The sequence below is a fragment of the Cyanistes caeruleus genome, chromosome 1, assembly GCF_971803275.1.
Source record: "Cyanistes caeruleus chromosome 1, bCyaCae1.hap1.1, whole genome shotgun sequence".
NCBI lineage: Eukaryota > Metazoa > Chordata > Aves > Passeriformes > Paridae > Cyanistes > Cyanistes caeruleus.
The window spans coordinates 93,798,773-94,086,117 of NC_141701.1; the positions used below are offsets into that span (position 1 = coordinate 93,798,773).

At 38.9% G+C, this 287,345-nt stretch overlaps 6 protein-coding genes and 1 long non-coding RNA gene across 17 annotated transcripts; 4 read left to right on the plus strand and 3 right to left on the minus strand.

Moving 5' to 3' along the window:
- The first annotated feature begins 22,826 nt into the window (after nucleotides 1–22,826).
- Nucleotides 22,827–31,139, plus strand: NRSN1 (neurensin 1). Of its 6 annotated transcripts, none has more exons than XM_086842732.1 (4): nucleotides 22,827–23,034; nucleotides 25,547–25,636; nucleotides 28,319–28,516; nucleotides 29,537–31,139. In XM_086842732.1, the coding sequence occupies exons 2-4, from the start codon at nucleotides 25,628–25,630 to the stop codon at nucleotides 29,933–29,935; spliced, it is 606 nt and encodes a 201-aa protein (XP_086698858.1). In that variant the 5' UTR covers nucleotides 22,827–23,034; nucleotides 25,547–25,627; the 3' UTR covers nucleotides 29,936–31,139. The 6 variants fall into 6 exon arrangements, with proteins under 6 accessions (XP_086698858.1, XP_086698866.1, XP_086698873.1 ...); XM_086842747.1 differs by having other exon boundaries at nucleotides 22,863–23,034; nucleotides 25,547–25,671; XM_086842753.1 differs by lacking the exon at nucleotides 22,827–23,034 and adding an exon at nucleotides 23,532–23,689 and having other exon boundaries at nucleotides 25,547–25,671.
- Nucleotides 31,140–38,248: 7,109 nt separating this feature from the next.
- On the minus strand, nucleotides 38,249–92,992 carry DCDC2 (doublecortin domain containing 2). Of its 2 annotated transcripts, none has more exons than XM_023919633.2 (10): nucleotides 92,018–92,992; nucleotides 87,738–87,789; nucleotides 75,378–75,454; nucleotides 75,127–75,258; nucleotides 70,404–70,547; nucleotides 69,499–69,553; nucleotides 67,770–67,965; nucleotides 53,776–53,876; nucleotides 41,785–42,129; nucleotides 38,249–40,862 (listed from the first exon to the last, which is right to left on the minus strand). In XM_023919633.2, the coding sequence occupies exons 1-10, from the start codon at nucleotides 92,308–92,310 to the stop codon at nucleotides 40,755–40,757; spliced, it is 1,503 nt and encodes a 500-aa protein (XP_023775401.2). In that variant the 5' UTR covers nucleotides 92,311–92,992; the 3' UTR covers nucleotides 38,249–40,754. The 2 variants fall into 2 exon arrangements, with proteins under 2 accessions (XP_023775401.2, XP_023775402.2); XM_023919634.2 differs by having other exon boundaries at nucleotides 38,249–41,167; nucleotides 92,018–92,961.
- Nucleotides 92,993–98,368: 5,376 nt separating this feature from the next.
- On the plus strand, nucleotides 98,369–110,991 carry MRS2 (magnesium transporter MRS2). 2 transcript variants are annotated; one of them, XM_086842854.1, is made up of 11 exons: nucleotides 98,369–98,585; nucleotides 98,814–98,887; nucleotides 100,472–100,508; nucleotides 101,108–101,220; nucleotides 101,654–101,827; nucleotides 102,471–102,601; nucleotides 103,271–103,387; nucleotides 106,006–106,158; nucleotides 107,251–107,368; nucleotides 108,112–108,225; nucleotides 109,208–110,991. In XM_086842854.1, the coding sequence occupies exons 1-11, from the start codon at nucleotides 98,384–98,386 to the stop codon at nucleotides 109,316–109,318; spliced, it is 1,344 nt and encodes a 447-aa protein (XP_086698980.1). In that variant the 5' UTR covers nucleotides 98,369–98,383; the 3' UTR covers nucleotides 109,319–110,991. The 2 variants fall into 2 exon arrangements, with proteins under 2 accessions (XP_086698980.1, XP_086698986.1); XM_086842860.1 differs by lacking the exons at nucleotides 98,369–98,585; nucleotides 98,814–98,887 and adding an exon at nucleotides 99,058–99,151.
- On the minus strand, nucleotides 104,829–135,606 carry GPLD1 (glycosylphosphatidylinositol specific phospholipase D1). Of its 2 annotated transcripts, XR_015274121.1 has the most exons (27): nucleotides 134,590–135,606; nucleotides 131,611–131,666; nucleotides 131,046–131,124; nucleotides 127,406–127,503; nucleotides 126,473–126,583; nucleotides 126,167–126,215; nucleotides 125,627–125,681; nucleotides 124,819–124,926; nucleotides 124,101–124,128; nucleotides 123,874–124,013; nucleotides 122,864–122,929; nucleotides 122,498–122,621; nucleotides 121,844–121,983; nucleotides 120,646–120,832; nucleotides 119,558–119,668; nucleotides 118,480–118,554; nucleotides 117,869–118,025; nucleotides 116,076–116,217; nucleotides 115,438–115,537; nucleotides 115,250–115,343; nucleotides 114,493–114,669; nucleotides 114,026–114,186; nucleotides 113,732–113,758; nucleotides 113,566–113,616; nucleotides 108,182–108,279; nucleotides 105,124–105,209; nucleotides 104,829–105,040 (listed from the first exon to the last, which is right to left on the minus strand). XR_015274121.1 is itself a non-coding variant. In XM_086842826.1 (25 exons), exons 1-25 carry the CDS (start codon nucleotides 134,684–134,686, stop codon nucleotides 112,346–112,348), a joined length of 2,511 nt encoding a protein of 836 aa, XP_086698952.1. In that variant the 5' UTR covers nucleotides 134,687–135,606; the 3' UTR covers nucleotides 111,622–112,345. The 2 variants fall into 2 exon arrangements, 1 of the variants encoding a protein (XP_086698952.1); XM_086842826.1 differs by lacking the exons at nucleotides 104,829–105,040; nucleotides 105,124–105,209; nucleotides 108,182–108,279 and adding an exon at nucleotides 111,622–112,423.
- Nucleotides 135,607–136,101: 495 nt separating this feature from the next.
- On the plus strand, nucleotides 136,102–146,253 carry ALDH5A1 (aldehyde dehydrogenase 5 family member A1). The gene is made up of 10 exons (XM_086842869.1): nucleotides 136,102–136,399; nucleotides 136,534–136,617; nucleotides 137,530–137,700; nucleotides 137,830–137,946; nucleotides 138,379–138,522; nucleotides 139,391–139,534; nucleotides 140,843–141,001; nucleotides 142,329–142,498; nucleotides 143,247–143,305; nucleotides 143,459–146,253. The coding sequence occupies exons 1-10, from the start codon at nucleotides 136,103–136,105 to the stop codon at nucleotides 143,662–143,664; spliced, it is 1,551 nt and encodes a 516-aa protein (XP_086698995.1). The 5' UTR covers nucleotide 136,102; the 3' UTR covers nucleotides 143,665–146,253.
- A 2,146-nt stretch (nucleotides 146,254–148,399) lies between these two features.
- Nucleotides 148,400–204,596, minus strand: KIAA0319 (KIAA0319 ortholog). 3 transcript variants are annotated; one of them, XM_023919628.2, is made up of 21 exons: nucleotides 204,408–204,596; nucleotides 192,531–192,693; nucleotides 183,181–183,950; nucleotides 175,861–176,044; nucleotides 173,587–173,685; nucleotides 172,819–172,916; nucleotides 172,348–172,435; nucleotides 171,718–171,810; nucleotides 170,972–171,104; nucleotides 168,980–169,208; nucleotides 166,487–166,610; nucleotides 165,001–165,133; nucleotides 163,948–164,096; nucleotides 161,916–162,067; nucleotides 160,720–160,858; nucleotides 159,391–159,550; nucleotides 158,004–158,146; nucleotides 156,924–157,046; nucleotides 155,902–155,992; nucleotides 154,307–154,398; nucleotides 148,400–153,454 (listed from the first exon to the last, which is right to left on the minus strand). In XM_023919628.2, exons 2-21 carry the CDS (start codon nucleotides 192,607–192,609, stop codon nucleotides 153,276–153,278), a joined length of 3,258 nt encoding a protein of 1,085 aa, XP_023775396.2. In that variant the 5' UTR covers nucleotides 192,610–192,693; nucleotides 204,408–204,596; the 3' UTR covers nucleotides 148,400–153,275. The 3 variants fall into 3 exon arrangements, with proteins under 3 accessions (XP_023775396.2, XP_023775397.2, XP_086699008.1); XM_023919629.2 differs by having other exon boundaries at nucleotides 154,307–154,395; nucleotides 204,408–204,481; XM_086842882.1 differs by lacking the exon at nucleotides 204,408–204,596 and adding an exon at nucleotides 204,129–204,328.
- A 214-nt stretch (nucleotides 204,597–204,810) lies between these two features.
- Nucleotides 204,811–208,674, plus strand: LOC111923722 (uncharacterized). Its single transcript, XR_002861231.2, has 2 exons — nucleotides 204,811–205,181; nucleotides 206,899–208,674. It is a non-coding gene; the product is annotated as an uncharacterized LOC111923722 (long non-coding RNA).
- The last annotated feature ends 78,671 nt before the right edge of the window (nucleotides 208,675–287,345 follow it).

The following is a 287,345-nucleotide window of genomic DNA, read 5'->3' on the forward strand; positions in this document are numbered from 1 at the left end:
GCTATTGCTTCCCACTCTAAGTTGCAAATCCTCATGACTAATCTCCAACCTTAGGAGAGGGGATGAAGTGCTAAAAGTGATGGGGCAGAAGAGAAGCATCACAGAGGGTTCCCAATATTCCATGGCCTAGAACCCAAGAGGTTGGAATTGCTCCCAACATTAGAGATCAACCAATAACTGGTGTATTTCCCTACACAAAGCACTGGGCATTCATCTACTGCTTTTCCCACACAGAGTGAAATATTTAGTGCCCCAGCTCTTACTGAACTGCAGATATAAGTATCTTGATCTGAAAATAAATCATAAGAATGTCACTTTCTCACTTCTTGCACATGTACTCAGACACACATCTGGGCTCTTTTCTCCTGCCACATATTTTTGTGACTTGAGAACCGCAGCTTGATCTCAAGACTCATCTTTTTAGAGGGGACAATGAGCATATATGACAGGAAAAACAAGAGGCAATAAAGCAAGAAAAAGTGAAGTAAAAACAGCAAACCAAAGAAAAACACTTCAGATGAGAAGTCTATCTCTTCTGAAAACAACCTTGAGAATAACCACCCCATCTCACAGCTCTGAGACTTGCTACGGAGGCACTTCATGCCTCTCAAGGCAAAATTGTTCACTTTCCCCAATTTCCCTTAGACTGAAATGTAGCAGAAAATGTACTCATTGCCCCAATGTGCAGACAGAATGATACTTGTTGAACAGAAAAGAGCCCTAAATCATATTACTTCTTGAAAAAACTCAGACAAGATAAGTAAACACAAATGTTATTTTGATTTCCTTTCGCCTATTAGGATGCTACTATAAAGTTTCCAACTAGAAGAACAATCTTTTCTCCCCTTTCTTATTCTCCAAATAAATTAGAGGAAAAGCCATGACTTGATTTCATCAGAAAAACATTGCACTTGTACATACTGACTAGCTCCTACTATTGGAAACTTGAATAAGAGGGGAAGCATGTCAAAAAATTTTTAGCAAGAAAGAAAATAAATAAACAAAAAGTTGCTATACTGAAGGGTGCAAAAGCTGTTGAGATTTCATATTAAAACCTTAATCTTTCAAATTAAAACAATATTTATTATAGCAGACATGATTTCTTTTGTAGGGAAGGTGCGCTGAAAAACTGGGGAAATAATTTTGTCGTATACAGAAAGACCTTGGAAAACTGCAACTTTGAGTCCCACAATATTACTTTTCAGACTATTGCGAATCATTTAATTGATATTTCCCCCCCAGACTTTCATCAGGCAGTAGGTCAACTGCTGCTCATGAAAAGGACAGGAGACAGAGTCAAGTGCCCAAGTCCTCACAACAAACAAGGCCCACTTGGTTCACACAATGAGGTTTATAAGGTGCTCAGAAGGAAAACAGGAGTCAGAAGAACACTCAGGTTTCTTCATTGTGAACAAAGGGAAGGTGATTGAAGAGTGAAATTGCATGAGGGTGAATGATGGCCATCTGCCACCTTCTCCCCCACAGAACATAATTTTCAAACTCCTCCCAACATATAGTCTCTGGATCTCATCCCAGCTTTTCCCTATGTACACCACGCATGCTGGCAGGTGCTTCCAGCATTCTTCACTGGATAGTTCATGTTCTTCACAGTAACTCAACTCACAGGTACACAAGAAGGAAGAATTAACAGTAGTTCTCATTCCTGACACCTCAAAAAAGAGCAAACTGATTTTGAGTCAGGAAACAAGGATGAGAGCAGTGGAAAAGGTGAAGGCACAAGAGATGCTGGCTATGAAAGACAAGGGAAGTTTGGAACTAAAACTTGCTGATGTGAATTTTTATCCTTGAAAATGAGCACATCAGAAATCCTACTCAGTGGCCTTAATCCTCTCAATAACACCCAGTCCCAGGAGGATCGCTGGTGCCCAAGGGAATTGCCAAAGTCAAATGCCATAAGGATTCAACACCTTATATCCCAAATACTAGCAGAACTCTGTGTGATTTAAATTATACTGGGAAATCAAAAATGCACAGCAGCATCAGGATCAAAGGAATGTGCAAGGATATGGATTTTGTGTGCTTTGTGTGTGTGTGGTTGGGTTTTGTTGGGTTTTTGTTTGGTTGGTTTGGTTTGGGAGGGCTGCAGGCAGAGGGAGTGCTTGCTTTTATAAAAAATCTTATTTCTCAAATGTGCTGTCCATATCTCAAGACATACCAAGACATACCAAGACAGCTGCTGACATCAATGAAGCTGCCTGGGTGTTGTAATGCTTCCAAGATGACATGCTCCATGCTTCACTTAAATATGATTATATATATGGGCAGCATATTCCTAAAGGAGAGAATTAGGGACACACACTCACTCTGTATTGCCTACAGAGAATAAAATGGGTTTTGTTTTTATTCTTGCATTGTGAGCTTAAGAGTCAGAGCTCCTAGGTGATTAGAACGACAGCCCCAGTCTTGCTCTTGGGCTGGAAGCATTATTTCCTCACACTTTCCATAGCCACAGCATACATACATTGAATATTTCTGTACTATATGATGCCAATACAGCTTCACAGCTCTTCCACAGTTATAAGACCTTCCTGACTCCTAACACAATTATAACTGTCACTCCTTTTCTGCCTCCTGCCTTTTTTCCATGATTCTCTTTCATTCAATATGAATTTTCTTCCATCGGTGCCCATGGTAACATCCATAGAATTAGCTCCAGGCTAGACAGTGGCCATGAACAGCTCCCTAACCATGGAAACCTGCCAACTTTTATCATAAATACAAGGTGTTCCACAGAAGTAAAAAGCACAACAGCGTTTCTTTAACTCTTTTGCAGATCCTTGGCACACTGTGGTAGCCAGAGCAATTTCTAGACACAGCAAACTGCCTGTCTTGCCTTTTTACATTTATAAGCACATTGATGCACCTTAATGACATGCTCAAAGATTCTAGGACTATAAATTAAACAAAACAGTTACCTTTACATTAAATTAAACAAAATAGTTACCTTTACATTAGCTGTAAAATAATATGTGGGTCAAATTGCTGTCAAAGATGCTATTGTGATAAATATGTAAAACAGTCTGCCTTCTGATGAAGAATACAGACAAACTGTTTTACACTGGAAAATTTTGAAAATGCATGCTGGATAGTTAAAACTTGCAGCACTTACAGATATGAATTTTGGGTATAGGGGGATTAACTGTATTTTTAAAAATAACTTTAAGTATGAAATTGGGATGAATGATGACATAATTGTATTCCATAGAAATAATGTTGATAGCTTGAAATCCTGCAGTGATTTCTTTTAAAACAATCACCAGTTGTCTCCTGGAGTGTCTGTTTACTGAGAACATCAAATAATTAAGTTTACAGTGGTGAATCAGAATGAGTAGCAGAGCCAGACTTATTTGGGAAGCAATGAAACTATAATTAGACTAGAAAACATTGAATGCAATAAAACACAGATATGCATGCTGTTAGGAGGTTCCATACAGAGACAGAGAAACAGACAGCATAGAAGAAGCAGAGAAGTAGCCTGCCTTGATCTGCATGGAAATCAAGTCCAGAGCTATATGCACTTTAGAAAAATGCTCAAGAAAGTCCATGCCTGGCTGCTACATGATGCTCAACTACACAGTTTCTTCTCTCCTTCAATCAGTTTAAGATAGCTTTTTCTCTAGAGCACATTGGTTCACATCCCTAACTTAACCTCAGCCACCATTGAATAGCCATTGCCTTTACGTTACTTATTTTCATCTGAATGCTTTCTACTATTACCTGGAATGCTTGGTCACCTGTAAAAATACTTTTCCTTTCTCAATCCCTGAAAATTTACAGGTTATAAGCCTGTGGATGCATCAACCATTGTAGAAAAGCTTTTATCACAGAGACTTGCTAATGGCTGTGTTTTAACATTACTGCATTCAAGATTGCTCACTAGAACAAGATGCTTACCCTAGCTGACAGTATCACTGATAATTAGGAGGCTTTATTTTCAGCTCCCCAAAATGTGCAACATAAAGATGTTTTGTATAATCCAAGGTATGAATTTAAACTGTTATACCACAGCAGTGTAAAACTTGCACACATGTCTACGACATTTTCCCATCAATCTTTCACAGAAGGTTGGGTGGAGATACCTAATCTACCTACATCTATGTAATTACTCGTATCATAGAATGGTTTTAGTTGGAAACAACCAAAGGACCTTCAACATTCATCTAGTTCCAACCTCCCTTTTCACTAGACCGTGTTGCTCAATGCCCCATCCAGCCTGGCTTTGAACAATTCTAGAGATGGGGCATCCATAACCTCTAAGGGCAATCTGGTCCACAGTGTTGCAATCCCTTTAATGGTTTATTCAGTTGTCCCCTATGCCAATGGTTCAGTCCAAGTTGTAGCCTCCTATCCCAGTTGTCAATCTACCCTAATACTTGCCTCTTGCTCCCAAATGTTCCCTGTTCCTCCTCCCCTCAGATGTCAATCCTCCCTTGTGCCAACCCCCTGCCTGGACCACCCCCTTTGGAATGCCCCTATTCCTGGAAGCCCCATTGAAACATGTGAGCCATTCTCCTCCCCTTGTCTTCCCCATGGGTTTATGTGCTATGTAACCCCGCCCTGTGCTCCTCCCCAGTCTTTCCCCTATTGGTTCATGATTTGTACCCACCCATTGATCCTCCCCCATATATAAGTGGCTGTACCCCTGTATCTTTCGTCTTAAAAAGTTACAGTTTATAAGCTTACTTAAATGCTGCTAAGTGTTGTTCTTTTGTGAAGTTGTTAGACATAAGTTATAAACTAAGCTAAGTGTCCTTCTGACAAGTTGCTAAGTATAACTTTGAAGTTATAAGTTAGGTTAAATACTGTTAAATGTTATTCCTCTCTCAGGTTGTTATGGTTAAGTTATAATTAAATTTTAAGTTAAGTTGGATATAAGTTAAGTGTTTTCCCTATGCTAAATTATTAAGCTTAAGGTATAATTTAGGTTAAAGTACTGTTAAGTTTGAGTGTTGTTAAATTTTTGGGCCATGTTCCTTTTTATCCTTGCCCTGACTGTCCTTTTATCATTGGTACCGGTCACACACACACACACACACTCTCCTAGGTAGTTTTCAGTTCATTTCTACTTTGATTGCCTGGATTTCGATCATTTTTTTTAATGTTGCTTCCTTTCCCTTGTTGTGCCTTAGCTGTCCTGCAGCAGTAGAGTGAATCTTGCCCACGAACTTGTTGAGACATGTCACTTATTATTAAATCTGACTTTTGCTCATATCCTTGCCAATGATTATTTAAGTGATCTCAAATACTCACTCGTGACACCAATCACCTCTTTGTTTTCCAGGTGTCTTAGCCGAGTTTCCAAGTAGCTATGATTCTTGGCCTTGCCAGGCAGCATAGTGAGACTGACTGGCCTGTAGTTCCCTGGGTCTTCCTTCTCTCCTTTTTTAAAAATTGAGGTTATGTTTCTCCTCTTCCAGTCAGTGAGATCTTGACCAGACTGCCATGACTTCTCATACACGACTGATGTATGCCTTAGTTGCTCCACCTGCCCCCGGAACCCACATCTCATCAGGTGCCATGGACTTACACACCTTCATGTTCCTTAGCTGTTCTCCAGCCTAATATTCTTCCAGTTCCTGCCTTTGCCTTTCGTGATTTGGATGGTATGGCTGAACTCTTGCTGGTGAAGATCCAGGCAAAAAAGTCACAGAGTGCTTCACCCTTCTCCATGTCCAGGGTAACCAGGTCTTCCCTTTCCTTCTGGAGAGGGCCCGCATTTTCCTTAGTCTTCTTTTTATCACTGACATGCCTGCAGAAGTTTTTCTTGTTGCCTTTGACGTCCCTGGCCAGACTCAATTCTCCTGGGGCTTTAGCTTTCTTAACCTGATCCATGACTGTTTGGACAATTTCTTTGGATTCCTCCCAGGCTATCAGTCTTTGCTTCCACTCTCTGTAGGCTGCCCTTATGTGTTTGCGTTTGTCCAGGAATTCCTTGATCACACCTGCAGGTCTCCTGGAAGTTTTGTCTGACTTTCTCTTCATTGGGATGCATCATTTCCGAACTTGGATGAAGTGATCCTTGAATGCTAACAAGCTTTCTTGGTCCTCTCTTCCCTCCAGGGCTTTATCCCATGGTACTCTACCAAACAGATCCTTCAGGACGTCAAAGTCTACTCTCCTGAATTCCAGGGCAGTGACCTTGCTGTGTGCCCTCTTTGCTGCCCTAAGGATCTCAAATTCCACTACTTCATGGTCACTACAGACAAGATTCCCCTTGAATTTCACATTCCTCACCAGCCCCTCCTTGTGAAAAGCATCAAGTTGTTGCTCAGTGGAAATTAGGAGATTTTCCATCACAAAACATGAGGTGATGCCATTTATCCAATCCACAGCATCTTGCCACACTTCAAAAAAGAAAAGCTTACTATCTCACTGCATGTTTTGCAGGACATGTAACTTTGAGCTAGGATGTAAAAAGTTCCGATACAGAAAAGGTGGTCTGTTCCCTTCCAAGCCAATATACAAGCAGAGTTTATCCTGAAAGTGAAATGACAGAGGACTTCAGCAGAAGAGCAGCAGTTTCACTTGTGTTATTGTTAGTTCTGTGACAGTCAGTCATTCTTTATAGTCCTATAAAGTCACAGGACTATTACTAGTTTGTGCTTGGTCAGCAATTCAATATTCTCAGCTATTTTCCTTCAAGTCATTCTTAACAGCCTCTGACTCACCAAGGAGAACTAAATATAACTTCTACTTCATTCACTGCTGCTACAGCTGTGAGAGGAAAGCAAGTAGAGGCAGAGCACAGGGGTCCTAACCACACCACTGCCTCAACTTACAAGTTTCACATAAACCACACTGGTTTCCTCCAAATGCTCAGTGAGATGGACAGCACCATCTTCGAAACAGTTGTAGAATCCTTGTAGTCAAAGGAACTGCAAAAGTGGCATGTCTGAAGTACCTAGCACTTCACTAATTGCTGTCTGGGTAATGAAGCTGAACCTTTTAACACAGCTTAATGTTACTGCAGCATTTTGCTTGAAGTGCATAAAGACTCAAAGAACATGAAATCTCTTTAGCAGTTTTTGGGGGGGTAATATTCAAGTACAATTTAAAAGATATAATTAAAATATTGATTTCATGCTTTTCCAAGAATCTTGCCTCTTATGATTTTACAGAAAAAAAACTAGCAGTCAGATGAGAGAAATTTTCACTAAGTAACAGAACCAGAATATCACGACAAAAACTATTTTGTACTCTACAAATTCCAAGAACAGAAAGCAGAATAAAGGGAAACAGAATGTCACTATAGGGCTTGCAGGAGAAGGCCTTACAACTGCATTTTTCAATGTAGCATTTAGCAATGAAACTGAAAACTATCTTACTGTATTAAACATCTCAAAAAGATACAGAAGCAACACTGTTCTCTCTGGTTTCTGTAAAACCAACATCCTTGGAATAAGATGCAGTACTTATGGAAAATTCCTCCTGGGTATTCTTTCTCAAAAGCAGTTGGGAATTTAGTATAACATCTAAAATAATTTCTATATAGTAATAAATAGTGTGTATATCTATATAAAAGCAAACACAAACTAAGTAGCACTTTTAACCATCTGGACTTGGATTTTAAGTGTTACTTTATGTAAACCAAGTAAGTTACAAGCTCTTGATATATTATGCAGCCTGCAACCAACCTTTTCATCAGGTTTAGGCTGCATGCATTTGTTTTAAATTTAGAAAGCGGTACACTTAACCTTGAACTTAAGGAGCAGCTATCATGTGGATAATTGATTTTGGTTACTTTCTTAATTGTTTTTCCTGCAAATACAGCAGGAGCATGTGTCCCTTTGACTTTCAAAACACAAAATTGCAAGTTAACACCTTTCCTGTTTCTGCCCTTTCCTGTTAACACCTTTTCCATTAAAAGCCTTCTTCGATAGAAAGTGTCGGGGACTGAGGCTGGCTCCGGTACACATAAGACTGATTAATCACCAAGAACAGAGAGGCTACCAGCCAAATGACTTTGATGGAGGATGTGCACACTCCTTACTGTGCAGCTGAGATGTGCTGCAAACTACTGCAAGGGAGACAGCACAGTTTATGCTACAAAAACTGTAGCAAAGTGGGAGTATTGCTAAATGAGAAATCTTAAACCCAGCCTCAAGCAGTTCAAGACTAACCTGTGGCTACCTTCACTGAAACATCCGTCACTTCATTTTTGGCATCTTTTATCCCAGAAGCATCCTAGCTGTAAACACCTGCTTGCCCCCAAAAGCCTTACATTTCCTTTGCCGAGGAAAACTGCATTCTCATTTCACTTTTAAAGTTTGTCTCAAAATTCTCTTCACAGTGATCAAGGTCATGCACTGCCAGATTCCAGTGCTTAAATTTTCAAAAGTCCATAGTTCTGTAACCACTTGCACTTACTGAAATTCACATTTTTCTTGTATAACCTGAAAAGTGGGAAGCCAGTTGCTTAAAGCATATAAAGCAGGGAAAGGAAGCATGGCTTTTGAGGGGACTGGTACCAGATACCCTCATATCCATATAGCCTTCTGTCAATAGATTATTCAAGGCATGCTTCCATATTTCACTTACATTGTTTCAAGTGTCTCACAGAAAAGGAACAGAGAGAGGAACAACTCCCTGTTCCACAGGGGCTCAGTGTGCAAGACATCACAGAGTGCTGGCAGAACATCATCCATCCTTCTCCAGGTTCAGTGAGCACTAAAAGCACCAAAGTAAAGCTGTGTGCAACTTAATTTCTTGCACTAGAGGTTTCTAAGCTCAAAACCAAAAGCCTACTGATTTGTAGGTCTCATTTCTGTATCACAAAGCCATTCACTCTGTGTTGGAAATAATTAATGTTCTGATTAATTCTGGTGCAGAGCAGCTGGGAGGGTTGGGAAGTTTTACATAGAAGAGCTGAGCAAGTTGTATGCAGGTACTGAAATGCAGTGGGTTTGGTATTAAGAGGGCATTGGTGGTATTCATAATAGCCCCTACTGAGAATAAGAAAAAAAAAAAAAAAAAGGAAGCAAAAGCCACAAGCTTTAAGTACTAACATGCTTAAATATCAATTCAAGAAAATCTTTGCCATGAGCAGAGAAACTCTCTTACTGCAGGATACATGTTTCTAAAAGCTGATTAACCAAAAGAGCAGGATAATAATCTTATAGCAAACTAGTATTTTCAAAACTATTCCAGTCTGAGCAGGAACTGGAGAGTCCTTGACCATTCTGCTAAAATCCACTATCAGAAGCAATAAGAAATATTTTCCGAAGGCACCTATAAGAGCTAACAAATCTTAACTTTCATACATTCCATTGTTCATACATCAATTTATTCTAGGATGAGGGACTGAGAACCTCGAATTAGACATTTAGGCACCTGTGCCACAGGAAGGATACTGTCTGAGGAGGCAGAGGTGGATCTCAAAGGGCTAGAATAGCTTGTTGAGATATTCAGCATTTTATGAATTCCATTTTCAGAAAACAAAGGAACAATTTATGCTCAAATTCAGGGCTCTTCAGTCATTGTTCTAAAGCCTTGGAAGGCCTCATATTCATATTTCTCAGGGGTATTTTAAGCATTTAAATCCCATTATCATGTATGAGCTTTCACAGCTCAGCAGCTCAGCATGTAATTCAGGGGATTTTCAGGCATGCTTTCCTCCCAATAGCTCCTGTGTGAGTTAGTCATGAAAAAAAAACCAACAAAGTAGGACAGAACTAATTATAGAATAAAACCTGACAGAGGTGGTCTATCTGAAAAATTTTCTTTGGAATAATAATTTTGAGAACAACTATATTTAACTGTATAGCTGAATTCCGTTAAAAAATAGCCCCTATTACTCAAGACAAACTCTTGCTGTGCAGTTATGTCCTGCTCTCTGCAGTCTTAGCAGGCAGCTGATTTTCACCATTCTTGTAGCAGTCTTGAAATCTTACGTCACAACTTCAGTTACTGCTTTAAACAGAGCACAATTCCTCCACACTTCCCTTGAAGGGCATATTTAGGGTTCAGTTTTACTACTTCTGAATTTCCAATACAGTCACTCTGGATATTTCCAGACCAATCATAAGAATTCAGCAGTGCCCCAACACTGCCAAGAGAAGTATTACCTTGGGTATGACTGTACCATGCAGATGCTTTGGAATGGCATCTTCCCTGTGAAAGAGCATCATACTGATCAGTTATGGCTTTGTCTGTGTTAGCTCTTTTCCAGGTCCTCTATCTCCATTTCCTCTTCAGTTTTATTCACCCATTTTAAAAATCAGGCCTCAAATGTACGCTTTACCTGCTCTCTGAGATGACATCCATCCTCTTACAATCTTTATGAGGTAGCTGCTAATGCTACCAGACCTGCTTTGACTCACTCTTTGCCCACTCCAGTATGAAAATATTCCTATTTGAAGGAACTTGATTTGGCCTTTTGAATAGTGCCCACCCTTGAAAAAACAGCGCTTAGAAAAGAGTTATTCCATGGTAGATGCCCTATTGTAGTCCCAAGGTGTGACTGCTGTCAAACGGGTGTACTCAAGCCAGAACCCTGGTTATCCATCTCAATTTCCCTGTTCTTGACTAGCCACCATGTTCTTCTCAAGGGTCACTGGCACCAGTTTTGTGGCTTAGAAACTAGGTCCTAAGTGACCATGGTTACACACTCTTCCTGATGTATAAACATCACAATACCAGATCTTCCCACAGATATCTCCTGAACCACTAGAAATGAGAACTTCCACATTAGCCCAGATGAGATCTGTAGTCATGACTGAACAACACAAAATGTAAGATGGGCACTAAGCCACAGGATGAATATTCTTCTTATATATTCTTCTCTCACATCTAGGGGAGAAAAAAGTTAACACAGAACAGGTATTTTCAAAATAAAACTACATTTCTTGCATATTATTTAAGATTGATATGGGCATGCCTGCAAATGTATCAGCCTGTGTCAAAAATTCAAGTGCATCTAAGAATCTAAGAACAGACAACGAAGACAGAGGAAAGCAATGAGAAATGCCCTGTTGTGACCTCACCACCTGAGGAAGGTGTCAATGACTAACAAAAGACATCTCTTTGGTAAACTCCTGAGCTCTTAAAATGCAATTACAACTTCACAGTGGTCTGGACCAGATAATTTACAACTTCAATACTTTCAGGACTCAGGCAGAATCTTAGTGCAATTAGGCAATTTATTTCTCAATTAGCAATTAATTTAACAAGCACAAGAGACAGAAGAAAATACAAAAGTGTGGATTTCTAAAAAGTGAGACAATTGAAGAATACACAACATAGCAAGTTGTGTTCAGTTCTACAAAGTCAGACTAGGATCCATTTGCAAGCATCTTAAGGAGGGAAAGATCACCCCCTCTGTATAACTTGTAAAGAAATCAAATATGCAAAGGCCTGAAGAGACAAACCATCCTCCTGCTTCATACAGCAAACACTTCATCAAACCAGTGTTGAAGCCCTTCAAGACTCCTTCCAATACGCTCTGACCACAAGGACTAACTTCTCTAGCCATAGCTGATAGAAAAGTTCCTCTAGGCTCAGGGCTCAGGGAGAGTAAAGTTCCCTCTGATTCAGACAGAAGATGTGGACATGAACATGGAAACAGCAGAAGGGGGATGTCACTGATTAAACAGCTCTGGAACACGAACCTGGAACTTCATTGCCATCCCCCCACAGCTATGTCTCTAATAGTGATCCAGCAAGGGCATTGATATGAACACCTTCTCATGACACTGCTTGTAGTCATGCTGATCCCATTTTGACTCATGTTACCCAGACAATGTAAGGACATAGCCACAGAGCATACTTCTCACATGCAGCATGAATTGTGGCAAAAAATGAGGATAGATGCATGTGGCTCTACAGACAAAAGCCAGGCCAGGCCAAGTTGCCCTCAAGACCACACAGTAAAGGACCTGGACCATTTTATTTACTGATAATCATGTACCTGAGAATGATCTGGGTTGGAAGGGACATTATACTGCCGTATAGAAGTACTAGGAACTGCACAGACAATTGCTTCTGTCACTAAGAGATGCCAAGTTCTATAAAAATTATAACAGTTGCCTTGGTCTAAAAAAAGCCTAACATCCTTTTATTTTTGACATGGATGAGTCAGCAGATAGGAAAGGCAATTCCCAAATATAGATCCTTGCACCAGAGGACACAGCAAGAAGAAAATTTGATCAAGGCTTCCTCCTTCACAGATATGACATTGCTTGTGATGAGGCACATTCGTCAAACAGCATTGCCCATCACCAGCCCTTCCTTATGGTCCCTGGAGTGTTCCAACAGAGAGAAAAACAGTATTTTGTTTGGTATGCGATGACTTCCACAAACTTTCTGATGTGGTTTGGACTACTTGGGGTACACAGCTGGAACAAGAACAAAGTGACCAAATAAGCAGCTGTCTGTATGGTCACACTTCACCTATCTTTAGGTAAGTCTCTTTTTATTAAAGGTATATTCCCTGAATCATTTGAAGCTTTCCCTAGCAAAGGCTTCCTGGGCAGGCATTCCAGATGAGACACTTAATGCTGCACACACCACTCAACACTGACACTATGTTCTGAAAATTTTATTTAACTACAGGTCTTTTCTAACTTTTTTTTATTTTATTTCTGTGGAATGTAACAATCCCATAGTAGTCCAAGACAATCCCTGGCTCACCATGTTTTTCTGAAACAATCCTCCAAGTCCAGTCACCTTGAACCATAAGCCTCTCTGCAAGATGAAGAGTATTGCTATGCAACTCGAATTTCAGAGAATTTCTGAATTCTGGCTTTATGACCACAGGTCCCAGAAGATGAGATTCATCACAGTTCTACTAACTTCAAGCAGAGCTATATCAATGTACTCCATAGAGGGATATGATACAAATGAGTACTTTCGGACTCCTCCCTGATGATACAGCCATGAAAAACATTATGCTTTTAAAAGTTAGCTACAAAGATTCTAGGATTAGGACATCATTGTATTGGTAACTTGTTGGGTATTCCTACATATTTCTTAAAAACACCAAGCTGAAAATACCTTCACTAACATTTGAGAGCAATTTTTGTGTAATGAGTTATAGAACGTAGGCAGTTTCCTTTTTTGCAAGGCGTCCACATACCCCGGAAAAGGAATGTTCTTATGAATATAAAAATGTGACCACCAGACCCTAAAACGTATCTCGCATAACTGTTTTCTGAACATAAATATCAGATAAATTGTGCAAGTCATACTGAACCAAGTACACTCCAAATACTTTGAAGACTGCTGTGCCTCACTAGAATGCAGCAACAGGTTTGAATGGTAGTGTACCAAAACTTACTGTAACATTAAGTGTCAGTATTGAGCAGACTAGAATCAGATTGTAGGAACAGAATTTATTAAGCCTGTATAATGCTGAACATAAATCATGCAATTTATAATAACTGTCATCTCAGATGACCTTGATAAACCTATCAGCCGTTTTCCACTCCTTAAGTCATTGCCTGGACTAAGAACATAAAAATCTTGAGTTATTTCCGTGGATTTCAAAACAATTTGAAACTTCAGCTTTGGACATTGTTTCTGCTATCTTCAGAATAACATTCATGCATTTCTATAAAGCTGTACAGTTACTAACATGTAATTATAAATCACTACACTATACAATCAGATAATTTAACAAATGATAGATCAATTCAGGCCTCCAAATCCATGGGTATCAAACCATGTAGTCCTATTTTTATCACTGTCTCTATCTCACTCAAAATATACCAGATACTAAGTATATTTGAATGCCATATTATTTTACTACAAATGGATGGAATGTATTTTTGGAGGACATGTGCTAAGCTACCCAAAATGTTAAAAAATAAGACTACATAGCTGTATCTTTTCCCAGTTTGTAATCCCAAGTCACTGAGTACACTATCTATGCTATTTGCTGAGTGAAATGCCTACTGTGATGTATGAACACATAGTTAGGAATACATCTTCCTTCTTGAAAAGTATATTAATTCCCTCAGTGCCACCCACAGTTTGGGATGTTCTCAGATGCAAGATCAGTGAGTATGAGAACCCCTTCACTCAAAGAGGTGCCCTTAATAAATGAAGCAATCAAAACAGTCAGGCATCAATGTCAAGCACCTCAGATTCTTTTTTCCCCTGCCACAGTTTTAGAGCACAGCACCTGGTATCTCTTCCAAAACACCTTTAAGGTTTGTTAAATAAACATTCAATCCAACAGGCAACAGGTTCTGGGGAGAGAAGATACCAGAAGTATATAAATATCTGGTCCAGTTAAACAAAAACTGATAGCAAACTCCAACTTAGCTTAGCATTAATGGAATTCATCTACCTTACCTCATAGTTACAAAGATCAGGAACACAGAGAAACATGCAAAAATTATAACAGAAGAATGCCCCCACCTTACTAAAGCAGATAAGAGTAAAAAAAGAGCAAGTTTTTTGCTAACCTTTCTATATCAACTTTTTCCTCATCAACAAGAGCACAGCATGAATGTAATTAACATACAAGGCAAATAAGAGTCAAAACAAACACAATCTCAAGAGAGGAAATCATAGCAGCAGCAGATGGAGGCAGCAGTAAACACTAAAGATGCTAGCAAGGCCCAGTTCTCTCCTCTGGCATTTTTAAAGAAATATTTATTTGGAGTTGAACACATGAACGTAATAGTCAAATTACAATGAAAGAAAATTCTCTCAAGGAGGACCACTATCAAGTGCACAAACTCAGTGCAGCATACTTTATAGCCAACTCACACAACCAGCACATGAGTTTCCTTCCTTCCAGCACCCTCAGGGACTAAACTTGGTCTTGTAAGTAACCTTACTTTTGTTTGGCAACATTCAATTTAAGCCAGGGCTTGAGAAGTTAATACACACCAAAGAATAAAAAGAGATGCCACCACCAATCTCATATTCACCAGTTTGCAACTCTACAGCCCTCCTGTTGACTTTATCACAAAAGTTGTGTTTCTCATCCCTGTATAGGCCAGGCAACACAGGTGAGAGATCATCATTATAGAGAACTCCTGAAGGTTTAAGTAAGGTAATAGATTAAATACCTATTAACTAGAAGTCAAAGGGCACAAGACCATTCATCATGTGTTCAGGAGTCCCTTGAGCCATGGCAGCAGTACGTTTTAATTGGGTTTTCTCTTGAGGCAATTCTTTTGTGATTTATGAAGAAACAAACTAATCTTATTTTGAAATGCTATTTCATTATGTAGCAAACAAAACAAGCAAACAAAAAACCCAACAAAAACCCACAAACAACAACAAAAAAACCCCACAAACCCCTAAAACTAATCAAAAAGATGTCCACAACCACCAAACCTTGGTTAAAGGAAGGATCTGAAAGAACTATCTGACATCTCTGCCATGGGAAGTCTGGAATGCCTCCTCACTCCACTTAATCTCTGTGCAGCAATTCTAAATGCATTATAATAAGCTCCCTCAGAACAGCAGGTACTAGAGGCATCTGAAAGTGTCCCTGACCTAAGGCTTGAAGGAGTCTGGGATTGAGGAGTGTTGCAATGCTATTCTTCCTCACAACTGAACTGGAATTGCATTTAGATGTCATTACAAGACTCAGAAAGTCAAATTTCTTGGCAAAGCACTTTTGTCATCCCCTCCTATACAATTAGGGTTCAAAGCAAGGTTTTATTCCACCTAAGCTACTAAGCCTTTTATTCCACCAAGGTTTTATTAGCCACCATAGCTAAGGAAGCACTTCAGATTGAGTCAGTGGTGAAATGTGAACTCTATTGACATTGTGGGGAATTCTGCCATTGACTCCAGTGGAACTACACCGTTGCCCAAGAGGTGCTAAGAGGTGTTATTGTCTCTTAAAGAAAACACTGAAAAGCATAAAAGCGTCTTCTTGTTTTCTGCGTAATTCAGAATATACAATAATAATACAATTTCAGACAGCTTCTGAATGAAGCTTGGTATTTCCTTTGGACTCAGGCATCTTCCAAAAAGACTGCCAATTTTGATTATGAATTTGGACAAAGAATCTAGCAAACTCCTAGGCAAATTGCTAAAACAATTAGTTAGCTTTACAGTTAGAACCATGTTCCTCATTTCTGTCCTGCATTAGCACTGCATTAATTTTGAACACCTTTATCACAATACATTATTTTCCCTAAAATTACAGTTATTAACTACCAGAAATTGCCTCTACTACAAGAGCCAGTGTTGATTACAGCAATGAAAATGCTATAAATCAGCTAAAAAGTCTCTCCTACAAAATCCATAGTCTATTCAATATAATTAAACAGGTTATGACCAAGATGCACCTTAACAACAGCAAAGCCATTTAATCACTGGAATAAGCAAACACAAAAGTCATTAACCCCATTATAGCTGGAGGAAAAAAGGGCTTTGGGGTTTCATTGCAAAACACAAATATTTATTTTGGACTGACACAAAATAAGAGGTTTTGTACCATTTGAAACTAAAAAATTTCTTTGTATTACCTTTTCTCTTTCTGTCCTTGTTCACTTATAAAAAAAAAAAAAACCAAACCAAACTATTTTTAATGGAAGAATGAAAGAATTAAGTTTTAAACTAGAAATATTTTGACATTTTGTTATTTGAAAGATTTGATTTTGAGAAGTGCTTTAATAAAATGTTTTTTTCAAAATCTTTCTGCTCTCCTTCCATGTTTTGTTTTTCTCCACTGAACCAAACAAAATGATATTTCCTTTCTCCAACCTTCCAGAAACATTCTTTTTCAGTTAATTTACAATCTGTCAAAATAAAATTACGTCCTTATTTATAGAATAGATAAAAAAAAGTTCCAAAAGCTGAAGTACAGAATTATTGCCCTTGGTTACGAGAGATGTTGAATATCCACATATAATGGTATCTTTCAGCCCTGGAGTTGCTAACCTATGCAGAATTACAGAACTTTCTTTGAATGCACTCAAAACCCCTGATAAAAAGGCATAGTTGGTGACCCAATGAAAGTTACAGCCTATGTCAGTACCCACCATACCATGTCAGTGACATCATGAGGATCTCTTCATCTTACTGGGACATAATTCACTGTAGAGTATGAACTGGTAAAAGAAAAAAAACCAAACTAAAATAAGCAAACAATCCCCCAAATAAACAAACAAACCCAATCAAAACCACATTAATTTCCTCAGAGTAAAAAAAAAAAAAAAAAAAGGCATTCAAATGTATTATTTAGATAACTTCTCATTGATTTAAAAAGGCTTAGGTCTCTTAAATGGGACACCACTGCCTGAATAATTAGATCCCAGTGCAGTTTTGAAGATTTGTCCCTTAATCTTCAATATTTTCAGCACAAAACACCCAGAACTATCAGCTGTCCTGAGCTATTAAACATGAGAATAGAATGAAAAAGTTACTTAATTCACAGTTAAAAATTTGTTTTTCAGAGTATCATAGTGTCAGAGAATATAGTAACATATAAAACCAAGCAAGCAAACAGAAGAAAAGAGAGAATGAAACGTATTTTGTTAGGGTGTTCTGTGCTGTTTTCTCAGGAAGTCTGCACACAACTCTTATGAAGTCAAAGATCCTGGAGAGAAATGGAGCTCTGCTGAATTAACTCTACCAACTGCAGAGCACCACACCCACAGTGAAACATTTCACCACAGTGAAATCAAAAGGGCTTTAAAACTCCGTAGGCACAAGCAGAAGATTTGTATCCACCAATCCATCCTTGAATTGCCAATATTCACAAATGCAGCAGTGTTTTAAATGTCTCACATAGAAGTCTAAGGATGATGTCAAAAGGATGATATTGTCACTGGAACCTTGCTGGCTTCTACATCAAAGAGATTACACTTCTCACTCTCGGGTGTGCATGAGTGGAACTTGTCTGCCTACAATTGTTGTCTGTTTACTTTTGAACATCATCAGTGAATTAAGATGGACAGTGTCACCACAGAACTTTGACTGGTTTGTAGTTCAGAAATAATAGTGTTCTCTTGAATGGTCTCTTGAGGGTACCTGCCTGCAATCCCACCAGTCCCATGCCCTCTAAAAGTGTGTTAGGATCAAAGGTGGAATGAAATTTTTGTTGGACTGGCTACAAAGAAGGTAACATTTTCCTTGTGTCTCTATTCAACATGTTGGATAGATTTGAGATCCTTGTTTTCTCATAACATCTGTAAATCATAGGAACAATCAGTGTATGCTCTCCTCCATAAATAAAGTTGGTTGCAAAAGCTGAGGTGGTACTTATAGTTTGTACTGCTCTCTGGGAAGCAATTGTAAAGTCTCTCTTTGGAGAGACTTTTATTGCTTAAATCTAGCAGTGTTTTCTGAAGAAGAAATATGGACTAAGAGAAAGTCAGTGACAGCCTGGCAATTGATGCTTGTTATAATGGCTAATTACATTACGAAAACACTGTGGCTGCACTGTTCCAGAGAACAAAAACAAAGAACTCCTTGAACCAGAAGATGCCTTTGCACAGATTTTCACAGCATCCTCCAGACAGCGTGGTTCCTGCCTGACTGCAGCCACTCCCAGATGCTTCCAGGATACACGGGTAACAGCACCAGCTCAGTGCTATTGTCCTCCCTATCTTTGATCTTATAATCGAAATATGTCTTTTAAAACTATGTTTATGTTGATTACATGGTATTTGTGTACTACCTTCACTCTGCCCTTTTGTTAGGATTTGTATTACACATAATGGCATAGAAGAGACCAACCACAGAGTAGTTGTATTATAAACTTAGAGTGATTTTTTTATAAAAGCCAACTAGTTTATCAAAAGATGATGGGAAGAAATAGAATGACTTCTGGAATAGAAATCAGATAAAATATTAAGACTCCAGGGGATTTTAAGAGTAGTTATAAAAGTCATCCTCATGACCATCAGCATTCACACCAGAGATCAAGTTTTCATTTACTCCCATTTCCATCTGGGCACCAAAACAGAGAACAACTTGTACATTGCATATGCAGCAACTTCAGCAACCTCACCTCTGGGACCAGAATGCACAGGCATGCAAGAGTTACCAAAAAAGACTCTTCGGTTCAAACATTTTACCTCACAGGCACACGGGAATACAGAAGAGAGAGAAACTCATCTGATGTGTCCTAACCCATTCAAACACAGTAACTCACATATGCAGCAGCCACAGCTCAGCCTGCCCAGAAACTCAGCCCCTAGCTGGCTGTCCCGCTGGGAGCAGACCACTCTGGAAAGCCCTCCTTTGGCACGGGTGCTCTGCACTTGAGCATTACACCACATCTCCTCACAAAGAAACTGAACTTCTTAGAATGACTCTGAACAGCTTCCCCTCACCAGCCCTTGGCTTTGAATTCCTCTTCCCTTAAGAACCCAAATTTGAAAAATTAACCCAAGCTCCCAGGTACCGATCTTCATAGGCAGAGTGTTTTAAAACAACACGGCCGTCTAGCGGTAGTAGTAGCTGCTGCTGCAAAGAAAATACTCTCTGCTGCACACATTTGCTGTCCAACACTTGAAAACTTGACACTTCCAGAAAATGGTGGGTTTGATATTTTGCTGTTTCATTTGGGTCTATATTAAGGCTTTTTTCCTCTAAACCATGTAGACACACTGCACTTGCAAAGCTTACTTGGAAACAACTAGGCCTAAGAGCAAGAAAGTTTCTTACTGAACGCTGGAAACACAAACATGATGAATGGAAGCAGTCTCTGAGTGAAGATGTGTCACTGAAATACTTCTGATTCCTACTGCCTATTCCTCTTTGCTCAGCATCCACTCACAGGCAAATGTTCACTGATTCATGTGAGGTCCCTGTCACATCTTAAATCACTTGTGTATGTGCATTTTGGACTACACAGCTCCTAAATATTTCTGGGGATTGTGATATTCAAATTCACCAATACCAACAGGAATGAAAAAGAGAACAAACAATTCCTAGCCCATATATTTTCAGCATAAGACACAAAAAACAAAACCCTAGATTTATGATTTTGATTGTCAAGAAAGCATCTTCTGTATCTTTGGCTCAGGGGACAAGAACAAATCTATATCCAAAGATGGCGATGGCAGAATATGACAAATTATGACAATTAATCATTTTTGCTAGCTGGAACATTTTGAACAAAGCACTGAGAAATACAGCAATGTCTGACAAACAAGTAGCCAAGCACTGGACATTTCTGGACAATAGCAACAGGCAAATAACCTCATATAAAACAGGAATGCAGCAGCTGGCAGCATGTCTTGAGTCTGAAAAAGACGCCTCTTTGATATATAAAACATGCTCTTCATCAGAAGCTTTGAAAAATTGAATACTCTTTATAAAACATCATCTCAGCTCAAGAAGAGCACCCACAGACCTGAACTGACCTCCACCTTTTTGCCCCATTCCTCCTCAGTATTTCTGGCCACTCAAGATCACCCCCTTAATGGCAGGACAGCTCCTTGAGGAGATTCCAAGCCAGAAGAAGGGCAGGCAGCTATTAGTCATTAGTCCTGCTCCTTGTGGACCTGTGTCAACTGCAGGTTTTCCAGAAGTGGAAGCTTTATGGGTCCTGCTCTCCAGATGAATGTGGGCCAGTCATTAGGAAGGTAAGGACAGGCAACTGTGTCAATAATGTCATTACAGCAGAGCTATTCAGGCACGTGAAGCAGAACAACAGCTTCTGGAATCTTGCCATCACCATTAAGCAAATAGGAACAGACACCTGCAACTCAGTGAACTTGAGTCTCATACCAATTGCTGCATTTTGCTACAGGAGAAAGTGTTTTACAGGAGCTGTAATTTCTCCAGTTCAGCACAGGCTCCCAGAAGCTACCTAGGCTGCATCCATCCAACCAGCTGATAAAATCACTTCGACTCTCAGTAAGAGAGATGCCTGTAAACTCTATGGCAACCAACACCACCACCTACAGAAATTCCTGACAGGATTTTTTCCTCGGCATGCTCACTACTGTCCATTATAAACCTTTAGAACAACAGATGGAAGATAAAGAAAGCACTAGACTTGGGTTTCCTCTCCACAAGGGAAAAAAAAACAAACCATATATACAGCTTGAGGTAGAATATTGCACTTCCTCTCCATGCCACTACCAGCTGAAGCCCTCAGGATAAACACATCTAAATGTTTTGAAAGCTGGTAACTAAGGAAAGACCTACGTTTGGAAATTCCTTCATAGACCAGCAGCTCAAACCCCTAGACCTAGAGGTCCTGCTATTTTATAACATCTTTGTATTGATGTTACCTATTTCTAGGCTGAACAGGGAATTTACACCCCTCTGTTCAATGTTTCTCATAACCAAATTCAGCTCCTGAAGCAGACACTTCAAGAACAGCTGTGATTTCAGATTGAGTTTGAAGTTCTCCAAATGTGCTAAAAGTGCACTGAAATCAACCTATGGTTAACCCTTGGTAATCCCTTCAGGGTTGTCAATTTGGAGTTTACAGATCAACATTACTGCAAATGTTCCCATTGCTAAAATATAAATTTGTCTCGGTTAGCTGAGAATGCAACTTCTGTGCCAGGAAACAAAACTGGGCCAACACTGGCATTTCCTGTTCTTTTTACTTATTGCTTTTGTCAATAGGTAAGTAAGCAAAAGAATCTTTGTAAACAGAGGGAGCACTGATCGTGTAGATTAATTGTTTTTTCTAAAGAAGACATCTTCCTGATCTGAGATAACGCAGCATTCAGTCATAACTGCGATACTACATGTAAATCTGGTGCTAATTTAACAGGACAATTAATCACAGAATCTCTTTTAAGACTGACAGCCCATCTGGCTTCTTATTTATCACCTCACTGTATTTTCCTAGCTTTTTTTCATAAATAGTTGTCAGTTTATTATGTGCTAGCTGCTGTGGGCTGAGGCATGCTGATTATAGTCACTGAACAGCACACTGCTGTGAAGTAGTTCTGCTCAGGTCAGGGGAACACTTTTGGCATTATTCATTGCCAGAAACAAGAGAGGCGTAACAGTTTTGGAAGGACAAGATGAAATGCACTGAAAACAGCACTTCTTCCTCCAAATCTCATCCCCTACTTGCTCTTTTTTTAATAGCTATTTTTATGATTCCTAGTTTGCAACTAACCAAACTCACTGTCATCATCAGCAGGGTTTTTACCAAAGAAGCTTGGGCTATTAATGAAACCATTACTCTCACTTTTTTCTTTATATACTGTAGTGATTAAGCCACCTTGGAAATACCTTGTTTTTCCTTTGGCTAATTCTACCCCATTTTGCTTTAATGCACTTCCACTTATGCATGCAGCAACACTCTATTTCTGTGCATATTTCAGTGCACCATACGGATACGAGTCTTTAGAACTCTTGCCCTGTGCATTCTCATTATTTTTTCAGAGAAATTACATGTCGCATCTTTGTGGGATACACTTCAGCTCTCCGGCTGTCGTGCTCTTTCCTCAGTAGCTTCCTTAGCCCCCAAACTTGCTTTTTTGCAGTGTTTTCCCATTGAACACTAACCTGTTGCTATCAGGGCAGCCCCCAGGCGCCAACGCTTGGCCTCAGCCTCACTCTTGTCTCCGAGGAGTCCCCCTCGGTCTCCCTCTGGGCGATCCATTTCCCCAACCCCCAGATCTCAGTGCCTCGTCCTTCGCAGGACGCTTTCAGCCACGATTATCCCCTGGCTGGACAGACAGCACAGCACCGGCTCCCTGCGGTTTTCGGTGCTGACTAAAGGGGAGGCGGTGTGGGGGAGGGGGGCGCGATCAGAGGCCTCTGCGCCGCCACCCCGGCAGGGCACGGCCGTGACCTTGGCGTGCACCTGCGGGCCCGTCCTGCGCGGCCCCGGGACCCGAGCGCCGGCAGCCGGGAGCGCCGGGCTCCCCCCGGGCGCGGGGGCGGCGTGGCGAGCGCGGGGGCGGCGTGGCGAGCTTGGCCCGGCGCCGCTCGGCGCCCGGCGGCGGCGGCTCAGTGCGCAGGCACGGCGCGGGAGCGAGCGGCGCTCCGGGCCGTACATAATACGTGGTGTCTGGGGCCGGCGCGGCGCAGAGCGGAGATGGGGCCGGGCCGGGACAGCCGCAGCTAGCGCCGCCAGCGCGGGGGCTCGCCGGCCGAGGGCAGCGCCGGGAGGGACAGGTAACCGCGGGGCCGCCGCTCCGGCCCTCGGCAAACTTGGGCTCGGCACTTCGGCGGGGGCAGGGCGCGGAGCATCCCGCGGAAGGCAGCGGCCGCCCCGGGCTTCGCCTCCCGGCTCGGGGGAAACGCGGCTCTCCCCGGGCAGGCTGGCGCCGCGCTGCCCCGCCGGGGGTCGGGGAGGGGAGGCCGGAGCGGGATTTCCGCTGCCCCCGGGGCACTGACGGGCCGGGAGGGTCGAGGGGGCCGAGATCTCGTCCGCGTCCGGGCGCTGCGGAGTTCTTCCGCCCCGGCCGGGAAACGGGAGATGGAGAGCATCCCGCTCCGGCCCCTGGCGGCGGCCAAGCGGGCGGAGCCGCCCCCCCAGGAGCAGAGGGGAAGGTGCTGCTCGCAGCCCCGTGCAGGGCAGGGGGGCAGAAGTGGCATCCCGGGCATCCCGGCCGGACTCGGGGGAGCGGCAGCAGGTGCCCCTGGCAGCGCCGCAGCCCCGGGCCAGGGCCAGGGCAGGGCGCCGGGAGCGCTGCTCGGCCCCGCCGCCGGCCCGGGAAGCGCCGGCAGCTCAGGAGCATCCGAAGGGCCACCTCGGAGACCGCTGTCAAAGGCAGGCTGTATGTGTGCCATGCCAGTGTTCCCCCTAAACAAGGAACGCTCTCTGTAGGTAAGGACGGGAAACATGGCTCTTTGAACAGAAGGGTCAAAGTATGTAAATCTGAGGAAGGGGGAGGGCGACCTCACCTCTGCCAACCATCAGCATTCGTGGCTTACATTCGGTGGCAGTGTGGTGTCACAGAGCAATGACACATCTTTATTTCCTTCTGTGCTGCTTTTTAAATGGCAGTTCCTTATATCTTATTTTCTTTAAATGCGTTCAACCCTGGCACAATAAAGCAAAGTGTTTGGAAAATTTTGGGGCAGTTTTTCATGGAGCTTACTCATCTTTTAATCCGTCTGTTCACCAATCCAACCACATCTCCCCAGATCAGCAGAGGATAGTAAAGCTCAAAGTAAACAGGACAGCTTTTGCCATGGAAACAAAAGTTGCTAGGGGATGAATTGCTACTACACAGTGGTGTTCTCTGAAGCTGTGATCCTACATCCCACATTTTCCCGAGCACCTCGGGTTTAGGCACTGAAAAACTTAATGGTTAAGCCTCTTCTTTCAGCCTGGATGTATGTTTTCAGATCGTGGATAACACAGATTTCGGTGACAGCGACTCTCTTTTTAGCAAAAGTTTCCCAACATTTCAGTGTTTAGTTTCTCAGCCCTGAAGGCAAGACATGCAAATACACATCAACACTCAAGAGATCATAGCTACTGCAGTATTTATTCATCCAATGTAAATTGATGCTGTGACACACGTTTCCTTCCTACTTGTGGAGAGCTGTTTTCTCTCTGACTGTTCAGTTCCTGTGCCGGATCTGAAAGTAGCAAGAACATTACATTTACATTGCAGCTGAGAAAAGAGACCATCTTAGCCCAGGCTGCTTCACATAGGGCTGGGGACCCACCTTCTCTCTTAAGGGGCAAGATATTTTTCAAAAAGATAGGAGATTATTTGTAAGTGAAAGAGTCTGACCATGAAAAAAATTCTCAGTAGAATTAAAATCATACAGTGCTTGAAAAGAATTAATTAATGATTCCAGCAGTCCTTTTTTTTTTTTTTCCCTTTCATTTTAAAAGGTCATACTGCTTGATAGTATCACAACTATTTTAAACATCATTCTTTTGTTTTCTGTTTCACCAGCTCTTATTTATCATTTTGCTTGTATACCTGACCAAAACCACCTATTAGCCTTTTAGATTGCCAAAGAAAAAGAATCTAAGTGTCGTGTAAGCTGTGTGGTCCTCACAGGCAGTTCTTCATAAAGCAGTCAGAAACACTGCATCCTACTTTTCCTCTCTGGACTAAACCTACAGGCAGTGCAATGAATTGCAAGGTCATGTTTATACAAGTCTCTGTCAGGTCACATTGGGTTTTCTTAAATTTATCACAATAACTAAATAGTAATAATAACTAAAGTTGCTGGTTCAGACTCAGGGAAGTGCTTCACCTCCTCTCTGAATGCTCCTGGTGGCAGCTGGAGTAATACAACTAAGCTTTGGCGGGCCACATTATCCCATCATGTTAATTCTGGTTCTTCCCTGGGTTGACCTTATGGAGCTGCTAACACCTGGGGAGAATACCTACCATTCTGCTCATTATATGATGCTAAATTTGCTTACCTGAATGATTTAAGTTAGCCAGAAGTTAAGCATAATTTATTAAGAAGGTAGAGTCAATGTGAGAATAAAGATCTAAGTAAGGACCCAAGAGAATAAGTCTCTGCAGTATTTAGTTGACCTCTTTATTTCTGGTGTGTGAGATGGAATCTTTGCTTAACCAAAAGATGGGTTGAGGGGTATGGATTTAAAGTGCTCTTATCATTGAGGTATAGGCAGTGTGACCCTGCATGAGAGAGCTGGGGCAGCAGTGGTAAACTACATAATTTTTCCCTCTTCTTCTTTCCCCCTAAGGTATGAGGTGGGCAGAACTCTGGTTTAATGAGAACTCCTCAGTGCTTGTGCTGTTAAAGATGGCAGCTAGCTGTTGAAGAAATGGTGGCAGTGAGTAAAGAGGACTTCTTGTCCTCTCTTTTTGGGTAAGGAATAAACAGTTTTTCTGAGGGAAACAAAAAGAGCCTCCAAAAGTAAAATAACTTTCAGCTTTTCCCCACAATACTCCAGATTATATACTTAGATACATAACACAATTTTATATTTTTTTTTGTCCCTCAGAAAATCATAGTGTTCAAAACTTCATAACATGATAAAAAATGCACAACAAACTGTCCTTGTTTTTGACTGGCATCTAATGAATCTTTTCTCAGTAGCCATTACAGTGCTGTGTTTGGGATTCAGTATCAGAACAGTGTTGATAACACACTATGCTTTGGTTGTTGCTTCATGCTTGCCCTAAACCAAAGACATTCTCAGTGTCTCATGCTGTGCCAATGAGGAGCTGCACAAAGAGATGGGAGGAAGAACAGCCAGGACAGCTGATGTGAGCTGACCAGAGGGGTGTTCCACACCACAGAACATCATGCCCAGTAGTGAAACTGTGGGAGTTACCAGGAAGGGGATGATGGCAATTTGGGGACAAGGTTTGGCATTGGTAGGGGTGGTGAGCAACTCTATTGTGCGTGACTCCTTTTTCTTGGGTATTATCACTCCTTTTTTTATTTAGTAGTATTATATTTTGCTTTGTTTCAATCATTAAACCATTCTTGTCTCAGCCTACAAGATTTACTTTTGTTTTTTCTTCCTATTCTACCATGGTGCAGGGATAGAGGGTAGATATGAGCTAGTGTCTGCAAGGTGCTTAGCTGCCAGCTGGGCTTAAACCATGACACAAACAAATGTTTTTCACCATATTTAACTGTAGTTGGAAATATCAGTGTTAGCTATGTGCAACTTGACACAGGGTGGCCACAGGGCCAGGCTCTCGCAGTTCACCTGGTGAGCAGCTGGTGCTGCCCAGGAGCTTCCTGCTGTCTCAAGGAAGTGCCTTGTTTTTCCACCATTTATTGGAAGGCCAGCACCATGAGCAAGCTCTGGTGGACACTGGTGCTGTACTATCAGCAGAGAGAAAGCCCACACACAGACTTGGACAGCACTTCTTTAATTTCCTAAAGCTTTGCAGTGGCTGAGGTGGAAAAGGGAAACTTGCAGGGAGTTGCTCTGCAAGGCTCAGTCACCAGCAGTGTTCCCTCTAGCCCTTGGCAAGTCTCCCAGCAACACCTGGGCTGCCTCCTCCACTGGGTCATGACTTCTGTGAGAGCCTTGAAACCTCGTCATTGTGTTGTATGAGAGATATTTGCAACAGTAAGAATGCTGAGATCATGAAATCCCAAACCAAATGCATATTAGCTATACAAAATAAATAAAATGTCAAGATAATGGGCTTTTGTAAAGAGGAAGAAGCAAATCCCCCTCTATTCCTGAGCCAAGAATATAACCAGATTTCCAGAGCATGGAAGTTCACTGTTTATGCCAGCACTGATTCTAGCAGAACCAGCCAAAAGATTCAGTCAGACTGTTGCTATTCCCCATCAATATTTTCTGGATTCTCCTTAATTTGTATGCTTCCATATTCAGGTTTTTCATACTCAGCAAGACCTCTTGTTCTCAAAGAGTAAAGGTCTGTAGGGCTGCAAAACTGGGAGGTCCCAGCTGCCATGAGCACATAAAACATCCCTCCAAGTGAAATTGCTGCGGAAATCTGACATACTTCTTGAAGCTGATATAAATTGAGCCGTGACTTTCAGGTACAAGTTCTGATTAGCAGTTCCCTTTGGACTAGGGCTTTTTGAACTTCTTTAAAGAGAAGCCAATCAGCCTAAGTGACTTTGAGCTATTGCTCAAGTTGTTTCTAGGGGCTAGTATTATTGCAGTGAATTCAGTAGCATCACACTTGCGCAAGCAAGTTCAGGCCTTGGACTTGCTTAGTTAAATATGGATTTTGTGCATTAGGAGAAATAAAATGGAAAGAGTAAGAAACTTGTTGGTAGTTCTCATAGCCAGCAAAATTCTGATTTTATTAAAGTCAGCAGGAGCCTGGGCATCAGCTTCTTCAAGAGAGCAGTACTTGGCTGTAAGCTTAGTATTTCCATTTTGGTCTTGCTGAGCAGATTGATGTGGTTATGGCATTCTTGTTATTTATTTTTTTTTTAACTATCCCTATTTAAATTCAAGTTATATACTCCTTTATCTGTCTAGGACTTATTTTGCCTCTGTTTCCCATTTCTGTGAGTGGTATGTCAGTGTTTAGTCCTGCACTTCAAAAGCTCAGAAAAAACCATTTTAAAAAACCCCTTTTGCACAGCAGTTTGGAAAGTTCATAAGGTGGCAAACTCCAGAAACTGACAAAGACAGTCTGGAAGAGAGGCAACATGAGCCCTTGAGGGATGCTGGATTTTGTTACCTGGCATATCCTGCTTTTTTCAGTCTCCATGGAAACACAGTAGCACATCAGTGTGAAAGATGGGGAGTGAGCACCCTGCGTACGGGAGTGAATGTTCCCTGCAGCACCTTTGGGCTGTGCTGTGCCAAGTCACTGAATTCCTTGGGTTCGCTTGAGCTGAGTCACTGCATGCAACTGTACCCGGCTCATTTCTCAGTTTGGAAAAAAAATGAAGGAAAGGTCTCTCCTGGGCCGTTTTTTTCATCACATCATAGAGAGTTTGCAAGCATCTTTGCTCTCCCACCACACTAATAATGATCTGCTTTGTGTGAAACCTCTCGTTGCAGGTAGGAAGGATGAGCTCCTATGCTGACATCTGCGGGTCCAAGCACGCGCAGGGCAGCACCGAGGGAGGGTACCAACGCTACGGAGTTCGGTCCTACCTGCATCAGTTTTATGAGGACTGCACAGCTTCAATTTGGGAGTATGAGGATGATTTTCAGATCCAGAGATCGCCGAGCAGGTGGAGCTCTGTGTTCTGGAAGGTACTGCCTGTTGCTTTTTACTGGAGAGCAAGACTCCCATTTCAAGACTTTCCCAGTGTAACTACTGGTATTAAGTACTCATCCAGAAAGGCCTTTTGTTGCTCAGTTCTGCCTGAGGTGGCCAAATAACTATGTCTGAAAGCAGGGCACTTCTACCAAAATATGTCAGCTCCCTGGGTTCTTTGGATCATCTAGTTTCTCTGTCCCAATGTCACTGAAACACCAGAGTCTTGTCTGGGAACCCCATGTACATCTTGAAAGCGTAGTTTACCTCCTCTCTGCATCAACAGAAATCCTGCCAAATTTTGGGAACAGGACTGGTAGGTTAAGAGTAGAATTTGATGTAGGGCTCAAGAAAACCAAAAGATCTCCATTAAGGTCAGGGAATTTGACAGAACTGGAGAAGAGCAGAGGTTGGGTGGGGCCTGTGAGGCCATCTAGTCCCTACTCCCTGATGATCCCTAGCCCCAGGAATGTTCTGGGTGAACCAAATTTTTTACTTACACTTGAAATGTGCTATAAACACTCTGTGATCTGTTCATATGTCAATAGAAACTTCCTTCTAATCCCTGCAAAGGAATGAGATCTCATAAGTAAAAGCAAGAGGTGGATATGACAGACTACCAGCAGGGCCTGAACTGTTGATGCTAACCACCAGCTAAAGCTAAAGAAATAATCAGTTACACAGCTCTGGGGTTAAACTCTGACCCTCTCTATGATAGGGCCTTTCAACATGAAATGCTGTTTAGAGATAGTAACATATTCCATTGTTTCCAGAAATGTCAGTACTCAATTATATAAATATGAGTTGTAAAAAGAACATTTTCCCTTATATTCTAGTTCTGCTAAGGGCTCATATGTCCTAAAAGAAAAATGCCCATCTTCTAGGAGAGAGAACTATATCTGCAAAACACAGTGAAAGATAAATGCCTCCTAGGAGTACTTCCCAAATGAAAACTGGAAAGGGAAATGGACAAACTAGAAATTAATTGATGGTTTGTTTCTTTCTTTGTTTTCCAGGTCGGACTCATCTCTGGGACGGCTTTTATGCTGATAGGTGTAGCTGTTCTTGTAGTGGGTTTTCTTGTGCCACCGAAAATCGAAGCCCTTGGGAAGGATGATTTTGTTGTTGTGGATACCCATGCTGTTCAGTTCAATGGGTCCCTTGATATATGCAAGCTGGCAGGAGCAATCTTGTTCTGTGTTGGAGGGTCCACTGTGGCAGCATGTCTGCTAATGTCTGCTTTTGCTAAAAGTTACTCCAAAGAAGAGAAGTACCTCCAGCAAAGATTTAAAGAGAGAATAGCTGATATCAAAGCCCATGCAAACCCAGTCACAAAAGCGCCAGCACCGGGAGAATCAAAGATACCTGTCACTTTGTCCAGAGTACAGAATGTCCAGCCTTTATCTGAAACCTGACCCTTCCCTTGGGTTTTGTTTCCCTTGTAGATCACTTTAACTGGAGAATATCAGCCCTTGTTGGCATCTGTGCTAGTCAAGTAAAACATTGAGTGCTCCGCTATATAAACATGCAGCTAATGGGGAAGCTGCTCTGGTAAAAATTTAGGATTGGGAAAAAGGAAATTATGTGATTAGACCTGTGACTAATATATTCAGTACATTTGAACCTTTTAATCTGTGTGGGTACAGTAAGTTCTTACAACAATTATTAGGTGTTTAGCTTATCAGATTGCATCCCTGGGAAACCTAAGGTGCACTTAACGACAGCTGTACCAGGAACACTCTACATCCCACTATTTAAAAATTAGATGAATTTGCTCTTTTTTCAGTTTCATTAATTTGTTTAATTTTTATGGTTTTTTCCTTTAAAATACTCTTTAGTCTTACATTTCCCACCTGGTTCTGCTGTCTGGGAATCCAAGATTCTGCCCTTGTAATTTGCACTTGTCCTCCTGTCACATGCTACAGTCTGTATCAAAGTAATACTGCACAGGTAAAACATATATGTCAGGGAGAGCCCTTAATTTGATCCTGGCACATGTCACTTCCCAGCAATGAAACTTCCTGGGAAAGGCAAGTTATACTTGATCCTGAGTTATAACTAACCTGTGCTAAACTGCCACTTTTGTCTTAGTCATTGCCATGTTAGCAAAAACTACAGAGAAAATAAAGATAAGGAATTCCTGTGGGAGGAGGAACATCATACTTGTGTGTCTTTGCTTTGATACTGTTTCTTTCATTAGACTGTATTATGTTGAGGATAATACAAAATGTTTTTGTTTTGTCTGGGTGAGAATGAATAAATGTGGTTTGACATACCCAGGCCCTGTATTCTGTCAGTACATCAATGCCATGTTAGATGATCTCAATGTACGTATCTGAACACATTTTGAAATGCTGTTTATATTTTTATAGAGAATAGAAGACATTATGCTTAACCAGATACATCTGTGTAAATGCTTACCTAAAGACTTGTCCTTTCATGGAAGACCCGTAACTATTTTCTCACCCAGGGCAATTATTTTACTGTCTTAATCTATGGATTTAAATTAAACTGTATAAAGATGTGACATTTGTACTCTCTGACAATATGTGCCACCTTATAGTTCTGTCTATTTTTTGAATGGATTGAATAAAATTCTAGGCGTGAGCCAGCCATGGATTTTGTGAAAAGTTTCTTTCTGAAAAAAATTTAAGAGCACTGCTTAAAGGAGAAATCAGCAGTTGAAACTCACTGGTCTCTTAATGCAGTAGCATCTGTTTTCATCTTACACCAGCAAGGAAGTCACTTTGGTGCTGAATCAAACAGATTCTGCCACAATAATGGCAGGTATGTGATAAGAGCTGTGCTCTTTCCCTTGCTCATAAAACATTTTGTGGTCTGTGACGTTCAGTTCAGACTTAAAACATCAATAAACCAGATCATATGTGTTTGGAAATTTCAGCTGAATCTGCAATAGTTATTTATGGCCAACAATACCATGGGAAGTAAAATTTTCTTCTGCAAAGAAAGTTCCCATCTTGGCAACACAATTGCAGAGTCCAAGCATTAGCACTGGAAAGATGGACAGTCGAGAGCTCATCACATGCACACAGTCAAAGAAAACAGAAGAAAGGAGGCATAAAGGCATCTGGCAATTCACTGGCACCCATATATTAGAAATGCAAAGGCACATTGCACCCAATACTTCAAAATAAGACTGCAGTCTCAGGGGAGAAATAGATGAAGCAGTGCTAAAGAGGAAAAGATCAGAAGACTGGCAAGGTGAGCTGTGTGTATTTATAAAGAAAGGCATCAAGAACAGGGGTGAGAGGTATTGATTACTCACAAGGCACATGGAGAGTCTGTCACTGCTGCTGTTTGTTATTCCAGGTAGAAAGGGTCCTCAGCATTTCCTGTCCAGGTTGCTAGGAGTGTTGTTTACTGCCATTGACTTTCACTGCTGTCAGGCTATCAGTGTGTGGGCAGCAGAGTCAAGCTGTTCTGGCCTTTTCAATTGAGACTTTTTAATTGTGCATGGAGGAAATGTGACATTTTAAGTTTTACAGTGAAGTTCACAGGAGATGAGAGCGAGGGCTTCTGTAACTGAGTCCCTTCTCTTCACTTGCATTTTGTTAATACTGTACTGGAAGCTTGACTGAAATTCCAGCCGGAAAAGAATGCAGAGGTTGGGGTAGTTCACCCAAACTAGTTATCTGGGTATATAATTCTCTTTAAAACACACTCCACCACACATGCAAGTGTCACTAAATTTTCATTCAGAGGACAACTGACCAATCAGGTAATTGACAGAGTGGATCCAAACATCAGGTGCTCAGTCACATTGCACAGAGCTGAACATGCTTTGACAGTACAAAAGGAGATGAGTCATGGCATGGCATTACCCAGGTGCTAGGGGGAAAGAAATGCCCTTGAGGATTTTACTGAAGCTTGCTGGGATAGGAAATGCACTTGGGATTTATCAACAGCAGCAAAGCTGATAATGCTGTCATGGCTAACGTTGCCACACACGTTTCATCTCCTTAAACCCTTGTTTCGGTTGCTTGGAGCTTTTCTGGAACTGAGACCTCCAGAGGCTGCAATCCTTCACAGCAGAAAATCAGTGCCACACACAGCTTTTGTAGAAATACTGAGCAGAAAATTGCTCTCTTAACAAGCCCCATACTGGAAAGATTTGGACACCTCAGGAACATTTTTAAGATCCATTTTCTTGTAATGTTTTAACACCTTCACCCTTTGGTGCAAGAACTGAAGCATTAGCAAAAGGCAGTGGAAATGTACTGTGTGCTGTTCTTATGGAAAATGTCTGTGACATGGCCTCCAGATGGGGACCAGCAAGAGGAAGTCACGCTCCCTGGGAAATTTCTATTGAGGTTGAGGGCAATCTGTACCTGCACATATCAATTTCCCTACCATGTAACTTTTTCACTTTTCCCATCCCCACTAAATTGTAGCGCACACTCGACTATGGGACTGCTTGGGACTTCCCCTCCAAGCACTGACTGCCATCAGCTTTCTAAAGGACACATAAATGGAGACCCCAGTGCAAATGAAATGGCTTAAGCAGCCAAGCTCTTCTTTTTTCAACCCTTTGACCTCCCTGCTCCAGAGGCTCCTTTCAGTTTCTTCCTGCTCACCTTATTTCTTGCCCCTCTTCTAGACTCATTTGGCTTAAAATTACAGTGCAATCCCTCCCAACCCAACACTATTTTCTCTGCAATTTTAGTGAAAGAAGGCACAATTTTCATCTGAGAGGTAATTACTGGCTTCGTTTTGGTTAATAGAAGCTAACCTGAAGGTTAGCTCTGCTTCCCCAGCACACTGTGATGGGAAGGCTTCTGTTAGTATCTGCTCTGTCCTCCACTCTAAAGGCTGTCTTGACCTCTTTATTTTCCAATTTTTCCTGGTGCATGGTGAATCACAGGCAAAAGGCAGAGATGGAAACATTCCTCCTCTTGAGCTGCCTGTAAGCAGATTTAATTCCCAGTTTCAGCTACAGCCTCAGCCTGCCATTTCCAAGAGACTTTTAATCATGCACAAGTACAAGCAAACAGCTCTTCATGAAAGCAGAAGCAGCAGAATAGGGAGGCTGCAGAGAGAGTTTGGCAGGGGGAGAGGATCAGCACAAGCTGCACACCAGGGAGGCCACTCAGAGGACATGAAATGCAAAGGAGTCAGCAAAAGACTGCAAGTACCTTAGCTGGATGCACTTTCCCAGCAGCTTTCTCAAAAGGGCTAAGAGTGGAACAATTTTGGTAAAATAAAGGAATTAGCACTTGGGATTATTCAGCAGTGCCCAGTCATCCTGCCATTACACAGCAGGCTGCCCTCTCAGCTCACTGCATGTCAGGGGTAGAGAGACAAAAAAAACACAAGCTGCATGAGCAGGCTGTAGAGGCACAGCCTCACCCCTTCCCTGTCCTACCCCTTACACAGCTGAAGGAAGCAACATCTCTACAGAGCATTACCCTGTACCAGTCATTTGGAGTTAATGCCCATGCACCTCTTAAGAGAAACAACACTTGAGTTTTGTCAGTTCATCCCCATGAGACAGTTTATCCCAGAGGAAAACCTTTATCAATGGGAAGACCCACCTAGTTTCCTCCTATTTCAAATATTTAGAGACCATGTGTGATTCTTTTGGAGCCTTCTGGTCTCTGGGCAAACAATCCATCCACCTCCTCATTTTTCTTCAGTTCTTATCTGGACATGTGGCAGACCACACAGTGTGCATTTCCTGCATCAGTTCACTTGATGCACATTAAGCAGGCCAAAGCTCAGTTTTACTGTCAGATAATTTACAGAGGTATTGGGATGAAAATAGTCTCTGCATATTGACAGTAGGTGAAGCAAATACTTCTAATAGCCCTTCAGAGAAAAGAGCCAGCATCAAATAACCTCTTTTATTGTTTTTTCCTAATTATTTGCAGCTGATTTTTGAAGGCACGCTTTTTTTCCATAATTTTCCATTCATGGACTTTTGCAAATACAGATGGGAGGTCAGTTTTAAACAGTGCTAATAAGCTAGACAATTTAACAATGTATGTTATGCTGCTTGAGCAATTTCAGCCTCAAAAATTATGGTACTCATCTCTTCAGGCCATTTCCCAGCAAAAGGCACCCTTCAGCCTGAGGCTAAAAGGATGTTGGTGTTGGTGGTGTTGTGGTCATCTGTCAATGAGTATCAGGAGACACAGTCAGTGAATATTGAAAGCACAGAAAAACTTGCTGCAGGTCTAAAACCTGTGACCAGAACAATGTACGTACAGCAGCTGAAATCTTCATGGAAACAGACATTTAAAAAAAAAAAACAAAAAAACAAAAAAACAAAACCTAACAAAAAACAAAAACACATCAACTTTTGACATCAATATTCTGGCCCCCATAGATAGCTGGACAAGCTTGAGGATCTTATTGTTGGACAAGTGCATTATCTCTAATGTGAGGACACATTTTTTCCCTTTGGATACTATGATTAAAGAAAAATTCTTCAGATAACTGTTGCCCAGAATAGGTCCAGCTCTCGAATAACCCCTTGTAAAGGCACTTCTGAAACTGGAGCAAGTTTGTACCCAGACAAAAATCCTCACTTCAAAGACTGCTAAACAGAGCCACTATCTCTGAGGAGCATGAATCAGAGGGTGCCCCAGTATCCCTCATGTACAGGCTGACTGGGTTTCTGGCTCCCTGCTTTGTAAGGTCAGAAATTAGTGGGTTCATCTGCCTCTTCTCCAGCATATCAGAGGTGACTGAGAAAGCCTTGAGTAAAGCACACATCGGTGCAAATCAGAGCAGAGGTATTCACTGAAACCCAGGACAAGCCACAGAAGCCAGTGACAGCTTTTAGCTCTGGCCTATAGCTGAGCTTTTGGGGCAGAGGCAGCTCCAGCACTCTTCCAAAATTCACCATAGCAGCCGTGTGAACTCTCTTGTGCCCTGAGAGCCAAGGTCCCAGATTTACTCAGAGAGAGACATCACCATTTTAGGCCACAGGAAGAATAGCAAGAGCTTGCTCCCTTGAAGTAAACACCAGATAAAGAGAGATGATTGCAGCACATGCAGCCAGCCTGTCTTTAGCTTAATATCACAACAGAATGAATGGCAAAGAGCTTGTTCTGATCTCCAGGTGGTCATGTAACTGGAAAGTGATAAATTGAGTTTGTTGGTTTAAACATGTCTTGTGTTTGACATAGGTCTATATAACATATAGACAAATCTTTGCCCTGACATGTCTGAGTCCTCTGCCCTTCCTCTGCCCCTCCAGCAGCACTGACTGCCCTCTGAGGAGTGCCTCAGCATTGCTCTCTGAACTAAACTGCTTGCTCTTGTGGCACCATGTGCTTAGCCAAAGGTATGACAGGAAAATATTCTCCAGGTCACCTGCCTGGATCACTGGCATAAACCTTGAAGGCCTCAGCTCAAAAGCAACTCCAGACCCTATAGCCAGATGGTTTTGTCTCTGCAGATGCACTCATGGCATCCGTGTTGAGGAGGCTCTGGCCTCTGGTTGTCTGGTGTGCTGCCAAGTCTCCTCACGCAGGCTCTGTGTGAGTAATCCAGCAACCAGGCGTACACAAGGCAGATCCCAAATCTCTCTCCAGCAGCGATGCAGACCAGCCCATCAAGTCCTTATCTTTAAAACACCCAGCTGTGAATCACACAGATGTTGGATTAGAAGAAACTAAAGTGTACACCAAAGTATCTCCAGATCTGATTTGTAAGGAGGCTGCTGGCCATGTTTCCTGTGCACGCCAGGTCTGTACTGAGGCACACTCACAGCAAAGCGCAGAGAACTGAGGTGCCCAAGGACTGCAGTCTGCAGTGTAAGGGAACTAATCTAGCACTGGCTCACTGCTTGTATGCAGGGCTGAGTAGTTAAAAAAGCAAAGCTGCTGGGAGCACCATGTGGAGCCAAATATCCACAGACACACACTGCTGACACGTGCATCACTTCTTTTGGTACAGGAGCCCTCACAAGGCAGTGTAGTAGTTTTTTCACCTACTGGAAGCTTCTGGAAGAGTAGGCATTTGTCTGGGAGCAGTGGCAAACACCACTGGGTCAGTCAGCACAGTGATCTGCTTCCCACATGCACCAGCCATGGCACTGCCCAGCATCTGCAGCAGCCATGCTCAGGGGCCCTTTGCAGCACCAGGGCTCTCCCTGCTGTGGAACAGCAGTGGAACATCCAAGTGTAGGGAGGTGCTAGTGAGTGGAAAAAGCCTTAACACCACTATTAAGGCCTTGGAGATGAACTACCCATCCCCACTCTTGCCAAAAACAAACAAACAAACAAACAAACAAATACACAAACAAGGTACACTTTTTATGCAAAAAAAACCCCTCTGCTTCAGTTTCCCCACAGAAAATCATGCTTGGGAAGGTTCTTCCAGGGAAAGGCTCTAATCCCAATGAGCAAGTACAATGCTGCTACAACAGTTGTCTGCCTGCCTTTGCACACACACAGGACCATGTGCAATCATCAGATGTGCCTGACGTGAGGCCCCCAGCCAGAGGCACCCAAGAGGTTTAGCCACCTTACCTTCCTTGTCCTGGGAGAAGCCACCTACAGTCATGGGGTCAGGGTACTTTGAACTATGAACCCTTTGCTCATTTTGAACTAGGCCTTGTGCTGAATGAAAAGGAGAAATAGTCTTTACCTCTTTCTCTGCAGAATCTTGTACAATTATAGAAAATTGCAGCTACAACCAATAATATTTTCCCATCACTAACATCATAAGAAGATTAAACTATTAATATACACATGATTTATGAGTGCAGTGTGTGTGAGCACACAGCAAATGCCTTCAGTTTCAGCACTCACACACATCTATAAGTTAATGGATACAAACATGCACACACAGAATAATCTACAAAGATCAGATGGCTCCACTGTCTATTGCCATGTCCACAGCACTTCTTTTGATTAAAATTTAGATTGAAAGCTGTCAGGCACCCAAAACAGAACCTCCTCTTGTGCATCCCATTCAATCATTCTGATTGCAACTACTTAATAAATACACCCTTCCTGGAGATACTTCATTTGGTATTTACATCTATTATCTAATGGTTATTTTAATGTACATTTGGGGTAATCGATCAAAATATCCCAGCAACAATCCTTTCCCTGTATTTTCAAATAATCAGAATACTCACATTGTTCTACTCTGCACACAGGTTTATTTCACTGTACTTTAGATGAAACTGAGTGGGGATTATATTCTCCTTATTTTCAAACATATTTTTCCCGCAAACTAACTTTATTTTGGCTCTGACATGTCAAGGCACCAAAGCATTAGTTAAAATTCAATGAAAACTGCAGTCCTATGGGATTTAAGCCTATGCTTTAATGCTTGGCTGAAATTAGGAGTCTCTGCAGGGAGACATGTAGAAGTTTGGTAATTTTCCCAGGAATTGCCAGTGAACAGATAAAACTCATGTCATTTGCTGAGTACTGCCTGGACAGTGCACACATACCAATAACCCAGGCTTAACCTGAATTTTGGCATTAAAAAACTCCCTGAGCAAGTTTAACTGCACCACTAGTCTTACATTTATAACTGTGTAACAGCTCAATTGTCAATGTATTTTCTTTCACAGTTGCAATACAAAAACTGCCAAATCCATTTTTTGTTGGTTTTTTGATTTTTTTTTTAAGTACTGGTTATGGGAGAATCCTGTCAGCTGCAAAATCACCAAATTTACAAAGTCAGTAACCCAAAGACAGATTTAACAACAAACAGGCCTTGATATGAGAGAAAACACACGAATATCTGAACTAGTTCTCTTTAATAGCAAATTATTTTTAAAAACAAAAGGAAAAAAGAAAACAATTATTAAAAAAACCCCTCAGAATTGTTGCACATAAGTGTAATAAAATCACATTATATAAACTTTACAAAATGATGTATTTCTCAGGTAAAACTGAGTTAAGCAATCACACACAGCAGACCAACACAGAAAAACTACTAGCAAAACCAAGACTGTATCAGTTTTGTTTAATTTCTACTAGAATTATTTGTTAGGTATAAACTAGTTTCCCTAAATAAAAGAACCTGATAAACATTCATTTTGTCAGTGTAGCAAGGTGAATGATAAAATGGTTATATTTCTAATTCCAAAGTCAGATTTGCTTTTCTGAAAAAAGATATCCTTTCTTACAAGAGAACAGAGGGGGAAACATTTTCAAAGTTGAGTAACACTCACAGGAATTTCATGCTCCTATGAAGGAAAATGGTAATATTACATTTCCCTAGAATTTAATTTAATCCTTTAAATTATTCTTATTGATACCTGTAAGTCTCTTTAGCATGGAAAATACCAAACTTTTGGGGAAAGGAAAGAAATGACAGAAGCTGGCACTCAGAAGCTATAAATAGAAACCAACAATAAAGGTACCTGTGTCATTTTACCTCACTGTCACTCACAGTTAATTTTATCCATTCTGGTTCAGGTTTGTTTTGTTGTTGTTGTTTTTTGTTGAGGAGAAGAGCTTGTTGGTTTTTACTTCTGCTTAACTATAAATGCCTTTTAAATCCCAGAGAAATCAAATATATTTGAATATAGGTTTAATTGCTATTACAAAAAAAAGGAAGTGTGCATACTTTGCTTAAGAGCTTGGCTAAATAAGGAGCTATTTTGAACTGATCACAAATGCAATATTCCCTTCGATCTTTGTCAGACAGCTCAATGGAAGCTACAGGTTTCATAGAAGGTTTCAAGGTTTCACAGACAATTCAAAGATTCCACAGGGCAAACTGTTCTAACCCTGTTCATATGTTTTTTAACATGTCTTTTATACTTAATATTGCCAAAGCAGCAGAAATATGCTGAAGGATCTCCACATTTTCTACTACATTGGAAAAATATACTTAATAATCAGTAGAAGAAGGGAAGATGTTTGAGTTTCAGTTATGGCAAGTGGTTCTTCACATTCCTTAAACAGTGCTTCAAGTTCAATTTGTTCATAAATGTAATTCTTGTCTTAATGGCATGAAATCAACAAAAATGACATTAAGTTTAGTGTAGTAATAATTTACTAGCATTAACGATAAGGAAACCCACTATTTCTTTTGTATAATTAATAAAATTATGCTCAGGGCTGTATTTCTATGAACAACAAATTATTCCCATTACTAACAGAGAAACGATAAGACCAATGGAATCACTGTCATTAAGTGAACTGATACTGTGGATCAATGCCTTATTTACTAATGCATATTAAGCCACAGCCTATTGGGAGATAGCTTGCTCAAAAGGATGATGACACACTTCCAACCATTAAGGCTATGCAAAGGGTTCATAAAGGCAATAATTGTTCCTGATTTTTACAGAAAGCTGGTGGGCTTATCCTGATGTCTCACATATTAAAATGGCTCCATCAACTGCAATGGTGTCATGGCAATTTCAGTCTGAATCCAGGCACAGTCATTTTTTTTAGTTCATTAATAAATTAAGTTTCTCTTGGACTGACTTACAAATCCATCCAAATTCAACTTTTTAAACTAATCTACTACATACTCTTCCTCTGTCTTTTGTTCATGATGCCAATAACTCACTATTGCAGGACAATCAACAAAATTTCTGTTTTAAATGGAAATAAGCTGCAATATTGTAGGCTGTCCACGTGTATTAATAGTGTTAAGTAAGTGCTATTTATGTATGCAAAACCTAATAATTCTAATTAATATACTGAAAATACACTATTTAGTCTATTTGAACTGGCCCCTCATTATAGTAAATCATTTTCTGTGGGCATAAATCCATTAGGTGAGGAACATATTCTAGTTATATCTTAACGTTATACCTCAAGATTATACCTTACACCTATGTGGAATTGTAGAGGAAAAACTACACATGTCCTATTTAAAAGGTAAAAAATAGTTTCTTTTCCTGAAAAAAAATCAACAAAGGAATTTTGACATTGAATGTGGGTGGGTCTCTTTTCCTTTCCCTGGAACAGTGTTGTTTTTCTGGTTATTCTATTGCTGCTAACTATCTCGTACCACAAAATAGTTAGTTTATTTCTAATACTACTATAAAGTACTCCTGCATTTTCCCCCTCAAATCCTATCATAAAATCTCACCTTCTAAAACTAATTCTATGTTCTTCTAGTAGATATAAATGCTTGTTTTTCATCAGTCCATAGAGCATCATCATCGCATTACGTGGGTACTCAACCTGCCTCCCTAATTTAAGTTGCCAACGACAAAAAATAACATGCTTTATTTTTAAAGTGTTATCCGTTCTCATTTTCTGCTCATTACATTTTTCCTGTTTATGCAACTGCTGCATAGTCATTGCTCTGGTCGTTCTTTTCACTTTCCTGTGGGCTGGTGATTGTCACCCTTGGATTTGTTGATGTTTTTTCAAGACCGGGATCAACCTCAAGAAAAAGGACAGGCACTGTTAACGTCATTGGGTATCAAAGATTCCACTTAATTTCAATACAGCATTAACCATCTCATATTAAAATTTCCACAAGGTATTCTAAATGTGAAAAAAATGTTTTCAAAGAGTGATTGTGTTAAAATTTTCATTTATTTTATACTTATATATCTTCCAAATGAGAAAGCACTCACATTAGAGGTCCCCCCTACAGTTCTTTCATCAACCATCCAGTTATCAACATATGCATTTAAAGTGAATGCTCATTCACTTTCTCCATTTCCATAAATAACTTCAGCTTTTCTAGAACAAAAAAAAATTCAAATATATGAAGCACAGAATAAATTCAGAGCCCAAGAAAATGTCATGTTACTCAGCTCTCTCAATTGAAAAATATACTTGTGTGTCATACAGGAACTATATTTTTCAATTTCTAAGAACAAGATGAAACTTCCACAACACAATAGCAAAATGCATTTATGAAATGCAACTTTTGTGAAAGTCAGTTCATCGAAATAATGAGGCACTGTGGGGTCATGAACACACCCATCTGCTCTGTCCTAAAAGAAAAAGTAATGTAGAAATATATAATGATTCTGCTTTTCTGGAAACTGCAAGAATTTTTTTCATTACATTACTTTTTTTTTCAAAATTTAGCACACTAAGGAAAGTAGAAGATGCAGATTCATCAAATAGTGAGAAACATCTGCTTTCTCAGTTGGAGGGTATATAATATAATTACTGATGAAACTGATCTATACAGACAGAAAACAACTTTTCCACAAACTGAAGTTCTCATAAATGGTCTCAGAAATTTTTTATCAGAAATTAACTACTTAGAGACCAGATGAGAAGCATAAGGCTGAGATGAATGAGGAACAAAAACATAAGAAAAAGAGTTTAAAAGAATTTACACTCACCTGGTTCTGACTGCCAGAATCCTCTTTTATTTCTTCTTCAGACTGAAGATCACCTTGGTAGTTCAAATGCTCCATTCCCTCACAATTTCCTTCATTGGTTTTGCCATTTGAATGGATAGGTTCCTTTCCCTCTGCTTGGTCAAAATTCTGTGTTTCTCCTGCTTCGTCTCCATAATTTTCATTTAATTTCTTTTTGTTTTCTTCCACTTCAATTCTTTCTTTAACAGTTTCCTCATTTTCCTCTCTATTCACTTCTGGATATTCTTCCTCTCCTTTATATGCCTCCTCTCCCTTGTCATTTTCCTCTTCTACATTTTCTTCTTCATCTACAGTTTCTGCTGGCCTCTGGTGAAAGGAAAAGCAGCAGCATTATGAGGCATTTTAAATCAGAATGCTCCATGCAATTCTGAAATGTGACAGACATCAAATTCACAATTACATCATTACTGAGGAATAAGTATGCTAATTTGAGGTTTGTCTACATGGACAGAAAATTATGCTCCTGTACTTACACCCCATAATGCCCTTTTATTCTTCATTTACAACAATTGTTGGTGAGATTTAAATTTATTACATGGGTTTTAATCCATTTGGCCACACTCAAAACAACTGGAATGAGCTAGATTTAATGGGCACAGTAACAGCTTATTCTGTTCCACCTACTCCAGGTTCCCTAACTTTGTAGCATTTAGTACATAGTTGTTTATAAATCCTGTCACAAGAAAATATCATGTATTACTAGCCCACAAACCGTTCCCCAAGAAGCATTTTACCTATGGACCAGGTCATGCCACGACCATTGGTATTGTCTTCTTTAAATACACAGAGAAGTAGCCAGAGAGATGAGGTAGACCTACCACTGGTCACTTCCAAGACATCATTCCCCTTCCCAAAGATCCCTGTATAGGGTGCCTTGGCTAGGTTTTGCTGGACATTTGGCAGCAATTTTTTCCTACACAGAATTGAACTAGCAGCCAGAAGGAACAAGATCTTGCCTCACCTTGTAGAAGAGTTATATGTATGGATAAAACTGCTGGCAGCATCATCTCACGACAGCCTGGGAGACAGTTGCACAAATTGTCTGGCCTTTGTCATTTGCCTTCCAGTTTCAGCTTTGAAGGCACACCTGACTATTCAGTCAACCAATGCTCCCACCTGCCAAGATTCCTTACATACTTCTGCTGAGGTATGGATCAAAATAAAGTGAAAAAAATCCCACAGGAGCGACAGGGATGACTCCCACCTAGCTTTATCAGACTCTAAATCTAAAGCAAACAAGCTGAGAGCAATAGATTATCTCTTAATCAAAACTGCTTGGAATTTTACTGTCCTCAGTAGCTCCTTTATGCAAGCTGCTATCTGCTGCTACAGAGAAGCAATTTGTCTTCTAAAAATTTATTTTCCTCACTAACCCTAACATTTCAAAAGAATTCTCTCATCACCTTCAACATATTAATAAGAGCCAGTTCAGTAAGATCAAGAATTTATTGAAGCCTCTTGATGAAACATCTTGATTTTCCTTTGATATCTAAGTTGCAACATAAGACAATTTTATTATGTCAGTACACAATGCCACATTGGCACGGCTGCAAAAAGGACAAGTCATTGTGTTGCAATAATCCACAGAATATGGAATTACTAGAAATACAACGTGGTTACATGACCAGGTAAATAATGGCTCCATAAGTGATTTTTGAAGTACAGTCATTTCTATGTGTTTTATTCAAGCCTTTCATCTAGTAACATCAAACTGGCCTTATTACCACTAAAATAAAACTTTAACAATCCAAGTCTTTACAGAAACCTTCAAAGAAGGCACCATCCAAAGCAAATTTGATCCAACCTTTGTAACCTGCAGCACATAAAGACAGCCAAGAATCTGTAGATCCATAAATTCTCAGAAATTACCCTCTACTCTTAGGCATGTTATCTACTAATTTGCTTTCAGTCTACTAAGGAAATTAGCAGCCCTGGATTATGACCAGAAACAGGGTAAGGTGGGACAAATTACACCAGATGTCGGTAGCTAAAAATGTGTTCGGTTTTACTTAATGGCCCCTGCTTGCTACGACATTACACACACTAAATGAAGAGAGGATAAGAAAAGTCAGCACAGACCTTCTCAGTTAACTGTTGTAGTCATCCAAGACATTACAATTTCCAGCTTTTTGGTAGTGGCTTTAGTATGGTGGCTTATTGTGGAGTGCAGAAGAAAGTGTGTAGGTTTTATGCCATGGTGTAAACATATGTATCCCAATGCTTTAACTGGTTTCACTGCTGTGGAAGCAGTCTTTGGCATAGAAGCACAGTGGACATGTGAGGGACAGTGACTTCCTGAAGTGCTATTCTATCTGGACTTATTTGACCTTATCTGTCTAAAATAGGTGTGGATGCAAATTTTTGAAGAGTTGAATCTGAGAAACATAGAATAAAAACATAGCATTACTGAACTGTACCCAGAAACTCACTGAAAGCTCACAGAGCATAGAACTAGCATGAAATAACATTCATGCTAACTTATTCCAACTAATTTAACTTGACCAATCAAGCTAAATTGCAAGAAAAATAATAGTAGAGAACAAGATGAGTAGAACAACTCCCATCAGTGCAAGTATAATGTTTTTATAGTAACTGAAAATTTCAAGATAGCTGAGCCTATTACTACAATGTCATTATTATTATAGACAAAAATAAAAAGCCACGTTTTCAGCTAATAACTGGAAAGCAAAATGCATTCTTCATTTAATCTCCTTTCAAGCTACACTACATAAGAATGGACATTTCAAACAAGTTAAAAATACACATTGATCCAGAGGAAAAGACCTCTCGCAAGGTAATCTAAAATGTAGTACGGTTCCCTCTGCATGTAGAGTCAAAGGTAGCCTTTAAAATGTGGGTATGACCATTGACTGTGCATTTCAGACTGCATAGCAGACCTAAGACAGGACTGTAGGGAGGAAATTGAAGGCCAAAACCACCCACCAAATAGTACTTTGCTCTTTACATAAAAAAAGTGTGATACTTCCTACTGAGATCTCATTGACCTACTCACCATGCATAAATTAGCATTCTCTATTTTAAGTACACCTTCTTCACTAAGAAAGAAGTATACTTAGCAAATTTTAGCTAGGGAACATTTAGGGAAGGAGAATGTTTATCTGCATATATAAATGCAGGGAAGAAAACAGAAAAAGGGAGAAAACCAGAGGTCTTAATAGTCCAAAGCCTGTAAATGCTGTACGTGCTTAACTTTACCTTTTTGAACAGTTTCAGTGATAGCAGTGATCCTGAAATAATGAACTAAAGCCTACATTAAAGTACTTGGTGGTTCAGAGTGTAATTTAAAGTCCCCTGGAGTCATTGGGAACCTTTCCATCGAATTTGATGCAGTCCAGCCATACCTCCACCTACCACTGTACAAACTGTCTATTATATATGCACCAAAATTACCACAAACTGTGCTCTCTCAGTCAGAATAAATCAGGATGGGCACACTGAAAGTAAAACAGGAATGCTGACTGAGACCCACCTATCCTTGCAGAAATTATCAGACTCAAGTCAGCAATGACCTTGTATACTGACATAGAAGCAGTGACACTTCCCATCTTAGTTTTTATCTTTTCATCAGTCACCTTTTAAATAACCAAAATATTCTCAGTCAGAATTTCCTGTATGGAATAAATTGGATGGATAGTCAAGACAGATGGGGGACTGCTCTTCCTGTTGTTAAGAAGTCAAGAGTTCAGCCTTTGGCCATTGTGATGGTTCACAGGAAGTTGTCCCTCACATTTGTGATTCTTATAAAAGCTCAGGGCATCTCAAATCCAGAGAAACAGCTCTGGATGTATCTCCAGGCCTGAGTGCCTGAGGTCTATCACCTCTATTGCAATACACAGTTATCATAAGGATATCAAAGATCGTAACAGAGAACAAAAGGCACATCAAAAATTCATGTTGGAAGCAAAAACAACTGTACAATTTCAACTTGGACTGGAGAAGCATTCCTACTCCTTAGGATAATTTTCACAATCAAGTGAGTTCTAGAGCAGAGAGCTTTTCCAGCCACTGTGCTAGATTATCCCCATTCCTCCTACAGCCGGAACTAATCATAATAAGGTTTGTAATTTTGCCTTTTGAATGGTTGAAATAAAATAGGAAGTAACCTTCCTTTTTGCATTGCTGGCTGCATCTTTTAAGCGAAGGTGATGCTTTTGCAGTTTCATGCTTGAAAGCACGTTACTTAAAGCAACTAGTTTTCAAACCATTCCTTTGTGAATGTGAGAACAGTTCTTTGCTTGTCATGGACTAGCAACAAAAAGACTCACTGACAAAAGACTTGTATATGTACATTGAAAAGCATACTCAACCAAAGGCACACAGTAAAACTGGAGCAATTCTCAGCTTCTTGCTGCAAACATGGACCCAGCTCGCTTTCTGGAAACCTCCTGACTTAACTAACAGGATGATGAGGAACAGAGCCAATTTCATTTTGCATTTAAGAAGTATGATTGCTTGACAGTATTTTTAATCTCAGCAAAAACAGAGCATTTAAAAAAGAAAGATGTATTCTAATTACACTCATCATGCTAACATTCATTAAGAGCTACATTACCAAATGCCATCATCACTCAAAAGCAGTAAGTCAGGAAATCTTCAGACATTGAAGCATTTGGCTTCTTTTCCTCTAGGGATGCTAATGTAAACCTCTCAGAAGGTTTGTACATGACTGATACTTAAAAGTGCAGTATCACAAATCATTTAAGGCAGAAATTATTTTGTACCATTAATATAAAACATAATTTTTCTTTGTTGAAGTCATTTGGAAATGTTTACTTGGCTAATGGTCACGGCAGACAAACAATGAGATAGACAACAAAAATCTTAAAGGTCATGAAAAGCAGCATAAATACATCTCACAAATGCACCAACAGGAACACTTGACTTCAATTGCACCAAACCTCTCCAGAACAGAGCTCCCCTGCTCCTACTCGGGAATGTTTTGTAGCAGCGCTGCACAGATTCCAACAGCGAAACATTTTGTTCCTGAACCAGAAAGTGTTGCTAAGTGACAACAGCCCTCTTCTCTTTCACATCATTTACAAAACCCAGGCTCTTAAAAACAAGCAAATGAATGGTTAAGGTTCAACTGTCTTACACTTCCCACACAGTTCCCACCTTTGCACAAAATGCACTGTTGTTACTGAAGGCAAAAAGTCTTTATCCCCACAACATTTAAACCTTAACATTTTTATGAGATGGGTGCCATTTATTTATTTATTTTTACAACACTGTAAAATACCTGAATCCACAGAGTCTAATCTTTCATAAAATCACAGCACCCAGAAGTCCAGCTAGAATGAATGGAAACTAAAGAACTTGAAGTGTAGAAAATACAGCTTTTCAAATTCCCTTCATTGGTCTCATTGTCCAGTAACTGGAAGCATACTTCATTTCTTAATCACAATGCAGCCATGGTAGAGAAGCCAACATCTTTGAGCACTGCCCTCTGGGGCCCCCAGAATAAGAGGGACATAGACCTCTCCTACAAAGACAGACACAGAGAGTTGAGGGTATTCAGTCTGGAGAAGAGAAGGCTGCAGAGAGATCTCTTAGCACTTCCCAAGGCCTGAAGAGAGTCTTTGTGAAATCCAGAGAGGATCTTCTTACCAGGGCATGTGGTGACAACACCAAGGCAAATGACTTCAAACTGACAGAAGACAGGGTTGTATTGACTATTGGGAAGAAATTCTTTACTATGAGGATGGTGGGGCACTGGAACAGATTGCCCAGAGAAGCCATGGATGCCCCATCCTTGGAAGTGCTCCAGACCAGGATAACAAGGCTCTCAGCAGCCTGGTCTGGTGAAAGGTGTCCCTGCCTGCGGTAGAGGGGTTGAAATGAGATAATTTTTAAAGTCCTTTTCAACCCAAACCATTCAATGGCTTTATGAGCTTATCAGATCTTTACATTTCTAATATGTACCTAAGTCAAAAATACTTTTTTCTATCTATTTCAGACGTCTATGTTTGCTTTTTCCCCAAAGCATTTTGCACGTGTTCAATAAAATTTGCCTAAACTTCCTACAATACAGTATGATCTGCTGAGCTTACCTGTAGATAATGAGAAAATTGTTAAGCATTTAGAAATAAGTCCTACTGAGACTGCAAAAATACAAAAATATTTTTATAAGTTCTTCTATAATTAGTTAAAAATGCCCTTTAAGTTAAGCAGTTTTAGAAACTGCCTGCTCGAGGGTTGCTGAAATTTTTGAAAACAGGGTTACACAGAGAAAACTTTTTTCAAAGTGGTATCAAACTAGTTTTACAAGAGTTTTGCATTTCCAGGCTTCACTCAGAAGTGAAGGCCCTTCAGCTGTTGGCCACACAGGCCTCTAAAGACAAGATCAGCTACTGCTACTACAGCTTCAGAAATCAGTCACCCAATGCAGAAACCACAGAAAGATCTCCCTTCTCATTCTGAACTGCAAGGAGCCAATCAGAGTAAGCTTCCCTGTCTCAAACAGACAAACAATAACAGCATTAAGTGTAAATCAATGGAGCTGAAAGAAGAATATACAGTGGAAAATATTATCTGCTGGCTTGTCAGCACTCAAAATTCATAAGGCTTAAATTACAGCTGCATCATTTGTAGTGAAATTTGAGCATAGGAAGTCCTGCACGTGTTCTTTCCAAATGCCATTTTGAAATCCTTACTGATGTAGTGCAAAATGTTTTCTTGTGAAAAGCCATAGCCTTTTTAATCAAAGAATGTCTCTTAAAGCAGCCTGCCTGTTGTAATGTTGAATCAACATAAACTTTAACATTTTGCCTTCAGCAATGGGGAAGATAAACATTTTATTCTGCTCACTGAGGTGAATCTTGGGTCTCTAAAGCAAAATGTATACTTCATAATGAAAACTGCAAATGAAAGGTGAAAATTTTCTGCTACTGATGATATACTCCAGCTCACCTAGGGGGGATACACAATCTCACATCACATCACAGCCCAGGAAATGGGAAATAATGAGAGGAAGACTGCATTAATCAGTGGACAAGTCTATCAAAGTGGAAAGCAAATGGATAATGAAAGAACCAAGAATGTGAACATCTACAGAAAAACTCCAAAGCAGTGCCTGTTAGAAAAATTTATCATCAACTAAGTTTTACAAATAATCACAGAAGCAGGTAAGCAGATGGGGATGATCAATCTGGAGGGGGGAAATAACCCAAAGAACAAACCGAAACGAAAACCCAAGCGGATACTCTTTCTACATCACATCTTAATAGCCAGTATCTTACACCCCATGGCAAAGCAGGCTGGCACAACAACATGCCTGATTTCCTTATGGGGTCATGCACTGGATAACTCTGGGTCTTGTAACTCTTATGCTTACTCCACCTCCCAAGGGCTAAGCATGGAAGAAGTGCAACCTCTGCAAATGGATAAACCACTGCAAATTTGCAGTGTTATTTCAGTATTATCACTAGAAACTGCTGCTTTTGTATTTTAGAACTTTTATAGAATGAAAGAAAAAGAGTATTTTTTTCTGAAAGCTTTAAAAGTTAGAATTTTTCCTCTCGGAGTTACTTTGAATATATTTGCATTATTACCAGAAAATCCAAAGTAACACACATAATTACTACCTCCAGTAAGGAAATACTATTATTTTGCTGCCTCCCTGTCAAGAACCACCTTGTTCCCTTGCTATTTGCACAACTGGTTTCATAGTCTGTCATCAGTCCCCGTGAATGTTGACACAATGATGCAAACAACCAACTTGGAGTAAGCCTGCGTGTCAAAAGAAGAAACCAATCATTTTGTATTTGGGAGCTGAAGTCTTGGTAAAGAATATAGAACAGAAAGGTCTGGTTTGGTTTAAGGCAAAATACTCATTTCTTTCTTCCTTGATGTTCAATTACAACTGTCAGCTAGTCTGGAGTAAAGCAAACCCTGTTCTTTTAATGTGTTTTCAGCTGGCAGACAGCATTTTACAGAACGGGACATAAGCGAGAGTCTAGCCAGTAAAACGCTAGGTTTAGTTAATGGCTAATCTGGCATTTGTTCAACTGTGTACTTCAAACAGCAAGACAGAGAAGGTGCATAAAAAGAAAAAAATATGAAGCTCTATCTTCACCACCTCATTTATGTGCCTGATGGAAATGATAGCCTATCAGAAGTGTCAGTATTCTAGTGAAAGCTGGCATGTAAATATTTATGCATTATGCAAGATAGTCAAGCCCTGGCTGGCTGTCCTTTCCCATATTTCTAGCAATAACAGAAACTCTGGTGCAGATAAGAAAAAGCTAAAAAGCTTTACATCACATAATTTAAAACAATTTTAAATGGTCATTAATATGAACCTGAACATGCAAAATGCTAAATGCTTCTAAGGTTAGAGTGACCTTAATTATCTGGGAATAAAAAGTACACTGTGCTACCCAGAAGGACATGGCTTCTTGCCAGATTACCAAGGAAACTATACATGAAGTTTTAACATTATATATAATCCATGGCTCGTGTTGCAATAAATCTTGGTGCTTTGTTTTGCTTTTATGGAAACACAAAAATCAGATTATACATAGTGTGCCTGACTGATTTTTAAATAGTTTTTTTCCCCATCAACTACACCTGCTTTCAGTTCCTTGTCCAGATAGCAAAATCTGTTGGTAGCAAGTGAAAAATATTTCTATCTGAACATGATGAATGGACCTTGGTACATGAGCTTAGAGGCATCCAGCAAGTTCCTAGCATTGCAGGCTTGCCAGCACATCTGATGCTCACTGACAACTGTGTGAACAGTTCCACTGCCAAACAGAGAAGTGGTAGTAGAGAGTTTTTCCCCTCCCTAGGGATGGTCACCATCAGCTGGCAGAGGCAAACTGGTGAGACACACAGAGCTACTGCCTGTGCTATAGGATCTCTGTGGAGAAGTAAGGCAGCTGCTTCCAGGGCTGGATTTCTTTGAATTGCACTCAGCCTAAAAACTAAGGTCTGACAACCCAATTTACACAGCCAAATGTCCTACATTGCCCAGAGGAATTCTTTACACACCTTCAGAGGCCAATAAACAGGTTAATAATTTCTGAATTTGATTATTACACTGTCAAGACCAGAGCAGAATGTGCTTCAGGATGTCATAAGAAACCAGGATTAAGACAACAGCCGGCATGTTCTTCCCCAATGTCAGTGCTATCAATATAACACAACACATCCTAATTATCATGACACCTCACCAGGACAACCACAATTAACAGGGCTGAGCCCAATGCTGCTCATCATGTAAGACTCTGAGGGTGGGGCAGGTATGTGCTGTGAGAAGACACAGCTGTATCATATCCCTTCTATCAGGAGGCAAGACAGTCATGTTCTTGTCTCTATCACCTGATTCATATGTCTTCAAGAACAATGTCTATAAAATAGCTGAGCAGCAGTCCTCCCCATTAAAGTGAATAAATAATGAGAATAATCCTTCTTACCAACAGGAGCCTAAGATAAAATCTGGATATTTTTTTTAGATGGTATGGTGTCAGTCTTCAAACTGGCTAATAAGTTCACAAAACATCTATTTCCCCTCAGGTATTGTATGTAAAAGCAGAACACAAGCTAAAGATATGTCTAGTATTCTTTTAGACATTAAACATGAAAAAAATCAGCCAACTGAATAATAAGCAACATTTAGTAAGCAATTAAATAGTGACATAAGCTCTAGCCCCTAAACTTTTTAATTTACTGCTGTGCTGTTTCTTATCTCTCTTCTGCTGAGGACTCAAAGCTGGAAAAATACTCTAGATGCAACCTCAGAGATGTCAAGTCAAGAAAAATAATCAGTACTACCCCATCCTACACAGGGAGCACTTGCCAACCATGGGAACTTGCATGGCCCTTTCTACAGCTCCTTTCTAGCCCACCTCTGTCAAGACTGCACTGAGACAGTTACTTCTTTACAGGTGCCCAACTTTGTACCTCTCTTGTTGAACTTCATGAGGCTTAAGTCATCCTACTCCTTCAAGCTCTGAATGACAGCCCTGCTTTCACCTGATAATGACAGCTGGGCCTGAATAAGGCTGTGTCCCATACCATCACCTATGTTACCCATGAACATATTATAATGTCTCAGGTACAGTACCAAACCCTGAGGACCACCATCTGTAAATAGGTACCAGTTAAATCTCAATCAGCTTTTAAATCTAACCAAATAAGCCAGTTTTTCACCTACCTTTTAGCCCACAAATCTAGTCTCTATTCTCATTAAGGATATTTTCCTCCCCATATTTACCACACTTCTTCCAATTTCTCCTTAAAATACTGACGTCTATACTGAAAGCAAGATAAAGGACAATAACTGCTCTCCCTTCCTCCACAGACGCGCTTATTTCATCACTGAGGCAATGAAATGGGTAAAGTATGATCTGTCCATAGTACATCCATAGTAGTTATTCCCAAGCACATGCACCAGTTTCCATTTCTCAACAAGCTTTTCTTCTCTCAATTCCATTTCTGCATATCCAGAAAATGCCTCTATTCTGCTCTTTAATAATCTATCCCCCTCTTCTGCCTCTTTTAGTTTGAAGTCAGGAGTCCTCTGCTCAAATTGGCCTCCTGTTATGCTTGCTTGTTATCTTGCACAGTGGCCATAGTTCTTGTAGTTTGAGGAAGTTTCTCCTGGAAATCAACTAGATCTCCTGAATTCCTCCACACTTCAGGGCAGCCTCACACATGATCCTGTGGCCAGTTTCCCAACCAAGCCAAAGACAACTCTCCTAACTTCTAGGATTTTTTTATTTTCTTATTTTCCACCCTACTTTCTTCAGGGGCTTAAACTCTGAGCATTTCACAGCTAGTGCAACTAAGGCTTCCACTGTCAGATGCCAAACAAGTTTCTATTTACGCTTGAGAAGTAAATTCAGCAGAATGATTCACCTAAATATATCTCTCACTACCAACATCAAAAACCTGTCTCAGACACACTCCAGAAATCTCATAGATTTTTTTATGCTCCATTGCGTTGCCCTAGGTAATTGAAGTGCATTTACAAACTCTTATCTTTAGCTCCCTCCCATTTTTTACAGACTCACATAAACAAACAATCCTCAGCTCTGCTGAGCACCAGTATGTCATAAAAATGCCCAAGATTCTTGATGTTACTGGGATGATTTTTAGCCTGAGAAATCCTTTGGATAAACTGTGATTCCTTGTATCAAAGCATGGATCAGAAATACTATTTTGTGGCCAATGTGACAGGCTCCAAGCCGTCATCAATGGACACCAAAAGCACAATGCAACAGGAAACAAAGCTGAACAAAGTTGGCAAATTCCTACAAACCCGTAAAATGAAAAAGAGGACTGTCTTGTGAGTAATTCATTAGCAGAAAGAAACCACATATGTTTTCGGCAAATAGTTTAAGCAATTCTACTCTTCCCTTCCTTGGAATAAGCTTCAATTTACCTATTCCTTGTATTAAATCAGTCCGCAGGAGCACAAATCAAAGTACAAAAAGGAACGTATAATCTTATGTTTAATTATTACGACCTATTTATTGCACATAAATTTTAGGATTAAAAAATTGGCCAACAAAGCACATGTTGCTCCAACAGAACTAAGTGCTGTCAGCTTTAACAAAAATCAGATAAATCCACACATGTTGTGGTCAAGAGCTGGAGGAATACTGCTCTACCAGTATAAAGAGACTGCAGTTCAGGTGAACCTATTTGGTAGGATGTAACAGCAGGAGTCCTGATTCACTAAGGCTCTGTAAGAGCTCTCAAAGCAGTTCTAAAGCTGATGAAAAGGTAACTGACATTTGACATATTAACACAGAAAGGGAGATTTGCTAAAGCTGCCATAAAATAAGCTGTATTGTTGAGCTTACAGTCATCCCCACAGAATTATGCTGTACACTTGAAAGAAATTGAGGAAAGAGAATCAATGCACAGTCTGTAATCCTAAAAAAAAAAAAATGCAAAGCTATTTATTTAAAGCTTCATTACTACCTGGTCCAGTGGAACTTCCACAAGAGTATCTTCATCTTCTTGCACTTCAACTGCCCCCCACATTTCAGACCCCTCTTCTCTGGCTTTGTAAATATCTTCACCTATAATGGGAAAGATAGAGTGTAAGGAAGTGAAGTCCAATGGTGACACAGTGTGGCTCAACTACTGAACTGCACATTCAATTTTGCTTCTAAGAAAAGCTTTCTGAGCTGACCCATCATTCCCCATACAGTTCTTTCAAGGAAGTCTTCAGTCTCACATTATTATCAATTTGTTTTTCTTTCCTTTTAACAACAAATACTTACATAGTACACCACGTGGGGAAGGGGGCAAAAAAGAAAGGGAACTGAACAAAGTGCTGAATCTGAAGTTCCTTCACTTTGGGCAAAGATCCAGAGCGAATCTGAACTAGATACATTACAACAACAACATAATACTTAACGTTTCTACAGTCAATTACAGTATCCTTTAGTAATGAGCATTGTAATAACATACATCTATCAAAAATTTCAGTCACTGAATCAAAAACAAACATGCTGAATCAGGTCAGGGTTAAAAGATTAAGAGCAACAGTTGTATTAGTTCTACTCCTCAACTCTGGGCACATGCAAGTAGCACAAACAGCTGAAACTCCACAGAAGCATTAAAAAGCAGGTACTCCTGGACAACAAAGATTAACAGTTGCATTGGTATTCAATTTTGCAAAGATCTTATACCATTTAGTTTTAGTAATTCCTTTCCTCTACATGTAAGGAATAACTAGGGGTCTCTGAAGTTTCCAACACAGGCCTTACAGTATCAGCTAATTAGAAAAGGGAAGATAGGTACATATGGAAAAAAATTTCCAAGTGATGCACAATCCTCTCTTTTTTCCCCTGAACTGAAAACAGCCCAGAAAATAAAGGCACAGGTTACTCCAAATCATCTCTCTCCACTGATCAAGGAAATATGAATATGTGCCCATATCCAATGTAATATGTAACTACAGTAAGAAAGATGAAAAAGTGTTTCCACTATTTCTGACTGCCTCCTAGCTCTTCATAGAAGGATCTGAACTTGGTAATATCAACCAATACAAATTGATTGACATTGCTGGATGCTGCTAAAAAAACAGCTTTAGTATAGCACAGAACCAGTTTGGTGGGGAAAAAATTAATAAAACCACAAGACCCAGAAAAATCCAGCATCCAACTGTGTAAAAAGTCAGCACTGACTACACTGTCTAGTTTTCCAGTTACTTTCTTATCACTGTGAGAGTCAAGGGAAGAGTTTGCCCTGGGAACAAATTCTGAGGCACCATACCTCAGGTGTAAATGGCTGGAGGGGAGGTGTCAGATGGCCTTAGAAGTTGCTGGCCAGACACTGCCCAGAGGACCAGAAATGAAGGCCATTCTCACAGTCTGAAATGAAGAGGCAGAATTGGGGGTTTCTATGGCACATCACAATGAAATTCCAGTGGTGCTGCTGGGTGCATCTTAGGAGAGAGATTTCCTGATGGACAGGGCAGCTTGACTACCCAGACATCAGTCCTGCTGGAACTCCCCACCCTACCAAAAGATCTGCAGTACTTGTCCTCTGAAAGGATCCCTGTTGGAAATACCGGAGGTCTCTTAGCATCATTGGTTGGATTCTTATCCTAAATAACACGTGTTTTTTAAGACCTGATTTTCATATTACACATGAAAATAATAATTTTCTTTTTTAATTTCCTTTTTTCTTGGGAAATTATAATAAATACAATGCATGTGCATGGATGTTCCATTGAAACCAACTAAGGACATTCAATACTTGATGACAGTATGATAAATCTTGGGCAATCTACCTGCATGTATCTCATTACAAATCCCCTTTGACACAAGACTTGTTTGGGTTTTTTGACAAAATCAGCAATAAAAACATGGAGTGGCTGAGAATAACAACAAGATGCATCTGAACAGAATGTTACCTGTACTTTTTCAAATAATCAATGCACTTCACACTTGCCATTTTTCTGAGTTCTCTAAGAGACAGAATGCTCTGTTTCTCTTACCTGGTATTATCAGTTGCCTCTCATCATAGACATTAGAGTTATAGATTTCCACCACACTCTGAGAGGAAAATGTTCCCTAAAAGCCACCAAGAAGACTCTGCTATTTCAAGGCCTTCCCTTAAGTATGTAAGAAAATAACCTTGCCCTAGATTCCTTGGCTCACTGAACTATAAAAAGTCAACTCAGAGTCTGAAAGAACTGCATTTAATATCACCCTCCTTCCATTTAGACTCTGTAATAACACCTTTGCCTTCAAGGTCCCCAAGTCTTTCAACCAAAATGGGAACTGTCTGGCCTCTGGAGGTAAAAAGGGTTTTGGTGCAGGGGCAATTTTCATCAGGTTCTTACTCCAGGGCAAAAGGAGGAGTACAAGGGAGATGAACATGTGTTAGCCCTGTAAGCCAAATCCACTCAAGAGCTGAGGATTCTCAATTTTAAAGCACCTCTTCTTAGAAGAGAGATCAGGCTCAGGGCTATGCTGAACAACCCAAGGAGACAGACATGCAGTATTTTGAAAAAAACTTAATTATGGAACCAGGAGAGAGCAGGAGAGAGGAAAGAAGACTGTAAGTTTCAGTAAGGAATCATATTTCTCTTTTAAAAGAGAGTGCCCAAAAAGGTTTTTGCAGGATTTCGATGAGCAAAATCTGAAATCTCAGTGGAATTTCCTCCAAGCACTTTCTAGCAGGTGTTTGCTCAGAAAGCTGGTCATAAATGAAAAGCTACTAGTTGAAAAGAACTCTGCACAACACTCTAGCATCTCTTGGGGATACCACTGTTGTCTTGCACAGAAAGAATTCTCAAGAGTAACAGCATCCCTGTTCTTCCACAGACTGAAAATATTATTTAAGGATAATAGAACATTTACAACAAAAGGGAAATTATTTACCTCTGCACAAACATAAGAGAATGGAAGACAGATGTCCAAAATATGTGTACAGTCAGGGGAGGAATTAAAACACTTAGGTCTGAAATGTGCCAAAATAGATGAAGAAAAAAAATGACACTAACTGAAAGATGGGGAAGTTGTAACACTTGAACAAAAAATTCGAAAGGTAATGGCAAGGAATGCAATTAATCTTAAATTGGGACACACACTGTTGTCTTTTGTTACAAAAAGTGAAAAGAAATACAAAAATTGCAAAATAATTTACATAAAATTGATTTGAATAAATGGAGCATTATGAAAATAGCTTAAAATGTTAATTGTTACTCTACAGCCAGAAGTATTTACACTTTCTGCATGTGAAGTTACAAATATTTGGAGGATGGAAGCTGAGTGAAAGGCCAACACCTTTCTTGTTTCTGTGATTCTGTGTCAAGATCTTGTCAACAGAAGTTTTCAGGCCACATTAATCACAATTATTGGTGCTCTGAGTTACTTCCAAGGAAATGTTTTCAGCTGGGTAACTTTGCCTCATATTTTATAGATAATGCTTTTTAGTTTAGGAAAAAAAAGTATGAAAAAATCTTATTGATGCAATACTTCACATCTCTGTGTCTGAATCATTAGTCAATTTCTTCAATATCTCTAAGGGAGAAAAAAAAAAACAAGAAAGCATTTTAGAAAATGCCATAAATTACATGTAGAAACATTTTTGCACATCTTCATCCTGTATTGTTATGGGCTTCTATTGCAATCTGTACTGAAGCAGAAATATGTGGTATACCGTGCCAAAAAGAAAAATTCCAGCACTTCCATTAAATGGAACATTTATGACTACTACAAACAGTTCATACAAAATTGTAGATTAAACATATTCCTCTTTTATGAGTCAGCTCTGACTTTCTTGTGCTTCAAACTACCTGAGAACTGACCAGAGACAAGCACCCCTGAAGCAGAAGAGCTCTGAAATAGGGTAAGAAAGGAAGGTATGTCTCCTGGCAGCTTTGCTGGTAAGTATAAACAGAGGATTTAGTTCAGTTCAGTTCTCAGTTCTCCATGCCACAGCAAGTGCAGCTTCTGTAAAAAGGCCAAACAAAAATCACTGAAAGTTTTGTGATCTTCTGTGAGGGCATTCTTACATGGTGTCCAAACAAAAAGAAGATATTGTAGTTTTTCAAGTCTTGCCAGTCACTGTGTGACTACCTTGAGGCAAAAATCAGCACTATTTTTTATACTTTAAACAAAGAGTTAGGTAACTTAAACATCTCCTGTTATTTCTGATTATTTTAAAGCAGGGTCATGTTCAGCAATTTAGGTAAAAAGGGGGAAGAATAACCTGCAGAAGGACAAAGATTTATTCAAAAGGAGCAGCCAGGTAGAAAGAGAGCATATGCAGAGGCTGGAGGATATAGACACTGAAGGAGATGATGATGGCATAGTGATGTTAGAAAAAATATGTGGAATGAGGAACTGTATAAGAGCAAATAGAAAGCTGAGGGAATTCTGGTGAAAAAAAAGGGAAGCAATGGGGTCCAATGCACTGACTGGAAGGCAAAAAAATGGTTTTTGCAGACTAGAAGAGTAGAAGCTTGAAAGAATGAGAGAGGGGAAGAAAAACAAGTCTGCAGGTACCCAAGCCAATTTAAGCTTCCTAAAGGAATCTCCCTTCAGGAAAGACCTCAAAGAGGAATGCTGCTGGACTATTACCTACCAATTGAATGTTTGTGCTCTGATGTTACCACACACACAGAAGTGCAGCAGAAAAAAAGAAAAAAAAAAAAGCAATGAAAAAATGCTCCTTGTTTTCAGGAAAGTATTTTTACTGAATTTTTGTTCATATTTATTTCTCCAACAAACAATACTTATTAAGACTCTGGAGACTGGAAAGAATTCTTACAGAACGTTTTGGTTTCAGGCTGAAGGGATGAATGAAAACTGCAACCACAAGTGCTTTCCTATGTTCCTATGGAGTTTCTTCAAGAGTTGTGCTCTCTCCCGCCTCTTCTCCAGCTCCATAATCCCACAGAGAGAAAGAGTGATGAAATCTCAGGAGGATCCAGATGGCTTAAAACTCTGAATTCCTCAAAGCCTTGTCAGGGTTACCAGGAAAGGGAACATTTGGAGCATGGAACAGCCCTGACAAGGAAAGGTACCTACTGCCTCAAAAATGCCAAGGACCAACTCAACCTGCCCCAAGTAAATTCAAATGACACAGGTGTTGAAACACTGGCACCTACTTTATGGCCAGCTTCTTCACAGCTAGGAGCAATGAAGCCACACAAATAGTAAGAACAAGAGAAATTTTCAGCTGAAAAAGGCAGTGAAATTACATGAACAGGATGTAATCAGAAACAGTCTTTGGTAATCAGGTCCAGAGGCTATGGGTGAGAGAAAGGCACTGTGGTCAGGATTGGATGAGAAGCTTGGAAAGCATAATAACTGGTAAATAGGGGATGAGGTTTCTGATTTTGTCCTTGGCCAAGGTCTATCTCAAAGTAAGCAGCTCAGTACTCAACTGCTTTCACCATAGAAGGTGGTACTGTATTCCTGCAGAGCTTTTCATCTCTGTGACTGTTGCAAATGGACAGATAAAACCAATTCAATTTAAGACTATTTTAAAACTTCTTAATGACTTGCACAATGACTCCTAAAAGTCAAAAATCTTCATTTTGAGAGTTTTGAGAGTTACCTACTCTGTCCTGGCCCTTATCCATGCCAGCTCTTGCTGGCTTTGCAGCCCCAGGGAATTAATTTGTGTGAAAGGGATTCTGCTGCCCATTCAGGAGAATTTTCTAGATATTCCCTAGATCTTTTTTACTTCCTAATCTCTTGATAGGTACAGAACAGAGAAGTTACCAGCAACAGCAAATTTATAAATGCCCAAAAGATTTTGACTAGCAAAATTTCATGTTTTAGTAGTTGTCTCAATACAGAAGCATTCAGTGTATTGTGCATTCATCTCAGTATGTAGAGAAAGAAACCATAAATTGGTGCCTGTATAACCAAGCAAGTCCTGGCTAAAATGCAAAGACCATTTTCTGTTTGATGCCAATCAGTATTTCAGCTGGAATTCTTTATCTGCACTTTGATAGACAAGGTTATAAGACTTTATTAAATACTAATTAAGTTATGTATTAAACTAACTCATAAGAAATCTGAGTTTATTTTTAAATAATTAAGTTTAATTATTTAATATTAATTAAATATTAAGCTTAATTAATGAGTTTAAGTATTTTTAAATAATTAAGCACAGAATAAATGGCTTTTATATAAGCTCCTTTCCTAAACATCATTAACTGCAAAATATTTATTGCAGTGAAAATTACAAAATATAGAGATATTAATGCATTTCAAATTTTAAACTGAATGAAATTTAGTAGTAGAAATTTTAAGTCATTGTAATAATAGTCTGCCCTCAGTATTTTGTGAAAATCTGAGGCATCTATTAACTGCAAGCCCTATACATAAGGAAGTTAATGTGACTATAAAAAAAATTAATGTGACTTACAACAGAGGCTGCCTCATAAAAACAGTAAGTAAAATTCAAAACCAAATGTAAAAAAAGAAAAAACGTGGCTCATAAAATTGAATAGTTTGCTATGAGGAAAAAGGAAGACATCTGTTATGCCTGCATATAACATAATTTTATTTTGTAGTTTTCTGTGTGTTTTGGGGTTTATTTAATTTAAAAGCAACACTCTTGTACAATGCCCATTTCCAACAAAAAGCCACTGTCTTCTTGATAGTTTTGCATGTGTGTTCATGTCTGTGACTCCTGTCATCAAAAAGCAATGGAATTGAAAATAATGCTACCAATATACATATAAAACTGTTGATAATATTAAAAAACACATTTTTTTCCTTGATAACATTGTAGCCTCAAGCTTTTAAGCAATTGCTTCCTCTCCTTCGAAAATTTTGAATTCGTAATACAATTTGATGGTACTAGAGAATGCTGACATCTGATTACCTCAACAGAAACTGCAAAAGATGCTTCTAGAGGCTGCCCTTGTATGCAGCATTCTCCCTTACTAATGGGAAATATGGTAATGCTTGAGCAAAGGAAAAGCTGCAATAGCTCACTCATCTTTATATATCAACAACTACAAAAATAAAGGACTGAGCGTCCCTCTCCCTGTTTTGGTCTTTCATCTCATTTACTCGCCATCTTTCTAAGCATTCAATTTATTATTTGATTTAAATTGCAGCTCATTAAGGCCATTCACATTTTGAAATTAAGAAAGTGGTGGTCATTCAGTCACATCTTTTTTAAATTCCATGCCTGTTCCATAACTCAGCCTTCTCTTGAGTACAGTTGTGTGCTAGGGGCTAAACTGTCAGAAAACAAATGCAAAAGCCCTGAAATGCCTGCCCTGGTCCCATCATTCCAAACTGAGCATCACTACACTTTTACACACTCCTGCTGGGAATTAAGCAGCATGCTTTCCTGCTGATAAGTATATATTTTCCCACATAACATTTTGTGAAATATTAACTCACTTCCTTAAAAGCAAACCCAAAGAAACTCACTGTGTGTTTGAATAAAGTGGCTGCAAGGTTTATCATCATCTGAGTTCCCCACTGGCATTAGAACACTGGCTACCATGATTCATCACTGTAACAATACACACCTACAGCAAAAAGAGATCTCATTTCTTGCTACAGATTTGTCTCCTACTATGCAAGGAATAAGCCAACAGGTCTCGTAAAATCTCTGCAAATGAGAAGCTCTCTCTTTCTTCAGCAGCCTTTTTATCTGCTTTGACAAAGCAGAAATTATATGGTCTGTGTGTTAATGGCAGATAGGTTCTTAATCTTAAAAGTTATCAGCAGGAAAACACAGACAACAGTTTTAGCTCACAATCAGAGTGGCTATTCAGCAGCCCAGGTTTGTACTCTTTGGCAAGTTCATAATTTTACTGTAACCAATTCAGAGCAGGACAGCAATACCTGGAGTTCTGTGCAGCTTTCCTTATAAATAAGGGTTGGCCTTTTTCTTCCTTTTTTTTTTTTAACCCAGTAACAAAACCAGGAAATTGAAATGACCACTAACTTCTAAGACCTCATAACAATCAAAAATAGATCTGAAAAACTGTGGAGTGGCTCAGCCCATCTCTAGTCTGTGACTTCTCTAAATCAGAGCAAAAACCTCAAACTTCATAGTCTATTAACTCAAGAATTATTTTTTTTTTTTTATAGTTTATGTAGGGCATTACTTTGCAAACCATGCAACCACAATTAAACTACTGTATTTGAATGGAATAGACTTTAAATGAGGGCTCTCTCCTGCAAGAATTTTCTGCTGCACTTCTGAATTTGCTACTTTCCTGATCAACTTCCTACACAAACTCTTTGCATGATGTGGCACAAAACAAAAAATTAATAGGCTGGGGGTTTTTTTGGTGGTTTGCTCTCTTCTTTCTTTTCTAAACTTCAAACCAAGCAGCTGATAATTAAATGTACCTTTGGTGTCACTTTCATAAACCCAAATTCTGCTGAACCAGATGCATGAGTCTAAATTCTAAACCTCACATTTCCAGTGGCAATTACTGTTGCATACAATATATTCCATGTTATTAAGGCTTCTGTGAGAGCAGTGGAAGCCTGATTTGTAAGGCACACATTTGTAGTGTGCCTTATAAGTTACAAACACCAAAGCATCAGCTCACAATCTACTGGATTTGCCCTGAGAAGTGGTGAATTAAAATCTTGCACAAAGAGTGTTCAGCTCTAAGAAATTCTTTAATCATCTTGATTTAAGAGGATTATGACATGGATCAGTTGTAATATAAATGGCATGCTGCTGAAATTCTCAGTGTATTAAAAAAAAAAATAAAGTAAATACACAGCTAGCCCAACTAAACTCAGTTGGAAGATTAGGTTAAGCCTTAAATACACTATATGCATAATTCTTCAGATGTTAAGACCCAGGAAACAATTACTTTCAAACAGTCTAGCACTCAAGAGAAGATTCCACATAATGCTAAATTAGAAGGGAAAAGGACAGCAAAGAACACTGGATACATTCACTACTATAAATATTTTCTTTTTATCTATTTCCATACACTCCAAACTATGCATGTGTAAACTCACATTTTATTATATTTATATGTGTAAATGCACATTTTATGTGCATTTTATTGGTTTCAGATTAAAATTTATTAATCATTTATCAGTGACAGCTAAATGCAGCCAGCTAAACTGCCAAAAGTCTTTTTCACTGTCAATCAGGAAAAAGTAAAATTATAATTAAAATTAAATAAAATTCCTAAGATAGTGATAAATGCTTCCCTTATTCAGTCCTAAGCCTTTGAATTTGAAGGACTGTTTTGGAATAAAACTGCAAAGCCAATTTAGGAACTGCAATGAGCCTTCAGAATAGACAGTGCACTTGATCAAAACTGTGCTTGGGAGCCACCATTATCACTGTGTTCCTGGAAGTGGCTTCTAGGAAAACCATGAAGAGAAAATCTCCATTTCAGAATAAGACTCCTCACTCTAAAATGAACCTGAAAATGTCATCATTCAAGACAGCAATTACATACCTACTGCATCCAATACTTCAGTGCCCAGTCTAAACTAAATTTCTAATTTCACAGTCATCTGAATAATAAACCAACCTGATTACCAGCTTTTAAGGTATTTTAATCAGCAACCCCACTAGTCACACAACCATTGCAGGGGTACATCTCACTGAGAGACAAGGTGACAGGACAGAGCAAGGGAGATTCTCCGCTGACAGGCAGACTTTTCAGAGCACTAAAAACACACACATTAGGAGAAGGGGAAGAGCCTGCACAGCCTGTTTTCAGGTTGGACTGGATGTTAATGCAGGTCTTCAGTGTATGAAGAAGTACTGAAAACAACAGGTGAAGCAGTGCCCCCAAAAAAGGGAACATACTCTTTGCCTGTCCTTTGGATCCCAACATACTCTCCCAGCAGCATAAATTCCTTCCAAACACAAAGGGAAGCATGATGGGTCCTCAGCAGACATGTAAGGAAAGCATAAAGACACAGGATAAGTACATGTATGCACACAGCATGTCTCGCTGCCAGAAGAAGCCATGCACAGGTATTGGTATTCTAAAACCCAGAGGCCCAGCATCCTTAAACATTAATTTCAATGGAGTTTTTTGGGGTTTTTTTTTGTTAAAAACTAAACAGCTCTTTGGTTTTTAACAAGATTTGTCCAGTTTGTCTGTTGGCTTTCTTTCCTTTTAACTAAATTAAAGATTCTTGTTCCACATTTTAGCCCAGGATTCACATTAACTTGTAATGAATGCTTAAAATGTAAAAAAAAAACCCAATAATCTTTGCTCTGTTGAGGTCTCAACACACTTCCATCATTTTAATACTAAGCACAATACATTTGTGCAGGTTATGCTTAAAGGCTGCATGGCAATAAAGAGAGCAAATTATGAAATAATTATGAAATTTGAGCTTGTGAGATAGTAAATAAAGGAAAGAAAAATTGTCTTTATGGTATCAAAATGACCAGGCAAAACAACAAAACAACAGTTAAAAGAATCCAAGGGAAAGCTAAAAACCTTGGGGGAAAAAAATTAGAGTTGACATTTAAACTCACCAATCCCCCATCTGTAAGAAAAATCCAAAAATTAATAGTATCACCAGAGGATTGAAATGGTGGTGTTTGGGAAACCCTGATGAAAATTATGGTGAGGGAGGATGGGACTCCAATGAAATAAATGAATCTTTAGCTCCTCTTCTAGAAAGGAAGCAGTTCTAGAATTAAAAATTATATCCATAATTAAGACTGAAGTGTTCAAAAGACCTCAAGGAGGTCAGGAAATAAACATGGTCAGTACTACTCCCTGGGACCCTCTGCAAGTAGCAAACATACAGGAAAAATATGTATGTAAACCAGAGGAGTCAGAGACTGAGCAATTGTTGAGAGTGAGTCCCCCAGGAGCACAAAGAATATTGCCGGATGGAACTGAAGCTGATGGATACCAGGGGCCAGGAGTCTTATTAAACCTAGGACCTGAGCCTGTCAATCAACCCCATTCAATAATCAGCAGGGCAGGAGGAACAGAGGTTATGGGAAGAGCAGGACCAGCTTCCATACCCATGCGTTCATCTCGTGAAATATTCACCACTGTTACAAGGCAATGTACAGATACTCAAATGGATATATCCCAATATCCCCAGAAGTTGATCCTAATATGCTGAGACTTCTACTGAAAGAAGCCCTGATAACATTAAAAATGTTTTCAGTAGGGTGACAAGAGAAAATGAAAGGAGATGTAATACATAATGAAGTGTTACAAGATCCCCAAGATGATCTATCTTCTTGGGCAAGACTCTTTCATGACACCATGCAAGGGAAATGGGCTGGGAAACCATCCCAGAGAACAAACTTGGGCCTTTGAGAGAGGCCCAAAAACTGAAGTGCAGAGACTTCCTGAGTGCCAGGTGAAGACTTTTAAAGATACCCAGCCTGAATAAAAGAAGGATCAAAACACTCCTGGAGCAAAATGAGTTGTAGAGGACTGCAGTATCTTTAGGCACTCCCCATGCAGCTCTCAGGCAACAAGAAGAGAACACTTAGTGAAAACAGTGCAAGGGAGAAACATGAAAAACAAAAGGCTTTCACAGAAAAAACATACCTGCAACCCTTTGAGGAGAGGAAGAGAGAGGAAAGAAAAAACCTCACTAAGTGCTGGGAGAACTTTAGGCTTTATCACCTGGTGCATTATGACCTATCAATGGACTGGTAAGGACAAGCCCCATATTTACTTACCAGTAGGACCTAGAAAACAACCTTTGAAATAAATGATTGATAGAGAAGCTCAAATTTCAGTAAACACCCCAATGGATGCTGAGAAATTAGGCATAAGCTTTAAAAGAAATAGGGCCCACGCACCAGAATTTAATGGACAAAGTAATTTATGTTATACTGCCAAAGTTTGTTTATGTTTACCTGGAAAGACAATGGACCTCACATACCCTTGCAATCATGAAGCATGAAGAAAATACTTTAGGCTACAGTATATTTAAAGGAAAAGTTTGGCTGATGGGAATACTTGGTCATTCAGGCCCACAAAGGCTCCAAGTAAGTTTTCTGAAGAGAATCAGAAAATTTATTCAACATCTAATGGTTTTAATCATGTACTGACAGGAATGGAAGTGGTACTCAGACTGTTAGCTGTCACTAAAAGCAGGTATGCTAATGCCAAAGCTACTGTCTCAGGGCTTCTGTAATTGCTTTTCCAGTCTTCCTTTTCCACATTACACACAAAGTGACAATGGATCACTCCTGACTAGAATGATTGGGACAGAAGGGAGGGTATCAAAGGAATTTTTCATATTATTATGAAATTGTTAACTTTATTATCCCCCAAGCAAACAGGATGGTGGAATGTGCTGATGGTTTGTTGGAAAGCTACTTTACACCTCACACATCTGGATGGGATAAGTTTATCCTCTGTATTATATCAGATGGATAAATGACAAGGACCACGGTATAATGTGGACTTCCTCAATGCTGGCTTTCTGTCAAGGGCAGTCTTTGACAATGAGGGTTGGCTGGGCAAGAGGATAATCACAGTGCAGCACAGCTCAGAGCTGCTACAGCCTGCCTGGCCTGTGCTTCAGGTCACTCCATCTTGAGGTGTGACCGGAACAGAATGCACAAAAGACAGCAGTTTTGCAGAAGGTGAACATTTGGAGTCACTGTAGTACCTTTTATTTTAACTACTTCCTACAAGCTACCAAAGTTCTGACCACAGTGGAGCTCCCACACTCTACTGAGTGAGTGAGTCAGGAGTGAAAAGACTAATTTCTCAAGAGTTAGAATCATAGAATAGTTAAGGCTGGAAAAGACCTTTAAGATCATCAAGTCTGTCAACCCAGCAATACCACCATGTTCACCATTAAACCCTTCCAAGAGTGCCATGTCCATACTTTCTTGAATATTTCCAGGGACTTAATTCCACCACCTCCGTGGACAGCAGGTTCAATGATTTACAACCCATTCTGTGAAGAAATTTTTTCCTAATATCCAACCTATGCCTCCCCTGGTGAAAATTGAGGCCATTTCCTTTCATCCTATTTCTTCTTACCTGGGAGCAGAGATTGAACTGCACCTGGCAGCACAACTCCATGGCCCATTCTCACTTTTACTAACAGGTCTTCATATATGGAGAAAAAACAGAGGATCACAGAAAGAACCAAGAGCTTCTCCAAAAATACACTTGAGCTCAAACTAGAAAATATGCTGCCTTGAACATCTTATCCTCTCCTAGGTACATAAGGCTCACAAAGCATGGAAAAGCTGAAGTGAGAAGCAACCAGTCACTTCTTCAATAAATTTAGTGGCTTCCAACCAATTCTGTCAGCAGGTGGAGCAGCAACAGCACTACATACAGAAACATAAACATTTCGCTATATATGTCTATCTATCAAATAAGGCTGTACATTTATATATATTGTATCTCTTTTAAAAAATGGGGGGAAAGGGATTATCACGCTATAAGATAAGAAAAACCGTTTTGCAAAGAGGATATTTATGCCTAAATTTGCAAACTGCTGCCACTGCTGTGACAGCACAGAGAAGGGCAAATTCTGAAAGGGCCTCCAGCAGCTCTGCTGTAGGATTAGCCTCAACAGCTACCATCTAACTGGAGATTTTGTTTGTGTTCTTCCCCCAGGGTCTAGTAGTTTTGTTACACAGAGCCAGGCAGGTAATCAGGGATCCTTAGGGACAGCAAGGGGTCCTTTGAGAGCACCAACTCCTTTTCTTCATCTTATTGCAGGGCAGAAGAGGGGGAAAATGGCAAAAATATTTTTTTTATTTTCCTTTACCAAAGGTATAAAGATAGAACCATATGAGCTTAACTTTCAAGGTATACTAAAAATATACACTGCATCTTGTGCTCCGTAAATGAAGCCAGGAATGTAGTGGATATGCACAAATACATTTCCTAAGAAGAAAGAACTTTGGCAATTCCAGTTAGCCAGAGTAAATGGACAATTGAAGAACTATTCAAGCATGTTATTCTACTGCTTCACTTGTTTAATGAAAAGCCACTATGCTACAATAGTGTTTATCTCACTGACCATTATCTTGAAGGACTCCTGTGGAAGCTGTTACTGTCTGTTTGACTTTTGTAGAGTGGTTAGAAAAGTGTTGTCTGGACACAGAATTCTCTTGATTCTGGCTTTTTTTGTCTTTCCTTTTGAGAAGCTGAGGTGAGGAACTGTTTTCTCCCCAGTCACTGGATCCAATGGTAGATTTAGATTGCCCATCATTTCCCTGAAAAGAAGAGGATGTAATTATCAGTGATGTAAATTAACAAGCTTATTTTTAAAATTTCATTAAGAACTGGTATCAGGTGTTAAAGAAGTGTAATAATTTCCAATCACTACATTTAAGTAATATCTTAAATTATCCAGAAAAGTACAACTGTCTTATCAACTTACTACATGATCTGACCAATTAAATTCTCAACAGCTTTCAGGAGAAAAATCACATCCTTATTATAAGAAAATAATGTTTCATTTAATGAAGAGAATGGCTAGATGAGTCTATGCATGCATGCATATTATATGCAGCTATCTCATATGTGTGGACAGTCACAAGACATAACACATGACTTGTTAATATGACATAGTATGACTTGTTAATAAATCAGTGTCTGTGTAAATGAGACCTGGGCATTATTCTAAGTGTCAAGAGAAGCTGGAGGAGAAGGACAGTGTTCATGGGGCAGTAACACATTCAATAGAATGGAACAGAAACTTGTCTATTTTATTGCTTCTTTTTAGTGGCTCCAGAGACTTGTTTGTTTGTTTTGTTTTGTAAACACAAAATGGACATGATCATGGTAAATGGACATGATCAACTACCACAATTATAATGACAGACTGTAAGTCTGATTTCCTGCTGTCTTGTACTTGTACAGTAAACTGCACTTGTGAAGAACTGGTGAAAACAGATACTTATATTCTGTTTTGGCACTAAAATTAAACCCACAGAGGATTCTTATAGCAAGGTGGGGTTAGCTTCTTCTCCCAGTCAAAAAGCAATAGGACAAGAGGAAAGGGCCTCAAGCTATGCCAGGGCAGCTCAGGTTGGACATGAGGAAGAATTCCTTCACTGAAACAGTGATTAAGCATTGGAACAGGCTGCCCAGAGAAGTGGTGGAGTCACCATTCCTGGAAGTGTTTAAGAAACAAATGGATGTAGCACTTTGTGCTATGCTTTATTTGACATGGTGGTGATAGGTCAGAGATTGAACTCAATGACCTTGGCGGTCTTTTCCAACCTTAATGGTTCCATGACTCATTTTGTACACATAAAAATAGCTATGCAGGATACAAAGCAGTGAAGGATCAAGCTCTGTATAAAGTGGTTACCTCGAATAAAACATATCAGATTGCAAACTGGCTTAGGGCCAGTTTGCAATCAAATCAGTTTTCAGACTCAGCGTTCAGAAACACAATTTTCTGCAAAATGTTTGGTGAAAGGTTCTGTCTTTTTTCTTTAGGTATATAATTTGAAAAAATAAAGAAATACACAAATATATGTGATCAGGTTTATAGGAAAGACCTCAAGCCAGCAGCTGATCTTTGCTATGGAAGCTTTTATAAAAACAAAGCAGCCCTTTTCACAACAATATTTCCTCAGATTTCTTCTGTCTAATTGTCATTGCAAATAGCTACAGATTCATCAAGCTCTAATAAGCATGCCACCAGGTGGCTGTGGATTTTCTTCTCTTCAGAGAGCCCAAAGGACAGGGACTTTCCATCTGCCAGAATTTAGCTGAATTAGAAATTCAATACTTACACTGCCTTTAGACTTTCGAGATCCCACAATCGGAGGTAGTACAGAGGTTTTGGAACTGCAGAAATAAGCCAAATCTTAGAATTGTGTACACTGGCACTGGCACAGACACTATGTATCTATAATCAAGTCAGATAACACCAAGGTGGCTACAGTAACAGAGGTAATTGCTTTTTTCAGTGTGTTTTCACTAAGATCACTCATTCTGTGTACTAGACTATGCTTAAATGCATAATCATTAACTTATTCAAACAAATGCATGACCCCACAATGCATACTTTATATTCCAAAAAATATTGCAGAGCAGCATCCAGTGAATTACTATGTGAGTGCTCCTAACAATTTCCATTTCTTTCCATTTATTTCAATGAAATGGTTCCAAACTTCCATTTTTTCCAAAGGTTCAAAAAGCAAAAGTTTCTCCTCACAGACACCCAGTTTAGGACTCTATTATGTGATTGTTCTAGCCTACAACAAATAGACCCAAACATAAAACAAACTTAAAGGAGTACATGTTTCACAAAACATTACTAAGCAAGAGTAGACCTAAACTGCTGTAGCTGCACATAATCTCATTCAGCTGTACACATTTGTATCACAAGGAAAAAGAAAAAAAAAAAAAAAAAAACCAAACAGGATTACTTTGACTTGGATTAATTCTTCTCTGATGCTAATTTTGTGATACATTATCAAGGGAATGCTTATGACATGAACCGGTCTTCTGAATTTCCATTTTTGCTTTTCATATTTTTATCTCAACTTTCTCAGAAGCTGCCAATGAAGTTTAGCATCCATACTAACCCATGCATCATTCTTGGACTAATAATTTTGTACATTACTAGTGGCACTTTGTAAACAAATTGATACACACAAACACAGGAGAAGCATCACACATCTCTAGAACATACCCCTGTGGCCTTCTTGTCGTAGATTTGGACAACAGATCACCATAAGGCAACTTCTTAAACTTTTCTCTACCCACTGCAACATAAATTTGCCCATTCTCCAAGTCTGACCCATTCTGAACAAGCTTTCCATCTACAGTGTAGAGCCTGAAAAATACAAAAATGCCTATTTTAATAAATCTTAACATTGTTAATGCATTAAGAGCACTGAAAGCTATGTTAATCTAAACTCACTAAATATATGTTGAATTTCCAGACATGAAACCAAATAAAGTACAGTGGACACCATACAATAATCAGTAACTACATTTAAAAAAAAAAAAAAAAATCCAACCAACCAACCTAAAATCCAAGAAAAAAAATAAAACAAACAAACTGCCAAGGAAAAACAGCAAAATAACTACTTAAGTCACAGTTTATATAAAACTAAGTATGAAGTGCTATAATAGATTAAATACTGTCATAATTTCTAGAAAGAAATAGATTACTTTATACTTCTAAGGTCTTCAATACCTTTTCCCTGTTACCTTGGAAGGAATCTATTCCATGAGTTCCTGACCCCCTCTCCTACCAAGTTCCACATTCTATCTTTGCTCAGGGAACTATGCAGTATCCTGAGAAGAACAGGGCGTTCATGACTGAAAGTCTTGTCCACCTAATGCATACCATGCCAATAATATTGCACTTATACTGTTATATTGTGCAGATCAGAATGTTGGAACCTGGTGGGAATAACAGGAAATACAGTACTACATTAAACCAAGAAGCATGTATCCTGGGCACCTACCAATAATGACTAAGCCTATTACACCAGGTGTATTTTTACCATAATAACTTCTTTTTGAGAAGAAAGAAATGCATCAGGGACTGGTTGGGGGAATTTACTTTCTTGTCAAGTTTGTGATTTTATTCTAGTATGGTCAAAACAGTGAGTAAGAAGTAACATTCAATAATAAATTAGCTCTTTCCTACAAAGTAGAGTTCGAAACTCAACAATATTTATATTTAATTTAAAAGTCAACAATAACAACTTTCATTTAAGTCTTAAATGCAGGAATGTTTAATGGGTATCTTAACTGCCTTTCTAGAAGGCCTTCTACAGGAGCTTTACAATGTACAAATTTATTGTCACAAATTTCAACCCAACACAAGGATATATATAAAAAATACACACAACCATACTGATGCTTGACTTCTCAAGGCATCAGTTCAATGAACATTTGGGGAACAATATCAAGAGGCTGCCTTGAGTACACACTTGACTTATAATGTGCATAAATTTTCAGTTTAATAGAGAAAGAGCTTTTAAAATTGATATATATTGTGGCATAACCTTGAACAAACACAGAAGAAAATCATGCACTTTACTGAACCAGGGATCGCAGAATACCTGAGGCTGAACAAGATCTCTGAGGACCACTTAGTCCAATCATGCCTTGCAGAGCGAGAGCAACTACAGTAGGTTGTTCAAGACTGTCTCTAGGTATGTTTTAAACATCTGCAAAGATGGAGACTCCACTGCCTCTCTGGGCAACATGTTCCACTGTATGATGACCATTACTTTTTTATTTTGTTCAAGTGAAATTGCCTGTATTTCCCCCTTTCACTGTGCACCACTACAAAGAGCCTGGCTCTGTCTTCTTCACTCATTTCCACCAGGTATATACACACATTTAAAAGATCCCCCTGAGCCTTCTCTTTCTCAGGCTGCAGAGTCCCAGCTCTCCTCACACCACAAGTATCCTCAAGCCCTTCCTCTCTGCAGCCCTTTGTTCCAGCATGTCCACATCTTTCTTGTATTACCCTTGCGAAGGTACCTTGATTTTCTGTGTCTCCTGCCACATGGGAACATGTTTCTACGTGCAAAGGCTGAAAATTTTGAAAGGTGAAATTGCAGCTATTTTAAATCTAGATCACATTGCTGCTTCCTTGAGAAGAGGTATGCTAACTGGAGAGCCTCATTTGTATTACTCATATTTATTTCATAGTGTAAACATTCCACAGGCATGCCAGCAATTCAAAGAGCAATTTATGTTTCACTACCACAGAGTCAACATCAGTTACACACAAATAATGAAAATAAAACAAGCTATCGGAAAATCAGCAGGAAGCCTATTTCTGAATTAATCTCACTGTGTTCTGCTAGATTGCACTTTGCTTTGGGAACTCAGGGGAAAAAACAGCAAATGAAGTGTACCACAGCTTAGGAATTATTTATATATTTGTATGGGGCTGCAGATATAGAGGGGTACATTCAAAATAACTGGGTGCTATTTTTTTCCTGATCTTTTGTTTCGCTTGTGCTTTAATGTTATATTTAAAGCACAGAAGTTGTTTGTTTAATACAACTCAAAAAAATGTTACAGATTACCTGGCAATCTTTAACTGCATTTTTCATCCTGAAAATAATAATCACAAGAGCAAAATCAAGCATAATCAGTCTCTGAAGATGGAAGTGAAATCAAAACACATTTTTTAAAAATGGATATTCAAACAAATAACTAAATTGACTTAACAAGCATATGCAAATTTTGTGACACTAATTTCTGAAGCTATGTTTTTACAATTTCTGAATTTTGAAGCCACAATTTTCACCCACCCACTTTGCCACAACCATCCACACATCAGCTGGGTTCTCTCTGGCTTGTATAATGTAACAAAAATATCCTCATAGTCACCTCTTATGAGGATGACCTAGGTTTGCCTTGTGAGATGTCAGTGGATTTCCATTTTCCCTCCTGTATCCAAGCTAAAAAGTGACAGCCAAAAGAAAGCAAGCATACAGGCTGACAAAGGGAGACAGCAAAGACACAATTTCTGGGACAACATCCCAAATTTCCACATGCTAATGCACCAGGTACCTGCCCATCCTGCTGCAGCCCATCCCCACCAACAACCTGGCAAGCAGAAAAGCTGCTTTCCTATCATCTCCCCTCTCATATTTCTTGCTTGCATCCCTATTCTGATCAGGGTGATCAATCATTTCTTTTTTAAAAGCCCCATGTGAAGCTGTATGACTTGGTAGCTTTTTAAGTCTTTTAATAACATGGAAAAGAAAAAGCTGCCATGTACATATTTTAGGTTCTTGTAAGTCCACTTATCCTTCTTTAATGAGAAATTTTGTCTTCCCAGCATCAGTGGTTTTACCAAATCTCCCCTAATGCTAACATAGTTTCAGTAAAACTCAGCAAGTAATGTGTAACTTATTAGAAAACTACGATTACTTTACTAATATGTATTTCTAAAATTTTAAGGAAAAGAAAATTAAAATGAAAAAGAAGTGCAAATGGAGTTAATAGAAAACCAGCAAGGGAAGAACATTAAATAATTAAAAATGTCATGTACATTATCTTATTTTTAAGGATTAAATATGAGCACTGAAGGGAACGTCTCAAAAGGAATCTTAGTTATATATTGAATGCTTTCATGCACAACATTCAGTTTCACCAGAGTGACACCAAGTAATGAGAATAAAATGTGAAAGATTTTTAAATTGCTAAACAACCTGAGAGCAGAAAGAATTGGTATGTTGTAAATGTCTCTTCTAGCTTTGTTCACTTTTGAATTACACTAGCTGAGAAACCAGCTGATCCAGAAACCTTCAACACATACAGGTTTACTTTACTGCAAGTGAAAGTCCTAAGTAGCCAGCTAATAGGAGCAAAAAAGTGCAGGGCTGAGAGGAAAAATTTGAGAGCTAATATTCAAGAGCATTACCTTAATCTTTTCTCACCCATATCAAACAGGAAAACAAGCAGAAGAACTAAAAGACTGTCTTATCTTCACTGTTTTGAGAAAGATTTTGCAAACTTAGCCTCAGACATTGCATAGGCTCTGAAGAATGATTTTCCACAAAAGGTCCTTTCCCATCTGATGAAGAGATTTCTGTAATGTGCTCTGCATGGGGCAACACTGGAATGTCAATAGTTTGCTTGCACACCTTGACAGCCCACTTACATGGCTGTGTTTCTCACGGACATCACATCTATGATTTTGCTCTAAAACTTGCAACAACTACCAAATGCCATTTTAGGTAACTTATTTCACACTGTAAAAACTTTAAGGGACTGAAACCTACCTACCCAATAGGTCACCTCCTACTCCTTGGATATCACAACAACTCAGACCAGGTGAGATACTGGAATGGGCAAACCCCAACACCAACTTTTGCCTTGGCTTTTAATAAGCTTTTATTAAGAGGCTGAGAGCTGAATATGAAGCACATCCTAGTCTTGGCCCAGGTATACAAACCCCAAAGAATCTATTGTATTTTCCTTGAAATTGCTTGCCCCAATGAATTTAAAGAACTATCAAAATTAAAAGGTAACACAAATCATATGTATCTCACATTCCAAACATCTTCACCAACTTCACCATGTTCATTTATTTTATCATGACATGTAACTTAATTATTTGTACTAAGTGTATTGCATTAGTATTGTATTATTACAGGCCTGCTAACTAAATAGTTAATTCATTAATATTAATTTAAAATTAACAGCTTAAGCAAATTGCAGTTCGTCTTTTTTTTAATAGCAGTTGAAATGAAACCTGAAGGTTACTTGGAGTCAACATGTTTCCATTTTGTGGCTTTTTGACATATTTTAATTTTCTTACAGTGAAACTTACCATAAAATAGGAATTATCCGATATATCTAACTATGGAATTTTAGAAATATATCTAGGCATATAAAATGTATCTTGCAAATATTCAGCTTCCTTATACCTGTGAACAGCTCCACTTCTGAGGGTAACTTTTCCAGTAACCATTTCGAGAATATGATCCCAGTGATTCAGTGTTTTCCTGGGAATGAGGAGGCGTACTGCAGGGCTAATAAGGTCTCCATTAGCAATCAGGCTGAAATAAAGCAAAGTAAAATAACTTGGAGGAGCATTTTAAATGAAGCTCACCCGAAGTGAACACACTGTCACCATCACCCCTGAAATGGCAATCTGCTAAGTGAAAATCCTACTCACAAAATAGTGTAGGGCTCCTGCAGAGGCTTTCGAAACCGTGCTGATGCGGTGATTCTACTGTGAGTGACTGGCTTGACCTGCAAGAACAAAATAAGAATTGGAAATTACGCAGTCTTCACAGACAGAAAAACTGACTGTGAAACCCACCATTATGTCTTTAAAGCATGCACTTTATTCCATTCCAGCTTTACCTTCTACATAGCACACACGATTACTTGCTGCAGGTTTATGTGTGTGATGAATAACAACCACAGCACAGCATACCACCATATGCACCAGGGAACAATACATGGTCTGCACTGAGAGGACAGAATTGTATGGACATCTTTGCTTGTCCTACAGACCCAAAGAGATACCCCCAAATGCTGTTTGCACTTAGTCTTTATTGCTTATAACCATGGCACAGGCAGTTTAACTATCCTCTCTTTTTAATAATAAATGCCATTTCTAGATCTCTCTGCTGTTATAATAACTTTGGTCTTGCTATTATAATTTTGGTCTTGTACACGCCTTTAATACAAATCTATCAGTAATTTATAAAGGTTCCTGAATACTTTGCTCATTTTAGAGCAGTGACTCAAAAGTTAGGTGAAGTGCAGATTTTTTGCCTTCAGAATAATACATATGCTACTTAATTCTCAACCTTATTCCCTGTACTCTTTTGAACAGACACAGAATTGAGATCAACATTAATGTTGCTATTCTAAACAGAAAGTTAAAAAAAGGAAAAAGATAAACCCAAACTCCAAAATCATTAGGAAGATTTTTTTTAATTCTTCATCATTAGCAAATAAAAATAAGGTGTTATAGCCAAACATTCAAAAGCTACAGTACATGCATTAACAAGTTGTCTACATTTCTAAAAAAAAAAACAAACAAAAACCATAAAAGCTTAAAGGATTAAATAGCCAGCACGTAGAGAGACATGCTTTCAAATAGATGTACAAAGTTTATTTAAAGTGGCAATTTTCCAGTCACTGTGTAAAGCAGTCTAATGACATGGTATGTTGCAGTTTTATCACCCTCAGTGATAAATTACCCAGTACTTCTTATTTAATTTTTGGGAAATTATCTGAACTCCTGTGCTTTTAGTCTTTGCTTGGATTTTCATACAAACTCATTTAGCAATGACTGGAATTCTTTCCAGATCTTTCTCTTGTGTACACTGAAAAGAAAGGTGCTCAACCTAGTAGATATTCCAAATTGGCTAAAAATTATTATTAAAATAATCAAATCTGACTTCCCACATGAGTCAAAGAATGTCACACAGCAAATTCTGCTCCAAGCTCATAAATTCTAGAGGTGAGATAGCAAACTTAGGAGAAAAGGAACCAACAAAACAAAAGCAATACTGGCACTCAGTGTACAATCATTTCAAGTAAAATACAAGAAGTAAATATGTTGAACAAAATCTGCTTTCAGTGTCTGCTGAAAAAGAATATTTATTCTGAATTCAACTCACTTCAACTTCTTGCATTTTTCAAATGCCCTTGTGAGCTGTGTAGCCCTCTCAAACATTTTTTTTTTGAGAGACTCAGAGGACAAAAAGCCCACAGTGGTCATGGAGGGAGAAAGGCAGAATCAGCCTTTGCACAGCTACATAGACTAAAAAGACTAAACAGATGCAATCAACCCCAGGAGGGCATGGTGATTTGAAGCTCAGTTCAAAGGGATATTTTAGCCAGAGACATCTAAAAGAGGAGAGACAGCAAGGAAGATGTTACTACTGCATTGTGCCAGTATTGCTTGCAGACCAGACTGGGAAGCAGACTCCTGGCATGGCTGGGGACCTTCCCTTAATGCAAGCATCTCACAAGCCATTTGCATTTACTCCTTAAGATCTGTTTTGTAGTTGCATGCTTGTTTTGGCTTCATACAAAGAGAAATTTTGTACTAGACTGTACATTAGCTGTGCACTAATGCCTAAGGTAACTGCAGTTCACAGTCTTGCTGTTAATTCCAGCATGATCTGAGAGATTCACACATACTACTACAGGCTTGGAAAGAGAGTAAGAGGTTGTTATCATACAGCTCATTAGGAGAGGCAGACATTTTTTGGGAACTGCCAAATAACTTAGGAACTCAGCCATTCTTGAAGAAACATTTGAAGCATACTCTTCAGAGCATACCTGGTCATTTATGTCACCAAAATTTGAAATGAAAATTTACTGGAAAAGAAACAAAAATACAGCTTAAGCTTCAACATCTGAAAACATTTATATTGCTGGTGTCAGCCATTAAAAGGGTTCTTTTCTCAGTGTAAACAATCTAATAAAGAGCTTCAGCATACAGGGGGAAAAAAGTTAACTTTCTAAACGTTATGCTACTGGAGGACAAGACAATACTGATTTACTTCCATAGCATCAGGTCCTAATGTTTAGGCTCCAAACACAGGTTGCACACAAAATGTGAGTTACGGAATCTTGGATGCCCTTACACCTTTCTTTGTAGCTGGTAGGTTGCCAGGACAATCCCCTGTAAAATATCCAATACATAAATAGTAAAAAAAGTTGATTCCACATCCATTCCTGATGCTCACTTATGCTGCTCGAGCTCTCCCAGTCTCTCCAAACATTCCATCAGGCTAAGTTCTCTGATGCAGTCTGCAACACTCACATTCCAGTGCTCCACACCTTACTGGAACAGCTAGAGTTCTAGAAAGCTAGAAAGTATTCACTAAGCATAAAGGGGCCCTTAAGGATAGTACCAGGTGGACCCTATTACTTAATTGTTCCTGCAGGCTGCTAAAACCAATAATTTTGGTATAGGCTCCTCAGAAGGCCATCAAGCGATTTCATGTAGCCCAGTCACCAAAACCTGGAGAAAACAATAACCTGACAGAGGTTAAGAGGTCATTTATTATTTGGAGGACTGTATTTCTGCCAATAATAGAAACTGAAGCATCAACTTGGAATTTTGGATTTCTCTCTGAGGATCAATATTTCTGACAGCCTTCTGCAGCCTTACAAGTTTAGGTTTGTTATTAAACAAGCAGACTGCAAGGGATTAGAACATTGGACCAGCTTGGGCCAAGACTAAATATTTGTCTACTCAACCTAAACATGGCCTAAACTGGAACAAAATGTCAACTTGCATTGTTTATCCAAGCCTGTTTAAATCAATGTACCTTCTTTATTAAAAGAAAATGAAGAGAATATGTTAGTGCAAAACTACATTTGATAAAGTGAAACTACAAAAATCAGAGCATGCTCTGACATCATGTTTTATGAAGATCACACTACACTGTGAATAAAAAAGAAAAAGCCCACCACTTCCACGCTATACACCCCTCTTCTCATTAATCTGACTGTTCTGTTCATAGAGGTTAGAATAACTTCTGTCTGATCAATGTTAAGCTATTTGTGGTTGTGAAAAGCAAGGTACCTAACTTCAAAATACAGAAGTATACATTAATAAAAGATCAAGTGCTCAGCCACAGTAAATCAGTTTAGTTCCTCTGAAGTATTTGGAGTTCCACTAAACCATCCCAGCGGAAGACCTGGTCCTGGGTTTAATTAAAGAATACATAGTTCTGCTCCTATTATGTTTGTAGGAGGCACCACAATGTTGCAGTGTCTGGAATAGCCTGACCCCTCTGGCACTGTAGAGTTACATATTAACAACAAAGGGTCTTGGGTGAAAGTTTGTGCTTACATTAAGAGACCAGTATCACTAGCCCCCTAACCCCTTTATTTTCATTTCACCAGCCACATTCTCTGATGATGTAAATCAGCATTTTCCAATTTACGTCAGCAACTGCAAGCAGATTTACATTAACCAGTGGTCTGACCCCATTATGATTTTATCTTTAAATTTTGTACATTTTCAGTTTGTTTGAAAAGACCCATTTAAGGGCAGCTTCCATTTCCTACTGACAAATGTTGCCAACAATTCGTAATTTGTGATGAGATACTTATCTGAGGTATTACACGACAACACACAGCAGCAACACAAAGTGTTCAGGGCATGAAGTAACTCAGAAAACTTTATGTAAGTTGGAAGCAATAAATCCAATGAGAATTTACAAAGCAACGAGAGCTACACACAGCTGTAAATACATCATGGGAGCACAGACACTCAAAAACACCACAATATTTATTTTTCTATTCTTTAAAAATAAAAAATAAATTTATTTCACACAGAGCCTCTTACAGCAGTATAGATTTTACTTACTTCATAGAGAAGTTACCATCTGTGAAATGGCTTTGCAAAGTCTGGGGAAAACAAAACAGCTAAACTCAGCACAGGTTAGCTTCTGGGAATGAGAATCACCCTGCAGTGATTGAGGACTGTAAACACTTCAATCGCAGAACACATTTTACAGAGCCTCTTGGAATCCAGCTTTCATCTTCAGTCATAATACACTGCAGTTGAACTTGTGATCAGCTCTGAGTGTCTCCTAACAGTCCTTTGTAAATACAAACACACAGCACATCGGCATCCAACTGAAGCAACATAATAAAATCCATGCCCTCACAGCTGTTCATTTTAAACAACAGCCTATATATTTTTCACTTATAATATATGCTAAACACAGCTATATCCTAAATATTTACAAAATTTAACAAACACAAATACAACACTTAAGAAACACATACAACACACTGCTCAACCTACTTTAGGTACTTATGTCTTCCTGTGTTGATTGTTGGGAAAAAAGCCAAAAGAAAAGCTAAATGATCAGCAGCCAAACCCTTACCTCTGTCACACTGTCATATTTTTGTAAGAAAACCACTTTAAATTAGTCTGTGTGTATCCACATGTATACTTGAATATAATGTGTGTGTATGCATAAACATAAATACACTTTAATACAACTTTAATTTTAAAAAAAGTTACATTTATGGTCAGCTGACTATATGAAAACAAATTAGAACAGTAAGTTTTCTAAAGCTATTACAGCACAGGAAACATCTGTTTTATAGAAACATGACTTTTACTTTTTTGATAGGCATTTTTAGACACATTGATAAAAGAGGAAGAGTCAAACATGCCACCTTTTTTTAGAAGATCATGGATGGGCCTGCTTATGCAATCTTTCTAATTCCAAGAAGTGTTACATTGGAAAGAGAATGTCACACATATGGCATTTAATGGAAATCATCATTGAGAATGGCTATTCATGGAAGGACTCATGAAGGACATAGATAAAAAATAATGGTTTTCACTTCTTTCACATGCTAACCAATAAAAAGTAATAAACATAATATCTAACATGAGGATGTATCAAAATTAAGTTTATTTGTTTTGGTTGGTATGAACCTATATGCTGATCCCCATGAATAGAGTTTTTTGCTTCTGTGAATGCTGCACTATACTTCTCAATACTTATTATAAAAATATAGACTGGAAAGTGGGACAGACTCTGAAAACTACCTAGCCTCCTCTTGGCTTCTTAGGACTAGTAAGAGTCCTAAGACTCTAAGCACAGGACAGTTCACAGAGTCAACCCTTGTATACATGAAAGGTATAGTTAATGAATTAGTCTTTTAACTGGCTTCTGAACATGCCAGTCTACATATTCAGTTTCTAAAAAGGTGATTTTTATGCATTTGAGAATAGCTTCAAATAAAAATGTGCCATTCTTAGCTTTTCCTTTCAGTGTTCATTAAATAATTAGACATAATGCTAAGTAAAGAAGCCTGTCAGAATTTTCAGTGCTGCCATGAATACATATACCAGTTACCCATAGCTAAGAAATGGTATCACTAACTGATTTATTTCCTTCCCTTACCAGGGGGCAATTAAACAGCTGCATGATTTATAGGATAAGATGTATTTACAAAGCAACACTGGACAGCAACAAAGCATGAGCCAAAAAATGAAATGTGTCTCAACCAGATGCCCTGTGATGCTTTGATTTTTATGGGTATAGGAGCTGGTCTTATTGCTACCAATGTAGTCCTGGGTGCTACGCACATCTCACTCATTACTCATGTCACATTATAACTAACCTTTTGAAGCTGTAAATATTTCAACACGATGTCACATTCCAAATTTATCAGCTCATGCAATGAGCCATGGCCTTGCCAGTTTGTTACAATGGCCTGTTTGTTAATCAATGTGCCCAGGAAAATTGAGAACAAATATTTACATTTCCCTGGGGCAGAACTGCGGTCAAAAGAACCAAAACCCCATTGATACACACCATCACCACCCTGTGATGTGAAAGAAAGGAATGTTCAAGGTTCAGTGATCAAAACCAAACTAGAACAATAAGTTTTGTAAAGTTATTACTGCACAGGAAACATGTTATCTACTTCATAGAAACATGACTTTTTTTTTTAATGGACATTTTTTACACATTGACTAAAGTTGCAGGGTCAAACTCACTGAGGCATTTGCCTAGTACAAAACCATTTCAGTTATCCTTTGCAGTAACTAACCTGGATAATCCACATTTCCCTGGCTACTTTGCACTGCTAGATGGTACTCTGGATAGTACAAAACAGCCTTGAGCCAGAGACTATGAGCATGTATACTGGTGTGGATATAAAGCAACACCCAAACTTCTATTAACTGAGCAACAGGCCACAAGACCACAGATGCACACAAACTTCTCAGCTCACATAAAACACGGATGAGCTGGAAATGAGCTATTCCACAGCAGACAGTTGTGCAATGACTAAGAGAGCCTTCTAGACTGCAAAGCTCCTACAAAATTCACAGAGAGTTGAAACCTGTTCACCTGCAAGGTAAATCACCCTCCTTTTCACTCATGGTAAGTGAAATGGACTTGGATATTGGTACATTAGTGAGTAAATCTCACCCTAGTTAATTACACCCTGGAAAGAAAAATTTTTCAGTCTGGATCTGCCATAATTTTAGGACATTGGACTAGCGGCCGAATCTTCAGCTGGGGTAAGTCAGACAATGGCATGGCCTTACCTACCCAGAAACTTAGCCTGTGCAATGCTCCAAAATAGATCCCATCTGTGTTCCCTCTTGATTCCAAGAATAAATCCCATTCCTTCTCTGAGTTGCATGCTGTACCCACACTGCTTACAACACACACAATGATGGTATCAATAATACAGAGTTTAGTCAAGCAAAATAGATCCTGACATTAATTTCTGACACTGACATGATAGTCAGAAATCAATTCTGATTCCAACTGGTCATGTCTCTCACATTTTGTGTATTTTCCTCAAATTCCTTAGACTAATTAAACTAAAAGGAAGCCTCTGGTCTTAACAGCTCATCAGAAGGACCTGAGGCTAGGAGCAGCCAAAAGATGAAGAACAAAAAACAATCCCCCTAAAATATTTTTTTTTCACCATTTTTAATCAAAGGCAAAAATTGTTAATGTTTCAAGTAAGTTAATTTAATATACAGCAACAAATTATTGATGAGACTAACATATGCCTCATTAAAAGCTTCAGTATTGGCTCCTCTTCACTCTCTCCTGGTCTCCTCACATGCCAGGAAGACCAGTTACCCTACTGAACAAGGCAGGTGTTAATCATGGAAGAGAACAGCTGTCAAGTTTCAGATCAAACTCAATACAGACCATGGAATTCTCCAGTAGCATTTTTCTCTCTTTCTGCTGCTCAAAAAAATCACTAAATCGCTCTGTAAGCAAACTGCTAATCAAAATAATTGCAACTGCACAGTTTAGGTAAAACAGCAGTATGTAAAGAGAAATTTTATGCATCCACAGCTCAAATAAGGAAAAAAAGGGCACAGCTTATCTTCTAACTGGATGTCTGGGAAGTTCTCTGATTCTTCCTGGTCTCAGGCTGTGAACACTCAGGAAGAGGATTTGTTTTGTATGTCTTGTTGTGCTAATTATGTTACCGGGATACTAAATACCAAACAATGGCATACCACGTTTAACTATTAAAAGATGTTGCTCAGGAGATTAAAGACATATATCAAATTTTTTCAAACTTTGCATTTTAATAGTCTTATTCCTTAAAATACACTTACAGCAGAATTACTAATTAATTTAACATGAGAAAAGGAGAAAATTCTTGCCCAGTCTGTGACATCAGCAATAGAAGAAATCAAATGGGTCAGATATAGAGTAGCAAGAGGGTTTAGTTTTGCATTCTGGCAAAAGAGTATGAAATAGACTTTTATACACAACTTGTTACCAGCCATATGGCATTTTGTATTTAGCAATTTTGGGTAGCACAAATAATGTTTGAGTTTTTTTAATTCTTAGGAAAGGAGCTGGGAAGAATATCTTATGTAGTTATATTGTTTTGACATCAAAAGGCTGTAATTTGCACAGCCTGGGATCATTTCTAGTATCTATTCAGTCCCTTTTACAAAACTATCTTCTGTACAGAGAAAATATCCATGAACCATTTCTAGCTGACAGATTCTAAAGTGAATCAAGAGCCCAATAATTGAAAAATGACAAGATTTTTCTTATGATTAAACATGTACGTTGTCAAATACAACAAACAGTAGTTTTAAAATAAAAAATAATTATAAATACTGTTATTTTTCATGAGAAGGTACTTGAAAAAGAATTACTCATGTTAAGTTAGATACAAGGTATATCCAGCATGAATATACCAAAATAATTTGTGAAACCGGGACAACATCATAAACTTCCCAAATGTAATTTTTACAAATAAATCAAATCACACTACTGCTGAGAGATGAGTGGTGACTTTGTCAAGCAACAAAGGATGAAAACAAACCAACTGCCATGAATGATACTAGAATAATTTAATTTTGAAATATGGGGGAACAGAAGGAAACACAGGATTTGCAAGTCTTCAAAATATTTTTATAGCATCATCTTAGATGTTTTTGGGGGAAATTTTAGTGTTAAGTTCATATATACCAAGTCTCAAACTTTGTATTTTCTACCTCACACTCCCCTCTCACTGTGCTCGCCTCTTCTGTCAGCACTGGACAACAGGGAACCTTTCCTGTCCCAGGACCTCACCAAGAACACAGTGGCCAGCTGACCTACACTGAGATTTGCCAATCAGTATGTCTGGTCCACAATGCCCCCCAGCAGCTGCTGAGTGATGGGCTGCACCCAGAGACCACCAGCAGAAGACATTCTGACAGTCACATTTTCACCCTGTAGTCACACTTCAGCACCGGCACAAACACGTTCTGTGAAGCTCCCTAGCAATCAAAAGCGCTTTACTCCATGTCCTAGCCCACGTCAGTGTCACCCAGAATGTGACCAGTGTGAGAAGTGATTGGCACTGGACCAGAAAAAGAAGATTTAAATTTTAAAAATGATCAGACATTCACTGAAATCCTTGTGATTAGTAAGTGTTTTCACCAGGGAGAGATGTTCTGGAGATGTATACAGATACAAAATTTGCAGGTCATACATGTAGGAGAGCTTTGAGGAATCTTTACTAATCCTCTGAAGAATCATTTGTAAAAATATTGATTATTCTATTCAACAAATACTCCTACAAACATGACAACACCTAAACAAAATGATAAAACAAGAAGTTGCAAACAAAAAAGGAGTTATGGAACAATAAATTAAGTTCATGTAGAACAGTGAAAAAGTGATTTGGCACTGGGAAAATGTGACATAGTTGTGTCAGAGCTGCCCACACAATCACCTTTTCCTAGAAGTCCAGGAGAAAAAGTGAAGTGCAGACAAAAAACCTCAATGTTCTTACTACCAAGAAGATCAACCAAGGGCAAATGCATCAGGAGTAGAGTATCTTACTTCAGGGCTACTATGGCCTTCTGATAACAGATGCTGTTTCATACAGCCAGCATAACCTTCCTTTTTTATCTCAGTTGCAAGAGACTGGTTCTTCAATACCAAAATACTTCTGCTTTTCTTGGGAACCAGTAATTCTTTGCTGTTACAATATCACATGGCAAAGTTCATGTATTACAGTGTGCTCATAGAGTAGTTGGTCATAAGAAGCCAAAGAAGAAAGGAGGTTCCATCTGGATATATTTTTTTGAAGCAAAGAGAGTTTAAAATAAATTGCTGGCTACAGGACTTGCAAATGCAAAAGCTCAGTTGATTCTTCTTCAGCTTGCCCAGCCCCAAAGGCAAGTAAAATTCATCTTTTTTGAGTGCAGAGGGAGAGACCATCTAGATCAGACAGTGCCTAGAGAAATACAAATGTCCACACTTTCCACATTATAATTGGAAAATAACATTCAGTACCTTTTAAAAACAATTAAGCTTATAATGAACAACTGGTAACTCTGTTGGTCTGTATTTTCTCAAGAGATTAATTGTTAGGTTCCTCAAGCACATCATTTAAAGTGTATTTGGACTTGCACATCAGCTTTGGTACAAAAGGGATCTCTCTTGCAAAACAAGAAGCTCAGTTGCCAAAAGAAGTGATGGATGAAAACATACCTGAGAAAGAGTTTGTAACAAAGCTTTACCTTGGGTAAGGATGAAATATTTTTACTATTTTGTCTGCAACTAACACAACTGTTAAAATTTTGAGACATATTATTACATCATGATGGCTCTGCCAGAGGATTTACACCATATCTTGAACATCAATTTTTTCTTTGCTTAATTCTATTTTGACACACATTTTCTAGTTATTTGCAAATTTAAAGTAATTGAGATGTTGCCTTGGAAGAACAACATTAAAGTGCTCCCAAAAGCAGATGTCAAGCATTTGGCAGTTTTAACTAACACAAAAGAAAACATACAGCTGCATACAAATGCACAGTGTACAGCTGCTGCATAAAGTTTTCTTCATTTTAACTCCCTGAACACTAACCAGAATCAGAAATAGATATTTGTAATTGTTTTAGTGGAGAAAATTCCAAATTACACGTGCTTGATGGAATTGATACCTTTGCACTTAAGCACAATAGGAATAATGCTGCCTTTCTTGGTCCTACAACAAATCTAGGGTTTTGATTTCTAAGTGAACATCTGAAAAAAAAGTAAAACCAGGACTTTCTGCCTCATATCATTTTAACAAAAACTAATTTAGTCATTAAAACTTCTGTTACTAGACCCCTGAAGGTTCATTCCTAGTATAAAATTATTAGGTCATGAAGACAATTGTGTTATTCATAAACCCACATAAAAATCTGTAGACTATCAGTATGTTTCATCTCATTTTTATGACTCCTCTCCCTAGATAAATCAATCATGTTAAATCCAGCACAGGGATTTAAATTCAGCACAGGGAAAGTGGAGATTGCAAATGTAAGTCAAATATGAAGAAGAAAGCTGAGATAATGGAGGATTTATACTGGGTTACTTCAAAACCCTGAGACATGGCTGGAAGTCTTAAGATAATATACAATGAACAGTGATTCCAGACAAAATAATAAATGCATCTTTTATCAAACATGCAACTAAGTAAAAAAACTCAACTTCTACAACTACTTCTCCAACTGCACAGACTTTCTGTTACATCAAAAATATTCTAAGGATTGCAACAAAATAATCAGCCTTAAAATTAGCCTTTAAAAAGTGAGGCTGTAGTTGTACTGACTATCCAACTAAGTAAATTTACAGAATAGTTGTAGCAGCATATCAAATCTTCAACTTGAATTTGATCTTTCTGTTCATGAGCCCATTCAATAAGATACAAGTTTTGCTCAATTATAAAACTGTTGTATTTCACAGCCTCTGAATAAGAAGTATCTGAGTATCATGGTAAAGGTCATTAGGACAATTTTGAGGATCTTCTGGTACAAGGTGTCCTCCTGTCTGAACACACCTGTTTATTCAAATCACTGAATTGCTGAAAATGTGGACTGAGAGCACAAGGCAAAAGAAATTGAAAAACAAGTGAGCTGATGCTTCTTGCGAGCCAGAGGCCGTAATTCAAATGTTTGTTGGGAGTCACTGTTACCTCCATACACAGGAAAAGAGTAAAAATAATGCAGAGCCACATATCTCACACAAATCCACATATGATGCCTTTTGAAGCTTGTAATTTTCTCTTCCAACTACAGTGTTAGCACTGTTGAAGAGAAATGACTGAGCTTGGAAAATTATGGACTAGAACTAGTTAGAAGTTTACAGTGGTATTTTTCAAAGAAAAATGTCCCTTCTTCAGAGGAAATACCAGGTTTTGAAGAAAATTTGTTGGTCCAAAACTCCCAAAATTCTCATTCCTACCATTTTTTTTCTGCAAGTACAGATCTCCCTTAGGTTTACAACCAAATTTGATGAAGACAACAGGAGATATTTTTTCTTATTGAGTTTTTAACTGTATATGGCAATTTAGAAAGCTGAGAAGACAGTCAATGTCTCATGCTCAGAGCAACCAGAGCAATAATCAGTGAAGAAATATCTGCAGAATGGTAGCTTACTGTATTATAATAAAATTTAATTTAAAAAAAATGTATTAAAAAAGTCATGCATAAATGCAGGCATGTCACTAACATAAACCACAGGCTTACTTCAATATTTCACCATCCTACCTCATTATTGACTTCAGCAGGTTTTTTCTTTGTTTCTCCAATGTCTAAATAGCTGTAGAAAGAAAATGGGTTTGATTATTTACATAAGCATCTAACTTTCACAATACAAATATTTTACACATTTTTTCATACGTGAAGGTTTTAAAATTTGTTATGAGTCAAAATAACAGAAAAAGTAAGTAATAATTAATATTAATTAACTCTTAATATAAATCTTCAGGCTAGCCCTCTGGGCTAATATAAAAGACAGGGGAGAACCAACCACCTATCTTCAAGTCACTGGTGATTAGAACAGACTGTCAATAACCCCCTTGTCAAAAAGAAGCTCATATACAGCTGTGAGGTGGATCAATAACTCTCAGCACAGCATCACCTTACCGGAGTTTTCAAAGTCATCCTCTTGCCTCTGAGTTTCTCACAGTAAGTCTCTGGTAGATTTAAATTTTCCTGCACACCTGAGGGACTCAGGTTTATCAGCTAAAGTTTAAAAGGGTCTACATCGCTTCAGTTTTAATCGAATGTGGGCACATCTGAACACTCATTTCTCATGGCTGGATGAATCAACAGTAGCTTCATAATTATTTTATGGATAAAATACAAGCCTCAACTGGACAAGCAAACAAAATACATCTATTTGGACAATATTATGTTATCCTTGTAATGTTCCCTGATCTCACTTCCAGTGGGAAGGTGCTTTACCAGGCATTTCAGACTAGAAGACCTTATCTGAGAAATCAGGTATACCTAAAGCCAAGCATTGGTGTAGGCTCACCAAAAGACCTCAGATCTCACAACACATCTGCAGCCCTTCAGCTGGGATCAGATTCATTTGCCAGAAGAAACTTTCCTACTTGGCCAAAGTTAAGAATTGGTGGGGCTTGAATGAAGGTGCAAAAGTAGTAAAGAGAGGGGGAAAAAAGAAAGAAAAGCATCATTCTTTCTTTGAAGGAATGGCAATCATTTATCAAGGTACCAGAGAATGGCCACAGGGATTTCAAGGCTTTGTTGTGAGAGGGCAGTAGGACACAGCAAAGTTGCCAGGCCACGCTTGAAAGTGCATGCCAATGCTTTGAAAAAGGTAAGTGTAGCAACATAGGATAATATTTTTTAAAGCCTCATGTTTAAAAAAAAAATAATAATTACAACTGTTACAAGCTCTCAGTTTAAAAAGGAATGAGTTCTCTTTAGACCAAAACCAAGAAGTCTTACGGCCGGCAAGATTGAACAGAAATAAGTGCCTGAGGCAAAATGGTTCCAACAGCCTGTAACAACACCTGCAGACTGTGGTTCTTGTTTCCCAAACACCTGTAAATTACTTCACCAAGAACTATGAAAAGTGAAAAAGAAAAGCAAATACATAGTCAAAGGCTTAAATTCACTGTGCAGTAGTCTGGGCATTCAATCATCAAATTTCAAGGACCTGCAAATCTGAAAAATTCTAAATAGGAGCAATAGGCTTATTTTTTTGGATGATGGCACCCAAAAAAATGTCATACCAAAAATTTTACAGCCCTATGCTCACTTACTAAGAAAGCAGAAATGCTTCCAAACCCATGGCTAGCCAAGCCAGTGATGAAACTACAGCATTGCTTACAAAGACACAGCTGGAGAGAGGACCATCTACCATTGATGAATGAGCACAGACATAAATGGGAAAAGGAAGGAGGATGGAGGAGTAGCAAGCTGAAAAAAAACCTATAAAATGGAAACCAGCTCCAGCATAGAGTCTTCTTTCAGGAAGCTGAGAGCTGGAGAAGAACTCCACAGGGGAGCAGCCTACATGTGCATTCTCACTCACCACTCTAACAACTACAATACACCAACACACCTTACTACATATATGCAAAAAAAAGGGTGTGTTAACTTAGCACACCTCTAAATGACAAAACAAGCTGGAAAACTTCTTATATGTTACAAAAGTTACCAACATTGACTAAAAGTTCCTCCATTAAAGAAAATGTCTACATTTTTTTTCCTAAAATCAGAATTTCTAAATGCCGATTGTCTTATTTTATTTAAAAAATTATTCAGCAGTTTATCTAGAATATACACCTATATATTGATACAGAACTATCAATCTCAAAATGTTAAGAGTCAGGGTTTGGCTCATGTGCTAAAGGTGAGCACAGCTTTGTCCTGAATTCACTGTGAACAGGAAAGAAAAAGATTCACTTCTCAATGAAAGGTATCTAAGAAGAGACAAATGCACTGCTTGAAGCTGAACACTTTTGACACTTTCAAATTCTGCTACTCCTTGGATACTTCCTCCATTACACTCCCACAGCTCTCACACATCAGTGCCACAAGCCTCCATTTCAAAGTTCAGCCCCACATAGTTATCATAGCAATTAGTATATCCAATAAGAATCACTGGGGGAAAAAAATAAATAAAAAACTAGTGAATAAATAGATAAATAATAAAACTTCTTGCTGCCATCAGTCCAGATTCAGATCCTTTAAGGCAGATGCTTTGGTCTGTCACACTGTAATTGTTTACCTGTGACACATAAAACAAAAATACACACTTTTCTTTCATTCCTTCATTTCCTTCCAAAAGTCTGTCCCTTCCAATTAACCCTTCCTCTCTGACTTTTCTGCCTAAGATATCTCCCTAATTACCATTCTGTCTACAGCCCAATTAAGAACAATTTTAACATTTAGCCCTTCAACTTGTCTTTAATGCTTATAAAAGCACTGCCAACATTTCCAGCACTATGTAAACAAATACTAGTAAGTGAACAACTCCAATTCTGAATTGAAACGGACCTCAAGTCATCCAATTTATCCAGTCTACAGCACAGAACTAGGACATATTATCAAGGGATATATAAAACAGCCTCTTTTTACCAAGTCCCTTAGGTTAGCTCTTCTTAAATTATTATCTTTATTGGCTTTAAATAACAAGATACCCTGTTGCATTTTTCAACCATAAAGGTCTGAAAAAGTATCACCAAAAAACTCTGACCTTAAAATGTGAACTGACAAAAAGAAATGCTTTTCCCTATGCAATGTAAATCCAGAGAGCCCAATCCTCTAAACAGTGCGTGCTAATGCCAAACATTTACTTAGTTGTAGCCTATCAAACACAAAACACATTTAGAGAGGTGTAACACGATGTGATGATAACTAACAATTTTAAGCTATCCACGGAACCACAGGATTTAATTTCAAAAGGAAATGGTACCTCTCTCTTAGAGTTGAGCACTGCATTTGACAAGGAAAAGAGTAAGTATTGTTGGAAAAGGGCTTATATTTAGCCTGCTATTTTTCCTACTGAAGTGCAAGAAGTTTTAATAAATCTTTAGAAGCAGCTAGTGACAGAAATGGTAAGAGTGATGATAGAGATCCTGTTCATTACACAGAGTTTTGTCCTGAAACATAATGAGCCGCTAATGAGCTCTCCTGAAAAATAAAGTGTCCTCAACTCTACAGAGGTAAGATGAGGAAGACACTGTAAAGGTCTTGATGATGTAAGTTGATGATATAAACTGTCAAACATCTCCAGGAAGGGATTGTTAATTTTGAGACTTCTATAAATTCAGCTATAGGAAAAATGCCCACAAAGAGCAAAAGATGTCATAGTCAACTGAGAGCATGAAATTCACTGACAGAATTAAGAATATCTACTGATCACATGCAGAGCCACTCTGGAAACACATCTAAAAGCCCACACCTCCTTCACATTATTCTCCCAGTGACTCACTAGAAACAGACAAACTGGCAGCTTAATTCTTGGTGTCCAGGTAGGAAAAATAATTTAAATGGTCATCTTTTAAATAACAGGAGGGACATTAAAAGGCTATATACATACCCAAAATGAACAGAAGTGATGGAGATGCAGATAGCTGTGCAGAATACTTTAGATTTTTTAAAAATAAACAAGAAAGGAAGCATTGGGAATTGAATTCCCAGACTCATCAACTTTGTAGCAGGACTGTCAACACTCCACCTTTTACTGCTTTCACCCTGTTACCACTGAGCACAAATACTGGCCCTTCAGCTAAGCACAGGCATCACAACAACATGCTATTCTGCATGTCCTTTGGGTTAAAGGGCTTTTTCTCCTTTTCTACTGTTCTGTTTCTACTCTTCTACTGAACCCTTCTGGGGCTCACCTCTAAAGCTCTTTTCCTTTCAGCCTAGATCACAGCTTCTAAATTCTCTTTCCGCAATGACTAATAAAAGGGACAGGGTGAGGGGTCGACTGAAGCACTGCCACAGTGCCAAAGCCCAGATGCTGATATTCATTTCTGTATAAATCTTACATTTCAGCCACTCACTTGAGTTTCTTGAAGGCCTCCCTGCCACCAGCCACGTACTGCTCCCCACTCTGGAGCTCCTCCAGCTGCCGGACACGATGCCCGCCCCGGGGAGTGTAGATGTTTCGCACAGCTCCAAAGGGCGCCTGCACCCCGCCCGTCACCTCTTTAAGGAACACATCAAAGTTGGACACTTTCTTCTCGTGGATGACAATGCGGCGCCCCGGGAAGAAAGGGTCCCCGTTGCGATACACCAGCACGCTCTTCACGTTCGGCTGCGAGAGCCACGACGCCTTAGTGCCAGGACTAGTCATGCCGGTGTCCCCGCGCGTCCTGCGCAGCCCCGGCCGCGCCGCCTGCACCTGTTTGCTCGGGGGAGGCTCCTGCCCGGGAACCCCTCTGGCCCTGACACCGCCCACGCCGGGCACATGCCGGGCACACCTCCCGGGGGGCGATGCCGGCTCTGTGCAGCCCGTACACAGCGGCTCCTCCCAGGCAACCAGCGCGCCGCTCCCTGCGGGCGCCGGGGGAGCTCGGGGCGGGGAGCGCCAGCGCCGGCGGAAAGACGCGGCGGGACACTCGAGCTGCCACAGCAGGGACACGGACTGCCGGGGACCCGCGGCTTCGGGGGCCTTCACCCTCCGGCTCTGCCGTGAGGGGAAGCCCTACCCCCTGCTTTCCTAGGGAAACTACCCGCGTGTGCCCGGCTCCCCACCGGGAGCCTGCCCGGCAACAGAGCCACCGCGGGAAGGGGGGCGAGGGCGGCGTGCCCAGAGGCGGGCAGAGGGAACGGGAACGGGATCCGAACGAGGGAGAGAGGGAAATCCCCGCTCTGCCTCCTCCCGGCCGAGGGCCGCCTGTCGTTCCCACGAGGGAAGGAGCTGCCCTGGGCGGGGAAGCGGCGGTAGCGGGGAAACGCCGAGGCGGCGCAGCGCCCTCAGCGCGCTCCGGCACACCCTGGGGACAAGAAGCCGTAAAACCTGAAAGAAAGTAAAACTGAAGTGCCTTTAATACAATTATAATTCCTTTAACAACCTCTTTTCCCCGCCGATAGTCTCAAGTTTAAAAATGTATTAGAACTTCCTACCAGAATTTGTGTAGTGTACAGTAAGGATTGTCTTTTCAAATGGGTTTAAACACGCGGGATGGAAGGAATTTTCTTTCCTTTTAGCTTACCTCCTTTGATGGGAAAATTACCCCCCTGCTGTGAATTACAACAGAGCAGTTAACCATTACAAAAAGAGCAATTTCAGGGTGAGGGCAGTCAAACGTGCTACTGTTATTGGTTAACAGCTGAAGTTCCCCACTTGCTGCCGGTCTCCTTCTAACCAATAACGGGGAGAACCAAGCGTTTACCATCCTCGAATTGATACTGTTTAACATTGAACTTGAACTTTTTGTTATTAAAGATATGCTTTTGAGTAAAACCAAAAATGATGAGCCTCACACTGCTCTGCGTTCAAGTAGTGGTATGTCAACTGTGCTATTTTGTACCAGATTCTACCACATTTAGTTACCTTAGGTCTAATTTGTAGTCACACAACATCTTTGACAATGGAGTAAGACACTGAATATTTTATTGGTGCACACATTTTGACATTTTTTATACTTCAGAATACTGTTGGTCTTTACTTATGGGCACACTAGTTACATTCACTTTATGGATTGAAATAAAATATCACTTGAATGGTACCGGAGCACTGCTTGCCTTAAAGCAGCCTAAAATTGGTGGACAAAATCTTGGTTTTTCACCTCACCTACGTACAATCGCTGACCAAAAGCTAAGAAAAGGTTAGACACCTCAGTCCATAACTGTGCCTTGAACCATGACAATTTGATCCTCCTAGCTTTTCCAAGGTCTGACCTTTTATTCCCACTATTGTTTCACTTTGTAAGCAATCTCTTATCACATTCTCAACAGCAAGGAGACAAGCTGCTGAACCCACTGACATGATTAAGACGAATGCAGAGACACATAATCTCTTTATGATGGAGCAACATCATACCTCTCATCTTACATGAGGTTGGTGCATGACATGACGTCTGTCAGGTCGCGTGTCAGGATCCCCTGAGGTCACACAAGGAGCATAACATACCACAGTGTTAGGGGATGTGATGAGAGCAGAGCCATGGCACAGTGTAGCATCACACAGGGTCACTTTCTCTGCACCAGAATGCTGTGAGTTCTCTGCCATTTCAGAACTGGGAAAGATTTTGCAGCTTGTTGCAAGGCCTTGCCAGCTATGCTTGGTGACAGCAAAATATGAAGTCATGAAGACAGAAATATCCTAGTGCTGAAGAAAATATCAACAAAATGGACAGAATGGAAAAAGGATAAAGTTTCTAAATACAAAATTAAATTCAGCTTATTCTATTGCACACACTGCTGAGAATCACATTTAATAAGTGCACCTCTGTGCAGCTTATCAGAAAATCAGACAAAACAATAGCAGCTATTTTATTCCCAGCTGTAAGTCTGGAGTAGCCAGACTGTTTGCACTCACAGTTTAAAGTACATAAATACCAAGAGGTTCAGCTCACATGCATACACTAGAAGAAGTAAAATACCAATGCAGCTGTAAATTTTAAAGCCCAGTTATAGCAAATTCATCTGCTTGTTCAATTGCCAGATTGAAAACTCCTTAGTTTTTAGTCCATGATCAAGTGTTTTTGCTTTAAAAAATAACTTAGACAATCACAGTTTAAACTACAGCTTTGGATCACTGAGGTCCTGTCCTGTTCTTGAGACAGCCAAGATGCTGAAGTATTATACAAGGAAAAGGCTTTAGCAAACCGTTAAGGCACAAAAGGAAATAGTTTTCCATGGGAAAAAATATTCCAGTGGGTTACCTTAAGTAAGGAAAAGGTTGAAAGATACCTTCCATGTGGTCTTGGTATAGATTAATGAAAGTGAAGTCATCCTTCTTAAGCAAAGACTTAGTGTGTTATTGTAGCTACCCTTTGATCAAGGAACCTGAGATAATCAATCAGGTATTCCTGATTCATTCGTGTAAGAGAAATTACTGTAAACATGAGTGGGTTTTTTGGTAAGTTTTCTATGGGGTCTTTTCTATCTCTCTCTTCTTGTGGAGCTTCACTGATCATCCACAAAACATTTACTGTCTGGTAGCAATTGTGGGGTGGGGTTTTGATTAATCTGGCTTTTTAGTTTGTTGTTTGTTGTTTTGGTTTTTATTTTTTTCTCAATGTGAATAAAATTGCACATTTCTTTTAGGAGAAGAAATAGATTATAGGTACAGGCAGATATTTGTGTATATTAAAAAAAAAACAAAAAAAAAAAAAACAAAGATTGATCAAGTGGTTAAGCTATACATTAAGAATTGTCTGTAGACCAAGATGCCTTTTTACCGTAATTTTACCAAAAAGTTCTCTGAGCTTTTCTTCAGCAGAGATTTATAAGGACCCCTCTGATAAAACCTATGTTTTCCTTCTCTTTCTGTTTTCCCTTGGTGCTTCTGCTTCTTCTTTGCACAAAGCAGAGCTGCAATCAGAGCAGTCCACCACGTCTGCGCTGACATTCAGCTGGCAGTGGAACTAGTTGCTCGTGTCATTCAAACTCACAAATAGCTTCTGCTTTGGATGGCAGTTTCATGACTAAGCAGTCCTGTGCTGCAGCTATCCTTTCTTTTTGGCTGAATGAAGAACAGCCATCATGCCTGTCCTTGTCAGTGAGCCTCTTCAACAAACAGCAGATGAGCTTGACCCACTATTTCTTCGATGAAATTCAGCAAATGGCTCCCAAAGGTCAGCACTGCAGGACAGATACCTGACATGTGCCTACAGCAGAATCAACAATAGCTCATTGGTATTTACAATATTTAATTAATACCAATTTACAATTGGTATTTACAATAGAGGCCAGTTCTAGATCTCCAGTTATCTTTTGCCAGCAGCAGTGTGAAATCAGACATTGTGTGTGTGCTTTATGGCTTGTCCCGGCTGCCAGTGCACACTGATGTGCTGCCTTCACCTCTGAAGACAGAGGTGACACTTGGTTATTGTCTGCCCTTCCAGACAGTGGCAGTGGTGGCTGATAATGCAGCTGTAATGAGATACAATGCCAGTGTTCACTGATACTTTGGCCTGCTGCATCCTACTTAGCAGAGTTTGTATCAGTACAGCTTCTGTGTGAAGCTACATTGTCTTATTTGCAACACTTAGGTTATCTTAGCAGCCAGAAAAACAGATGAGCAAAGGAAAACAAATAGATCAACCCTGCAGTTTTTCCCTTTTTAATGAAGAGTGTGAAATGTCAGCTATGTAAGATTCACTGCACATTCATTAAATGTAAATATCTGGCAGATATCCTTTAAATGCTTACCTAGTTTTTGCATTCCAACAGGCAGAGCCAACATAAGCTGCAATGGTGTGCACTGGTTTCCTGCCTTCCTGAGGTATTTTCTGTGCTTCCAAATGTTAAGTATCTCTGACATCCAAGAGATTAAATTACTGTCGCACATGCTGCCACCTGCTGAGATTAACCAAAACTAGAGCTAAAATACTCCATTTCCAGTAGATTTCAGCTTCTCATCAAGTACGAATTAGGGACAGCATTTGCAGACAGGTGTGGTTACCCTGAAACTGAAAACCTTCGATGGCTTCAGTCTACATATACATGCTGTCCACAACTACTGAATAACTTTTTAATTTAATTACTTCCTTGTGAGGTATGCAAGGTGTGCATAAACAATCCTTCTGATTCTGTGCACGTCAATCCGCTTGGAACAAAGGCTCATCTATGTATGTATGTACACACAAACATACAAATGCACAGGTCACCTGGTGCAGGAAAGAAAAGGAAAGTGTTGTTATAAATATTCTGATAAAATAATTGATTTATCATATAAAAGAGTTAGTTATGATTACGAGTAGAAAATGGTAAAGTATAAGGTATAGCAATGTTAGGACTGCTGTGTTTAAAGTATACAGCCACAGAAACTTCACCAAGAAGTTCCTGGATTTCCTATGTTTTGTTCAAGAAACAATGGAGATCGTCATGCACTCCAGTTATGCTGCTCAGAAGCCCCCTACCCTTCCCATCTTGATGTGAATGTCAAGGATTCCAACCAGCAGAGGTGAGTAAAAATGATCAATGATTGTCCTAGGGTAGGAATATTAATGAAGTTATGTAACTAGCAAAACCAATTGTTGTAAAGGTTAAATTTAAAAGTGGACAGATTATGCATAGTACATAAAACAACTTATGTAACGATGACTTGGCAGAAAAAAATATATAAAATTGATGGATTTTGTTTACTTAGTGGACTATGTTTGGAGGAATAATCCTGTGTGTTCCCAGCACCAAAATAAATGTCTGCTTATTCACATCAAACTGATGTTGGATACGTTTCTTTTGTCCTGTTTGGTGACACCCTTGTTTTCAAAACTCAGACCGGTGTTTAGATTTGTACCTTCCTCTTGGAGCAGCCACGCTGCACGGATCATTTCATTAATCACTTCCTTTTTTAGTTCCCAGCTAAGGATTAATGAGTACTCTAAGTACAGTCTGATAACCTGTCCTGCAGGTAGCAGGCTTTGCCTCCAGGCCGATTTACACACTTCAGCAGGAGCAGCCAAAGGAAGATATCCTTGCTACCTGCACTGCCCTTTTGCACATGAAAGCTGCAGTTTCAAAAGAATATGTAACAGTGGAAGCTGGTATGCTGCTAATGAAACTTTTACATCTCAATCACCCGGGTTGTCTCTATCTTAGATACAGAAGGACAAGGAAATTTAATTCCAAGATATTTGCTGGGGACAAAATTGTGCTTTACTTGGAAAAAAAAAAAAAACCAAACCCGTATTTTAGAAGATCATCAGGAAGTGGCCAAATGAGGCAGAGAAAATCCCAGCCACAGTAAGGTGTTCTCAGGTTATCAGCATTGCCAGAGCTGAGATTTTAAGAACACTTATGTCTTTGGGAAGAGTTACCCATTTAATTAGATTTTCAATTCGGACCTACCTCATTAGAGGAGCTCAGATGAGCTTTATGGGGTTTGGGGTTTTTTTTCCCCCATTCTCACAAATCACCATGTACAAAATCCAGTTAATTTCAGTGGGGTTGAACACAGGCCGAGTGAGAAGGTGGCGAGAAGGATCGTGACTGTGCATTACAATACAACGGCTATGAACTTGCAGGGCGCCACCGAGTTATCTCACAGCATTTAGAAGCAGAGAAGCGGCTCGGCAGGACGCGCCGCTCTGCGGCCGGCGGGGCCCGGGCCCGTCCCCTCCGCGGTGCGGCTCCCAGCCTGCGCCGGGGCTCCCCGTCACCCCGCCGGGCTCCTCCTCCCCGCCGCCGCTCGGGCTCCTCGCTCGCCGCGGCTGCGCCGGGAGCGGTGCCGGGCCGAGGGCCGAGCGGGGTCGATGCTGCGCGGGGCCGCGCTGCTCCCCCGCGCCCTGGGCGGTGGCGGCGGCTGCTGCTGCGCGGCCCGCGGCTGGGCGGGCGCGGCGGGCGGCGGCTCCCGCCCGCGGGCCGCCCCGGGGCTGCCGCCGGGCCGCGCCTGGGACCGGCCCGCGGGACCGGCCCCGCTGCCGCCGGGAGCCCGCGGGCTGCTCTGCTGGGCCGGTGAGCGGCGCGGCCGCGCTGCGGCGGGTCGGGCCCGGGACACCCGGGCGGGGGCAGCTGCGCTGGGGGCGGCCGGGCCGGGCCGGGCGGTGTCGGGTTTGTCGGGGCCTTGTGGTGACCGGCGCTTCCTGATGTGTGTGCCGGAGCTGAGAGCGGGGCACCGCGCGGCTCAAGGCCAAGGGCGGTGTGCTGGAAGTAGAGCTGTTCTCTTCTGTTCTCTTCCTGCAGGAAAATTTTACCAAAATGCCCCCACTGAGACCTCCCAAGCCACCCTAGCCAGCGTGTCTCCTGTTTTTGCAGTGGTAAGTACCTGCAGGCACTTCTGCCAGCGACGGCAGCTGGTGCAAGATAATGGTGCTTTTTCCCGGTTGTTTGTTTATTTGGTTGTTTATTAATCTTAAAGCGTCATAAAAACAGGTGGATTTGTGTCTCAGGGAACTTTCCTAGTTCTAAATTGTTGCTTTGAGCTACTCTGATGTGAGGACCAGTTAGAGTATGTAGTGCTGATGAAGATGCTTTTCGAAGGCCCAGCATCTGCTAGAAGTTCTCTGGCTCCAATTGTGAAGGCAAGTCAACTCTTGGAAGTACTGCAGTTAGAAGTTTCTACTTAAGTTTATCAAGGCTTGCTAATACCTGTAGGAATATTAGTCTTGTCTCTTGATAGCTGCAATTCTAAGCAAATCTAGGATTTTGAAACAAGCTTGTGAAAAACAAGCTCCATCTCTGGTTTCTTCTTAAAGGAGACTGAAAACTGTTTGCAAACTGCTTGGTTTGCACATTATGTTTTTCTTTTAGATAGATAGATAGATAGATAGATAGATAGATAGATAGATAGATAGGTAGATAGTGAAAAATTGCATTATTAGTGCCAGTGAAGGAAGGTGTGGTCTCCTTGTTGATGATGAAAAGCAGTCATTCTGTAACAAGGTGCCATGTAACCTCCACTGCAGCTCTGCTGGAATGCATGCTTAGGTAGGCTTCATTCACTGAAAGTCAGTTTAAAAGTCAATAATTAGATTAGTAGACTTAGTAGATTAAGCTACATTGTTAATGAGCAAAACAATAAACTTCATGATTAATCTAGACATGGCAGTCTTTCCAGGAAAATAATTTTACTGGGAAATACAAGCATTAAATGAATCATGTGAATGACAAGATGCTAAGACAAGAAGTGTTTAGATGCAGGCTACAAGCTAAATAGCATGTCTGCAATATTTGACATGGGCACAAAGCCTAACCATACAATCCGTAGTACTATTTTAAGTTTTATTTGTAAATTTCTCAGAGTGTTCCAAAGCAAATAGCTGAATCTTTAATCCCAGGTTTAAGTTGCCCTGCTGGTCTCCTCTCCATGAGATCCAGTGATAGGATGCATGGGAATAGCTCAAAGCTGCGCCACGGGAAGTTTAGAGTGGACATTAGGAAGCAATTCTTTACCAAGGGGGTAGTCAGACTCTGGAAAAGGCTTCCTGGAGAGGTGGTTGATAAGCCAAGCCTGTCAGCATTTGAGGCATGTTTGAGGCATTTGGGCAGCTTCCTTAATGTCAGGCTTTAACTTCTGGTCAGCCCTGAACTGATCAAGCAGCTGGACTCTGATCACTGTAAGTCTCTTCTAACAGAAATATCTGTTCTATGTCTGATCCTCTGTAAATCACCTGACTAAGGTTTATGTAGGAACACAGTCATGCAGATGACACTGGTCACAAACACAAATGTGGCCATTTCATGCAATTGTTTTACTTAATTGTGAATAGAGAGCATAAAAGTTGCTTTCTCTTCATAATATGTTTTCCATTTGGCTTCTAGGAAAGTGCAAATAATTCTAGAAATTGATTTCTTTTCTTATAGTGGTTCTGTGAATTTATTCTTTTTTTCCATTCCTCCAGATGAAGTTTGACAAGGAGGGAAATACTACCTATTTTGGTAAGTTTCACTGTAGTTTTGTTTGGGGATTGAGTTTCTTTCTTGTCCCATACAGAAAAGCCCAGTGGGAAATCTACTTGGTTAAAAAAATAATATGGTTTGGATACTTTACTGTGTTTGTTTGGGATGTTGCAGCATTTCTTCTGTTTTGCTGTCGTCCACTGGGCCTTCATAGTATCTTTATTGTTACATTTTTTTTTACATTTTTAAGTAATATTTTGAAAATAATGTATTAACATCTCTGACAGGAAGGTAGTTTTTGCTTTGCCTTTTTTCTTTCTGGCCAGCATGCTGCTTTTACTGCCTTGTCTGTCCATGTAGGATTACATGTGCTTTCTCAAAGGAATCACTTGTTTCTGATGTGAAATTAATTTTCATGGCCAGCTTTTTCACTTATACCTGGAATTTTTCCATTCAAGATACAATCTTTTAAATTTTGTAGAAAATTACTTAGATTGAGGAGTCAATGGGAGGAAAACCTTTAAGAATAACTGGGTTGTTTTGTTGTGGGACTTAGTAACACACTAGGATGTTTCCTAATTTCAGAACATATATGCTTGTCCTCTAAATGTCTTCATCTAAAAATATTTTCATGATAGAAAAGAAGAAAACAGAATTGTACCAGGAGTTGGGTCTTCAAGCTCGAGATCTGAGATTTCAACATGTGATGAGCATTGCAACCAGGAACAACAGGATCATCATGAGAATGGAGGTAATGGTTTCCCTATACCTGACTGTAAACTCTCTCTCATCCTTGCACTTTGATTTTCTTGCACAGCAAGAAAACAGCAGCTTTCTGTGTCATACAGTCCAGCAGAAAATGTTTCTTTGGAGCTCTGCCTAGTAATCTGAGTGTAAATTCACCAACTGTACCCATCAGTGACCATTGTCCTGGTTGAGCACAAGAGAAACATTACTAACATTGTCATGGAAGTAAAGGCTTGTGGGGAGCCTCTTCTCAATCCCTGGAACAGTGCTGTGTCTAAGCCTCTTTGCAGTTAGCATGAGATTTTGTTTTTTTCCGACCTGAAATGAGGTTTGAACATTGGTTTTATCAAAGCCCAAGTCATGAAGTGTGCAATAGAGTTATGAAAAATCTTCAGCGAGTTTTTTTTCAGACTATTTACATGTACTGTCTTTTTCAGTTCTTGAAGGCTGTCATAACACCAGAGTTTCTTCTGATACTAGATTATCGTAATTTAAGTCTGGAACACTGGCTCCTCAATGAACTAGCATCTCAGCTGGCTGGGGAAGGTCAACTAGTCACATATTCCCTGCCCTTTGAATTCCGAGCCATAGAAGCAATCCTGCAGTACTGGGTGAGCTATCTCATTTTTTTAAAATGTTTGGGAAGTTCTTGCTACACAGAGCAGTATGACTTTAATCTTGTGTTAATATTTACATGTACATATTTTAAATGCATTCTGCACTTTCTCTTTTTTTTTATTTTGACCCTTGTTTTTTTTAGTTCTTACCGTTTTGTGTGTATGTGTGTTTTCATTCCATTTCTAATAAAGTGCTATTTGGATATGATGGCATCACCACCATTTGGATAATTAAAAAGCAAGTCAGAATTCCTTTCTAGAGACATATTGTAGCTGAAATGAAAATCACACTGAAGTGCTGAGGTTTTGGCCTTTGAGCAGGAGTCAGATAAGAAATCTAGTTATCATTAGAAATCTGTGCCTGCTACTTTCACCTATAGACAATAGCATTTTTGCTTTATCAGCCTTATTGGTGTGGTTGTCACTGGGTTTCAGTTCACTTTTTATTAAATACTGTATTGTGCACTGGCTTTGTGTTTATGGGGTATCCATATAAGAAATATTTCCCAGGCATTGGAAAGCAGATTGTATTAACTACCTATTACTGTGAATTCTATGTTGAGAGACAGGAGTCAGTTGCCCTAATCATTCTAAATGAATTATTTTAATTCTTATGAAGGATCATGTTGTTATCTAGATCAGCAAACTGCAGGGAAGACTTAACACTTTGCAGCCTCAGATCCTTGAGACACTGGAAGCCCTAGTGGATCCCAAGCTTTTATCTGTGGATAGGAGTAAACTACACATTCTCCTGCAAAATGGCAAGAGGTAACTAAGAATAAGCTGTGAAGACACTGGAAGATGACCATAGAAAATGGCATGCTTTGAAGTGTTTGAAAAATAGTATCTGATATTAATTTCTGAGATTACTGTAATGCTGGGTTCTCATTTGGAAATGTAAAAATCAGTATATGAATTACCTAGTGATGTGGGGGGAAAGGGAAAGAAATTCTGAATAGTCAGAAATACTGTCATGCTTCTTAAATAGCATCTGACAAAACAAAGTAATACCTAAGAGAATCAGTGTGAAAATGTTCCCCTTAATATAAACCTTTGTAATTCTATGTAAATCTGTGCTTTGAGGTTACCAATACAGTGCTACTTTCAAGTATTGGCCTCTCTCATATGACAGTGCAAACATGCACTTCTGCATGCTCAAAGAGCGCTTGCTTTTTCTGGCTTACAAATACATCCGGAAACACATCTGGGTGCCTTTTAGTGTGTGTCTGTACCTCACTGGTTCCCAGACAAATCACTGCCACAGCTAAGTATGTGGCTTGTAAAGTGTGTTTGGAAGAAGCTCTTACAACCCTGCAAGGAAGTCTTCCCTGGCCACTCCATCTGGCTAGGGTGCTGGCTGGCAAAATCATGTAAAGGTTGCCTTTGGACACTGGGGCAACTGGGGATTACTTGACCTTTTGCCTGTTCTTCCTTCAGCTTGTCAGAACTGGAAACAGATGCTAAAGTTTTCAAAGAAACTATTCTGGAGATCTTAGATGAAGAAGAACTAATAGAAGAACTCTGTCTGTCTAAATGGACTGATCCACAAGTATTGTATGTATATTTTGAAACCACATACATTTTTTTAACAGTGTGTTTTGTTTGAGGAGAACTTGAACACTAAACTGGATGGAAAGAAAGTATTTCAAAATTTTTTTAACCCTAATGCTTGCTACTACAGAAACCTTTGTAGTTGCCATTTTGGAGAGGAACACCATTGTTACAGAGTTACAAATAGTTACTGACATAACAGGCCAGCTTATGTAGTTTGTGATGGGATGGGAGAAGGATGGCAGAAAAAGCAAATGTTATTTTTCAATCTAAATCAACATTCTGAGAGAATTTTCCTCAGTTTCACCAAGATAAAAACTAGAGACAGATTTTAAAGTTTGTCTTGAATAGGTCAGATTCCACACTTCCTTTACTAGAGGTGTTCTGAACACCTTGCTCCTAGCTTTTTGCTGACTAGCAGAACCCAAAGGAAAGAGGCCTCAGAAAAGTCTTGGACACCTGAAGAAGAGCATTCCAGGAGATGAATGTGCAGAAACAATCCTATTTCACTGGTGAAAGACAGCACACAGCAACACAGCACTGGTCACTTTAATAAAAATTAAAAAACTGAAAGATAATGTATAGAATTTCCAAATATGTTTTGGGCTGAATTGTATTTAAATCTTGGGCCTAGAGATGTGTTTTATATAAAAGCAGAAGTTACCTTCCAGCATACTTTGTGAAGTTGCTGAATGTTACTTTTGCCTAACTACATTGCATGTACACATTAATACTGTTCACATGGTAGCGTGGGTTTGAAGTCTCGTCCTGCAGAGCTTAATCTAAATGTGCAGCAGAAACTCAGTGTTCCTGAAGTGGTTTGCATTTCTAAGGTATCTTCTGAAGCAGTATCACATGTAGCTGTTAATTCCAGCTGCTTCTAAATCAGCAGCTGGTCTTTTTCCTGGTTTTGCTCACAGCCTTCCTTTAGACTTAGGTAAGTCTGCTGGCAAAGCCTTTGTTGCCTCACAACAAAGTGTGTAGGGGATCTAGGAAAGATCCCAGTGGCACCTTATGCTCATGTCAAGAGAAACCCACAGTCATCCCTTGTCTCAGACACCATTGTACAAGGGTAGGAGAGGTAGTAGGAGTTTGTGTGAAGAGCTGTGCTGCAGGATGCAGTGAGGCAGTCTGCACACAAGGCACACTGGGAAACACAAGCCATGACAACATATGCAGGCACACTGGCCGTGTGTGATGCAGGATTTTTGATGCAGGATTGATGCAACTGATAGGTGGTATTTGATGAACTTGGGAAGCCTGAAAGGATATGGAGGATCCCAGTTAAGCAGATAGGTGCCATCAGAGATCTTTTGCAGCAGAATGGTGAGCTTAGCTCAGAGATGAGGCTGACCTCTTAACTTTGTGTGAAGGAACATCAGAATGTGGAAGAGTCATGAGACAGATGGAGGCTAGTTAATGAAAGCACATCCAGTGGCAGTTATTTTCACGTCTTTATGGCTGTCTTTATTTTGTGTATCCCCAGAGGAGCTGATGTAAATGTAGAGATACTCATCGAGTATGACCTTGAGCTGAAGCTGTAATACTGCAGATAGTGCTCTAAGACTTTCAAGTCTGAAACTCCTCATCTCCATGCAGTGAAAACCTCAAGATCTGAAGGGCTTTCAAATCAGGTTAGCTAACTAAGTTGCTGCCCTAGAAGAGAGAAAGTAGTTAGAGAAACTAGCCCTTTTAAAGGTCCTCAGGGAGCTTACATGAGTTGATTTGTAAAGACATACCACTTATTTTCATGGCAAACATTTCGGAGATGTTTCTTTAGCAGTCAATAATGCCAGGTGGAGATTCATTAAAAATTTAGGTCTCTCTGGAGAAATGAGATCATACCACAAAACAGAAAATTATGAACAATATTCCTGGTTTTGCTGCTTAGTTTCCAAACTCCTGTGGACCTCAGGTGCCTCAGTTTCATATACACAATGCCAGAAACAAGTTTTGCAGGGGTAGGCTGCTGCACCAGCAGTAGCACTCTGAAGTAAGATGACAGCCTCTCAGATTTCACTTAAGGAAGGAGCATCTTTGATCAAAATGCTCATTCTTTGGCTGCTTCGGGATTGAAAAATACTTTGCAGCAATTTCTGTGTATAGCTCAAATGCTTCAGTACTAAATAATTTTAATGTAACCTAAACCATCTCCATCACTGTGTAATTGTTTGTGTATTGACTTTTGGATGTTTTATTGTTGGGACTTTTTCACTGCATCGTTACCAGCTCTCACCACTTGAGGGCACTAAAAAGTTAATCTGTCGAAATAGTTACCATTTGATAATAACTTAATAATATATAATACAATATTTTTATAGCTTTGTAATATCTGAAAAACTTAACATTTGTGCTGGTGTGCATACTTCAAGCACATCAAATGCTAACTTTGCTACTTGAAATAATTGACTGCCTATGCTGAGGTGCTGATAAATATAAAAGTATTTATTTTATTTTATGCTGTTGGAACTGATGGAAGTTCCTCACCAAAAGGTTGGATTTTGTGGTGTAGTGTCTAATAGCACTGTTGTTCCCCACAACTCTTACATGCCTTAACACATCAGTAATACACTTCTATACAATATGTAGCTAACCAGGAAAATATAAATTGTTGCTTACAGTGAGGAGAGTATGTCTGGAATTGACCATGCAGAGGAAATGGAGCTGCTCTTGGAGAATTATTACAGACAAGCTGAAGATCTTTTAAATGAAGCTCGTGAACTCAGAGTACTGATTGACGACTCAGAAAGCATCATCTTTATCAACCTGGACAGGTCAGCTACCATCTGTTAGATTACCAAAAACTGACTGAAATTTAGACAAACTTGGCCTAGACTTTCTCAAATCTTACTACAAGGAAAGCTGAAGAATTCTTAGTGAGGGTTGAATGGACTTGTAGTCACAGCTGCAATGCACTTTTCTAACTGTGAAATGGATAAAGCAAAGCAAGAAGATAGCCTAATTAGTGTGTAATTAATATGTACCTCTGTAGCTAGGCATCAGTCTTCCCTAGCAGAGAAACCTAGCTTCTCCTAGACCCTTCAGGGGAGCTGTTCAATACAGGAAATGTCTGCAGATTGAGAGGCATATTAAAATGCTGTTCAGAAAAGATTACTAGCCAGAGTCTAGCTAGGTTACTCAGGTTTCCAGTACAAGTTAAATTGTTACCCTGTAGAGTGATACAAAAAGTAATAACTTGAGAGCAAGTTTTCTCAGTCTCTCTGTATGCTACATTTTTCACTTTTAGTCAGATTTCTTACAGAAGGAGTTCTAGCTTGCATTTCCAAGAACATGCCAGTCTGAGGTTGGTGTTTAATATTCTTTCTTCTCTACATTGAGGAGTTATTTGTAGAAGCACTTAGTGGATGCTGTATCAGGAAACCACAAAAGTCTTTTTGTGGAAGACTTGAATATGGAATTCACCCAAAAGGACTGAAGTTTGTAGTCTGCAGCATTTTTTTGTAAAATGTATTAATTTTCAAAGTAACAATGAATTTTTGTCCGTTGTGAATACAGACAGAAATTCCAGCCTGATGGTGGTGAGTGGTCACAACTTTGAGCAGAAATTTACTGTTACTCTGTAACAGTAAATTACTGTTACTCAGTTACTCTGAGAAGTGAGCCATGCTGGAAAGTCTGATGATGGTTAAGCAGAACCTGCTGCCTTTAGAGGTGTCCAGATATACCAATGTCAAAATGATAGTCTTTTTGTACTGTTGTTTCATGATCTTTGCAACTGGGTTACCTAATTTCAGCGTGACTTCCTCTCTCACTATTTGCTTTTAGTGCATGCTATATGGAATTTAAGAATTTAGGCAGCAAATAAATTTTTGGGTTCCCCTTACAGATGTTTCTCCCTTCTTTAGCCACCGTAATGTGATGATGAGGCTGAACTTGCAGCTGACCATGGGGACTTTCTCTTTCTCTCTCTTTGGACTCCTAGGAGTTGCTTTTGGTATGAACTTGGAGTCATCTCTTGAAGAGGTAAGGAAGTCCTGTGTTTATCATAAAATGGGGGTCCTGCTCTTACAGCTTATTTCATATTTGGTACAGCCTGATGCTTTCCAGTGATTTATATGTTCATACAGTCACTTCCTTTGTAAGCAAATTACAGCATAGCAAACTGCACAGTATTGCAGCCTTTTTCCTGTGTCATGTCCATGGAAAAGAAAGGGGAAGACAAATTTTTGGTTGTATAAGTAGTTGATTATAAAGTAGTATTAAAGTTTCTTTAATGAACATCTATTCTGACAAGAGCAGCTTTGTCTTCCAGATACAAGGGTATCAGTCAAGCAGCCAGTGCATTTCCAGCACATCAGAGGAAGCAATTTACTGTCAGTTATTATTTGTACCTAAACTGGGGAGGAAGGAGTACAGGCTGGGGGGGTACAACTTTAAAACTGCACATGCCACCTTTAAAACAAACATAGAAAGCAAAGACTTCTTCCTTTTCAAATCAGCTCAATATAAGGGTTGAATTTTCAAACTTCCCAATGAAGGAAGGAAAACTGCATGGAACAGTAACAGTATGTAGTAGAGTTATCCTAAATAAAATGCTTTGCTGTGAAACAGCCCTTTTCCCAAGGGAGGGCTTTGCTGTTGATGGTGAAGAGTTTACTGCTTCCTCCCATAAAGGAAGAAAACTGGAGGGGAATGAGAGATTATCTTTGGGTAATCCCTTTTCTGGAGAGATAGTTGGATGTCTAATGGGAGTGTTCTGTCGGTAGGACCCCAGGATATTTTGGTTGGTGACAGGGATTATGTTTCTGGGAAGTGGTCTGATCTGGCGGCGCTTACTTTCCTTCCTTGGGCGGCACCTGGATCCTCCACTGCCTCCTCACGTATGTATGGCTGGCTGGGGCTCCTGCCTCACACTCTGTGTCTACAGTCCATTCCTAAGGCAGAAAATAAGATGGCTTAGAGGGGCTGGCCACAAAGCATGGCAAAATTCAGCTCAGGTTCTGCTCCATGGCAGAGATGGTGCTCCCTAGCTGGATTGAAGGAGGTGGGGAGCCACAGCACTGGGCAGAAGTGAAGCTGCAGTCTGTTCCATGAAAAGTGCTGTATTTACTTTCACCTGGAGCCCAAGGAAAGCTGAGGCTAATGGTAGAGGTAATCCTCATCCTCCCACCTACATACTAACTCTAAGAGATCCATAGTCCCTGTCTTGTATAAGAATAAGCAGAGCTAAAAGGATGATGAGGAAAAGCACTATCTGTAACATCACTCTGGAGAATGATGTCGTAGTTGTGGTGTCCTGACTCTCAGTCTGAAGTTTGTAATAGTTTCTCATAAGCACACCAGTTATCTTTGTCATTGATGGCACCAAGCTGTAGGAAGATTTCCGAAGAGACCATGTTCAGATTAGCATGTATGGTCATTTTCCCTATTGACTGTCTTTTCCTGGACTTGCAGAACTGTATTGTCTACCTCATCTTTGCACTGTAATATTTATAGCAGAAGCAGCAGTAGAGTCAAAAGTTAAGTTGCTAAGAGTGACAGAGGGAGCCTCAGATAAACTCCCCGTCTTCCCTCTCCTCTTTTGCTACTAAGAGGCAGATAGAAGTAGTTTGTTGTGGATTGTTGACTGTGGCTACAATTAACTAGAATATCCTGAAGTGTAGCTCAAAACCAAGTCCAGCACATACTGACTGACTTGGAGAGAAAGATACTGGAAGGTATTAGGGAGGGAGAAGCCAAAAACATTCTTCTGAAAATAAGGGTAGCAAAATCAGGGTTCAGGCTTCTGTGGGGCCTTATTTCCTTCTGTCACATGTAGAGCAGCTTCTCATGTAATCACAAGCTCTTTTGCTTCTTGTCTAGGTTCCTGCAGTTTTGAAAAAATCCCAACCAGCAGCTGGAAGAGTGGAGATAAAGACCAGCCTTAAAGGAGATACATTTGGGCTGAGCAGAAGCACCTTAACAAACCAGTAGGAACAGCAGGAAAGAAGAGACTTTTATTGTTACAGGGTGGACTTTGGACACTTTCCTTGTATTTGTTCTTCCTTACTGAAAACTGCAAGAATTTCTAAACTTGCTAATTTAATCTATATTTTGTGCCAAAAACCTACAATGAAATTTTTAATGCTCACGCACATAAGGAGAGAAACACAAGGGAAAATAGCAAAATGCTTTCTACAGTAGTTTCACTTCCACCCCATGTATGTGCCTTTAGTTTTCTGTATCACATACATGTACTTACTTTTTGGGCATTCTCATTTTTAGTGTTTCTGTCAAATACTGCTTTGCTTAATGGCATTTCTTACAGAGAACAGAATTTTTGGTTTAAAGAAGGACAGCAGTCAGCATTGATCAGTAATTCTGGTTCTGAACTGCAGATTTAGGAATCTGACTTCAAAGAAAAATCCACCCCAAGAGTGCCTTCTTGAATGGATTTTTAAGGCCCTGTTTAATGAGAAGAGGTTTTCCAAAGCAGAAAGCATACCTGCATCTCTGGTGAAACATGACTTCTAGATTGTCAGCAATGAGAAAAAAGGAGCAATAAAAGGCTTTAGAAATGTAGGTGCTAATCCTGTATATTCCTTAACAATTAATTTAGGCCCAAAACAGCAGTTCTAGGAACAGGGCAAGTGGGCTTATGGATGATGCCCACTTGCATTTTCCTTCAGATGCTATTTCAACACACATGGATACAGCTGCAGTTTAACAACTCCTTGTGTTGCCATAATTCAAATTCTGCTAAAAATCAACAAACAGGTTGTTGATTTTTCTTAAGGTGGGCTCTGCTTTTTCTCTTCCCTCCAAGACAAAGGATGGACTAGCCTGCACTACAGTAAGTAGCCAGGTTAGTTAAAGGTGTGGAAGCCTGGTGTCCTGTGATATGCTGAAGGAAGGAGTAAAAGCCTTATGCCAACTATTTCTGTTTGTTCTTAGGACTTCTCTTTAAGGGTGTAGCTCTCCACTGGTTTCTCTCAGGTTGCAGAGTGAGCATGAAATGTGTCTAAATCATGTCACGCGCTGTCCATTTCCTCTTTGGGATTTTTTTAATCTGTGACACAGTGAGCAGCTCCTTAGGTGCCACCACATAATCATTGTACTGGCAGGGGTTGTAAGACAGTAGCTGTAGCTGTGAACATTCTTCTCAGGACTAATGAGTCAAAGATGGAAATAAAAAGGTTCATAAATTAAAGTTGTCCAGGCCTGTGATTCTGGTTTGGTTAAAGTCAGATGTACATGTTATTTTCCAACAGTTCTGTACATGGCTTTAAGTACAGATACTAGTGGCATGAGAAGGTGAGAAAGATAATGGGACTTGTAACACTTCTGAGTTTTTTAGCTGTGGTTATTTGCAGCCTTTAAGCTTAGCAGGTAAAGTAGTAAAAGATCTCCAAACTGAACAATCCAATGGAAAAAAAAAGGCTCACATACCTCGACTGATAAGCCCCAGAAATCTCAGCATGTGAAGGCAGATGGATGCTGATGTTTCCAAATGAGCTGTAGTTGCTTTAGGCCAGAACTGATATGTGTTGGTGCAGCTGTTTGGGAAGCTTCTTTGTAAATTTTTTGCAGGGAGGCTTCTGTGAATTCATTTTGACTCTTTACCTGTACATAACTGACTCAAAGCACAATAAAAACATGGAGCGAAAGACATGTCTTCTACAAGACTCCTTTTTATCTTGATAGACATATGCAAATGTTTAAAGTTTTTGTTACAATTCAAGTAATCAAAATGCAGTCAAGTGCAATAAGATTACGTGGAGGTCACACATAGAAAAAACAAAAGCCAGTGGAGAGTGTATGTTCAGAATGGGATTGATACAGATTATACTGGTTTTGTAAATTTTGATTTGAAGAGAAAACCTTTATTATGCCCTTAAAAGCACACATATTTTGCCTCATACCGCAGTTAACATATTTGAAATGCACGTACTGCAATTCCAGTTGTATCCAGTTACTTCTTCCATGAAATTCAGATTTAACTTCTTTTTTAAACTCTTCTCTTATTTGGGCAAGTCCTCAAAGTAGATACCAGAATGCATTGTACATCAAACTAATGTTCACCTTGCCTTTTTTGATTTGTTTAAAACAACATCCTTGAGAGAGAATTCCTAGGAAGGTAAGTTGAGGTCTTTAATTTTGGAATATGACCTTTAGAATTCTGTGCAATTTTATTTAAAATAAAAATAATGCTTTGCCTTTGTGAAGGAGGCAAGAGAGAGAAAACACACATATATGTCTACAGACTAGCATTGGCAAATAAGAGTATCAACACATTCTGCTGCTCAAGTTGTTTAATGATAATTGATGCACACTGTTAAACCTGCATCATACAAAATTAGTGTTAATTAGTTAAAGACAATACTGTTAACAATAAGAGCCATTAACAACCCTATGTTATCATGGTCATGGAATTTTCCACAAAAGCAGAAATGATGTCAGAGTAATCAGCAAAACTGCAGAAGCATTTCCTAAAGTCTTGCTTGTTCTTTTTCCCTGGGACATCCAAGCTGTGCTACGCCCTCAATGCAGGCCTCAAGACTTTAGAGAGAGGAGAGAGAGTCCTGTTGATCAGCACCCACCTTTCTGTTAGTCTTAGAGCTGCCCCTGCTCCATGCTTATTATTTTGACAGTAACTTTCCAAAATTCAGAATCCTTATCTTTACCACAGTATGTAAGGAATTGTAAATCCTGTGCTGCAGTTTCCCAGTTTTGTCAAGAAGATACTCAAATCTGGCCTGTAAAGAGAGTGGCCTCTGAACATTCCTTATACAGCCAAATGCTACTACTAAAAATGCAGCTGCCTGCTCATTTCAACCTATGAAAGGTTTTCAGACCAGATTGCTTTTTCTAGATAAACAATGCTGCTGCCCACCACAGAATTCTGCAAAAGCTTGCTGGCACAGTATGTTGGTTTGTGTGGATTCAGGAAAGTAGCACAAGAACTACAGCGATTCTTCACTAGAACCAGGTGTGCCCTGGTCTTTAAGCTACTGTGAACTTTTAGAGCGAGTAGACAAAAAGCCTTCCACCAAGTCGAGCTTTTGCAGAACTTCTCTCTGCTGCCACTACAACTTCTTTCTGCAGGGATAAAGAGCAAAGGTTAGCAAAATGCAGGTGTATGGCTGCTTTGAACTTCCCTTGTGGATTTTGACCATCTCATTAGTGTAATATAGAAATGTGATGGGAAGTGAGAGAGCAGGCCATCATCAGCAACCTCATCAGAATAGCAGTTAGGAAAATAGTTGGCAAACAGACTGTCTCATTTGGGGAGCTGGAGCAAGCTGGAACAAAATGAAATGAGTCTCTTGTCTATATAAACCACTTCTCAGGACTAAGATAGGGATGAAGCAGGAGAATGGACTAGATGGTGCTATAGCAACAGTACACAACTGCTTGGAGAATGGCCTCACTTGCACTTAGCAGTGCCTGTGTTTTAGGTGTTAGATTATGCACCCTAATCTATCTGAGAAGAATTTCCAATTATTTCTCCATTGCATGTTTTAACACAAGGTGTCAAACACCATTTGTTGAAGACTTCAGCCTGGTGCTGAGGCTTTCTATGTACTCACACAGAAAACCCCACTTCTCATGGAAGTGATGTTAGAGTGAACAGAATATTTGAACTCAGATGAACAATCACTAAGTAACCTTCCATCTGAAACAAAGGCTCCTCAGTGCATCATACAATCACAATTAGTGTTTGGTAAAAAAATGGGCATCTGAGGGAAGCACAGAGAAACAGGTACACAGACACATCTAAATCAGTCAGGTGGGAGTTGGACCTCTGTGCTTAGAAGACTGAGTTCACTGCAGATGATAGCCAGGACAGCAAGCCTGTAAAGACTAAACGAGAGGGATGGTTTTGGGTGCCTGGTTTCCTCCACAGCTAAGCATCCTCTGCATACAGGTTGGTATGAACAGTAAAGCCAGGAGGTGCATATGCTGCATTTCCTATGGAACCTTTCAGCAAACTCCTAGGTAGATTAGAATTCAGGCTGCTTTAAAGTGATTCAAATTTTTTAATTTAGGTGTCAAAATTTTGGCAACCCCTAGCTCATCAGTCTATAAAATGGATCTAATTATCAGTTCAGAGAGTGACTTAATTATATAAAGAACTTAAGACTTGAAAATGTGTAAGATACATGTCAGGTGTTAGCTAGTATATGCACGTGAGGTAGAAGAATGTCATGAAACAACCAACCACAGTAATTATTCCTCACCTTTCTTTCAGATTTCACAGTGGTAACAGAACTCCCAAATCTTGATAGTTCCTGTAAAATAACATTGTTGGTTATAATGCTGCTAGGTTTTTTAAGTCGGACTTTATAGTTTCTTGCAGAACTCTATAGTTCTCTCAACTGAGTAGTTTGTTTTCTGGTTACTTACCTCAGGAGAAATCAGGACATACTGTGCCTAAAGAAGAAAAAAAAGAAAAAAAAAAAGAAATAAAAAGTCAGTGGAAGAGAGTAGACCAGTATGATATCCCTGGCTCCTAAAGAGCAAAGTAATTTAAGAATAAACAGGAGGAACCAAATTGCAGGACTCAGAAACCTGAGAAAACCTTGTTTTCTTGAACTACTTGGTATTGTACTGGATTCTACACTTGGTGTTTGTACTGGATGTAATTAATTAATTGTCATTCTAAACTTACGTCCAGAATTCACTTTCATCTATTCTTACCCAGGCCTCAGGACAGGGAGATGTCCATGATGTGCAGTGGCCTGTCACATTCCCTGAGGATGCCTGTCTGCCATTGAAGATATAAACACGGCCAGCAGCCCCACCAGACAGGATTGAGGTGACACCGTTAGTTCGCAGGGGGGATGCCACAATCATTTCATCTGGACATATTACAAAGAGGACATAACACAGCAGAAGTCAATTAATGGTATACCAAAACACAGGAGAACTGCAATTTACATGCCTCTAGATGCCACAATTCCTATTAATGATAGCAACTAAAATGTTTCAATTTCTGATTGAGTTGCTTGGGATTTCAGAGAGGCCTCCCTGTAAGGCACAGTGGAATACTGGTACAATTCAATTGAGAAAGCAGACTGTGTTTAGCACTCTTATGAATATATAGGTGACCAATTTTCCTGTTGCCAGAAGTTGAACACTTCACTACAAGATTAATCAAGCTTTACCTAGCCCATCGCTATCCAGATCACTTAAGTATATGTCTCCTCCAAAACGAGAAAACCTCCTGTCCCCACTGAATGTGCTGAGCAGAGAAGGCTTGGTGCTGTTTGACAGGTCATATACCAGAGCCAGTCCAGCTTGATGCAGCACTGAGGACATAAATAAAATCCTAGACAGGCTGTCTGGAAAAAAAACCCAAAGAAACAGATGTTGAGCATCAGACACAGGAACTCGGGTTTAATACTTAAAATTATAAGTAATACTGGCATTACATAAAAGGGACAAAGTTAATATAATGTATCAAATAGCATCTAAAATTATATGGGATTAACACTAAATAGCATAGGAAAAAAAATATTTTGGTCATAGTACCAGGGGAGAAATGCATTCAAATTGGACTTCTGCAATTTAGCATCCTCAATTCCTTACTGCATACTGCCAGAGCGAGGACAAAATACTGTGTTGTTTCAACTCTGAGAAATATGCAGTGTAATAGAAAATCACTGTTACATAAACAGTGTAAAGAAGTAATGCTGTTTAACCCATTTTAAGGAAGGAAAAGACCCATTGAAGCTGAGGCACAGTAGAGAGGACTCTACATATAAGGCATATACAGGTGATTACAGTGATTTCTATTTATTTTTTTTTTTTAATTACATGGCAATTTAAAAGTCCCTTTTCCCTTAAACATTGTATCTCTCCTCAAGTCATGCAGAAACAAACAACCTAAAGCAGAAATGGTCTCAATTTTTCAGGACATACCTGCAGTAGGTGCACCCACCACCAAAACTTTTCTTGTGTTCCCGTCCACAGAGAGCACACCACTGGCCAGAGACAAACCCATTCTGCCCATGTCCTGTTAGATTTTTAAAACACCTATGTAATTTCTACAGAATGTCACTTTTACTTCAAATTATTCACAAGGTCCCATACTAAAGAAGCAGCCCTACCTTGTCTCCAGTTATCTCAAACCAGCGCTCTGTACTTGGTGGGTTATACCCATACACCTTCCCAACACTCTGTCTGACATCCAGCAAGAGGGGATTGCAGCTTGAATTATAATGCAAAATAAATTTGTATGTAACAACATATTGTACACAGTCTCCTCTTTTACTTTGGAATAATAGTGCCAGACAAATTCTAGAAATCTACTTTAGTAATTCCCATACTTGTTCTAATTGCATAATACTTAGCACAGATGTGGTCTGTTTATCCAATTTTTTACCATCCAATACATCTTCATGTTTAATTTGCTTTTAAAAATGCAATCTCAAAGTAAGAGCTATTCATATGGTTATTTAAGGCATACTTACCCATCAGCATTTTTGTGACCCTTCTGCCTACCCAAGGAAACTTAAGAAATTCTTAGGTATCTTTAAATAAGAAAGGCCTGCCCTAGAGAGGGTCTAAAACCCCCTGTCTTCATAAGGAAGGGTGAAGACATAAAAATATTAATTTAATAAAAGTATTCTTAGCAGAATGAAAAGGAAACTTTCTAAAAAGCTGGAAGTCTAATCTATTGCAAATCTTAAACCTTGCAGAAGTAGAGCAGAGTGGAGAAAACTGCAAGCTGTCACATGCAACACACCTAGAACAAGTCTTCCATGTAGGGCTACCAATCAGCAGTAATTTCACATCGTCCAGCTGGCAGCTGGCAAGAGAAAATCCAAACCAAGCGTAGTTTTCTTCCCCCTCTACCATCCAGTTGGCATCCTGTACTGACAGAAGTCCTGAGAGACCAGAGGAAAAAGAAAGAGTTACATCTTGGTGTGCCCTGACATTGAAAAACCCGTTTGTAATCTTCCACTGATTCATCCTATGATAACAAATTTTTCTGTGCAATGTTACACTGTCCATGACATGGCATCAGTTGTTGACTTTGCTCACTCACCCTGCAGCTCTACTGGCTGGTGAAAGCTTTCATTTGACACAGCCTGTTTCTCAATCCTTCCAATAGCCTATATGAAGTACATGAAAGCTACTACTTGAGCCTGTCCTAAACTACTTACTGTTTACCAGAACTTATATTTCTTCACAGGTGCTGGGTGGGAGAGCTTCAAATCATTCTGGCTATAGTTTAAATAACTCATTCTGTGCTTTGGTTTTACAAAAATGTCAACAGTGAAACTGATGTTCTTGTGGTTTCTAATTTTACAGGAATTGCAATAAGCTGCAACAATTAAGCATTGTTGCAAATCACAATTACATGATTTTGACAAAGCTGCCCGAGCTTTATTATTTAGTTCCATACATGACATTTCCTCCCTCATTCACTAGAAACCTCATCATGTGTACTCATTTTCTGTATTCACTTGTAGCATTCCTCTTTAGCCACATGAAAGAATGAACAGAATGGTAAAGATTCATTTGTTGAGGTTCATTTGCAATTTTCCAAGAGCCTATCCTAGACTCATACATAGTTGAATCCATTCCTTTAGCAAGGTTTCCAACACAGTTTCCCACATTGTTCTTGCATCCAAGCTGGAACATTGCAGTCTGGATGGACAGAAAACCAGATGGGAAAAAACCTGGTTGAGATGAAACCTCTGACAAGAGTAGAGAACCAGTGTTGCTCTGGTTCTCCCAACTAGAGGAGTGTCTTAGGGATCAATTTTTTAACTCATCCTGTTGGACACTTTATTATATATTATCTAGCCAAGGCAACAAGACACCCTTTTGTGAATCTGGCAGATAACAGGAGATTTCAGGGGGGTGGTCCCATTCAGAGGCACCCAGGCAGGTTGGAGTAACAGGCTGACAGGAACCTCACAAAATTCAGTGAGGATGAATGCAAAGCCTGATGCTGGGAAAGGAGATGTTCTTGCACTGATACAGCTGGGGACAGACTGGCTGAGGAGCTGCCAAATGGAAAAGGCCCTGGAGATACTAGGGAGAATCTAGAGCTGAGAGTGAGGCTCTGACAGCAGAAAGCCAACAGTGCCTCAGACTATGTAAGCAGGAGCATGGCAGAGATTGAGAGAAGTGATTGTTCCCTAGATCACACCTACAATAGGTTGTTCCCTAACAGGAAGAATGTTGACAAACTAAGCAAGTTTAGTTCCCATGCTTTCCGTGCCTATAAGGTCACTATGCAAGGTGGGAGGACAATAGACAATGAACGTAAACTGAAACAAGAGATTTTTTTTTCCCTTTGAGGACTGCCAAGAAGTAGAACAGCTGCCCAGAGTGGCTGTACAATTTATATCACTGGAGGTTTTAAGATGCAACTGGACAAAGACAATTTGGTCTGGCTTCACAGCTTATTGAGTAGGAGAGACAACCTCTGAGAGCATGTCAGACCTGAATTATGCTGTGATTAATTAGGAACAAATAACCAGTCACATCAACTGTAGGAGGGTTAATTTACTCAGCAAATATTACCTTGGTCAGTCCTGTTGAAATGAGAGTAAAATGCAACCACAAATCCTCTCTGCTTTCCACCACCGGGTGCATATGGAGAGCCCACAACCAGATCAGCATTTCCATTCCCATCAACATCAGCTGCCAGGAGGGACCAACCAAGATTACAGTAGGAATACTGCAATAAACAGTTTAAGCCTGAAATAGGACTGAAACCTTCAATTCTGTAGCAAAATAGAGCAACTTAATTCTAAAGAGCTAACTTTGCTTCTGACTGAATTACCCTCCCACTCCCTGGCTTCAATTTTGTTTTCTTTTGTTTTTTGTTTGGTTTGGGATGTGTTTTTTTGGTGGCTTTTTTTGATTTTGAGGGCTATGCACCTTTCTATTCATCCTGCTGCCTTACTGCACTGAGGTATAAATGTCTTTCCCAAATACAATCAATCTAAGCAAGCACCTGCTTGCTCCATCCATCCATCAATCTAAATTTCCTTGCAATAATAAGTTGAATTTTAACATTGTTTTTTAAGCCTATAAGGTCTTTTCCCATTTTTCTTACTTCCTGCCTCTGTAGCCCTGTGTTAGCCTGGCTAACAGGATAGTATAAACAGGACATTACATTATTAATATACCTGACAAGTTATGGTAATGTTTGGCTGAGGTGCCAAGCCTCTTCCCGCTGTTCCAAAGTAGACATACACAGCCCCCTAAACAGCAGAAAAAGAAAATAAGGCATGAGAGCACCTGCATGTCAGTACCAAGTATTAAATCTAAGGCAAATCACAAGGAGTGGAACACCTCTGCAAGGGCTATTCATACAACTTCATTTTCCCCTCTAAGAGCCTTCCCACACCACTTACTTTCCCACCCTAAACCTAAGAATATCTATGGGTAATGGTTACTGCTGTAACCAAGCAACAAAGTAGAGAAGTACATTTTCATCATGCTGTGTGTAAGGAACAAGGGCAGTATAGTCTATGTTTATACTCATAATACACATGTTCAGATGGCTCAAATTTTGATAATTATTATTTAATGTGATGGCAAACAGTCCCAGGCACATACAACAGATGTACACGAATTTCCAAGTGATGAGTCTAAATAAAAGCAACTTAAATTCTTATTTAAACAGCTAAATTAGTATCTAAAAATCTGGAATTTTAAGCTTAATGGATATTGTTTAAATCAAAACATTTTACCTCTCAGTTTGCATGGCCTAAAAATACTCAGGGACCATTATACAGGCTTATCAGGTAAGCTGTAAGTCATTAAGCCTCTGTAACTTGATTATTTTAGCAAGTGTGTCTGTGTTCATATCACATTTTAAATATAATTTGTTGGCCTTGTGACAACATATGACAAAACTCATTGACTCATAAGGTCCATTCCAGACTCTCTGTTCCTAAACAAAAAGAGTACATTTGTATTTCATGAATGGCCCCTTACATTTTCAGCATGTCAATGTTACTAAGTTGCAATCTGGTTTGGATTTCTAATGTGCAAAAAGGCCACTGAAAGAGAAATACAGGTAGCTATCATTGCTCTAGTCAAAGTACACACAAAGGTCACAAACTTCTGTTTAAATTACAATGTCACCATGAGCAACAACAGAAATGCTCTTTTTCATTTCGATGTTAAAAAAAAAAATGTGTCAATAAAAACATTCAGTTTGGAGAGTTAAAAAAACCAACAAAAATGTTTATAGCTTACTTTGTAAGTAAGAAACTGAGATCCCACAGAAGGTGCTCCAATTGCCAGATCTGGCACTCCATCCTCATTGAAGTCCAGGACTGCCAAGGCAGAACCAAATCTTCCTGAAGGCTAAAAGAAAAAGAATTTCTCTCATGTTTTCAAGTCGAAACCATGAAAACCAAATGAACATTTGCGCAGTGAAGACTGGAAAGAGATGACAGAAGTCTATCCAAACAATTATTTTTCTTCTAACTAATAACCCCCATGACAACACACTAATTCAAAGTCAACTGTGTTAAAATGAAGGACAATTGAATATAATATGGTGCTGCATTGCTATTTCCTCTATCTTCCTTTGCTATTTCCTCTTCTGACTCCAGTGCACCACTGATGTTAAGTTTATGGTCTTTCCTGTTGACATCATGACTGGGAACCACCAAAATACTCTGTAAGAAGACAGTAGCTGTTACTCCACAGTTTATTATCACTGAAACAAATTAAAAGGAAGTGTATTTCATTTCTCCCTCTTATCTCCTTTGTGAATAAAGGTATTTTCTACAGAGGATCATATTTAACACTCAAAAGGGTCATTTGCTCCTACTTCTTGGTTACAAACAGCCACCATCATGTCAAATCAGGGTTTTCTCTTTTTTATTATTTTTTAATACTCTTACTACAGAAAAAAATAGTTGGGGTGAAATTATCAATTAATGAAGAAATGCAGCTCAAAGGAATTAAAACATATCAGATGAATAATTTTAGATTAAAAAGGACAGGCAGCACACTATTTTCTTAAATGCAGGGACGAATGAGCTATACTGTGACTTACAGAGATACAACCTGAGTTTCATTTAAGGGCACTTTATGGTCTAATGCTCACTTATCTGGTACAGTAATGGAAGAGAGCCTACAGATCACCATCACTTCAATTGTTTCTGGGACTTTGATAATGATTATTTTTCTTGAAAAGCATATGACAGCATATGAAATCAGGAGGAGTGTTCCAGGAATAATACTCATACACATTAATGGTACCACTCCTCATTCAAAATTCACCAATTTTCAGGAAAAAAATTATGTGACAAATATCTGCCTTCACCCCTTACTTGATGACCCTGTAGTACTTGGTCAGCTTTCCTGTCCAGATCCATGTCCTCTGGTGGCAAACCTGACTGGTTGCCATAGACCACATACACCCGTCCTATCTGAATATGGCCCATGGTGCTGTACCCTGGTGCTCCAGCCACCAGATCTTCATATCCATCCTGGTTTATGTCAGCTGAAATGAGTGCCCTGTACAGCAAGGGAGTCAACAAAATCAGCATTAGTTTCCAGACTACCACAACATTAGTGGAAAAAACCCGCATAATTCAAATAAACCAGGACCTGTGTTTCCCCATATTGTTTTGTAAAGATCTATACAGCATGTTTTATGTAATATATTTATTTGTGTTTTCTTGAATTAAGTAAAACCAGAAGAATCATCTTCCATCAATGTATCTGAGATCTGTAGGAACTGCTTTTTACTGACATTAGGCAACCTAAATGACAGCAAACAGAGAAAGGAGCATGAAAAAGGGCTGCTTGCATATGACAAAGAACACAAAAAAAATTTTTAAAAAAATATATATATTTTAAATTGAACATCTGATTTAATTGATGGACTTAACAGGAGATAAGGAAAAGGATCACAGGTCTTGGTGACATGCTGGAGTTTAGAGAGGGAGCATGGGAAGAACTAACTACTGTTAATTTCACCAGTATGAAGTAAACTCAAGAATTAAATCCAAATTTTGAGACAGAATAAGGGAAGTTAGATGAGCAGCAATGCAAATTTATTACTCTTCCCTGTTGCAGGTCAAGGTAGAACGTCATTGTCAAGGAGAGAGATTATGCCTCTCTCTGTTCTGAATCTATCTTTGAACTCCCTACTAGTTTAGAGTACTTCCAAGAAGTCTCACTAGACATCATCAGTCGTCAACTCACGACAGATGATTAATTTTGCACAAACATCATCCAACAACCAAACAAGGGTAGCAATGATCCTTTACTGTTCAGAACTAGAGCCAGTGTTAGTTCTAATGTTGGTTCTTTCCATTCAGAGCTTAATCAACATCTGAAAGAAAAATCTTATGTGCTAACTTGATGTTCTGGACATACGATATAAGCCTTTCCCTCAGATTTGTCCCACTAATTGATTTGTATTGTCACCTTTGAAAAGTATCCAAAGGACCAACAATAATATCTTGGTAGGCACTCAAAATTTTCAGAAATTAAGAAGGGGGGATGAAAAAAATTACCAACCATCCAAGCCTAGCATAGGGTGAAGTCAGAAAATATGAAGCTACTGGCTTAGAGATGTGCTTAGAAGATTTCTGATGTGTAGCTTCAAGTGCTCTCCAGACATTGGTTTTAAAAGCATGGTTTATCAAGCGGAGAGATTTCTGAAATAAAAATAATAAAGGGACATGACAGTGGTTAAAAAACAAATTGAAACTCTAGAACATTTTGGGACACCTCAAAAATCAGGTCACCAACAGTGGAAATCAGCACATGGATTTAAGAAGAGTCTGATTCAGATCATAAGCACCATTTTAGAAAGACAAAAATCTGTGTACTCTAAAGGGAGCGCTACTAATAATTCACTGTTATGCTTTTCTGGGAGTTCTTAACCAAAAAAAGCTATCATATGTCTGTAAAATGTAAATACTAAATATATATTTTGTTATTTTTGGCACTGCTGGGTGTGTTCTAACTTCACTATCTAATGAGCAAAGTTAAAAAATTGAATATTTATGATGTACAAATATAGATTAACAATGGTACTGTAATGTCCATGAAGTCAGCCACTGTTAACATCCAGAGACCCTGCTCCATCACACAGCATTTCAGACACAAATAAAACCAATTTTATATAGAGATGAATTTTACCTGACACATCTGTTACTTCTCACTTACTGTTGCCCAAGGCTGTATGTTGAATTGAACTCCTCTCTCTGTATAGTTTATATTCTTCTCAAGTGTTTCTGTAAGCAAAGAAGTTGTATTCTTGTGATGTCCATGTTTTGATTGTTTGTTTCTGCTAAAATAAAGAAGGCAGTGATAAGAATCAATATAACTGAAATAATGACTCGAGGTAAAAGCCGCTCTTAGGTTCTGTACAGCTCCCTTATGCAAAACTTAGTTATTCATGCTAAAAGAATCTCAGATTCATACACAAAAAGATTACCCAAAGTATCTCTAATTTTTAGCAGCTCACTGTCCACATTAGCAGAAGACTCTCCTTTCATCACTGAAGCATTAAACCATCAGAACTATACTTACATGTGGCTCTCCTTGTTATCCTTTGTGCAGTTTATGAACAGGGGGTTCTCAGGCAGGTAGCAGTCACTAAAGAAAAATACACAGAATGCCCTTAAAGATTTTACCATAATGGAAGTGAAACTGAAAATTCAACTTTATCCTTACTGATTCTTCTGTTACAAGTCATCAGTTTTCTCAAGAAAGTCAAAATCAGAGCACCATCATCACCCCTAGAAACCCCTATGATGTTTATTTGATGACCTTGATTAGGTTCTGTATGAATATCACATGTCTTTGCAGAGCTCTTGAAGGAAACTTACTGTAACATGCATGTGTGTGAATCTAAAGTGCTTTTAATGAAAGTGCCATTCTGGAACAAAGAATGTAACAGATTGTGCCATTCTGTATTTCAAACATAATTTTCCAAAATAGCAACAGTAATATTTTCTATATAAATGGATTGATTAATTGCTACTGTTGGTCTTCTAAAGGTTATTTGCAACAGAGTTGTACAAGGTTAAACTTCTATGAAAATATGAAATTGTGAGAAGTCTGCACTTAAACACCAGAATGTTTAACTAAACTCCTACTCTTTCTAATCCTATTTGCCTTCAGAGTCTGAAGGTAATGTCTGACTTCTCCTCAAAAAGGACATCTTAGTTGGCTGATGGCAGCAGCCAAAAGGTGCAGGCTCAGATTGCCAGTCCAGGCAGAACCCCAGGGCATGACCATGCAATATTTAAGCAAACCCTTGTGCATGTCTTAAAAAATGCCCCAAATTTTCCCTGCTAAATATCATCTAAGCATGCCAGAGATGTGCCGGGGCAAAGGAGCCTGAACACAAAAAAAATACAAACTCAAGGACTGCGTAATCCTTGCGCACAGGTAAAAGGCAGACACGGAAATCCATCCCCTTGTTCAAGTGAGGATCTAAAGCTCAGCACCTCTTCCAAGAAAGATCCTGCCTTAAGAATGGTTAAGAGGGTGTCAGCATTTTACTACTGCATTTCACAGTTCAGGACACACTATACCTGGTTCCGTTCTCTAGCATATGGCTCGTCAGCTCAAAAATGTTGTTGCTCCAGAATGCCATGTCATCCACTCCTCCAAGGAAATATTCATTGAACTTTTCCACCAGAAATGAAGATTTACTAGCAAATGTTGGAAAAAGCTAAGAGACAGGAAACATACACAGTAAGATGGATCACATCGTCTCCAGGTTACATGTGCATTTTTGTAAAGAAAACAGAAAACCAACCTTGCCAACAAGAAGCCTTTCTCCATGCCTGAAAAAAAAATTAAAGAAACAGAATTAAAACTTGCTTAATTTAATACTTAATTATTTAAATAGTTCCTTTAAAAAGTCCTATATGGTAAACACTATGCAAGTCATTACATTTCCATGTTGGTTGCTAATAAATTTTTAAAGTTGTAAAGCAAAAAGTAACTATATAAACTTTATTGCTCTTAATTTTGAAGGATTCACAGTTTTTGTAAATGTTGTATGACTATTGGTAATTGATTGAAATACAGGATACAGCTAAGCTGTTCAGGATATTCAAAAGCAGACACTGCCAAATATCCAAAGTCTGTTTCAAATTATTCTTGGACCTGAAAGGATCAACATAAAGTGTAGATAAGGCATGTATCTAGAGACTCCTTTGGTGCATGATAATTATACCTCTAACTCACCATAGTGCAATGGTACTTGAAGACACAGCTGTTATCAAATAAATATGCATAAATACATTAAATGTATAAATTCATTAAATAGCCAAGATTCACCCTCTGTGGTGTAATAATTAATTTAGCAGTCATTAAGCAGACCAAATTTGAATCCTAGTCATTAAAAATATTCAGGTGTTCTGTGATTTTGGAGTCTAGGAGGGAGTCTTCATTGCTGGCATAAGATGTTTCAAATATAATTATCTTATTTCTCCAACTTACAAAAGCTCAGGCAGAGATATTCAACTTACAGTTCAAGAAACAGCAGATAAGTGCATTCAGTAATTGTGCTTTCAGTTATGATCTCTTTTCCATAAAATTCCTTATAGATAGCTGCTAGGTCTTTGACAGGTACATACCTAAAATCAAAAAGAATGTATTACAATAACAGACGTTCCACATCACCCAATAAAATATTGCAGTTCTTGTAATAACAACAGCCTATAAAATATTACAAATTTCAAAAGACTACATAGGGCCATGAAGATTTACAAATACCAGAATTGCACATGCACTTGTGAGGGGAAATAAAAAAAAAAAAGTGGATATCTAAATAATCTGCTCATTTTCATGCATTTAAAACTGTCTGAATTCAACATCCTCAACTTCCAAAACTTTAAATAAATCTCATTGAGATTGCCACTTAACTGAGTTATTTACCTAGCTGCTAGGACATTTCAGAAAAAGGTTTTCAGTAGTTATTTTATATATAACTACTTATAACTTGAAAAATAAATAATTTAATCCTTTTTGATGTGTTCCTATACATAAACTCTCCTCTGTCCTTCCAGTTTTTCATGTCAGGGAACAGTAAATATGCATATAAGGAATACCAAACTCATAACATTTAAAATAGTTGCAAAGATTTCTTTTGAAAGAAAAATAAAGGACAGCATTCTGGTTAAACAGATTAATACAGAATGATATGATATGATATGATATGATATGATATGATATGATATGATATGATATGATATGATATGATATGATATGCCATTTTATTATATATTATACAAAAATAAACATTAAATATTAAAGAAGACAACCTCATTATCTTACCAATGTGATGCCAGATAACTGAAGTCCAGCTCAAATTGACTCACTACATCTCCTCCTGAGGATGAAAGAATGAAAAAAACCCACATAGCCCAACAAACAAAACCTGTTAAATATGTGTCATGGGTATCAGTGTATATGAAACTATGTATGGCTCTTCTATATGGATTTATATGGCAGATCTTCCAGGTATATATTTAGAACACACAAATGGTTCACCTGAAAGTATGTTACACATTTTAAACCTACAGAGAATAATGTACAATTTAAAATCACAGTAGTGACACTATCCAAATCTTAGCATCCTCTGGTCTGCCTTTTGGCTTTAATCCAAGTGTTCATATGCCTTATCACATCTCTTGAAAGCTGAGGACAGGTACAGCAGGGCTTTGCAAGCCATGGGGGAGGGCAAGAATACAGTGTCCATAATTCATTCTTAACTCCTGCATTGCACAGTTCAAGAGGCAGAATCTACCACCATGGTTTTGAAGAGGACTAGTTATTCCAATACAAGGATCTATGATTGGCAAACAGAAACTTTACCAAAATCTCCAACACTGTGAGCTTCTGAGTAAGAGCCATGAAAATCAATCTGGAGAAAGAGAAAAACAAGAGAACTGCCTGTTTCTTTTAATATGAGCAGAAACAAACTCCAAGCAACACTAATTTTTACAGGTCCCAAACATGACAAACTTCACTCTTACAAAGTTTGTGACAGTGTGTCTCTCCAAAAATCTTCCTGAAACAGGCTCCAGCTTTTCTCTTTCCTCCCCACCACCACAGTCCAAAGCAAAGATATCCATTCCAATAAATCCAGTTGTATCAATAAATAAAATAATACAGGCTTACCTCTCCCATGGCCTTTAGAAATCCTTGGTCGATTCCCAGGCTATGCCAGCTAACATCTGCCACCATATGTGAAGCAATTCCAAACAGGAAAGCCACCAGCTTCTCTGTAGTCTACACAACAACAATTCATTTGTCTGTCATTTTACTCCTTTTTAAGAAAATGTTAACATTTTCTGTATGTGCATTATACAAGGATAAAGGTGAGAAGCTCTTACAGTCCAAGAGTTTACCAGGATAAAGTGCTGACCACTCATTGCTTGATGCTGTGCTCAACTTTTGTAACTTGAGAAGATTTAAGCAGTTTATACAGTCCAGAGCCATAGAATTACAGGGCTGATGTGAGGGTAATTTGCATACTTCAAGTTTAATATGTACTAAACTGTTTTTCTGGACCAAGGATAAACACTTCCAAGGATTGAACTCCCTCTTCCACCACGCTTGTTGTGTAGGCAGACAGAGGAGAGAAATTCATTCCACTGCATGCCCACTTTTGACAAATTGTTTTTCCTTTCCTCCTACATAGCTCACAGACCATTAACAAGAGCAAATCTGAACTAAATTTAAGTGAGGACTTGAGTCAAGTGGACTAAGGACAAGTGAGAAGACTAAAAGGTATCTGGTTTTCAAATGGCAAGCCTTCAACCAGATCTCATAGGAAAGCAAGATCACCAATCATATTTAAAAGTTTAAAAGTTTATGTGTCATAAACACCAGACCACAGTGGAGATGACTGACAGACTTAATATGGAAACTGTAAATTTTTTGTATGGTAAAGATTAAAACAGGATTTCAAGTGTTCCTATATAAGCAGAGACTAATATAAAAATGTTGGGTTTTCTCTACACCTCACAAAGGATGAAATTACAACAAGTGAAAGTGAAGAAAACAGTTGAAAATAAAGTAAATCAAGCAAAAGTTAAACAATTTTCTTACCTCTTCCCAAGGCTGAGGATAATTCCTTCTTATGTAGTCAATACTTGCTTTGAGAAATGGTGACCAGTGGGTGTCTTCAGACACATCATGGAACATTCCTATTGCAATAAAATATATATCAATATTTGATTTATTCTTTGTGGAAAAATGAAACAGAAAAAGAAAAATAAAGGGTTTTGTCCATTAAAAACCCCACAGATTTTGTTAAATTTTGTGTCTGAGAGATGATACATTTTTCACTCCAGCTGATGAAAGGAGCCAAAAGAGTCTTATTTGATTTATACTATCAAAATAGATACTAGATTTACCTTCTATGATTTTGGTTTAAAGCATCTGAAAATTTTGTGCCTGCTCCTTTTCTCTGTGCCTGTGACTAGGTACAATACAATGAAAAGCTGCCTCCCAAGCAGAGGGGATAAAGAGAGCTGACAGACAACCTGTTGACTAAATTAATGCATCCACTTTTATGTCAGAAAAGCTGTAGGAAATGGCAGCCAACTCAAAATGTCATGTCCAGTTTCCACTGGGCAGAGGAGGGCTATTTTCAACATTTTCAACAGAAAGGCAAACTAGCCAAGATACAGTCAGTGTAGGAGGAGAGGAAAAAAGGCAGGAAAGCAGGAAAAATCAGGTTTCATTTGAAGAACCAATTACAACCTGACTTTAGGCAGAAAAGATTGTGTATGATCTAACTGTGACTTTAAAAATTTCTGTGTACCTACAAAAAGCTAAGTGCAAAGGGATGTTGACATAAAGAGAATTAAGCAGCACACAATGCTAAATTCTCTAAGGGGGAAGAAGGTAGGCAGGAGATTATTCAGACCATCAGTACTCTTGGAGGAAGAGTGCATGTTGGTTGACACAGCAGTGTGAAACTCCACAATGTTAAGGCAGATTAAACACCGAGAGAGCAGACCTTGGGGTTAATTCAGTCACCTTGGCCTTTCTTGACATTTTACAATGCAGCTAAACTAGATAAAAGAAGGATGGTACTTGCTTGGCCAAAGTCAGAATAGCCTTCCACGTCTAAGCTTGTTTCCTGCCCAAAGAGGCAGTCTGGATGTCTTTGTTCTTAATCTTGTCATGCTCAGTTAAAACAGCTCAGGTCTGAAGAGGTACCTATTTCTTCCATACTGACTAAGGAGACTGCTGACAAGTGGTCCAAGTCTAACAAGGCAAGATGGACTCCAATGTTAGTTCATTCATGAAGGAATTAAGATTGGATACTGCAGATAGAAAAGCTTTGACCCGGTATAAGACAGGTCAAAATGGTTAGAAGGGAAAGACGAAATAGATAGATAGATAGATAGATAGATAGATAGATAGATAGATAGATAGATAGATAGACATAACCAAGGTGAAGTAGGAACTGAAAAAAAATCCCAGGAGAACATCAGTCATGAAAACAAGGAAAGCAAGACTGAAATTTGGCACAAGAAGTTGGGAGAGCCAGGCAGAAAACCGAGACCAGTGACCCAATGAGTGACAGAAGACAAAACCAGTATTAAATTCTGGAACAGGGAGGTCATCCGGAAGTGAACCGAGCACATCAGAAAACCAAGCAGCCTGTAGCTGGCATAACCAACAGGCAGCATCAACAACCTCTGTCTATGAAAAATGAGAACTTTGGCAGCAATTGTGTGATTTGGTGTTGCCCTGAAAATTCAGTTTTTTGATCTTGTTGACATAGTTTCTAAAAACTTTCCCAGGACAGTGACTGTAAACATAGATATGTATACATTCTTTCTGATACACGTCTTTTGATGGACATCTTGCACAACCAATGTGATTGGAAAGGTGGTAACCTAACTATCCAATCCCTGGTCATTGCCAAGAATCTATAAATACTGAAGTTGTAAGAATAAAACCAGTTTTTTCCCTGTTATATGGGAGCCGTGTCTGTGTGAGTCATTGCATGTCCTACAGCGACAATTTAGCTCTAAACCAAATATCCTAAGTACACCTCAAATTTAATGGAATTTGCATGGCCCACTAAAATAAGCTACTTCCAATACTTTAACTTTCCGCTGATATCTCAACAATATTGAAGCCAGTAAGGCCAGATATCCTCACAGAAAGTACTTATCACTGCCCTGTCTCTGGTACCTGCCTACACCCCCTAATAGCTTGTAGCTGGAGGACAGGCAGGCTCTTTATCCATTTGCTAACTGTTCTCTACCCAGATTTACCCTTTCAGTAGCAAATACCCTACAGCAAGGCCTAGCTGGCTGTTTTATAGCTCTAATGTTGCTGGGAAAGCTGATTATGGTCAAGAGCTGACCTTTCAGAGCTGAAAAATCAGGGAACCAACTACTTGCAAGTCAAGACATACTTTTTACAGCTATTGCAAAAGGGTTCTAATTTTGTAGTACAGTCTTTTGATCTGCAAGCAGCAAATTTAAGACTGTCATTGATTTCCAGCAAGAAGAGTAAAAGGCAAAAGATTGCACTCTGGAAAAAAAAAGGCTTTAACCTGGAATGTTGTTAACACTTTGTCTTAGGTTGCAATGCAAGATGTAACCAAAAGTACGTATTCTATTAACAGCTGTTAAAACCAGGTGGGGCAGTGTTCTTTATCTGTTCCATGACCCATCCTCCCTCCAGGGGGATATCTTATGTTAATGGGCCATTGAGTCTCACTGCATGACTGATAAAATTACATCATCCCACTGTGAGCTGCTCCACCCAGGGGGAGGAGCCAAGCATTCCTACCTGGGTATAATCTGAGACTTGGAACACCACAGTCAGCCTTCCTCCACTGGATTCCCAGAGGAAGACCGGACCCATCTACACCACCACTGGCCCTTCAGAGGAAAACTACACCCTTCTACAGGATCACTGCTTCAACAGAACCACATCTGTCACTCCAGGAGGACTGCAGCCACCATGAAATCAAACTGCTACCACACTGTGACTAACAGGGTGTCAGGCTGTATTCTGACTCTATTAGTGGTTTTTTTTTTTGTTTGGTTTGTTTTTGTTTTTTTATACTACTGAATTTTTATTTCAATTTCCCTAGTAAAGAACTGTTATTCCCATTCCCATATCTTTGCCTGAGATCCCCTTGAATTCAAGATTGTAATACTTTGGAAGGGGTGGGGGTTACATTTTTCCATTAAAAGGGAAGTTCCTGTCTTCCTTAGCAGACACCTGTCTTTTCAAACCAAGACATACTTGCCCAGCCACCCTCAGCAAGTCCTACACTATTTTGTTGCTGTGGAATTTTTGGATTCCCTTATCCTCTCTTTGATCTGATAGAAACTAATAATTTTTAATACAGAAATAGCTTCAGGCCTTCCCTAAGATATATATAAAAAAAAAAAAGATCATTTTGTCCTCTCTGTACTCAGTAAGCTGACCTCATTTAGTCAAACAGCATCCTTCTATCAGATTGCCCTACACATGAAATAGTTAAATATACCCAAGAGTTACTTTCTAACACATTTTCAAATGTGTTATTTCATTATAAAGTATTACAAAAAGGCGCTAACAAAAATAGTGAATAGTTTTTACAGGAAAGCATTTTTGGACACACTTCATTTCTTACAATGTAACCTTTTGAAACCCACTAATGCTGTAGGATTTCCACATAAAAATGTGGTTGTTATAACATTATAAAAACTCATAAAGTTTTTCTTACCATGTTTGCAGATTGGAGGATAAAAGGCATCAGGATAAATGCTCCCAGCCTGAAAAGCATCTTGGTGACTTAGTAATAACTGTGGAAAGGATGAGGGGGAAAGAATCAGAATGCTATTGCACAGCACAAAACCATATTTACAGCCACCGTCAAAGACACATTCTAAATAGTCAGCAAAATACAACTATTATCTTGGTAAAATACACCATGTGGTGCATAAAACTTTGCTTTTATTTTGCTGTCCTTAGGTTTATTAAATCTGCTTTCCCAAAGTCCTCTACTCATTCTCCTAATACAACTGTTCACATAGAGTATGACTAAAGAAGATAGGAAAACATGCAAGAAACCACACAAAGTGTATATATACCCACATCAGTATAATTTCTATATTTCTGTAATAATATTCAGAAGGAGTCAAATTATATTGAATAAAAAAAGGTAAAAATACAGTCTGGGAACAATATTGAAATACCTATTACTGAGAATAATAAAGAAAAGCAAGAAGACAGAAAGAAAAGCATTCAGAAGAAAGGTGTACAAAATTGAGCAATAATATGCTTCCTACCTGTCTATAATTAACACTCCCTTCATGCTTAATGAAAAATTCCAGAGCTCTATGTGCTGAAAAACAATATATTGAAGTGTTGATTTACAGGTATTGTGTCCAGGCCCATGTTTTGTTAGAAGCACTAGCAGAACCAGAAGACACCACATTTTCATGCCTAAGCCAAGTTCCACGCACACAAAGCAGTATTTCTCACAGAACTGTGCACCTGTAAGAGGGTGTTTTTTCTCACCTAGGGAGTTAAGAAGGAAGTGCTCTTTCTGTAGCATATCTTCAGGCTCTCTCTAATCCCTAGCTCCCAATCTAACCAACCAAGCTGAAATCACAGGGAAATGATCTCCCTGTGTCCAGAAATGAGCTTCAACAGTGAACTGACAGGACCACACCCAGCACATGTAAAGCATGGACCATAAAGTTCTAGCTGTGCTGTATTCAAGTTTCATTGTTGCCCTTACCAGTGAAAAAGGTATATTGGGAATCAATGTGAGTGTTTAACAGTTTGATTAATTTTTAACATGCATGAAAAGTAACAAAAATCCAAAGTCAGTAAGGTAATAACACTATTTATTCACTGTATTGGCAGATATTCTTATTGTCAAAATCTTTATTTAGCTGGCACAACAAGTGAACAAAACAAACTGATACCCTTTTCTTTAATGAGGTCTCCTAATTAATATTAGATTCCAGGAATAATCTATCAACACTATTTTAAAAATACCCAACATTTCCTCTAAAGCTATTTACAAGGATTGAAGTTAATTTGTTCCTTACCAAATAAATCACATCACAAAAAGCCCCCAAAAACCAAACAACAAAACCAACAAACAATAACTTCCCCCACCAAATCCAAAACAATCCATTACTGTTCTGGAATAATATCTAGACAAAACTGGGGGGGGGTTGAATGATCTTTCACTTTGAATTTTACCCAATAATCTAAATCATCCTTATACAAGTAAGTTAAGGTAACTTAAAGACCAGCCTTGTACCAGAAGAGAACCAACAACAACAAAATAATAACCTAAAATTTAAGGCTCAGATATTTCTACACACATATCTGATTCCAGTGTGGGAGAGCCTCAGTTTGGCAGTTTGCATTTTCTGCCTCACACCTCCCCCACACTTTTCTCACTACTCCAGTGGGCCCAGCTTCTACAACTCCATCTTTACACAGAATTTTATGCCAGATCCCCACAGTGCCACAGAGCCTCACAAGTCTGACAGGAACCCCTGGGGTGAAGAGCTTCCTCACTGTGACCTGCCTCCAGGAATGGCCATGCAAGTAGGACGCAGCACAGCTCTGCCAAGCACACTGAACTCGATCAACATTCTGAACAGGCAGAGTTAGAGCTTTTCACCGTTTTAAAAGTACTTTCAAAATTCTGACAAGGATTTCTTTGGTGCTGGCTTTGAGTGAGAAGAATTCCTTTCTATGGTTTGTCATTTGGGGTGTGGGTTTTTTTTTTGGTTTTTTTTTTTTTGTTTGTCTGTGTTTTGTTTTTGTTTTTTTTTTAGGTTTTTGGTGGGGTTATTTTTGTGGGTTTTTTTTGGTAGTTTGTTTTAGTTTGCTTGTTTTTGTTTTGCTGGAATACTCAGTGTTTTAATTTTGGAAATATTTTCATCCTCTCATCATAGACTTTTATGTGAACAACAATAAGAGCACCCATTTTAGCAGCATCAGGGCTTATCAGTTTAATGTAATTTTCTGACAAATGGACAAAACTTCTTGTAAACTATGACCCAATAGTTGAGTGTACACACAAAGGCAACCAAGCTCTTTATGTTATGAAGACACAAGTTTTCTGCAACCTGGTCCCTTGATTAGAAGAAGAAAAAAAAATTACTGCTTTGGGACAGATCTGTAAGCTTGTTTCTCTTTGCAGAATTTTTTTTTTTTCAAACACACTCTATTCTGGCAAATCTGTTATTTCAAGTCCTCAGGAGCTCATAGTCAGTAATTAGAGCCCTCAGCTTGCAGAGTTGTGTGCTCTTGCCTAACCTCAGGCAGCGTGACTTCTCCTACAGATTATTATGGGTTTCTTGACACATTGTTAGGAAAAACAAATTGTTCCAGGATGCTGACCAAGGGTACAACACTCAGTAAGGGAACACACTCCAGTCTCAAACACCATGAATAATCCCAGTCTTTAAATTGTTCAAATTTGAATGTATTCAGTACCTAAAGTCTGAGAAAACTACCTGAACAAAGGCAACATCCTACATTTTACCATCTGCTTGAGCAATGGATTTAGAACCAAAACCAGAAGAACAAACAATTAAAACTGTCAACTATTATGAGTAGCTGTTTCAGAGTAACCTCACACTGCTCGTGTTTGTGCTTGCAATAACTGTGAAGGAAACCAGGTTTTAAAAATAGCACAGGCAAACAGAAAAACAAATATTTCTCCATTTTGATGTTCATTCAGTTCTCTCCTTCATTCTCTAAAAATCTAGGCTGTTCTGGCTACAGAGAGCAGCCTGCCAGAAAGAGACACACAACAAAATTTTTATGATGTAGTTACAGATAGAAATACATTACAGAATTTTATCTACTTGTGCAGGTATGGCATAATTAATACAGAGTGATTTGAAAACAGTTACTGCAAAGGACTTGTGTTATTCTTTTAGTTAAAATATAACAATCCCAAGAATTGCCTGAAGCATTCCTTTTCTTTCTCCAAACCAAACTCTGTCTGCGTACGACTCACAGACAAAAACATTCCAGTTACATAATGCCTGTGTCTTAGGAGACGGAAAAACAAGCAACCCAAGTTAATTCAAGCATTTTACTTACAAAAACACTAAAATTTCAAACTCCAAACTATTCATTTATCCTTTCTGTTATTCACATTTTTTTTTAATTATGTAGTCTGCCTGTTACTTTAACATTATTTTCTCCCTTTGCTTTCAAGTCAAATCTAAATTTACTTTTCTTCACAAGAAATTCAAAACACAAAATCCATTTTGAACATGTCTTACCTATTTCAACATGTGTTGAAATTCCACATGGGATACAGCTTTGACAGAAATGGTAGAGTATAACCAGCAAGACAGACCAAATCTTCAGACCAACCATGATGCTGGCTCCAACCGTGGTTTTCAGAAGCCTGGAGCAGTAGCACTGTGACCTTTGAAATGCAGGTTACGGAGCATGCCTTTTCTTTCACACATATTGCTGACACAGCAAGCAAACGACCGCCAAATTTGAAAGGCTGTTTTATACCAATGCTTTCTTTTACAGCAAATAAAGTAGTTTATATAAAGAAATAAATAAACTGTGGGTACTCTCTCCAGTTGAATTCTGTAATATCTCTGGGATTTGGGCAGTGTAATCAGTGCATCACTGCACAGAAGCAGTGAGATTTCTGTTAAATCCAACAGCATGGCAAAGAGTATCTTCTCAGAGTTTGTTCAGCTTATGGTGTGCTTGCCTTACAGCAACTACATCCCACTTCACAAAATAAATTAAAGCCAATTGCCAAAGCAGTATTAATAGAAAAACACCAGCTCCTGAGTTGCAGGTAATACAAATTCATAACCTTTGATGAGCTGATAGGATACTGCACACTTAAGTGTGGGTCTTCAGTTCAGTATTGATATGATATCACTACTCCATCACATATCTCCAGCTGATATGGGGAGACTCGTGGCAGTACTCCTGCCGAGTGTATCACTATGAACTTGTGGCTGCAGCGGCTGCGCACCCTGCGTTTCCCAGCCACCCTTCCCGCATGTGGCACAGCCACACCAGTCCCCAGCCAGATGATGGCACCGGGCAGGGGCTTCACATGGCCCTTGTGCCAGAGACTGACCAGCTGTCAGGGGACCCATGGGCCAGTGCTCCTGCAGTAAAGCACAAATTAGCCTGGAGGAGACTGAGAGCCCTGAGACTTTATCACAGCCTGCAACTTCCTCACGAAAGGAAGAGGAGGGGCAGGCACTGATCTCTTCTCTGTGGCGATCAGTGACAGGACCCGAGGCAATGGCATGAAGCTGTGTCAGGAGTGGTTTGGGCTGGGTACTAGGGGAAGGTTCTTCACCCAGAGGGTGGCTGGGCACTGGAACAGGCTCCCCAAGGAAGCGGTCAGACCACCAAACCCGACAGCGTTCAAGAAGCATTTGGACAACGCCCTCAGGCACACTGTGTGACACTTGGCGTGTGCTGTGCAGGGCCGGGAGCTGGACTTCCATGATCCCTGTGATGACTCCTTCCAACACAGGATATTCTGTGACTCTGAGCCTCCTCTCTCCCTACGAAGCAGAGGTCTCGATGGGGAGGGGGAAACGAGGCTCAGGGAAGCAGAAGTTCCACCCCCCCCGCCTCGGCTACGCTCCCTCCCCTGCCCGGGCAGGCCGGGTGCCTCTGGCCGGGTGCCAGCGCCCCCGTGCCCCTGCGAGAAGCCGCTTCTGGCCCGGCCCCCCGGCAGCTCCTCCTCCGGGGCGGTGCGGGCGGGCCGTGCCGGGCCCCGCCGCCTGTCGCCGCAGCGCGGCCATGGCCACCCTCCTGCCGCGGGGCGCCGCCGCCGCCCGCCGCCGCCTCCTGCTGCGCCCCGCGCCGCTCGCCCCGGCCCCGGCGCGGGCCGCCGGCCGGGCCCTGTCCGCAGCCCTGGTGCGCCGGGGCGGCCTGGTGGGCGGCCGATGGGTGGAGACGGCCGCCGCTTTCCCCGTGCAGGACCCGGCCAGCGGCGAGGAGCTGGGCCGGGTGTCCGACTGCGGGGTGGCCGAGGCGCGGGCGGCTGTGCGGGCCGCGCACGAAGCCGGCGCAGGCTGGGGCCGCCTCCCCGCCAAGGTGAGCGGCCGCGGGAGGTGGTGGCGTGGGGGGGCCCGGGGCGGTCCGGCCCGCTCCGGTCGGGTCTCTCGGGGCCTCGCTTCCCCGTCCCTGCGTGAGGCGGCCACGGCAGCCTTGTCTCTCCCTCCTGCCAGGAGAGGAGCGCGCGCCTCCGCAGATGGTACGAGCTGATGATGGAGAACAAGGAGGAGCTGGCGCGGATCATCACAGCCGAGAACGTGAGTGAGGCGGCGGGGGTGGGCACGGGCACTGCCCCGTGCTGACACTCGCGCTGGGAAAGCCAACACCGGCAGCGAACGGTGACACCAAGTAAAGCTGTCAAACCTCTCCCTGCGCGCTTCACCAGTTAGCCATCGTGTCCTTTTAAATAACTTCGGGCATATTGTGCACTCACATTGCTCTGCCAGGTTCGTGGGTGACGTTTCAAACACTCCTTCTCCGGACATAAAGTACATTGGTTTGATGACGGTAGTACCTAATCAGAGGAAACCAGACCCGTGTTGTGCTTCATGGCATGCAAAAGTGTACATCCACCTAAACCACGGTCCTCGTGGCAGAAATGTTTGTGACTGGGAAAAATCACGCAGGTCTCCAAGTTGGACTCACACAGTCTGGATCACTGAGTACTCTGGGAGCTCACAAACTGGTGTCCTTTCAGACAAAACCTTGCTGGAAGATGCTTCAGCAGCTCCGCTGTGGTGTCACAGCTTCTAATGGTCATTCAGTCCACAGGGTCAGATCTGGGGGTAGTCCAAACAATACTCCCAAAACAAATGACCCTGGCATAAACTTGTGACTGTTTTGGCATTATTTGTGTCTTTCTTCAGAGTGATAATAGCAGCTATCTCAGAGTTTGTAAATAAATGCATGCTACATTTGTTATTTTTCTTCCTTGTCCTGGGCAGGTATGAATCCAGGCACAGCATACGAATTACTGACTATACAATGATGGTATATTGAATCCACACAACTATTGCTACTGCAATCAATCTTGTGGAGATCACAGTGTATGTCAGAGGGAGGGGATCATGAAGTACTCTGAAAAGAAGAAAAACTCCAAAATCCTTTAATTTGTTTATATTGCTTCTGTTTGGTGCTTACAATGTATCTTCAATCTGATTTAATCAAAGGGGAAGCCTCTGAAAGAAGCACAGGGTGAAATCGTGTATTCAGCCTCGTTTCTGGAGTGGTTTGCGGAGGAGGCTCGACGGATTTATGGTGATGTTATTCCAGCATCTGCAAAAGACAGAAGAGTCCTGGTGCTGAAGCAGCCAGTAGGAGTGGCAGCCATTATAACCCCAGTAAGCATAGCTGAACTCTTCAGAGTCAAGTGAAGGTTGTCAGCTCAGCTCCCAGTTCAAAATGTCACTTCTGCAAAAAAGGAGGGAAAATTTTCCTAACTTTGACTGTACTGTTTTCTTTCTTCCTAGTGGAATTTTCCCAGCGCTATGATTACCCGCAAGGTTGGTGCAGCTCTGGCAGCTGGCTGTACAGTGGTGGTGAAACCTGCAGAGGACACACCTTTGTCAGCATTAGCTCTTGGGGAGGTGAGTTTTCAGTGCTAAGCTTTACCTCAGCAATGGACTGATACTGTAAACAGGGAGTCAGATGGGCTTGGAAGGTAGATCTGGCCAGCTTCATATGTGAAGAAAGGACAAACTGACTTGATGCAGGTGTTTAAGTTTAGTGAGAATCTTTGCAAATTGTTTCTAATATGGTCTAGAGCCTCAAAATGGATTTGGCCATTTTGATACTCAAAATATCCTTATATCTTTAATTTGGTTCTTTTGAAGACACAGCTTAACCGGAGCAAAACTGCTCTCTCAAGCACCTGTGGTATCAATTCCTGGTTGTGCTGAGCCCTTTTGGCTTCCATTGACTTATAGACTGTATTCTTCAAAACATTGAGCAATCATTAAGTGACTGTTCCTCTTAAAAAATGCACTAATAATGCAAATTCTGTTTTTCTTTTGTTGCAGCTTGCAAACCAGGCTGGAATCCCAGCAGGAGTGTACAATGTTGTCCCTTGTTCCAGACAACAGACAGCAGCTGTAGGGGAAGTTCTATGCACTGATCCATTGGTATCCAAAATATCTTTTACTGGCTCTACAGCAACAGGAAAGGTACATACGTGGACAGAATATCCTTGAAGATTATTACTGTGGTTATACTAGAAAGGTAGGGGGAAAGTGTGTGCCTTTATACGGAGCCTTCTTTTCTGGCTACTGTACACAGATTGTCCAAATAATTGTGTTCCTCTTGAGATACTGTTTACATGTTTTAGCATCAGTACTTCACAAAAGGATGCCTGTCTACAATTCTTGATAACTGTCCTTTATTAAACTGTAGTGTGAACAGTCCTGTACAAAATGTTCTTGGTTAATATCATAAGGTGACAACATACTAATAGGAACACTGAAACTGAGTTTCAAAGGTTCCATTAAAAAATGGCTTCAGAAGTTGAGAGAAAGTATTAGAGGAGTAAGGCCCTGGAATAATTTCTATCAACCTTAGTCAATAAGCAATCTTGTTGCCATATGTAATTGAGTCTCTGATTACCTTGTGATGTGGCTACAAAATGACGGAATTCTCAAGGGTGGCTGTGTGGAGAATGAAGAAAAAGTCTGGTATCAAGGCAAATCATAATGCCAAAGTCTATCAGGACTTGAAAAACTTTTGCAAGAGTAATCAAGATTTTATTCTCAAAAAAGAATAGAACAAACACAAAAAAGTTGACAATATCAGTGTATAAGCTTGACCTGACCTAAAGTTGATCAAAATCTTTCTCTGCATTAGTCCTTGGCCAGAATTCCATCTTTAAGGATTTTAATGGATGAAAGTTATTTTTTGTCACAGGAGATGGTCTAGCATTGTAGAGAAGATGCAGATTATTTCCTTGCCAGAGTTAATTTTTCACTGCCTTGCATCCATGATTCCACTGTTAACATCTGTTAGAGGTACAGATGTGTGTGTCTCTTCTGTTGCCTACAGATCTTGCTGAAACACGCAGCTGGCACAGTGAAGAGAGTTTCCATGGAGCTTGGAGGACATGCTCCTTTTATTGTATTTGACAGTGCCAATGTGGACCGGGCTGTCGCAGGAGCTCTTGCTTCTAAGTATAGAAACTCGGGACAGGTGAGAATTTTTGTCCATGTTTCTAGACAGTGAAGAGCTGTACATAAAGTTCAAGCTGTAAATAAGCTATTTCATGTAAAAGGAAAGCACAGAACGCTTCACTGTGAAGAGAAAGTTCTGAGCTCATGCATGGCTCTGAGCACTAAAGCTAATTACCAGCAAGTCTAAATAGCAACACTGAAATCCCATATATTTTCACAACATACATGGCAGTCAGTAGCACCACTATTTGAGAAGATGATGCTCTCTAGGACCCCTTGCAAGAGCTTAAGAAGTAATAAGGCGTTTTTTTCATATGTTTTGTTAATATTTAATTCACTGGAGAACATGTGAATGACACCATCTTGCTTCAGTCTATTAAGACACTGATAGTTTTTTCTACAAGGGATAGTTTTAAAAATTGATAGACGAGATTCAAGTGTGCATTGCTTCAGATGTATTTCATTTAGAGTCAAAACATTTTTAAGAGCATCACTTTCCAGAACAGTCATCTGAGAAGGGCTGTGTGGAGACTGTTCCAGCCTCACAGGCTTCATGTTCATGTAAACATGAAGTTGACAAATTCCAGCTTTTGAGAACCACTAAATTTTCAGTAGGTCTGGGAGGTCATTTGATAGGGAAAACTTTTCTTGAATAACATAAGACATAACTAATCTTGGGAAGAAAGAAAGGAAACAAAAGTGGACAAGGACCACTAAGGCATCAGACCCACAGTAGACAAGATCTGTCATAAAAGGCACCTCTGCTGCTGTAGACAAAGATAAGAAGCTGTTACTTTTCACATACTGCAGCAATCAAAATAGGATGCAGTCAGAGCAAAGGGGTAGCAGAAATATATAGACCACTGAAAACACTTAGAAACAACTTTCGGGAAGAAAGCAAACTCAAACTCAGATAATAAAGGAGTTAGTGGTCTGGGGTAATTTTTTTCTAATCTAAATGTGATTTGAGATTTTTAATTTTCAGCATTCTGCAGTCTAATTAGAAAGTGTTGTGTGCAGCTTCTGGACCTTAGTTGATCCATATATCTGAATCCACAAAACTCAAAAAGTATTTCTCCAGTGTAAGCAACTTAGCAGTGTGACATATTTCACACACCCACTAACAGCTTGTTGAAGTTGTATTTCTAAAGTGAAATGGGTGGTGAAAGAAATGGCATAACTAGGTAACAGTTTAGGATGAGGGAGGAGAGGCAGGGGATATCAGTGTAGTAACCTGATTCTTTGGCACGAAGGCCAGAATAAATTAATGGATGGATTAAATACCATATAAACTAATGGAGTTTTGTCTTACCTTGTTTGTTTTCAGACTTGTGTTTGCACAAACCGTTTCCTGGTGCAAAAGGGAATTCATGATGAATTTGTGGAAAAGTTTGCTAAAGCTATAGAGAAAGAACTTCATGTTGGAAATGGATTTGATGCAAAAACTACCCAAGGACCACTAATAAATGAAAAAGCAGTGGAGAAGGTATAAGTAAATATTTCATTTTTAATATCCTAATTTTCTTTTTGTGATCTATAAAATATCCTTACATTTATGTTTCACCTTTTTTCCCTTGTTTTATTAGAACATATTTGTGGTGTGGCTGGAAGTATGTTCTGTCCCCCAAGTCCATGCATATATATAGACAAACAGATGTGGGCTGTTTATGTATCATCCCCCTGCTTCCATTAGGGGAAAGAGAAGACTCCTGTAGGAGAAACTGATTCCTCCTGATTATTCCCTAGCTTTTCTCAAAGTCCATTCACTGAAATCTGAAACACTGTGAGAGCTGTACAGTGATCCCGCAGTTCTGAAGCACTGTGATTGACAATTTCTTTTGAGGAACAGTGTTTCTTTTTGACGAAAGCTAGGCAAAACAATTTATTTGGGCTAAAAATACCAGAACTCTGGATGTTGTAATCACTTGAAACTTCATGTGCATGTTTTGGGTCTTCTGTTTTGGGTGGCCTGCAATTCCAAGAATATTTATTTTTTAAGAAATTCTAATAAATCACACTTTCTATAATATTTCACTCTTCCTAAGGTTAAAAATTATTGAGTCGAGTGGCCCATACTTAGTAAGATATTACAGCTCAGTTGCATGCAGGTTTGGTTTGAATCTATTATACATAAATGCTGCCAGATTCTCTTTATAAAAGAATTGGAAAACATTCATTTATTTGGGAGACAAAGGATGCAGTCCTTGAATTTCATTCCTTCATGCCTTTCCTTCTTGTATCACAGAAGTGTAATACGTGTATCAGTACAATTATATACACAAATGAACACTGTATATAGTCACCTTCTGTAATTTCAAAGGACTGTATTCTTGGTGGGGATTACTACTTTAGTTTTCTTACTACTTTGTTGTCTTTAGATGAATTGTAAATATAGGGAGTACATAGAATCATATAGATGTAGGAAAATGTTCTTTGCCAGTTCCATCTTGAGAGTTATTTCTCTTTCCATGGCAATCATAGGCTTCCATTTCCATAGTGCTTGATCATTGATATAAGATTCAGTTTTAAGTCCTGCAAAAGCTTTTTCTCACATTAGGTGTATGCTTTTAATTTCTACAGAAAAGTGGGCTGGGGACCACAATTCATAATTTATCCCTCTGAAATTCTGTCAGACTGAGAGAAACAAGAATTGAAGAGAAATTAGATAATATTGCAAATGATCTTCTGCAAAGTGTAAACCCCTCTTCAAAATTTTCTCTTAAATATTGGGAGAGTATTATTTTTTCAATGGGAAGTGTATTATTGCTCATTCTTAAATGCTGACTTTAAGATTTTTGTTATGCATGCCTCAGGTAGAGAAACACATTAAGGATGCAGTTTCTCAAGGAGCATCTGTTGTGACTGGAGGGAAGCGACACAGCTTGGGGAAGAATTTCTTTGAGCCAACATTACTTACTAATGTTACAACAAAAATGCTTTGCACCCAAGAGGAGACATTTGGCCCTTTAGCACCAGTTATCAGGTAAGATTATTAATTCTACAGATTAAAATTAACAACTAAAAAAACAGTGAAAGATTATTTTGAATAAACAAGATTTGAAAGACAAAAATATTTTTGTATGTCACGCAACTCTTGTAAAAATCCTGGGGTACTGGGGTAAGTGGAAAACATACTTTGGATATGTGGCTTGTTTGTTTCTTTTTCTTGACCTGATTTTAGCATCTCTGCAACTTTTTGAAAATTAAAGTATTGCAATCGTTAAGCAAGGCTAGATAGCAGCAAAACCTTCATCAGCTTCATGATCTGTGGTACAAAATAAGAGACAGGACTTCTGAGTTTGTCATGTGATTTGCTAGTCCTAAGCTTTTCTGACAGAGGATGAGTCGAAGTGGTCTGTTCTCCTTAAAGCCTTCCCTGCCTTTGTGCAGAACAATTGGATGTGATGGAAGAACATGCAGTTACCTCTCAGAGTTGAGAGTGCTGTGTAGATGGAGAAATAGGTAGGCTAAACCATGTGAAGTAAATGTCTCAGAACCATCCAGGTACCTAGAGGGAATTAAGGTAATCTTAACTACTTAACTGCAGTTTAAATTAAGAGGTAGACACTTCAGTGTTTCAAACTTAAAATTAAATTAGCATTTTAATGTACACTTTTGGGAAAAATAAATTGACACTTTAATTCCTGATAAGACTGCTTCTTGTCAGTAAGTCAGCAAGACAGCAGGTGAACTGCAGACCTCATTTCTATTTTTTCTCTTTTTATTGACAGATTTGAGACTGAAGCAGAAGCTGTTGCTATAGCAAATGCAGCTAATGTGGGTTTAGCAGGTACGCTTCTCTGTCAGATAAGTGTATTTCTGTGGGTTTGTGAGCTTTAGTGTTATGGGGTGATGATTTTGAATGTTATTAAGTCTCTTTTTCACAGTCTTCTGCAATTGTTCTTATGATTTTCACTCATGTGTCTCTGTGTCTTCACAACAGGATATTTCTACTCCCAAGATCCAGCTCAGATCTGGAGAGTTGCAGAACAGCTGGAAGTTGGAATGGTTGGTGTTAATGAAGGCATAATCTCATCAGTGGAGTGTCCCTTTGGTGGGGTAAAGGAGTCTGGTTTAGGGCGAGAAGGTTCAAAATATGGCATTGATGAATACTTAGAAATAAAATATGTCTGCCTTGGAGGATTATAAAAGCCTTCAAACAGCACAATCTCCACAACTTGGTAAAGAGTGCTGTTATTTAAATAAGCTTCTTGAGCCAGAAATATGTATGAATGAAACTTCTACCTTCTTTAAAAGTAATCAACCCTGTCCTGTGTGTGTATAGAGATATCTATGGTATTCTGTGCTGCCAAATGTTTTTACATTTGTTTATACATCCAGTTTTTCAGCAATGTGATCATAATGTCCATTATTTTTAGTAATGACTAGGGATGTACATTTATTGTTGGATTATCCTGGTGTAACTGGGAGAACTTGTGCATAATGAAAACAGATTGTAACCTGTAGCAAGGGAAACGAGACCACCATTTTTTACTACCTTTAGTATTTCAGTGTGGATAAGGGAGGCTTTGGGATGGCAGTCTCCCTTTAGAATTTTGTGTAAATACTGACACTTTCTAGTGTGGTTATGCGACCTTAGAAGCAAGTGTGTGTGGTTTTCTTTTTGTTTGGTTGGGTTTTTTTTGTTTTTTTTTTTTTTTAAATTGTGAGAGAATCTGCTGCTTACACAAGGTGAAGAATTGTTTTGAGCTATATCTAGGCATCCACATAGGCTAACAGACAGCTTTTTCAGCACTGATAATGCTGACTGCAGGGCTGCTGCCTGTTCAGCTTTAGGTTTTTGAGCAAAGAGGTGTACTTTGTGCCTAACAGCTTGCATGTCTCGGATGAAATATAGCCCTTGTTTGATGCCTGCTAGCCCCAGCAGTCCTGTGAGCAGGACAGTCCAGGACAAAAAATTGATGGCTTAATGAGAAGCATGAGGAACATCTTGCAGAATTGTAAGGGCTGTGTGAAGAAAGCACAAGTGGTGACATAATGATACAGATAAAATCCCTCCCTTCCATGAAAAGACCATGACTCTCCTCGGGTAGAAGTACAGTCCCTGATACAAATGTTGTTCAGTGTCTAAAGGAACATAACTCATCCCCTTCAAAGAATAGGAGCAGATATCTATCCCTGTGGGCTTTGTGTCTTGAATTGTATTTGTGGTTATACAGGTGAAGGTCAATTAGGAAGGAAGGTCTAGAAAACCCTTGAACATGACCCCTTTGTGACCTAATAGATTTAAATAGTGCTGGTTAGAGGTGAGACTTTGACACATCACCTCACTATTCTGTCATCTTCAAAAGAAGATATAAGGCTTCCTTAATATGAAATAAACAATGTTGTTTAAACATTGTTTTAATGGCAGTCAAACAAAGCACTTTAAAAGATGTGCAATGTTAATTTGGTGAATAAATCAGCATGGCAGAAGTTAAGTAGAATAAATTTTGTTTCTTGTGTTCATTATTAAAACTAAAAGAAGGCAACAGAGCCCTTCTTCTTATAAAGTAATGAATGTTACCCCATGAAATTAAATATTTTAAAATATTTTATCCCATCAGGCAAAGAGGTACCAGTTAACACAAGACTTGGGGAGGGAGGGAAAGCAAACTGGCACTGAGTTTCACAGGGTTTTTGTTTAAAGCGCACATAAAGTAGCATTGACTGCTACTCTTTCTTTTTAAATATATTTTTTATGGTTGTATTTGTGTAGCAGTTGAGACTAGGTGGGTTTGGAGCACATTTTCTGTCAGTACTGTGTGCATCATGCCAAACAAAGGGCAGTTAAAGGGGATTTACTGCCCTTCCAGTAATTCCCAATGCACCAAACCTGCATATTTGTGGTAGTGAGGACTTAGTACTGTTATCTGTGCTTGTTGTCAAGAACACAAAAAGGATGGCCTCTTTCTACACTAAAGCAAGAAAATTTCCTATTGCCAACTTCTAAGGTTACACTATTGAGTACAAAGGCTGCCTGAATTTGGGAAACACAGTGTTGTGGGAGAAGGCTGTTCGGCAGCCTTGGCTACTGATATATGTAGTATTAATTGGAAAAAACAACTGGGAAAAAGAAGGTTGTGCTTTGGTTCCTGGCTTCCACAACACACTGATGCAGGCATAGTTACAGGTATTGTACACAGGTAGAATATCTGCCACTGAAATTCAATTATGTCTGCCTGTGAACTGCAGTATAAGGTCAAAATTAAAATCATCTTATTTACAGCTGTATGAGAGTGTAGCATTTAATGTGAGTGTACTTCTTGGGACAGTGCAGTTGGAGGATAAATAATTTAACTCTTACTCTCTTCATTGCAAAGTTACTGATCAGATGCATTGGTACATTTAAAATCTTAATGTCTTTTCTGATAATAGCACTTCTAATGGGTGTTTATTTTTTTTAGCAAATAATATCTTTTACAATGCCTGATAACAAGCACAAACAATAATTAAAGATAATGTTTGTAAGAAACTTAAAAAAATACCTTTGTCTAGACTGGATTGTGGTTGAATTCCAGCATAATGTCCTCATGTCAGTAAAGTCTACATCAGTTAAGCACAGAATAATCAAAGTTGTCTTCATAGCAAAAGCTGGGATTCTTCAACAAAAGACTTACTTGAATTCTCACACCTCAGTTGTGTTGATTGCACTTGTGATAGTTTAGCAATTTCTGGATATTAAAACTGTGATTAAAAAATGTTTTCAGTCAATAAATAACTTCCATGAAAGCACCAGATGTTGTTGTTTATTACCTTATTCAGTGCTGAACTGACAAATTGACAGTCACATTAAGTTCAGTCTCTCAGCTTTGCACAGATTTTGTTCTGACAGCTTTATCCCTGGAAAAGACACCACTTCTTTGTATCACAGAATGACTACAGTTGGAAGTGACCTTCAAGACAGTCCAGCCCATACCCTAATACCTCAACTAAACCATGGCACCAAATGCCATATCCAAACTTCTTTTAAACACATCCAGGGATAGTGACTCTACCACATCCCCAGGCAGATCATTCCAGTACTTTATCGCTCTTTCTGTGAAGAACTTATTCCTAATGTCCAACCTAAATTTCCCTTGCCGCAGCTTAAGGCTGTGTCCTCTCCTTCTGTCAGTTGCTGCCTGGTGAAAGAGACCGACCCTCACCTGACTGCAACCACCTTTCATGCAGTTGTAGAGAGTGATAAGGTCACCTCTGAGTCTCCTTTTCTCCAGGTTAAACAACCCCAGCTCAGCCATTAGCCATTCCTCAAAGGGCTTGCATTCCAAGCCCCTCACCAGCCTTGTTGCCTCCTCTGGACACGCTCAAGCGCATCAACGTCCTTCCTAAACTGAGGGGCCAGAACTGGACACAGCACCCCAGTTGCAGCCACATGTACCCACATGTTCATGAAGTGTAAGATTTTGGTACCCCCAATTACAGTCTCTTGAATCTAAATAAAATAGATGGGACTACTTTGGCATAGTAATATGCCATCAGTCATTTTGTATGCTAGTCTTTTATGCTGAGTCAAACATTTTATCACAAAACAGATTAGTGTCTTCCCTGCTTTTGTAATGTGATTATTTGCATAATTCTTTATTTCATTCATTAAGATTTAAAATAGACTCTTGGGAGCTCTTTTATTTCTATTTATTTAACACAGCCTTGAAGCCTGAGAAACTGTCTTAATTTTCAACTGGACACAGTCATGGCCAATTTCTATTTTATTTCTTAAGGTACTCCTTAAACACCTGTTTCACACACCCCCACACCCACTGCCACTGCCTCCACTGCCTGTCTTCTCTGTTTAACAAGCTCTCAAGAAACTATGTTTACGTATTCTACTAGATATTAACAAGTTAGCTAGCTTAAAGATTTAAGTATGGTGTTAAGAAGCTCTAAGTTACATTTTAGCGCTTGTTTAAAGGGTTTCCAGGTCAAAACTTCCTGCTTAGGTCCTTCCAAGAAGAACCATGTGAAGTTCATGGTTTAGTCACTTCATCAGCGTGTGCCAAAGCTGCTCAGCACAACTGGCTGAAGTTGTTTTGGAACCATGCCGATTATCTTCTGTTGCACCACCTACTCACAGGGATGGGGAAGGGCTACTGCCATTCCCAAAATGTACAGTACAATAGCAAAGGGGCAGATTCCATCCTTCAACAAAGGGCACATGTATCGCATCAGCTCATTCAGCTACCAGTATTCCCTTGCAGTCCAGTGGCAAGGTTTTGAGGTACCACCTAGACTGTGGCACCATGTATCCAAACAGACATAGAAAGTTCCTTTCATGGCACAGGATTTTTTCCGTACAGAAAGACACTTGTATCTCATAGCACCTTTTATTATCACTATTCAGCACAAACTTAATATACAATGATGGAAGGATTTTTCTTTTCCAGTTCAGAAAGAGGTGGCATAACCTACCCCTTTCTAACAGCATATTTTGGGTTGTACTGCACATCTGTATCTCTGATTACTGCTAAGCAGAGGACTCAAGTATGGAATCTTGGTAACAGAGTAAGCCACAACATCTGTGAAACCACCACACTTGGCATGACAGCTGGTGATTATTTATACACTAATAAATTAAATTTTTAATTTAATTTAATTTAATTTATTAAATTAAATTTAGCTAATTAAACCAAGTAAGGAAAAATGCCACATGAAAACTCATTGTGAAGTGCAGTAAATTATTTATTTTTTGCTGCTCTCTGATCTACTGAAGGATGTCGCCTCTCTAATAAAAGATGCTTCTGTCAGTAGGGAGGGAAGGAATCAGCTACTGCATTGCTTTTATGTTTGAGTACAGACAAGCTATGGAAGACAACATATGTCTATTAGCCTGGCCTGATTGTTGTATCCGATATAGAATACCATGCTTAAAAGAGTACCTGACAAGTTTCTAAAAGGAAAGACAAAACTTTATTAATAGTTACATAAATGTAGTAATTTCAGCTCAGAAATGGTTCCAGTTACAATACAATAGCATTTGCAATAAATAACATTTTCTAGAAACAGATTCCTAATATAAATTCTGTAATAGCTCACCCATCCACCCACAGGGAGAAGTGCTTTCATACAGACACAAAATACAGATGTGCAGCTCATCTGCACCTGATTCATAGCCTGTGCAAAAATCATTTGCCTTTGTTTCCTTCTTAAAATTTTATTTCTAAACTTTATGTTTTCCTCCTTTGCCTTGGGAAGTTAAGGATATAAAAGGTACATTAAATGTTTTTTTCTTTGCTGCAGAAGTATGGGATTAGTATTCAAGTTAGGGATCCAAATAACTGACATTAAGAAACTAATTCACCTCTATTCCATTTCCCTTCTCCTGGAAGAAAGTTTTCCTCTCTCAAACCTCACCTAAATGTCAGAGGACTATACTTACTGCTATTTTATTACTACCATCCTGAAGCTGCACCTGACTGCTGCCTGTTACTGGTATACTGAGGGGCAAAATGAGTTTCACTTAAGGTTAAAAGCAGGAATAGAACATTTGCCTAGGAACCCAGTTATTTCAAGAACATCACAATATCTGAGGAAAGAGCACCAGCACAGAGAACACACACATGCACTCACTCTCTAATGTTAAGTTTCTTGCACGTGTGTGCATTTCTGTTTGCCCAGAGGAGACCAAGGGAAGGAAAACTGACATCATATAATCAAACAGCTGACAGCACAGAACAAGATGCTTGAACAGTACTTTTATCTGATGCATCTGACACAGGGAGAGTAAGACTGTTTACTAAAAGGTCAGAGCTGATAATCTATTCTTACACAAAAACCAAGAATAACCCTATGCAAATAAACAATTATCTGTAGTTAGACATTTTGCATTTTGTTTTATTTCCTCTACCTAATATGACAGGTTGAACCATAGGACAGAGAATTTGGATGTGGATCTCAACAGATTTGACAAGGTAAATTTTTTGCCATATTGCACTATGATTTTGGTTAGGAAAATAAAATCCACAAGACAATTACCTGTTCACAGCCATGGAAGTTTCATGCTGTGTATGTACTGCATTAGATACTACAATTGGGTACTGAACCTGTTTAATGCTTAGGAAGTTTTTTTCCAAAATACCCTTCTTCCTTAAAATGCAAACAAAAGCAGTCCTTTTACATAGCTGTACAATCCCTGCTTGTGCGTGTAAAACCAAGATCCAAATGAAAATCCATTCCTTACACTTCAAGGCAATGAGGCACTGCAAGTATCACCACACTGCCTGCCTTCATCAAGAGGCAGTACCTTAGCAGTTCCAAACTGAATTATTCCTTATTTTCAGTAGACTGAACCACACAGGACAAGCTCTATCTGGTCTCCTCTGCTTTTCAGTGCAGATTAGTCTTTTGGGAATAGCCCCATCCCTGCTTTACAAATCAGCTGCCAGTACTCTTTCTGTATGTGCAGGAAAACAGTGTGCAGAAGTAAACGTGAGGACTGCGAACCTGCTTGGAACCTATAATAACCTAAACCAAACCATTAGAATCCAAATTCTGCCATTGTGTTTGCATCATTACAGCCAGTTTTCTGACCCTTTCATTCATGGTATAAACTGACATTCTGCAAGAAAGCAGTACTTCTAGAAGTGACAATTATACTGAATCAAGATACAAGGCTTGCTATAGTCTCTCCTAAATTCCTGATGCAAATATGCTTGGCCAAGTGACACAAACGTGATACCAGAAATTCAGAGAGCCAGAAATTATTGCTTTCAGCTTCTGCACAAGTGCCATATATTAAAAGCAAGCCTGCTATTATGGTAAGAGGAATAACTTCTCCTTCCAAGCAGGTGGAATAATCAAACTAGAAGAATCAAAAGCAGCTGGAAAATTTTAACTATATTCAACTTTAAAAACATAGCTAAAATATGCTAGCAACAAAGATGTCAAAATATCATCTAGAAAACTGAATTTACTAAGCAACTTCCACTTGCTAGGGCCTTATACAATGAGAAATTGGTCTAATTTCTTATTTGTTGAAGTGAGAAACAGCCAAATCATGCATAAGTTCTCATGGCCCATGAACTTACCAGAGATCCAAAGATCTGGGCCCACCATGTGTATGTCTGCAGGCAAGGGAATAGTCCTAGAAATTCTGCAACATTAAGGAATGCAGGTTTATGATTCATGGACTTGTTTTACTAGAGAAACAGTTTTTGATTTTGGTGGGGTTTGTTGTTTGTTTGTTTTTTAAACAAGGATATTTCAATACCTTCAAAGAAGAACATCCTAGGTTTCAGCACTGGCTTAAAAAACATAAAATAAACCCAAAAGACATAAGTCACTAAAGTCACAAAACCAACAGAGGCTGCTGACTGCACTGACATGTCCTAGAAGGTAAGCTTATAGATAAAGGCACACTGGAGACAGTATTTAGCAGAAACATCAATGGCAGCACAGCACATACAAACTCAAAATTATTTAAATAACTTATTTGCTTGTTTAAAAATGCACGTTTCAAAAGAATAATTCCTGCTAGAACATCGTGTGTAGTTGTTCATAATGGATTAAGCCCAGCGTCTGGATTTCAAAGGAAAGAAATAAATTACTATTTTGAGTGAGCTTTAACTTTTTTCAGGAATGTTTTAAAGTGAACACTGCTTTTATTATGTTAACACATCTGGAGCAGGAACTGAAAGACATCAGAAGCTGACCTTGCTTTTGTTGACCAAGTTATTTAAAAATATATATATATATATACACATGCACACTCTCAAGACAAGGGAGAGTGTGATAAAATAGGTTTCAAGAAATAGCCTACACCCCCCATACACAGAGTTGGTTTCTGAAGAAAGCAAATCATACCATTCATACTGCACTTTGCTGATAATACGGGAAAAACATAAACAACACCTGTATTAGCCCTTTTTAGCTCTCTCTTCCCAGCCTCTCCCACCACAATGACTCCTGCAGCCACACAAATTTCTCCAGAAAAATGCAGGGCTGCTCACACAGGGTAATTACTCCTTAGTGCTGAATTAGTAGCCTTAGGGACTGTTGATGACTGCACTTGAGAATCAAAAGTATGAAACAAGTTATGAGCATGCTATGTTGCTGCTACTTTTGGCCACTGATTTCTTGCAGCCTAGGCAGTTCTGACTGTTGCCCAAGTCCATTAATAAGAGAAGCACAGAAGCTAAAATGTTCAACCCAGCTACTCTATTGTGTCAGACTTCTAAGAAAGGACAGAGAAAGCCCCAAAATTCTCTACATTATTCCTCATGAAGGAAATGGGCTTGTCTCTTCCCCAAACCTTCTAAACTGCTTCCTATACTGTTTCATCCTCTGATAATGGGTTCTCTACCACTGGATTAAAAAACCTGAACAAAACCAAAACAAACTCCCAAAATATTAAAAAAAAAAAATCTTCAAAAATGTTCCCAGAGAAAGGTTTTCTCCATCAAAACACATCATGCCTCCATCTCAGCCCTAGACTTCAGTATATCAGTAGAGGACCCTCAGGAATAGCTGGTCATGGCTAAACAGTAACACCAACACACATGCCCCCACAAGTGAGCCCTGTGTATAAAAGTCAGGTCTTCAGTCGTGGATTTCAAAAGCAGTTTTGGGGCCATGATTTCAAAGCCTAACAAGCAGACTGTGAAGAAATGACCCAGATTGTGAACTACAATGTCAGAGCTGCAATACACCTACCCTTGCCAAAGACCTAAAAGGATCTCTTTAGGCCAACACATCCAGTCACACAACAGCAAGAGAGGAAAAAGTCAAACAATCTCATGTTCAATCTAAAACACTGCTCAGTACCAATTACCACGACAATGAAAGTACAATGAACCTCCTGCTCCACACAGGGTATTTGCCACAAACATTTCACAGCACAAGAGCCCAGCACATTCTTTAACTGAGCACTTGATGCTGGCAGATGAAAACTCACCTCAGCTGAGCATTCAGTCTTAAAAGGTCCAGAACTCCACAAAGTGATCTAAAAAGGTTGTTTGGGACGCTCAAAATGCTTCTCAAGGCTCATTGCACCAAGTCCTTCCTGCTACATGGATGGACATGGCAGAGCCAGAGCAACTTGATCATTACAGAAGCAACCTAAGTCTGGATTTCCCAGCAGACATCACACCTCCTATGTGAGTACAGGGAACGTTGCATCCTACAGGACTCAGATATACCATGTTACATTACAGCTGATCCAGTGCAACTGCTCTAGTTGTTAACTTTCTCTGAAAACAAGAATGTTTTCACCCAATGAACACTACCCTAGAAAAGGAAGTCACAAAGTACAGTTGGATAAAGACAATGTACTAAAAATGCTCTTTGTGTTTCCATCCTAAACTGAAAATTAAGATGGAGCCTGTGGCAATATATTGCTCTCTATAGTTGTAAGGAACTTCATCTATATTGGCTTTTTCTGTTGCAAATCATACCACTTCTCAAAGAGAGCATTAGGAGCACATATGAATCTGTAAGCCATTGTTAGTTACCAGAGCTTGTAGCAGAACAGCTCTGGCTACTCTTGTAGCAGTGATATAGAAAAAAAGGCCTTCTGAAGTTCAAACATTCAGCACAGAACATGCAAGAAATAAGAGGTGCTTTTTCTTATTCCTATAATGGTGACAATAGGAGATAGCTGACCATCCACCCTTTCTCCCTCCTTCTTCCTTCCCCTATCTGTGCTAAAAATTTAATCTGCAATTAGTTGATATTTGAGGATGATTTTGGTTCTGGAAAAACAGAGGTGGGCCAACATATTTCAGATGTGTCTCACCAGTGCGTTCTGTGCTTTTACCCTCATTCAGTTATCTGTCTTTGGAGCTGTAGTTGAAGGAAACTCCATTTCTGAGGGACCCATTTATAAGTGTTCTAGAATTCTCTCTTTCAATCTTTTCTCTGCTGAAGATAGTGTCCTGATCACTGTCAAACTCTGACTCAGAGACCATCAGACTGGAGTTGTGCTCTGTACTTCTGTGTTTTATACCTGACAATAAAAAATAAAAACAAACTCATTAGAAAGGCTTGGGTTTTTAGTAACATATAACCATCTTCTCTCCTGCTGTGATATGAAGGGTAAGTGAAAACATTCTCTGCAGTGCAATGCATAAAAACAGCATACACCAATACAAAAACTGGCTTAAGAAGTATCATATACCATTTCAGATACTCTTATAACTTCATTGCAGACCCATCAGTTTATGGCTCTGAAATGTGAATATATGTATTTAAATTTAAATGTAAACAACTAGATTATTTTAGTACACACCCAATGTATTTTCAATATCTTGAATCTGGAAATCAGTCTGTCCACTCAACCACCTTATTAACATGAGTGGCAATGAAGGGTCATGGTTTCTACACAAACATTATCTCTCTCTTTCTAGGACAGCAGTTTCTCAGAATGACTTTATTTCCTTGGATTCAAACATTTCCCCTGCTAAAAACTGAAAGTCAGGTAAATTAAAAGATATGTGAACAGCTGCTGAAATCTACTGATGTCTAACAGGGCACTGATGGGTCAGGAGGGAACTGCTGTGCAGCAACAGAAACAGCTCCAAATTAAAGCATGTGCAGAGAAGGAAGGCTTACATGGTGAAAATCTGTGGGGCAATTAAATGTTCTAAATTAAGATAAACTCAGAAGCTCAGAGCAGAGGCTGAGCTCACAGCTTTATTAAAAAAATGAACTGATTCTCCCCCAACCACTTCACTGTCTATCTCTGCCATTCCCAAACTTGTAGGCCTGCTTCTGGGCTCCTCCTGCCTACAGGTATCAATTCAGACACACTGGCTGCACGCTTGGTGGGTGAGTTCCCAGGCTGCCATATAGCACGTACCGTATTTGGGCCGTAGCTCCATTCTCTCCTGTTCATCTATGTTATCTAGGATGGTATATTTCGTTTTCTTTCTAATCTTTGTTCTCTTCCTGCTAAAAGATAATAACCAAAAAGACATTTAATTCTCATGTACGCACATAAATCTTCCCCCCTTCCTTTCCATATACATACCCCAATACACAGAATGTCATTGTCACCTCTACCTAAAAATATTTCCAGTTTATACCTTAATAAAGCAGTACAATATGGACAAGACAGTATAGTTAATTTTCACTGATACAGAAAGATGAAGAAAGCAAGGCAGATTGATTTGCTCTCCTAAGCCACAGTTTGCTCAATTTCAACATAGTAACTACAAACACAGTAGATGAATATTCATGTGCCCCCACAGTTCACATTGGAGAAGCTACCTTACTGTTCAGCCAGCATTACAGCAACAGCCAGCCTTGGCCTCCCCTCCATGATCTTCTGTACAATTCATCTGGCAACTCAAAGTTTTTAAAACCTCCAAATCTCCAGCCAAATATTAAGTCTACACAGTCTTTTTCATGTAGTTTCCACAAGGCAAAGGGAATCTCTCTCTGTGCTGTAATTCCCTCCTCTGTTTCACATGGACCTGTAGCAATCAGTCCTCATTCTCAGGCACAAGCCATATGAGGACAAAGGACAGAAGCAGCTGAACTCATAAAAAATCCCTCAAATAATCATCCAATACACACAAGCCTCTGAGGCTCCATCCCACACTGCGGGAGTGGAATGGGACACACTTTACTATTTAAAGTTTTCTATTAACAGAACTGTTCCTTCAAGCACAAAAATAAAATTGGCATTGACTCCTACACATCCTTTACATACTGCAAAGACACCCTAGAAAAAGATGAAAATTCAGAAAGATTTTGATGGCATTTTATTTTTGCTAACATCTGAACAAGCTATCTATTTGCTGAGCTGTTTGAGCCTCAGCAAAAACACTTGCTCTAGTGACAGAACTTGTAGGGCTTGTCACTTGAAAGAGAATTTCTTATCAGCTCACTAGGGAAGACTGGAGGGGAGGCAGGGAAGGAAACAACATTCAGTAGTATGAATGCTCCTGTTTAAGGAAAGAGAAGGCAAGAAGTCTGCATGACTGAAATCACTAGAGTACTCCTTACCTATAAGCCACATGCAGTCTAGCTACCCACACTTCCTGTCCAAGGGTGAAACCAGACTGGAAGCAGATTCCTTTCCCATTGCCTAGAACATTCCTACATCAGTGACCTTCAGGGTGTGCCTTTTTTTTCTTAGCATGGAGTACTTGCAGGACTCAGTAAGAGAATGAAGATCTGCAGTATACTCTCAGCTTTTAACATTAATTATCACTTAATACAAAGGATACTGCAACATTAACTTTCTGGTTTTCGTAATGCAGAACACAGACACACAAATGGATAGTCCTTTTTTTCAAAAGAAGTATGTGTCTAAAGAAACAGCTACAGGAAGCTTCTCACATGTCCAAAACGAGCTCACTAGTTTAGTGCTATGGACTCGACTAAAATAATGGTGGTTGTGTGCAATTTTTGTGTCTATCTCATCAAAAAGAAACACAAATCATGTACCTTTTACAGCAGCAGATGCAGAACCAGGCAAGCCCTACCATGACCACAATCAAAATAAAAACAGATACAGTCACATAGAGTATACTCCACTCTGAAAAAAGAAATACAACAGTGCTTTGTAAGGTCACATGAATAAAACAATTTTTAATACAACTCTATTAAAATAACCAGTCCTGAGGAATGGGGAGCGGCAACAAGAATGTAGGAAAACTAAGCACAAACATATTCTTAAATGAATTCCTAAAAATCTTTCAGCTTTAAGATTAGAAGTGCACATTAGAAAATTTTCTTCCTCTCAAATACCTTTTACTATCCCAAGATACCTGAAATCCTATGTGGGAACTGACAGCCCTGCAAAGGGTCATGGTTACCACCTCACTTACAATTCCCTAACTGAAAGAGAGGTACTCTGGATCTGGCACTTTAGTTGTGCTTCAAAAGAAGAGCTGATTAGAGGTAGAACCTTCTACCTGCATATTCACATGTATAAATCCAGGAAAACAGGAAAGGATACAGAAAGATGTGCAATAATTTGAACTCCAATACATGTATGCTCACAGTTACCACTGTTATCAGGTTCTAAAGGTCAGTATTGATCACTGATGTTTTCTTTGCTTAGATCAGATCATACTTCTGGCACTGAAGCGTCAACCACCCACTCAGAGAAATTGAAATTGATGTCTCTTTTCCAACTTTGCAGTAGTCCTACTCAAAAGCTTTGCAAAGCCCATGTTATTGTACAACCCCTCCAACTGGCCCCAAATTGCTGCAAAATCTCCCTCCCATGACCATGTTCTCACATTTTTTTCATCAAATAGTGATTTTCTTTAAAATTTAGGCTACTACTGTCAAAATATCATTTCAAGAAATTATTCAAATATCTTTCTATAGAAAGCTATTGTTGGGCTGAAAAACAGAGACTGTTTTGGTCTTCCCTCAAGTCTTCCCCATTCTGAGAACAAATAATCAACAGTCTCACATGACAGCAAGTTACTCTTGAAAGACACAGCACCCAAACTCACCACAATTACTCTCTCCATCATTTAGGTAACGATGAATCAAGTTTTCCATCCACAGCTGGTAGCAAATGCAGCGCTTTGTTATGGGGTCACAGTGCCCATGTCCAGAGCATTTCAAAAGACAGGCTAAGAACAGAACCAAACACTGGGTCAGTTGTGTAAATGGACAACTTGTCATACATCCTCTTAATTTTAGACTAGACTGGTGGCAAACCATCTGGCTCATAACACTATGATATGTTTTGAAACTCCCTTTCCACTGGGGTTATGTATCAAATAGATCTATGGTCTAGCAGACTGCTGGCTAAGAGGAGAAACAATGTAATCAGATTATATTTATAAAAGAACAACAACCTTTTCAACCAGTATATAAAGACAGAATTTACTACACAATCAGTGACTATTTTATCACCAGGGCTTGTTTATTTTGTTTGTACATGAATTACTGTGTCCTGATTTTAAATTTTGTAGAAGTCCTGTCTGAAGTACCTAAGGCTTATAAAGGGTAGGCACTACTAGTGAAGCTTAAAATAAGCTTAGAAGTTCAAGCATCTTTTTGGGCAAAAGAAAGAGTTCATTATAGGAAACCCCAGTGGCCTGTGCACATTGCAAAGATTAGAAGACTAATGGGTAACACAGCAGTCACCCATCTTGCCTGATACAGGCAGACAAGAACAAGTTAGATTACAAGCCTATTTACTGAACTCTAACAGCCCTGAGGGAAGCAGAGATATGAAACATATCTACTTTATGGCTATAGTAAGTTTCACACATCTGCTAAGAAAAGGTAGTATGTAAAGTATCTTTATCCTCATTCCACAGGCTCCCAATACAGACCAGATTAAGATGTGCTTTTGCCTGCTGACACAGATGATGCCTTTTAAGAGTGACTGGCAGCATTCTACCTATCACAAATTGTGAAGCATTTTAAGTATTGTCTCCAACATCATCTTTTGTAAAACTACACCCACCAAGCCCAGACACCAGATGGCACACAGAAAGACTTCATGCAGTGTTTTCAGGTGCTGTGTTAGCCAAATGTCTGCAAAGTTCTGAGATGAGCAAGCACAATCCAAAACATACCAGCTGTGTCAACTCGCAGGACTTTAAAAAGCAAGAAGTCAGCCTTCTGTTTCAAAAGCTGCACATGCAGAGTCCGTGAGACTTCTGATGCCTTGATCACTGTGGAAGGATGCCCATTCTGTACGTAGAACACAACTGCGGTGCTACAGAAAGAACAGCGAAGGTCAGGACCGTTGTCACAGATAATTTTTGCCAGGCATTCAGCAATAAAGTATAAAGTTTAGTCATTTTTGCTTCTAGAAAGCCAGTGTCACCACTGATCAAGATTAGGGAACTGTCCATGGAACAATCAACTGATATTCATTCTGAGCTGGGAGCATCAGCAGTTCTAGGGATTCTCAGTTTCACAGAAGACAGAAGAGGATAATGTGACTTTTGCTTTAAGAAGTATGTATACATTTGCTTCCTCCACTCTCATATAGAGCCTGTCCCAAAACACTCTGAAGCAGTTTCACCAACTTTAGGAAACTGAATTCAAGAGAACTTGATGTGGAAGCTCTCCTGCCCTGTCATCCACAGCTTTTAAGTTGGGTGGTGTTGATCTCATCCTGTATCAGACACTTCAGGGAACATTTTAATTTGAGAAGCTGTGATTAAAAATATCATAACTATAAATAGTAGCCTTTCCACACTACATTTTTAAATTTTGAGAGGTTCCCGGAGAACTAATCACCAAAATAGGTTTTAAATTACCAAGTAGTTGACAAGAAATAATTTAAAGCTAACTCATGTAAACAGGTTCTACCAACCATGGTGAGAAGTTTCTCTGGGTACATACAGCCATCTCTAGGACTCTACATCAAGCAGAGGGAGTATTTCTCCTTTACAGTAAAATACTACATTTGAGAGAGTCCACTGTGGAGCTTTCTGTGCAAAAAATGGATTTTCATCACAAGTTACCTTGGAAAATGTTTATGAAATATTAAGAATATCAAAACCACGGAGAAGAAGTAGAAAAAAAAGGTGAAATAAAATAGGTTTGATTAAATAGAGCTGGGACCTTAATTTGAAATACAATACTTGCTTCACTGTGAGAAAGTCTGTTTATCTTGCTCCATCCAGCATTTGGAAAAAAATAGCAGCACTGTATGGAAAAAAGACACTGAAATATATATGCATGCACTTCCTTTAAAGGAAAAAGAAAAAAATCTGTACAGAAATAATGGGATTTCTTTTTTTAAAAAAAAAAAAACTTCACTTCTGAGCCTCCATAGAGTTTACTTCATCAATTTTCTACCATGGAAGAAATTCACCTTTTAAAGTATATTCTGTTGAGAAGTATAGCATTTTTTGACATCTTAGGAAATATTATTTTTCAACCAATTATGAGCTGTGAGACAAGCAAAGAAATCACAAGTCTTTCTGGCACAGAAAGACATATTTGTACCTTATATCTGAGTAGGCTTGTATCTTCTGAACTTTGATATCTGAATCCAAAACATTCAGCAGTACAGCCAACTGTCTCACCAGAGTGTCCTTTTGCTGCTCACTTAGCTGTCCCACTCCAACCTGCAGGATCAGCTCCACCAGACCACTCCTTCTGGGATCTGACAGAAGAAGAACATGTTATTCTTTCAGAACCTGGCAAATATTTCAGTACCAATATGCAGAACTTGAAAGTATTCATTAATACTACAGTTTTCTGCACAAGATCCATATCACTGATAAGCCAACTCTTTTGTGCTAGAGAAGTACTCAGCTTATTTTGTCACATTCTCTATGAAACAAACCTGGTGGGTCCTAAGATAGTAATCCACCTTATGAACAGAAATAAAGTACTTCAGGGTGCACTTTCAGCATTTACACATTTCCGTGCAGAAGAGCAACTTCTGCTCCCCTAAATGCTGCCGTCTTAAAGTCAGAGATAAGCACTAGGTGAGTCCAATTACCAAGTTCCCTGCTAGTTATCAACTACTGAATACCACCCAGGTAAAGGGAACCAAAGATGGACTTGTACTGTAGCATGCAAGACTGTGAGCAAGTCTAAATGAGGATGGTAAATTTGAGAAATAACAGGTACCTGCCTACCCTTACAAACAGAGGTTTCTGTTATATGGTGCTTGAACTTCTAGAGTGTCTTGCAAACAAAACAAACTTCACAGATATCCCATGAGACTCATAATCCAATTACTATGACTACATTCAACAGTAAACTGAGGAACAGAAATAAAATCAGGGGTTGACAGACCCAAGATTTCAGACTTTTTTTCCTGAGACTTCAACTTCCATCATTTACCTATTTCATCTGCATTTACAACCCCCTGAAATTCTTTTAGGATTTTTTTGGTCTTTCAGGATGAAAGAAGGAAAACAAACAAAGCCACACTTTTGACCATCAAACAGCAGCATTTGTACTTAAATTTGATGGTCAGCTCCCATCTCTTTCTATTGGCCAAACTAATTAACAACCAGAAAAAGAAACAAAAACCCTAAAATGAAAGAGAAGCAACAAAAGCCTAATGAAAATATTAAGTAGTAAGTATAATTTTTATTTATTTATGATCCCAACTACAGCAACTGTAGTAGCTAAGAATCCTGATGTCACCTTTTAACACACTTGGGCCTAGTCACAGAACAGTAAGAAGGCAGAAAGAGAGAGACCTGTTTCCTCTGTGTTTTAACTTGAGAGATTCTCATCAACATCTGGATAAATAAGTGAAAAGGAGAACAAAGATGTGGTATTCACAACATGTCGATGACCTTTTAATTGTCATACCAGGCCGCACTTCAACAGTTGCTGAATCAACATCTGAGTCTCCCTTAGCATCTGTCACTTTCAAGTGGAAAATATAGGTTCCTTCCACAAGGTTAGTTAGCTGCAGTACTGCCTCGTGGTCTGAGCCATGGATCACATCCTGCAAAAACAAGGTCCAGAATAGTTACACCCTCAGAGAAAGATGCAGGTTTCATTATCAAGTCAGCTATATGGTATGATGCTGTGTTCTTGCTTTGACTTTTGGGACAAATGTGACCTACCCACAGTTTATAGCAGAGTAATGAAATTTGGAAGCGACAGTTAATGAGGATGTTTGCACACTATGGATATTTTCATTAAAAAAACCCAAAGAGAGAACAGCTGACAATGTGAAGAACTCATCTTCTTGAAAATCCAAGAGAGTTACATTATTATTTCTCAATTTTATTCCAAAATCCTTAGTTCTGCTTTCTTAACTCCTAATTTCCTCTCCCTGGAGTTCCTGCATTTTCAACTATTAACTCTGCCAGTTATATTTAATCTAAACCTCTTCAATTCTTACACCCTCACATGAACTGCTTCTAGAAGTTTCTTTTTTAAAGACTGCTTTTTCTCCTCTCCCAGTCTTGCTGAATTACCACTATCTTCCTAAGACCAGAGCTGTCCACAACACTTTTTGTAAATAGGGGAAAAAAAATTAACCCAGTTCTATTAGCTGACAAGTAACTGAAATTTATCCTCAGGTATTTCTGCTGTCTGCCCAAATCAGAAAGCAGAATGCACTGCCCTAATGCACCAGGCTAATCACCATAGTCTGCCAGGGAAGATGCCCACACATGTAAAGCCAAACACAATTTTTACCTTTAAGTTTTACCTCATATGCTACCAGGCAGGATTCCTCAATCTTTATTGATACTTTTTCTCTCAGACCCTTCCTCCTTTGGAATATCCGGATTTCAGATTTTTTTTTTTTCTCAAACACATTGATTTCATACTACACCAATCACTCTGCATTGATGCAGTCCTCAGTTACTATATTCTCTAGCTGCACTGAAAATAACACCAGCCTCTTGAGACACAGCATTACAGAGAGCAGGGGAGACAAAACAGAAACAGGCACCACACCTGACAGCATCTTATGGGTTGTACCTGCTCCCCCTGCTGTGGTTCTGCAAATAACAAAAGCCAAATTTCGTTACAACCTTCAAGGAACTTACTCCAGCTGCTGGGCTTTGACCATCCCGAATCCACAAATATGACACAATCCCCTGGTCATCAGCAGACCCTGAGCCATCCAAGGTAACAGAGTTGTTTGGAAGCACTAGAACATGCTTCCCACCAGCATGTGCCCGGGGTGGACTGTTGTTCTCTAGCAATAAAAATAGCAGAGAAGGATTTGCTTTCAAAACATGTGACATGCCATTGCCAATACACCCACACTACAATTCTTTACCTGATGATTAGAGACAATAACAACAGAACCTCATGTCAAAGCTCCAGGGAAGGGATGAGTGGGTTTACAAAATCTGGCTCTGAGCATATTGCAGTCGAGGAGAAAGATCTTTTCCAAAAAGCATTGTGGGATATTCTATTTACAGTCTTACAATAACTTAAGCATCAGATCTTCTCAGTCAAGCAAAAAGATTTTCTGCCTACTTAGAAACACAGCCCAGTGTGAGATCACCGTGCTGGGTCCTTTTCATCTGGAAAATTGCTTATTACCCAATAGAAGCTTATGCAAGATCTTGTATCTTCAAAATGCCTATACTTAGGCAAAATGCAGTCAGGAAACTTACGAGGAAGTCTAATTCCCAAATGCTTTTTGCTCGCTACTAGCAGTGAAACTAAGGCATCCATTGGGTGTATAGTGAAAAAAAGCCAAAGAAATATGAACATGTTCTCTTCCCAGAAACCAGACATCACTGATTTTTTTTCAGAACTAATAAGTCAGGGCTCAAGGAAGCTGTGGGGCTGAGTGAAATACCTCACTGGACACAAATAGTTGGACATAAATAATTCAGTCCTGGGTAGATCTCAAGGGAGTTGACTGTAACAGCATAGGGTTGTTGTCTTCCAAGTAAAACCAGACTAAACTTGGTTATTGAAAAACCGAGTATTTTCAGTATTAGTATTTTAGCAAACCTGCAACTGTAGACAGTACTGTGGCTACGCTTCACAGCAAAACAAGACCATGGACATGGGCAGAGCTGTTGCCATGTATTTCTAACTGAACACTAACTGAAACTCTAAAACAGTTCAAGCAATGATGCACATGAGAAAAACAAAGTCCAGCTTCTTTTCCAAGATGCATGTGGGTCAGAGAAATCCCAAGTACAAGCTGGGCAGAGACTAGACTGGGAGAAGTCAGGATAATGCCACTAAGCCTTGAAGAGAAGGACTTGGGGTGTCAGTCAACAGACTGGCAAGAAGCTCAGCACAACCCAGCAATGTGCACTTGCAGTCCAGAAATCCAACTGCATCCTGGACTTGCTGAAGTCAACACATCCCTGCAAGTATCTGAGGCCAGACTGGATGGGGCTTTGAGCTACCTGGTCTAGTGGAAGATGTCCCAGCCTATGGCAGGAGGTTTGAAACAAGACGATTTTCAAGGTCCTTTCAAACCCAAACCATTCTATGATACCATGATTATCCCAAAGCCTCTTCCACAGCATGCACATTGGGAAATATCCCAAAAAACCTAAAATACCCCACATTACAGCAACTGTTTCTCTGTATAATTAAAAAAAAAAAAAAAAACCAACAAAAACAAACTCACCACAACAACACACTACCAAAATAAGAAAAAACAAAAAAAACAAACAACCCAAGTCTTTTAATACTAAATTTTTAAGTGGAACTTGGTTCACTGAGGTGTCACTTCTTGGATGCTACTTTAAAATCCACAGTAAATCTTCTTTTCTGCCCAAAGCTTAATTTCAAACGTTAAAATAGAAAAAATTCTTAATGATGTAGACATACAATTGTCAAAAATATTATTTTGAACTATGTTTATTACAACTGATTTTGCATACATTGAACATTAAAACTGTTTGCATCAAATGAAATCAATTCTGCCAGTCACTCACAATACTACTTTACTACAAAAGTGCAGTTTTCTTAGACACATTTGAAATATAACCACAAATATGTTACATTTTTCTGTTCTGATTTTCTTCAATATTCTGTCCAGTTAAATGAATAAACTACCCAGTTGCCCACCATGCCCTAAGAAGCAGCAGCCAGGCTTACCTTCCTTCACAGTAATGGAGAGCACAGATGCACTGCTCAAGCCCTGCTGGTCTTTGACAGTCAGCCTGAAGTGATAGGTACCAACCTGGAGACCAGTCACAGTTGCTATTGCCTTGTCATCATTTTCCATCTGTACAGAGCTTGGCCCACTGAAACAAAATGTCTCACAAAAATAATCGCGCCCAGCCACCCAAAATGTGAGTTCAGCAGCATGACCCAGGCCTTTTTATTTGACTTGTTGTAGTTCTACTACTGCTATAAGCACTGATGGCTAAAGAACTGTCTGAGACATTAGTTTAGTTTAGAGGATTCATTAATGCCTTTTTCCAAGACATTCAAAGCACCCAGAGTAGAAAATACCCCCCAGAAGTTCATCCTCACCATGGTTCTATTTCATGAGAGCATTAAAATAGAGCTATAACTAATAGCTATTTCATACAAATTATATGGCTCTAAGAGCCACTCATAACCTGTACAGGCTGCCAGCAGACCTCTTCCTGTACCAAGTATGACAGCTGCATGAGCTAAAATACCTTGCCCTTTTATTAAGGATCAGTTAGGTTTGCACATAAACATACAATTATAAGCTTTTGTAAAACATTTTCAATCATCATTCAAGAGTGATTTAGTCACCTATTACTGGAAGTTCAGGGCAAAGTGACTGACACTTTACTGTTCAACAAACAAGTGACTGAGAAACCATAGTTCTAAGCACAAATGGAAAAACTTTGTATATTACAGAATAGATACCCAAGCCTGCTACTTGCTTTTTAACAGAAGACACAGAGGTTCCTGACATTTTCTCTTAATTTTATAAAAGTAGGCCTCAAAATGAAACATTGCAAAACATAGGCAGAGACTGCCTGAGCTTTTCAAATTCAACTTAAAATTGCTATTTCTTATGCTATTACTACCCAAGTGGGATTGCCCTGAAAGCAATTCTCAAACATAATTCATGATTCATCATTCAACATGATTGGATAAGAGGCTATAGATCAATTCACTTCCACTTTGTTCTCTATTTTACTGAGGATTAGTAAAATCTTTGGATACCTGATATTTTCCCAGTGATAGAAGACAATGCCTTGGTCATCTCGGCTTTTGCTTCCATCCAGTGTAGTGCTTTCTACTGGGAAGGTCAATTCTTTGTCAGGGCCAGCCACTGCTACTGGAGGACTGTTATTTTCTGCAAAATTAGTATTTAGTGTATGAAATTTTCTAGGTAGCAACTGGCAAGGTTTTCAATCAGATTTTACACAGGGTATTTTAATAAAATTTTGATGTATTGGCTCAAAAGGTACAAACCACAAGTATGACATGCCCAAGCCAGCAAGTGGGAGAGGTCAGCTCTGCAGCAAGCCGAATTCCACAGCAAGTGGGATCCCAAATCCCAGCAAGTCCTTCCCTTCTTCATTGGCCTATCTAAAGGCACACACTCCCAAAAATCTTCCTGCAAGCTCAATGCATTATATGAAATGTCACAAAACATGAGTGGTGGGGTATTCTCCTGGTTCCATCCCTTTCAAAACCTCCCACACAAATACAATTCTTTGCCCTCAGCCCTTTTGTCTGCTGGTCAAGGCCACTAAGTTAATGCCAGTTCAGAGCCTTTGAGAATTTAGTGCAGAAACATAACCTGTTACTGTCCTCACCCTCTTCTTTTGTGACATAGTAAAACCAGCAACACTACCATTTTCCTGGGTATTTATTTACCCTTGGGCCTGACTTCAGCAATAGCATCTCTCTAACTCCACACTATAATGTGCCTAAAAGGCACCACCACACGCCACACTTCCAATTCATGTTCTTGATTTCTGCAGTGAATGACTGCTGTAAAATTGCCCCAGAAGGGATCATCTACAAACGATGTATATATTAAGCGGCAACAGGAAGATAAAACATTTCCCCATGGTGGAATGTGAGACCTGCACTTGGGCAGAAAAGGCCACTGTGGATATAAAAGGCAAACATACCGTGAAAAAAAAAAATAGCATTTAAAAAAAAACCAACAAAAACCACACAAGGCCCAAATCATTTGGCTCCCAAACCTAAATAAACATGTGAAAGATGCAGTTTTTGAAAAGTCCTTGGTTGACACTTTTTCCTAGGAAACACAACACAATTTGTTTGAGTGAATTCAAATCACACAAGGACTCTTGCAGGAGAATTTCAAAACAATAAGAAAACTGAGCCAAGCACTGATTGATACTCTGAGCAGCTTTCAAAATAGACTTTGTAGGACATTAAACTCAAGAGCTGCAATTTGGGTTTCAGAAGCACGTTCAAACAGACCACTGTTGCCTTACATAACCAGGCTGGTGTGAACCTTCAGGATCACCACCTGTATTTAGTTTGATTCCACACTTAACTGCCTGCTTTGACAGAAAATGGAGGTGGACAAGTCCCTGATCCAGGGGTACCAGGCATTGGGGCTGCCATATCAGTGGTGCAATGCAAGGAGAGGGGGAACTGGAAAATGGCTCCAAGGCCCCAGGCTGGGCCAGCCCTGAGGGACCCAGCTGTGCCTGTACTGACTTACCAGGCTGCACAATCAGTGTGACCTCGGCTGTGGAGCGCTGCCGTGCAGAGTCTGTCACAGTCAGCTGGAACGTGTAATCTCCTTCCTGCATTGCAGAGAGCTGCAGGTACGGCGTCCGCACTCCCTTCGCAGCATCGGTAAGGACAGAGCACGAGACAAGACAGTTGTGAGTAATGAAAGGTCTTACAGAGCAAATGCAAGGAAAAATTAAGGCTTAAAGTCATAAATACAGTGTTTGAGCAAGGAGTTAATACACCTTTGCAGATAAAGATTTGATGCACAGAGGTAATGTGCTCACTATTGCAACTGTTCCTACCAATCTGGAGAAACAGGCAATAAATCCTAACTTCTGTTGGTATAACCACTGCACCATTTCTACAGAGCAATAATTGTGAAATAATACATGGAACACTACCACTCTCAAACAGGAAATTAAACACTGATGGAAATTCCTACAGCTTATTCCATTTCCTAAGGGATATTTTCAAAACAAGCACCATGACATCGTTTAGTACTTATAAAAACTGCTAAATACAAAACCAATCTTGACTTGAAACCAGACAAATAGGGTTATGAAAAAAAACCTCCATATTAAACAAGAAAACTCTGTCAGGAGTTTACTCTTCCAGCAACATTTACTGATACCTATAGAAGCTCATAAAATGACTGAGCCCAGCTATAGGTCCTTTTGCTAACAAAGTGAACATTTGTGGCATCTCTCATTTGAGGAATACCAAATCATAATGCAAATAGGTTTGGCTTTTTTTTTTTCTTTTTTTTCTTTTTTTTGAATAAAGATGACAATAAAAACAAAGAGACTTGATAAACGATTAACTAGCCAGCAGAAGTACTTGTTACACTGCACTCTAAAAGTGGATATCATATAATACACCAAAGACCAGCAATCCTCTGGAGTGTTTCAAAGAAGGGTTATGGAGATGGGTCAGAGGACTGGAGCACCACTCCATAAAGAGGCTGAGAAAGTTGGGGTTGTTCAGCCTGGAGAAAAGAAGGCTCTGGGGAGACCTCATTGCAGTCTTCCAGTACCTAAAGGAGGCTTATAAAATGAGGGAGAGGGGCTTCTAATGATAATGACAAGACAAGAGGGAATAGTTTCAAAGTGAAAGAGGGCAGGCTTACATTAGATATTAGAAGGAATTATTTACTCAGAAGGTGGTGAAGCACTGGCACAGGTTGCCCAGAGAAGCTGTGGCTACTCCATCACTGGAATTGTTTAAGGCCAAATTGGATGGGGTCCTGAACAGTCTGGTCTAGTGAGTGACATCCATGCCCATGGCAAGGTTTTGAAACAAGATGATCTTCATTTCAACCCAAACCATTCTATGATTCTATGGCCCTCAGCTTCAGGCACATGAAAAAGATTACTAGAAATCTTTTTCTAAGAAAAGTAAACTTACATTTAAAAGTAAGAAAACTTACAACTTTACTGTTGAAAAGAAACTGTAACATGCACTTGCATTTCCATATTAAATACCCAGTGAATCCACTGGATACTTTGAGCAGTTGTTCCCTTCCTTCAAAAAGGTTGCTTTAAGATTGAACAGCTCTCAAAAATTACCAGTTCAGTTTGCTTGGGTGCTTTTGGAAAGTTTTTGTCTTGGTGAATGGTCAGAGGAAGTCATAATGCTATAAGTCCTTTCATCATTTTTACTTTCCTCTACAGTGTAGACTTGCATTAATAATATTCTTTCCTAAATAGATCTACAGTGATCTCTTTTCAGTTCTGAACATCTAAAGCATTTGTCAACATAGTAGAAATCAAGACTCATAAAATACAGCTCCTGAGCTTCAGCTGGATTCATTACATTAATTATCTCAACTGCCTACAGAGCTGTAAGAATCTCCAACTTACTGAATGCAAGTCTACTGAAAATAGACTACTGAAAATTTAGCTTCTCAGATTAAAAAAAAAATCCAAAACAACAACAACACAAACCGTCATGAAAATAAGAGAATAAATTCTGTAAGCTCTCGCTGGAAATGTATGTTTTAGTGAGCATAAAAATCCATCACAGAGCGTGGCATAAACACTGCCAAAATATCATGCCATCTTTCTCTCAGAAAATTAAGTTTCTATTTGAGTTCTACTCTCTCCAGGAGAAAGTATTTCAAGAAAATTCTGACTCTCCCTACATTCTCCTATAAAGTCTTCAGCCTGCCCAGAACCTCAGAAGATGGGAGCCTGTGAAACAGCCTCTAGGGTTCAGGACAGACAATGTGAACTTTAAGTCTTTCCAAACCACCAGGGAACAGGCAAGTTTGTTTAGCCCCAAAAAATAAAAAAAAATGTGTAAAGGAATTAAAAGTAGTATCTAAAATAAGAGCTGAACACATGTGAGAGAAAAACAAAAAAAAAGAATATCACTCTAGATATTTCAGTGTTTCTGAGCAGTCACTTAGATATGTGCCTGCTCATGTTAGAGGCAAAGATAAAAGAGATTTTAAATCCTGTGCTAGGAGAAATACACATACCTGCATTGCTACAACCTTGCCTTTGCTTTTGGGACTGAGCGACCACTCATAGCTGACAATTTCATGGTCATCACTGCTCTGGTTTCCATTCAGTGTGATGAAGTTCTGGGGCAAAGTGACTGCCTGATTTGGTCCTGCATTAGCAATAGGTGGGTAATCCACTGGCTTGTTGACAGTCAGAAATGCAATGGTGGAGTTGGCTGCTCCATCTGAATCAATCACGGTAAGTCTACAACAGGAAAAACAGTATCTCTTAAGGTGAAGTTCTGCCAACTTCTAAATTGAAATAGTAATCTTTTCCTGGCACTTTTTCAAACACCACCTAAACAAAAAACAATGATTATATGAATTTCTGCTTCAGACACACATATCTCTCAACTAAGGTAGGAAAAAAATTCAGAAAACTTTACAGACACAGCTTTCAATCTTTAAGAAAAACCAAAAAAAGCCTAGTTATTCTGGATCCCAGATTAAACCCTTTCCCTGCTGTCAATGTCAACTTCACCATTCACTGCAAACTCTTTTAAAAATTTATTCAGTAATAAACAGGGATTTTATTTATCACCTATAGTGAAACACCTAAAACTACTCTGGATGCTCAGAAGCTCTGCTTGTAGAACAGCAGCAGATTCTCACTTCTTATTTCTTTGAGGCACATCATTATTAATTTTCATGGAGTTTAATATCAATATCAAGTTACAAAACTAAAAATGTACAGGGTTTTAAAACACCTCATCTCAAAATGAGACTACTGCAGGCACTTCAAAGGGATTAAAGCTTCCCAATTTCAGTGTGGTGACCAACTAATCTCTAATCCACCTCTGTTATGAAAACTGCATACAGCTGACCACACAGAAGGGAACCTCAGCAGGAGCAAAAGTTGTGCTCATTACCTCAGACATTAGGGAACACATGTTTTCCAATGGGTACACATCCATTGGAATGGATACACTTGGATGGAATTGGATACACTTGGAAGTGTATCAAGGACACTGGATTTTTTTGACCAGACAATTTCTTGTAATCTTCAAGACACTGCTCTACTGCTCAGGTAAATCACCCTCCCCCACAGGGTGACTTCTGAACTGACTTCTGAATTCCCTAGGGTTTGGAACACACTTAGAAGCATTGCTTGTAAGCAACACACTGCCCTTTTTAACGTGGAAAAAAATTGACACTCATTTCTGCTACTGTCCGATATGGAACAATTCCAGTAAAAAATACAGAATTAAAGTAGAAGCTGTAAAAATTTGATGTAACTTATGTGAAGGACCACAGCTAATGTATATGTATGCTGTGTTCAACAATCTGCTGATGCTACACTGATACATAATATATTGACTGATAGGCAGCCCACTGGCAGCCAAAGAACCCAAGCTGGGCCAGTGGGGAGTCTGCCTCTGTATAGACTGGGTTTTAACTTAAACCATTTAGGAAAAGGACTGATTTTCACTAAATCACCTTGAACCACAAACATTACTTCCACTGTCTGGCCAACCCCCAGCTTCAGCAATGCATAAAGGGAGGAAACCAGTAGCAAGGCAAATGCTCTTATATAGAACAGAATGACTCTCAGTAAAATCAGTACATAATAATGTCTTGTGAGGATCAGTCTGTCAATATTATTCTGTCTGCCACCACCCTTCAGAGGATGACTTTCACAGCCTGACTCATAGCTTCACTCAGGGCACTAGCCAACTTCTAAGCTGCAAAAAAAACCAAACTAGTCTGTCACAGTTGTTATTGCTGGAAGTGGGGACATATTTAATTTATAATACTTTATTTTCTGTAATTTAGTGTTATAAAGGATCACTGAAAGCATTTTTTTAATAAAACCACTCCATATGTTTATCCACTGTGCAATATGAAGAGTAACATTATGAAGAAGAAAAAATAAGTTTTTTATTTGAGGAGATATACATGAACACTGAAAAAACCAAACATTTAGCTGATATCATAGATAAACCCCCAAGAAAATCATCATGCAGGTACCTGAAGGTGTAGTTTCCAGGAACAAGGTTAGACAAGTGCAAGACAGGTGTGTCAGCAGATGCCTTCTGCTCTCGCAGGGGACCTTTAATTTCCTCCCAGTGGTAACTCACTATCTTCACATCATCTATACTTTCTACATTCATTAAAGAAAAACACATCACTTTCTTGTAGCAATTGCTGGAATGAATACTTAAATCATTCATATGCTCATCCATAACTGGTTTTCTAGAATTGTCTCTACAAGTATAGTTGAATAAGCTCAATGAACCACAGAGTCATACCAAGTTATCTTTGGTATGATTTATCTTAACAATTCTTCATACACATGAATTTTAAAAAAAATATGTATCAGTCTCAGACTCTGCACATTCTGACTTGTCTGCACTCAATAATTATGAATGTAATTACAACACCTCATCACACTCTATCTGACAACTCTCTACTATGGCCCCAGCTTTACTGGCACAGAGAATCTTCAGGCAGGACAGGAGAGGAGCTGTAAGAGTGGATGCTAACTGGAAGCTGCAGTATGACACACTTCATCTCAATCTCCAAGTGCAAGGTTGTGTTTTATAATTTTTTAATTTATTTAAATAATTTATAAATTAAAAAATACTCCCAAAATAAACCATTATTCAGGGAACTTCTGAGAAGAATAAGAAATTTCACTAGTAATTGACAAACAATAACATTGTAACGGTTCATTAAAAATATAGGATATAAGCACAGGATGGTCCAGTACATACGACTGCCATCGATGAAGGTAGAAGTTGTAGGCAAGGAAAGTTCTTGCACTTTGGGTGAAGCAACAGCAACAGGTGGCTGGTTAATTCTGACTGCTGTGAGAAAGATAGAGGGGAAGAAAACAAGGGAAGAAAAAAATATTAGTGAAAGTCCAGGCAAAAACTAATGTAAAGTCTACAGATCAATAGACCCCAGTGATTAAATCTAGGATACACAGCTTTGCAGCATCTGCTGTCCTTTTTGGACAAGGCAAAGAAGAGGTTACTGATGAGCAGTGTGCTGACACAGCAGTGTTCCACTGCAGTCCTCCTAGGTGGTATAATTCAGATCAGAGCTGTGCACTGTAACCTGCAGATAGAGCTGGATCAGCACGATTGCTGTCCCTAGCTGGAGAACAGGACCAGGAGAGGAGGCATGATGATACCCCAGGCTTTGCCTGAGGAGGGGGAAAGACTAGAGAGCACTTAAACACAGTGAGAAAGACTCTATTTCCTTAAAACCCCTTATAGACACCCAGATATGAAACATGTTAGCATGACTAGACTGCCAGATGTCCTTGACAAACAGAGACTGTTTGATAAGTATGCTGTACATGTGTCGAAGAAATTAATTATATCAGTCAACTGATTTACCTGGTTTGACTGTGACATTTACAAAACCTTCACCAAAGGCATTTTCACCAGAAACTGTCACTTTGAAGGCATAAAGTCCCACTGACAACTGAGACAAACACAGAACAAATAGGGTTACATGTTGAATTATACAAAAGAAGTATGCTTAAACCTGACAATCATATCACAAAAGAATAAATCTGGATGTTTGAATCCTCAAACTACTTTTATAAACACAAGCATAAAAGACCACTAGTCACTGCCTGGAAATGGGGCACATGAAGCAAACACTGAGAAATTTTTACTCTATCTTAGAAAATTATTAAAGCACTCTAAGATACTGGCATAAATTTGGTGACACAAACAAGTGAAGAGACTCAGGATGGCTTGAAGCCATTTAAACTCCTTGAATCTAGGTGCCCTTCCCCACAGGTTAAAATTCTGTGAAAGAACCACACAAACATAATGAGTCTGAGCTTACAGCTCACTTACATGAGAGAGCTTCAAAGTCTGGCTGTGCCTGTGCTCCATTTCCCCACTATAGTCAGCAGGGTGACTGATTAAGCTCCACTCATAGGTATAGGCTGTTTCTAAGAGCAATAACACAGCATAAGAACAATCAGTTTTGTGTTCAAGATAAACCCAGAAAACAAAGAACTCAACATCACCACTCATCAGATAAAATACTACAGATGAAATTAGGACTGCTGCTGCTTAAGCCTGTAAAATTAAGCAGTATGACCACATGTTAAACTCCCAGTGTGTTGCAACTTGGTAAAACAGCAAGGATGTAATGGGCTTCACAAATAATAGACATCTTCACAAAAACCCGCTTCATGTGAAGTTATACTTTACATAGCTACTTATGAAATATCTTTTACTTGCTCCTGCAATTCAAAAGATGGCAGTTTTAAGGCAAATGCTGCATTCAAAATCTATTTTCCTGCCTCCCCTGAGCTTTACAGCAAGATGCTAAAAACTAGGCCACATCATCTTTTGTCAAAAACTACACTTTCTATTGAACCATCTGGCTAATGAGTTCAGGTTCTGAAAGTAAAAGCCACTTAAAAAAATCCTCTTTAAAAATCCAACGAACAAAATCCTTTCTGCAGTTAGAGCCACAAAAGAGGCAGTATTATAAATGAAAAAAATTGTTGTATCCCAAGTGGTGGATAGACAAGTTCACATAACTCAGAACTTGTCTGCATTTGCAAGTTGGTAGTGTGTGCATCTCCTTGTGTACCAAGGCATTGAACTCACCTGTAGATGGTGGTGGGACAGCAAAGGCATTCAGTTCAACCTCGTTTTTGGGTAACATCACTTGTATGTTATTTCCAGCAGACACAGTAAGTTCTTTAACTGCATATAAGACAGGATGAGTAAACTATGTTATAACAGACTGAACTGATATAAACTTAGTATCTTCTAATATTATTTGCAATGGATTAAGTAAAATTTGACAAGTACTCTACTGAGAACAGGCAATGATAATTAAAAAAAAAATCCTTAATACAGTATAAAATAATAATCTATTTAATCATGATTGTGTTTCCCTCACTTTTTAACAAAGTTTTTCTTTTCCAACTATGAAGTGACGTTTTCCCTATTTCTGTTTCAGAGAAAAGCATTCTCATTTTCCTTCATATCAGAGGTAACAATACTCTGCATAAAGAGTTATGTATTTTTCTCAGTATCTGGAAGTGCAGGAATTAAAAAAAGACAATTTCAGAAGACAAAAAAGCATAGTAGAACTTTAATATCACACCTTCTTTAGCCAAGAAGTACTACTTCTATGTTTGTGTGGCACTTGTAAGGCAGGTTCCAATGTCCATCTTGTGTTCCTTTTAAAAAATCCACTTGCATAGCAGTGAAAATAGTTATTTCTTATCTGAACTGCCCATTCAATCCACTTGCTATCCAGTCCTTGTCTGTGAAAACTTTTCTCTTTCAAAAAATGCCAAAGTACACAAAAACAGCCCCTAGCAGAAACATACCAAAACACAACTTAGGGAAAGTTCGTTTAGTCCTGTATTTCAAATCTTTTAAATATCTCGCTTTTAATATTGGGGAACCACAGAAAAAAAGTTCTCTGAAGGCAGAATTCACTGGTGTCTGAATGTCCAACTTACAAATGCAGAAGAGATGCCAAAGAAGCCACTCAGCAGTGGCAGCTGATGGGTCTAAAAATGGATGAAGTGAAGACACTGACAGCACACTTTCTGTCACTGCTACTTAAATTCACCCAAGGTTTCACAGTTGATCATGGAAGTTGCCCTGGACACCTGTGGAGCAAAGGCTTGCACTTGGACCTTCACATGAGAGGATAATAAAATGTCTAGAAGAGGATGATGGCAAAAAGAGAGAAGGAGGGACTGTCATTGAGACTTTCTAGACAGTCTGGCTGAGAACACAGAAACTTTAGGCAATCTTTGTATATAGCAGTACCTATAGTGAGATTCATCACAACCTTCCCTTCAGCTTCTTCTTCCAAACTCCTTTTTGGACCTTCTTCGACCTACTCTTTCACAGGAGGAGGAAGAAGAGCTGCCTAGTCAACAGCTGGTAATGATGATCCATTATCTTGGAGAGGAATCTCTTGTAGGTCATGTCTTCTTGTTACCTTCATACCAGGATACCTATTGCTATCCTGGCTGCCAGGTTGCATTTTGGTAGAGGGTGTCAAGAATGTCCCAAACCAGACTTTCTCTACCAGGAAGCAAAGACCTTAGGTCTCCAAATTCCTCAGTACATTAGGAGTGCAGAAAAACACATGTGTGCTTCTCTGTTTCTTGTGGCCCTTCTAACCCCTTGTCAGTGTGCACAGAGAGGCAGGAAACTCAGCAGGAGAAAGGAGATACGTGAACATACACACAGAATTTAACACAACTACAGAGGACATGGTGGTTAAAAATCCTTTTCAAAATAAAACCATTTATTCTGCAGCTGTAAGTGTAATAAGCATCCCTACAGTTTTGAAATTAGAGCAAAACTTTGCTTTCCCAGGATTTGGAGGCCATGTTCTCCACCGTTAAGGACTTCCTGTACTTCCTCAGGTCCCACCTATGCTGCTGCATGGTATCTGGCAACTACAGATAGGCTACTACTGAAGAGTTTCTAAGAGGGAACAATGTTCCAATGAGTCACACCAAAAATAACAATATGGCTAGAAGAGACTACTCTGAAATCCTAGAAAGCCTCAGGTATTGCTTACCAAGTAAAAAAGAACCTAAATCACTTAAAACTGGCCTTAATCTCTGCTTTTTACTTTGCTGTATTTCCTTGAGTTGTCATTTCCCACTAATGGTGGACTTGGTCAGGGCTTTGCCTCAGAATTAAGTGACTACAGGGTCTGGGGTTTACAGTGTTACTAAGGTTACTGTAGGTCTACAGGTTTAAAGTGGGATTATGTAACATTTAGATAAAGAATGAGCTCTTACTAACAACAGTTTGGAAACCTGACAGTAGAAAAGCCGTGCCCACCCTCCATTCAACCTGCAGGTACCCCCAAGATCTCCAGCTAAGTTGAAACATTACCTGCTTTAGCAGCAGTAGCAGGTGGTGTGAACTGCTGCATGGGCTCAGATGGTGCGGTATTAGCGGGAAGTAGCATGATCCCACCTTCAGTGGCATTCTCTGGGGCTGCTGTGGGAGTCTGGGTTTTCTCTGATATGCCTGGGAAGAAATCTTCTTTATCTGAAGAAGTGGAAGGTGTAGCAGCCTGAAAAGAGGAATTACAGGGAAAGACTTGTGAGACATTTTTCACATTTCTAGATTTAGAGATAAGATGTTTTTTTAATAGCATGTAGGATGACCCTAGAAATTTATGTTACTAGGAGATTTTATCCGTGTACAGAACACCAACTGAACAAGAACTGTGCTTTTTTTTTCCCAATAAGGCTTTGTAACAAATGCTAATAATTTTCCAAGTTTCAAATGTAGAATACTCATGAGGAAACCTGGACGAAACCTACAACTAAGGCTACCAGTTATCAAAATATTAAAAAAATCAGTACAACAGGTCTAAATACAGTTATAAACCTTCAAAAGCCAATGTCAGAAAGTCTGTGTGGTATTATTGTCTTTGTACCATACACAAATATAACAGAATCCTTGCTTCTTATGACATCTGCTCAGTACACAAATTGCTCATGCCTTTTTATCTCCTCAACAGTAATTATTAAATACCCTACATGTCTCTACTACAAGCATCAAGCAGCACTGCATTACCTTGTTAGTAAATCAGAACTGCAGCAAAGGACATGGCAAGTGTGGCACAAATAATATGGGAAAAGCATTTTTCCAGTTATGGCTACTGTGTTTGGCATGTGAAGGTACAGAAAAATACTATTATTCATACATCATCTATTAATTGAATAATAGGATTATGAAGGTTAGTAAAGCCTGCACTTACATCACAAATGTCTGAGGTGGAAAGGGACCTCCAGAGATAGCCCAGTTTAGCCCCCACCCCCAAATCAGAGTAAGTTACAGCAGATTGCTCAGGACCAAGTTCAGTCAGTATCTCCAAGGACAGAGAATCTACCTCTCTGGAAAACTTCCACTGTTTGGCCATCCTCAAAGGAAAAAAGATGGGGTTTAGTGTTTAAATAAAATTCCTTGCATTTAATTTTGTGTCCATTTGTGTCTTGCCCTGCCACTGAACAACACTGAGAAGTAGCTGGCTCCCATCTTCTTCACACCCATCAGAGCTAATCATACACATCTGCAAAATTTCCTGAACCCTCTCTGCTCAAGGCTGAACAGTCCCAACTCTCTCCTCTTTGCATTTCAGGTGCTCTACTTTCCCTTTGTAGTTTGCCTCCCTAGGAAATAAGAGCAGCCCTGCCTTGTGGACAGGAGAAAAAACTCCCTGTGTAGCTGGGAATGTGAAAGCAATGCCAGGAATTGGTTCTTCCCAGCCTGCAAGGAAACAGAGCACAGAAGTCATCTGCAACTCCATCTCAAGCTTCAACAATGGACACAAAGAAAAGATCCCTGTGCAGTGTCAGGGATTGCAGCTGCCCACCCTTGAGGATGCTGAGGACAACAATGTTGTGCACCGGCTGCACTTTTAGGTGAGTCTGTAACACAGACACCACCTCCAGCTCTGCTCCATATGAACAGTACTCTCTGAGCAGCTGGACACTGATAGGATCAGGGACTGCAGCTCCCCTAAAGCAGTGCCTTCAGGAATCTCACCCTTGACAGCATCATGTAAAGGGAGAGCCTCAAGCCCATCCTGCCTTGTATCTTGACAAAAGGTCTTTCCTCCAGATAGGTCCCCTTTACATACTCACTCCACCCCTCATCTTCATAAAGGATTTTCTTCCCATACGTGGGCAAATCATAGTGTTCTTTTGCCTTCTCAATTTGAGGGAAGTCTACTTTCCTAAGCTTCCTCTGGTTTCTCTCCTCTCCTTGTTCTTTGCCAATCCAGCAGCTGAAAAGCAGCCATCATGGCTTTGAAGGACAGATAGAGACAAAGTCACCTCAAACAAACCTTCCAGGGTGCCTCTTCTGCAGTGGCACCAAACATCACTTCAGTCAGCAAGCTTAGGCAAGACACTGCAGTCAAAAAAGGTGCCCTGTGGCACTGTCACATCTGAAGTGGTGTCACAGCCAAAAAAAACAAACTAAAAATGTTATCAGACAGCAGACAACTGGGGCAGGGACAATATCAGAAATTAAGTTCTCAGACAGAAACTATTACTGAGAGATTTGCTGGAACAGAAGTGGAGGGTGAGATTAACCTAAATTCCAGCTTGGGAGCGAGTCTGATAGGCAGTTTTGTTGGTAGGGACTTTGTGGGTTGTTTGCTTTTACCCTTTTTTACAGCCACTATTGCTTGATACAAATACACCAGTGGTGAGGGCCCACATCCTCCAGTTCTCTGGGTTTGATTTGAGAAATCTCTTGAGAATTCCAACAGAAAATGAGAACAATCATATAACATGAAGGACAGACTTCAAAATAAAAAGAAAGGTAAATCTAAATATCAGAACATCTTTCAGGGATCTTATACATCCTCTATGGATCAACTCAATGTATTTTTAACCAAACAGAACTGTCCAGCTTCTGCAGGCCTCAAAGCTGAAACAAAGCCAAATCAAGAGATGAACATCTATGATATTCAACTGTGTTCTAAGTCTTAAATATGAATTCTGAAGGCAAGCCAATCAGACACTAAAAGGTTCACCATCATATATACTCTGTCAGCCATCTTAAGGTTTCTTAGGTAGAGATTTATGTATTTTGACTGCACTATTATCCCTGCAAATACAGTAAGCACAAGAATTAAGTCAGACCTTAGCTACTGAGTAAATGCTTGGAACATTGCAGCATCAACATAGCAGCAGCTAGACTCTGACTAAGACCTGAAAAATCTTACTTGGCTTAGCAGATCAGCAGTTAACTGGAAATTTTAAAAAGAAAATTAATTCTTTGCCGATATCTAACTTCAAGGATGAGCAGCACTGCAGATTTCTGTTCTGGGCAGCTGGACAGCATACACTCTACAGATTTCTGAATGTACTCATGTTATTGAGCTGCCAGAGAGTGACAGTCCATAGGATCCCTCTGAACTCTGATGTAAACCCAACAGTCAGGTGACTCACTTAAATGACAAACCCTATCTTCCCTCTCCCAAATCACATACACAAAATCCCTGCACCTGACTGCATTTATGACAAGGATGCTCCAAGGGCACAGACTCCAGATGTCTGTGTTTGGTTGGTTTCAGAGTTTAAAATCTCTGTTCAGGTCCTTGCTCAAAGAATACAGCACCTGAGGACACCACATCCTGCTGACTACTGTGAAGGAAGGGAATCAGGGACTCGCATTTTTGCCACCTTGCTTTGTCTGGCTTGTCAAAACAGCTTTGTCTGGAAGCTGCAGAAGGGAGTGCGTCAGCACAGATCCAGGAACAGAGATACAGAATTGCTGTGGCAGAATTGAGAGGATTATATGAAAACATTGTATAATGTGCAATAAACAGGACAATTCATTAAACTTAGTAGTAAGCATGATTTTAAGACCTTCATATTTTCATAACCTGTACTAAAACACCACAGTTTGAGAGGTTGTTTGGATTATATAACAACAAAAAAACTATTTGGTGACCTCTCAGCATTTTCAATCCAGTGTAAAAGTTTAAGTTTTCCTTCATAACAAAATTTGGTTTTCAAAAACCAACTTTTTTTTCAGAAGAAAACACAAATATGTGCTAAACAATCTGAATGAGATTTGATGAAAATTTCTGCTAGCTGGAGAAGGAGACACAGAAGAAGGAAATCCTACCACCTGAATATATCACAGGCAGCTTCTGTTTCACTAGGGTCACAAATAAAATTCCCAAACCAGAAAAACTTGAGGCCAAGCTGAAAATTTATGTTAGGAACACCTGGCAGGGCTTAGGTGGGCAGAGGACTGGCTGCAGAGGCCACCCTGGTAGTTCCAGTCAGTTTGGCAGTGGATGGAATCAAGCCACCATGCACCACCACAGCAGCCTCTCAAACCTAGTTGAAAAAGGGCAATTGCCACTGTGAGCAGGGGACACAGGAGGATGTGGGGGGGATGCACAACAGGAATGCACATGAGAGGAAACATCTGGAAGCAAACATTATTGTGCACAGGGGTGGAGACACCCTCATGGAAACATGCACTGCATGCCACCTCCCAGGGAAATGAGGCCCACAGAGAAGCCCACAGTAGTGCAGATGAAACAAAAAGGAAGGAACAGAGGCAGAAAAGAGAAAAAAGTGACAAGTGGCAAAAAGGAGACTGCCACCTACTGATCCCAACTTCCTGTACGACCTGTTTCCTCACCAAAGAGACAGAGCATGATCTGTAGCGAAAGGAAGGGGAGTGGAGACTAGGAAGGGGAGAGGAGGTTGTCTGGACTGAGGTTGATTATAGGGAAGGTCAGAGAAAACTATTTGCTAAAACCGCTCATCATCTCCATTTCTCCACACATCTCTAAATGCAAAGGATTCCCACCTAGGAAACAAAGGTTTCATAGGCTTTGGCAGCTTATGAAAGCCTTCAATTTCCCCAGATTCTTTCTTTACATTAATAGAGAGCCTTTAGAGTAATTTCTCAATAAATGCCTTGAACAGCTTTTGATGTTATCCCACTAACGTAATTTCTACAGCTCTGCTCACACAGCACGTCCCAACCACCTCCTAACCATACTTGTCTTATCAGTTCTTCAGCATCATTATGAGCTCTGGCTAAAGACTGACCCAGGTTTGGAGTTTCATCCCTTCTGCACTGAAAGCAGCAAGCTCATTCCCCAGCCTTTCTATTGGAATTTCAGTGGCGGTGCTAGCATAATGTTAGCATAATATAAAGATCACACAAGAATGACTCCTCTGTGTCCCAGTGAGAAATAGGTTTCTCTCCATTTCACTTCACAATAAACTCCCATCTACACAGTGTAGAAAGAGAAGGCAAAATCTTTATATTCTGGTTGGGGTAGGAAAATCAAAGTAGAGATCTACAAAGTAGGCTTGGCCATATTTATCACTGCTGCAGGATGTGAAATCTCAACTTTCATAAAATGGTATTCACGTGATCCCTTAGAGACAGGGAACAAACTTGCTCAGCTCTGACACATAGTTTAGGTGAACTCAAAGTTTTACAACTCCTTTAAGGTGCAAAGCATAAGCAGTTCAGTCAGCAGGGATCCTGACAATTGGCTAAAGATTAGGACCATGCTAACGGGTCTTCCATTAGATAGCAAAATGCAATGGAAACAAGTTTCAAGTGTGATGGAGCAGAGAGCCTGCAGTAGCAGGCTCTTGGTGTGGCTTGATTTCCATCACACTACACAGGCAGGAACTAAAAGATGCTTGCAAGTTTCCCCTAGCAGATGGAAGGAAATATGGGAGATTAATTTAGAATAGCAGTGGTTGAATGTCCTTACTTTTAATTTTTTAATTTTGTAAGAACAGCTCAGCTATTGCCCTGTGTTAGAAATAACTGCAGCACTAGTTCATGACAGAATGTCACTCTAGATTTTATTAGCAGAGACATACTTTGGTATCATACTCTTCATATGTACACATATACATACATTTTGCATACTAAGAAAAAAACCCAAACAATATCTACTCCTCTCACCTAAACCCCATGTTAATTATGCTCATTTTGAGGTGTGCATGGTAGGAACTTTTTAAAACAGGTCTCCCATCATCAGCTCTTCTTGCAGTAGTAGTACCAGTTTTCAGCTTGTCACAGCACTCATTCTGTTGTCAAGTGTTCCTCCATACACATGAAGATGAGTTCTAATCTCTTCTCACTTATGCCAATACACTCCAGACCAACTTAGTCCATCATAAAAATCACAGGCTACCTTGACTCTCCAGGAGGTGGTCCTTGAAAAGCAACCTGCTATCATGGCCCCCACTTAAGTCCAGGGCAGTCTCCCTTGCCATTCTTCCAAACAGATCCTAAAACAGGCCAAAGAATGCTCTACTGTAGCCCTTAGTTGTGACCCTGCTTCCTCACTAATTCCTCCCCCTCCTAGGAGCTTCCACCTCATGCCTAGATCTCTAACTAATCCCTTGGTTCCTGCAAGGTTGAGGTCTAGTGGAGTCTCTCTCCTCAACTCCTGGAAGAAATTCAAATAACATTCTTTAAATTATCAACAAACATCAGAAACTTTCTGCACAGCTTTTGCCCTGCTCTCTTGCTCTCCCAGTAGGTATTGGTGTGTCTTAAATCCACCATGAGAACCAAGGCTGTTAATAGGAGACTCCTTCCAGTTAACTGAAGTCTTTATCTGCTTCTTATGACTTGCTGCTCTCCACACATCAGTTATTTCCTCCCAGAACTGCATTTATCACAGATGTAATTTCAAATTTCTTATTTGCTTGCATTTTTTTCCCTACAGTAACAATAAATGGCAATAAATTATCATTTTTACAGCAAGAGATACTTGCTGGTTACAAAATCTTGTGGAATTTTGAGCAAGTCAGCTAAAATTGATCAATTTCCTCTTTCCTCTGGCAAGGAGAGTCAAACCCAGGGAATCTGAATTTACAGCCTGTTTAAACTTTCCAAATGAACACATCCTGTTCTTTAGAAACCAAGGCCCCTTTAGTCTCAACTGATCAAACTAGTTGGCATAAATAGAAAACAGGTGTACCTTATGTAAACAGAGAACAGATGCGTCTTACTTACACTGATTTATTTACTGGATTTTAAGTAATTGATTTCTTTTTCTAATTATCAGACTCAAGGATTCTGAGAACAGAAACACCTTATCCACTTCATCCTGCTACACATCATGGTCCAAAACTGCTATCATCCCTCCTTAAATTCCATGCCTCTCTCAAGTTTTAAAAGCATTATAAAAATTAACTCAGCTCCTACATCTGTAACACCACTGTGCATTAGTAGCATAAAACCCATGAAGCAGGCCTAATTTTATTGATGGAATAGCTTATGTTCCCCAGTCTTGGCCTTTGGATACCAAAGAGGATCTACTAATACTGCTCTGCTAACTTCTTGCAGTGAGTCACCAGGGGTCAGAAGTAAGCACCACTGTAACACTATTACACCAGGCCCAGGTGCATTTGTACACTTTCAAGGAAACCTCACAGTACCCTAAAAGGAACTTTACTCCTTATAATCTGATGGAAAAAAAAAAAAAGAAAAAAAAAAAGAAGTCCTTTAGTGATTCACCTGCCTCTTAAAACAATCCTATCCCCTTCAGCCACCTCTACATGGTAACACGTAATTACAATTGTAATATTACAAAGCAATAATCTAAGATTTTCAAATATTTGAAAACTAAAATAATTTCCAAATAGCCTTATGACACTCTGCCTGCTTCCTGAGGGGCAAACATACCTCTTTTTGCAAAGCATCCTCAGGTTGTGCAAGAAGTGGAACAGCTGCTTCCCTTTCAAATGTCTTCCCAGGGGGTGGTGTAATCTCCAGAAGGGACGACCTGTCTGTGGAGTGTTCATTGATGGAAGTCAGTTCAGAGTTATTTTTATTCAGAAGACTCTCTACCTTCCCAGCCTCCCCTTTCTTTTCAGCAAAATCTTCCTGGTTATCTCCATCATCACCTGTGGAAGTGTTGAAGCCATTTTCACCTGCCACCATGAGGCCCCAGTCAGCATAATCCATACTGTCCTTCTGCTCGTGTTTGATGCCCACCTGAAAGGGGTCCTGCTCCAACTCTTTATAATCATCAATGTACTCAGGTATCTCCTCAAGGCTGGGATCTTTTCCAAGCAGAGACAGCTTCTTCAGGCTACTCACGTCCTCTGACGGCTCATTCTGGAGTCCCACGGAGTGGACCATGCTTGGGATCACTTGCCCAAACCCTAGCAGTGAGGCTGGCCTCTGAGAAGGCCTCAGCACAAAGGTAAGGTAGGATTTGACAGTTTCAATTTTTTTAGGTTCACAATTGTCCTTGTGTTGGCAGCTCACGATGTAACAGCGCCGTTCAAACATCCAAGACAAGTCACAACCAGAGAGGTCACAACACGCCGCGATGCAGTCGGACACTGACAAAGCGTGAGGAACTCGCATGATTTTAGTGGTTTCTAAGTTGGGAGATATTACTGCACCTGAGTATGTGGCTCCTTCTCTGCACTGCTCACAACTGGAACCTGCAACAACACCACCAACATAAGGTACAGCACTACAACCAACCCATAATATAGTTTTCATAATATAACCATAAATGGCTTACAATACAGAGACATGTGGTAGCCTCTTTAAAAAAGCTCATCTCCTTTCACTAGCATCACCATTACCTTTTTAAAGCATGTCCCTTTGCAGTACTATTTGTACTTTGGACGATTTTTCAGTGTAGGACCTTGACATATTTTGCAGAAGTACCTTTTACTCCTACACTACAAATTCAAATACATAGAGATGAAAACAAGTTGCCAATACTTAAAAACAAGAACAGAGAATTAAAATAAATAAATAAATAAATAAATAAATAGGTACCTTCATTACTACCATAACATGTAAAAACATGTCTTAAAATGCAAATAAGGTGCTGTAGCATGTTATTATTTCACTTGAGGGAGAAGGGAGCAAAACTCTAAATAGGAGAAAGATTTGCCATCTCATCTGAACGTCATGAAGAGTTCCTCACTCCAACATACTAACTGGTCTTAATACAAAACCTGGATGAATTTCTCAAACTTTTTCTGCTTTACCCACAAGTTCATGTGAAAACCCAAGAGCATGCTCCAGTATGGAGCTTTTTCCTTTATTTGCAGTAAAGCTGCAATCTTTTAACATGACAACAGAATTATTTTCATAGCACATTACAGACTGAGTGTGAAATGGTCAAAAAAAAGCATGAATCAACATGCTATATATTCCAGTCAGTTTTTAACATCTTTTCTAGGTGTTTTTTTCCCTGATATAGCTACTCTTCAGAATTCCTCTCCCTAAAATCTGATTATGCTTCAAGAACGTTGAGTAAAACCAGAAAATTATTCACATTGGTTTTTATGACTCAATGAATGAAAGCAAACATGCCCCTACTGTGGAGCTAACACAGGAATGGAAGACAAAGATGGCATTGCTTTGTTGCTCTTTATTCACAATACTATAGGTCAGGAAAAATGAAATCACAGAGTAGGAATAGGCTGGCAATAGGGGTTAGGTGTGAATATGAGCTGCAGAGATTCTCTAACAGATGCATGTGTTCAGTCCCCACCACCTCATCTGGGCTGAACTCCTTCACAATACATGGTCTGAATACAGCTATCAAAATATATGTGAGGAATCAAACTTCCCAGGAAGAATGTAGAGCTTGAAAAGTAGGTTAGTCCAATGCAAAAAAACCCAAAAACAAATCAAACAAACAAACAAAAATTTCACCACATACTGAGGGACATAGTGGGAAGGATGGTTTTGCAGAGTTGTCTGTGTGGGGTAAGGAAAAGCATGAAATGAAAAAAAAATTTAAAGATTGATGACTTGCAAATAGATATAGCTGAATAGGAAGCTGACAAAATGGATAAAGAGATTCAAGTACCATTTTTCTTACTGCAGCCACTCCTTCACACAGAGATAGGATGCTGTCAACTGTTCCACTTTATACTTTCAGTGAAAAAAAAAATCTATCCAGGGAAACATGCACTTAAAACCATCTATCCTATTCTTACACAGCCCCAACATGAAGCATCCTTATCTGTACCCAGAAGATGCTCAAGATTTCTGCATTTCTTTTCTGTTATACTGCATATAAATATTTCCTCTACATTCCCTTTTATCTCCAAGAACATAAGGCCCTGGCAGATACTTGGAATTGTCATCACAATTTTTCTGTCTTTCCTTTGTCTGCACAACTTAGAACAGGAGAGCCAGACAAACTCTGGGTTAAAATGAAGTATAGGAGTGAGGCATCCCATTCAACCATTCTGTCCTTTTACAACTCATATGCATTTAGCTAGTCCTATAAATCTGTAGAGAGATAAGAAACAGGCCTTTAAAAAGGGAAAACAGAAACATGACTCTGTGCAAATATGTAAAAAAATCATTACAATGAATACTTTAGGAACAGCACTATTAATGTGGGCCAAAAAGCTCCTTTGATGAAAGCTCCTTTCATCTCCCCCACTTCTTTAACTTATTCCTGAAAGTGAAGAGTGTGTTTAAAAAAAAACAACAACTGAAGAATTCACAATTTATTCATTCAGAACAGAATGGCCAGCAGTTCTTGTTTTAGAGCCAGGCCTACACAACTGGGACACTCCACAGCTCTAACCAGAGGCCAGACTTCAAGTCCTCAATAAGCTTCAAATCTCACTCCACCACTTGCAGTTTGACACATCAGTTATCATACTGCAGAGTCAACATTCCTCAAAATTCATGGTGCTTCCTTAGCCATAGAGAGAAACAAGTCCAGCACATTCCTAAGATGATACATGACTTTGAACCTAGATCTCCCAGGCACGCAGCCTACCCACAAACCTTGGCTAGATGGAAGTTTCATCTCTTGCTTTTTCTAGCATTACACCTGAGTTGAATTGTAGCAGTAGTGCTACAAAGGATGCAAGAAAGGATGAATTGTATCAAGCTATTTCAGCCTCACACTGGCTGCGTCCACTAGTTATCTTCACATGAAAAATATACTTAGAGTGACCTTGATCTGATTTCTAATTTCATATTCTCTTTCATCTAATCTCCAGTCTGCAGTGGACTCAAATAGAGACAGTGAGGTCTCTTATTTACAGAAAATTTACTGGGAGTGTACCACATGAAAGGTCACTTAGTAACATTTGTATCTGCTACAGTATTACTCACCGTGTAAGGTCATAGCACAGAGATTTTATTTTAGTTAACTGATCACAGGAATAAAACCACTGTTCTACTCTGACGGCAAAAACCAGCATCATGCAATTCTGTTTGTTTCAGAAGTACTCATTCAAGTTATCAACAGGTAGACTGATACCCTTTGTTAAAAGCCCTAAAAACCCACTGGAACATGAGTTCCAGTAGCCTAAATACTTCTGCAAATAGCAGAAGCCTAAAACTTCTGCAAAGGTTAAGTGTTAGCTGCACCCTGTTACATATACACTAGGACAACACTGACATATCCAAAGACCTAGTCAGGCAAGATGGCTACCTTAAAAAAATCCCAACCTATATCTCCCACCAAAATCCTAATAGTCAAACTGTGGAATATAGTCTCATTTTAAAGATATTCCCTCCTTTCTTTGAGCTTTCACCTCTTTCTTGAGATTTCACCTCTTTTTGAGCTTCACACTTCTGCCCCTTCACATCTTGAAACAAGAGTCCACTGATGTCAAGAGCCCATCAGGAACACAGCTGTTCCCCTGTTGCAGTTGGCTAGAGACCTTTCCTCAAGTGGGCATGGAAACCTAAGAGTTGCTGTTCCTTATGCTTGCACAGCCATAAGCACTTGAACGACTTGGTGGTAAGTGTTCTTTAGTCAGTCAGTAGCAAATTGTGAGGGTGTGCTAACATTGAGGTCATCACAGCTAATTACCCCAGCAGGAAGCCCTGCAAGGACAGAACTATCCAGTCTGCTTGCTTTCCCTAGCAGCAAGCACTGTAAGAAGAAGCAGAAAGAAGGGGCAAGAGAAAATGTACAGTAACAGAGAAAAGCTCAGATTCAGATCTCACACCAAGAAAAATCACATTTCACCAGAATCCCACTACCTTTTTGCTGACAGCATAGCATTGAGGGTCCACATAGAACATTAACCTCACAGCCTAAAAGTCTCTGAACTACCTGACCATGGAGGCTCATAGGATGTAGCAGTTTGCTACAGGAAGTATAGGATTGTCCACGTTTTCTTGCCATAAGCTCCATCCACTCTCTTTTGGAAACTAGTTCTATTCTGTTTTTAGGCTTAGTGATTTTTATTTTTTTTTTAAATCTATCCAAGTAACTGTTACCTCATTTAGTGAATTTTGACATGAAAGACATTGTATCATTACTACTGCCATAATAAAACACTGAAACAATTTTGGTAAGTTTTTGGAAGGAAAATTAAAAAAGTTTTATTTTTAGTTACAGTCATCTAAGAGGAGAAATTAAAATTCCAATTTTCAAGCCACAGAGAATTTCCACAGCAGAGCTATAAACCTAAGCACATTTCATATCATAAACGATGAAAAAGGCTTATATTCCATCACCTTGGATAATGCCCTACAGAAGGTGCAGTCCTGGAAACCAGAAAAGCAGTATCACTGATATTTGAACATTTCAATATCTGAAATTTAACTATATTGGACTCTAGCAGCAGCTAACATCTATGCACACCATGAAAGCATTTTCATTCTTTTACGGCAGGCTGCTCTGAGGTTGTCGAGACCCTGACACCTCTCAGGTCTTTAAACACAGATACATATGTGATAACAAAGTACCCTTTTGGGTATTGGTAAAGGTGATGACTGAGGAACAGACAGATTAAAAAGTGCTCAGTACATAAAACCAAATCCTCAACACAAGCTATCAACAGTAATCTAGTTACATCTGTAAATAATGATCTGCAAAGCCATTATGGTCATTACAGCAGTCTTCACACTTCTTTTGTCCAGGATCAGTCATAATTAGTTCAGTGGGTCTGATGATCCTTTCCAAGTACTGTTTTCATTCCATGAATTGTCATCATCCCTGTTTGTCACTGATAAACCAACTAAGTGCTATTTAAATAGAAGGGGGAAAAAAATAAAAAAGAAAAAAGAAGGGCAGATGCACAGTTGCAACTATTGCTTCCCTCCACAAGGAAATACCAGACCACTTCCAACAGAGGTATGGACAATGTGAACTAACCTGGCATACGGCATAACTCACTATAATCTCAGAGATTGTAATCAAGCACTGCACCATCTTGAATCTCTGGAAAGACCTGTGTGAACCAGGACATAGAACATCTAGGCATGGTAGTATAAGCAACAAAGAATGCACCACACCCCCAGGGCAGTGGTTCCACTGTCATTTCAAAGGCATCCCTATATCTTAAAGTGTTCCTTGACACTACTGGCCTGGGCTTTACATGTTAGATATGTGGGAAGAAAAGGGTATTAATCTTTTTCAAAGTCCAAGACCAGTAGTAGCGAAGTGTGTTAAAAACTGAGGACTGGTAATGTATTTAGAAATACCTTCTGCTACAGTTAAGAAAAGGTCATGGGGGAAGGCTATCAAAGAATCTGGGAAATCATAGAATCTATATCTGGGCTACATGGGCTTGAAAACAGGACACTAGATGGCACAACACCTGTGACTGCAATTACCTAGCAATCACTGTTTATATTTTTGTTGGAGTGGTTAATCACAAAACAAAGCATACAACACACACACACAATATGACAAAACTGAGAGTAAGCCGTGAGAACACTACTCATAACATTTGCAGAAATGCATTTTAACAGCAGTGTTTGCAAGGTCTGCTTCAAATGCCAAATTAGAATATGCCTGCTCAAGATGAGAGCTAGACTTAATTGCTTCCAAGATACTGGAATCACAGTTGGAATCATGTTTCTGTGCTGGAAAACAATGTCTCCTCTCTCTCACAGAGAAAAAAGAAATTGATACATTAGCAAAAACCAATAATTAATGCCCAGAATAGCTGAAATGTATTTCAATATATGCTGTGTTCATTAATGAATGGATTCAAAAAAGTGAAAAGAGGTTTTAAGCATGCTAAGGACTGTCTACATGGATAAATTAGGAGCTGCATCCAGAGATTTTGGAACTCAATCACCCAAAATACATGAGATGTTGAGTGAGAGAAGCATGGTACACAGTCGTACCTATTGCTGCACTCAGCTCAAGCTTCCTGAGAGGCATGAACATTAGTCAGTGATGGGTATCTGCATCAATTAGGTTTATGTGGCAAATCTTGGTAGCTGGGGCAGGGGGAAATGGACTGTTGGAATGTCTTTGTGAGAGGACACCAGAAAATGCCCCATGTCAGGACAGACCCTGTTACAAGACTGACTTACAACTGGCCAAGACTGAGCCAAACAGGGACAGTGGCAGCTCTTCTGTGATAAGATTTTAGGAAGGGTCAAAAAGTCTGGCACAGCTGTAGCAGGCAGGAGGGAGAAGTAAGAAAATGTGAGAAAAGCCATGCTGCATACAACAAGGTCAATGAAGAAGGGGTAGGAATTGCTCCAGCACCAGTACAGGGATTCCTCTGTAGCTGTGGTGAACACCATGGTGAAGAACATTGTCCTGCTGCAGTTCATGGAGATCCACAGTGAAGCAGATACCTGCCCCTGCAGCCCATGAAGGACCCCACTTCAAAGCAGATGGGTAAGCCCCGAAGGAAGCTGTGAATCCTTGAAAAACCCAGGCTGGAGCAGGCTCCTGGCCTGAACCTCAAAGCCATGAAGGGGAGCCCAGACTGAAACATATTTTCCAGCAGGACCTATGACCCCGCAGGGGATCCACACTGGAGCAGCCTTTTCCTAAAAGACTTTCATGTGAAAAGGACCCATGGTGGAATAGTTTTTGAAGAATTTGAGTCCATGGAAAAGACCCCATGATGGAGTAGGGAAAGGGTGTGAGGAGAAAGGAGCAACAGAGAGGAAGCATTATTAACTAATTGCAACCTTCACTCCCTGGCTCTCTGAGCTGCTCAGGGAAGAAGAAAGAAGAAGAATTGTGAGTAAAGCTGAATATAAAAAGATGGGAGAAGTGAGGGCAAGGTGTTTTTATAGCAGTTCCTACTTCTCATTATCCTGCTCTGCTTAATCTACAACAAATTAAATAAACTTCACTAAGCCAAGTCTCATCAGCTCTTGACTGTAACTGGTACATGACCTCCCTGTCTCTCAGTTCATGGAGTTCTTAATTGTATTTTTCTCTCCCATCTTGTTGATAAAGAGAAATGATAGGGTGACTTGCTGTGTACCTGGCAGCCAGCAAAGGTCAACCCACACATTTATTAAAAGCAGTAAAACACTATTAGTCAGAAACCATCATGCATGAAATAAAACTAAATAAACATCACCTAAACAGGCCAGAGTAGCTCACCTCAATTTCTTTTAATGAACCAGACCATGTTTTTCAATATCCTTCCAACATTATTCATCAGTGAGGCTGTTTCTTTCCTCTCTCAGTGATGGAATGTCAAGCCTTTTCTTTCCTATATTAAGTAATTCTTCTCAATATCTTAATTTAAAAAAAGTGTTGTGATAACTTGGAGGTTCTTTTAAGAAAAGGTAGCCTTTGAAAGAACAAGCTCATGTGCAGAAAAAAACTGCAGAATGAACATCTAGCAAATTCCTGAGTCTCAGTCAATTTACCTTAAAGCCTGCACTAAAAAGAAGTCCTTTTGATTTGGAAGATGTGAGCATTTAATGATACATTGTAGCAAGCATATCCTGGAAATTAGCAGGAACCTCCCAGTTTAATTAAATTTTAATTGTATTAAAAATACTGCAGATTATTGAGATGGAAATAAATACTAACATTTTTACTAAAATAATATGAGCTGTTAGATTATATGATTCTCTAAACACTGTGAGCTGGTAGTTGAGATACAGGTTGAGGCTTGAAATACAGCCAACATTTTGAGAGCAATGGTCTTGTTCTAAAATAAGCCAAGAGAGCATAGCAAATTTGCAACTAAAAACAGATAACTTCCTATGTGCAAGTGGAAGATATTCTAATCTGCTAACAATTAACAGTATTATCAAAAGCATGAAACTGTGACATTCTCCACAGGCAAATTTCAGTATTTACTGCATGTTACTGTGTTCTGTTGAAGTTGCTGTGGTTTTCTTTTCTAAAGATACTAGCACAGACCCTTACAGCAGGTACTCCTGTTCACTACAGCAACAAAAAAGTCAGCTCCATGTTCTCTTAAAAAAGCATGGCACTATGAGAGCCTCACAGTGATCTTGTTGACTACCTTGAACCATATATAAGCTAAGATATAGTTAGTGCCTATCCTCCTCAGCTGTAGGCTAATATCTATTCCCTTTCATCCAACTTCTCCAAATTCAGCAGTCAATTTAAGCCTTAGCACGTTAAGCAAGTCTCTGCCTCAAGAAACAGCCCATTCTGTTTATAGTACAAGAGATGAAAGTCAGAAACAGTGCATTATTTATCTCAATTTCTGCTAATATGGATACTACCACTACCACCACAGATAGAATTCAAACAATATTTTGAAATAAACCCCACTTCATATATTTTTTTCAGCTACCATATCAAAACTACTTGCACTAAGTCTCTCTCTGACAGAGGCAGTATTAAATATCATTCTTCATCTGTCTGGTTATGTAAATAAATTACCTATTCCTGTGGCTGAAGCAGAAACTTATAGGACTCTCCTGTGTTTTTTGAAAGGAACCAGTGCACTCATGCTACTCATATATAAACCATTTTATGATAATTCAGAACAAAAATGTAGCTCACAACACAAGCAACATATTAGTCTTCAATTGCTCTCCTGCAACAGAAAAAGAGGGAAAACTCTTTGAACTCTCCCACCACCTACTCTTGCCCCATGCATCTCCCCCAAAACAGCCTGCTGAAATTGGCTTCAAACATCTCACATCTAGCTTCCTTCATTGCAATTTACAAAACTGTAACTTACTAAAGCTTTTCGCACTGAGGAGTCACAAGATTTCCCAGCTTTTGCTTTATTCATATTTATTTCACAGCTGTATACACACTCCAGGAGCATTTAATTCACTTGTTCTGTCTGGATGACTCAGACACAGAAGTAAACTCCTACCTGTTATTGTCCATAGGAACAGGCAGAGAACACCAGGTCCAAATGCCATGCTGCACCAGGAAGGCAGTGACAACTGCATTTCCAGCCAGTCGTGTGGAAATTATAACTCTTAATGCTGTGTTTTTTCTGATATTGTTTAGTGTCCTGCTGTGGCCATCAAGCACTGAAATAGACAGCACAGGAAAAAAAATAGGTCAGATGTGAGCATTAATTAGAATGTCACATTAAAAGACAATAGACAAGGGACATGCAGGCTTTATCATTACTTCCTGACTTCTTGATGGATGACATAGTAGATCAGGCACACTGAAGATACAGAAAAAAATTACCCACCTGGACATCTCTTTCTGTAGAGATACAGAAACAGCCCAGAAATATTTGTACTCTTGGGCTCTGGTACCTTAAACCCCACATATACTCTGTCTGCAGTTATCCAGACCCTGGTTTAGCTGTGACTTTAAACTAGGAGGTACTTTTAACCAAGGAACCACAGGCAGCACTGTCCCTGCTAAAATCCATGAAGGGTTAAGTAAGCTTTTGGGGCAGTACTAAAGCTATTCTTTCCCAGCTATCAAGGAAATGCAAGCAGACACTACTCCAGAATTTCTAGGGAGACATTCCTTGTCAGGACACTAAATTCTCCAAGTAAGGTATCCTAAGCAACAAATAGATGTAAGGAATGAATAGTTCAAAGCAACATTACTCATGCAAGATGCATGCAAGGAAAAAACTAGGTTAGCCAAACTCCCTCCACATAAAGGATGCTAAATGAATGCTCAACCAAGAAACACTTTTGTAAATGAAAACACAGGTAGTGTTTTTTTCCAGTGAACATCCCTTCTCAAGGCATAGTATCACACATTCATTACGACTTCCATATTTCAGTTGCCTATGTCTACATATGACAGAAATGCTGCTAAATGTCTGCTCTTGGCAGGTTTCCTGCCACACATAATTTTATATGATGAAAGACCATCTAGGTTTTTTCCCTTGTAAAAGGAAAAGTAAGTTACTTAGACAAGCCAGGGCTGAATGAGCTAGAGTAGAAATCCTAGCAGCTCAGCAATTGGACTCCTGTTCATCAGGAAGGGATCCTCTATAGGTGGCATGTCTCTAAATCACACAATCAACTGGACCCTGGTCTGCAACCTGCACTTCTGTGACTGACCACAGCTTTTCTAAAGCAAGACATGTATTTATCTCAAGACAAAAGGGACCAGATGTTTGTTTTGGGTGTTAGGAGTTCTATCAACAGCTGAGTGGATCAACTGATGGAGTAAATATTTCCCCCAGTTAGCTCATTAAAGAGTGTGGCTGCCTCCCTGAGGAAGCCAGACCAGCATGAGCTAAGTGAACAGGTGGCTTAACCCAATACAGTAGAATAAAAACTAAACAACAAAAAAAAGATTCAAAGACAGCACTGAGTCTGAGCTAGTTTCAATCCACACATTCCATCCCAGAGAATGCCCAGTGTTGTGATGCTGGGATTATAGAGACCAGTGATGGGAATCTTACTGGTATTGAAATAGAACTATATATCGCCACTGCTACATTTTGCCAAGTATAATGGATATTTGCACTGTGATTTCAGTATACTTTGCATTGCTTCACTAAATCAGAAATAGCATATCACAGTAAGTATCTCCACATAATGAAATCTGATATTAGACATTGCATGCTCTACACATAGAATATCTAAATGAGCCTGGTCAAAGAATACTGGACTCTGACAATTTCTCCTCAAGCCTGTGGTACAAGCACTAACTTTGCTCAAAACACAAAATGACTACAGGACATAACTAAAGCAAGGACTGTCTCAAGTACAAAAAGATAAGGCTTTGGGCAAGCTCCCTGTAAAACTAGGAGAGACTATTACTAACTTTCCAAAAGCCTGATACTTGACTTCTGTGACCTTAGTTCTATCCAACATAAAACAAAATCCCCTTCCTAAGGCAGCTGCCAGTAAGCTGGTCTCCCAATCTATTCCTATGTTGCACAATTAGAAAAATTATCTCTGATCACAAAAGGAAAAAAAAAAAAAAGGTCAAACACACAACACTATATTACTTCCACAATGATGCTATTTTAATATCTGTAATTAGAGGTTCTCTCAGGAAGCATATCCTGACAGAATACACATAGCTGTGCTCCTTTGTAGCAAGTTTAGTAAGATTTGACCTGAGAAAGGCAAAAGGTTGTCTGGATGCTTCCAGGTACTTCTTCTATGATACAAAATTTTCAGCAACTGGGCCATTTTTTGCTGTCTTGCATTACCTAATCCCTCTTCTGTCCCCCTATCAACTATAAACTTATTCAATTTTTTAGGAGACAAAAAGACCAAAAGTTATTATTTTTTTAAGCCAAGTCATTCTAAATGTTCCACTTATGCAGCCACTGAAATAGCCACTGAGCAGTGTCAGGATACAGGATCATTGGCAACTGAAGAGTAATGAGCACTTTTGTACAAGAGAGAAAGAGTCAGTCCTTTCCACAACATGGAGCCTTGTCTTTTGATTTCACTGTAAAGGTGAAGCAAACAGAATTGCTTAATTTCACACTGAAATGAGCTATGGAGATTAACACAACCCATCCACAGAATGGTTGAGATTAGAAGGGACTTCTGGAAGTCACCTTGTCTACCCCTCAGCTCAAGTGTGGCAGTCTGGAGCTGGATCCCAAGGACCATGTCCAGACAGATCCAGTATCTCCAAGGATGGAGACTCCACAACCTTCCTGGACAATCTGGCAATATATGGTCACCCTCACCATGAGAAAGTCTATTTATCCGGATCTCAGTTATACAGACAGGGATCTCCAGCTGGAAAGAGATGATTTCTTAAGCATTTCCTTAATCTGAATCCAGCATACACTTACTTTCCCATGCACATTTATCCTAACACATTACTCAAACTGATTATTTTTATTTGGTGTTTTATTTCGGAACATTCAAACTAAACCAGAGAGATGTACAGAACATACATTTTTATAGATTTCACCTTTCAATGGTTTTTGAAATATTACTGTGGCTTTTGAGAAAAAAAACAGAGGAGCAGAAGTATACTATGTTCCTACTAAATATTTCCAACTTATTAGCACAAATCCCAAATACTTCATCCTCAAGGGATAGAAGAGTTTATGAGTTTATTATGGTAAGACCACAAATTCACATACAGCCTTTTTCTTGTTTCTATGGAAATCCTTCTAGACTTGGAAAAGTTGTTAGCCACAAAATAATATGATTTTCAGAAGAATTTACTTCTGCAGATCAATGTTTCTGAGATATTGTGCATTTGCTGTGACGTTTACCCATTCCCAGAAACAGCCAAGTGGACCAGATGCCTAAGGAAAAATGCATCAGGTTTGGTATCAGAACATCATGAGGTCAAAATTAACCACAATCAGAGGCAGAAAAATAATTTATTTTATAGGCCTTCTCCTCTGCAAGGCCAGCTTTACAATCTCAATGTCACTAAAGAGAGACAAGTAGCAGCTTCTATTTCCTACAGAACAGTTCTCTGAGGAGTCCACATGATTACTATTAGCAACACAAAGAAAAACACTGAGAGACGGTGCAAATGATCCAGACCTTTTCAATATGATTTGTTCTGGGTTCAGAAACATAAGTTCTTGAAGCAAATTGTCATGGACTTGAATTTTTGGTTTGGTTTTTTGTTTGTTTGGGATTTGCTTTTGGTTTTTTATTTGTTCTGTTTGTTACTTGGTTTTGGTTTTTTTTAATTTATATTAAGAAAACACAACAAAGCTGAAAAATGCCAGACTTTGGACCACATTCATTGAATCCTGATGGGACACACCATGTGAGGATACAGTGAAAGCACAAAAGCAGCACTGTGTCCTCCCATGCTCCTTTGTGGCTCCACATCTATTGATGTTTAATTTCCACATAATAAAAGAGCTTGCATTCACTGCAACACTAGCTTGTGCTTCCTGATATTAGGATCAAGCTTAGACACAAAGCACACTCAGTCACAATTCAATGAACAGCTTCTGACCCACAGATGAGAACAAATCTACCAGACACTGTACGCCTTCTTAAACTGTTACAACAGTAAACAGTGCTGCAGTTGCGCATGCAATGCTCCTCTTATCTTTCCCATGATACTTTTCTGTTCCATACAAGTCCAAGTTCCATCACACAAACACAAGACACATTAAAATTTAAGGTGGCTGGCCCTGAGATCCCAGAAGTTAAAAAAAAAACTAAGGTCATGAGTTTAATTTGCTAGCTGAATCTCTACCCTTCACATATAAGACAAAGCCTGTTATTTTTATAACAACACAAGCAGACAGCATTTCTGGTAATTACTTTGGAATTTCTTGGCTCTTAAGAGTTCAAGTCTGACTTGAACTCTTAGCTAGAAGAGGGACGGGATGGCAGCCTAGAGCAGCAGGTATGGTCAAAACAGGTATTATACATATATATACAGATATTATATTGCCTTACTCTGCAAACTTTGTTTTTCTGTTCCAGCTGGCAGCTTTTGGCAGTGCTCTAGCCAACAGAATAAAGGGAAATTCTGAACTGATCCCTCTATACAAACTTTTTGACTTCATGACCTTTTAAACATATGCAGTTGCTGATCAGGATCATGACATCTTCTCACAGATAACACATCAAGTACAACGGATTTCCAAGGAAAGGAATTACCTTCATATTCCTCCTCTCCTCCACCCCAAATCTCACTCTGCATTTTGGTTCTCTTTAATGCAGACTCAAGTAATTTTCTCCCATAGAGAAATAAAGGGGTCAGCCAAGCAGAATTATATTGCCACTTCCTACACATAATTAGGCCAGGGCCATTAGCAGTAAGAACATGTACAGACTGAGTTACCTGTGTCTGGGAATACATTCAAACCCTTCAGCTGGGTTTTTTTCTACTGCAAATAGAGCATAAGGTTGTATGCTGATGCTCCACAAAAGGTGTAGCAGAATCCCTGCATGCCAAAAAAATCAGAGACAGGGACAAATGGGGTCATGAAGGCAGTCAGAGAGCACTGCCTCTGGAGTGCTCCACTTTTTCTGGAGGCAGCAGAAACCTCCAGAAAAAAGAGGGCCCTGAACACTGGGCCCAGCCACACTGGCATAGGTGGGAAAGGCAGGCAGGAGCTTTTTGCCTTCTTGGCCTTCTGGTCATTAGCACAGCTAGGGAACATGCCAAAATACTGAAACAGCACCTGAAACTCAACCCACAGTAAAGTAAAACACCTATTTTTGAACTGACAGCATTTCCTTTATAAAGCAGGCTGGCTGAGTAAATGAAAGTATAACCACACCTAATAAAAGTGTCTATATACATAAATACACACACAGGCACATACATATGTCAGCATTTCTATTAGATGTAATACATGACAGTCCCTCAGGAAATCCACCTCTCATGAAGAATTCAAATTAGTTATTTTATCAGTTATGATACCTGCAGTAATACCTGAGACAGTTACTTAATAGCTGAGCATTAACATCGCATAAATACTGCAGAAGGAAAGAAAATTAAACTTCATGACAGTAGCATTTGTCCCTAGTAACAGAGAGAAAAGCTCAGGACATGTGCAGACACTAGGACTTCTAACAACATATGCTGTATGAACACACATCATCAAAACAGCCACGAATTAGGCATCTAAATAAAGAGGATAATTTTCAAACCCTTCAGCAGATCTGGAAGATATTGCAGAGTCATCAATGTTTATGACCTATGCAAAGTCACCTTCCTCTCACACAATTTTCTAACAATAGGTACCTATACTTGAAAACAAAACCATGACTTCTGATGGAATGTTATTGCAGATGCAAGATACAGCCATTTATTTTTTTATAATTAAAAATGTCTCTCTGCTTTATTAAGAGGGTCTCCCACAAGTCTTAGTGAAGGCTGACATTAGATTGGTATTACATCCCAACTCTATACCAATTTTCTCAGTCAGGTCCAGGGCACAAGCAGCAAGTTAATGGTGATAAAACAACAAACTTGTTTAGCTGAATATATTCTGCCATGTTAAGATGGATTGGATACATGCTTCACTAACTCCACTAGTAACCACAGCTGTCAACTGCTAAGTGACACCAAACAGCCAGATAAAGAGAAAACTGGTGCATAAAAAGAGCAAATGTATTTTAAAACTGCCATGGAGGGTGCAAGCAATAGTGGAAATCCTAAAGGTGAGACAGTTAGCAGGGGTATATGGGGTCAAGAGCTATTGACAAGGAATGAAAAAAATATTTTAAACCCACCAATGAATAGTGGAACTGCTCTGCTAAGATATAAAAGCACTCTAATTAGTGCCAGGATTGACATGTTTCAGGATTTTTACTGCTTAATTTTCAATACAGACATTTGTGTAGCCCTGAGGTCAGACAGCCCAGCAAGGAGGGAAGGCTAATCAAAAACTAACCCTTAGAAAAATTAGCAGAGTGAGACCACTAGACACTTGAGAGCCTTTCTCTCCCCATAACAGGCCAGACACATCAAAATTTCTCCCTTCAGAAGGCAAACTGTTGGACAACTCCTCTAAACCATTATACTCAGTCTCCATTTGTTTTTCATTTTCACAAGGACATAGAGGAAAGAGAAAACTGGTTAGTGAGGCAATCTTCAAATATGTTCTCCACGAAGAAAATTGAGACCCACAAAGGAAGGAACAAGATGGTATCTTGTGCCTTCCACAGCACAGAGGCAAGACAAAGCAACCTTGCATCATCCTCTGGATTTTCATCTAGCCTGTCATTTGCCTGCCATGAAGGGTTGTTTTCTCTCTCTCTCTCTCTCTGTCTGTCTGCCTGTCTGTCTATCCATCTGTCTGTCTATCTGTCTGTTTATCTATCCATATCTATCTATCCATCTATCTTCTAGTATTTAACTACTTTTTTCCCAACAGGAAAATAAGTCACAGAAAAAAAACTATCCAATGGGTGTACATAACATCAGTTTTGAGCTTTGCATGGAATAAGCAAAAAAGAGATTTAGCAACCTGCTTGCAAAAAAAAGACACATACAACTGCAGAGAAGGTGGTATAAATCTTCAGCCTGCAGAACCCAAATTTGCTACTGCCCAACTGCTGACTGAAGGCCTGTGTGACAAAATCGTGTGGTCTCAGTTGACTGCCTACTTCCTTCAAATGTCGTTCTGGAAGAAAGCAATCACAGCTTCTTCTGGAAGAAAGCTGCACTGCACAGCAGGCTCCAGCTACTGAGGCATCCCTGTGCAGCAGAGGGACAATTTGCAAGTTCAGGTTGATGCTTCTGGAGAAACTTGAGGAAATTAAAAGGAGAGATCGAAGAAAGATTATCACATGGATAGTTTAACCTGGATCACATAATTGCACAGAACACAAGAATGTATTTATTTTGAACTTGCACAAGGTCAAAAATGAGTATACTGAAACTACAAAAAGCTTTGCTATAGGATTGAGCTGAAACTAAGACCAATTTTTTTCCGCTTATATGCTACATCCTCAAATTAAAAGGAAAAATTAATTGATTCAAAACATCATTGTTGAATTGCAGTTCTAAGGATTTGGTCAAATTTTCTTACAGTGCCATTTCCTGCACTACAGTAATTATTGAAAAAGTCTCAATTGTCAGTAGAAAAAAAAAATAATCTCTCTCTACTAAGGAGAAAATCACACATTTTAAACCCACAAGATTCATAGTTTTCATGGATTGGTCAAGCCTTTAAATATTGCCCCTTTGTTTTGTTTTTTTTTTAAGAAAAACTTAATGGGACAAAGCCATGACCACATTTAAGTCAGTGCTAGGATGTAGAAGACATGCTAGTTATGATTACTTGAACTGTTGCTATCGTTAATACTGCTATTTAGTATCTAATACTTTAAAAATAAATTAAAAAAATTAACGATGACTCTTGTAATATGATCTCTACCTAAGCATCAAAGCATGCAGACTGGAGACCAAATTTGCAAACATACTATGCAGGAATCTTGGTCACTGATCTCAGAAGTGCTGAACACAGAAATGATCACACTTCAAAGGAAATTGCAGACACTTTCTGTTTTTGAAATGTAGAGGATAGCTGTCACATAAAACATGAGGTTGTCTCAAAAAAAAAAAAAAAGTTTTAACCTCAGCCTACAACACTAGCTACAAAAAGAGTTGCAAAACTTCTATGTTATTGTCCCTTGTAATTTGCTGCATTTAAAGTAACGACATTTTACTTTTGACACTCTAGTACTAATAGTACTCAAAATGCAAACACTGTGGAGGAAGACAATGCAAAACTTCTACATTAAAATTTAAGTTTTACTGTAGAAGTTCTCTGAGCCCACTTCCCTTACATGAGAAACAAACTCTGATTTATGGCCTTCAGGTGATAAATACTACCTTCATTAATGAACAAAGCATACAGTAGAAGAAATAACATTCTGACACCTGAAGTCAAACAGATGCACTAGGATTTTAGGTAATGTTTTTTGTATCACACTCTACTGTGATAAAACCAGACCTAGAACACCATCTAATTTATGAAAGCTTTCAAAGCTGTTCACAGATTGATATTGCTTGATCCAGTCTCTGCCAATAAGTATTAACGTCAACAAAGTTAATTGACCATTTCTGAGATTAGAATATCAAACACCCAGTGACTGCCTGAGATACAATAACACACACTGCAGGATAAAAAGCTTGCATAAGGGGCATGGGTACAACAGCAGATAGCCAGAAAAAATACATAAACACTCTCTCCATTTGTCTTGCTATTTTATCACCTTCAAGAAAAGAGCTTTACTGCAGTTGGATGCTGCAAATCCATTTCTAGACAAGGGGAAGTCTTTTTACCCACATGACCATGTCAAGTTTTTATGCCTATTGTTAGTCTGCTCTCCTGTAGAGAAAATCTCTGCTAAAAGATTTTTTCTCACTTATGTACCGTTTAAGCCATTCACTGATTTTAACCAGAGAAGAACAGATTACCAGAAGGTGATTAAGTTCTCACGACTTTTGTAAAGTAAGCCAGGCCAGAGAAGGCAAAACTGCAATTTGAACATCTTTAGGCTCAAACCTCTTAAAATATGCCATCCAGTTTCCATAATTGAAAATGGCACCCCATGTGTCATGAAATCAGTCCAGTCTGTGGAAAGAGGAAGCTACATGGAAAAAATGCAGAGGTACATGGAAAGACAAAGAAAAACATCAAATTTTGACCTCAAGACACAACTTCACAGAAATTTTCACTAACTGTGCTGCTCAGAAAATCACTTGCTTGTAAGAAACAGCTAAAGCACATGCTCCCCTAAGATGCAAACTTCTGGAGCCCAATCTAAGATAACTGAGTACATTTTATTTCTCTAAAATCCATCTGTATTTTACTAGGAAACTCCTTGCCACATGCAACACAGTTAAACTGTACAGAGGACAGATTTCCCAAAGAAAATCCATCAGGACAGGAAAGAACCTTTGAACTGCCTCTTCATCAAGGTCAACTGGCTGAAAACTGGCATTAGATTAACAACATTCATATTATCTCCTACTGGACTTACTCAATTTCAATCTGCTCAGTACAAAGTCACATCATCCTGAAAAACACTCAGTGGTCATACCCTGGCATAATTCAGGAAGAGATTAGATGCTTAAATGGAAAAACAGCTATATCTGCTGTTAAATTAGATTATGAATTTGTGCAGAAAGACACCTTGTGACAGAAATTGAAAGCTAACTGCCTGACAGTAGGAAGGATTTCTCCCCATGGGTACAATATCCATTACAGTGTTTTTTTGCTTTCTCCACGGTCTTGAAATTGGAGACTGCTGGATATGCAGCACTTCTTCACAGCTCTACATTTAATCACTGGTTTTCCATTAATGATATACATATAGTACCTAGCATACTAACACATAAAAACTAGCATACATAAACCTTTCCACACACTTTCTTAAAGGAATGATCTCTAAGCAAAGCCCATACCACTGGTATGTGTGGAAGCCCACAGAAAGACTTCTCCAACATTGCAAAAGGTACACTTGGAAAGGGTCAGAAAGACCACCTGAAACAGATATTGTGTCTTTGCATATGAGCAGGAGAGAGAATAAACTGCTTTTAAAGCATTCCTGATGGAGACTTCACTAGCAGGTTCAGAAACCTGTCCATGGTAACTCCTCCATCTCCATGCCACTGAAATTAGCAACCTGCTCGGACAGCATCCGAAACCAACATGGTGAGAGGACAACTCCATGCAAAGCTGAACCAAACCACAGCATCTCCAGGTCACCAAAACTTCATCCCTTCATGCAGTTCATTAAAATTGATAGAATTATAGCTCACTGATACACAGCTGGTGAAGATGAAGCAGATTAATAGTTGAATGTGTTCTCTGTGGAACCTGAAGTTCTCAGAAGTGTTACAGAGGCACTCCTCCAACCCTCCACCACAGTATTCCCCAAAGGAAATGCTAGGGAAAAGAATAAACTGGGCAAGCAACCCCCCCACATAGCATCCTCCACAGACCACCATGACCATAATTCCACTTATCTTTAATAATGTAAAATGCAGGCTATATTGCATTCTCCACTGCCTTGTGCTTAGGGGAAAAGCATCAGCCCAAGAAGCTTGTACACATCACTCTCACCTTACCTGCACCACTCAGACCCACAACATGCTGAGCAGCATACCTCCCATCATCTAAGCCACCTAAATTAGTAAAGACAATATCACCTATTAACTGCATTATGCCAGGTTTTTAGAGATATGAATTTGGCTCAGTGAAATGCCTAACTGTGAAACATCAACTGCAACAGTCAAATCTCATCAAACACAAGGATGATTACATGATACTTACATGAAACAAACATCTCTCAAAATTGTGTGGCTGAGGATCAGTCTCCAGCTACAAGATATTGCAAAGGCAAAAACAGAGAACTGACCCCAGAGTTTAATATATCAACTCCACTATCTTGCCATGCAGTAAGTGTGAGGAACATGAGAGTGTTCCTACAGTATAAACAGATAAGGGAGGAACAGAGGGCAAAACAGTTTACATTTCATTTTGTCCCCTCAACTATCTGAGAATTCTGCAATAGATGCCTGAAGAGGGTCAGAAGAAAGACGGAAATGTTTCTGTATAGCAACCATAATGCAGATAACACCCAAAACTGCAGTGATATAAAAATCACACATAGCACTTTCTCCTGCTTAAGCTCTGTTCCACTGTTCAGAATGCAATCTAACAAAGCATTTCACATACACCATTAGCACCATTCTCAGCAGACACATAAATACATATCTAGGCTGTAACAAAAACACACTTTGACAGAAGACTGGAGGGCAGCTTGGCAAGAGTAATATTTTTATATTCCTTAGATGTATAAATATCAATATACACACACACAGAGAACAACATAAAGCTATGATTTCTGATCTTGAATCAGATATAGCTAAATGCACATGAACACCTAAGAAATATCCTATCAAAACGGATCCTTCATACATAAATACTCATTTTTCTACACGTACATAAATAGATAGATCTATCTGCCAACTGAACACCAACACACACGCGTTTCCCCAAAGCAGCCCACTGCTGTATCTCCCCACGCTCCCGGCCTAACAGGTCGCATAGGATACACACTTCGCTACACGAAGACGGGGGAGTCAAGGAGTGAAGGAGAACTCCCTGGAAGACCGGGTGGCTCATCGCTACCGCTGTCCTGCAGTCTTCCAGCCCGGCGTTCCCAGCCGTGCCAGAACTCCTTTCCCCGGAGCCCGGGCTGCGCCCCGCCGGGAGCCGAGGGCGGCTGCCCAGCGCTCAGCTCGGGGAGCGCCTCACCCGGAGCACCGGCTCCCTTTTCCGCCCCCTCCCCACCCTCACCCAGGCCGCGGCGGCGATCCCATCTCATGGCGATCCTACCTAGCGGAGGGCAGGAGCCGGCGGCCCCGCCGCCCCTCCCTCGCTCCCTTCCGCGGGTGCTGGGAGCCGCGAGCTGGGAGCGGGCGTGGGGCCGGGGCCGGGGCCGGGGCCGGGGCCGGGGCCGGGGCCGGGCCGGGCCGGGCTGGGCTGGGCGGGAGGTGCCGCCGCCACCTCCTCGCCGTTGCTGACTCAGGAGCAGGCGCCGTCCCTCCACGCCGCTGCCGAGGGGCGGCCGCCACGTTCCGCGCAGGATCGCTGCCCACAGACCCCGCCGGGCACGCAGCGCCCGCCGCCGCGGGAGCGGGCCGCACCTGTGGGCAGCCGCGGCCGCCCTGGGCACGGCAGGGGAGGGGTGGGAGGCGGCCCCCGGCGGGGAGGTGGGGTTGGTCCAGCTCCATCCCAAGAGGGAGTGGAGGGGGGCTCCTGCCGGCTCTAAGGCGAGGAAGTGCCGCTTCTCCATCTTGAGGAGGGGGCGAGCGGGAGGCGCAGCCCCCTTGGCGAGGGGTCCCGCTCCCACTGCTGTGCTCCGTGGTGGAGCCGTGGCACCTTCCACGGTATTGCACCGACAGGGCTTTTACTGTTCCATGGGCGCGACCTGGAGATAGAGCAGCGAGAGGTCTCCCAGGTCTGAAGACCTTCGGCAAAGGTCTGAAGGTGTCGAGCCAAGAAGCTGTGGCGGAAAGGCAGCCGAGCCCTCTGCCTCACGCCCCTTTGGGTACCAGCATCCGACAGGCGACCACGGTATTGCTGTTGGTCTGCCAAGGGGCCTCGAAGGTGGGATCCCACACCCAATCCCTGCCTGCAGGTCTCCCTGCTTTTGCTGCCTGCACAGCTTTTCGCTGCTCTGTTTCCACGTGCAGTGTTTTGGGGACACTGTCACTGCTGGTGGAGATTTCCCACGGTGACTGGCTGCTGGGAGACTGCAGCAGGCCAGCACCTGTCGGGCATGAGCTGCCCTGGGGCATACTCCCCAGCTCACACATCCTCATTCTACCTTCCTTCTGATCCTTACCTTTCCAATTTTCTGATAAACGTTGGGTTGGGGAGCCAATGCTGCTCATCTGGCGAAGTCCCATATCCTAATGACAAATACCTCTGTTGGAAGCCTCTGCAAGAAAACCCATAGCTTATGGAGAACAGCTTTTCAACAAAACATTTAGCATTTCTCTTTGATTTTGCTCTATCCTTGCCACATTCCCATTTTCAGTTTGCAGTCAGGGCATGCAGAAATGGTTTAATTGTGTCTTAGATTTTTACAGCTCCACTTTAAAATAATAGACCAATTTGATTCGAAAAGAGGCATTTTTCTACTCAACACCAAAGTCCATGTGACATAGAGAAGTGATTTAAGTATATCTGCCTCAGCAACATTTTAAATTAAGCAACTTCATGTTTAAGTGAAAGAAAACAAAAAGAACAGTGCATTTCAAACTTGTAAAGGTTTCATGCTGCTTTGCACCAGCCCATCAAGGTCCCAGAACTTCTGTTCCACCTGTTAGTGATGCTTCTGTACTGCCAAGTTCTGCTCAGTCTTTAATGGATTGCCAGTGCTTGGCTTGGGGTAAATAGTGTTTTGCAGGTACTACAGGATGAAGAAAAAAAAAAAGAAACCATTTTAAAGATGTAAAAATGTAATCTCTTGAGTGAACAACAGCTTTTACCTCTTTGTCTGATTCTCACCCTACCAAACTGTTTTCAACAATGGTCTGTTATGGTATTTTCTGAAGCTGCTTATGTCTTCCTCAGTATGGGAAGGTCGTGACTCATGTGCTTGCTCTCTAAATTAAGGAATGATATCTCAGAACTCTAATAGTGGATTCCTTCTGAATGTATATGAAAGAATGTAAAGGAGCTGTCTGTTGACTTCCTCCCCTGCCCCTCCCATGTTCTTGTGCCAATTTTGATTCCACAGTTCCTGTAATTTCTGCATGTTGTCTGTTTTGGCCAGCTTAGAGAGATTGAGTCTACTTATTTGAAGTAAAAAGGTGTCATGTGGATCCCTAAAAAAATGTTCTAATAACAACACAAAAGGTAGAGACAAATTATTTCTGTTGGTGACCAAGTCTACTTGACTTGGAAGAGGATGTATGTGCAGAGAGAGGAAGCCTGGATATCTTTCCTTTGTGGCAGCCTCATTTGTCATGCCTTGGAGCCTTCCTGCCAGCACTGGGACTCGATTTATTCACTCAGTGGAAGAAGAAAATTGTCCTCCAATTCTTCATATGGTTGTGTGATCCTAATTTTACTGACTGCCACCAGATATAGTGGCACCATTCTTTTAAAAATTATTTTCTCTGCAGGAAGGATTATTCACTCAGTGTTAGCACTTTTTAAATGATCTGTGCAGGTATGCAAAAGGCTCCTTAGCACAGCACAGGCTTAGGGACAAGTCTTCTGCATGTTCTGTCAGGAGCTTCTTCCCACTATTTTAACTAAAACAGGGTGAAAAGGATGAAAGCAATAACTCTCCCTATTTTCTTTCCCTGCACAGGGGTAGCTGATCCAGTGTCCTTGACTTTCCAGATTGTTTTCTCCACTGAATAATCAAGAAGCAGTTGCTCCTATGCAAACACAAAGGATTTGAAGCAAAGACCTCCTGTTTGAAAAACCCAGCAGCAGCAGCACCTGGTGCCTGTTCTTCTGCTAGTCTGCAAACTTCAGAAATGCTATGAAATGGCAAAACACATCATGAAGGCAGGATTTTTGCAGATGATTAAGGCTAAGAAGGCATTTTCTTGCTGAGCCAATTATTGCCTTTCATAAAATTGATAAATTAATAGGCTTAATCCTCCAAAAATAATAGTCTTAGCATGCTATAATGCCATCTGAAAATTATTGACTCTTAAAAATGTAGCCTTCTAGATAAATGTTGATCTGGTTACCTCCAGCTGCCTTCCCACAGTAAGTCCTTTTATTTGATCAGACAAAAGTCTTGTGAAGCTGTCATCACCCAGGACAATTAACTCAGTGTCAGATATCCAGGTTCATTTTAGAGTCTGCCTCTGACATGCACCCTCTATCACTGCCAAGTGCACCTTATGAGCACCTTCTTGCTGTGTCAGGGAAGCCCTGACCTGAGGCATAACACAACATTATGGTGACATACAGGAGGTTCCTCCTACCACAGGGGGCTGGTGCAGACCTTCCAGTCACCCTGCACCCTACTTGCCTTTCCCTTTTCAACTGGTTTGATAAACTAGCTGCACAGAAGTTTTCCCTGTGACATCTGTTTGCCACTTAGGTCACATTACTTATTAAATAGTGTTGCACTTGTCTGAAAATAACATTTTCCCACCTCCCATTTAAATAGGTAAAATATCTTCATCTGTTTCAAAGAAGAGTCTATCAACACTGAAAAAGAGTAGTATTCATCTTCATCTGAGACAGTTTTGGTTTTTTGGTTTTTTTTATTCATCAATAGTTGCAAAAGTTTTTGACAGCTGGAATGAGGTGAGTTCCCCTTGGCTGCATTTGTCCCCTGTGTCAGTTGTTCTTACATGTCATTTCTACTGCCAGCCCAGGTAAAGCTTCTGCCTTGAGAAATTGTGTTTGAGTAGATTTTTATTGGCTTCTCTGTCCTACCAGTGGCAGTATCGGGAAATCTAGTAAGAGTGCAAAAGGTTAGAGTGACATGGTGTAATCCTTTCCTTCTTTCTGTTGTTAAAGTATGTTATATTTTATCTAGTCATTTCCCTTTTCCTTAATCAAAACTGTAGTTTTGCAACATTTCTGTATGTTATTAAGTCCATTTCTTGTTGAGTATGCATGAATCTGTAAATAATGACAGTAATGATTTTACCATGGGTTGTTGCAGATGCGATATTACTTTCATTTCAATTGTAATGTAACAACATTCCTGCCTATTGCATCTTCCATTTAAGCCTCCCATTTTCGCAGCCTTACTGAAATGACAGCCTCTTTGTAAACAAGTTTTTGTTACTCACGATTTCAGATTATTTTCTACAGTTAAGATCAGATTACTTTCAATAGCTAAGAGCATAAATGTTCTTTAGAGGTATACTGTTAATCATGATAAAATGACTTCCTGTTATTACTGTGGTTTTGCTTCTCCCCCTTTTTCAAAAAAATCCATCTAATTATTATTTACCTCACAGTAGTTTAACATTTCCTTATTTTGTTATAGATCTTCTGTTTTAGTAATTTCAAGCTATTTTCATTTAGAAATGTTTAAAGTTTTGCCTGGATCTCAGAAGTTGCTTTTTTTGATACCTAAATCAAAGTATTAATAAAATAATGCTTCTGACAATACATAATTTTATCAATAATATTATAATAATATCAACAATATTATTGTTGTTACTGATTATCAATAAGAGATAATCACTGCATATTCTTGTATTCCATGTTTGTGTAAATCCTTTGGCATGGATAGTTTCCATGATATCATATCGCTGATTCAGGAAAAGAATTTGAATTCTAAGTTATAGCCTAATAAATATTTTGTTAGGTTATTTATATTAGGTTATTATTGTGTTATTTTTTGTTGTTTATTTTATTGTATATAATACATAATTATAAATCATTATTTAATTATATATTATAAATATTAATTTATTATCTATATATTTGTTATTGTTTTATTTATTTTGTTATTATAACGTTAAATATTTATGGTGTCATCTTACCAGTTTGAGTTGCCATATTCAGCAGTTAATTTTGCCTTTTACATCAATGTAAGAGGTAAATTGTTACAAAGACTGTCACTTGACTGTCAGTAATTTTGGTACTTATTAAGTGGTTTAAAATGTATTTAATTAACGATGTAGTGCTTGCTTAATATTCAGTAGTCAGTAAAACATTCAGCATTTATGTTTTTTTTTTTTTTTTTTTTTTTTTTTTTTTTTTTAATAATATGACTCCTGTGTTGTAGTTCAAAAAGGTTTTTAAAAGCTGTATGCAAGATTGTCTCATTCTGGAAGAATGACTAACAACTTAATTGCCCCAAATATAATCTTCTTCTTGCCTGTCTTTGCTATTAGAAAAATGAATTGTCTCTTACAAAGTGTTATGACTTTGCTTGTATCTAATAAAAATATTACATCCCCACTCACTCACTCACTCAAAGGTGAAGAAGCACTACTGATCAAAGGAGGGAGCAGTTAGTCAGCACAAGAGATGGATCTGCAGCTTAGGCATGATGCTAAGTCACTCAAAGTTCTGAAAACTCTTTTTTCTTTTATTTCTTCTCCAAATTAAAAACCTGTCCTACAACATCACCCATTAATAGCATTTTTCTTTTCTTTCAAAATAGTCCAGAAGGTACACAGAGAAACAAAAGTAGCCATCATCTAGAAGGGCGTGTAAATGTAATGGTGCTTCTTTGCATGAGTTTATCATGCTTTCCCTTTCTCAGGGATCCTTAGGAATGTTAAATTCCCACTCCCTGTCTTCACCTTCCTCATGAATCCTTTGGCTGCAGCTCCCAGGGAAGGATAGGAGATGTAAATGATGAAAGCAAACCTCATGGTTTTTCTTTCCTCTCAGCAAGAAGGAAGAGAATGTGAAGCAAATAAAAACTAAGAGCACTCTTTGCTTTTGCTGGCATTGTCACTCACAACCAGATGTAGGAGAACAGGGAACACTTGCTTTGTCAAAGGTACAGGTGTAGAGACACAGCTGGTGCAGCAATTCCATAAAAATGGCAGTAAATATGAACTGAGATTGTGAGTCTTAACTAGACTGTCTTTTTCTCCATCATATGACCCTAATAATTAGACTTCCAAATTTCATACCACTGCTATCACTTAAATCACAGTCCCGGTTCTTAGCAATGGAACACTCCCTGTCACTTAATCTGGACCAAGTAATTTAATTTAACATCAGGTTCATTCCTTGTAAAAAACCCACATAGGTTAAAGGTGTAAAAAAAGCAAGTATAAAAGACACAGTTTGGCAATGTGGGAAACCACAAACGAGGTTAAACCACACTTTTCTCTATCATCATTTCCTTGGAAATCTAAGTAAACAAAAAGCTTTTCAAAATGAAAAAAAACCCAAACCAGCCAAAAAAAACCAAAAAAACAAATCAAAAAACCCCCACTAAACCAAAACCAAAACAACAGGACCACAAAACCCCAACTCTTCCCCCCTAAAAAAAACCCAAAACACAAAGAAAAAAAAAAACTCAACCAAGCAAAAAAACCCCACAAATACACTTTATTACTGGAATGTTTGAGAGCTGTTCCATAAAAAATAATATGTATCTGAGGATTTTATGAGCTTTTAGTTATTTGGGAGCATAAATGAATAAATCTAATACTGAGTTTCTGCCTTAGCTGTCATGAGACTTTACAATGATGTTTCTAAGCCAAGTTACTCCTTAGAAGCTTTCTGGGTATGTTAAGAATAGGTCCTTAAAAATTTTATTTCAGTTGTCATATCATGGTTTCCCTTCATGTAGCCAAAAATAATGAAGGCCTGTGTCTAGATGTGACTTTCCTTTACACCTGGGCAGTCCATTGAGGCAGCAGGAGACCAGGGCTCCTGTTCGAGGAGGATGGGCTACTTCTCACAGTCTGTCCCTCTCCTCAATTTGAATGTTCTTAGTGATTTCATGTGATGCCATGACCTCCTGCAGCAGAGGCATGCCCATGACTGTGGCTATAGGTCATGAGCACCCTCTTGTATGAGCAGAATGAGCCCCCTGCCTCAGCTGAGGGCACCGTGCAATGCCCAGCAAGGCCAGGCCAGCAGTAGCCAGCAAGGTGAGAGGGGAGGAAAGGGTATGTGGTGAAACAGGAGGTGAGAGGGGCTCTTACCCCTCTGATCCCTGCAGCTATCCTCCTGTTGTGTTTTGAAAGTTTATTGTTGTTGCCTGCAATACATATTTGGTCCCCGTAGCATTAATTAGTCCTTATAAACAAGTCAGCAGTAGAAAACAGAGGAATTAAACACACTGACATAGTTTGCACACATCAAACTAGAATAAAATGACTGGTCCTGCTGCCTTTTTGGCCCATGGTGACAAAGGTACTCAACTGAAAATTGTACTGCAGTACCAGCCTTCCTAAAAGAAATAGCTGACTTGAACAGGGAAATTAAAGCAGATAAAAGCTTTTGAAAATAGAAATGGTGTCATCATGGTTCATTTTTATAACCATATCACTGTACTGTTTATAGTTACAGGGAGATGTGTAGGGCTCAGAATGGAAAATCCAGGCTATTTCCAATTATGCAGGATGAGCTTCAGTGTTTTTGTATCTCACATGTAGTTTTATCTTGAGCAGAATCTTTCATGTAACATTCATGCTTACTCTCTTTTATGTTGGAGAGCTGATTGTTAAAATTACATGTCAAGGGTTTCTTACATAAGCACAGTCAAGCCAAATGTTCATTTAGTGCAGTACCCTGTCCTGTATTGTTGCCCAAATCAGACAGCTAGGGAAAAATATATATGGTAGCTTTTACATTTGCTCAGCATCCAGCTGGTTTTGTCTCAGTGCTTGTGAACTGATTGTGGTATTTCTGTGTATTTCTAGTCCTTCAGCATCCAAGTTTCCTTTGACCCTGTGTTAGCTCTTAGTTTCTGTACCATCTGTTGGCAGAAGTTACAGGGCTCTTAGGCTTCAAACACTTACAGCTTGGTATCCTCAAAAAAACTCAGATAAAGCATAGGGAGGTTGAATTGTCAAATAAGTGACTCAGAACAGGCATCAGAAAAGTCTGATATCCTGAACCTACCCTAGAAAGGTACGGTGCATCATATTGCTTTACACAAATTTTTTTCAGTATTGCTGAAATTCTGCAGTATATTTTTTCTGTTTCCATGCAGCCATTTTCCAACACACAGAAGCATGTTCTATGGGTAAGAGTGCAAGTCTTCTAGAAAGGTGATTTTGGCCAGTTCATGGCAAGTCACATGAAAATCGTGGACCCAAAATCTTGCTAATGTTTGAGATAAACATTCCAATTTCACTTTTGTGTTCAGGTCAAGCCTAGAGATTTATCACCATACTTTGTGTCAACACTTTTGACAGTGTTACTAGAATGTTTTCTGCTCAATTAGCAGTGTTTTGAGGTCCAGCGTTCACATAAGGCTTGCAGCATCCTAGTGAATTCTGCTTGTAAATTTAATGCCTTTGGTTCATAATAGTGGTAACTTAAGAAGTCATTCCTCAACTACAGTTAATATTATTTAATTTGGTCCTAAATTAAGTATGATGATTATGAATTTGCAAATCTCTCCATGGAGATGTTTACACATCTGACTACTAGCATTCTTAATCAGCTAGCAAACTCAAAACTCAAAATTCAATGTAAGTTGCTAAAGTCTGTTTAAAAGAAAGGAGACAATTTGACAGAAGAAAAAGAATTACTAATTATATTATAAAAAACAAATAAAGAATATCAATTTACAAACATAGATCCCAAAAAATATCAAGACAGAAGAAAAACAATTCAAGTTTTTATTTTGACACTTAATTCTCAGGATTACTAGAACTTACAGCAGAGAATGAACATCTATTAAAAAATTACTCTTTCATGGAGGGAAAAGTGTTTTTTATTCAGATTCATATTCTACTTCAGAAATATGATCTGTCATTTCAGACAGCAATAATATTCAGAAAGGTTTCTAGATTATACTTTATACTGCCTATTAAAGAATAAATATTATTGTAACTAGGATGATATAATGCGCTATAGCACCCTGTAATATTTTGTGAGTTTTTACAAGATAAGAAGTTAGTAATTTTCAGCAACTTGTTTGTTATATCTGAAAAGTAGAGGTAGTCTTATTTTTTTCCATTTGAAATAACTTAAAGCTTTGATCTTAGCAAACTGTGTTCTAATGAAAATACAGGGGTTTATTTTTTTAATATATGTGGACTGCAAAATTACAAATAGCATTTATTTTTTCCATGCTATCTGATGGAGGTCATTAAAGGCTCAGTCTCTGAATACAGGTTAACTGTGTCTACTGTGCATTTCCTTCTAGTTTAGGCCCTTAGGCATACTAGTGCTCACGTAAAGCTCTTTTTGCAATTTTGTGAGCAGAGAAACGTAAACCTAGTTTAGTGCACTTCCTATTCTATCTCTTTTTTCATTTATAGGCTGTTTGGTCTCATTTTGTCAGCTCACATATTGCAGCAGACATTTGCAAATACTGTGGATTCTTTTTAACAAGTACCTATTCTACAATGCAGGAGATTTTCCCCATTGGTAAGATAATATTGGCCTTAACGGTAGAAAGCACTCTTCTCTGATTCAGTTTTTGTTGGTCTGGGTTGGAATAATTATAATTTATAATATATATATAATTTATAATATATAATTTATAATACAGTTAGGATCAGGATATTCCTATCTTTTGCCAGAAGGTACTCAAGTACTTTATTTCATATAGCCATGTCATATCCAATACATAGCCATGTCATATCCATTTTATGGTTGGTGAGTATCCTCTCCTTTTATAACAAATTTATTAACCTGGTTAACTCAAAGAACTCCACTGATTATGCCCTCAGGATTCAAATGCTGTGTCAAACAAGTTATATTGCATATATGTTCAGCAGGTAGGAGGACTATATCCCTGCAGTCTTGACTTGTAGCTGCTGTATTTGATGACAACTTGTATCCGTGGCAACCAATGGTGTGGAAGAATAGTGCCAGAATCACCTGAGTAACCACGGAAACCAAAACAATGTCTATGGATAACTGACTATCTAACCTACCTACCTACACAAAATAGGAAATAATTGATATTTAATACCTGGAGACACTGGCCTGAAACTAATAATTTGAAATGGGTTATGCCTCATCATTATAATCATTATAATTTTTATCGTTAAATGTCTTATCATTGTAATCATTATTGGGGGTTGGAACTTGTTCTTTAAGGTTTCTCCCATCCAAGCTACTCTATGATTTTATGTTTCCAATACATGAAGCAAAAAGCTACATACAATACATATGATAAAGAAAACGAGATCACCTTTCTGTAGCCTTTTCCTTTCTGATGACACCTAGGTCAAGTAAAATAGCCTTGCACTATGAGCATATTGTTTAGTCAGTGTGTGTTATAGATGTCATATAAAGAAATACTGAATTCTGATCTAGCCTTGGTTTGTCTTTGATATAAAATATTTATTCTTCTGTGTCATTCAAGAAACAGGTGTCAAATTGTGTCAAGTACTTCCATAGTGAAAAACTATCTATGTTGCTGTCTTGAGTAAGATGTTCAGATCAAGACTAAGAAATGGGGAAAGACAGTTTGAAAGAAGGACTGTGAAAATACTTTGATCTGTCTGGTCTTGACTGCTCTCTAGAGCTGCAATAGAAAACTGTAACTGGCTTCAGCTGTACTCTGGGAACTGCTGTGGGAAGCAAGTCAGTGTAAGCCCTGCTAAAAAAAAAAAAGAGTTTTTACAGTGTACTTTTATCTAGGAACAACACAGCATCCTTTGAGAAGAAACTGGCATGGAGGAGAGGAGATCTAAGACTCGGTACAGGAGGCTTGATCCTTTCTTTCTTCCCCTTGAATTCTCATGCTGCATCTTTTGTATGGGTCTGGAGTCCTTACTGCTGAGCCTGGTGGGAGAACGTTGTAGGGTCAGAGTAGAGGGCAGTGAGGGTACTTCAGTGAGATTATTATGCTTGCAGCTGAAGTTTTATATCTATGAAACTGCCTTTGCCTCATAGTGGCCAGTTACTGCATCCAAAAGGGAAGCATAAGAGCCATAGAAGATTTATTCATGCTTACAGCTCCAGACTCATCTCAGGCTGTTAGGAAGCACTGTATCTGACAAATTTATTAAAACAGGGAAAAGCAAAGAATGCCAATAGAACATAGTAAGAGAACCTTGGAATGTGATTGCAGGGAAAGGAGAAGGTGTTGTGATGATGTCATTGAGCTTATTGCAGGACAAGCCACCAGCACTGATTTAGGGTATGAAAGCTGCTTTAATCAAAGGACAGAAAGGCAATTACAGCCAGAGACTTTTACAACAAGAAATCAGATACTGAGATATCTAAAGTGAAATTAACTGCTAAAAAGACTTTCAATTAAATAGGTGACAATGAGAAAGCAGCACTGTAGGTCATTAGGAAGCTGAAAGAAATATCTGAAAAGTGAAAGGTGAGAGAGACTGTTGTGAATGAGTGGTCTAGGTCACTTAGAGAAACACGGATCAAAATACCAACAAAAGCAGGTTAAATATAAATTTGCCAAAGCACAAAGTTTGATGATAAGGTTCATTGTATTACTATATACTATACTATAAAGCACACAAAGTAAAATCAGACTAGAATCAGTCTAGAACGGTTTACATGAAGCCTAGGGATGCTCTTTGTTAGGAAACAGGACCTCAGTAGACAGCAGAGATTCCTGGGAGTAGACAGTGTTTGCAATGATCTGAAGGAGAGCTTAACTGCATAAGAGGCATTAATCAAGGCTTTAGCCAAACAATCATTCCTAAAATTGTTAAGCAGCCCAAGGGGTGGTGGGGGGATATGCACCTCAGCAGAGGAATATGATTACTTTGCCTAAAAATAGAGAAATAACAGGTTTATTATTCCTGGGGTGAAGGTGAAGGGTTTTTTTTGGATACCCTTTCTTACTAGGAACTTCTGATAACATTTGAAAACTCCCAAAGCATAGCCATACGAAAGGATGGCTCCTGAAAATGAGGGTCTAGAAAAACCCTGGTTTTTCTGGTTGGAGAAACTGGAGAAATACATGTTAGCAGAAGAAACAGAGAAAACAGTGCTAGGATGGGTATCTAATAGAATTAGTACATCATAAATATTGAAAACTGAGCTTCTAAGTCAATTAGGAGATATTTACTGAAGCTAATGTGAGTAAGACTATGGCAGATAACCAGACTACTCCTGGAAAAGTGTGATTGTAAATGACTGCTCTGAAATAATGGTTCGTATGTGACCTTGTAATTGTAAAAAATATAAGCTTTATCTGTCCTTGGAGCCTTCATTAATTTAGGCATGATAATAAATTGCACCAATGGTTGTTTTGTGAAACATGCAAAATTGCTACTTCATTAGAGGTGGTTTGAGAGATTTTCTAATTTAGTACTTCATGGCACTAAGAACTTTAAAGTGTACAGATATACTAGAATACCTAAATATTATCTTCCAAAAAAGCAAAAATCTCTAACAACTAGATTTTAATTTCACTTTTTCTTTAAAAAAATCTAAAAGGATTCCTTTACTTTCTGCAGATAATTGAAACAAATAATCTGCACATAGAATGCAATAACTAGTTCAAATTATTAGAGCACTATGTGCAACCTAGTAATTTATTTGAAAGTTAGGATCAAGACTGTATTCATTAACTAAATGAACGTTGAATATTAATTATCTCATTCTAAACGATTTCTCTTTACAGAACATGTATGCTTTGGCCATTGTATCATAGAATCTGGAAGCATTAAGGTTGAAAAAAATCTCCAAAATCATCAAGTCCAACCTTTGGTCTATCTGGTCACCATTCACTTCTAAGTGATTGTACATGCAAAACTCCATGCCCATTTATTATCTGAGTTTATATGAGTTTGTTGCAGCTTTCTTTTAATACTCTTTTCAAAAGCCTTTCCTTCCTCAAGGAGTATGGAAACATCTTTTTACTTTTAGGTAGAAGTGGAGAAAAAAGCCGTTCTTAGTATATAATTACTAAAGGCTGAATTAGCATTCACAGAGTTTGGCAAACCAGATGGAGTGAAAGACAGTGCTATGTGATTGATGTGGGAAGTCTGGAAAAGAACCAGAGGGAGAGGTTTTAGAAGTTTGCTCTATGGTGTGACATTCATATTCATATATTTTTTACTTAGCATTAACTTTAATTTTGTTTTAGAAAGGGCAACTATCTGATAAAAAATATTTCTCTACTTAGATATGAAAATAATTAAACAAATATATTTGTTACAATATTTTAATTATTTCTATAATTTAAGGACTATTTAAAGACTAGAAGAGCTCTATGAAATTAAATGTATCTATTTACCTACTAATGTAGGAAACTACAAACTTCTGATGACCAAAGGCTAAGGCAGTTAAACTAAAATAAACATGAGTTCCAAGGAAAAATGAGTGAGCAGCTAAGAACACTAGCAGAGAACAGATTCTTTATCCCCACTTCCTCCACCCATTCTTCTTTATTCTGTTTTAAGGAAGTATTTTTACATTTACAAACATAGTCAGGGATGTAGTAGAGGCCAAAAGTTTTAATGAGTTCAGAAAGAATCAGTCATAAGACATATGCCAACATTACTGCTATAGAAAACTATTTTGATAACAACACAGATTATTCAATAATTTTGTCTTGTAGCCTGTTGTATGGTTATTACTGTTGAAAAGAGTGTCTGCCATGCAAGCAATACAACAGAACTCTGTGTTTACAGCTCATGGGCAGTATTCATTCCATGATTATTTTCACTCGTCTGAAATGGCAAACATTTCATTAGTAGTAAAAAAAAATTCTTTTTTGAAAATCTCTTTGGTGCTAGTCATATTCATTAGGTAACATTATACCCTGTAATGTAACAAGGTACTGGAATTTTTGGTGGGAGTTTAATATTGTTTAAGTTGAAGTGAAGCTAAAGGACAGCCCTGGAAAGAAGGACTTGGCTTCCTAGAACCTTAGAGCTGTCTCTGAATGAGAAAAGACATGCCTGGATGACCTAAATAACACCAACATCCTAGTTCCTCTAGCGCATCTCTTAAACCCTCTTGGTGTTATCTGGCATCATAAGGATGACAAGACTGACTCCAGGAACATCTGGATCAACAGGCAGCAAGAATGCTGCAGAAATGCAGCTGCTGTGCAAAGTTTTACTGCCATCAGTAATTCGTAACAGGGGAGTTGTTGATGACGCAAATGGTGTTGTACCTGAACAGTTCAATAAAACTGCCAAAAAAAACTAGCAGAAACCTGTTTTAGTCCAGATTTGGGGTGCCCCAATTAGGGTGGGGCACTTCACATGCATGAATTAATATATACACTAGCAATTCTAGACTCTGTGTACAAGCTCTGCTCCTCAGTCATCACTGACCACTTGCTATTTTTCTCAAAAGCCCCCATGGAGGAGGGTTTAGCTTGCCTGAAACACATTCTGCAAGCAGATTCACTGTGTTCCCACAAAAAATAGTGTTGCCAGTAATGAAGAATTTATTTTCTTCTTAGCCTTTTAAGACTTTCTTAAGTGATCTAGTGATTTAACTTAAAAAATTAGGTGGGGCAAATGAAAAAAATATTTAAAATTATTTAAAAGCTCAGTGAAGATTGAAACAACACTAAAATCATTGATGTAAATAAGCAATGAAATCCAGGGACAGAAACAGTGAGATTACTAACAGCTGGTACAGGGTACAACAGTCTGGAGAAAGGCAGTCCTAGGGTCAGAATTTCAGCACTCATTTCTGCAAATATATACAGTTTCCAGAATAAAGTTTTCTAAAATTCATTGCACAGAAGTCAGGACAGCTCAGTCCTGGGGCATGTGTGTGTTGATTGTATGCACACACATCCAGTATCATAAACATGGTGTGAGCAGAACACAGACATTCAGCTGCTTTTCTACACTGGCATAGCCATGATGTACCCTTGGTTCATCTCCAGGCATTGCCATCACTTTTGGCATTTGCATGACACAAACCTTCATGGCAAACTGGAGTGCAGACTAAGTAACCATTCCCCTTGCACCTATAAACAAAATGCACCTATAAACAAAAAACCACATTTCAGAAGTACTACAGACAACGCAAAGAAATGTTTAAGGATTAAGAAGAGAGTGACGTACCGGTAGTATTGGCTCATTTTTAGGTAGGTATTGTGTTTATAGGAACAATTCAAAAGTTTGGATTTTCCATTAGTTTATGTATGTTCTGCAGTTAGTAAAAAGCAAAGAGAATCTGTATTTCTGTTGAAGAGTGACAAGTAAATAGGTTGTAACTAAGCTGCTAGTCAGAATAGGGAGATGAATAAAGACAGAGGGTTTAAACCAGCAGTCCAGAAGAGCTTCATCCAGCAGCTGGCCAAGAAGCTCCCTGAGCTGGCAGGAAGCTAGCACTGCACCAGAGTCAATAAGAGTGAATAAGATAGTACAAAAAGTGATTAATCCATCAGCTGTGATATTGATCCTGTACATAGTGATAGAATGGATGCTTGTGGAATCATTTCTTGATGAGGCTGCAAGTTGGGTTGATAAAGGTAATATTTTTGATGTAAAAGACTTTTTCTTGTGAGTCATTTGACTTAGTGTTCATGGCATCTTGATCGATTATCCAGTGTGATAATCAACTTGGCACTAATGAATTTAGGACTGATTAAGTGACAAGTCCCAATAGTAATTATAAATAAGAAATTACTGAATGAGTGTGTTTCTCATGACACCCTGCAGAGATCCATTCTTTAGCTTCCCCTGCTTGATGATTTTATCAGTCTTTGGGAAAAAAAAATCTAACATAAGTGATGAACTTCGCAGTTATGCTGAAATATGAACTGTTTCATTTTGAGATATTTAAGTTGTAAAGAGACCATGTATTAGGAACAGTTCTTTATTTCTGCATGTGCCACAGAATACAGCCTGTCAACAACTAAAATAAGGTGGGGCAGTGGGTTGTTCTCTGCCAGTCAATTAAATATGGTTTAAAATTTTTTATTTACTTGTGGGAGTAAAGGCTGGAACAGATGCATGCAGTACTAACTTGACCTGCACTTGAAAGCAAAGTCAGGATCATGTGTTCAGTCTGGAGTGTGAGTGGAATAAAACACTATGGAGGTATCCACTAACCCAGTTTTTCATGGGATGATGGCAAGGTATAGAGGTGTCTTCAGTATCCAAAAACTTTCTTCTTGGAGAATCATCACAACTATTCCCCTATTTGCAGCTGTGCAGCTGTTCTAGCTGGGTGGCAGAACCTGTCCTGTTGAGCCACAGGTCCACAGGGACAGAATATACTTGCATATCTCTCAGAGGAACAGATTTTGCCTGTATACAGTTATTATTACATGATTTTTAAACAGCTCAATTTTCATACCAGTTCAACTATGTTGGCTTCATTGGAGCTATTCCCTGAGAAAACAGACGATGAAAGCTTTTTCTGTTTCTTACTGCTAAGCTAATATGACCTATTAGACAGAACCACATGGCATGCTTTTCTTTGCAGCATAGCCATTTTTTAGAATCATGTAATTTTCCTGGTACCTGCTTGTTTGCTGTCTCTTGCTCTCCCTCATTTGCACCAGTCTTCCTTTTTTTTTGTATAAAAGACCATTGAAAATACCAGCTTAAAGTAACACTTTGGCTTGTGAGGACTGAATATTTTAATGGAGATCTTTGCAATGATGAAGTGCTCCATAAAAGTTGTACCAGCACATCTTGTAGATAGAGTTTATGAAGGAGTCAGAAGAGACAGGGCTGAGAGGACTAAGGAGAAGGAACTCCATGTGCTGGCTTTGCTACCAAGGGTAACATTATAAAAATACAGTTTCTATGTGCTTTCACAATTTTAAACAAGTTCTACCCATTTTTCTCATAACACCTGTGATTGTTTATAGTATAATGACCTTCATGTGTTAAAATTAACATTTTAGCTATTAAAATTGATCTTCATCCCTGTCATATCCCTATGATTCAAAGTGGAAGCACTGCCCTATTATCTTGTAGATAAATCACTTGCAAGGTACCTTTATTATAGAACTAATTTTATAGTAATCGAGACAGAATAAACCCTTTCATGTGACTTTCAGTTTGATAATACATGGTTAATTTAGCTCATAGAGACATTGCATATTAAGCCCCCTGACTGTGATATTTTAACCATACCAAATAACAAAGTAAAACTTTAATATATCAGGATGCCAGCATTTCTAAGCGATGAGGAAGATTGCTACAGTCTGACTGCTAAATATTTCTCTGTGTTGAGAATAACATTTCTGTAATGCTAGGTGATTTAGGAGAGGTTCAGAAAATTTTCTGTCTGAATGAAAATATAAAAATATTTATATGTTGTGCATGAAACAACTTGAAGATAGCTGTCATGTATTTTGTAAACATTAATAACTTTTATTATTATAGTTGTACTCATCTGAGCAATTAATAGAAGATGATCTCTTCCTTTTCTTCTTCCCACTCATCCTTTGGGTTTGCCTTAGTAACTCAGCATTGGTAGCGAAGGGAAAATTCTTAAAATTAATATGAAATGCACTTAATTAAAAAGTAAGATTTTAGGAACCAGGACTCTAAAAGGCATGCTAGAAGTTATGGAAAGTTATGAAATGAAGGAAGAAACTGGAAGCAAACATTAAAGTGTGTTAGATTTTGTTTGAATAGTTGTTTTGTAGTCACTTCAAGTTCTCAAAATGAAGAAAAGTCAAGGAAGACTGAGATAAGTACCATAAAACTCATAATTCTGGTTTCAGTCCTAAAAAAGAATTCAGGTTGCTTCATTCATTTATTACCAAGTTGGAGCTTTCAAAACTGCCAGTGAGTAGCCAAAGTAACAAGTTGCCTAAAAATTCTGTCATGTCAGAGCATAACAAATATTGCCTTGTACCATTTTTTAAAACTGTTTGGTGCACATTTTTCAAACTTTTCTCTACACTTATTTAGACCAGGATTATCCAGGATTTCAATTATCCTTAAATAATTGAAATATATTTGAAAACTGAAAATCTATGCTCTAAAATATTTGATCTCTATAAGAGATATATATCTTCACTACAAGAAACCATTTTTGCACACCTCAAATGGCAAGTATTGCTATCTAACTTTTTACAGTAGGCAGTTAGTAAGGACTGAATTTTCAGTCATTTAAGTTGTCAGCTTCTAACTTTTTCTTTTATTTTTCAGTTTTATATAGTTCTTACAGATAATTTTCAGAGTAGGCTAGGAGTCTTTCTTGGCCTAGTATTTGTACCTTGAAAATTCCAAGATATTCTGAGGACTCCTTATAAAACCAAGAAAGAGATTCTCAAAGAGATCCTAGAATATAGGCGTAAAATTGATGAAAAGAATGCAAAGTTAGCAGTTGCCATTCTAGTCTCTAACACTAAATCCGTTTGTAGTCCTGGCCTTCATCAGCATCTATTGCCAGTGTAGCCTTAGCCTGTTACCAAGATATTTCAGGACACAAGGCTGTCTTGAGATTGCACTTTCCTTCTCTAGTGTGTATCATTTAGCACTGGTGAAATTCAGTGTCATAATAAGTTACAGGTTATATATGATATGAACATATTTATTTCTTTTTTTCATGGAATGACAAGAACAACTAAATTAATGAAAAGTGCTTCAGTATAACTATTGTCTAAATTACTCCTTTTTAAACATAACTAAACAACCACCTTTGTCTGAAGGAATTGATGACCTTTCACTGCAAATCTGAGAAAATAACTTGTGGGTTTATTTCTTTATTTGTTGTTTTTTAAAATTAGTTATTCAACATTATTTCAGGCTTTTGTTAAACCTCTGTGGAAGAGCTACAGAAACAGACTGAAATATTTAAGATAAGCACAAAATTTTTAGTATTTTTTAATATCTCCTTGGTGTCAGTAAACACTAAATAAATAGTGTTGCATGTTATTATGATCCACTTAGTGAGAGGTGTACATACTCAAATTAAGGTTCAGACAATACCAAATGTCTAAGCCAATAATACATATTTTATTTAAAAATAAGTGTGAGGTAGAGAGTTAGAAAGAAAAGACAGGAAGGGGGGAGAGAAAGAGAGAGATCAAGCACAAGATAGTCATCCCCATGAATCCAACTGCATCCCATTGGTCCTTCTTCACTCTTGCCTCCTCAGTGGTGGGGGTCCCCAGGTTGTTGGAAGCTTTTCACTATTTACATACTTTAGCAAACAAAAGATTTAATGCTCATTGGCTACATAGTTCTCTTATTCTGTTGGTTAAATGAGTCCCTCACTTCTAATGCTAATTAGCCCCATGCTCAGTCTTTCTTTTGTGTGAGTGGCTTTTTTGAGTTGGTGGGTTGAGTCAATGTTTGCAATCCCCCTCAGACAGAATTACATTTTACCCAGTCTGAGCTGATTTCAGCACAGTTTCTGGGTTGCCTTTTTTTGTGGCAAAAAAAATCTGTATTCTGTGCATCCATTTCCATGAATACATTTTGCTTCCCCAGCTTTGTTAATCTCCCTCAGCTTTGTTAACCCCCAGGAGTCTGAGATGACATCCAGACCACCTCTATCATATCTCATAGGTCCCTTATCTCATCATGGTGGCTTAACTTACAGACCAGGTTCCAGGTAGCCATGAAGACAAATTGGGGGGAAGGGGAGACTTCAGGGGTCGCAGATGCCATCTATCCCACAGTTTGGAGTGACCTTTTTTTGACTGTTGATATGCGTATGAGCACTTCTTCACACGCTTAGCCACAGTGGGAATTTCTGCCTGGGTGCATTAGTCAGATCTCATGTCCACTAGGACTGGGGTTAGTGCCCTACAGTCACTTATCTCCTGGCAAAGTCTTTCTGTGTCCTTAGCAGTATTTGAGGCAGGTAATGGTGCTATTTATGTCCTTACACGTCTCTGTAGAAGATTGTTAATAAGGTGTTTTAATACAAGTGAGTGTAGTTTCATTTTAGTCTCATTTAAAATATATTTAACCCCCTACCATGAATAGGTGGTCAATTTCAAGGTACAAACTCTGTGTTAACAGCAAAATGATGATTAGAAATATTTACTTATTTAGTGGTTAAATAGAGAAAGCTGTAAGAAAGGCTTGAGGGGAACTGCAGCTCTAAATCCATAAAATACTGTGGGACTGCTGCCATCTTCTGGAATGTGAGACAAAGACATGTCACTTCTACACAATGAAATAATTTGACTTGCAAGAGCAGATGAGTTAGCTTTTTTAGATATAGAATGATCAGAAATTATTGCGGGCTGGCTCAGTGGCACATGGCTTCCTGTCAGTACCATAATCCAATTCCACACCCTTTTTGTAATTGGCTTCTAAACAGTGGGTTAACATCATTCTGCAAGTACAGAAAAATTCTACTCCTATAATTTAAGCTGTGGGGAAGCTGCTTGTAAACACTTGTTGCGCTCTACATCTGAGACGTTTCTCAGAGTAATTGCCTTGGAGAAGAGTGATTTTTTTTTTATCTTTCATTTATATCACTGATTGAAGTGGCTTCTCATGGTTCATGGCTAGGACTTACTGAAGTACTCTGATAATACAAACATATAATTCAGTAGATGTATGTGTGTCTGATGTATTCCGTAAATAACTTTATTGCACACTTCAGCTTTTTTCTGCTTTATGAAGTAGAGTGACAGGATGATTCATTTGCTCATTTTCTTTTATACTCACTCTGTATTCTGTGTGCTTCTTTATCCTGTAAATCAGTTGTGGAGAACATATGAATTTGATAACCGGCAAGAAAAGTATGACTGATTTTGTTATGAATGACAACAAAGAATTGTTTTCTGTCTCCTCAGGTGAGCATAATTTATTATCAGGAGGCAAATATTAAGAAGTTGCCTAGCACTAGGGTTATTAGGGACAGGTTATATTTCAAGACCACAGAAAATAAACACAGTAATAACCCTTAGCTCTTCTTGAATGGTGTAAATCTCACTTTTAAAAGCAAACAACAGATCCTGCCCAGCCTAAAGGTCCTGCACAGCCACCTACTAGAATAAGCTGTTTAATGCATATACCTGGTCTTGAAGGGCAGCAACACTTACACCTGCTCTCTTAAGTATTAGCCTGAGGCATAGATAAAGCTGGGATGTTTTCATCAGTTTTGTTTGTTTCTTACCATTTTAACTCCACTTCATATTAGATGCTTCCAAACCAAAAGTTTTGATTGTCTCCTGGGGATTTCTTTTGGACAACACATGCAAACAAACATAAAATAATGCCTGGTCAAAGCTACCTACTGCGTGTGTGTGGTAAGAGAAAAACTGCATCTGACTAACCAAAACAGGATATATGGGAACTGGGAGGGCCTTTGGAACAGGGCTACGAAATGCAGGTTGTGTAATGCTTGGCACCCTGCCTTGGGTTTATCTTTGCTGTTAACACTGGCCATCAATTTTTTTTCTCCAGCACCTGACTGTCCTATAGGGAACTACTTCTGCCCTCTCACTGCCTCTAACTTGTAAAAGATGATATTGTACTCTTGGTGCAGCCAAGAACATCTACCTGTTGGGTCACCTGAAGTAACCCCAGGTCTTGAAGGAGTCCTCCACACTGAGGTGGGACAGCTGAGGAAAGTGTTCCAGAGTCTGAAGGTATTTTGAGTATGTGATAACTGGTCAGTGAAATGCACCACCCTGTAATAGCAATTAAAAAAAAGAATTGGACCAGCTCTGGTCAGCATTTACTGGTTAGTGAGAGAGATCCCATTTTGTCAAAACTCTCAATGTATTTCCTTGTCATAGTAGCTGAAACACAGCCTGGTGGTTCTGAGGTAATTTATTTGTGATATGCTACAGTTTATGTTGTACAGAACTCTTTCTTGTTCATGATACCCCAGGCTTATGTTATACTTTGACAAAAATAACTTATTTTTTCTTTCATTGCCATGGAAATCCACAGAATACAGGGTCAGTCTTCTGTACTTTCCTTTTAGCATACTACTTGATAAAAAAATTATTTCATATTTATAATTCTTGCTTAATTTTTAACTGTGTTTGACTGGGATTCTTAAACCTGAGAAATTTGACAAAACGAATAAGTGGTCATCAGCTTTTAGCTCAAGCATTACTTTTTCTGTCGTAAACAGTATTATGTAAAAGATTTTTTTCATAATTCTATGGAGACAACCTGTCACCTGTCAGTCAGTAGGTGTTACCCAAGTTATGTCCCTGCCCCTAGGAAACATTAGGTACAATTCAAATAAGTACAGCAGTGTAATTTATTTATTTTTTGACTTATTATCTTTTAACCTTATGAAAAACTGCTTATATATTCTCATGCTAATGTTTTTTGCTAATGTTTTTAACAGTTATAACTTTGTTGGCACCACTGTTATTTATGGAGAGCAAAGGAATTTATTGCTTTCAGGCTGTCCTGACATGTTCCCTTCTCTTTAGAGTAAAGTGTTCTTTTTCTCACTGTACTTCTGCTGCCAAGTGGAAGATGCAGAGTGTATAATATCATGTAGAGATGACCTTTGAGCTGTTCATGGGAATGTAGTGCACAACTATTTATAAGTCATTCTAAACATAATCAAATTTTAAATGTATTGTCCTAAAGGTTATGAGATAGAAACTCCTTGTGCTCACAAAGGAGCAGGAAGAAGTGGGTGGAGGGGACTCCAGATGTTACCCTGACAGGTTTCTCCCAGGCCCTCACAGGAGCCATCAGCTCATCGAGGGCCAATCTCCACAAGCCCAGAGGAGCACATGGACACTCAAAGGCAGACAGGTACCAAAACTGTGGATTCAGAGTAGGGGCCACCCTGCCTGGTCCATCCCTGGACAGCCCCAGGAAAGCCTCAACCCCACTGTGTAGGATGACACACATTGCGATGAGTCAAATCTAGAGAACCTTTTGAGCTGTTACTTAGGAAATCAGGGCACATTATAGGAAACAAGGCAGTGCATTTTGGGATTTCAAAGGACTTATTCCTTTGAATCTTATATGGGATGCTTAGGAGAGAAACCAAAGGTGAGGAAAGAGACAGATTTAGATGATTTTGGGAGGATAGTCAGTGGGGGAAGCAGGAGGGAATAAGAGGTCTGGTTTCATGTGCGCCTCTTTGGCCATGACCTACTCCTCATCAGTCTTCTTACTAAAAGCCTTTCTAATCCTCTTCCTATATGAGGGATTCTCCATTTGGTATGAGAGGGTGGGGTTTGGGAGGGTCTGGATGGCAGTGAGCGGAGCCAGATCATGGGTCCGGATTGCCCCTGTGTCTTTGTGCCAGCCACTGGAGGTACCAGAGCGACTGAACACCAGTGCCAGACCCGGAATAGGTCCATGGGCCACAGGGGTGTGTGTGCCCCTGGTGCCAGTGGCTGGACTGGGCACTGAGTGTGCAAATAAATGTCCATTACCACAGGTCAAGCGTTCACCAGACAGGGAGGAGATGCAATGGCTTGGGATCTGTGGGTGCTTCCGAGGGGGAGACCGTGGTGGGATGGGCTACCAGGAGAGCCCCAGCTCTGGGTATCCACCGATGTATCACCAGGTATCTCCGTCCTGCTAAGTGCAAGCTGCTTCTGCTCATGGTCTGCTGCTTCTTCTTCACTCGTGTTTGAATTCATGATGCCAAAAAGCAGAGATTTGTTCAGAGTGAGGATGGATTAGCTAAGTAGTTAGAAAAATGAAGTGGGGTTCTGTGGTCTGGGAAGAAATGGAAGCCTTGCTGCTCTTTCCCACTAGAGGTCTCTGCAGATAGCGCTGAGAAACCTGAAAATCTCTTTGCCACTGACAGGGCTGCTGATGTCGATGTTTCTGTGCAGACAATTGCTTGCACGACAGACGCTGTATAGACACTTAATAGTCATAATGTAAGTAGATCAAATTCCCCCAATATTGATAGGTGGTAATGTTTGACTGATTGTCTTCTGTGATACTGCAGCAGGTGTGGCTCTCAGCCGGTGTCTTCCGTTAAAAGGACTAATTCCGGTTTCATAAGCACAAGAAAACCAAAAGGACCAAACAACAGAGAGCCTTAAAAATTAATAGTGAGTCGTTTTTGGTTTCATAAGGATATTCACCCTAAGTATAAAAACCTTTATTCTTAATAGATCCCTATTTCACTGCTTTTTAATTCTGTTAATTTTAGCAGAGTTACTGATGACTTGAACTGGATTTACTGGTTCTTCCATTTCTCAGATTTCTGTAATTGCATTTGTTTGTGTGATGTCTCCAATGTGGCTAGCCATCTGTGAAAAATAACTGACATTGAACACACTACTAAAATTCACACTTATTTAGATAAAGCCTGCTTTGTTTAAAAGAGCATTGTAAGGTTGAGTATGGGCACAGGTAGAAATGGACTGCTGCATGCTTTGGGAAGATGGTGTAATTTTTCTCTTCAGACCTGAAATTTACATTTCCAATTTATTACTACATGCAAATATTCGGTTTCTGTTTTAATTCCCAGAAATGAAAACTTTACCATATTTTCTAGACTGTCTCCAAATTCAGGATTGCTAAGTAAGCAGCAGAAATGAGCATGCCCTGCATAAATGGGACAGAGTAATACTCTAAGCACATAACAGAGGGAGAAGTACTAGAGCAAAATTTCTCAGGGATAAGTAATTTGCAGAGACCCTTTGGCTATGTTTAAATGGTAGGGCTGCTGCGCTGACTTTGCACACAACTAACAGCTGGGTGCATCTGAACAGCTCCCTGCCGTGCCTGTTCTGCCTTGGTTTCCACTGGAAGGAGGGTTGGATGTGTAGGCTGAGGACAGATGGACCTCGGGAGCCCTGAGGGAGGCCATGGAGCACATCCAGTGATCAGGTTTGATGTAGATTTGACACTTCTGAGGCAACTGCAGAGAAGGCAAGAAGAAAAATCCTTTCTAATACAGCATCAATCTAATTAATGTTGTGGAGGATTTGGGTAGTGAGTAAAGAGGTTAGATACAGGGACACAACCTCCTGTGGAGTCTGTGATTGCAGAACAGCTTGGAAAGAAACAAGTCTTCACTTTCAGATACTTTCAGCGAGCCTCAAGAGCTGGTGCTGTGTGAGCAAGGTCTATTGGAGTAGAGGACGTGACCAGAATACAATGACACAAGACCTGAGACTGCTGGGTTTTTGAGCACATCTTGCAAATAAGGTGTGCTGGTCTACTCCAGCGAGGAGAAAACTCTTTTACAGATGGTCAGGCCTCTCTGCTGCCTCTGGTTCAGAGCTTGCAGATTCAGGTCTCATATCAGCAGGATATTTTGAATCACTGTGCAGCATTCTTTTCTGCTATGACATTAGATATGTTCAGGTTACTCAATGACTTTCAGGGTTTTTTTTGTTTGGTTGATTGGCTTTTTTTGTTTGTTTTTCGTGTTTTTGGTATAGTTTTGTATGGAGGAAATCTGTTGTGTTTTACATATCAAGGGTCATAGAAGTATATGAATCACTTAATTCCTGTAGTTGTAGAAATCTTGCTATTACTAATTATCTAAATAATACTTTTACATGCTGGAAAATTTAAATATAATTAGTTCTCAATAGAACTCAATAGAAGTAGAGAAATATAAGTTGGTAGCTCTGCCAGAAAGGGTTGTGTGTCCCAGGGTAACTCATCCTGAAAAATATGCCTAAAAACTTTTATTTAAAAGTGATCTCATTTTGTCTTTGAGGATATCTGCTGGGTTCATTGAGCTTTATGCAGATGTAGGGACCCCTGCATGATTCCAGTCATCCCCTTCATTCCCAGAACTGTCTAACTACCAAAAGCCCAGGCTTAAGGCTGGGCATAAATGGAAATATGCATGAAGTGTATTCCTTCAGGTTTGTTATTGCTGTAACTTCAAATTAAATGGTAAGTATTTTATAGTGATTATCAAACAAAATCTGAGAGTTTCCTATTGATAGTACATTCATTTGTATATTGCATAGGAGAATAAAAGACAGCTACTGCTCCTCAAAATCAAAATGAGCCAGTGAACTTAATGTTGTGGCAAAGACAAAAGTGCAAATCATTTTATTAAATTATGGTATATTTTACAGCTCCATTCAGTAAAATATTTAAACCAAATTACAAAAGCAGGTGCCTTGTTCCATTGGATACCCACAGCTTTAAAGGTAAATGTGATTTAAATGTTATTCTGAAATACAGCCACTGAGCTGCATCTATGCACCTGAAAAACATGTAGGCATTTCTTTTGCAAATAATAGAAAATTGCTCTGAAGGTATAGAAGTGGAATTATATTGCAATGTTGGCTAATTTTGAAATATCTTATTTACAAAGATTTATGCAATATCTGATGCAGAGTTAGAATCCTCCTGTAGCACTATGCAGCATTTCTCAATTTTAAATATGTATATTCATATTACTTTTTATATATGTATGTGCCACATCTTTCTTCTCATTAATGAAGTTTGACAATTTGTGACAGGACAGAAAGGGAATTCATTATATTTAGTAATAGAAAACCCATTTCTCATTTTTCGAGAACCAAGCAGCTGCAATGAAATTGCCTAAACCACTATATCACAATTCCCCACCTTTGTGGTTCTTAAGGTCACCCTCAAGGGTCTTCAATTTCCTTATGTTCACAGCTTGGCACCTGGTAATTTTCAGAATCAGAAAATATAAGGAAGCTATATATTTTTATTCTAAGAAGGATTTTTTTTTTTATTTGAGAAGAAATAAATCTGTCAGGTTGAAAATATTAAAAAATCAGAAGCTTGACTGTAATAATCACAGCAATGTCAATGCCAATTTTGTTTAGAAAACTTTGGAATTAAAATTTTCTGCATGACAGAGAAACTTTCCTTCTTTCTGAAAGGAGTTGTCAATGTGTAAGTGAAATGGGCAGTTATTTTAATAATCAATGGAGTATAAGAGTAATTTATGGTAATAAGACTGCAAGGCACCTAGCATTACTTTTCCTTAAAAAGTTGCTCAGTATTCTGAATGCTGACAACTTCAGAGGACTATATCAGCTGAAATGAAAGAATTTTAGTAATTTACATTAAATTTCAAGGAATTTTCTCTCTATATAAAACCATCACATACTTTGTATTCCAATATTAATTATTGAGGAAATGCAACAACAGGCAATAGTAGAGAATTCAATTAATTTCCTAAAGAATGTCTTCAGACAGTCTCTGGGTTAATAAATTCCAGTGTCATAAATTGAGAAAAATACATTATTTGGGCTCTGCAATGTGATAAAAGAAAATGGTGTTAGATTTTTTTTTTCTGACCTAATTTCTGCCAACAATAATTTTTCTTTTTCTTTCAGTGTATGACTTGAAATAAAGTACAAACATTCATCTTCCAGTTATATTTTTGCTATTAATGTAAGTAGAAGACACTCTGAAGATGAAGACAGTAATTAAAAACAGTAAAAAAATTTGATAAATAACATGTGGAAAAACAAACTGCTTTGTATTTATTCACTCTGTTGCAATACAAGCTGATCCAGAAATTCAGTCTTGAATACTACCATATTGTCATAATCAATGGCACTACTGACAATGCTGACAATGCTGTCAGCATCAGGTTTCTGCTCTTCTGTGTCCTGCCCTGCTCAACCCAACCAGCAGTCCCTGCTAGGACTTGCCTTCCCTCAAATCCTCTGCTCCCAGTTCTGGGTTGGCACCTTCAGGTCCTTCAAGGAAAGATGTCTGAAGTGTGCAAATAATTGAAAAAGAGGGAGCAAGGAAAAGAAGTGAAATTAATAAAGTTTGTTTGTGTGTTTGGGGTTTTATTCCTATTTTGATAAATAAAGAAGCCTTTTACAGCTCCATCAGGCAATATAGAATTATTTGCACAAAAACCACAGCCATTTCAGTGCTGTGATTAGTACACAGATTTTCTAAGAGGTTATGGAATATACCTGAGGAATATTCCACTAGCTTGTGGTTCTTATGAAGACTGAAGCAGTGCTCCCTCTATGTCTTGCTTATCAGTAGGGTTAAGCTGGCACTGAAATACTGAGAATTATCTTTCATGGATGTCTGTAGCTATAGCAATAATCAGCTAACTATCAAAACAAATAGCAGGTAAATTCTTGCCATGATGCTACTTTTTATACTTCTAATAAATTCCATCAATATCTTGTTTTATAGTGTTTGTACTGCACGCAGCTTGTCAATATTAATTATTCTTACAAAAAAAAAAATTCAAATCCTAGTACAAACTGTTGGATTACAGTCCAAAGTCAGGGATATGATTAATTAATATGATCAGCACAAATGTTTTAATCCTTCTGGATGTACCCTGTGACATAATTTATTTCTGAAATGCTCATAATATGAATTATGGATGTATTTTTCCACGTATGTACATACAAGGATTGAAATCAGAAACCATCTCATCTGTGAGTGTTTTCTTTGTTATACATCTCACTGAAGGGAGCAAACTCCATGAGCAACTCTGGTTTTCCTCAAAATGCATGTTCATTTTTGGCAATATCTTTCAAAGATAATCTTTCTGTATCCTTCTGTATGAAAGTGGATTTTATTGGACCTGCTAGTCATACCACTAGAGTACAGTAGGAAAATCAGCATGTTCAATAGGCATCTATAAATTTACTGGTGCAACTAATTTTAGGACTGAAAAAGCAAGATGACAACAACAGCAACAATAAAAAGCAAACAAATGTCCTTCTCAAGTTTTTATATGGCTTTAAAAATATATTGGTCCTTATTTAACTAATATATTTGATAACATATTTTCTCCTTGAAAGTAATTAATTGTCTTTTTTACTTATTTTTTTTTTATTCTACCATAATGACTTTGTTTTATTCTGAAAAATGTGAAAAAGGATATTTTGGTACTGTGTTTGGAAATTATATAAATGCAGATGTGAATGGTGTTACATGAGTTTGATGCTGATACTTGTTTTATATTGGAAATATAGAGCATTTTTTCCCTAAGTAATATTAAATTTAATAGCAGATACTAGTGATTACTATTATGATTGCTACTGTATTTGTCTGTCTATAGTTTTGAATTTCTTGTACTTCACTGATGAAACTTAGCTGAAGCAAGTTACAATGCAGAATAACAGCTTTGATTTTTATCAGTTTCAGATGTTATAGTTATTGGGAGAATTTTAAAAAGTATTTAAGAAAAGTATTTAAAAGGAGAACCATCATTATATTTTAGAGTTGCTGCTACTCTGAGCATCTTTGAAGTGCAATGGGAAGCCTTTGTTGTTAAGAGCATCATTATTTGAATGGTTGGTCTGCATGAGTAGGTTGTGGTTACTGCCAGTATAAATCCAGATTTGGAGATGAGATCATTAATGGTGAGAATTATGGCAACATCACTAAGTCTTTGTAACATTTTATTTTATAAAGGTTGATTTCAGAATTATGTGGTTGAATTTCTGTCGCTATTGTTTTAGATGTTTTGTTGTTTTGGATGCTGTCCTGTGAAATCCCCAGGTCTACTAGTTTCTAGCACTGTCAGCTGCACACTTGTGCACTTAAAACTCTTACAATCCTCTGTAACTCACTGGTGCTCCAGCTCAATTGTGCATGGAAACAGCTAAGCATGTAAATATATATCACATCACTAGATGTCCTCCTCCCACAAAATTTCTTCTCAGTTAACAAACTGATAATACTGTGTTTAAAAAAAAAGGACCTGGAATCATGTACAGCAATAACAGATGGTCAGTGCCAACTCATGTAGTCACAAATGACCTGTTCCTGAAAAACAACCTCAGGGTAGGTCAGAAGAGCTCTGCAGTTATGAAACATGTTCTGTTGCCCACGTATTGGACCATTAAAAACTGCAGAGGAACTTCCTATCACTGCAAGTGGTGCAGAAGCAGGTCGAGCCCCTTGCTGGTAGCTTATAAAATCGCAGACTGCCTGAATATTTAAATCTGATTATTCCACAAGTAGCATTTTGATTACCCTAAGCACCAGTTCTATGGTGCCTTCTGATTACAGATGCATAAACCTTCAAGAAAATTTCTTGCTTGAGTTTTGTGTGGCCAGTAGCCCACCTGTTCTTTGCTGCTGAGGAAATGCAGGCAGCCTTCACTGGTGTTTAATGCTCTGTAAACCAGGCTTTTGGTTTGTTTCCTACATTGTGTTTTATACAGAGACGGAAGGCAGGAAGGAAGGCGGGAAGGCAGGCAGGCAGGAAGGAAGGAAGGCAGGCAGGAAGGCAGGCAGGAAGGCAGGCAGGAAGGAAGGAAGGCAGGAAGGCAGGAAGGCAGGAAGGCAGGCAGGAAGGCAGGCAGGCAGGCAGGAAGGAAGGAAGGAAGGAAGGCAGGAAGGAAGGAAGGAAGGCAGGAAGGAAGGCAGGAAGGCAGGAAGGAAGGCAGGAAGGCAGGAAGGCAGGAAGGCAGGAAGGAAGGCAGGAAGGAAGGCAGGAAGGAAGGCAGGAAGGAAGGAAGGAAGGAAGGCAGGAAGGAAGGAAGGAAGGAAGGAAGGCAGGAAGGAAGGAAGGAAGGAAGGAAGGAAGGAAGGAAGGAAGGAAGGAAGGAAGGAAGGAAGGAAGGAAGGAAGGAAGGAAGGAAGGAAGGAAGGAAGGAAGGAAGGAAGGAAGGAAGGAAGGAAGGAAGGAAGGAAGGAAGGAAGGAAGGAAGGAAGGAAGGAAGGAAGGAAGGAAGGAAGGAAGGAGTGTGTGATGGAAGGCAGTGGAAAAGAATATCCATATTTTTTTCCCCAGGACTTAGAGTGGTTCCTGACTCCCTTGCCACAAACCATTGAAATGACATATGCATCTTAAAAACTGCTGCATTACTCAAAAATGCTTTAAAATTCTGATGACATAAAGGAATACCAAAGTAATAGCTTCAGGACATGCTGGTTGTGGATATGTATAGTTTGAGAAGTTGAAGGATACCCTGGGTCTTGAGGAAGAGTGATATTTTAAAATTTTGCTATTTCTGTGACATTGGTACTGAGGACTGGGGCACTGGACAAACAGGGTTGTTGGATTTTGTCTGAGACCTGAGAGACTGCATTTTACAGTAAATTCACATTGAAAGATATTAAAATAAATGGGGTAGATGAAAAAGTGACCAAAGTTTCTGAGGAACCATTTTGAGAGTGCTTCCTGATCTTAAAGAGACACTTCTTTACCCTCTGCATGGTATCACAGAAAGAGCTCTTTCAACAAAAGACAGTCATGGCCCAGTCTGAAATACTGGGACATGAGTTTATGGCTGAGGTTATATTCTAGCTGTTCTTGCTTTCTGAGAATTTACTGGTATTTTCAAAGGATTTTCAATCTTTTTTCAATAAGCATGGTAGAGATGTTTTATTCTCCTAGTGCCATATAGTTATATATCTTTAGTAGCTTCTTTAAGATTTCAGTGAGCAGTGAATTCTACGAGATTGCAATAAAAATGCAAGATTTTACAGGTGTTTGCTGAGATGTGATTTTCAGATCGTTATGTGTAGCTTCATTAGTTTTCCTAACATACATCTTCATAGCTGTCTGCAACAGGTACAATATTTTGCTTTATTTTTGGTTGACACATATTCTGAAGAGATGGAACAACTTACAGCCTACATATAAATAAAACAAGATAAAGACATCACAAGACAAAACTATCAATTGTGATTCAGGAACTTCATGAAGAAATAGCTGCTGGTTTTTTTTATAAAACTGTTACAGAATTGTCCAATCTGAAGGAGTCCTTTTTTTAAGGACCACTGTAGTAACCAAAGAATTGAAGGGATAGAGTTGCTCATTAGCATCTAGGAAAATGTTCTTGGAAGGAATGGGAAATGTGAGAAGAAGCCTGTGTAAATTTGGGGAGGAGAGATAAAATTAATTCAAAGAATCATTAAAAGTTTAGTAAAAGAAATAATTTTTTTTGCAATGGGACTCACATCTTTGGGAGTATTAAGGCTTGGTCTGCAAAGTCTGGCCTTACACAAACTCTGTCAAAAAGAGTCTTACTCCAAATAGAGTAATTGTTCCTGAGCTGTTACTTAGCAATATCCTGTGAAATGCATACAATGAAAGATAGAGCCTGCAGCATATATAAGAAGGTCCAAATCATTTTGGTTAACCTCCTATAAACCTGAGATCAGCCATGAGAGGGCCTTACAAGTTAGCTGTTCAAAAGCACAGTGTAATAAATCTGTGTAGCATCACAGGTTTTGCTTTTGATTTCATTTCTAAAGTTTTAATTTATCCTTGTTATTTCAGTCTATTCAATCTCTTGTATTTTACTATGCCCCTCACTGACAGATTTAGGGACCCACATGCTGATGTTGTGTCAGAACTGAATATCAGTCTGCTTTGCAGTATTAATCATTACCTTATTCATTATAATTAGAGTGGGGAATAAAACCTACAACAATAAAAACCCCAGCAGTGCTGGAATTGAGCACTGAGCGCAGTGAGGCATGAGTGTAACCTCATGTAGAATTGTGTTATTGGGTTCCCCACCAGGTTGGAGTATTTTAGCTTCTTCTGTCTCAGCTGTAGTCTTCATCCACTCCTGCCTTTTCAGCCTTTATGAGTAATTAATCACACAGCTGCCACTGTCCTAGTGTGGTCCCTAGTATCTCTGCTTTTTTCCATATCTGCAAGGTTCTTAGGTGTTTCTGTAATGCTTCTAATGCTCCTTAGATGAAGGTTTCCTTTGGACTCCTCTCCATGTTTTAGAAAAAGTGTGTTACCGGAACAAAATTGCTTCCCCTAAAAAGACTTTTAACTCTGTTTCAGATGTTTCATAATGAGCACAAAACACAATGAGAAAAATAACCCACACAAAGTAACGAGAAGATTGACCTATTTTGGATTTTTTTGAATAATAGGGATTGTGAAGAATTACTTTTCACTAGTCATAGGCTCAAATTATTTTGTGATAGAATATTCAAAATAGTTGAGAAAAAAAATAAAAATCCAGTTTTCTGCCCAGAGCACCATGCTGGAGATGAAACACATCTATTAATCCTACTCTATTATTTTAGTATCAGTGACATGCATCCCAGGAAGCACAGGAAAGAATAACTGACAGTCACATTGTCCCTTCAGAGACAAGTGAGTCTCTCCTCTTCCAGATGTGTAAGAGAAACTGTAGGCATCTGCTGGGATCTTCTGGTGCAAGGGATAGTGGCTCTGCATCTGACCTATGTCATGTCATGTCTGCCACTAAAGATTGTCAAAGCTGTATTTTCCTCTGCCTGGAACTGCAGTGTCATGGATGCAGAGAGACAGGAGCATTTTAAACTGTTTTCTGAAAGACTCATTTCAGCTCCATCACTGCTAGTTTTCTGGGTTTGGTTTTGAAGGCACACTGTCCTTTGTCTAGAAGACATTCCGTTAATATATGTTTTTGTGATCAGCCACATTTGCTGGCTAAAAATAAAACTATTTCTATCATTTATTTGGGTCACATTAACAGAAATTTCCTTTCTGCCTCAGTGTTGTTGAAGTACTGAAAATTGCCTTAGTTTTAATTTTAATCTTTGCTCTGTTTTTTTCATCTCAACCACCCATTCTAAATTGACCAGTTAATTTTCTGGGCTTTTACTTGTTTGTATTTAGCAGGATCATGAAACAGTTTTAGAAAATGTCAGCCTTACAGTGCTCTACTGCTCTGAACAGACAGTCATCTGAAAATAAACAACAGTAGCACTGGAAAATGCCCCACAAGAATTGCTAGCGTTATTGTATGACCTTTTTCTCTAGTTTGATTTTGAGATATGACAGCATTTTACAAAGTGAAGGTAAGTATTCTTGGAAAAGGTGCAGAGTATTCTGGCTTTGTAAGACTTGAAATGAAATGCTGCACTGAGTATCCTTTTAAGATTTCAAATACAGCTTTTCTTTTCTGATCAAGTTTCTCATTTCAGTTAATTATATTGACCCTTTATGCCCCTGGACTTGTTCACACTTCAATCCCTGCTTTCAGTGTGTATGACCTCGCATCACCTGTCTAACAAGTGGATCTAGAAGCTCCCAGCTGGCTGTAGTTACAATTCCCACACTGGTCAGTAACACAGGGAGCATTATAGTTAGAGAGTGAGTGCTCAAAGGCCTGAGGCATCTTCTTTCCGCCCATTCCCCTCTCCTTCCCTCCCTGCTGCCATCCTTACCTTCTCCACAGTCACAGACACAGCCCAGACATTGTCCACAGTTCTAAAGTTTCAAATACATTATTTTAAAAAGTGGAGAAAGGCTGGGAATACTATGATATGTGGTAAAAATTGTTCTTCTCAAAAGACTAATACCTTTGACATCACTTAAGAAGAATGAAGTACTGTATTAACAGGCTAAAATAATATTCAAGTGTTTTTTTGTTTTGTGGTAGAAAGGCTTATTTTATTTATTGGCCGAATATCTTGAGGGAAAGTTTTAACCTTACTACAGAATCACAGAACCGCAAGGTGGGTAAGATTGGAAGTGACCACACTGGGTCATCTGGTCCAAGTGCAAACATCTGCAAATAAAACAAACAAACCAAACCAAAACCCTGCCAAAAACCCCTGCCACCCCACTTTTCCATAATGGAGGCAGTAATGTGGGAATAGCTAGATCTCTAATCCTACTAAAATCATATTCTGTACTTCAATATAGAGACCCAATACAATTAGATTAAAGGAATTTTATCCCTTCATTTTTCCATGTTGCTTATGAAATTTTGATGACATACTTAATTTCCCACTTCTCAATTGAAAAATACAAACAAATACTTAATACTGTAATTATATCATGCTCAGTTGAAGAAATATACATATAGATATTTCTCAATCTAGTAGTAAAATGTTTCTTTTTAAAAATGGAAATAATTAAGTAATGGGTTAAATTTCCAGGAGTCATAAAAAAAGTCTTCATTGGGTAAGCACTTTAACTCAGTTTGAAGTCTTTCTAAAGGATGATCTACTTTAGTTACAAGTAATTTTGCTGGTGGAGGAATTGCTGGGTAAAATTTTATTTCTTTGTTATCTAGGGAGTCCAAGGGAATGAGCACAATTCCAGTCTTTGGAACATTAATGAGTCCTTGCTTCTTAACAAAATCAATTGCACTTCTGCAACCTTTTTTATAATGAAATAAAAGGGGTTTTTTCTTCCATAGATAGAGCAGATGGCAACAGAACAAAATAATGACAATTACAGCCCTCCCCCACACCACCTCCTTTTCCTTTTAAGTAGTGTTTGCCACTTGTAACTGGTACAGGTACAATCAAATAGAAAGGGGGAATTGCTAGAGAAAAATCAAAATATATCGAAAACACTCTTCCAATCCATGAAATGAATCAATTACTCTAATGCTGTCTTTCCCCTGACATCCCAAAGAACTTCTTGCATTTGTGGGGAGCGGGATACATTGCAGTTCTGCTACAACTTAAGTGGTGGCAGAGACCTGAAAAAGTCAGAACAAGTTTTGTTATGGTCAAAAAAACCCTTGGCCTGATGTCTTGGAGTGCAGTGGTACGTTTGATGTCATGCTACAATTTCAGGAATTTACCCTTGAAAATATTGTCTGTGGGTGACTATTCCTGTGGTGGCAGACTAAAAGCTCTAGGAATATTGCCAGGAAGTGATAACATACTTGTGAACATGCACTTTTCAGTTTCTAGGCTGGAACAGAATTCTCAACTTATTTGAACATATATATGAATAACAATTTTCCTAATGATGGTGAAGAGAAGAGATAGTGTAAAGAAAACTTTTTAATTTGTGCTGAAGTGCTTTTTTTGCTGATTGTTTGAGTTCATTGTTGCAGAATTTGGCTGCAGGAGGGAAAACCCCTGATGTGAATCCTGGCACACAGGTGTCTCATTTGGGATTTCATTGGGAAGTGGAAGTGCTCCAGGCTGTGATGGATGAGCCCCACCTATAAATTTTATCCTAAGGCTAAGCAGATAGTTTGCCTATAAAATGAAGAATTTGAAGGGTCAAAAACCTGTGATTCTACTTTGCCTTTTGTTCCACATATGGAAATTAAAAGAAAATCACAACAAAGATGGTGGTTGTTAGGAACATAGCACGGGTGCCCTTGGCTTTAAGAAATAAAAAGTCCTCCACATTCCATAACCATACAGACACCAATGCACCAAAACCAGGCGAAGGTGCAATGTGTGTGCTAAAACTTCAGAACAAGCTGGCCATTGCATATCCAACACCCTTTCCAGCTCTTCTGGTGTGGTTGGGAGTATGATGTTGTTAAATCCTCTGTAGGAAGTTTCATGCTGTGTCCATTAATGAGCCAGCTGCTGGTCCTTTTCATAACATTAGATATAGTTCAGTTTCACCATAATTGAAACTCTTCTGGCTGTAGTGCCACTTAGGCAATGGACAGTTTAGGTCCATATAATGTGTATTTTACTGCAAGAATGAACTAAGCAGCCCTTCAGGCAAGCTCAAAAATAGCCCTCACAACAGCATTTGTCTGCAGGTGAGCCCAAGAGTGCCAGATTTTTGGGCTTACTTTTTATGTTTTGTGGGAGCTGAAAAGTTCTAGTGGTATTAATGTTGTTGTATGTAACTGGGTTAAACTGATCACTGTGTTGCCCTAGTTGGTTTTGACTTCTCACGAGAAGAATGCAGACACGGGTGACTCCTTCACACTTTGTATGTGGGACTTACAAAAGGTCTGTGAAGCTGCTGCTCAGCATGGTCATGGCTGGGGTAGTTGGTGTAGTTATGTATCCAGACTGAGGACTTGAAAAAATTGCAAGAATGGGTATTGACAAGGGTTTGTAGTTAGCCAGAAGCTAAATGGTTTCCAATTCCAGCTGTGTGTACCATCAGTGGGAGTTAGCGGCGTACTTGGTGGTTCTCATCCCGTTTAGGAATAGTGGGACTGTGGTCTTTTAATTATATTCAAAGCACATCTGTGACAATGCTGCTTTAACTGTTCAAATTGATTATGTCTATTCATTTGATACATTCATGATTCCTCAAAATATACATTTTTTAAAGGGCATTGTACCAGTGTAGTACCTTTTCTAGCAATAATGGATTCAGCTGTGTACTACAGCACCAAATAGTGCTCTTGATTTACCAGCCAATGTAAAACCTTTTCTGCTGGGACATTCAAGTGTTTATTGGACTTCAGCTCTGTATGAAATAAAAAAAGGAGTCCAAGCTTGTAATATATGACAGCTTTCAGGCAAAAGCCCTCTATATGCATTTAGACTTGATGTACTTTGTCTGCAACAACGATGTATAAAAGATTTTTTCCAAGCTTATTATTAATTCTCTTAAATTGATAAAATGTTCTTTTAGTCCCATTGGGATATTCTCTGATGTGCTCATAGGCATTTTCCTTATCCTTCTTCCATTTCCTTAACAGTGTTCTAATCATTCTCAATTATGTTTTTGCTCAAATTTTACAAGCAAATGATGTGTCTGCATAGCTGCCATTATATTGCAGACGTGAGTTTTTAGGAAGGACTGAGAATGGAAGGAAAGATAATCATAGTGGTGTCCTTGCAGCATTGCAAGAGTATATCTAATTGCCAGTTTTCCTACGACTGGAAGTAATCATTCTTTTATACAGTCAGTTAATGGTTTTACCTTTAAACATTATGACGAAGTTAACAAGAAGAATTATGAAGAGGAATTAGTTAAGTGTGAAGAATTATGTAATTGTGAAGCCCATGGGTCATTTGGCAAAGAGAAATGAAGGAAAAAGGTTGACTTCAATCTGCTGAACTATCTATGATTGCTATGTCACTTGCCCAGTGACACCTCTTACTGAACTCTGCATAAATAAATACCTTTTAATATTTTTTTTTTCTAGAAGTAGCCTTTCCAAAAAAACCAGTTTCAACTGGGAAAAAAATTCTTATCTCAATGTTTCTGCTTAGGCAATAATGATAAAAATTAGATCTACTAGGAAAACGCTTTTTAACCTTTATTCGTAGCATAAATCAAGAGGCTCATTTTTCACAGTCTCTTTCTATAGAATTCAATTAAAGGTCAGATTTGTAATGGGGGATCCTAATTATTAATGTATTGCCTATTTTGAATTATTAATGAGTTGACATATTTGCATAATGGGTAAAGAAAATGCCTAAGAACAACTTTTATAGCATATTAAAATCCTTCAAAAATATTTAATCAAAGTCTTTTTTCATGCCCTGGAGGTAATTTAACTTTTTATCATTATGTCAATACTTAACAAATAAATTCAAAATATTTTACAGTTAAAAATTAGTGTAGTTATATATCACAAAGGGGAATTAATCTTGTACTGAACTAGTACACCAGTCATGAAATGGGAAGCTTCAGACTGGGCAACTCTACTGTAAAAAGAAGATGCCACCATGGTCTGGACTGAGCATTTTACGTTTTCTTGCAAGGGGCAGTAGAAGTTTAAGAACTGTGAAATTTGCAGGATCAGAGTGGAGACAATTGTTATAAGCATTTGCCTAATATAATATCATTTATTTCAGTGTATTAAAACACTGATGGACTAAATTTTCCTCACTGAGATCTATGCTGGGATCATCTGTATGTATTACTACTACGTACTAATGAAAATATATTATCAGAGGATGATGAGCAGATCATAAGTTTAACTGTGGAAACAGGATTGCTAAATTCTTCCACCAAAAGTTTCAGGTGTCACCACTGTATCAACAATGAGTGCTTGCATTGTTAAAATGCTCCAGTGTAGGTGAACCTTATGATATCTCCTACCTGGGAAATTATGGAACCTAATATGATGATCAAAGGGCTTATTTTGATGATAATTGAATATTTATTTTGTTTATTTGCTTTCTAGAAGATAGACTGTTTTATGGAGAAGTCAAAGGTTGTTCTTAATTTTTGTTACTACGAATTTGCTGTAGTAGATTTTTGTTCCTAAGGCAAAATTGGACTCCTCACTTTGCCTAAAGTGTTTCTTGTGATAAAATGGTGTTTAGAAAAGCTAGAACTTATGCCTGAGTTTTTTCTAGGTGGATTTTTTTTCCATATTTCCACAACTGAACCATTAATGATGAGATCCATGGATGAAACATTTGAATACACTTTATTGTAACTTCTCAAAGAAACACCTTGCAGAATCAAAAACACTTCACAGGATTAAAGATACTTCTAGTGAAGATTTTACTTCTTATTTCAAACTAACAGAAATGCAAAATCTCAGATTTTTTCACCCATATCTGTTATCATTCCATTCCAACCATTAGCTACTGAGTAACACTCTGGCTAGAAGCCACTGGGAAGATCCTGTTCTGCGGTTACTGCTACCACAAACCACATTATCATTAAATGCTAAAGTCTGTCTATAGGTCAAGGTCAGGCCAGGGAGATGACTGGGGAAGAAGGTAACTGTCATGGAGAAGTCAGAGTTTTCACTATACCGTCAGAAAAACTAAGTAGAAAGATGTAACTAAAAAGCCCCTCTGTAAGAAACTGGAAATGGTTTATGTGCAGTGAAGGAGTTTAACTTCTAATCAAGTGGATTCTCTATTAGTGCTTAATAATTGGTAGCACTGCAGCAGTTTCTCCTCCATTTGCTGGAAGATGTCTTGCACAGCAGGAGCAGGGTGATCAAATGGCACCTTTTGCACCTGACCTTGTGTAAGCAAAGGGACATTTCACCAAGAGGACTGCATGGCCTGTTTTATAGATGGCATAAAGCCTGTTCAGTTCTCACTTCACAAGACAGCAATTCAGGATGTAATTGTCACTTGGCAGACTTTTCAGCCATAAAGAGGAACCATTGGAGATAATAGGAAAGGGATCAAAGAACTCAGTGACTCCAAATCCGTGCGTGCCTTGTTAGCACACTTCTGGATAGTAGGGTCCTGTGACTTGTAGGCTACCCACAGACTCTTTCCAGGCAGACTCATTCTATTATTCTCCACTCTTCTGCTTCTTTTATTGTCATCTGTGCACTTGTAATGACAACTTAAGTAACATGACTAATATTCATCAGAAATTGTTCATCAGTTCAGTCACAGGATGAGACGGGGAGAATAGGGAAGTCAAAAGTTTGATGCAAATCTCAGTTACTGGGATGGTGCTGTGCCAGACTGGTTACATGAAGCAATTTCAATATGAAATAAATATTTTTAATTTCCCCTCACCACAGAGCAGAACACATGGAAATAGTGCAAATTTATGTCCAACTCCAGAATGATACAGAGCAATTCCTTGTAGCATCCTGAAAAACCCTACCTGATATGCTTCATTTCATGAACCTCAAGATTATTCCATGGGTCTCAGTGCTATGTAACTTCAATTACTGATACTTAGCAAATGCTTACACTCAGCTGGTGGTGTGAGGTGATTTAATCTGCTTGCTTTTAATTACATCCTGTATTCCAAAGGAAGCCTTCTTATGTTTTCCTTTTCATCCCTCCCCTAATGTCTCCTTTTACAACATGTCAATGCCACTCTGCTTGGTAGTTTCCATAAATTTCTTAACTCCTGCTGACTTGTCTGATTCCTCAGGTTATTGAGGTTACCAAACCAATAAAAAGGAATGGCAAATAAAAAGTAAAAAGAAAAATGTTCACACTGGGGTCTAGAGCAGGTTTCTGCAAAAGATCCTACTTAAATTCCCTGAATAATCTTGAATATAACATAGAAGATTTTCTATAAGAGACCCTAGCTCATGCTGCTGTGAGGGCTATTAAGCTGCAGCTGCAGTCCAAAGTTGGAAAGACACTCAGAAGGAGCAAAAGAAAATAATATAATTCAGGGTGAGAAGATGATCTTTAATTTGTTTAATAAGGCAAATGAAAGCTCCTTAAGATCTAGGTAAAATGCTTCCTGTTGTAGAACCTGTACTGCTGATCATGCATTATTTTTGCTTGGGCTTTCAGAAATGAAAAGAAAATTTAGAGTGATCAGTTTTCAACACAAAAGATCATTTCTTTGGTTCATATTACTAGAACTCTGAGACTCTGCATGAAATTTCACAAAGTAGCATTTAATCCCATTTGAGACAGAAAACCTGAAGATTAGGGAAGATTTTAAAAAGTGTGAATGTATCTATATATATATTTGCTGCATTATTGGTATTAAATACACAGTTACTGCTGAAAGAAGGGTCTAGATGAAAATAAGTGATTTGTACTAGAGTAAAGCTGAGAAAAGAGAAATATTTTTAGATATGTCTGAGCAAGTACATAGATTGAGCTAAAACTGCAGTGATCTAAAGCCTGGAATTAGCTGGGACCTCTGTTCTTTTAGTGACTATTTACAATTTCTTCTGCCCTACACAAAAAGAAGAGAGAGGAAAAAAAAGAAAAAGAAGAAGAAAGGAAAAGGAAAACCTGATATCTCCGGAAAGGAAAATGCTAATGATATTACCTCCTGGTGGAATTTATACCACCTTGTTACACATGCATGGTAAATAAATTCCATTGCAAGTAATGTTCCACCAAAGAGTATTCACTTCAGAGAAATGATAATGATCTCAAAAAAGCTGGGCAGTGAGAAATGTGCTCTAAAATCCTGCAGCACTGAGCTGCTGCAGTTTCATTTACACTTGCAGCCCATCAATAGTGAATGCACTTTGGTTAATCACCTCTCCCCTGTGATGAGGGCTGTTGCTATTTCAAAACTTCCATGAAAACCGAAAAGCAAAGTTATTAAATGGATTTGGGGTGTGTATGTATGTATACATATTTTATTAACTCTGACCTTGTTTGGTGAGAACAAACTTTGACAGAGAAAGACAAACAGAAATGCTTCCATATAGCATTTTTCCATAACAAAGGCCTGCCCTATAAATGCCTGTGGAACCACAAGAAACTTAAGCTGGTGGCAGAGTGGCTATCAGTAAATGACTTGTTGAAAATTTAATTCTCTGAATACATCATGTGGTTTAAGAGGACATTGTATTCTAGGGTAATCCTCCGTCCTTATGCTGTTTCTTCTGGATGACAGCACTTGCAGCTCTGGGGCTTGCAGCCCTTGATGGGAGCGAGATGTGCAAAAAAAAGTAGAATTATTGGCAGATGTTTTTAAAATTTTAAGAAATATCCCAAACTCTGTTACTTAAGTGAGGAATTTTTCTGTGTAACCAAATCAACTGAAAGGAGTCAGCAAAAGCAAGACATATACAGGATTAACCCATAGAAAGTGGGAATTAGTTAGGATGAATATCCAGTGGGCACTTCCTGTGTTTGAAATTGTCTGTAGCATAGTTTGTTAATGGTATTGGAAATGACAGTTTTAATGATATTCACTTTCCTGTTAGATATGCAGATGATGCCACCAGATCAGGTAAATCATGTAATAGTTTGCTGATCATTTTCAACAACATTAGGTTTTCTTTCTGTAGTTCCCTTCTGTCTTTCTTAATCTTTTTGTGTCTCCTCTTCTTCAACAGAGCTGCTTGTGACAGACACTAGGATTTATGATAAGTGAGCACTAATGCAATTCAGGATTTGGGATTTGTAGAACAACGTGAGAGGATAATGAGATGGGTTTAAAAAGTCTCTATGATAAACAAACCAATCGCCTAACAGTGGTAATTATTACATTAGTAATTATTTTTGAATGAATAGGCATAGAAAAGAACATTATTTAGATGCATCCCAAAACTTTGTCATTCAGAGTAAGAGCTGCAAGGAACAGTGCCTTTCACAAATGAGAGACCCAAAACAGCCTATTGAATATTGTCACACTGGATATCTCATGCTTCTTAAAAAATGTGTTTTCTCTGTAATTTTTCGTAGCACTTTTTAAGACACAGCTTTTTATTTATATTTGAAACATACAACTTTAAAGCAATATTTATCTGAAAAATAGCCAGCAGCCATTTAATCTTAAAGCCAGGGACAGCCCAAGACTCCAAGGTAAAAATACTCAAACTTTTGGAAACTCGTCTACCACACCCAGATTCAGGGTCAACCTGTGAGAGTACAGGAACATAATATGAGTTCTGCTCATTTTAAATACCACAACTTTTTGTACTAAGGACAGTTAAATGGAGGCAGTGTCATTGCTGATTACCACTTTATGGTTTTTTTCCCAGTTAGTAGCTTCCCTTTCAAATCGTAGCTGCATTCATATGCAAATCACAGTTCAGCAACACAACCTCTTAAAGTGGGTGTTCTAGGAACAGCAGTGCTTTAGGTATAAGCAGTCCTTGAAGCATCTCAAACCTTCATGTTTCTTTAATTTGCCCTAGGCTCTGGAGAGCCAAAGACATATAAATACCTTGGATGCAGTATTAGGGTGAAAAAAAATCCTTCAGTTTGATGAGTATTGAAATCTGAAAGAGTAAGGCAAGAGTAAAGTAGTATCTATAAGGCTGTAAGCTGAGAAATAAGTAATATGTTTTATACACACTGAATTACATTTATAGATGATTATGACTTCATGTGCAGTTGGCACTAAGTTAAGAGTAATCTCTCTTAAGGATGTGAATTTTCTTTTATAGCTGCCTCCAGGTGTATCTGTTGTACCTGCCACCTCCCTGCAGCTGTCCTGCTTCCAAGAGAAACCTGAAAAACAGCTGGAATTTTCAGGATTTTTTTTTTTAATAAATAATTTTCAGGAAATGGTTAACAAATAGTTTTTAATTCCTGATATCCTGACTTCAGCTAGGGTGGAGTTAACTTCTCAGTAGCAGTTACAGTGCTCTGCTTTGGATTTGGAATGACAGATATGTTAACAACACACTGTAAGTTGTGTTCATTCTAAGCACCTTTTTTTCTCATCCCATGCTCTAGCAGTGAGGAGGTATGCAAAAAAAACAGACTGGGAGGGAACATAGCTGGGACATGTCACCTGAATGGACCAAATGGACATATATACACCATGGAACATCGTGCCTGGTGTATAAACTGGAGGAATTATCAGAAGAATGGATGGTCTGGGTTTGGGAAGGGGGGTCTGGCATTGGTCAGTGGGTGGTGAGCAATCGCATTGTGCATCACTTGGTTTGGTTTTTCTACTCTTTTATTATCATTATTATTATTATTATTATTAGCCATTATCATTGTACTGCACTTTATTTTCAGTTATTAAACTGTTTTTATATCAACATACAAATTTTACTTCAATTCCACTCCACTGGAGAGGGGGATAAATAGGGGAGTTGTGCAAGCATCTGCTGGTGTTTCATCTCCAGCTGGGCTTAAAACCTCGACACCTGTTTATCCAGTGATAACATGTAAAGCTTCTGCAGCTCCATAAACACAGCTCTTGAAAACACGGCTTTGAACTCTCCAGGCACTTCAACAAAGTCTTTCACCTGCTAATTCAACCAATGGCTTGATGATTAAACATTTGCTTCCTGTGCTGGTTGTTACTGTTTCGTAGGCATAAAAACTGCAGGTGGCAGCTTCCCTCTCAAGATTTAAAACAACCCCTCCTCCCTTTTTTTTTTTTTTAAAAAAAATTATATTATAAAGATATAATTTATATTATATTATATTATATTATATTATATTATATTATATTATATTATATTATATTATATTATATTATATTATATTATATTATATTATATTATATTATATTTACACCATATTATATATATGGTAAAATATATGGTAATATAATATAATTAATATATATTTATGTATATATTTTATGAAGGTTACAATAGACCCTGTAGAACAGAGAAGTCTTTAAACTGTGTAGAAAATCTTCTTAATAATATGATACTCCTTAAGGTCAGAAGAGACTTCTACCCTCTCCTCACCCTGAAGTGTTGTACTTTTTAATGATTTCTATTGAGCATCAATATAATCTCTCAAATTCCATTTTACTCTCTTTCCAATCTGGTAAATGTAGATTGAAGATCAAAGATTTACAGCTACCCAAACACAGGAGTCCAGATGTACCTTGCCATCAGTTTAAAAAATAAAATTGTAAGAACTTGTGAGCCTCTACCCTTGTTATTTCACTCTGTGCCCCAATGAGACCTCATCCTCACTTTTAAGCTTAAATAAAAAAAAGATATTGTTGATCTTGAATCTCCTCTTCATTTTCACAGTAGGTAATCACAAAATTATTTCATATTTAGCACTGATGTTCAGTACTTGTTAATATTTTGAGCATTTGAAAATGATCAAGACTACCCCTCCTGACCCCAGCTCTTAGCTATACAAAAATAGTTTGTATACTGATTTAGTAGGACAAAACACTCTGGAGATACTAATTAGAGATCACATAGAAGCATTTCACACACTGTTTAGGTCTCTTTACATTTATTTAGATATTTGAGATTTATTCTTTTCTCTATAGTGCTTATTTTTTGTAATTATAGGTTTAATTACATATGAAAATGAATGTGGTTGATAACCCTGAAATACCAATCTTTCTAATTTTTACCCTCAAGAGAAAAACAGCAGCTTTAGGCTCAGCATTGGTAACTTTTGCAAAAGCTTTAGTCTCAGTATTGTTAGCTTTCTTGTACAGGTTCCTGACGAAAGATTCCATGAGGAAGTCCCATATTTTATTGATATTTTTCACATTCAAACTTGCTTCAATAATTAGACATCACAGTAACCTGCAGAATATGACTGATTTATGGTTACTCTTGTGACTGTCATGCTTGGTTTTGTGCTTAGTTTTTTCTTCTTGCACAAGCACTCCACACAGCCATCCCTTTGCTTTTAATTTTCATTCTTATCTCATATTCTCTCTGCTCACTGCCGTTTTTTCTTTACTGTGGTCATGTTGATCATCTTATGTCTCTCTCTGTAATGAACTTGAATATCCAGGCTGGAGTGATCACAACACAGTGAGTCCAATATTTTCCTCCTTGGGTGCTGCATCATTTTCTTACCACTGGACCCTTTCTCTCCTCCCCTAGTGGTTGTGGATTTCATCCACGCATAGTCTGTGGTGGATTCCAGAGCAGAACAAAGTGAGTGTTCACTGGCCTGGGAGATTGATGGTGTACTGTAGGAGGAGTAGGAGTTAACCTCTAAGGTGAGGTGGACTGTGGAATTGGCTTGCCTTTGTAAAGGTGACAGATGGATAGGTGTTCTCTCAAGGTGAATTAGAAAAATAAATATTATCTGACAAATATTTGAGGTGATTACTGCAACGGCAGAACAAGTCTCTCTCTGTGCTCATATTTACTCTGGTTTTCCTTTTGCTATTCATCCTTAAATACCTCTGTTCTCTCTAAAGCATTTAAAGAATATTGTATATGAAGCCATTCACACCATTCACAAACCATAGTTCCCCAAGACCTATCCACAGACATCCAGTTCAGACTACAACTAAAGAACAACATGGGCTGCTTTCTTCAGCGTGCTGTGCACCTTAGTAATGATATTCTCCTCACTAATTTGTGGGAAGGAGATTTTTCTCTTCTGTCTCCTTTATTTGCACTGGTTTTAATTAAACATATGCTCTGACTGGGACATGGGTAAAAGGACAGTTGTGCTGCTGTTTGAAAAGAGCAGCTTGCTTGCTCGGACAGTTTTCCCAAGCTTTCAGAGCTCTAATTAAAATCCACTGAACACATGAGCAATGTTGGCACAGTACTTTGGAAGTGTTTGTTACAACAGTGTCAAGGAGTAGATAAGGTTTTTAGGGGATTAGTGTAAGGTGTTTTGTTTCAGGTGGATTATTTCTAATGAATGGGTCCTCTTTCTTTTCTTCTGCCTAGGAAAAAGGGCCTTATTCAAATTTTTGAAAAAATATTTTATTTTGAGGACCTTGTAAGCAAAATAATTATCCTATTTATAATTTCTAAGATATTTTTTAAAGGATTGAGCAATATAGCTTTGTATTTACATTCCTGATTAATAATGAAAGCCTTCAAAAGTTTCTGTAAGTCTGTGAAAAACAGAATATGGCTGCACACACTGGAGGCAGAGATGTGATATCGAAGGAAACCTTACATATGCTGGTGAATAGAGAAGACTGGAGTGCTCATACTCTGTGTAACTCTATTCACTTTTTCCTTATGTGAATGTGATGTGAAAAATAATTTCCTGCATCTCCCAGGTATTGCTCTTCTGAAAGGGTATGGAAAATAACCACAGTGCTGCTCATGTCCTCACTTTCAGCACTGTTTGTCCTGAAAACATGCAGGAAAACTAAGTATTTGAATATCACCAAAAGAATGAAAAAAAAAAAAAAGAAATAAATCTATTTTATTGGAAGAGTGTATACCTCTATTGCATATTAAATTTTAAGCTGTATCTTTTAGCTTTCAGTACTGTATTGACTAATTAGTTGTATGTGATTGGTGTAATTATCTTCTGGCAATAAATTGCAACACATATTCATAGTTACATGGATTTCATCTTCTGTGAAATGGTCCTTATAAAAACAGTAATAGTTGGTATGTCATTAGAGCATATCAGCAATTAATCCTTAAAATGATCAATGGAATGAATGTCCTTTTCCCTCTATCTCTGGTTTATTTATGTGTTCCCATTAATTATGCCTAATTTTCTGTTGGCACTTTTCTTCTTAATGTAATTCAATTTAAGCATATCTTTCCAGAGACTTATTAATAGGTAGGGTCATTTATATTGTGTAGCACAAATATTTTATAATCCACTAATCTTGACAAAAAGGCAATGCCTTCCTCATAAAAAATGTATGAAGAGTAATGGTTCCCTATTAATAACTTATTAGGTCAGATCACACAGTTTGAAGTGTCTATTACACTTTAATTTTATCAGATTTCTTCCTTTGGAACCTGCTACTTTTTCTTTATCTTTTATTGAGATTATTTTTAACCCAACAGCTGGATCCCCTGCCAAAAGCAGCTTCCTATGGCTGTTGTTTCTGTAGTACTATCTAACCAACCAGTTTTATGTACTGGGCTTTATGGAAATTGTACAATGCACCCAGCAGTGGAAACTCGGGTTACAGTCCTGCTTGAATTTTATATTTTCAGTAACAATGCTATGCCCATGACAGTGACTGGTTCAGCTTTCCTGGTGAAGCAGGACTTTGACTGATAAATGCCATTTGCTTTTGCTCATTAAACTCATTAGATAATGCCTTGTCTGAAGATAATGAGTGAAAACTTCTTCAAAAAGGTGTGTATGTCTATTTCTAAACACAAAACTATGGCTTTGTGGGGCCAGGCCACACTGGGGAGCTGAGGGGTGAGCAGGGCTTTGGGATCCTTTCATCCTGATTTGAGGACCCACCCCTGTGAGCCATTCTCCTGATATCCACGTCCTTCTGGGGTTTGATTTCCAAGCAGCATTAAGGGATAAGCTCAGCTCTGTCATTTACCTCTCAGCCCTTTTAGTTCAGGGACTTGTGACAGAGGCTGGTTCAAATGAGTCAAAAGCAGCTTCTTCAAAACAAACCACTATCTATTCTTTCATCCAAAGGTACGTAGCATGCAAAGGGAAAGGCAATAGCAATGAAGGTTTACACACACATTTTCTCTTTCCTATCACACAGCTTTACATTTATAAGCTTTTTCTAGGCTTTGGAGAAGCCAACCATCATGCAGAATTTTCTCTGTTTTGCTCACTCTCCCCTTGTCAGTTTTCACCAGCAGCTCCTGGTGACTTATGGAAAGCTAAGCTAGGTTTTGTTGTACTTTCTGATTCCAGCTTTATACTTGGAAAATTGTCCTTTTTCAGTCTTTCTGGACTTAAGCTGGGACACTCAACAATTCTTTTCAATTCTTCTGCAGCACTCTCTGATAAGAGTTTATTTTTCCCATTACTAGATTTTTTTTCACCTGCTTTCTGCTTTTGTTAGACAACTTCCTCTAATACAGCTCTGAACATACATAGTTTGTTCCTTCAGCTTATCACAGCTCCTGTCCTGAATATTGCTTTACAGACTTCCACTTCTCAAGTGAAAATGTGTTTCCAGGATATCCTTTTGCCAATTTTCAGGCTGCCTTCTCAGTTTCTGCTTCGTAAGAAATAATTACCTCAGTAATTTGAGTTAGATTTTAAAGAATTTTGTATACTCTTTTTTAGGACTTGCAATTTTCTTGAGGAGTCAGCAATTCCTGTTAAGAGTAGCTGTGCCTGCAAAAGGTGAACTCTTCAAGACAAGAAGCCTGGAGTCAGTCAGGCAAGGTAGAATGTCCACTGCTCACTGTGCACAGTGGTGTTTTGGTGAGGCTCTCTTGCTTACTCATTGCTATGATTTCTGTAGAAACATTTGAGGATCACAGCAGGAGAATTATCTGCATTTACTATGGAGTTTTTTGTTAATGTGAAATGCAGAAGTATCTGTCAGTACAGCTACAGGCACTATTATTTATATATAGAAATATTTTTCTGATTATCCAACCAAAAGGTACATAGAGGAAAATTAGAAAATATTGTAGAATTGTCCAGCTTCTGCCACTGGAATGGATAAAATCCATGTTCTAGCAAAATTATTTCTAAGGTAAAGAAGTTTCTGACTGAATATGAAATTATCATAAAACTCAGCCTGTATTAAGGAGGTTGTTGTTCTGGTTTCATGCTCTATAGTCTCATTTAAATCTGTAAATGCTGATATGAATGACATCTCTGCTAATATTCATATTTACTATGGCTGGTGTTGTCAAACAATTCAAATTCAAACAGAAAAGTCTGGATGATAAGTCACATAATGAAAAGGTTGTTTAGTTGTGTTTATTTATTTATAATTTGGAGCAGAGGATGGAAGCAAATAAAATTTTAGAATAAATTTTTAAATTTATTTTTAGAATAAAATTTTCTGTTATTACCCAGAAGAATGAGCTATCAACAAACTTGGAAAGGCAGCAGTTCACATTTGGGGTGGAATAATCTCTTGCAACAGTAGAAATTGCATCTGGTCAGATGCAAATCAGTATTTTAGAAAATAATTTGGGTAACCATGTGGTCCCAAGTGATTGACAGGTTGAGAAAAGTGATGGTACCCATGAATTTAGCACTTATGGGGTGTGCATTCGGAGTATAGTCCATGCTTTGGGGACACCCTCCAGCTCCAGGCCCAGTGCAGGAGGGATTTTGACAAACTGCAGAACTGTGACACTGAGGTAGCCAGAGGGCTGGAACACAGAACTTACAAGCAGAGGCTGGGAGAATGGAATTTCTCCAGCCTGAAACAAGGGTGCCAAGAAGAGATTAGTGATATTTATATAAACTTTTGGGTGGTTGTAGAGAAGGCGGAGCCTGAGGTGCTCAGTGGTGGGACAAGCAGCAGACATAAGCTACAGCTAGAGAAGTTCCATCGGTATTTAACCACAAATTTCTCTGTGTTAGGAGTGGTAATGCACTGGGACAATTTGCCCAAGGGGCTTGAGAGCTGCATGCCATTTAAAACAGCTGCTGGAGACTGAGTAGCCTGATCCAGCTCTGAAGAGGACCTTTGTTCCTCTGGCTGACAATGTAAATTTACTCATAAAAGGTGATATAGAACAGGTTTAAAAAGACAAGGATATGGACAGGATAAAGAAGTACTTGAACCAAAAATCTCTAATCCAGCTACCTCTTTCACCAATGTACCTCTTTGCCCCCTGACTTCTTTGTTCAGACTACCTGTGCTTGGGGCTCTTTGTGTGTGCTCCAGTGCACACATTTGTAGAGAGCCTAGCAGGCAGTTTCCAGCCAAGAGTATAACAGCACCTCTGACTTCTTCACATCTAATCTTCAAATTTACAGAACTTGTGCTAAGGAAGATGTGAAGTTACTTTGCCTTGCACAAGCAGTGTTTAATTACAGTTAGAAACAAAACAGGCAGTGATCATAATCAGACAGTAAAATGAAAAGCTAAGTAAAATTTGTTCTCACTTTCCCTCGCTTCTTCTCTGATTAGATCATTGATCTTTAAAAAAGTTTGTGTCAAGATTTTATCCAGAGATAACTATTTGATCTCTACGTAATGCTCTGATTAAAAAAAATACAAAAAACCAAGAAATACCAAACAAAAAAACCAAAAACCCAAAAACTTAGTTCTCTCTTTCTGGTTGGAACAGGCCAGGTAAAAAAGCCTGAATCTTAGCCCCATGCAGTGACGTGTGGAGGCACTCCTGCTGCATGGTAAGTGGAATAAAAGACCTTTTTTGGGGGTTGTTTGAAGCATCAGCAGTTGCAGGCAGAGGTGTTTGTTTTTCTTTTGAATGAAAGCTGTGGAGTAAAAATAGACACTGGTATTTACTGGAAATTTAAGTCTGCTAAGTTCAACAGATTTGGAAAGTTCACTAATCTCCATCAATTAAAAAGGCTACCTCATTGTTGCATAAATTGGGACAATGTGCTCTATTACAGAGCCTTCTCAAAATACTCATTTTGAAAAAATGCTACCAGATTAAGTCTGAGTGGTGCTTAATAGTAGCAGTCAAGGCTTTTAAACTGCTACAATTCAAACTATTTCTAAATATCTTATAAATGCAGCAAGAGTTTGTTACCTGTGTCCCCACATCTGATTCCTGTAAGACAGTGTCTGGAAGTCAGGAACAGAAAAACAATACCTAAAACTTTGAATGCCTGAAATAGCTGGAAGTACATGATATTCCCACAAGATTCTCATACTGAAGATTATGATCTAGAACAAAAGAATTTGTTCTACATTCTTATGAGTGAGAATAACACACACCATTTACTTAGTAGTGTCTTCCTGAAAATACTTGGACATATGGGAAGTTTCTTGGGTTGAGTTCCTCTCAATTATGTTTATGGCAAGGCTTCTGTTAGGTTTCCTGTCAGCAGCTTTTCATTCATCACAGGACTAAAATTCAGAATATTTCCAGGAGCAGAAGCAACATGCTTTGGTTCTGTACAGATGACAATGGTTTTAATACAGAGGTCTTCAGAACTATGTATAGCTTTCAATTCCAGGCAGAACTCATGACTTTCCAGTTTTCCATCAGTTATTATTTCAGAGACTTCTTAAGATTTGTCAGAGGGAGGTGGTCTGCCCTTTTTACAGTGCATGGCATTATAGCAGAGCACACAAAGACTTACAATCTGGTTCAGTCCAAGTCAGAACCGATAGACTTTTCTTGGAGGTTTAAAGCAATCATTGCAGTCTGGATGTCATTTAGTACCAAAGTTAAAATGGTGTTACCTGTGTGTACAGTGCTAACTGAAGGAGAATTTGAATACTGAAGTTTCTTTCATCTTCAAATGCTACAAGTGTCCTGACCCCTCTAAAATGATTCTTTAAGGGAAAGTAGAAGTGGTAAAGACATGTAAAAACTGATGAAGATTTATTCATATTCCACATTATATATGTAAACATAAAAAAAAATTGTCATTATAAGCTAGTGAATTTAAACATGGTAAGTCCTAATGGAGGAATGTATTAAACATTAACCCCCCTATCCAAACATTGCTTAACAGTTTTAATGTTATGACTTGATCTAAATCTAAAAAATCCAATACCAGACAGAGTAAAGATGAGAATAGAAGCAAGAGACCCAGCTGTATAAGTAGTGCTGTGGAGAGAACAGCTTTCATGAAAACTGCATTAACTACAACACTTACAAAGATGGGTAGTTACAATAGTTCTCTGCAAATTTACATTAATGATTTTTTGGTATGTTTTTCCTTTTGTTATAAAAGCAAAGAACAACTAAACATGTTTTCACAATTCTTTTTCCAAAAAGAGTGCATTCATGTAAGTACAGTATTCCAGTCAGGAAAATTAATTTAAAAGTAGATGCAAGCAGATTTAATGTCCCACGTGATAAAATGACATTACTCTAGATATACTAAAATCATGTTGATCCTGAGTAAATACTTTGTGGATTAAAACATTTTATTTAGGACAATAGTTGTTATTACAGGAAGCTAAGAACTTAGGTGACTTTTTTACGACAAGACAAGATCAAATCAAAGAGAGAGAGTAAGAGAGGGAAGAAGAGGAAGAATGAAATCCTCTATACTTCTTTTGGCCAATTAAAGCTAGGCTGTGCAGGATAAGTACAATAAAATGGATCTATTATCTCCCCTCACAGTAGGGAAGGCAGGAATGGAACTTGGCTCAGGCCACTTATCAATGCACCTGCTGGCTGAGCTTATCTGATAAAAGAGGAACAGTCACTGAAAGACTGAAGCAGACTTTTCCTACCCACACAATGCCAGGGCCCCAGTATAGGATGTTTGGTATACAGGTCAACATGACCCAAACATGAAGCACCAAACTGTGGGGAAAACATGAATATGTCTGGATTCTAGGGGCCACCTAGTTATCTAAAAAATGCTGTGTGTGATGATCTTTGAATTTACTGATGTGTTTGGTATAGGTAACATTTGTTTTAGAAAATAATATACAGGGTAATGCTTGTTTAAGGAGTGTTTTAGGGAAGAATATAATCCATTTTTCCTCTTAAATATATGTTTCACCTGCCCTCAGAAATGTTACCCAGTTCCAGTCGTAATAATTATAATATGAGGCATATTGTAATGCATACAATTACACTTAACTTTTTGAAATCAATATGTAAGTCACTATATAATACAATTCAAACAAGTGTCTTGAACTTCTGCCTTCACAAAATCAATATTTAGCAAGATTCCTGTAATCATCCAGTCTGTTTACATAAGAAAATGTTATTTTCACTGCTCTGTTTGAGGTAGGAATAGACATAATACGTTATCCAATTTTAAAAAAATGGAGGAAAAGAGCTGGGAATAGCAGATCCCTTCCTTATTCATGAGCCCTGGAACAAGTTCTCACAGAGTCTCAGTATCTACTTTCAACTCAGTTATGTGTTTAACAGTAATGAAATCCATGATGATTTTTTCTGCTTCTTTGTGGTATCTTTTTATAGCTTACTTTTACAGTAGGGAAAAAAAGTACTTTATTGTAATTCAAGCTTTACAAGTGCATTATAGTGCTTTGTAAGCACAGATTATAAACAATTAAGACTGTGAAACCTCAGAACATTTTAAGGAGAAATTAGAAAATCTGAAGAAAGTAGAAACAGTAGTCATTCAGTAGCATTTCTCCCCTGTTTTCATAATCACCTGTGAAAAACTTGAGAACTTCTCAGGTGCAAAAATATACAAAGCGTCTCCTAGTATCAGAAAATGTCTTCTTCATCTGTCACTACTGGGTGTAGCATAGTATCACTCAAATGTTTCTGAAATTGATGCAAGTCTTGGGACAGATTAGAAAAAGGGAGTGAAGTTTTTGTTAGCTTTGTGGCTTGACCTTCAATTACAGAGTTTGTGGCTGCAGTTTTCAATAGGTGTGCTGGGCAATTTTCATTTTCCATTAACTCGTAGACAGAGTGATGTGTGTGAAAGTTAACACTGTGATACCGAGAGCAAATGATAGCACATTGCTAAAGTACAAACCATTTGATTTTGGTGTAGAACTCCCTTTTCTTTCTCCAGATATTTCTATTGCAGCTTAATTGCTGCCTCCAAAATAACTGAATAGCCAATTGATTATATTTCTTTCAACTTCAAAATAACAAACAATCATTTGAAACATCTTGGCATTTCTATGCTTTGCTGCAACAATGGTCACAGGGGAAAAACATCTCTTTCAACAAAGTCCTTAACTGTTGTCTAATTTCAAATAGGAGCTATATGTCCTGGAGAGATAAAATTATTGGTGAATTTTGGAACACATGGTCATATATCTTGCTGGAAAGGCTGAAAAGCGACATTATTGTTGTAATACCACAGTCTTTTTGGAACAAACCACAAAAACATACATGAAAAAAGAGAAAATATTTTGAGAACTTTGCTCATGGAAGCAATGATATTTTATTTTAAAAACAAAAATACTTAAACCTTCTGTTTCTGTGCTGGCTTACATTAGACAATTTTCCCTGAGCAACTGAGAAAATATCACTCTGTAAAGCACGCTTAGTAATTCATGTATCAAATTTACTTATCCGTTATCAAACACCAATTTTTCCTACTTGCATCAGTGTTTCCTCACTTGTGTTGTTACAAGGGCACAAATACTTTTGTGGTAACTATGTTAGCAAGGAAAGTATCAGAGATGAAGCACAAACTGGGAACATTTCAGTATCTTCTTATGTCCTCTGTAATTAATTTTGTGTAAAGATAGGGGATGGGATACATTTGATTCAATACTCATTTCTGGTACCTGAGTTGATTTTCTACAGTTTCTGAGTTTCTTTACTCTTCATTTTTCTTTCTGGATAAATGTTCTGTAGCATGCATCCTTATGTCGTTGCCTGTGATCTTTTGAATGGTTTTAGAGGGATTTGGGGATCATTGTTTCAAACAGGTTCACTGTTAGAAATGGAATAAATTCAAATTATTAACATTTACAGTACTTATTATTGGTTTACAAAATTGTGGTTAATTTGATTCAATCTCTCCCTTAATTTTGGAATGAATAAAGAAAATCTGACATGCAATTTAAAGTAAGGCATGGGTGGTCATGCTGAGGCAAATTAACTGAGACATTCATTTAAAATAAGATTTGGGAATATTTGTGCTAGGTATAATTCTATAAATGTTTAGTATTGAGGGGTGCTGCTGTTATCATGTCTGTGACCCTCTGATTCCATTAACCCTGCCTCTCTGTCAGCATGAAGTTACAGACTATAAATTAAAAAAAAAAACCCTTTTTGTTTGTATATTCTTGTTTGTTTGTTCTCATTTAATTTCTTTTTCCTCTGTGTTCTGGTTTCCACAGCTGGGATGTGTATTTCCTAACATTAGGAAGCTCCCCTTAGCAGCTGGAAGAGAGAAATCATTTTAAATTTATAAAATATGAAATCCAGCATTCCCGTGTATCAGAGTTTGACATGAGAAAAGAGTGAGTCTTAATAGATATATAACAGACATCAGCGGTACCCAGCTGCCAAGTACCTGTGTGTGTAGTCAGGCTCTGCACAAGTGAGCATTTGGTTGGAATGTAGCTGTGCTGGGATGGAAATCTCCCTCTTTCCCATGTGCTGTGCTAAATGTGTGCCATGTGATGGCAGCATTGTATTAACCTAGAAGAGCAAAGCTGCTGAGAAGGAAATTCTCTCCATTTTTCTTAAAACAAAATTAAAAAAAGAAACCCTCACCGAGCTCAACAGCCGAGAGAGAGCTTCTACAATCTGCAAACAGCACAAACAGATTTAACACTGAATTTTTCTACCCAATGGAAAACAATAGAAAATAATGAAAATATTTGACATGCCACCAATAAGTGTGGGCTTACTACTGAGGCAGAGTTGATAATTTAATGAAAAATATTTTCCCTAGTAATTATAATGATAAAGTGAACATGGTATAAATGAATTACGAGCTCAGAATAATACTGTTATTGCATGTATTTCAGTAACAGGCACTTATAAAGTGACAGGCAGATTTTTTTCCACTGTTGAAATAACCAGTAATTAATCACTATTTGGATAGACTTTCAAGTAGAAGCATCTGAAATCTCCAAGGGCTTCAGTTTTTCTGACATCTCCAAGATGTTATAAGGAGCAGAAGGTACTGTTAACCTTTGGCACCTGTTAGTGTGGCAAGCAATAGTTTCTTAAAATATCCAGGTTTTAATGTTGTTTTCATGTAAGGAGTAAAATAAAACAAAATAAATGTTGAATGTTCCTGTTTATCCACTTATATTATTCTTAAAATTCATAAGCTGGTAAATGATGTAAAAATTCCTCCTTTCCTCTCGAACTGGATTAACTCTCAGTTCACTGAAGAGAGTGTGAAAGTGCTTTTCAAACCCACACAGCGGTGCTTTTACGTGCAATGCCTTTCCTTGGAGGGAGGGCAGTGTAAAAGCAACCCTGAGCTTGCTAGAGAAGAACGAAGGATTGAAACAATGAATTTGTTATTTGAATTCTTCTATCCCTTGATTTCAGCACTATGCACATATGTGACATCCCTGCCTCTTGGGGTGTGGGACTCGAGCTGAGAACCCACGGAAGTGGAAGCAGGAGGAGGAGGAGGAGGATTCCTTGGTCTCAGCCCTGCAGCCCATGCCCTCCCTTGCTTATGGTCTTAAATGCATGGAAAGCTTTGTAGGGCTGCACTAAACAGGGCTCTACAGGGAATAATCTCAAATTATACAGCACATAAAGTGGCTTCTCATGAATTTTTACAATTAATCCGTGGAAGTATATGTAAATTAAAATCTGTTGGAGTTACAGAGGAATGTACTTTCTGAGAAATTATGTGGGATTTGTTTGGGGGAAGGAGAAAGAAGCACATGCTACAGGATTTGCACTGCAAGTGTTTCATTGTCTTTCAGATTTAAGGAAAGTTTGGGTTGGAGACACATGGAAGAAAATCTCATGTTTACTGTAAAATGTTTTTATACTCTGGGAAAACCATGGGTGATTAAATTATGTATAAAAATAACTTTTTTTTAATAAGGTCCCAAGGAAGCATGACACACATATATAATTTTGAAAAAAGTTTTCCTTGAAATCACTAGGTCATGCTGCATTTAAGCTTTTATCATCAATGCCATAAAGCAAATGTTAACCTTACCAGTCATGTCAAAATTACTAAGTTTTTAACCAAACAATGTGGTAGCACCAAAGTACTTTGGATTAGGATCATTCCACACACCAATGAATCATGTTCTGTCCCATTGCTGTATTTTAAAAAGAGAAAGAATAAATCAGGAGAGGAGAAGATAACACCAGCAATTAATTCTTGAGTTATATCAACTTATACCTCTCTGGTATAAGTCAAACTCTGGAGTGTGAATTGGCCAGAAGTTCCTTCTTGAAGATCCAGTCTCAGAATTGCTTTTCACTTTCATGTGACCAGTCTAAGCTGAATCATGCTGGTAAATAAATAATTAGCAGACTCATGAATAAGCAGTAACTGTAGGAAAGGGGGTAGAGATCTGGGGTTTTAACAAGGTAAAGAGACATTACTTTTTAGATTTCTGTTTTGGCTTAATCCTAGGAGATGTCCACTAAATATGCAATTTAAAATCATTCTAGTCCTAAATGAGCTATCGGTTTCATTGGCATTCCTCAAGCTAAACAGATGGGAAATTAGATTATTGCCTAGAACATGGCAACAAGAGTAAGAAGTGCCCGAGTTTAAGTTTGTTGAGACTCTGTGCCTAAATTAGAACAAGCCCATTGTGTATGAGCTTTCTTACTGTTTACCCACAGGAGTGAAAATTAATTCCTAATATTTTAAATGCTTTGAAAGACCTCTTTGACATAGGAGAAAAATATCGTGTACGAGTAGTATTCAGAACTGAATATTCACCACACTTTCCCACAAAATAATTTCAATTTTAAAGCAGGTCAGAAGGTAATTGTGCATTAAAATGCTTAAAGACCTCTTTAATAACCATTCTAGTATTTATTACTGTTGATTAAGTGATTGAAAAGTTTGGGTGGTAGACATTAAGTGAGGTGGGAAATACATCTGAGGAGATTCACATTATGGTTAAGAACAATATTCCTTGAATTGTCATTGATAATCACCTAAAAATATTGAGCAGCATGATTTACTCTGTAGAAAGTACCATTTACTGTCTGAATCTCCCCTTATTCTTACGATGAGGTTCCTGATACTTCAAGTTGGAGTTTGGCACATTGTGGTTTCTTGTATTGTTTTTAACACATCTAGGATTTTTGTAATGTAAATTTAAAAAGATAAATTCCGGAATATTCTCTGGATTTGAGTTTTGGGGTTTTTTTAGGCTACTATAATCTTCCACCGAGCAACGGTTTAAACATGTGTTGTTATGGTCATAGTGCATGTTAAGCTGCTTTTGTTTTTCCTGTTAGTGTTTCATATCTATCTTCCAAGAGCTGACTTAAGAAGGCATAAAGAGCCTTAAAGGGACTGCAGTCAGTACAGCCACAACTAGTATGGATGGTTCACTAGAAATCACATTAAAATTGAAACACCAGCTCAAATACGGGCTCTGCCAGAAGCCTGTGCTTCCACCTGTTTTTCATGACAGTAGTGTAATGTCCTTTGCCTTTGGCTGGCTGATAATACTACACAAAATTTGGTGTTGTTCTTCCATGTGCTACAGCAACAAGTCTGACTCTTAAAAACACCAGGTACTGAATGAGATGGATTGGGGTGAGAAGAGAGAGAACTCAGGCTCAGAAAACACAACCTGTTTTTTTCTCTGACCAGAGGTTATTTGTACCATTTTTGTTACACAATTATCTTTTTCCTTCATCTAAACAACACTTATATTGTTCTGGGTGAAAATGGCAAGATGTAACCTGCTTATTGCTGTCAGCTCAGAAATTGTTTTTTTATTATAGAACAGGATTTTTTTTTTTATTTTATCCAGTGCATTAATGGATATCAGAAGAAGAGTAAAACTGTCCAGCAACTCTCATCTTTCTGTCTGATTATGTGTCCTTTTTCTACCCTTAAATACCTATTCCTGTCTTGGCTGACAGCTGGGTTTAAGAATGTGCTTCTTGTATGGTGGGTCAGTGCCAAACCAGAAGACACAACTCCTTCTTTTCCCAATTCTTCCCACTGTAGCATAAGGCGATGGAAACCAAAATCCCACATCCCTTGTTTTCCAAAGGAAAACCACGCTGAAATATTTCATTTTGTGTGTTGTTGACGTGCTCCGACTGTGTCGAGTGGCTGCAGCAAACTGTGAATGATGATGTGTGAAATGAGAAGTCCCTGTCCAGTGCACAGCAAGAATAGAACTCTGAGATCCTTGCCCCACTGCGCTGCTTGATATGCGCTTTTGTCTACGCTATTTTATACCCAGATATGCAAGGCTGCCTTTTCAAACACTCAGTCAGATTCTTACCTACATGCCAGGGTTTTACTTGCTTAGCAGATTTATGCAAATTCTTCATCCAAAACATTGCTTTGGAAAACTTTCCACACTTTATGTAAATTCAAAAAAATTAAAAAAAGAAAAAAAAGAGAACCTCAAACATCTTCCCCTCTCCAAGATCACCCCTCCTAACAATTTGCTGCCCCTGACTTAAAAGTGAATCAGCTTCCTGCCTACATTTGCTCATTTTCTTTTCAGTTGCCAATTAATTATTGAGCCTTTAGAGAATATCCTTAAAACAATGGTAGAATCCTTCACATTATCTAGTAATAATTATATTTCATTTAGACTGGATCTTAACCAAGTTAATTTAAAGCATTTGGAAAAGACAGTTCTTTGTTGATTTTTTAATTCCCTGAGATATTGTCATCAAAATTTTGTCTTTTGAATTAAAAGTTGTAGTATAAGCCTGAAATTTCAATCTCCTGCAATAGGATATGCAGATGGGCCAATGATTCTTCACCACCTGCTGTAAATGTTACTAAGGTAAATTCTTTGTTTAGCTCCTCCTACTAAATCTGCTGTCCTTAAGTGACTACTTCCTTGAAAGTGGCTCATCCTTTACTCTCTTGCTTCACATCTTGCAGTCTATTACTCAGCAGTTTTGAAAGTAAAGTAAAAAGAAATAACAGAGCTGCCTAAACAAGGTGAGTTACTGGAAGCCGAATTTTCCAAGTGTCTTGGTCATGTATTACAAGTTAACATGCAGCCTGCCTTCATGGTCTGGACTGAGTTTTACAGGCTTTGCATAATCATAATTTTCTGTTCTGTCATTTGTCTTGGACCAGCTACTTTGGCAGAACAAAATTTTCATTTAAATCTTTTCTGTTTTCCAAGAACTGTTCCTCTCCTTTCCAGGAGACCTGAGCAGTGAGACAGGGCATGATCCACAGGGAGAAATATCAATTACCCTAATCCTCAAATTAAATGCTGGTGTTGGTATGGGTGTGTATGTGTATCTTCAATGCATTACTGCATGATTCATAACAAGCAATTTAAAATTAGAGGTGTCCAGTAGGAGCCTCTTAACTCCTCCTAGCTTTCCTTTTTGGAAGTCTGCAAAACTCTTCTGCTTTCCAATTTTTCACTTGGTGTGATTTCTCATTTGATCTCTTGTCTGAGCTACCCAAAACATGTGGGAGGAGTAAATCTTGAGAGAGCTTTCCACTCCCAGTGATGCAGAAATAATATATTTCTCTGTGTTTTCCATAAGAAAGGGCAAACAACTCTTCCCACTGCAGAATACCTTAGAGCCAGTGACAGTGCTCTAAGTTTGCTACTCCAGCATTGCATGTTGCAAGAAAGAATCATATTTTCACATAAATAGGTTAAATCCAGCTAACTGAGCTTTAACATAATTCTCCTAAAAGAACTCATAATCTGTTCTACTTTTAAGTTCATGATACTTTAAAAACAAACATTATTATCTGCTTTGAATCCTAATCTCTCCACAGACACTTTTGTTCTTGGTGATTCCAAGAACCACCAAGAACCAGAGTGTATCGAAAATAATTAAGGAAATAAAATTTATAAGTTGAGGATTGCTCAAAGGAACCCTCTTCATGACACAGAGAAGGTAGATGTCTGGAGACATCTTCTGACATGACAAAACCAATAAAATTATTGTTTTTTAAAGTTAGGTATATTCAGTCTAATGTATGCATTGCATTTTGATTAACAATTGGTTCATTACCATTGCATTTAAATCTCTTTTGTCAGAAACTGAGGAAACACAGGATACTAATAGTCATCTTTCACACGAAAAAAATAAATCTGAAGTTTTCACAAAATGCTAAACCCACACCACTACTGTAATTTTGTACATCAATTAGAATGAATTAAAAACATTGATTATACAAATCAAAAATCACAGTAATTTCTAGTTAGTATTTCTACCTCCCAATCATAAATCCCAGTGTAGTAAGAATTTATCTATTTTTATTAACTTTTCATAATAAATTTTAAATTATTCTAAATTGAAAAATTAATTGTAATTGAATAATTTTTTGAACAGTGTGCAGTGGGATTGCTGAATTCTAATCAATACTAAGAAGGCTTTCCATCAGGTTCCCTAGAGTACCTGTAGTATAACTAATAAAATTAAATATTGATGTCAGATGTCTTTTACGATGTGCATGGGATTTCACTCTTCAACAGTATTTTCTTTGGAAAAATTAATCTGCAGTGGTCCCTTGCTAAATACAGGCATGTAGCCTTCAAGACATAGGTAAATCTGTGATTCTGCTCCATTATATCTGCATAGTGCTAGATCTAGAAGAGGGAGCTATGTTATTCACTCCAGTGCTCAGTTCATCTAAGGAACACGATGAGATGTTAGAAGGATTTGACTGTTTGTTTAATTCAGTTTATGTTTAGCACTCTGTAAACATTTTTTGATTCAAAACTTGAATTTCTAGGCTAAAGGGCAGATTGTTGACAGCCTTGAAGATCTGCCCCATTGCACCAGACATTGAGAACTGTGGATATGTGTATCCACAATAGTGTAGCAAGTTTTTTCCCCTATTTTCTTGCTTAAGCCTCTGTGTTCCAGATGATACCTGTCTTCCTGGTGTGTACCCAATAAGGACACAACAGATAACTATTGCCAAAAGCTGATATTGTGAGTTGATTAATCAAAACCCCATTGATTTATAATCCTTATGACTCTTTGGAAATTCACTAAAAGCATTGTATGATCCCCTGTGTAACTGATTTATGAAGTCTTTCATTCAATATGATGTATTAGGTACACACTATTCATAGTTCTTAGCATAAAGCAGTGCATACCTGTTCTTTCATTCAATATAACAAACTACATATCCACTAAGTGCAAAAAGGGGTGGAGAAGCCAGGAACTAATTTATATAGTGAGTAAAGCATAGTAAATATTTATATTTCAATGTTTTTGCTTAGTAAGTTTATTTATAAAGTCGGTGAGACAAGACACTTTTCCTATATTACATCTCAAGTATCACAGACGCATACAGATAACCCATGTAGTGAATATAATTGTTGAGGATGTTGCTGTATTGTTTGTTTATCTTAGTGAAGAAAATAGTATTTCAGCACCAATATTTGTTGTATAACTGCTGAATTCTCCAACCACCTGTAAAATATTTATAGAACATTTATGATATTAATCATGCCTTAGAATGCCATTCATCTGCAACTCAGGTGTGGACTGAGCATGTCCATGGCAATGGGCTGGAATTCTCAAAGCTCACTATCAGGTTCACATCCACTTTTCAAAGATTAATTAAAGAATCAACTTTTAATATAAAATAAAAAGCACATGCATTTATGTCTGCAGCCTAATGATAAAGCTGTAGACTAGCATTAATTATATCCCATATAGCAAATTATGAAAAATAGCAATTCCCTGAAGTCTTTATCAAAGCATAACACAGCATCTCACAAAGGCATAATATATTATTCCATTTCATCTGGCAGATTCCCACCCCTCACCCCTCAGATACTGTAACATGTCCTATACCCTTTTCTTAGCTGTTTGTTTGTTTGTGTTTTTGTTTGTGTGATTTTGGGGGTTTTGGGGGGTTATTTTCAGTAGCCTCTTTTCCATTGCTGACTGTACATCCAATTTAGAACCACAAAAATGATATTTGGTGGCTCAGTTTGGAGCTTACATCTACCTCCATAGCAATGAATAAGGTGACTTCCCATTCTTAGTGCCACCTTTCCTCAGGAATGTACTTTGGTTATCTACAAAGATAACAGTCATGCACTAAAAGCAAAATAAAACCACATAATAAAAAAAAAACCATTGATGGAAAACAATTTTTCTCATTTTTCTTTTTTTATTATCATATTTTCAACTTGTACTAATTTAAAAACTGCCCCACCTCCCTCCCTTTATGGCTGATTAAAATTTGGGTTTACTGAATGTCTTTCTGTGACCAGTGCTGACCAGGTTTTCCTTTCAGAAAACCATGCCCTGTGGTGTTTTTATAATTTGCTCTGTGTGTAGTCTAAGAAAAAGAAATTTGACTGAAAGGATCAGACCAAAATTTTTGTCATATTTTTTGAAGTGGACTTTCATATTTCTAGGCTAATTGTGATAAAGAGGCAGGATCAACTTGGTCTAACCATCAGGTCATTCAGAAATCTTTAGAGTATTAGAAAAATCAAATTCAGAAAAATTAAAAACGTTCCTTAAAACAAAACCAACTTAGTATTTGAGTAGAAATACTCTTGCTGGAAAAGCTAGACTGTGCTTCTCCTCTTGGTGATGTATTTCTCATATGAACAGCAGATGGGTTTCAGTGGTGTGTCCTTGCTGGGAAGGGTTTGGTAAGCATGATGGCACATCCAATGTCATTTTTACAACTGTCTCGTATAGACTGCCAAGAGCTTTACTTGTCTTGCTGTTGCTGTAACTGAACAGGTCATTGAGATCTTGAAGCAATTTTTTTCACAAAAGAGAATGACCAATCCAGAATAATGAAGTTCCATGGCAAAGAAGATAATGGAAATAGTGTCCTCTTATTCTCTTTCCCTCTGTTGAGAGAGGTGAATGAGAATCAAGTTATTCAAATATTATTTTCATGCTTTTTTCCTAAGCAGGGTGCAGCATGGGAGAATGGGAAATTCAGCAGATTGTGACAAGTTTTGGAAGAAGCATTTATGATAAAAATCAGAAGAAAACTAAAGCAGTGAAGAGAAATATGAAAGGAGAGAGGTGAAAAGGTAGACTGGAAAAGGGTCTGAAGAGATAGAGGAGATTAAGATTTTGCAGAAAGAGACTAGAAGAACAAATAAGTGTGTTGGGGAGAATAAATACATGGTACTGAAAGTTAGAGTTTTGCTGGGGTAAGGAACCAGAACACAGGATGAGGAGGGTTACATACAGTATACACATTTTTTTTATTGTCACCTTATTATTCTGCATCTCTGTCTTTATTAAGTGAAAGTGAAGTGAAATGTGTAGCAGGAAAGGTAGGATACAGCATTACTATCAGAGACTGGAAAGGAACTGGGAAGGAAGAGGGAAAACAAAGCAGAAACTAAAGGAAAGGTGATAGGATGAGAACAATGAGGATGAAGAGCAGAATTAAAAGACTGAGAGAGAACAAGAAGAGGTAACTTTTAGGAGCTGCAGCAAGATCCACTTTATGCATGCAAACACCAGCTTTAGTGATCATCCTGAAATGCACATGCATACTAGTCAAAGTAAAACAGAGAAACAGTACATAACAGTACAAAAAAAGTGGAGTCATGAATAAGTGTAAAAATAACAGAGCTGTGTTAAAATCAAGGTAAAGGTTTTGACAGTTTGTTCTCTGTTATCATTGTGTGAAGAGCAAGTGACTTTTTCTCTCTTATTTTAAATTTATAAGTGGTAATGTTTTAACAATATCTGTATTCTGAGAAACTGCTCTTCCAGGAGGCACACAACAACTGAGCCAGAGCTGGTGGCCTGCATGCACCGATCCTCACCTTGCATACACAGAGATGAGGCTGTGTGAATTACAGAGCAGTGCAAAGGAGCAAAATATTGCTGCTCTGCATGTCTGCAATGGGGAAAAATAGGAGATGATCGTGTTTTATGTATAGTTTTCTGTCCTTACAAGCTGCCACCTGGGAAGCAAACAGCTCATGGAGAGTGTTGTTTTTCCTTTCACAGCTGGCAGTTGCCTTTGTTCAAATAAGCCCAGAAATGTTTGCAATAAAGGCAGAAATGCCCTCCAAGAACTTACTGAAGGATACTCAGTAAATCTTTCAGAAAAGCCTCAACATCATAAACCACAAACAAAAGGTACCAGAAGATTCCTCTTAAACAGGAAGAAAGATAAGTTTGGATACTGAGGTTGCTTTCTTAAAAATTCTGAGTGAATAAAGCAGTCTTGACAGAAAGTTCCCAGTTATGGATTACCTATAAAAAGAATAAAAGAGATGAACACTGAAGGTTTTTCATGGCTGTAAACAAATAATTTGTGAGCACACTGTGCTCAGACCACAAATAGAAGCAGGAATTAGAAGTGCCCCTAGCTGACCAGCATATACATATATCATTGGTCTGGTGTAATGAAGATTACCTGATAAAGATCACAATATGACAGTTTTCCTTTTGCATTGGCTGCTGAACAGCCAGAAACTGTTTTCTGCGGCCAGCCAACTATTGATCCAGCTCCCTCCTGTCAGTGATGCAGTTAATGGGAATTCCACAGGCAAATAAAAGCTACATTTTGTCTTCATTTTCATCTGAAATATGAGCTGGTCCTTTGTACTCTAGACAGTCATTTATTACTCATTTTCCTTTATTGATGTTTATGAGCTGAAGCATAAAATGATTCTCAAATGTAGTTTAATTGAGGCAGCAGTTGACACTGTGACCATGATTACTGCTGCACCATCAGCTGCATTAAATCCATGAATCAAGGTTTGCTTTTCATTGGTCTTTGAGGCAGCATACGGTAGAAAGTATCCTTAAAATGCAACTGTGCTGTGGCTGGAGAAATATGTCGATTTGTCTTCATAGGGACTGAGGGGGAAAAAAGTGCCCAAAGTCCTTAGCAAACAGCAACAGAGCAGTAAAGTGTTTCTTATTACTTTACATTCAAAGACTCCTACCACTCCCCTACCCAGGGTCTTAAAAGTTATTTGTAAAATACTCTTTCTTATATGCTTTTTTAATATTTTTCTCACTGAATTATGAGAGACAAAATGAATAGAGGGAAGAGCTGCCATACACAGCAAGAGGGGAAGCCAAGACACTCAATTCATTTGTAAAATGGTAAGGACAATCAATACTGTGGGGAAGTATTTTTTATATGCAGTTATTAACTCATAAGCTACAGTATATCTCATCTCATTTCAACAACAGCTGAGGTCTCCATTTCCCCCTGGAGACCCCTGCAGGTCCCATTATGAGAATCATAAATAATATGTGCTAATGAGATATGAATTGATTATGTTGGAAAAGCTGACATTTTCATCCATCATTCTAAATGATGTTTAACAATGGATTACCAGCCAGTAATTCCTCTGATATGAGATTAAATAAAATAGCAGGCTGTTTCAGCAGGCTAGCTCAAGGAGATGGCAATAAATCTGCTCAATTACTGTATTACCAATCCGTTTTTCACTGCTAAGGATATTATTATTTCATTTAGACTTGTTCATGCATCATAGATTATTTTATTTCAGTCAGTCAATGGGAGAAACTGCAGTATTTTATTCACTGAGCTGCAAAGAACTGGGCTTTGATAGAGTACAGTATGCGCGGCTCAGTGGGCCTCCAGCGGATAGAAGAAATGCTACCGAGCTCCTATCAGATCAAAAATACATTGTGAAATCCACATTTCAGGAGCCAGCATTTTGTTTTCAACCTAATTTACTTTACTTATCTGAAAAGTCTCAACCGAAGGATACTGCCTAAAAAGCTGATCAATTGAAACAAAATTATTGGCTCCTCTAAGATGATTTGTACTTCACCTCGGTCCTGTAGTATATTGAGAATTAGATCATTCAGACTATCCTTTGGCCTGGCAAATTAGATTGCAAATAACTGTAATACAAATGATCCTTTTTTTTTTCCCCCCCTGCTCAGGAGGGAGGGAAAAAAATAAATTAAAAAAAACATGTAAAGTTTATTAACCAACTCCTATCATAGAGTTCTTTCCTTTGCCAGCCTTGGTCTCACAGTCTTGGTCAGCCCCCCTTACAAGAATGTTTAATGCTTTGCACTTCATTCAGCACCCGTTGTAGAACCCCACACAGAATTTTAGTAACTGCAGCATATACTGAGTAGCCTGGGGCATGCCCAGTGTCCAGCCAAGCCGCCTGGATATGATCTTGAGTTTTACCCATCTGCCCTGGTCTGCAAATCAGTGCAGCAGGTGGTTTGTGGCCAGCACAACACTCATGCATCACCAATGATCCCTGGTATTCTACCAGCTGTTTTTCTGTAAAAGAAGAAAAGATTGACATGATTATTCTTCCCCTCTCTAAACACTGGGAAGGCCACAACCTTGCAATGCAAGCAGTAATCCATTCCTTGCAAAGAGGTACTTACCCCAAATCTACTTAGGTTCCTCTCCAGACCTCACCCCTTTCCTCTACTGATGGGATCCCTTAGAGGAAAATGCTAATAAGGTAGTCTTTTCTTCAAGACCAGGACTTCAAGATCAATTGTACTTTAATTGAGAAAAGTCCGTATGAAGTGCAGCAGTTGGGTAGGAGAGGAGAAATGCATGGAACAGAGTTCATTTCTCTTATAGTTTTATCACTCAAGGGTCAGCTGAGAAGTGGCAGGTGCTGAGGTGCAATGGAAAATATGCTCCAGCAGTAAGTTTCATCCTTGATTTATTGTTTCTCAAGCCCAGCAGAAAAATTACCTGATAGACATATTACAGAATATTGTACCTTTGGAAGCATAACTCCCTGTATAAATGCAGTCCTGGAGTCCAACTCAGCACTAAGGGAAGCAGTAAAGGGGGTATGTGTGGATAGGTCTTTGAAAATACAGCCTGAATCTCAGACAAAAATGCAACGAGAACTATGAAGTATGAAATTTTTGGGGGGGAAGTAGAGCTAAACCTGGTATCATTATGCCTCTGTGTTGACTAACTACCCATTAAAAACAGATACAGTAGAATTAGGGAGCAGACCTGGAAAGATGACAGGGATCATATCAATATGGAGATACTTGTGCAAAATACTTGTGCAAAGAGTGCTGAATAGAATATGCTGAATTGAATAAACTTCTTCAATTAGGAAAAGACTTCTTAAAGAGAAAGAAGATACTATAAATCTAAAATACAGAAAGTTTTTTGAAGTATTGATCAAAAAATAAGTCATTCAAAGAAATGGTTGAGCAATATTCAAAGAACCAAGATATTTTTAAAAACTCCCAGATTTAGATTGCAGTTTTCATCTATTGTTTTCTGTATATCTAAATGTAACATAGATTACGTTATTCAATGAATAATATTTCCATCATGTCTTAAATACAAAAAAAAATCCATGTAAAATAAAGGTATTTCTATAACAGAATAATATCTGAATCATTGAAGATGATATCTCAGTTTTCTCATAAGGATCATATGAATGAAATAACATCTGTAGCATGTCTGTGAGTTCTGTTTCATAGTAGTAGCACACTAGATAATGTGGAAGTTTTGTCATCAGACTTCCTTTCTGATACCTGCTTCTGTTTTCCCTGCATAAGGAGTACTGCTTCTTTCTTACCTGCTTTACCTGAACTTGAATATATTTTGATCAACCTTTCCAGATTTTAGCTCTGTGCCCAGAGTTTTGATGCACTGGTACAAGGCACAGGCGATATGTGTCTGTTGTTATTCAGCTGACTGTGTGGCAATCAGTATTTTTGCAATAACTTTTTGGGATAAGTGTTGGATATTTGAAAAACTCTTTATGAGGGGTTTGTTTGTTTGGGTTTGTTGTTTTGTTTGTTTTTTTAATTTAGCTTTGTATTTTAATATCAAGTGCTTCCATAAGAATAGGTTAACATTAAAAAGTTGCAGGGCTTTGAAAACTGGCAGGTTTTCTATCCAGTAGGAAAGACCTATCCATGTACTCACTTTCTTACTGTAGTTGATGAACATTGACATAGTGACTGCTAATGTGATTAACTGCATTAACTATTCTGAAAAGATAGTAATAATTGCGATTTAGGCTGAAGACTTTACTAGAGTTGTAAATCCTCAAACTGTCAAGATGTTTACACTTAAGTCAGTCACATTTCACTAGGCAGTGTCAAGCTGGGACCTAAATTTCAGGGGTTTCTGTAAAAGCAAGTGTCAGTTTTTAGGGATGACTTTATTAATTTCCATAATTACTGTTATTTTAAGGTAAGATGTTATTTTGAATTTATGCATCTTGAAGCTTAAGAGACACGAGAAGCAGAAGAGGCTTTTGGCACTCAGTCACCTCCCCAGGATGGATATAGTAGTCAGTCAACTTTAAGTAATTAATCTTGAGCCTCTATGAAGTAAAATCTTGTAATTCTCAGAACACAGTCTTGGGGTACTACAGTCTTTCAGTTAGAGAGAAAGAAATAATTTCTGCAGCAAGAAAACTGAATGAGTTCTAAGGTTAAATGTATAAAAGTACAAATCCTGTAACTCACAACCTGAACTTTCATAGTGGGTTCTATGATGGCACTGACAGTTTAAAAATCTTAATGGCATAACACATCCTGGTGAATCTCAAGCCACACTGCAAAGTTCCTGTCTATTTTCACTATGAACTCTCTCTGATGTATAGTGTAAAATTACACGTTGGCACGCATAAATGTGCACAAATGTGACGTGGCATGTCCTGGCAAGACAATTCTCCAAGCTAGCTGCACATGAACTAATTATTTAATCAGTTTTGGGAGGTTTTTTGAGAAGCCTGAACTAATACAGACAGTTAAGCTGTAAATCAGGATGTATAATTATGATGGAGATAGGAGAGGATCAAGTTGTGACATTTGAGGTTTAGTCACTCAGAGCTGAGCTGAGCTGACCTTTGTGCATGGTGCAACTGAAGGCCTTTACAACAATTAGAGCACTGAATTAGAGGTAGAATTTGCCTCTAATGTGTCTCTAAGACTTTTAATTCCAAAATTGCTTGACCATGCTGTTTAAAGCACATCTGAAACAGGGCTACAGAATAAAACCCATTAGATAGTTTTTGGCAAAAAGTTAATATGCATACAATGTGAGATGTAAAAAAAAAAGTCAAATGACAGAGTTGATATTAAAAACAAATATTAAAACCAAATCCCATAATTTCACAGGATTTATAATTGATCTCAATGGCTATGAACAATACTTTAAATGATGGAACTATTTGATTTAAATATTTTCCATCTGTCTCAACAACAACTTCATTTATAAGATGCCAAATACTATTTCTTATTATAGTTTAAACTGCCGATGCAATTGTAAACACTAAGAGTGACTCCAAGTATGTTACAAGCCAAGTTTCCTCTTGGTCTTAATGGGTAACTTATTTTTAAGGAAATTTTGCATTGAGATTGTGAGTTCTTTCAGCAATCTGGTATAAACAAGCACAGGATATTAATGGATATTAATGTTAACAGCCGAAAGCCTCTGCAGTGGTGTTTTCTCAGTAAGAATGTGTTTCTGCTAAAACTCAGAGGTCCTTACTAGTGGTATGGGAACTACAAACACAGCATCAGTGTCAGTGTTCAAAAGCAAATCTTGGGTCTGTGCAGGTTGTAACAGTGATACTGATACTTTTCCTCAGTGTTTATTCATAGCTGCATAATGTTCATCAGTTCATGCTTTCTCACAATCATTTCAAGTACATTCAGGGCTTTGCAAATCAAGAAACACTAGTCTTTAATACCAGAATTGGATTAATTGGCACATATGTTTGGGGTTTTTCTTATTTATCAATTTTTCTTACACATTTTAAGCTTGAGAAGCTTATTCACATGGATGCATGGCTGGATATTTAAAATGATTTTCATTTAACCCCCACTCTTTTGGTGACAATAATTCATCACCTTCTGGGGTGAGGAAAGAAAAATTTTCTTTTTTTCCCAGTTCTTCTCATCATCCTAAAACTGAGATGTGCCTGCTCAAGTCCCTTGCATTCTTCACCACACCTCTGAGCATGTGGAGTGAACCTCTGCCTGTCTCCCTTTCTGAATGTTTTCTTCTACAGCAGCAGGAACAGGGGCAAATTGCTTCATGACAGATGTTGCTGTGTCACCTCCTCCTCCTGGTGCCAGCCCTGGGTGCAGAGGGAAGTCCAAGGGCTCTGCAGTAACTTCTGAAACTCATTCACATCCCAGTCAGCACAGGAGATGCTGAGTGGGAAGGGACATTTCTTGCAACAGGTCCCTTGAATGCTCACTTTAAACAGGCACACTCAAAAAGAATGGAACTTTTAATCAGGGAAAACTACTAGTAGTTTATGACCAACAATATTAAGCTTTTCTCACCTCTCTTTCTTGCTTCCAGGAAACATTGGTCCACTAGAATTGCTCTGTTATGTAAAAGAGTGTTATGTAAAAGAATTTTGGAGATTTTCTGCAATAAGATTTGTAGGAATCCATTCCTGATGTAAAAGTTGATCCTAGCTGATCAGACTTTTCACTGAGTAACTGGTTCCTGTGGCCTGAAGGCCAGACTGTCATGTCTATTTTTCTCTTTTAAATTAGTATATTATGAATGTGTTTAAAGACTGTATTAAATAACCTTAAATTCTGTAGTTCTTCTGTGAAAAGACTGTGTTTTAGTAATAGCAGCTATTACAAGTACCCAGGCAGTAAAGTGCAGTGAAATCACAGATATAAAGGAGTCATGCCCCCAAATTAAAGACAATCTTAAAAACAGAAAAAAATACAGATTTATTGCACAATCCACAAAAAAAAAAAAACAAAAAAAAAAAACTTCACAGTTTAATGATAATTCTTGGCTAGCACAGTCAGCAATATCAGATTTACAATAAAACATCTGGGGAACACATGAAGAAATAAACTTATTCAAACAGAAAGAGAGTAATTTGTGAACATACTCTGTCTTCCAGTCTCAAAACTGTGTTGATTTGTGGAATCTTTTTATTTCTTGCTTGCTTGCTTTCTTTTACACAGCTGAAAGTTGGTTCAGAAGTGCAGAGATGGGGTAGAGGTCAGAGATCATATTTCTTTTCTCATTCACATATTTCATGTCTGGAATTGAGAGAAAAAAAAGTGCAAAAAAATACAAGCTTAAACTTTTCTCATGTATGTCATGGATATTCTTTTTTATTAAGAACTTAATTTTGATTCCCCATCTTCCTTTCCTTTTCCTGGCAGAACCGTGGCATTGGGGTCTGACAGCCACCACGTGTATTTGACGCTGCTATAAACTCGTGCTTTCCCCTCGCAGCTGTTTCTGTAAACACGTGTGAATAGTCATCCTCCTGTGCCTTGTGCTGAGCCAGCCTTGCTTTTCTTGGAGCCTGGCCAGCAGCTAATGGGAAGGCAGCGTGTGTGGATCCGTGTGCCCCGTGTGCCCCCAGCTCACCCCAAGGCTGCAGCCCTTGGCCACGCGTCTTTCCCTTCGGGCGCCTGGGACCGTATCCACTCCTGCTGCTGCAAGGCAGGATTTCACTTCCCAGAGGATGGAGTGAGCTGCAGGGGTATCACAGTTACAGGGCATTTGGTAGTGTTGTCATAATATTAAAAACCTGTAGCTTTCTGACTCAAAAAAGTTTCAATTGCTGGGAATTCCTCTCAAAATCCTAAACGTGTGCGCACACACGCGTGTGTGTAATATCCATATTTCATCTAGTTAGCGTTGCTGTTTCTTCTTTTTCTCCATTACTGTGATTTTATAGAATGAAATGCTGCAAAAAAATAAAAAAAATAAAAAAAATAAGAGGGCTAATTTAAGAGCAAATCCACCCTAAAAAAGTAAAAATCAATCTCTCTCTCTTTGCACAGAGAGCCCAAGGGAATAGAATACAAGGAATCATGGGTATCTTGCTTCTAGTTTTTGATGTATGTTCTGATGCAAAAGATTAATGGTTTTCTCTTGGGGATAAAGGATTGCAAGGTCCGAACAGCCAGAAGTTTGTGTATCTATTTATCTAATGGCAAAGAGTACAGAAGTCAGCAATGGGCACCTTTTCCTTGACAACAAATGACAAGTAAGCCATTCTACCACAATGCCACCATTGTTTAACTCCTTCTGAATTTATAGAAGGCAGAATAAAAATGGAGAATATTATACTTGCTGCTGAGTCAATCCAAGTTTGACCCAGGAGTCTCTAACTAAATACTTTTTTGAAGTACTAATGAGTAATTGAATAGTTTTGGTGATTAAAAATCAGTTTATAAGGCCAAACAGACTTCTGTTTTACTTGTCATCCTTGGCCTTTGTTCCTTTTCCTCTCATTACACATGGATCCCTCTCAGAAACTATATGAGAATGCCATCCTTTGGTAGCCACACAGAAGCAATGAACAAACCAAGGCACCTTGACTTCTTGGGGCAGTGACTGTGGATGGTCTGAGGTAGTGGGTAATCCTTTCCCTTGCACATTACTGGGTGGTTATAAGAGTATTTTCTATTTCAACACTTCCATCTGTTACAACAGTTATTCATGCAGATAGTTCTGCAATTTGCTTTTCTAACATGCTCAAATCAGTGAGTAGCTAAAAGTACCTCAATAAACTACAGCAGATTTTTCTTGAGAAAAGAAATCAGATTTATGGTAAGGATTTTAAAAGAAAGGTCTGCAAATAATTTCTGTAATATTTATTGCAGCCAAACTGTGTACCTAGCCCTAATACACTGTGAGAGCATTAGCAAAACTGTAATCTGAAAATGTATAATGGTGAGATTAAAATCTGAAACATTCTAATGACCCACACAAATGGAAAAAAAAATAAAATATTAAATTTCTGCAGTATTTGGTACCTGTTGTTAGAACTGCCTTTGGTGTAAGTTAAACACCAACACCAATGACCCAAGACCATTATCAAGGAGTACCAGAATGGAGTGATCTCAGTCAGGAAATTAAACTCATGAGCTCTCAATTAATGCCCAAACACAGCCTGGCACACAAACTAGTTACTTAATGGAGTGTATAGCTAAGAAGAGGTATAGGGCTGTACAATTCTGTTTATAGTGTCTGCACATGGAAAAACTACAATTCTAACAAATTATGCCTTATATAAATGAGAAATTACCTACTCAAACCTAAGGATGATATGTTACATTTCCTTTAAAATATTAATTTGAAATTTATGGCATGTTTATTTAATCTCTACCCAGTGGTTAAAAGATAAATTAAATAAAAATGTATTTTCCTCTCTTACAGACAAAATACAATTACTTGAAACAAAGGCACTAGGACCTGTTCAGATTTTATTAAATTACCTTCAAAAGAGTCAAAAGGGAGCACTCATTTACAAATCAAGTTCCTGCCTTGATAAATTCTGGACAACATCTGTAATCAGTGAAATTCTCATTGTTACTTCTGGTAAGACGATATGCTGTATCTAAACCCGTGGAGTGATTGTTCATTGTATGTGCTACTTTCACAGTGGGTGTGAATGTGGAGGGAAGAGCTTCAGTTTGAGATCAGAGTACAGAAATTGCTTATCTTGCATATTTTATTTGTTTGATCCCTTTAAGCTGTTTGACCTCTCATTTCATTCTGTGGTGGGAACCTCTTTCCCAATGTTACCCTAGTAATCAGCATTTTCTGATTTGAATAACAATGCCAATTCAGCATTGTGAGGAATTGCATACACCTATTCACTTGTGCACTGCAAACTCTTTTTCCGATGATTCACAACAAAGTGTGATAATTAATCTGGTTTAGGCAGCTCTAGGAATATATCATCAAACCCAGGAAAACAGAAAAGAGCAAATAGATGACAATCTAGCCTTTAGCTCATTTTTATGGAGATGGAAGTGGACCATAACAAAGGTCAAATTCAAGGTCAAGATGGAGACCATTGAAGAAACTCTGATGGGGCTGGTTCTTCCTGCAGGTCCATTCAATCTAACCAGCCAGGTGTATAAATAGAGCCCTTCAGCTGCTGGCCCAACCAGCCTCTTCACATCACAATCAGCAGACAAGCACAAGCAATTTACTGCTGAGATCATTTCAGAGATACGCTACAAAAGGCACAACATAAGTTAAACTGAAAAAAACTTTGGCTATAAAAATATTACCTGCTTTTTCTAGGCAATCACTAGTCTTAAATTAATGGCACTTATTAAGATTTGTTTATAATTCAAATAGTAATTTAATAACTAGTTAGGTCAGACTTTTAATTATTATTGTAATGCATAATAGCAAATTATTATCTATTTTTACCTTATATATGTTTCATAACTAGATTTGTAGGTGTTTAATTTTATGTAGTAACTTGAGATGGTACAAATTAATTGCAGGCTGCTAATTCAGTAATGATTTGAGCTGGGAATTTTTTACACTACCTATTTTATTACATTAATGGTCCAATCCCGCTGCTACCAAAATTAATAGGAAAATCTCCCACTGATTTCAGTGAATTTCAAGTTGTAGCCCAAATTGTAAATAGTAGCTACTCATTTTTCCTCCAAAGAAGGCAGTGTAGTGAATGGTAGACCAGTTTACCAACAAAAGTATCTTTCTTTAATAATATGATCTGTTGTGTTTATACAGTATAATTTCAAATTCTGACTTCTAGCCATGATGATTTGAAGATGTTTTTCTTAACAAAAACAGAGGGGAAATGAGTGGTTCAAAACGATACAGTCAAATCTAGTTAAAGTCATATTTCACTGTGTGATAATAAGTGTTTAAAACAAGAGGGTAAGTCATAAAAAACATATTATTTCAAGTTCAAAGTTAATAATAGTGCAGTTATTCAAGTAAGTTCAGTAATTCTGATGGTGCTTAACAGCGCCACTATAATTAACCCATTTTTATTTCCAAACATTTTTAGAGGTTTAGTACACAACTGTTCAAAATGGAAACATGACAATGTCTTGCAGGTGTATTTTTAAAACAAATATATTCATTGAATTTTTAAAGTAGTTTAAATCCATCACTTATGATTGCATGGGAGATAGCATTCCTGAGAGTTTGAGCAATTTCTTTAGTCATTTCAGTTTTTTTCCTTTTCCTGTTCTTCATGTAACTCTGCATTTGAGTAATGCCTACGTTTGAACATCCAATGAAACAAGAAAAGGTTTTGTATCATTTTCCCTGCTACCAATGCTAAATTAGTGATCATCTGGCATTCTGTTTCCTACTGTCATGTATAGAACAAAAGCATAATTTTCAGACAGCTTTTATTTTTTTTCTCACAATTATTTATTTCTATTTCCTTGTATTTGTACATGTAGCAAATTTCTTATTTATGGCCTGAGTACAGTAGGTTATTATTCATTTTACTTTAAAGACAATACTATTTTTAATTACTTTGAGTGCTTAAATGACAACTTCATCAGGTTCAAATGGTGAAGTTTTATGGCTCTTTTCTAAAATTAAGACTGTACATTTACACTGCAGGATGCGAGTATCCTGTTTTGTCTTAGAGAGGTTCAAATACTATCTTCATTTAGGTGTATCTGAGTTCCCTCCAGTTGTGCATTAAGCAATCTGACTTAACATCTATCACATGTAGTTCAGGCACCCTCTCATCTCCACCCCAGGGAGAGAACTGTGTGCCTAGTGGCGTGTTTTGTTTTTATTTTAAATGTCCAAGGAAAGTGGGTAGTGTTAATGGCATCAGACATCCATTTCCTTGCAATTAGCTGTCTGTGTTGTCACAATGCCCTGCTGCCTTTAAATGCTGTGGGCGAGGAAAGAGAGAAAAAGGATGTGTTCATCAAATTTTATTTCAGTCCCATTTGAAACCCTCTCCCCACATTTTTTTTTTTTTAATTTAGAGATTTACGCTAGAGCTTCATATAATCTTTTTTTTTCCTGAAAAACTTTTTGTCCACAAAATGCAGATTCATGTTTCCTAAGATATTTTGCAAATTCATGTTGAACTATTTTTGATCAGTGAAAACTTGGCAAAGAATAGCCTTTGCATTTTCAATGGAATCTGTTTATATTTGAAATATCAGTTTTGTAAGGCAGGAGAAAACAGTGTGATTCCTGCAATTTCCTCCAATGTGGAGACTGTGTGTAATCAAACAGATGGTTTTCTAAAAGGAAGCAGTAGAAGAGCAGCATCTCCTAGCTGGCTGAGGCATAGCCATTTCAGAGTCATGTAGATTCAGTGGAATATGGCTCAGGCATACAGAGGGTCCCCTTTTTCCACTCTGTTTGATGGTTTTCAGATTACCTCTTTCTGCTGTCTTCTTTCAATAATGCTTTTGCCTGTAGTATAATTAATTACTCTTGTAAATGTTTTGAATTTTAATTCTTTACTGTATTTTCTCATTGCTTCACTGTCCACTTTACTTTTTGCACTTGTAACTTTGGCCTTTGATAGAGCATGTGTCCCAAATAGGTACATGTGATTTAACCTACTGTGCTGCCAGGAATGTACCAGTCTGTGGGCTCCTAACTCAGGTGCAGAGTGTTTTCTGACATCTGCTGGGGGCTCCTCATTGGCAAAGAGCTCAGAGGAGCAGAGGGCCTCAATGGCCTTGTGGTTTCTAACAGGACTAAGTCCTTGGCAATGTTTATATACAGTTATCTGCTTTTTTTTCCTCCTTTCCTGATTATATGGAAGCTCTTTATAAAAAGCATTTTGATTGCACCAAAGTGTAGCTATTATAATTGTGCACGAGAACTGGGGGGGCAGCATATAATGATAGATATTTTTCATCATGGATGAGCTGCAATCATCACAGTATGCACTTCCTCTCAGCCATATAGCATGGGGAAGCTCACTGTGTAAATTCTAAGATGGTATATTAAAAGGAAATATTTAGGGATGTAGCAGTCGATGAAAAATAAATTGGAAGTATGCTGAGTTAACGAGGGAATGACTTGCAGCCCTTTTAAGTGTGACATGTTTTCAAAGAAAGCTGCCACAAAACAACCTTTCAGCCAGAAATTTAAATGCAGGTTTATAGTCTGTGGTGTTGTAAACAAAGGCTGTGTTTAAACTGGGACCCTGAGAATATCTAAGTTTCTGATTCTCCCATTCCCTCCTATTACTGCATGCCAAGCTCATATTCAGGAGGCTCTAAATACACAGCATCCGCTTGCTTGTGATCTCTTTGAAGAATATATCAGATGTAGAGAGGGAAGAAGAGGTGGAATTTCTCTCCTGGATGGTCTCTTATGCCCAAGCAGTGCAGGGATCTAAATACTTCAGCTTCTCAAGGCTTGTCTGTTAAATGAAGCCAGAAGTGGTTACCAACTCTTCATGATTTGGGTTGCATTGGCCTGTTTAAAGACCTCGATTCCTGAAACTGTGTCTTTCAGAGGATAGGGAGAGAGTGCTAGTTTTCCATTTTGTAAATGAAATGGAACTGGGAAGGGCTTTCACAGCTTGAGCAGGGCATGAAGGCCAGGAAAGACTTGGTACAGACCCATTTAACAGAGTTATTCTCTGGTTCTGGCATGCTTTAGGCCTGGCATGCTTTAGGCCTGGTATCTTTTGGCAGTGTCACATGCAGTTCTCAGGAAATCCAGTGCTGGGGTCCAAGATCTAAAAGATGAATTCTGCCTTTAGGGAAGGTGACTGGTATACCAGGCCCACAGTAAGTGGACACTTGAACCCAAAATTACTCAGAAGTCTGTATTATGGCAAGGCTCCTGCCATGCTCCAGTCCATGGTGTCCTATGTCTCTTGGCTGAACTGCCTTGCATCTGCCTCTGTTCATCCGTCTTGCTTCTTAAAGAGAGTAGCACATCTTAAAGAGCTCCTCCCATCCAGGTGCAGGCAGGATGGGACCCTTGGTGTTCTAACAGGAGACCTGTCTACCAGAAGCTGCAGCAGAACAGCTGTGCTTTCAGCCTGGAGCTCCTGATGTATTAGATTGGAAGTTTTGGTGGGGCTAGGGGCAGGAGTAAGGATTGTTAGTCCTCTGGTTTCTTCCTGGTATGGACCTCAGCACAGCAGCTGAGGTACCATCCACTATGAAGTTACAGATTTCAGAAGAAAGCTCGGGTTCCTTCACAGACCACTTGTTTCAGAGACTACCAGCAACACCATTTTGGGGAGGGGGGTGGTTTTAGGAGGCAAGGAGGAAGATCTACTTCAGTATTTTGAAAGGTTAAAAGGTTGCTGGTGGCTCTGGCTCTGATCACATGTTGCTATTTGGACATGAACTAAAGGCAGTGCAGGAAACCCAGTGTACTCTGAGGGACAGCAATTTTTTATTCCTTCACCTGGAATTCAAACAACTAGCCTTCATCTCCCAGCAAAGTTGCCTGAATCCTGCAGAATTATATTATACTGCTCTTAGGTTGTCAGCTATTGCAGAAAACTAAATAATCTAAATCTAAATACATTCACAGGCAAGTAAAAGAGAGCGAAAAATGAGAAATCACTGACACTTTTTTACATATTACCTATCCAGTGAAAGTCTTATGTAAAATGCAAAAACAGACCAGAAAGTAAATAAGAACCTGAGCTCCTTTGTCACTGATCAAATTCTGCTCTTTCCACTTATGTTTTCTTTCTTTTCTTTTTTACCCTTTCTTCACAATATTCTTCAGCCATAGTCTGTACAATAGAATACATTCAGCTAAAAAAGGTGCTACAGACTAGTGTCTAGAAGGCAAAATATGAGTGTGAGTGTTAAGGATCTGGACCAATACTAACTTTCACCTCCTGCTACTCTTTAGAGTAGAAATAGACATCAGTTCTGCTGCTTTGGAAAAAAGAAACAACTTCCACTGTATTTTGGGTAGTCTGAACTTGGTTTATTAGTCATACTCAGGGAGTAGCAACTAAGTAAACCTATCAGGAGTGAGGGACAGGGGAACACCTTTCTCTCAGATCCTCTCCGGCTTTTGAAGATATTGCATCCTAAACCAAAATCCTTCGTTAGGCTTTTAAGTCCTGTTACAGAAATAGACATGTAGTTATGGTAATAAGTGGTGTGGAGTAGTATCTGTGGAGTGAAACAATTTGTGCTGAGGATGTCATGTCTGTGCTATACACATTTGATGGATTTTTGCTTCGGTCACAGTCCCATGGGCTGAAATCCTATTTGCATTTAGACTGCATGAGGTGCCCTCCTTGAGAAAATCTCAAAGCTTAGTTTCATCTGAAAGAGGCCTTGTCCATGTGTTCAGGGAGTGCTCCAGGATGCAGGCAGATGCCTGGTGAGGGTGCAGTCAGGGGACTCAGTTCAAAAGCACATCCCTCATCCAAGCTCAAACACAGGTACACTCAGCATACAATCATGCACAATCAAGCACTGGCAAAATTTGAAGAAGTACTTAAACAATTTATGTGTATAATAAAAAATTCTAGTAGCAGTCACACAGCGAATGTGTGCAGGTTCTTCTTTAAGCACAGTGGTATTTTTACAAAATCAGATCATAATTTCCTACACGTAATCTCTTGTGGAGGAGATTTTGAACTGAAGTCCTAATCCAATATCTGAATTTAGCTAAAAGAATATACTTGCTTATTTGGTTTTCAGTTTTGAAACTTACAACCTGTGTTTCAGCAAATATTCCAGATCCTTCCTTCCTTCCTTCCTTCCTTCCTTCCTTCCTTCCTTCCTTCCTTCCTTCCTTCCTTCCTTCCTTCCTTCCTTCCTTCCTTCCTTCCTTCCTTCCTTCCTTCCTTCCTTCCTTCCTTCCTTCCTTCCTTCCTTCCTTCCTTCCTTCCTTCCTTCCTTCCTTCCTTCCTTCCTTCCTTCCTTCCTTCCTGCCTTCCTGCCTTCCTTCCTTCCTGCCTTCCTTCCTGCCTGCCTTCCTGCCTGCCTTCCTGCCTGCCTTCCTGCCTTCCTTCCTTCCTGCCTGCCTTCCTGCCTGCCTTCCTGCCTTCCTGCCTTCCTTCCCTCCTGCCTTCCCGCCTGCCTTCCTGCCTGCCTTCCTGCCTTCCTGCCTTCCTGCCTGCCTTCCTGCCTGCCTTCCTGCCTTCCTGCCTGCCTTCCTGCCTTCCTTGCCTTCCTGCCTTCCTGCCTTCCTGCCTTCCTTCCTGCCTTCCTGCCTGCCTTCCTGCCTTCCTGCCTTCCTGCCTTCCTGCCTTCCTGCCTTCCTTCCTGCCTGCCTTCCTGCCTTCCTGCCTTCCTGCCTTCCTGCCTGCCTGCCTTCCTGCCTGCCTTCCTGCTTGCCTGCCTGCCTTCCTGCCTGCCTGCCTGCCTTCCTGCCTTCCTGCCTTCCTGCCTGCCTGCCTGCCTTCCTGCCTTCCTGCCTTCCTGCCTGCCTGCCTTCCTGCCTTCCTGCCTTCCTGCCTGCCTGCCTTCCTGCCTTCCTGCCTGCCTGCCTTCCTTCCTGCCTGCCTTCCTGCCTGCCTTCCTGCCTGCCTTCCTTCCTGCCTTCCCTCCCTTCTTCTTTTGCACATTTTTAGCTCCATGATAATTACATTCTTGAAAGAAGGTCAAGCATTACACAGTATAGTTCTGCTTTTTTTCCTCTTTTGTCTTCAACCATTTCTCTGCTGAATTTTCTGATATAGACTCCATCCTTTTTTGACAATGTTATGTCTGGTAGCATTGTGGGTTTCCTAACAAGCAGTGGGAGAATTAGACTGAAGGATGAGAAGAAGCTTGCTGTGGATGATGAAATTGCTTAATTTTAGCAGCTAGTTGTTTTCTTGAAAGACTAACAAACTTTGGAATTTAAATTGTGTTTCAGTACATTGTGAATTGGTTCTTGGTATGTTTTTAATTATAACTGAAACAAACCCCATTATATTAGCTAATTCTTGGATGTAATTTACCTAAAATATCTTGGATTTTTTCTTTCAACTATGACAGTAGAAAAGAAACTAGATTATTTTTTACTGTGACAAAATCTACTTTACTTTATTGTTTGAACAAATTGAGGAAGAAATACAATATTAAAAATATTTTTTAAGTAGAAAAGGCCTGACATCACATTTTACTCATAGTAGGAATTTTCAGCTGAGAAATTCCAATCCTATTCTCATGACTGTAAGAATAATGAGCTATGGTGATCAGAAACTTTCCATAATTATTAATATTTACTTTGAGACAGTCGGAATTTGGACCTGACACACTACACGCTTTTCAGCACTCTGGAGCTGAAAGCTGTTGCATTTACTTGAGAGGGAACTGCATTTTTAAACTGATTTTTACCTACTTCTGTATTTTTCTGCCATTATTGGAAGACTCATAGAAGGAAGACATATCCATATCCATATCCATATCCATATCCATATCCATATCCATATCCATATCCATATCCATATCCATATCCATATCCATATCCATCTCCATCGGTATGTGTAGATGACCAAGTGTTGTGTGTGTGCCTTGATCATCTGAAGATCACTTAGATTCAAGACCTTGCAGAAGGAGTTAAAGTTACCCAGTAGTTTCCTCCTGCAGTGAAACAGTGGAAGACAAACCAGGAGAAATTTCTTGAGAAAAAAAAGAGGCAACAGAGGATGAGTTTTTTGAGCCTTAATGAAGTAAAACCCTGTCCAACATCTGTAAGAGAGCTGGCTGGGTTAGATTTGCAGGACTGGCCTTAAATCATTCAAAGAGGTGGCTCTCCACATCATAAGAATTGGTGCACATGCACATTTCTAAACAGGCAATATGGATTTGAAATACAAAAAGATGCCTGACTTTTAACAAAGCTCTCTGGCTGCAGATGGAGATTCATTAAAATACTTAAAGGATCCTCAAGAAATCAATCATCAACAGAATCTAATGAAACAACTATTTTGCTAACCATTTTGGCATTGTTTGGAAATAGTCTAATAATCTTACATTTACTGCAATGACTCTTTGCAAGGCTTTTATTAATAGTATAGAAACCATTATTATTATAAAAGACATTTATAATTAACACTTTATGACAGAATGATTTAAGAGAATAATATTCATTGTAGCTAAGCAGCTGTGAAAACAAATAAAGTGGTAATGCTAATTAATTTATTGCATTAATGCAAATAATGTGAATTCAGAGAGCTGACAGAAAATAATATGTTAGTAGCTAATAGCAGATTTTTCAAAGAACCATGACACATTTTAGGCTTTCAAAACTGTATTTGTCTCAAAAGCACTGAAAAGTGTTAAAAAATAGCCACTTTATTGATGTGCATCTTCAGTGTTCATTATAATAAAGAGCAATCTTGCGAAATAATACTCCGGGATAACCTTTTGACCCGCAATCAGTGAACAGAAATCCTTATAGTTGGTAAATACATTAGCGAGACTCAAATAAACAAGGCTATTGTTCTACCCTCAAT

Coding starts and splice junctions, on each gene's coding strand:
- DCDC2 (XM_023919633.2), bottom strand. CDS start 92,310: ATGACTAGTCCTGGCACTAAGGCGTCGTGGCTCTCGCAGCCGAACGTG. Junction 70,548..75,126: donor AGAAGTGGAGCTGTTCACAG/GTATAAGGAAGC, acceptor TGTATTTTTCAG/GCTCTACACTGTAGATGGAA. Junction 67,966..69,498: donor CTCGAAAGTCTAAAGGCAGT/GTAAGTATTGAA, acceptor TCTTCTTTTCAG/GGAAATGATGGGCAATCTAA.
- KIAA0319 (XM_023919628.2), bottom strand. CDS start 192,609: ATGCAGTTGTCACTGCCTTCCTGGTGCAGCATGGCATTTGGACCTGGT. Junction 173,686..175,860: donor TGCTACTGCTGCTAAAGCAG/GTAATGTTTCAA, acceptor TCTTATATGCAG/TTAAAGAACTTACTGTGTCT. Junction 159,551..160,719: donor AACTGTTGAAGTGCGGCCTG/GTATGACAATTA, acceptor TTCTTCTGTCAG/ATCCCAGAAGGAGTGGTCTG.
- MRS2 (XM_086842854.1), top strand. CDS start 98,384: ATGCTGCGCGGGGCCGCGCTGCTCCCCCGCGCCCTGGGCGGTGGCGGC. Junction 100,509..101,107: donor GGGAAATACTACCTATTTTG/GTAAGTTTCACT, acceptor TTTTCATGATAG/AAAAGAAGAAAACAGAATTG. Junction 103,388..106,005: donor TGGACTGATCCACAAGTATT/GTATGTATATTT, acceptor TGTTGCTTACAG/TGAGGAGAGTATGTCTGGAA.
- GPLD1 (XM_086842826.1), bottom strand. CDS start 134,686: ATGGTTGGTCTGAAGATTTGGTCTGTCTTGCTGGTTATACTCTACCAT. Junction 131,125..131,610: donor GGAGTGTTAATTATAGACAG/GTAGGAAGCATA, acceptor TCCTTTCCACAG/TTATTACTAAGTCACCAAGA. Junction 114,187..114,492: donor TCTGGATAGCGATGGGCTAG/GTAAAGCTTGAT, acceptor TAATATGTCCAG/ATGAAATGATTGTGGCATCC.
- ALDH5A1 (XM_086842869.1), top strand. CDS start 136,103: ATGGCCACCCTCCTGCCGCGGGGCGCCGCCGCCGCCCGCCGCCGCCTC. Junction 138,523..139,390: donor GCTCTACAGCAACAGGAAAG/GTACATACGTGG, acceptor TGTTGCCTACAG/ATCTTGCTGAAACACGCAGC. Junction 139,535..140,842: donor AGTATAGAAACTCGGGACAG/GTGAGAATTTTT, acceptor GTTTGTTTTCAG/ACTTGTGTTTGCACAAACCG.
- NRSN1 (XM_086842732.1), top strand. Junction 28,517..29,536: donor GGAGCTCTGTGTTCTGGAAG/GTACTGCCTGTT, acceptor TTTGTTTTCCAG/GTCGGACTCATCTCTGGGAC.